This window comes from Gorilla gorilla, chromosome 11 (assembly GCF_029281585.2).
Source record: "Gorilla gorilla gorilla isolate KB3781 chromosome 11, NHGRI_mGorGor1-v2.1_pri, whole genome shotgun sequence".
Taxonomy (NCBI): domain Eukaryota; kingdom Metazoa; phylum Chordata; class Mammalia; order Primates; family Hominidae; genus Gorilla; species Gorilla gorilla.
The window spans coordinates 148,131,732-148,420,089 of NC_073235.2; positions in this window are offsets into that span (position 1 = coordinate 148,131,732).

Here is a 288,358-nt window from a genome sequence, read left to right on the forward strand (position 1 = left end):
ATGTTTATACAGATAGTGGTGTAGATATTCCCATGTTTATAGAGATAGCGGTGTAGTTATTTCCATGTGTAAAGAGATAGCTTTGTAGATATTTCCATGTATATGCAGATAGCTGTGTAGATATTTCCATTTTCATGCAGATAGCGGTGTAGATATTTCCATGTTCATACAGATAGTGGTGTAGATATTTCCATGTTCATACAGATAGCGGTGCTGATATTTCCATGTTTATACAGGTAGCGGTGTAGATATTTCCATGTTTATACAGATAGCGGTGTAGATATTTCCATGTTTATACAGATAGCGGTGAAGATGTATGCATGTTTGCACAGATAGCGGTGTAGATATTTCCATGTTCATACAGATAGCGGTGTAGATATTTCCATGTTCATACAGATAGCGGTGTAGATATTTCCATGTTCATCCAGAAGGCTGTGTAGATATTTCCATGTTCATACAGATAGCGGTGCTGATAGTTCCATATTTATACAGGTAGCCGTGTAGATATTTCCATGTTTATACAGATAGCGGTGTAGATATTTCCATGTTTATACAGATAGCGGTGTAGATATTTCCATGTTTATACAGATAGCAGTGTAGATATCTCCATCTTAATACAGATGGCGGTGTAGATATTTATATGTTCATACAGATGGCGGTGCAGATATTTCCATGTTCATACAGATGGCGGTGTAGATATTTCCATGTATATAGAGATAGCGGTGTAGTTATTTCCATGTGTAAAGAAATAGCTTTGTAGATATTTCCGTGTATATGCTGATAGCTGTGTAGATATTTCCATTTTCATGCAGATAGCGGTGTAGATATTTCCATGTTCAAACAGATAGCGGTGTAGATATTTCCATGTTCATACAGATAGCGGTGTAGATATTTGCATGTTTATACAGATAGCGGTGAAGATGTATGCATGTTTGCACAGATAGAGGTGTAGATATTTCCATGTTCATACAGATAGCGGTGTAGATATTTCCATGTTCATACAGATAGCGGTGTAGATATTTCCATGTTCATCCAGAAGGCTGTGTAGATATTTCCATGTTCATACAGATAGCGGTGCTGATATTTCCATGTTTATATAGGTAGCGCTGTAGATATTTCCATGTTCATACAGATAGCGGTGTAGATATTTCCATGTTTATACAGATAGCGGTGTAGATATTTCCATGTTTATACAGATAGCGGTGTGGATATCTCCATCTTAATACAGATGGTGGTGTAGATATTTATATGTTCATGCAGATGGCGGTGCAGATATTTCCATGTTCATTCAGATGGCGGTGTAGATATTTCTATGTTTATAGAGATAGCGGTGTAGTTATTTCCATGTGTAAAGAAATAGCTTTGTAGATATTTCCATGTATGTGCAGATAGCTCTGTAGATATTTCCATTTTCATGCAGATAGCGGTGTAGATATTTCCATGTTCATACAGATAGCGGTGTAGATATTTCCATGTTCATTCAGGTAGCGGTGTAGATATTTCCATGTTCATCCAGATGGCTGTGTAGATATATCCATGTTCATACAGATGGCGGTGAAGGTATTTCCATGTTCATACAGATAGCGGTGTAGATATTTCCATGTTCATACAGATAGTGGTGTAGATATGTCCATGTTCATACAGATAGCGGTGTATCTATTTCCATGTTCATACAGATAGCGGTGTAGATATTTCCATATTCATCCAGATGGCTGTGTAGATATTTCCATGTTTATACAGATAGCGGTGTAGGTATCTCCATCTTAATACAGATGGCGTTGTAGAGATTTATATGTTCATACAGATGGCGGTGCAGATATTTCCATGTTCATACAGATGGCGGTGAAGATATTTCCATGTTCATACAGATGGCGGTGTAGATACTTCCATGTTCATACTGATAGCGGTGCTGATATTTCCATGTTTATACAGGTAGCAGTGTAGATATTTCCATGTTTATACAGATAGCGGTGTAGATATTTCCATGATTATACATATAGCGGTGTAGATATTTCCATGTTTATACACATAGCAGTGTAGATATCTCCATCTTAATACAGATGGCGGTGTAGATATTTATATGTTCATTCAGATGGCGGTGCAGATATTTCCATGTTCATACAGATGGCGGTGTAGATATTTCCATGTTCATACAGATAGCGGTGTAGTTATTTCCATGTGTAAAGAGATAGCTGTGTAGATATTTCCATTTATATGCAGATTGCTGTGTAGACATTTCCATTTTCATGCAGATAGCGGTGTATATATTTCCCTGTTCAAACAGTTAGCGGTGTAGATATTGCCATTTTCATAAAGATAGCAGTGTAGATATTTCCTTGTTTATACAGACAGCGGTGAAGATGTATGCATGTTTACACAGATATTGGTGTAGATATTTCCATGTTCATCCAGATGGCTGTGTAGATATATCCATGTTCATACAGATAGCGGTGTAGATATTTCCATGTTCATACAGATAGCGGTGCAGATATTTCCATGTTCATCCAGATGGCTGTGTAGATATATGCATGTTCATACAGATGGCGGTGAAGATATTTCCATGTTCATACAGATAGCGGTGTAGATATTTCCATGTTCATACAGATAGCGGTGTAGGTATTTCCATGTTCATACAGATAGCGGTGTATGTATTTCCATGTTCATACAGATAGCGGTGTAGATATTTCCATGTTCATCCAGATGGCTGTGTAGATATATTCATGTTCATACAGATAGCGCTGAAGATATTTCCATGTTCATCCAGAAGGCTGTGTAGCTATTTCCATGTTCATACAGATAGTGGTGTAGATATTTCCATGTTTATACAGATAGCGGTGTAGATATTTCCATGTTCATACAGATAGCAGTGTAGATATTGCCATGTTCATACCGATAGCGGTGCTGATACTTCCATGTTTAAACAGGTAGCGGTGTACATATTTCCGTGTTTATACAGGTAGAGGTGTAGATATTTCCATGTTCATACAGATAGCGGTGTAGCTATTTCCATGTTTATACAGATAGCGGTGTACATATCTCCTTCTTAATACAGATGGCGGTGTAGATATTTATATGTTCATACAGATGGCGGTGCAGATATTTCCATGTTCATACAGATGGCGGTGTAGATATTTCCACGTTTATAGAGATAGCGCTGTAGTTATTTCCATGTGCAAAGAGATAGCTTTGTAGATATTTCCATGTATATGCAGATAGCTGTGTAGATATTTCCGTTTTCATGCAGATAGCGGTGTAGATATTTCCATGTTCAAACAGATAGCGGTGTAGATATTTCCATGTTCATACAGATAGCGGTGTGGATATTTCCATGCTTATACAGATAGCGGTGAAGACGTATGCATGTTTACACAGATAGCGGTGTAGATATTTCCATGTTCATACAGATAGCGGTGTAGATATTTCCATGTTCATCCAGACGGCTGTGTAGACATATCCATGTTCATACAGATGGCGGTGAAGATATTTCCATGTTCATCCAGATGGCTGTGTAGATATATCCAGGTTCATAGAGATGGCTGTGAAGATTTTTCCATGTTCATACAGAAGCGGTGTAGATATTTCCATGTTCATACAGATAGCGGTGCTGATATTTCCATGTTTATACAGGTAGTAGTGTAGATATTTCCATGTTTATACAGATAGCGGTGTAGATATTTCCATGTTTATACACATAGCGGTGTAGATATTTCCATGTTTATACAGATAGCGTGTAGATATCTCCATCTTAATACAGATGGCGGTGTAGATATTTATATGTTCATACAGATGGCGGTGCAGATATTTCCATGTTCATACAGATGGCGGTGAAGATATTTCCATGTTCATACAGATGGCGGTGTAGATACTTCCATGTTCATACTGATAGCGGTGCTGATATTTCCATGTTTATACAGGTAGCGGTGTAGATATTTCCATGTTTATACATATAGCGGTGTAGATATTTCCATGTTTATACACATAGCGTTGTAGATATTTCCATGTTTATACAGATAGCGGTGTAGATATTTCCATCTTAATACAGATGGCGGTGTAGATATTTATATGTTCATTCAGATGGCGGTGGAGATATTTCCATGTTCATACAGATGGCGGTGTACATATTTCCATGTTCATACAGATAGCGGTGTAGTTATATTCCATGTGTAAAGAGATAGCTGTGTAGATATTTCCATGTATATGCAGACAGCTGTGTAGACATTTCCATTTTCATGCAGATAGCGGTGTATATATTTCCCTGTTCAAACAGTTAGCGGTGTAGATATTTCCATGTTCATAAAGATAGCAGTGCAGATATTTCCATGTTCATCCAGATGGCTGTGTAGATATATCCATGTTCATACAGATGGCGGTGAAGATATATCCATGTTCATACAGATAGCGGTGTAGATATTTCCACGTTCATACAGATAGCGGTGTAGTTATTTCCAAGTTCATACAAATAGCTTTGTATGTATTTCCATGTTCATACAGATAGCGGTGTAAATATTTCCATGTTCATACAGATGGCGGTGTAGTTTTTCCATGTTCATAGGGATGGCGGTGTAGATATTTCCACATTTATACAGATGGCGGTGTAGTTATTTCCATGTTCCTGGAGATAGCGGTGTAGATATTTCCATGTATATACAGATAGCTTTGTACATATTTCCATGTTCAGACAGATAGCGGTGTCGATATTTCCAAGTTCATACGGATGGCGGTGTAGATATTTCCTTGTTCGTACAGATGGCGTTGTAGATATTTCCATGTTTATAGAGATAGCGTTGTAGATATTTCCATGTTTATACTGACAGCGGTATAGCTATTTCCATGTTTCTACAGATGGTTGTGTAGATATTTCCAAGTTTATAGACATAGCACTATAGACATTTCCATGTTTACCCAGATAGCGTTGTAAATATTTACATGTTTATAGAGATTGCGGTGTAGTTATTTCCATGTTCATACAGATAGCCGTGTAGATATTGCCATGTTCATACCGATAACGGTGCTGATACTTCCATGTTTATACAGGTAGCGGTGTACATATTTCCATGTTTATACAGGTAGCGGTGTAGATATTTCCATGTTCATACAGATTGCGGTGTAGATATTTCCATGTTTATACAGATAGCGGTGTAGATATCTCCTTCTTAATACAGATGGCGGTGTAGATATTTATATGTTCATACAGATGGCGGTGCAGATATTTCCATGTTCATACAGATGGTGGTGTAGATATTTCCATGTTCATACAGATAGCGGTGTGGATATTTCCATGTTTATACAGATAGCGATGAAGATGTATGCATGTTTACACCGATAGCGGTGTAGATATTTCCATGTTCATACAGATAGCGGTGTAGATATTTCCATGTTCATCCAGACGGCTGTGTAGACATATCCATGTTCATACAGATGGCTGTGGAGATATTTCCATTTTCATACAGATGGCTGTGTAGATATATCCATGTTCATACAGATGGCGGTGAAGATTTTTCCATGTTCATACAGATGGCGGTGTAGCTATTTCCATGTTCATACAGATAGCGGTGCTGATATTTCCATGTTTATACAGGTAGCAGTGTAGATATTTCCATGTTTATACAGATAGCGGTGTAGATATTTCCATGTTTATACACATAGCGGTGTAGATATTTCCATGTTTATACTGATAGCGGTGTAGATATCTCCATCTTAATACAGATGGCGGTGTAGATATTTATATGTTCATACAGATGGCGGTGCAGATATTTCCATGTTCATACAGATGGCGGTGAAGATATTTCCATGTTCATACAGATGGCGGTGTAGATATTACCATGTTTATAGAGATAGCGCTGTAGTTATTTCCATGTGTAAAGAGATAGCTGTGTAGATATTTCCATGTATATGCAGATAGCTTTGTAGATATTTCCATTCTCATGCAGATAGCGGTGTAGATATTTCCATGTTCAAACAGATAGCACTGTAGATATTTCCATGTTTATAAAGATAGCGGTGAAGATGTATGCATGTTTACACAGATAGCGGTGTAGATATTTCCATGTTCATACAGATAGCGGTGTAGATATTTCCATGTTCATCCAGATGGCTGTGTAGATATATCCATGTTCATCCAGATGGCTGTGTAGATATATCCATGTTCATACAGATGGCAGTGAAGATATTTCCATGTTCATACAGATATCGGTGTAGATATTTCCATGTTCATACAGATAGCAGTGTAGATATTTCCATGTCTATACAGGTAGCGGTGTAGGTATTTCCATGTGTAAAGAGATAGCTGTGTAGATATTTCCATGTATGTGCAGATAGCTGTGTAGATATTTCCATTTTCATGCAGATAGCGGTGTAGATATTTCCATTTTCAAACAGATAGTGGTGTAGATATTTCCATATTCATACAGATAGCGGTGCAGATATTTCCATGTTTATACAGATAGCGGTGAAGATGTATGCATGTTTACACAGATAGCGGTGTAGATATTTCCATGTTCATACAGAAAAAGGTGTAGATATTTCCATGTTTATACAGATAGCGGTGAAGATGTATGCATGTTTACACAGATAGCGGTGTAGATAATTCCATGTTCATCCACATGGCTGTGTAGATATATCCATGTTCATACAGATAGTGGTGTAGATATTTCCATGTTCATACAGATAGCGGTGCGGATATTTCCTTGTTCATCCAGATGGCTGTGTAGATATATCCTTGTTCATACAGATGGCGGTGAGGGAATGTCCATGTTCATACAGATAGCGGTGTATGTATTTCCATGTTCATACAGATAGTGGTGTAGACATTTTCATGTTCATCCAGATGGCTGTGTAGATACTTCCAAGTTCATACAGATAGCGGTGTAGATATTTCCATGTTCATACAGATAGCGGTGTAGATATTTCCATGTTCATCCAGATGGCTGTGTAGGTATATCGATGTTCATACAGATGGCGGTGAAGATATTTCCATGTTTATACAGATAGCGGTGTAGATATTTCCATGTTCATACAGATAAATGTGTGGATATTGCCATGTTCATACCGATAGCGGTGCTGATACTTCCATGTTTATACTGGTAGCTGTGTACTTATTTCCGTGTTTATACAGATAGCGGTGTAGATATTTCCATGTATATACAGATAGCGGTGTAGATATTTCCATGTTTATACAGATAGCGGTGTAGATATCTCCTTCTTCATACAGATGGCGGTGTAGATATTTATATGTTCATACAGATGGCGGTGTAGATATTTCCATGTTTATAGAGATAGCGGGGTAGTTATTTCCATGTGTAAAGAGATAGGTGTGTAGATATTTCCATGTATATGCAGATAGCTGTGTAGATATTTCCATTTTCATGCAGATAGCGGTGTAGATATTTCCATGTTCAAACAGATAGCGGTGTAGATATTTCCATGTTCATCCAGATGGCTGTGTAGATATATCCATGTTCATACAGATGGCAGTGAAGATATTTCCATGTTCATACAGATAGCGGTGTAGATATTTCCATGTTCATACAGATAGCAGTGCTGATATTTCCTTGTTCATCCAGATGGCTGTGTAGATATTTCCATGTTCATAGAGATGGCGGTGAAGATATTTCCATGTTCATACAGATATCGGTGTAGATATTTCCATGTTCATAAAGATAGCGGTGTAGATATTTCCATGTTCATACAGATAGCGGTGCTGATATTTCCATGTTTATACAGGTAGCGGTGTAGGTATTTCCATGTTTATACAGATAGCGGTGTAGATATTTCCATGTTTATACAGGTAGCGGTGTAGATATTTCCATGTTTATACAAATAGCGGTGTAGATATCTTCATCTTAATACAGATGGCGGTGTAGATATTTATATGTTCATACAGATGTCGGTGCAGATATTTCCATGTTCATACTGATGGCGGTGTAGATATTTCCATGTTTATAGAGATAGCGGTGTACTTATTTGCATGTGTAAAGAGATAGCTTTGTAGATATTTCCGTGTATGTGCAGACAGCTGTGTAGATATTTCCATTTTCATGCAGATAGCGGTGTAGATATTTCCATTTTCAAACAGATAGCGGTGTAGATATTTCCATGTTCATACAGATAGCGGTGTAGATATTTCCATGTTTATACAGATAGCGGTGAAGATGTATGCATGTTTACACAGATAGCGGTGTAGAGATTTCCATGTTCATACAGAAAACGGCGTAGATATTTCCATGTTTATACAGATAGCGGTGAAGATGTATGCATGTTTACACAGATAGCGGTGTAGATAATTCCATGTTCATCCACATGGCTGTGTAGATATATCCATGTTCATACAGATAGTGGTGTAGATATTTCCATGTTCATACAGATAGCGGTGCGGATATTTCCTTGTTCATCCAGATGGCTGTGTAGATATATCCTTGTTCATACAGATGGCGGTGAGGGTATTTCCATGTTCATACAGATAGCGGTGTATGTATTTCCATGTTCATACAGACAGCGGTGTAGACATTTTCATGTTCATCCAGATGGCTGTGTAGATACTTCCATGTTCATACAGATAGCGGTGTAGATATTTCCATGTTCATACAGATAGCGGTGTAGATATTTCCATGTTCATCCAGATGGCTGTGTAGGTATATCGATGTTCATACAGATGGCGGTGAAGATATTTCCATGTTTATACAGATAGCGGTGTAGATATTTCCATGTTCATACAGATAACCGTGTAGATATTGCCATGTTCATACCGATAGCGGTGCTGATACTTCCATGTTTATACTGGTAGCTGTGTACTTATTTCCGTGTTTATACAGATAGCGGTGTAGATATTTCCATGTATATACAGATAGCGGTGTAGATATTTCCATGTTTATACAGATAGCGGTGTAGATGTCTCCTCCTTCATACAGATGGCGGTGTAGATATTTATATGTTCATACAGATGGCGGTGTAGATATTTCCATGTTTATAGAGATAGCGGGGTAGTTATTTCCATGTGTAAAGAGATAGGTGTGTAGATATTTCCATGTATATGCAGATAGCTGTGTAGATATTTCCATTTTCATGCAGATAGCGGTGTAGATATTTCCATGTTCAAACAGATAGCGGTGTAGATATTTCCATGTTCATCCAGATGGCTGTGTAGATATATCCATGTTCATACAGGTGGCAGTGAAGATATTTCCATGTTCATAGAGATAGCGGTGTAGATATTTCCATGTTCATACAGATAGCGGTGCTGATATTTCCTTGTTCATCCAGATGGCTGTGTAGATATTTCCATGTTCATAGAGATGGCGGTGAAGATATTTCCATGTTCATACAGATATCGGTGTAGATATTTCCATGTTCATAAAGATAGCGGTGTAGATATTTCCATGTTCATACAGATAGCGGTGCTGATATTTCCATGTTTATACAGGTAGCGGTGTAGGTATTTCCATGTTTATACAGATAGCGGTGTAGATATTTCCATGTTTATACAGGTAGCGGTGTAGATATTTCCATGTTTATACAAATAGCGGTGTAGATATCTTCATCTTAATACAGATGGCGGTGTAGATATTTATATGTTCATACAGATGTCGGTGCAGATATTTCCATGTTCATACTGATGGCGGTGTAGATATTTCCATGTTTATAGAGATAGCGGTGTACTTATTTCCATGTGTAAAGAGATAGCTTTGTAGATATTTCCGTGTATGTGCAGACAGCTGTGTAGATATTTCCATTTTCATGCAGATAGCGGTGTAGATATTTCCATTTTCAAACAGATAGCGGTGTAGATATTTCCATGTTCATACAGATAGCGGTGTAGATATTTCCATGTTTATACAGATAGCGGTGAAGATGTATGCATGTTTACACAGATAGCGGTGTAGAGATTTCCATGTTCATACAGAAAACGGCGTAGATATTTCCATGTTTATACAGATAGCAGTGAAGATGTATGCATGTTTACACAGATAGCGGTGTAGATAATTCCATGTTCATCCAGATGGCTCTGTAGATATATCCATGTTCATACAGATAGCGGTGTAGATATTTCCATGTTCATACAGATAGCGGTGCAGATATTTCCATGTTCATCCAGATGGCTGTGTAGATATATCCATGTTCATACAGATGGCGGTGAAGATATTTCCATGTTCATACAGATAGCGGTGTAGATATTTCCATGTTCATACAGATAACGGTGTAGATATTTCCACGTTCATACAGATAGCGGATTAGATATTTCCATGTTCATCCAGATGGCTGTGTAGCTATTTCCATGTTCATACAGATAGCCGTGTAGATATTGCCATGTTCATACCGATAACGGTGCTGATACTTCCATGTTTATACAGGTAGCGGAGTACATATTTCCATGTTTATACAGGTAGCGGTGTAGATATTTCCATGTTCATACAGATTGCGGTGTAGATATTTCCATGTTTATACAGATTGCGGTGTAGTTATCTCCTTCTTAATACAGATGGCGGTGTAGATATTTATATGTTCATACAGATGGCGGTGCAGATATTTCCATGTTCATACAGATGGTGGTGTAGATATTTCCATGTTCATACAGATAGCGGTGTGGATATTTCCATGTTTATACAGATAGCAATGAAGATGTATGCATGTTTACACAGATAGCGGTGTAGATATTTCCATGTTCATACAGATAGCGGTGTAGATATTTCCATGTTCATCCAGACGGCTGTGTAGACATATCCATGTTCATACAGATGGCTGTGAAGATATTTCCATTTTCATACAGATGGCTGTGTAGATATATCCATGTTCATACAGATGGCGGTGAAGATTTTTCCATGTTCATACAGATGGCGGTGTAGCTATTTCCATGTTCATACAGATAGCGGTGCTGATATTTCCATGTTTATACAGGTAGCAGTGTAGATATTTCCATGTTTATACAGATAGCGGTGTAGATATTTCCATGTTTATACACATAGCGGTGTAGATATTTCCATGTTTATACTGATAGCGGTGTAGATATCTCCATCTTAATACAGATGGCGGTGTAGATATTTATATGTTCATACAGATTTCGGTGCAGATATTTCCATGTTCATACAGATGGCGGTGAAGATATTTCCATGTTCATACAGATGGCGGTGTAGATATTACCATGTTTATAGAGATAGCGCTGTAGTTATTTCCATGTGTAAAGAGATAGCTGTGTAGATATTTCCATGTATATGCAGATAGCTGTGTAGATATTTCCATTCTCATGCAGATAGCGGTGTAGATATTTCCATGTTCAAACAGATAGCACTGTAGATATTTCCATGTTTATAAAGATAGCGGTGAAGATGTATGCATGTTTACACAGATAGCGGTGTAGATATTTCCATGTTCGTACAGATAGCGGTGTAGATATTCCCATGTTTATACAGATAGCGGTGAAGATGTATGCATGTTGACACAGATAGCGGTGTAGATATTTCCATGTTCATCCAGATGGCTGTGTAGATATATCCATGTTCATACAGATGGCGGTGAAGATATTTCCATGTTCATACAGATAGCGGTGTAGATATTTCCATGTTCATACAGATAGCGGTGTAGATATTTCCATGTTCATACAGACAGCGGTGTATGTATCTCCATGTTCATACAGATAGCGGTGTAGATATTTCCATGTTCATCCAGATGGCTGTGTAGATATATCCATGTTCATACAGATAGCGGTGTAGATATTTCCATGTTCATAAAGATAGCGGTGTAGATATTTCCATGTTCATCCAGATAGCGGTGCAGATATTTCCATGTTCATCCAGATGGCTGTGTAGATATATCCATGTTCATACAGATGGCGGTGAAGATATTTCCATGTTCATACAGATAGCGGTGTAGATATTTCCATGTTCATACAGATAGCGGTGTAGATATTTCCATGTTCATAGAGATAACGGTGTATGTATTTCCATGTTCATACAGATAGAGGTGTAGACATTTCCATATTCATCCAGATGGCTGTGTAGATATTTCCATGTTCATACAGATAGCGGTGTAGATATTTCCATGTTCATACAGATAGCCGTGTTGATATTGCCATGTTCATACCGATAGCGGTGCTGATACTTCCATGTTTATACACGTAGCGGTGTACATATTTCCGTGTTTATACAGATACCGGTGTAGATATTCCCATGTTCATACAGATGACGGTGTAGATATTTCCATGTTTATAGAGATGGCGGTGTAGTTATTTCCATGTGTAAAGAGATAGCTGTGTAGGTATTTCCATGTATATGCAGATAGCTGTGTAGATATTTCCATTTTCATGCAGATAGCGGTGTAGATATTTCCATGTTCAAACAGTTAGCGGTGTAGATATTTCCATGTTCATAAAGATAGCGGTGTAGATATTTCCATGTTTATACAGATAGCGGTGAAGATGTATGCAAGTTTACACAGATAGCGGTGTAGATATTTCCATGTTCATCCAGATGGCTGTGTAGATATATCCATGTTCATACAGATGGCGGTGAAGATATTTCCATGTTCATACACATAGCGGTGTAGATATTTCCATGTTCATACAGATAGCGGTGTAGATATTTCCATGTTCATACAGACAGCGGTGTATGTATCTCCATGTTCATACAGATAGCGGTGTAGATATTTCCATGTTCATACAGGTAGCGGTGTAGGTATTTCCATGTTCATACAGATAGCGGTGTAGATATTTCCATGTTCATACAGATAGTGGTGCAGATATTTCCATGTTCATCCAGATAGCGGTGCAGATATTTCCATGTTCATCCAGATGGCTGTGTAGATATATCCATGTTCTTACAGATGGCAGTGAAGATATTTCCATGTTCATACAGATAGCAGTGTAGATATTTCCATGTTCATACAGATAGCGGTGTAGATATTTCCATGTTCATACAGATAGCGGTGTATGTATTTCCATGTTCATCCAGATGGCTGTGTAGATATTTCCATGTTCATACAGATAGCGGTGTAGATATTTCGATGTTCACCTTATGGCTGTGTAGATATACCCATGTTCATACAGATGGCGGTGAAGATATTTCCATGTTCATACAGATAGCGGTGTAGATATTTCCATGTTCATACAGATAGCCGTGTTGATATTGCCAAGTTCATACCGATAGCGGTGCTGATACTTCCATGTTTATACAGGTAGCGGTGTACATATTTCCGTCTTTATACAGATAGCGGTGTAGATATTTCCACGTTCATACAGATGGCGGTGTAGATATTTCCATGTTTATAGAGATACCGGTGTAGTTATTTCCATTTGTAAAGAGATAGCTGTGTAGATATTTCCATGTTTATACAGGTAGCCGTGTAGATAATTCCATGTTCATACAGATAGCGGTGTAGATATTTCCATGTTCATACAGATGGCTGTGAATATATTTCCATGTTCAGACAGATAGCGGTGTACATATTTCCTTGTTCATACAGATAGTGGTGTAGATATTTCCATGTTCATACAGATAGAGGGGCTGATATTTCCATGTTCATACACATAGCGGTGCTGATATTTCCATGTTTATACAGGTAGCGGTGTAGATATTTCCATGTTTATACAGATAGCGGTGTACATATTTCTATGATTATACAGATAGCGGTGTAGATATCTCCATCTTAATACAGATGGCGGTGTAGATATTTATATGTTCATGCAGATGGCGGTGCAGATATTTCCATGTTCATACAGATGGCGGTGTAGATATTACCATGTTTATAGAGATAGCGGTGTAGTTATTTCCAAGTGTAAAGAGATAGCTGTATAGATGTTTCCATGTATATGCAGATAGCAGTGTAGATATTTCCATTTTCATGCAGATAGCGGTGTAGATATTTCCATATTCAAACAGATAGCAGTGTAGATATTTCCATGTTCATACAGATAGCGGTGTAGATATTTCCATGTTCATCCAGATGGCTGTGTAGCTATTTCCATGTTCATACAGATAGTGGTGTAGATATTTCCATATGCATACCGATAGCGGTGTAGATATTTCCATGTTCATACAGATTGCGGTGCTGATATTTCCATGTTTATACAGGTAGCAGTGTAGATATTACCATGTTTATACAGATAGCGGTGTAGATATTTCCATGTTCATACAGATAGCGGTGTAGATATTTCCATGTTTATACAGATAGCGGTGTAGATATCTCCATCTTAATACAGATGGCGGAGTAGATATTTATGTGTTCATACAGATGGCGGTGCAGGTATTTCCATGTTCATACAGACGGCGGTGTAGATATTTCCATGTTTATAGAGATAGCGGTGTACTTATTTCCATGTGTAAAGACATAGCTGTATAGATATTTCCATTTATATGCAGATAGCTGTGTAGATATTTCCATTTTCATGCAGATAGCGGTGTAGATATTTCCATGTTCAAACAGATAGCGGTGTAGATATTTCCATGTTCATACAGATAGCAGTGTAGATATTTCCATGTTTATAAAGATAGCGGTGAAGATGTATGCATGTTTACACAGATAGCGGTGTAGATATTTCCATGTTCATACAGATAGCGGTGTAGGTATTTCCATGTTCATACAGATGGCTTTGTAGACATATCCATGTTCATACAGATGGCGGTGAAGATATTTCCACGTTCATACAGAAAACGGTGTAGATATTTCCATGTTCATACAGATGGCTGTGTAGCTATTTCCATGTTCATGCAGATAGTGATGTAGATATTTCCATGTTCATACAGATAGCGGTGTAGATATTTCCATGTTCATACAGATTGCGGTGCTGATGTTTCCATGTTTATACTGGTAGCGGTGTAGATATTTCCATGATTATACAGATAGCAGTGTAGATATTTCGGTGTTTATACAGATAGCGGTGTAGATATTTCCATGTTTATACAGATAGCGGTGTAGATATCTCCATCTTAATGCAGATGGTGGTGTAGATATATATATGTTCATACAGATGGCGGTGCAGATATTTCCATGTTCATACAGATTGCGGTGTAGATATTACCATGTTTATAGAGATAGCGGTGTAGTTATTTCCTTGTGTAAAGAGATAGCTTTATAGATATTTCCCTGTATATGCAGATAGCTGTGTAGATATTTCCATTTTCATGCAGATAGCGGTGTAGTTATTTCCATGTTCATCCATATAGCGGTGTAGATATTTCCATGTTCATACAGATAGTGGTGAACATGTATGCATGTTTACACTGATAGCGGTGTAGGTATTTCCATGTTCATGCAGATAGCGGTGTAGATATTTCCATGTTAATCCAGATGGCTTTGTAGACATATCCATGTTCATGCAGATGGCGGTGAAGATATTTCCATGTTCATACAGATAGCGGTGTAGATATTTCCATGTTCATACAGATAGCGGTGTAGATATTTCCATGTTCATACAGATAGCGGTGTATGTATTTCCATGTTCATACAGATAGCGGTGTAGACGTTTCCATGTTCATCCAGATGGCTGTGTAGATATTTCCATGTTCAAACAGATAGCGGTGTAGATATTTCCATGTTCATACAGATAGCAGTGTAGATATTTCCATGTTTATAAAGATAGCGGTGAAGATGTATGCATGTTTACACAGATAGCGGTGTAGATATTTCCATGTTCATACAGATAGCGGTGTAGGTATTTCCATGTTCATACAGATGGCTTTGTAGACATATCCATGTTCATACAGATGGCGGTGAAGATATTTCCACGTTCATACAGATAGCGGTGTAGATATTTCCATGTTCATACAGATGGCTGTGTAGCTATTTCCATGTTCATACAGATAGTGATGTAGATATTTCCATGTTCATCCAGATAGCGGTGTAGATATTTCCATGTTCATACAGATTGCGGTGCTGATATTTCCATGTTTATACAGGTAGCGGTGTAGATATTTCCATGATTATACAGATAGCAGTGTAGATATTTCGGTGTTTATACAGATAGCGGTGTAGATATTTCCATGTTTATACAGATAGCGGTGTAGATATCTCCATCTTAATACAGATGGCGGTGTATATATTTATATGTTCATACAGATAGCAGTGCTGATATTTCCATGTTTATACAGGTAGCCGTGTAGATAATTCCATGTTCATACAGATAGCGGTGTAGATATTTCCATGTTCATACAGATGGCGGTGAATATATTTCCATGTTCATACAGATAGCGGTGTACATATTTCCTTGTTCATACAGATAGTGGTGTAGATATTTCCATGTTCATACAGATAGCAGTGTAGATATTTCCATGTTCATACAGATGGCTTTGTAGACATATCCATGTTCATACAGATGGCGGTGAAGATATTTCCATGTTCATACAGATAGCGGTGTAGATATTTCCATGTTCATACAGATGGCTGTGTAGCTATTTCCATGTTCATACAGATAGTGATGTAGATATTTCCATGTTCTTACAGATAGTGGTGTAGATGTTTCCATATTCATACAGATAGCCGTGTAGATATTTCCATGTTCAAACAGATAGCGGTGTAGATATTTCCATGTTCATCCATATAGCGGTGTAGATATTTCCATGTTCATCCAGATGGCTGTGTAGCTATTTCCATGTTCATACAGATAGTGGTGTAGATGTTTCCATATTCATACAGATAGCGGTGTAGATATTTCCATTTTCATACAGATTGCGGTGCTGATATTTCCATATTTATACAGGTAGCAGTGTAGGTATTTCCATGTTTATACAGATAGCGGTGTAGGTATTTCCATGTTCATAGAGATAGCGGTGTAGATATTTCCATGTTTATACAGATAGCGGTGTAGATATCTCCATCTTAATACAGATGGCGGTGTAGTTATTTATATGTTCATACAGATGGCGGTGCAGATATTTCCATGTTCATACAGATGGCGGTGTAGATATTTCCATTTTTATAGAGATAGCGGTGTACTTATTTCCATGTGTAAAGGGATAGCTGTATAGATATTTCCATGTATATGCAGATAGCTGTGTAGATATTTCCATTTTCATGCAGATAGCGTTGTAGATATTTCCATGTTCAAACAGATAGCGGTGTAGGTATTTCCATGTTCATACAGATGGCAGTGTAGATATTTCCATGTTTATAAAGATAGCGGTGAAGATGTATGCATGTTTACACTGATAGCGGTGTAGATATTTCCATGTTCATGCAGATAGCGGTGTAGATATTTCCATGTTCATCCAGATGGCTTTGTAGACATACCATGTTCATGCAGATGGCGGTGAAGATATTTCCATGTTCATACAGATAGCGGTGTAGATATTTCCATGTTCATACAGATAGCGGTGTAGACATTTCCATGTTCATACAGATGGCTGTGTAGATATATCCATGCTCATACAGATGGCGGTGAAGATATTTCCATGTTCATACAGATGGCGGTGTAGATATTTCCATGTTCATACCGTTAGCGGTGCTGATATTTCCATGTTCATACAGGTAGCTGTGTAGATATTTCCATGTTTACACAGATAGCAGTGTAGATATTTCTATGTGTATACACATAGCGGTGTAGATATTTCCATGTTTATACAGATAGCGGTGCTATTTCCATGTTTATGCAGATAGCGGTGTAGATATCTCCATCTTAATACAGATGGCGGTGTAGATATTTATATGTTCATACAGATGGCGGTGCAGATATTTCCATGTTCATACAGATGACGGTGTAGATATATCCATGTTCATACAGATAGCGGTGTAGTTATTTCCATTTGTAAAGAGATAGCCGTTTAGATATTTCCATGTATATGCAGATAGCTGTGTAGATATTTCCATTTTCATGCAGATAGTGGTGTACATATTTCCCTGTTCAAACAGTTAGCGGTGTAGATATTTCCATGTTCATAGAGATAGCGGTGTAGATATTTCCATGTTTTTACAGATAGCGGTGAAGATGTATGCATGTTTACACAGATAGCGGTGTAGATATTTCCATGTTCATCCAGATGGCTGTGTAGATATATCCATGGTCATACAGATAGCGGTGTAGATATTTCCATGTTCATACAGATAGCGGTGCAGATATTTCCATGTTCATCCAGATGGCTGTGTAGATATATCCATGTTCATACAGATGGCGGTGAAGATATTTCCATGTTCATACAGATAGCGGTGTAGATATTTCCATGCTCATACAAATAGCGGTGTAGATATTTCCATGTTCATACAGATAGCAGTGTATGTGTTTCCATGTTCATACAGATAGCGGTGTAGATATTTCCATTTTCATGCAGATAGCGGTGTACATATTTCCCTGTTCAAACAGTTAGCGGTGTAGATATTTCCATGTTCATAAAGATAGCGGTGTATATATTTCCATGTTTATACAGATAGCGGTGAAGATGTATGCATGTTTACACAGATAGCAGTGTAGATATTTCCATGTATATACAGATAGCGGTGTAGATATTTCCATGTTTATACAGATAGCGGTGTAGATATCTCCTTCTTCATACAGATGGCGGTGTAGATATTTATATGTTCATACAGATAGCGGTGCAGATATGTCCATGTTCATACAGATGGCGGTGTAGATATTTCCATGTTTATAGAGATAGTGGTGTAGTTATTTCCATGTGTAAAGAGATAGCTGTGTAGATATTTCCATGTATATGCAGATAGCTGTGTAGATATTTCCATTTTCATGCAGATAGCGGTGTAGATATTTCCATGTTCAAACAGATAGCGGTGTAGATATTTCCATGTTCATCCAGATGGCTGTGTAGATATATCCATGGTCATACAGATTGCGGTGAAGATATTTCCATGTTCATACAGATAGCGGTGTAGATATTTCCATGTTCATACAGATAGCGGTGCTGATATTTCCTTGTTCATCCAGATGGCTGTGTAGATATTTCCATGTTCATAGAGATGGCGGTGAAGATATTTCCATGTTCGTAGAGATATCGGTGTAGATATTTCCATGTTCATACAGATAGCGGTGTAGATATTTCCATGTTCATACAGATAGCGGTGTAGATATTTCCATGTTTATACAGGTAGCGGTGTAGGTATTTCCATGTTTATACAGATAGCGGTGTAGATATTTCCATGTTTATACAGGTAGCGGTGTAGATATTTCCATGTTTATACAGATAGCGGTGTAGATATCTTCATCTTAATTCAGATGGCGGTGTAGATATTTATATGTTCATACAGATGACGTTGCAGATATTTCCATGTTCATACTGATGGCGGTGTAGATATTTCCATGTTTATAGAGATAGCGGTGTACTTATTTCCATGTGTAAAGAGATAGCTTTGTAGATATTTCCATGTATGTGCAGATAGCTGTGTAGATATTTCCATTTTCATGCAGATAGCTGTGTAGATATTTCCATTTTCAAACAGATAGCGGTGTAGATATTTCCATGTTCATACAGATAGCGGTGTAGATATTTCCATGTTTATACAGATAGCGGTGAAGGTATATGCATGTTTACACAGATAGCGGTGTAGATATTTCCATGTTCATACAGAAAACGGTGTAGATATTTCCATGTTTATACAGATAGCGGTGAAGATGTATGCATGTTTACACAGATAGCGGTGTAGATAATTCCATGTTCATCCAGATGGCTGTGTAGATATTTCCACGTTCATCCAGATGGCTGTGTAGATATATCCATGTTCATACAGATGGCGGTGAAGATATTTCCATGTTCATACAGATAGCGGTGTAGATATTTCCATGTTTATACAGATAGCGGTGAAGATATTTCCATATTTATACAGATAGCGGTGTAGATATTTCCATGTTTATACAGATAGCGGTGTAGATATTTCCATGTTTATACAGATAGTGGTGTAGATATTTCCATGTTTATACAGATAGCAGTGCAGATATTTCTGTGTTTATACAGATAGCCGTGTAGATATTTCCATCATCATTCAGCTGGCGGTGTAGATATTTGCAAGCTGATACAGATGGCGGTGTAGATATTTCCAAGTTTATAGAGATGGCGTACAGATATTTCCATGTTCTCACCGACGGCGGTGTAAATATTTCCATGTTTATAGAGATGGCGGTGTAGATATTTCCATGTTTATACTCTTATCGCTGTAGATATTTCCATGTTTATTCAGATAGCAGTGTTGATATTTCCATGTTTATACAAATAGCGGTGTAGATATTTCCATGTTTATAGAGATAGTGGTGTAGATATTTCCATGTTTATAGAGATAGTGGTGTAGATATTTCCATGATTATAGAGATTGTGGTGTAGTTATTTCCATGTTTATAGAGATAGCAGTGTAGAAATTTCCCTGTTTCACAGAAAGCTGTGTAGATATTTCCATGTTTATACAGATTGCGGTGTAGATATTACCATGTTTATACAGATGGCAGTGTAGATATTTCCATGTTTATAGAGATGGCGGTGTAGATATTTCCTTGTTTATACAGATAGCAGTGTAAATATTTCGATGTTTATAGAGATAGGTTTGTAGGTATTTCCATGTTCATACAGATAGCGGTGTAGATATTTCCATGTTCATACAGAAGGCGGTGTAGATATTTCCATCTTCATACAGATGGCGGTGAAGATATTTGCATGTTCATACAGATGGCAGTGTAGATATTTCCATGTTCATACAGATGTCGGTGTAGATATTTCCATGTTCACACAGATGTCTGTGTAGTTATTTCCATGTTGATACAGATGACGTTGTTGATATTTCCATGTTCATACCGAGGGCGGTGTAGATATTTCCATGTTTATAGAGATGGCGGTGTAGATATTTCCAAGTTTATATAGATGGCAGTGTAGATATTTCCATGTTCATACAGATAGCATTGTAGATATTTCCATGTTTATGGAGATATCGGTGTAGATATTTGCATGTTTATACAGATAGCGGTGTAGATATTTCCATGATTACACAGATAGCGGTGTAGATATTTCCATGTTTATATAGATAGCGGTGTAGATATTTACATGTTTATACAGATAGCTGTGAAGATATTTCCATGTTTATACAGACAGCGGTGTAGATATTTCCATGTTTATACAGAGAGCATTGTAGATATTTCCATGTTTATAGAGTTAGCGGTGTAGATATTTCCCTGTTTTACAGATAGCAGAGTAGATATTTCCATGTTTATACAGATAGCAGTGTAGACATTTCCATGTTTATACCGATAACGGTGTAGATATTTCTGTGTTTATACATATAACGGTGTAGATATTTCCATGATCATACAGATGGCGGTGTGGATATTTCCATTTTGATACAGACTGGGTGTAGATATTTTCATGTTTATACAGATGAGGGTGTAGATATTTACATGTTTATAGACATGGCGGTGTAGATATTTCCATGTTTTTACACATAGCAGTGGCGATATTTCCATGTTTATGGAGATATCGGTGTAGGTATTTCCATGTTTATAGAGAGAGCGTTGTAGATATTTCCATGTTTATACAGATAGCGGTGTAGATATTTCCCTGTTTTACAGATAGCAGTTTAGATATTTCCATGTTTATACAGATAGCGGTGTAGATATTTCCATGTACATACAGATAGCGGTGTAGATATTCCCATGTTTATTCAGATGGCAATGTAGATATTTACATGTTTATAGGGATGGAGGTGTAGATATTTCCTTGTATTGACAGATAGCTGTGTAGATATTTCCATTTTTATACAGATAGCGCTGAAGATATTTCCATGATTATACAGATAGTGGTGTAGATATTTCCATGTTTATAGAGATAGCGGTGTAGATATTTCCATGTTTATACAGATAGCGGTGTAGATATTTCCATGTTTATGGAGATGGCATTATAGTTATTTACTTGTTTATACAGATGGTGGTGTCGATATTTCCATGTTCATACAGATAGCGGTGTAGATATTTCCATATTTATACACATGGCGGTGTAGATATTTCCATGTGCATACAGATGCCGGTTTAGATATTTCAATGTTTATAGAGATGACGGTGTAGATATTTCCATGTTTATACAGATGGCGGTGTATATATTTCCATGTTTATACCCATAGCGGTGTAGATATTTCCATGTTTATACACATAGCGGTATAGATATTTCTATGTTTACAGAGATATTGGTGTAGATATTTCCATGTTTATAGAGATAGTCGTGTAGATATTTCCATGTTTATAGAGATAGCGGTGTCGATAATTCCCTGTTTCACAGACAGCAGTGTAGATATTGCCATGTTTATTCAGATAGCGGTGTAGATATATCCATGTTTATAGAGATAGCGGTGTAATTATTTCCATGTTTATAGAGATGGCGGTGGAGATATTTCCATGTTTATAGAGATGGCGGTGTAGATATTTCCATGTTCATACAGATAGCGTTGTAAATATTTCCATGTTTATACAGATATCGGTGTAGATATTTCCATGTTTATAGAGATAGCGTTTTAGATATTTCCATGTTTATACATATAGCGGTATAGGTATTTCCATGTTTAAACAGATGGCGGTGTAGATATTTCCATGTTTATACAGGTGGCGGTGTAGTTATTTCCATATTCATACAGATGGCGTTGTAGATATTTCCATGTTTATAGAGATGGCGGTGTAGATATTTCCATGTTTATACAGATGGCGGTGTAGTTATTTCCATGTTTATACAGATAGCGGTGTAGGTATTTCCATGCTTATTCAGATAGCGGTGTAGATATTTCCATGTTCATACAGATAGCGTTGTAAATATTTCCATGTTTATACAGATAGCGGTGTAGATATTTCCTTGTTTATAAAGATAGCGGTATAGATATTTCCATGTTGATACACATAGCGGTGTAGATATTTCCATGTTTATAGAGATAGCGGTGTACATATTTCCAAGTTTATAGAGATGGCGGCTTGGATATTTCCATGTTTATATATGTGGCGGTGTATATATTTCCATGTTTATGCAGATGGCGGTGTAGATATTTCCATGTTTATGCAGATGGCGGTGTAGATATTTCCATGTTTATACAGATGGCGGTGTAGATATTTCCATGTTTATACAGATGGCGGTGTAGATACTTCCATATTTATACAGATGGCGCTGTAGATATTTTCATGTTCATACAGATAGCGGTGTAGATATTTCCATGTTTATAGAGATGGCGCTGTAGATATTTCCTTGTTTATACACATAGCAGTGTAGATATTTCCATGTTTAAAGAGATGGCGGTGTAGATTTTTCCATGTTTGTACAGGTAGCGGTGAAGATATTTCCATATTTATACAGGTAGCGGTACAGATATGTGAATTCATTAAACCTCTTTTTCTTTATAAATTACCCAGTCTTGGGTATGTCTTTATCAGCAGCATGAAAATTGACTAATACACTCACTGTCCATGTATGATACTCTGTTAGCCCATTTGCATTGTTATAAAGAAATACCTGAGGCTGGGTTATTTATAAAGAAATGCGGTTTATTTGGCTCCTTGTTGTGAAGGCTGTACATGAAGCATAGTACTGGCACCTGCTTCCAGGGAGGGCATCAGGAACCTTCCAATCATGGTGGAAGGTGAAGGGAAACCAGCATATCACATGGTGAGAGCGGAAGCAAGAGAGACAGGGAGGAGGTGTCAGTCTCTTTTAAACAACCAGATATCGCATGAACTCACAGGGTAAGAACTCATTCATTACCAAGAGGACAGCACCAAGCCATTCAGGAGGCATCTATCTCCAACATTGGGGATCACATTTTAACGTGAGATTTGAAGGGGACAAACATCCAAACTATGTCAGATACCAAAGCTGACAATGCTTATTATCTTTAGCTGTTCCAGGTTCTGGGAAAAGGGAGAGAGTTAGCTTCCCTCGTCTATGCTGTGCTACTCCATATTATATTAGTAATTATTGTTCTCTAAAGGTTTTTGAAAGCAAATAAACAAATGCAAGGCCAAATATACGAAATGCAAGGCAAAACATACGAAATGCAAGGCAAATGCATTAAAAACTTTTGAGTGTTAATATATAGATTTTATTTTATCTTTTTAATTTCTTTTGCTTAACCAAATAGATTATGTAGTTTTGATTAACTGGCCATGAAATAGCTCTGCCTACATAGAATTTCCCATGAATAATTGGTTGTGGAGACTTTTATGTGTAACCCAAATCCTCCCTCAAAACTGAAGTTTGCCCAGCTATTGGGAGTGTTGGCAAATCATGCCTCTCAGCTGATTCTCTCTAGAATTTATTCTCAGGAGATCTAATTAATAACTTGTCAAGCTGATGTCCATCCTTGGGGACAACTCGTATCTGAAGAATGGCCAGTGAAAGGTATTAAAACTCCATACTCCTGCCTCAATTTAGGGCAACTCTGAAGGGTCACCCCAGCTTCTCAGCTCCCCCTTGAGATTAGCTGAGGTATTTGTTGTGACTGCCTCACATCTCAACTCCCTTTGTCCAATTCAGCTTTTTAGCCACAGTTGTTGGCTCCTAGGATTTTACCCAGTTAAATGTTCTCTACACAAATCTCTATCTCAAATCTGCTTTACAGGGAATGTGGCCTCAGACAGGTTTTCATTAGGTTCTGGACGTAACTCTCATTAGTCATTGATATGATTCGGCTGTGTCTCCATCCGAATCTCACCTTGATTGTAATTATCCCCGCATGTCAAGGATGGAGTCAGGTGGAGATCATTGAATCATAGGGGCGGGTTCCCCCTACTGTTCTCCTGGTAGCGAATAAGTCTCACGAGATCTGATGCTTTTAAAATGGGAGCTTCCCTACACAAGCTTTCTTCTCTGCTACCATTTAAGATGTGCCTTTGCTTCTTTTTTGCCTTCTGCCGTGACTGTGAGGCCTCCCCAGCCATGTGGAATTGTGAGTTCCTTAAACCTCTTTCCTTTCTAAATTACCCGGTCTTGGGTATGACTTTATTAGCAGCATGAGAACAAACTAGTGCAGTCTGTTCTATAAGCCCAAGTCGGATCACAGAGTCCCGCTTTCTGTTTTTTTTTCTAGCCCATATTTCTACTAAAACTTGACTCATATAGACTTAAAACAAAATAATTAAGCATGGCTAGTAATTATTTAATATTTTATACGTGTCAGGTACTGTATTTTGTAACTTATCTTTTAATAATCTTTCCAAATCTCTAAAAGGAGAATTCTGCTCTTTTATAGAGAAAACAAGGATGGCTCAATCTTTTGATTTTTATTACAAGCTTTATTTTGTATAACATATAATAAACTAAAAATATTGAAAGTTTAGAAACCATCAGCACACAATCGAGGTGATGGAAATATACTTCACCTCCAGTTTCCTGATGCCTCTTTATAATACATTTCTCTGGCCCCTCATTCCTGGCCCTTAAAAACCACCAAACTGCTTTCTGTCACTGGACAGTAATTTATACAGTCAAAAAATGTATATAAATAAAATTTTACACTATGCACTTTTTTGTCTGACATTTTATGTTTTTTTCTCTGCATGTTTTACCTCTAGAGTCTGCCTTGTTTCACTTAGTATAGTTATTTTGAGATTCATTCATGTTATAGTATGTATCCATAATTAATTCGGATAAAGCAAGTTAATTCATTAATGTATTGATTGATATTTAGACTGTTTCTAGTTTGGGCTATTATGAATACATGTGCTATGAACATTTGTGTTGATATCATTATATGAACACCTACTTTTATCTCTCTTGGGTAAATACCCAGGAGTGCAATGGCTGAGTCTTACGGCAGAAGTATGTTTAACTTTTTAAGGGACTCTTAAACTGTTTTTCAAAGGTTACACTTTTTTGTATTCCCATCAGCAGTGTATGAGAGTTTCAGCTTCTCCACATCCAAGCCAGTGCTTGGCTATTATCAGTCATGCTAATCTTAGCTATTTAAAAATAGATAGTGGCGTCTCATTTTGGTTTTAATTTGCATTGCCCTAAGCATTAATTATGTTGAGCATATGTGCTTATTTACCAAACAAATGTCTACTTTGAAATGTCTGTTCCAGTCTTTCACCCAAGTTTTAAATGGGGTTGTTTGTTTTTCATTATTAAATTTTGAGCTTTTAAAATATATTTTTGATGCAAGCCTTTCATCAGATATATGAATTGCAAATATTTTCTCCCAGCCTGCAGCTTGTCTTTTCAGTCTCTTAATAGATTCTTTTGAAGAGCAGATTCTTTTTTTTAAATTTGATGAGTTCTTCTTATCAATATATTATTATATAAATCATGCTGTGGGGTCATATCAAAGAAAGCTTTGCCTGACTCAAAGTCCCAAATGTTTTCACATCTTCCCTCTCCTCTCCTTTGGGAACTGAGATTACACGTAAATTCAGTTACTTGAAATTTACTGTCTACTATTGCTCTGTTCATGTTTTTTAAAAGTTTATTTTCTCTCTATATTTTATTTTGAGAGGTGTCTATCTTTTCTTCTTTAATGACTAACGTGCTATCAGCCTACCATGTAGCTGGGACTACAGCCGCATGCTACTATGCCCCGCTAATTTTTGTATTTTTAGTAGAGATGGGATTTCACCATATTGGTCAGGCTGGTCCTGAACTCCTGACTTCGTGATCCACCTGCCTCGGCCTCACAAAATGCTGAGATTACAGGCGTGAGCCACTGCGCCCAGCCTCCTTTAGTGTATCTTGCATGTCTCTATTTTAGAACATATAGAATACTGTTTCAATAAGCATTTGAATGTTCTTAACTGATAACTCTGGCACCTTGATTTACTCTGGATCAGTTCTGACTCAGTGATTTTTCTCCTTATTATGAGCCACGTTCTTCTGTCTTTTGTTGTTACTGTTGTGTCTCTGCTAAACTGTGTCTGGATGTCAGATATGGTGACTTTTATCTTATTGAGTGCTGGAAGTATATATAAATATTCTTGATCTTTGTATTGGTATGTATTTAAGTTTAGTTGGAAAGAGTTTGACTCTTTTTGGTCTTGCTTTAAAAATTCATTAGGTGGGATCAGACCAGTTCTCATTTTAGAGCTAATCACTCCCAACTAGTGAGGCAAGATCCTTCTGGGTATCCCTGGGAATCTTGAGGTGTTCCTGGTTTGGCTGATAAAATAAGCACTATTACTGGACCTTGGTGAGCATGTGTACTGTTACTTTTCATCTTATCTGGGTGTTGTTTCCCCAACCGTAGGTACTTTTCTCTAGGCCTGTCCTAACAATTACTTAGCTATGTACTTTAGGGGGACCCTTTGCAGAGCTCTGGAGTTCTCTTTCTGTGCAGCCCCTTCTTCTCGGAAACCTTGTCCTGAGAGCTCATGTCAACATGGTTTCTGTGGACTCTCAGCTCTGTCCCCTCAGCTCAGGGAGAACGATGGGCTCCTCTTGGGCTTTTCTCCTGGAGTAGTGGGCTGGAAAACTTTCTCCAGGCATAAATTAGGGCAGTTGATAGGCTCACCTTGTTTGAGACTGACTTTACAGGGTCTTGCAAACTTTTGTGGCATACATTTTGGCCATTTTTTTGGTTGTTTCAGGAGGGAGAGAAAGTCTAGTTCTTGTTACTCCATCATGGTCATTGCAGAAGTCAACCTAACTGATATTTATCAATACAGTCTGTTGCTACACATTGAACTTGCTTAAGATAATTTTTAGATGGCACAGAACTTTCTGTCCATTGAATGAGACTCTCTGCTTATTTTGCAAGTGCTCATTTGTATGGAGACATTTGTATGGAGAAACTTCAAAAAGTTTGTGGAAAAATGAAGTTAAAAGATAAACATTGAAAATGTGATCTTCGGTTTTCATCCCTAAAGAACTGATGGTCCTGGGAACTTAACAATGTCAATGCAGTCTCTTATACATTATTAACTTAAGAAAAATGGGTGCCCTTTCCACATTTGTTGAGATTGGGAAACAAAAAGAAGTCAGAAGGAGCCAAATCAGAGCTGTAAGGTGGATGCCTGACAATTTCCCATTGAGACTCTCACAAAATTGCCTTTGCTTGATGACAGGAATGAGCAGAAACATTGTGGTGTTAGAGGACTGTCTGCTAAAGCTTTCCCAGGTATTTTGCCCTAAAACTTTGGCTAACTTATTCAAAACACTCTCATGATATGCAGATATTATTGTTCTTTGACCTTCCACAAAGTCAACAAGCAAAATGCCTGGAATGTCCCCAAAAAACTGTTGCCGTGACCTTTGCTCTTGAGTGATCCCCTTTAGCTTTGACTGGACCACTTCCACCTTTGGTAGCCATTGCTTTGATTGTGTTTTGCCCTCAGGATCATACTGGGAAAGCCATGTTTTATCTTCTGTTACAATTCTTCAAAGAAATCCTTCAGGATCTTGACCCTAGTTCTTTAAAATTTCCATTGAGAGCTCTCCTCTTGTCTGCAGCTGATCTGAGCACAACACTTTTGGCACCCATGCAGTGGAAAGTTGGTTCAACTTTAATTTTTTAGTCAGAACTGTGTAAGCTGAACCAATTAAGATGTCTACGATGTTGGCTATTGTTTGTGCTGTTGATTATCAGTCCTCTTCAATTAGGGCACAAACAAGATTAATTTTTTTCCTTGCAAATTGATATGGATGATCTGTCCCTGTGGACTTCATCTTCCACATCATCTCGTTTCTTCTTTAAAAAAGCTGTCCGCTTGTGAACTACTGATTTCTTTGGTGCATTGTCCCCTCAAGCTTCTTGTAAAGCATCAGTGATTTCACCATTCTTTCACTCAAGCTTCATCATAATCTAATGTTTGTTCTTGCTTCAATTTTAGCAGAATTTACATTGCTCTGCTAGGGGCTCTTTTCAAACTAATGTCTACTCCTTCTTACTGTCTCAAACTAGATCCTGTTCAAACATGCTATAATAAATTAGTATGAGTTTATTTTGCTGCCAAAATTGAAACCTTTGCATAGTTTTTTTCATAATATACATTTTCCATGAACTTTTTAAGGCCTCTCATGTATCCACAGGTAGAGTGCCTTACCTATTCTGACTTCAGTCAATTATTCAAGACCTTTCCTTGTCAGTGATACATTAGAAAGGTAGAGTATTGAAAAATAAGAGTAGCTTCTGCTGATTAAGAAATACTATATCTTTTTCTACTTCTTTCTTTTTTTTTTTTTTTCTTTTTTTTTTTTTTTTTGAGACAGCATCTTTCTCTGTCACCCAGGCTGGAGTGCAGTGGTGTGATCTCAGCTCACTGCAACCTCTGCCTCCCAGGGTCAAGTGATTCTCCTGCCTCAGCCTCCCGAGTAGCTGGGACTATAGGTGCCTGCCACCACACCCAGCTAATTTTTGTATTTTTAGTGGAGACAAGGTTTTACCATATTGGCCAGGCTGGTCTTGAACTCCTGACCTTGTGATCTGCCTGATTCGGCCTCCCAAAGCGCTGGGATTACAGTCATGAGCCACCGTACCTAGCTTTCTACTTCTTTCTTATTATTTTCCTCCTCTCTCATTCCTATATTCTCTCCTTTCTCCTACTTTCCTCCCCACTCCCTGTTTCCTTCCTTTCATCTTTCCTATTTTCAAGACTTAATATTTCTTGAACCTCCGATGTTATCATAGTATGTTATTTGTTTAATTTTCACATAACAATAATAGTTTAAATACAAATAATATTTATTTTCATCCCCATGTTATCAGTATAACAGTAAAGATGTGGAGAGGCCAGCTGGGCATGGTGGCTCAAGCCTGTAATCCCAGCACATTGGGAGGCCGAGGTGGGTGGATCACGAGGTCAGGAGATCGAGACCATCCTGGCTAACATGGTGAAACCCCATCTCTACTAAAAAATAGAAAAAATTAGCTGGGCGTGGTGGCACGTGCCTGTAGTCCCAGCTACTCGGGAGGCTGAGGCAGGAGAATAGTGTGAACCCGGGAGGCAGAACTTGCAGTGAGCCAAGATCACGCCACTGCACTCCAGCCTTGGTGACAGAGCGAGACTCTGTCTCAAAAAATAAATAAATAAATAAATGAAAATAAAATTTAAAAAATGATGTGGAGAGGCCAAACCAATGGCTCTTATATCCACGTTCTTTCTTCTAAATGATTTCACCTTAGTTTTGGTCTGCATCTCTAACCATAGCTAGTTGCAGCAGGACTTCTATCTGGCCTTGCTGCTCTCATTTTTGGACCTCCTCACTGAAATCAAATTGATCTTTCTAAAATGCAAACCTGGTCTTAGTATTTTATTACTTAAAACCCATTGGTGGCTTTCCATGATTTATGGAATAAAGTCAAAATTCCTGTTTTTGCCCATGTTTCTGTGTGCCTCTCATCCCTACATTTACTGATTCCTGTGTGCCATAAATTGCCAGTTGTCCAGAGTTCATTCTCTTTTTGTACTTGGGAGGACTTCTGCATCCTGCAACTTTTCCCCTGAAACGTGCTTGGAAAATACCTACTCATTTTTTTCAGATTCAGGTTAGCTTTTTACTTCAGTTTCTTTTCCTGAAGCTTATACTGACTGCTCCATATGGCTTTGGGGATTAGCTACTCATTCCTTTGTGCCCTTTGTAGATACACATTTATCATGGAGTCTTTTTTTTTTTTTTTTTTTTGAGACAGAGTCTCACTCTGTCACCAGGCTGGAGTGCAGTGGTGTGATCTCAGCTCACTGCAACCTTTACCTTCCAGGTTCAACTGATTCTCTTGCCTCAGCCTCCCAAGTAACTACAGGCGTGCACCACCGTGCCCAGCTAATTTTTGTATTTTTAGTAGAGACGGGGTTTCACTATGTTGGCCAGGATGGTCTCGATCTCTTGACCTCGTGATCTGCCCACGTTGGCCTCCCAAAGTGCTGGGATTACAGGCATGAACCACCGCTCCCAATCAGTCATGCAGTCTTTATACTTACTTGTTTACTTGCCTGTGAGCTCACTGAATGCAGGGACTATTTCCTTGTTGCTCTAGCACCTACACCAGTACCTGGTATCCAGAAGCTGTATGCTAAATGTTTGTTGAGTGGCTGTTTGACTGAATGATTGTACTCCTAATTAGTAGATAGAAAGCCATGAACTTCCCAGTTCATCATTCTTTGTGCTCAATTCTGGTTTCTTTATTGTGTTCAAAAGAGTTCCTTAGTGACATAAAACTATGGAGCTAGTATGTCAGCTCATTTAAGCAATGATTGGTTTATGTATATAAGAGACTTCAATAATTATATATTTTTATTTCAGTTTCAATAAATGATCAATTGATTAATTTTCTCTGTTTTGGCTTATTGTTCACATTTAATATCAAATAAAAGTGTTTTACTTAAAATTATTCATGCCAATTATGACAGTTAGGTGAATATTACTTTGATTTACATTCCAGTAGTAGTTTTGGTTGAACCCTGAATATGCTAAGACGTCCCTTTTCTTTTTTCTTATGAACAGGCTACTGTGTTTACATATATTATTAAAATCTTCTTTGAAAATACGAAGAATGTTACATTTCTTATATTTAGTTCTCTGTGCTTCAGAATTCCTGTGATACTTGCACTTAAGTCCTTCTGAGCAGTTGATGTTGATATTTATGTGGTTAATTTCATGAAACGTGGTGGTTTTCATTTCTATCATTAATTTATACAGGAGATAGACTGTTTTCTAGGTGTAAGCTCAGTCATATAATTAGAAAATTTATAAGCAGAAAGGAGTTATTTGGTCTAACCCATTTATTCTACAGATAGAGAAATTAGAGTCCAGAAACTCTGTCTTCTTTAAAGTCTTACAGGTATTTAAGAAAAAAGAATAGACTTGAGGTTTCTGTGCTCTGAACCCAGTGATCTTGACACTGTAACGATCTTCATCCATATTATTCACAGAAGTAAATATAATCACATATTAAATAAGAAACAAAAATACTAAGGAGATATTATACTGAAAAATGAAATAATATTATCTTAATTATTTTGATCAGATTCAATCTATAGCAGCTTGAAGGCTAATAATTCCAATGATTCTCTGAATAAACCATTTTTCTAATAAGATTACAGGTTTTAGTAATCTAATTATTTTGACTGATGCAAATGTTACCCCGCCAGTCTGAAAAATGTGTTTATTTATATGTCATAAAGAATAATTTATTCCAAAAAGGCTAATTTTCAAAATATATGTATCTTCTGAAACTGTATCTATTTTTTCCCCACGTTTTCTAAATATATTTTAGAGGGCATTTGTAGATTTTCATGGTGCTGAAAAATTAAGGTATAATGGTCTCATGAAGGAGAATAATGTCATTTAGACATTGTAATTTTGGAGGATCACAATACTTTTTGGAATGTGGTTGTTGCAGCACTGGTCACTTATACTAATTATATAATAACATACTATACTAATGCAATAATATACCATATGAAATTATTCAGTGGTAAATTTGTCTTAAATCCTCTAGAATACTGCAAAGAAATAGTTTATATAAGAAAGAGTACCATAGCAGATGTGAACACAATATTTCCTATTTTTTTCTTCTTTTTTATTTTTTTGAAGACAAGTTCTCACTCTGTTGCCCAGACTGGAGTTCAGTGCCATGTTCATAGTTCACTGCAATCTCAAACTCCCAAGCTCAAGTGATCCTCTTGATTCAGCCTCTGAAGTAGCTGTGCCTATAGGTGTGCACCACCACACCGGCTAAGTTTTAAAATTTTTTATAGATATGTTGCCCAAGCTGGTCTCAAATTCTTGAGCTCAAGAGATCTTCTCACCTTGGCCTCCCAGAGTGTTGGGATTACAGGCATGAGCCACCATACTCAGCCAATATTTCTTTTGTAAAAGACATTTTCTAACATACTTCTCATTTTAACTAACATAATATTCAAAGTGTAGATCTGAGAAAGAGATAGTGCCTGCAGATCTGGGATCCTACATGCTAATATTATGGGATGCATTCAGATTTGATCAGCAGATATTCCATTTATTCTAGAACACCACCAGCAGAAGAATGTAATTACGTCTATCACTAAAACTTTGTGTCAATACAGACTACTGTATTTGTTATCATAGATGGTCCTTGGATGGCAGCCTTCAGCAATTTTAAACCTAGACAGGTGATGTACTTTTTCTTCTTGGATAATTTTCATGGTTTTATCTAATTTGGTTGTAACTAATGTGTTTAATATGGCTTGCTTGTTTTTTAAAAAGTTGTTCAGTATCCTTAGAACTCAGTGCTGATTTCTTTTTCTAGCAGGCCTTTTATATAGGACATCTCACTTTCTCCTGGCTCTCTACTACTAGCATGAGGTCTCTGAAAAATCAAGACAGCAAAATAATTTGTTATAGAACAGCCTATGTAGAGGGACAGGGGAGGAGTCATATTCCAAGAGGGAAAGACCTTTGAGCCAGGCTCAATTTGTAGAGGCTGTTGAATGAAAATGAGAGAGAGAGAATGCACACTTTATTGCACTATTAAAGCAAAATTCTGACAATAACTTCTAAAAATGATTCAACTCTTATACACTGAGAATATGACAGACCTTCCAAAAGTATAATTTCTTATATGAACGTCCAGGTATATAAGGAAAAATAACTATTTCATACCAATATCTCCAGCCGCCTTTATTGTTGGTTCACCACATAGGTTTTTATCAGAATCGCAGAACATTAATTTTTTAAAGTAGCTACCATTACAACTAGCTTGAGAAGAACTTTCTTTTTAATAATTCGACCCAGATGCATTCTAGATACTCCAGTGTTACGAATCGATGGCTTCATGAGGAGCCGCTGTTGACTCATGCTATCTCTGGACACACTGACAGGAAACGTTTTCTTACACCTGTTTTCCTCCTGCTTTTCCTTGGTAGGACTTAGTGCCTTGGCATAGTTCAGTATCAATGGCAGTCATAGAGAAGTGTTACAGAAACCCAGCTTATTCCAACTTGTGAATTATTTGGCACCCAGGAACCAGGTCTTACAATCTTCAACCCACTTTTTCCTAACATGGCCCCTTTTCTGAAATGTTTATTTATATATGATGTAGGCCTGGGGAAAGGACATGGACTTTCAAAGAAAATATTCTCCAATAGATCTCTCAACTCCAGAGAACCTTCTGACTAAATCTGAAAGAATTCCACTGTGCTCTGATAACATCCTTTAATAATGAAGGAAAAGATATTTTTCCCCCAGGAGGATTTTGTAGTGAAAGAGATGGCATAATTTTCTTAAAAAATGTTGTTTATAATCTCATTTGTTTTTTCATTTGTGGGGTGTGTCTTAAATCCTAAATGGTACATCCTTTTTAAAATACTTCTAGTAATAAAATGTTTCTGAAGTTATGTTGTAAGTATCATTGGACTATGTTTAATAATGTTAAGTTGATCCCACTTCCCCTGAAATTATATACATAAATGCTGAAAGTATAAATTTACATATACAACTTCATGGAACATTTTTCTTCCAAGTGTGCATTTGCTAGAATTTGCATTGAAAGGTTTTGGAAGGAGCCTGTTGGTATGAATCCTGTGTGAGCAACACTCAGATTTGTTGCATACTGAACAGCATGCTAAATCTCACTTCACAATCTTAGATTTCTCATCTACCATCTTGAGCTGAATTTAAAATGTAACTGCAGTTTATTATGTCACCTGTTCGTCAAACACTGATGCAAAGCTTAGTTTTCAGTGTGAAGAACCCATGACTAGAGAAGGGAAGAAGAAAGGGTCAAGCAGACCTCATTAAAGAGTGTATGGGCAAGAAAACACATCAGATGTCTTGATAGGTTTTTTAAAGTCCTGTTAGACTTGTCATGATTTCCAAAACACTAAATGCCATCTAGTATTTTGGACCCTCCAAAATTACAGTAGAATATTATTATGGGTCATCTTAACTGGAAATATACAGGGAAATCCTGATGATTAATGTAGACTAGTGATAGCTCTCACACATTTATATAACCTATGTTGAAAAGAAAGAAGAAAGTCAGGAAGGAAAGAAGGAAAAAGAGCGGAGAGAGAGGAACAAGAAAACACGTGGATTTGTGGAAATGAAAATTTTTAAATTACTAATTTGCAAGAATGGGTAAGAAAAATACCGAGTATGAACATAAATGCTTTCAATTCCGTTTGTCTCTTAATCCTTCTCAGTCCGTGGCCAGTTTTGAAACTTGGTGTAACTTCCTTCCTTTATTCCTCCCTCCCTTGCTCCCTCCATCCCTTCTTGCCAGCCTCCTTCCCTTCCTCTCTCCTTGAGTTTCCTTCTTCTTTCTTGTTCCCTCCCTCCCTCCCTCTCTCTTTTTTCCCCTTAGTTTCCCCAGAAGCACACATACCAGCCATTTGAATGCTTTCTGCTCATAGATACTGCCAAGCCCCCTCACCCAGACTGCTGACTAGATTTGGTAGAATGGAGTGAGAAACATAGACTTTGTGTCTGTGGCGGCCACCTCTGATGTTGCAGACTTTTGCCGTGATTATGCACTCCAGCCGAGGGACGCTAGAGAGGTTGAAATTTCAACTGTGGGATTTGCCATTTTGGAATTTGCAGAAATGTACTGGATATGCTAACAGCAGCCTGGCTAGCCTCCACTTCACAAGGAAGTATTTAAATATACACGTGTAATATGAAGAAAATTGCATTAGATCATAAGGGATGAATTATTTTGTAAATGACTATACCATCAAATACCATACCTGATATCAATCATCTTCATCAGACAGTATCTGTGTATGTAAGTAGATAAACAAAAAAGCAGGAGTTTATTTCTCTCTAATGTATCCTCGACTCTCTAGCAGTGACCTCTGAAATGTCTCTTCTGATCCAGACTTGTTTGAATCATGTGCAACATTTTAGATTTGTCTTTTCTCTGCAAGTTTTTTTTCATTAAGTACCATAACATATTGAACCAAATAGTTTTGCTTGCTTTCTATTGATGACACATGATTTTGGCTTTTATCTTCAGTGGAAAATCAATGTGTCACACGGAGTTCACTAAGAAAAAGGTATGGGGCCTCTTTGTAATTCTTTGTCAGATGATTGCTTTATCTTGATTTATGCCTTCAAACTTTTTCCCATTCAGCAGAAAATATTGTGTCGCTATCTGTGAGAGCAAAGCGATCTATACCAATTTATGCTCTAAGTGTAGCCTCCTTCCAGAACTGCTTATGGAACATATCAACTCACTATAGATTAGGGACATAATGGATTCTTCTTTCTTAAAAGTGGCAGATTGACAATTTTAGTTCATATACAAGCTTTTATATTAACATTAAAACAATATTTCTATGTAAAGTAAAATATTGTAGTTGATTATTATTTGAGGGCCTCCCAGAATTTCAAGGTCTGAAAATAAATTCAGTGTTCCTGGTGGTAACAAAATTGCCCCTACTTCCTTGTATCAGGACTGCCATTTGGAACTGCTGGGGAAGCTCTTTTCAGAAATTATTTTCAAAACAGCATTGTTGCCTTTTGCCAAACTGAAATCTGGTTGTAAACTTTTGAAAACTAGTTCCTTGGAATGGAATTCAAGTTGTCTTCTAAGCAATTTTTTTTAACTCAAACATACATTCTATCTTGCTTTATTATGTCGCTATTTGTGTAGGAAACATATTTCTATTTTTACCATTTTCAATTTATTTACATTTACATTTACATTTGTGTGTATATATATATACACACATACATACACTTTAAGTTCTGGGATACATTTGCAGAACTTGCAGTTTTGTGAAATAGGTATACATGTGCTGTCGTGGTTTGCTGCACCCATCAACTCGTCATCTACATTAAGTATTTCTCCTAATGCTATCCCTCCTCTTTCCTTCCTACCCACTGACAGGCCCCAGTGTGTGATGTTCCCCTCCCTGTGTCTATGTGTTCTCATTGTTCAACTCCCACTTATGAGTGAGAACATGTGGTGTTTGGTTTTCTGTTCTTGTGATAGTTTGCTGAGAATGATGGTTTCCAGCTTCATCCATGTCCCTGCAAAAGACATTAATCCATCCTTTTTTATAGCTGCATGGTATTCCATGGTGTATATGTGCCACATATTCTTTATCCAGTCTATCATTGATGGGCATTTGGGTTGGTTCCTAGTCTTTGCTCTTGTGAATAGTGCTGCAATAAACATATGTGTGAATGTGTCTTTATAGTAGAATGATTTATAATCCTTTGGATGTGTACCTAGTAATGAGACTGTTAGGTCAAATGATATTTCTAGTTCTGGATCCTTGAGGAATTGCTACACTGTCTTCCACAATGGTTGAACTAATTTACACTCCCACCAACAGTGTAAAAGCATTCCTATTTCTCCACATCCTCTCTAGCACCTGTTGTTTCCTGACTTTTTAATGATTGCCATTCTAACTGGCGCGAGATGGTATCTCATTGGACCAGGGGTGATGAGCTTTTTTTTTTTTCTTCGAGACAGCCTCACTCTGTCACCCAGGGTGGAGTGCAGTGGCACAATTTCGGCTCACTGCAACCTCCACCTAATGGGTTCAAGCAATTCTCCTGTCTTAGCCTCTTGAGTAGCTGGGATTACAGATATATACCACCACGCCTGGCTAAAGTTTTTTTGTGTGTTTTTGGTAGAGACAGAGTTTCACCATAGTGGCCAGGCAAGTCTCAAACTCCTGACCTTGTGATCCACTCGCCTTGGCCTCCCAAAGTGATGGGATTACAGGCGTGAGCCACCACGCCCAGCCTATGATGAGCTTTTTCTCATGTGTTTATTGGCCGCATAAATGTCTTCTTTTGAGAAGTGTCTGTTCATATCCTTTTCCCACTTTTTGATGGGGTTGTTTTTTTCTTGTAAATTTGTTTAAGTTCCTTGTAGATTCTGGATATTAGCCCTTTGTTAGATGGATAGATTGCAAAAATTTTCTCCCACTCTGTAGGTTGTGTGTTCACTCCGATGATAGTGTCTTTTGCTGTGCAGAAGCTATCTTTAGTTTAATTAGATCCCATTTCTCAATTTTGGCTTTTGTTGCCACTGCTTTTGGTGTTTTGGTCGTGAAGTCTTTGCCTATGCCTATGTTCTGAATGGTATTGGCTAGGTTGTCTTCTAGAGTTTTTATGGTTTTAGATCTTATGTTTAAGTCTTTAATCCATCTTGAGTTAATTATTTTATAAGGTGTAAGGAAGGGGTCCACTTTCAGCTTTCTTCATTTGGCTAGCCAGTTTTCCCATCACCATTTATTAAATAGTCAATCTTTCCCCATTGTTTGTTTTCGTCAGGTGTGTCAGAGATATGTTGTATATTTCATGGTACAATGCCTTCTGTCAATGGGGAAAAATAACAAGCATATATGGGATGAATGAAGTCTGCTATGGTTAAGGTTGAGAATATTTACTGATCCTTGAGTTCAGTCTCCAGGAATGTTGGAAATAGAGAATGGAGATAATGGAGATAAAGAAAAGTTCTGAAAATGACACTTCCCATAGTGTCAAAATTGTGATCTATTGCAGAATTCTGTGATACATCAAAATCTCTGTTTGTACTGAGGTTTGTTATTGTGTATGAGCATATCTTTATCAGGTGTAGGCTATTTCTATACTTTCATGTCTTTAAATCAATGTTTCTATTCACATATGTATATGTGCAAATAGAAGCATGTTAATATTATATATATATTTTCTGTCATTACCATGATTGCTATGATTATCATTAGCATGTATTATTAGTGTGACCGAAGTATCATCAGTATCAGTTTCTTTCTCACTGCAGTGCTCCTGTAATGCTTCATTTCTACAGAGCCAACCTACACCCACCGTTTCCCTGACTATAACTTTACCTAAAGTATAAGCCCTTATAAAGCCATGAAAGCCTACCAAGAATTGTCAAAGAAGCTAGGCAGCAGCCAGGCTCTGCCTTAGGAAAAGATTTTACTTTTTATTATCATGTGCAGTACTTAACTACTTGTTTTGACCTCTAAGATTTTGCTCTCCTATATTTCTATCCCCTGGCTTTCTGATATTTCATGTGATTATATTTGAAATTTTAACCTTGCTTTTCTTTTTGGAATCTCTGATATCTCTGCTGCCACAGGTAATGACAGGTTCCTCTCTAACTGTTGGTGTTATCCCTGGTCAGATTATTACTGATGACAGAAGTAGATGTTTTACGTGGATTCTCTCGATATCAGAAACAAATACAGATATCACAACTCAAAAATGACAGACTGATAACCATTATGAACTTAGATGCAACATTCTTAATACAATATTAGCAAATTGAGTCTAGGAATATTTAAAAATGATAATGTGTTTTAACCAAGTGGGGTTTATCTCAAGTTGGTTTCAACAACTGAAAATCTACCATGCTGACAGAAAAAAGAAAAATCACGTGACACTCTCAATAGATGCAAAAAAGGAATTTACAAAATGTAACACATTTTTTAAATTAAAAACTCCCAGCAAACTGAGGATAGAAAAGTACATTTTCAAACTGATTATGTGTTTACAAAAAATCTATAGCAAACATCTTACTTAAAATGGTGAAAGCCTTAATACTTTCTACATAAGATTATGAAAAATGCAATGATGTCCTCTCTCCCTAGTTCTTTAAAGTATTGCATTCAATATTAAATAAGTGGAAATATATACCAAGTTCATTGATAAATATTTAATACTTATGAGATGATAATTCTCCTGAAATTGATCTCTAGATTCAGTGGAATTCCCATGAAACCTTATAGGTCCTTTTGGATAAGTTACAAAACTGATTCTAAAACAGGGAGAAAGAAAGAAGGGAAGGAAGGAGGAATGGACAGAAAGAAGAAAGAAATAAAGAGAAAAGAAAAGAAAATAAGAAATAAGTGACACCCAAGTTGGGAAGAAAGAAAAATACTATTCTCACGTGATGTAAACATATACATAGAAAATCCTTAGGCATCTGCAGAAGTGTGCTAGAGGTATGAAGTGAATTTAACAAAGTTGTAGGATGAAAGATCAATAAATAAAATCAATTGTGTTTCTATACACAATCAACACCAATTAGAAAATAAAATTATGTAAGCAATTTAACTTATAATAGCCTCAAAAATAATAAAATAATTCAGAATAAATTTCATAAAAGGTATGCTGATCCAAAATTTCTAAATCACTAATACGAGAGATTGAATAGGTAGAAATATGTATCAAGTTCATTGGTAAATATACATGTCATACTTATTAGATGATAATTCTTCTGAAACTGATCTCCAGATTTGGCACAATCCCAGTCAAACCTATAGGCCTTTTTGGAGAAATTACAAAGCTGATTCTAATTTTTTTTTTAAATGCAGAAGTCCTAGAATAGCCAGAGCATGTTTTAGAAAGAAGAATAAAGTTGGAAAACTTTCCAAATTTCAAGACATATTGTAAAGCTACACTAAACAGTACAGTAAACTTACTGGCATGAAGAAGACATATATATCAGTGAAACAGAATAAATAATTTAGAAATATATCCTGCCTTACATGGCCAAAGTTGCCAAAATATTTCCATAAGGAAATCAATGTCTTTATAAAGATGGTACTATTAAAATTGGATATTAAATGGAGAATATGAACTTCAGAATTACCTCACACCATATCCTCAAATTAACTCAACATGTATTTTATACATAATGTAAATATAAAATGTATAAAGCTTACTGAATAGGAAAAATTTTTAATAATCTTACTATAGCTAAAAATTTTTTAGATAAGAAAAGGATGGATGAAAATGGAAAAAAATAGTAAGTTGGACTTCATGAAATTAAGACTTTTGCAACTTAAAACATAGCATCAAAAAATGAAAAGGCAAACCACAGATTGGGACAGAATAATTTTAAATATGTCTGATAAAGAACTTTCATCTAGAATGTACACATAACCTAAAAAACTAAATAACAAAACACAAATAACTCATTAGGTCATTAATATTTTGACCTAAATGGGCCAAATATTTGTACAGATATTTTAATTTAAAAAGAGATGGTGTCCAATACACAAATGAAAAGATACTTAACATTACCCGTCATCAGGGAAATTCAAGTTAAAACCACATTGAGGTACCACTGTACACCCACTGGAGTGGCTGACACGAGCAGAACTGACCATACCACATGATGTGAAGAATTGCTATTCACACCTGGCTAGTGGGACTTCAAAATGGTACAGACATTTTGGAAAGCAGTTTGGCAGTTTCTTTTAATGTTAAACTTAGTACTGATCATATAGCCAAATAATTCCACTGCGACTCAAAATAAATAAAAACATATCCGTACCAAGCCTCATCCTTGAAGTTCATAGCAGATGTGTCCATCAACTTGTAAATGGATAAACCAGTTGTAGATGGAGTACCACTCAACAATAAAAAGGAGCAAACTGATACAACAGCAATATAAATGAATATCAAAAGCATTATGCTCAGTGAAAGAAGCTAGACATGAAAGACACCAATGTATCATTCCACTAATAGGATACTCTAGAAAATGCAAACTGTAGAAACAGAAGCAGATTAGTGGTTGCCTGTGTTCAGGAATGGAGAAAAGATCAAATGCAAAACAGCAAAAGAAAACGTTTTGTGATGATGCAGATTTTCTGTATCTTGATCATGATTGTGGTCAAATGATGATATTCATCTGCCATAACCCATTAAATTGCACATTGAAAAGGGTGAATTTTACTGTGTGTACATTATACTTAAATGGAGCTGTAAATATGTTTGGAGCTTATCTGTGAACATTAGTTGCAGAGCAGGAGTTACTTTTATAGAGTGGAAATCTGCTGAGTGCCAACTTGAGAAGGGTTGAAAAAAATTAGAACCTTCTTCCAACACATTTCAGTTAGAACACTCTTAGGATGTCGTTACAGCTGCGCTCTATATTGGTGTCTCTGATGAAATCACATGTCTGACGATCTCAGCATGCCTTTAATCAACAGAATATACACGTGTTTTCTTTTATTACTATAAAGGATATACCAAACAACTTTTTCAAGACTTTACTTCAAAAAGGCACGTAGTTTTGCAACATTTTTGGTAAGTCTTTAATTATTTCAAAATGAAAAATTGAAAATAAAATGCAATTATTTACTCAGGCCCCCCAAAAAAAGGTCTGTACGGGGAATGCATGTGGTGTGTGTGTGTGTGTGTGTGTGTAAGTGTGTGATTTGAAGAATTGAAAAAATTTTAGTGGGGTTTTGTAGCATCACTTTGATAGCATCCTGTAATTTTGTATTGTGTTTGAAATAAAAATAAAGTGAATACACTGATAAAAGAATTTGAAAAGAATTTGCATTATTGCCTAAATTATGTGTGGTTTCCACAGTGGCATGAATCGAGCATCTTTAACCTACATAACAATATATCAGAAGTATTAGGTAAAAAATAAGTAAACTAGTATAACAAAGTTAAATATTTCTAAAGTAAAATTATAGCTTTATTTTTTTTCCTGAAATGTTTTGAGGAGATATTTACACCAAAAGATATTATCACTGATCAATGAAACTTTTTAAGAATTTGCTTGTGTCCCACCAATATTTGATTACATAGTGCTTCTGTGAGTTCCATTTCATTAATTTAGCTTTGACAGGAGAGAAGGCAATGGCTCTGCAGCCTCTCTCGGTGTGGCATGATCCTGGTTCCGCTGGCTGATCTCTATTAGAACCATGGCCTTAATCATGCCTTTCATGCTTCTAACTTGATTTGCATTTGTTGTGTGATCCAAATTTATTCTCTCGTTTAGTCGCTTCCACCCATAGAAAAGCAGGCCTTTTTCATTTCTCCTTCACCATTGCCCCCATTTTTTCTTTTTGTCCTCCCATGATGAAAAACAAGACAGAAAACAAACTATAACAACAACAGACACCTTTTGTCTGTGGTCACCAATGCGTTGTAGCACTAAACTTTGTTAAAAATCTCTAGATCTGACCTCTATATCTGCTGTTCCCAGAGTTTTTCAATGTGTTCTCTAGACTGCTGTGACCCACTGACAGAAAGTCTAGCTATATTTAATTGAAAGTTATTACTGTCTGATATGGTTTGGCTGTGTCCCCACTGAAATCTCATCTTGCACTGTAGCTCCCATAATTCACATGTTGTGGGAGGGACCCAGTGAGAGGTAAGTGGATCATGGGGGCAGTTTTCCCCACACTGTTCTAGTGGTAGTGAATAAGTCTCATGAGATCTGATGGTTTTATAAGGGGAAACCCCTTTCGCCTTTCACTTGGTTCTCATTTGCTGTTTGCCTGCTGCCATGTAAGATGCGCCTTTCGCCTTCTGCCATAACTGTGAGGCCTCCTCAGCCATGTGGAACTGTGAATTCATTAAACCTCTTTTTCTTTATAAATGACCCAGTCTTGGGTATGTCTTTATCAGCAGCATGAAAATTGACTAATACACTCACTGTCCATGAATGATACTCTGTTAGCCCATTTGCATTGTTATAAAGAAATACCTGAGGCTGGGTTATTTATAAAGAAATGCGGTTTATTTGGCTCCTTGTTGTGAAGGCTGTACATGAAGCATAGTACTGGCACCTGCTTCCAGGGAGGGCCTCAGGAACCTTCCAATCATGGTGGAAGGTGAAGGGAAACCAGCATATCACATGGTGAGAGCGGAAGCAAGAGAGACAGGGAGGAGGTGTCAGTCTCTTTTAAACAACCAGATATCGCATGAACTCACAGGGTAAGAACTCATTCATTACCAAGAGGACAGCACCAAGCCATTCAGGAGGCATCTATCTCCAACATTGGGGATCACATTTTAACGTGAGATTTGAAGGGGACAAACATCCAAACTATGTCAGATACCAAAGCTGACAATGCTTAGGATCTTTAGCTGTTCCAGGTTCTGGGAAAAGGGAGAGAGTTAGCTTCCCTCGTCTATGCTGTGCTACTCCATATTATATTAGTAATTATTGTTCTCTAAAGGTTCTTAAAAGCAAATAAACAAATGCAAGGCAAAACATATAAAAGGCAAGGCAAAACATACGAAATGCAAGGCAAATGCATTAAAAAACTTTTGAGTGTTAATACATAGATTTTATTTTATCTTTTTAATTTCTTTTGCTTAACCAAATAGATTATGTAGTTTTGATTAACTGGCCATGAAATAGCTCTGCCTACATAGAATTTCCCATGAATAATTGGTTGTGGAGACATTTGTGTGTGACCCAAATCCTCCCTCAAAACTGAAGTTTGCCCAGCTATTGGGAGTGTTGGCAAATCATGCCTCTCAGCTGATTCTCTCTAGAATTTATTCTCAGGAGATCTAATTAATAACTTGTCAAGCTGATGTCCATCCTTGGGGACAACTCGTATCTGAAGAATGGCCAGTGAAAGGTATTAAAACTCCATACTCCTGCCTCAATTTAGGGCAACTCTGAAGGGTCGCCCCAGCTTCTCAGCTCCCCCTTGAGATTAGCTGAGGTATTTGTTGTGACTGCCTCACATCTCAACTCCCTTTATCCAATTCAGCTTTTTCGCCACAGTTGTTGGTTCCTAGGATTTTACCCAGTTAAATGTTCTCTACACAAATCTCTATCTCAAATCTGCTTTACAGGGAATGTGGCCTCAGACAGGTTTTCATTAGGTTCTGGACGTAACTCTCATTAGTCATTGATATGATTCGGCTGTGTCTCCATCCGAATCTCACCTTGATTGTAATTATCCCCGCATGTCAAGGATGGAGTCAGGTGGAGATCATTGAATCATAGGGGCGGGTTCCCCCTACTGTTCTCCTGGTAGCGAATAAGTCTCACGAGATCTGATGCTTTTAAAATGGGAGCTTCCCTACACAAGCTTTCTTCTCTGCTACCATTTAAGATGTGCCTTTGCTTCTTTTTTGCCTTCTGCCGTGACTGTGAGGCCTCCCCAGCCATGTGGAATTGTGAGTTCCTTAAACCTCTTTCCTTTCTAAATTACCCGGTCTTGGGTATGACTTTATTAGCAGCATGACAACAAACTAGTGCAGTCTGTTCTATAAGCCCAAGTCGGATCACAGAGTCCCGCTTTCTGTTTTTTTTTTCTAGCCCATATTTCTACTAAAACTTGACTCATATAGACTTAAAACAAAATAATTAAGCATGGCTAGTATTTATTTATTATTTTATACGTGTCAGGTACTGTATTTTGTAACTTATCTTTTAATAATCTTTCCAAATCTCTAAAAGGAGAACTCTGCTCTTTTATAGAGAAAATAAGGATGGCTCTGAAAATGTTAGCATTAGGGGAAGTAGGGTGAGGGACATAGGGGGCACTTTGTGTTATTTGTGCATTTTGCTATCAATCTAAAATCAGGTCAAAATAAAAATTAAAAAAATGGGTAGTAGAAGCAGGTTGTTAAGATTTTCAGTGTGACTCTAGAATTTTTTTGTTTGTTGTTTGTTTTGGAGTGTAGTGGTAAGATCTCTGCTCACTGCAACCTCCACTTCCCAGGCTCAAGCAATTCTCCTGCCTCAGTCTCCCAAGTAGCTGGGATTATAGGTGCCCGCCACCACACCCAGCTAAGTTTTCTATTTTTTTTTTTTAGTAGAGATGGGGTTTCAGCATGTTGGCCAGTCCAGTCTCCTACTCCTGACTTCAAGTCATCCGCCCGCCTCAGCCTCCCGAAGTGCTGGGATTATAGGCATGAGCTCCCACTCCTGGCCCAAAGTTCATATTTTAACTACTAACCTAAATTATTTTAAAAACAAAAGCCTCCTTGGACTCAAACCAGGTCAGAGTGACATGATCATGTGCCTGTTTTGTGCAGGGTGAAGTGAGATTATTATCTAGGAAATAGCTGAAATGTCTTGTTGTGGGCATACATATTTCATATAAATTCTAAGCTTCATATTAGCACTTAGATTATAATTATCTAAAGAATAGAGAACAATTTCATATAATTTTCAGTGTATCAGGCGAATCAAAAGTGTACATACAAGCATGCAGATGAATTTCAGTGAATATAGTGGTGACAATGCTCAACAGAATATATGTCCCCCACCCAACCCTGCTTCTTGCTCTTTCACTGTCCTAAAGATAGAACAAAATGGTTCAGGCATCCAGCTTGTCCCCTCCACACTTCACACTTTTACTTAATAGCAGCTTATCTTTAACACTTTGTCATCTTTAAGATGTTGCTAATTCTTTCTGGTAGATCCCAGGACTGAGGATGAGGAAGAATGATTTTATTTAAATAAAGTTGCTTAATAAAAAACAATTTTTTTAGTTTTAAAATATTTTCATTATTTTATAAAATTTTTGTGGGTACATAGGAGGTTTATATATTTGTGGGGTACATGAGATGTTTTGATACAGGCATGCAGTGTGAAATAATCACGTCATGAGGAATGGGCTTTCCATCCCCTCAAGCATTTATCCTCTGAGTTAAAAACTATTCAATTGGCTGGGCACGGTGGCTCACGCCTGTAGTCCCAGCTCTTTGGGAGGCCGAGGTTGGCGGATCGCCTGAGGTCAGGAGTTTGAGACCAGCCTGGCCAACATGATGAAACCCCATCTCTACTAAAAATACAAAAATTAGCCGGGTGTGGTGGCGAGTGCCTGTCATCCCAGCTACTCGGGAGGCTGAGACAGGAGAATCATTTGAACCTGGGAGGTGGAGGTTACAGTGAGCCGAGATCATGCCATTGTACTCCAGCCTGAGTGACAAGAGTGAAACTCCATGTCAAAAACAAACAAAAATCAATTACATTCTTTAAGTTATTAAAATTAAACATTGTAAATGATTTTTTTTCCCAAAGCTTTTTCAAAGAAAAAAAAGTAGAAACAAAGACACTTTCTACTGATTTCCAATATGGTGACTCTGTATTTCTAGCATGTGTTAAGGTGAAAAATTGATTTTATGTTTAATACAAAACATAGCATAATGTAATGAAAAGCAAGATTGTAATGATAAAGGAAAATAACACTAGTGCTAATTTTTTTCAATTTGAAGCATTGGATTAAAATGAATTAGGTTATATTCCAACATGTTTATATTGAATTTCTTTTTTCTCCAATTGGTTTCTTTTTATTAATGGGTGAGTGTTGCATTTGTATAAGGTTTCCCTATTATATTCAATTGTTTTGAGATGCTTTTAATTTGAAGTTTTTATGTTTTCTTTTTGATGTATACATGTTATGCTTTTATGCTGAATTTGATAATTGGTGCTGTATATGCAAAGCAAATGTAATTTCCCAGCTTTTATTTTTTAAAGCCCTGGGAAGCAACATAATAAAGTAGAAATAGTATCAAGACAGGAGTTAGAATACCTGGATTCTAAAATTTAAATTAAATTAGGATCTAGTGACATTATAGGTGTTCCTTGATCTTCTGATGACCTGATTCCTCAAAAGAAAAATAAAATAATCTATAAATTGTTTCTAATTCTAAAACTCTATAAATCCTATTTTTAAAATTATAATTAGTTGAACTCTATAAGGTCACAAAAATCCCTATTAAGAAACTAAAATAAAATTTTATCATATCTTAAAAATACTCTGATCTTTTTTTATATGCTGACATGAATTCTAATTATTTTTGAGCCCCTAAAAAACATTTAAGATCACAGTTTATGTTTTGTTATTGACTTTCAGATAATTAACATTTTACTGATAGATATGAACAAATCTACTCTAACAGAGATAGTCATTAGTTTATTTCTCTCTTTTCAGTATCAATAAAAAGTATCGATTTACCAATAACAATGAATTAATTGCCTGAAATAAATGAAACGTAAGCAGCAAAAGTGAACTTTTTAGTATAACTCTTCTTGTAAACATTGACTTAGTTCAAAGGGAGCTTATCTTTAAAAAAAAAAGCGCTAATTCATGTCTATTGGTATAGATATAATCTTTTTTTCCTTGAAAATAGATCCTACTATACTCCAGACACTATGCCACTAGGTGCAGATATTAACACAAATAGCAGGTGATCATTGTCCTCATGGAGTTTATTTTAAAGAGAACAAAGTGAGACAAAGGCACACAAGCAAAGAACTACAATACAAAGGGGATGGCATCTGACTCAGCATGGAGGTGTCACGGAAGGTGTTGTTTTGCTTAGGTTTTGAAGTGTGGGTAGGAGATGGCCCATGTTGAGAGTGGGAACTGGGAATTAAAAAGATGAGGAGGTCTCTGCAAATCTACATGGATGGGAAGTAGCATGCTGATGTGGGAAACAACTAAAACGTTCCAGAATGCATGGTTTATAAAGCGTGAGTCAGAGAGGGCTAGACCAGTAGCCAGATCAAGGATATCTCAGATGTTATAGTCATGAATTAGTGCATTGACCTGCAGGCCATGGGAGTCACTGAAGGTTTCAGTCAGGTAAGTGAGCTGATCAGAACAGTCCTTTAGATAGGCCGCTCTTTTGGCTGTAATGGGGACACGTTTGAAGTAGGGCTATAGCTAAAAATATACAGACACTTCCTCTTGTCTACAGCCCTGCTGGCATCTGTTGTATTTTGACTTTTTAATAATAGCCATTCCAACCGGTATGAAATGGTATCTCATTGTGTTTTGATTTGCATTTTTCTGATGATTAGTGATTCTAAGCATTTTTTTTTTCGTGTATTTGTTGGCCATTTGTATGTGTTCTTTTGAGAAGTGTTTGTTCATGTCCTTTGCCCATTTTTTAATTGGGTTATTTTTTTTTCTAATTGATTTAAGTTCCCTGTAGATTCTGGATACTAAAAAACAAACAAAAACCAGAAGTAAATAAATTCTCAGGACACACACACCCACACCCACACCCACAGAGAGAGAGAGAGAGAGAGAGAGCGCGCGCGCCTAGGTAAGAGGCCACCAACCACCAGGGTCTAAACTGGGAACACTTTCTAGTACAGAATGAATGGAAAGGATTCATGAAATATCTAGAAAGTAACGTTAATGAGATTTACATGTATGGAGTGAATGAGGAGAAACAGGGATCATTCAGGATTCTGGTGGGAATAACAGGGGGAGCCATTAGTTGAAATTTTGAAGTGGGAGAAGGAGAGGGAGTTTTAGGGAGAAAGATGAGTTGTTTTTTTAGGTATTTCAAACCCTTGAAGCTTCTATGGGACATCGAAGTGGAAATAACAGTCTGTGGGTTGGGACAATAAAGAAAGAAATTGGTTGAAGACTAGGGGAAGAGTATAGAGCAAAGAAATATTTAAGATAATAAACATATAGAGATAGCTGAAAATGTGGGACTGGATTACAAAGGAAGAATGATTTAGTTATGAAGCCCAAGGGCTGACAGGAATGGGTGACTAGTCGAGGAGTTCATATGCATCTGTTATTGTATGAATAAAAAAAATTATCTGTTCCTTCCTAAAGATATCTTCAACCTGTTTTTGGATACATATGGGCACTGCTTTTCACTCTCTTAGCCCCATTTCTTATTTTAGCCTCTGCTGTAGCGATCAGTTCTGCACAGGCTTTGACCCAGGCTTTGACTAGTTGGTGCAGGTGTGATATGACACTTACCTGGAATGGCCCACAGTTTGTGGCTGCTCTTACTTAAGCAGGTGGGATGCTCATGTAGGTGTAACCTAGCAGCTTGGTAGAGTTTATGCCCATGGGGCAACCTGTGACCACTCAAAAATAAAGCCCTTTCCTCCTCCCAGATTGAGGAGTCTTGCATTATGTAATAAAACTCCTTAGAAGGCCTATTAGGTTCCAATACAGCATTAGGCAACTTGATAAGGTATCCCATCATCAGCCTTCCTTTCTTCCCTCATTCCTCTGCCTCTCACTCTTTCTTCCTAAGTTAACTTCTTAGATAAAATGCCAACTTTCTATATTTTGTCTCACATCAGGGAAAATAATTGTATACCCCATTTCAAAAGCACATAAAAAGGTTACTGTATAGAAAATTTGTCTTTAAGAGATTAAGCTGTAATTTTCCAAATACTTTAAAATTTTATTTCAGATACGTTTTTCATTTTTATAAGCTTCATCTAAAAGCAGAGTTCACCTAAGAATATACCTAAGAGCATATTACATAGAATATATTTTATATTTCAGTAGTTTAGCTAGGATTCTTTCAAAATTGAGAGGATCTACAAATATTTCTAACACATTAGTTTTCAGTCTTAAGGCTGAGTCAAGAACAAAGCTCCTAAACTTTGCATTGGTGATTGAGAACATTTTAAAATTGTTATTTAATTCATTAATTTATTTTTAAAAAAATTTCACGTTGTAATTATATAGATTTATAGGATACAATTTGATGTTTCAATGAATATGTATGTTGTCTAATGATCCAATAAGGATAGTTAGTGTATTAATTACCTCATGCATTCATCATTTCTTTTTAATAAGAAATTTCAAAATCCTTTCTTCTAGATACTTTGTAATATACAATACTTTACTTTTAACTGTAGTCACCCTGCTTTGCAAAGAACACTACAACTTATTCTTCCTATATAATTGTGATTTCATAACTGTTAACCAATCTATCTCCATTTTGCCCTCCCCACTTCTTCCTCACTGTTTGGTAACCACTATTCTACTCTACTTCTCTATTAACATTTTTTTTTTAAGATTCCACATATGAGCGAGATCATGCGGTATTTGCTTTCTGTGTCTGGCTTATTTCACTTAACATTGTATCCTACAGGGTCATCCATGTTGTTGCAACTGGCAGAATTTCATTCTTTTTTTATGGCTGAATAGTATTTCATTGTGTGTGTGTCCATATATATATATATATATATATATATAATTTTACGTATAATTATAATTACACATAAAATTATATATAATTATAATTAATTTTATACATAATTATAATTACACATAAAATTATATATAATTATAATTATAATTATATATAATTATATATTATAATAATATATATTATATGTAATATATAATATACATAACATACATAATGTATATTATATATAATATACATAACGTATATTATATACATTATACATTATATATATTATAATATACATAATATATATTATGTATATAATATACATAATATGTATTATATATAAAATATACATAATATATAATGTATATTATACATATAATATATATTATATATTAATAATATATTAATATCAATATTAATTATTATTAATTATTATTAATTATTAATTAATAATTATTATTTATTATTAATATTATTAATATTAATATATAATATATTAATATTAATAATATATTATACATAATATATTATATATAATATACATAATATGTATTATATATAATATACATAATATATATTATATATATATAATTCACTTGTTTGTTTTTATACACATAGGTTGATTCCATATCTGATTATTAGAAATAGTGCTACAGTAAACATAAGAGTGCAGATATTTTTCAAACACAATGATTTCATTTCCTATGGATATATACCCAGTAGTGGGATTGCTGGGTTATGTGATCGAATGATTGTTTTTTTTTTTATTTTTTATTTTTTAGCGAACTTCCATAAAGTTTTGCTTAATGGTTGTACTAGTTTACAACCCCATCAACAGTGCGTAAGTGTTCCGTTTTCTCCACTTCCTTGCCAACTCTTGTTATCTTTTACCTTTTTGCTAATAGCCATTCTAATGGGTGAACTGGTATCTCATTGCGGTTTTGATTTGCATTTCCCTGATGGTTAGTGATGTTGAACATGATTTTATTATATATTCGTCTTGACCCTTTCTATATTTTCTCTTGTGGCATTTCTTTTAGTTTATTTTGTCCTTTTTTTTTTTTTTTTTTGCGAAGGAGTCTTGCTCTGTTGCCCAAGCTGGAGTGCAGTGGTGCAATCGGGGCTCACGGCAACCTCCATCTCCCTGGTTCAAGCAATTCCCCTGCCTCAGCCTGCTGAGTAGCTGGGGTTACAGGCACACGCCATCATGTTTGGCTAAATTTTTGTATTTTTAGTAGAGAAATGATTTCACCATATTGGTCAGGCTGGTCTCAAACTCCTGACCTCAGGCAATCCGCCTGCCTCAGCCTCCCAGTTTTGCCCATTTCTAAATAAGTTATTTATGTTTTTGCTGTTGAGTTGTTTAAGTTTGTTATATAATCTGGGCATTAACTCCTTAGCAGATGTATAGTTTGCAAATATTGTATCCCATTCTGTAAGTTGTTTTTTCACTCTGTTAAGTTTCCTTTGCTGTGCAAAAGCATTTTAGTTTGATGAAACCCCATTTATCTCTTTTTGCTTTTGTTGCCTGTGCTTTTGACGTCTCATTTAAAAAATCCTTGTAGAACCCAAAGTTATAGAGAATTTCCCACATGTTATCTTCTAGTAGTTTTTCATAGTTTTCAATCTTACCTTTAGGTCTTTAATCGCATTTGAGTTGATTTTTGTATAAGGTAAAAGATAGGGGTCTAATTTCATTATCCCACATGTAGATATCCAATCTTCTCAGTACCATTTAATGAAGAGACTGTCTTTACCCCTGTGTGTGCTCTTGACTCCTTTTTTGAAAATCAGTTGACTTTAGGTATGAGAATTTATTTCTGAGCTGTATATTCTCTTCCATTGGTCTATGTGTTTGCTTTATGGCAGTGCCATGCTGTTTTGCTTACTATGGCTTTGTAGTATATTTTGAAGTCAGGTAGTGTGGTGCCTCCAGCTTTGTTATTTTTGCACAGGATTGCTTTGGTTATTTGGGGTCTTTTCTGGTTTCATACAAATTTTAGGGTATTTTTTTCTATTTCTGTGAAGAATTTCATTGGTATTTTGATAGGGATTGCATTGAATCTGTAGGACATTTTGTTAGTATGGTCATTTCAATAGTATCAGTTCTTCCATTCCATGAGTATATAGTGTCCATTTTTTGTGGATCGTAAATTTTTCCATCAGTGTGTTATAGTTTTCATTGTAGAGATCTTTCACGACCTTGATTAAATTTATCTGCAGATTTCTTGGTAGCTATTGTAAATGGAATTCCTTTCTTGATGACTTTTTCAGATAGTTCACTATTAGTGTATAGAAACACCACTGAATTTTCTGTGTTGATTTTGTATACTACAACTTTACTGAATTTATTTATGATTTCTAGTAGTTTTTGGTCAAGTCTTTAGGGTTCTCACTCTATATAAGTATATATAGAAAGAACCCTAAAGAGAGAGAGATCATATATATCTATATGATCATATATATAGATGTATACATATGTATGTGAGATCACATTTTCTACAAACAGAAACAATCTGACTTCCTTCTTTCCAGTTTGGATCCCTCTTATTTATTTCTTTTGTCTAATTGCTCTGGCTCTGACCTCCAGTACTATGCTAAATAGAAGTGGTAGAAGTTGACATCCTTGTCTTCCTCCATATCATAGAGGAAAAGCATTTAACTATTCACCATAAATAAGATGTTAGCTGTGGGTTTGTCACCTATGGCCTTTACTGCGTTGAGGTACACTCCTATACCTACTTTCTTGACAGTTTTTATCATAAAGGAAAGTTGACTTTTGTCAAGTGTTCTTTTTGCAACTGTTGAAATGATCACATGGTTTTTGTTCTTCTTTCTATTGTGGTGGTGTATCATATTTACTGATTTGTGCATGTTAAGCCATCCTTTCATCCCTGGGATGAACCCCACTTGATTATAGTGAATACTCTTTTTAGTGTGCTGTCGAAGTCAGTTCACTTGTATCTTGTTGAGAATTTTTGTATCTATGTTCTTCAGGAATATTGGCCTGTTATTTTCATTTTGTGCGTGTCTTTGTCTGGTTTTAGAATCAGGATGTTGCGAGCCTCATAAGATGAGTATGGAAGTATTCCTTCCTCATTACTTTTGTGGAAAAGTTTGTGGAGAATTGGTAGTTATTCTTTAACTGTTTGGTAGAATTCAGCAGTGAAGACATCAGGTCCTGGGTGTTGGTTGTTGTTGTTGTTGTTTTGATGGAAGATGTTTTATTATTGATTCAATTTCCAAACTCATTATTGATGTGTTCAGATGTTATATTTCCTCACAATTTAATCTGGGTAGTTGTATGTGTGCAGAAATTTATTCATTTTATTCTACATTATCAAATTTGTTGGCATATAGTTATGAGTAATGTCTTACAATCCCTTCTATTTCTGTGGTGTATCAGTTGTAATGTCTCCTTTTTCATCTTTTATTTATTTGAATTTTCTCTCCTTTTGTCTTAGTTTAGCTAAAGGTTTGTCAGTTTTACCTTTACACTTTGTCTTATTTATCTTTTGAAATATTTTTTAGTGTCTGTTTCATTTATATCTGCTGTGAGCTTTATTATTTCCTTCCTTCTACCAATTTTGGGTTTAGTTTGTTTTTGATGTTCTAGTTACTTGAAGTGTATAATTTTGCTTTGTGATTTGAAAATCTTTCTTCTTTTTTGGTGTAGGCTTTTATTGCTATAAATTTCCCTCTTAGAACTGCTTTTGCTACGTTCCATAGGTTTGGGTATGTTGGATTTTCATTCTTACTTGTCTCAGTGACTTTTGAAATTTTCCTATTAATGTCTTAATGAGACCTCTTGATTTCTTGGGTGCGTGCTATTTAATTTCCATGTTTTTATAAAATTTCCAAGGGCTTTCCTGTTGTTGATTTCTGACTTTATATCCCTGTAATCAGAAAAGATACTTCATATGATATCTGTCTTCTTAAGTTTGTTAAGACTTATTATGTGTCATAATGTATGATTGGTCCTAGAGAATGTTTGGTGTACAGTTGAGAATAATTTGTATTCTGCAGCTGTTGGATGATGTATTAGTCTGTTTTCATACTGCTGATAAAGACATACCCGAGACTGGGTAATTTACAGAGAAAAAGAGGTTTAGTGGACTCATAGTTCCACGTGGCTGGGGAGGTCTCCCAATCATGATGGAAGGCGAAAGACACATCTTACATGGTAGCAAACAAAATAGAATTGAGAACCAAGTGAAAGGGTTCCCCCTTATAAAACCATCAGATCTTGTTAGACGTATTCACTACCACAAGAACAGTATGGGGGAACCGCCCCCATGATTCAATTATCTCCCACTGGTTCCCTCCCACAACATGTATGAATTATGGGAGCTATAATCAAGATGAGATTTGGGTGGGGATATACAGCCAAACCATATCAGGTGAGATCTTCTTTACCTGCTAGGTCCATTTGGTCTATGGTATAGTTTGAGTCTGTCATTTTTTGGTTGATTTTCTCTTCATAGAATCTGTCCATTTTTAAAGTGGAGTGTTGAAATTTCCTACTAATATTGTATTGCAGTCTATCTCTACCTTTAAATCTAATATTTGCTTTATATATCTGGTTGTTCTGGTGTTGGGTACATATATAGTTACACCTAAGTAATATATATGTTATGTCCTCGTATTGAATTGGGCCTTTTATCATTTCATTATACAGTGACATTCTTTTTTTATATAGTTTTTTTATTTAAAGCCTTTTAAAATATGACATGACTGTGGCTACTCCTGCTTGCTTTTCATTTGTTTGCATAAAATATATTTTTCCATCTCTTCACTTTCAGTCTATTTGTCTTTAATAGTGAGGTAAGTATCATGTAGGCAGCATATAGGTGGGTTTTGCTATCTGAATCCATTCATCCACTTTATATCTTTTAAGTAGAGTTTAATCCACTTCTATTCAAGTTTATTATTGATAAATTAGGACTTCCTTCTACCATTTCATTAGTTGTTTTTTAGATTACTTGTTCACTTCTTCCTTTCTTATTGTTTATCCCTCTAGTTTGGTGGTTTTCTGTGGTGCTAAGCTTTGTTTCTTTTCCCTTTTTTGGTGTGTGTGTGTGTATCTGCTGTAATTTCTTTCTTTCTGGTTAGTGAAACTAACATACAGAGTCCTGTATTTGTAACAGACTATTTTACACTGATAACAACTTAACTTCTGTCACATAAAAATACTCTTGACTTCTCCCCCACACACACATAATTTATATTTTTGTTACCTTACATTGCATCTTTATGAATGGTAGACTCCATGGAACATAGGATCTATGTCACAACTAAATCAATTATTTAATGGCAGCATTAAAGCAGCCCAAAGAATGTGAAAAACTGGTGTGGGTGTATTTAACTTTTTAAAAACTATGTTTCATAATGTTTTCATTAAAAAGTCTTTATCAGTTTGCTAATGCCTAATTTTTACAACCAGCCACCATAGATTTTACAGGATAAATATATTATTTCAGTGGTAATTGAAGCAGAATTTTTGTTGCTCTTCTTACCCTTAGAGATTGTGTATTATCCTCAGACGTAATTCTTTGATTTTTTTTTCTTTTCATGTTGTTACACATAGTTACCAACAATCAACGTGAGAATAACCTTTGAATATTTTCAAGCATTAAGATTTGTTTATACAGCTGCACAATTAGACAACCAACACTCTTGGGTCTTTACCTCTCAGCATACACCTGATTATTAACTTAAAGGTATGATGGGAAAAGTATCAATTTTTGTTGGTCACCTAGATTTGGAAATATGTAATAACTATAAGCTTGGGTCTGCTTCTTCAGAAGCCTAGGAATTGGAGTGATGGTTCTCTGAAGAGGCTGGAAACAAAGTATGTGTTTCCAGAAGGCTTAATAGAATATGTTGAGACATAGACCATTAACACAAAAGTGAAAGAAATGCAAAAAATGTATGAAAGTAAGGATTTGAGAAGGGAAATTTTATTTTTAAGTCTAAGATTCCTATGAATTATATGAAAATAAATGTCCTATCCTTAAAATTAGCCAAAGGAAGCACTTTACTTATCAATATGATATGACTTTTCATACTCTTATCTAAAGATATCCTAAACTAAGATCCAGTTTTCTAAGTAAAGACCTTATACTCATGCTTTAAAGCATGTTAGATGATTCCTACCACATCACATCATGTTGTTTACATGTATGATTTGAACTGCATTTATTCTTCAACTCACTGGTTCCTTAGGCTTCTTATCTTTCCTTGCACGCTTAGATAATTTTATGTTAAATTGATTTTTAGAAGTTTAGTTGCTGGGCGTAGTGGCTGTCGCCTGTAAACCCAGTACTTTGGGAATTCAAGGCAGGTGGATTGCTTGAGTCTTGGAGTTTGAGGCCTGCCTGGGAAAGATGACAAACCCCAATGGTACAAAAATAAAAATATTAGCTGGATATGGTGGCACATGCCTGTGGTCCCAGCTACTCCAAGGCTGAGGTGGGAGGATGGCTTGAGTCCGAGAGGCAGAGGTGTGAGCCAAGATCATGCCCTGCTCTTCAGCCTGGGCAACCAAGCCAGACCCTGTTTCAAAAAAAAAAAAATCTAGTGAGATTTGATTTCTATTTCTATGTGATTCAAAACTAGGAGAGCTTCAAGGCTAATGACTCTTAAAAAATGGCCATTGCTACTTGCATTTTCTATGAAGCCAGCATACACAGCAACGTGCAACCTAAAAACCAAGCTATTTAATAAGTAGCTTAGATTTCAGGTTTGATTGTCTTTGAGGTTTGATTATTGCAGAGATCAATTGCCAGAAAAAATATAGACTAATTCTGTATTTGGTCTTTTTATCATATGAAACATCCCATCGTTGGGTATAAATTAAGAGCAAATACGGATGTTTATACCGATAGCGGTGCAGATATTTCCATGTTTATACAGATAGCGGTGTAGATATTTCCATGTTCATACAGATAGCGGTGCAGCTATTTCCATGTTCATAGAGATAGCGGTGTAGATATTTCCATGTTCATCCAGATGGCTGTGTAGATATATCCATGTTCATACAGATGGCGGTGAAGATATTTCCATGCTCATACAGATAGCGGTGTAGATATTTCCATGTTCATACAGATAGTGGTGTAGATATTTCCATGTTCATACAGATAGAGGGGCTGATATTTCCATGTTCATACAGATAGCGGTGCTGATATTTCCATGTTTATACAGGTAGCGGTGTAGATATTTCCATGTTTATACACATAGCGGTGTAGATATTTCCATGTTTATACAGATAGTGGTGTAGATATTTCCATGTTTATACAGATAGCGGTGTAGATTTCTCCATCTTAATACAGATGGCGGTGTAGATATTTATATGTTCATACAGATGGCCGTGCAGATATTTCCATGTTCATACAGACGGCGGTGTAGATATTTCCATGTTCATACAGATAGCGGTGTAGTTATTTCCATGTGTAAAGAGATAGCTGTGTAGATATTTCCATGTATATGCAGATAGCTGTGAAGATATTTCCATTTTCATGAAGATTGTGGTTAAGATATTTCCATGTTCAAACAGATAGCGGTGTAGATATTTCCATGTTCATACAGATAGCGATGTAGATATTTCCATGTTTATACAGATAGCGGTGAAGATGTATGCATGTTTACACAGATAGCGGTGTAGATATTTCCATGTTCATACACATGGCGGTGTAGATATTTCCATGTTCATCCAGATGGCTGTGTAGATATATCCATGTTCATACAGATAGCGGTGTAGATATTTCCACGTTCATACAGATAGCGGTGTAGATATTTCCATGTTCATCCAGATGGCTGTGTAGATATATCCATGTTCATACAAATAGTGGTGAAGATATTTCCATGTTCATACAGATAGCGCTGTAGATATTTCCATGTTCATACAGATAGCGGTGTAGCTATTTCCATGTTCATACAGATAGCGGTGTAGATATTTCCATGTTCAAACAGATAGCGATGTAGATATTTCCATGTTCATACAGATAGCGGTGCTTATATTTCCATGTTTATACAGGTAGCGGTGTAGATATTTCCATGTTTATACAGATAGCGGTGTAGATATTTCCATGTTTATACAGATAGCGGTGTAGATATTTCCATGTTCATACAGATGGCTGTGTAGATGTATCCATGTTCATACAGATGGCGGTGAAGATATTTCCATGTTCATACAGATGGCGGTGTAGATATTTCCATGTTCATACAGATAGTGATGTAGATATTTCCATGTTCATACAGATAGCGGTGTAGCTATTTCCATGTTCATACAGATAGCGGTGTAGATATTTCCATGTTCATCCACATCGCTGTGTAGACATATCCATGTTCATACAGATGGCGGTGAAGATAATTCCATGTTCATTCAGATAGCGGTGTAGATATTTCCATGTTCATACAGATAGTGGTGTAGATATTTCCATGTTCATACAGATAGAGGGGCTGATATTTCCATGTTCATACAGATAGCGGTGCTGATATTTCCATGTTTATACAGGTAGCGGTGTAGATATTTCCATGTTTATACAGATAGCGGTGTAGATATTTCCATGTTTATACAGATAGCGGTGTAGATATCTCCATCTTAATACAGATGGCAGTGTAGATATTTATATGTTCATACAGATGGCCGTGCAGATATTTCTATGTTCATACAGATGGCGGTGTAGATATTTCCATGTTCATAAAGATAGCGGTGTAGTTATTTCCGTGTGCAAAGAGATAGCTGTGTAGATATTTCCATGTATATGCAGATAGCTGTGTAGATATTTCCATTTTCATGCAGATAGCGGTTTAGATATTTCCATGTTCAAACAGATAGCGGTGTAGATATTTCCATGTTCATACAGATAGCGGTGTGGATATTTCCATGTTTATACAGATAGCTGTGAAGATGTATGCATGTTTTCACAGATAGCGGTGTAGATATTTCCATGTTCATACAGATAGCGGTGTAGATATTTCCATGTTTATCCAGATTGCTGTGTAGATATATCCATGTTCATACAGATAGCAGTGTAGATACTTCCATTTTCATACAGATAGTGGTGTAGATATTTCCATGTTCATACAGATAGCGGTGTATCTATTTCCATGTTCATATAGATAGCGGTGTAGGTATTTCCATGTTCGTACAGATAGCGGTGTAGATATTTCCATGTTCATACTGATAGCGGTGTGGATATTTCCATGTTTATACAGATAGCGGTGTAGATATTTCCAGGTTTATACAGATAGCGGTGTAGATATCTCCATCTTAATAAGGATGGCGGTGTAGATATTTATATGTTCATACAGATGGCGGTGCAGATATTTCCATGTTCATACAGATGGCATTGTAGCTATTTCCATGTTCATACAGATAGCGGTGTAGCTATATCCATGTTCATGCAGATAGCGGTGTAGATATTTCCATGTTCATCCGTATGGCTGTGTAGATATATCCATGTTCATACAGATGGCGGTGAAGATATTTCCATGTTCATACAGATAGCGGTGTAGATATTTCCATGTACATACAGATAGTGGTGTAGATATTTCCATGTTCATACAGATAGCGGTGTAGCTATTTCCATGTTCATACAGATGGCGGTGAACATATTTCCATGTTCATCCATATGGCTGTGTAGATATATCCATGTTCATACAGATGGCGGTGAAGTTATTTCCATGTTCATACAGATAGCAGTGTAGATATTTCCATGTTCATACAGATAGCGGTGTAGATATTTCCATGCTCAGATAGTGGTGTAGATATTTCCAAGTTCATACAGATGGCGGTGTAGATATTTCCATGTTCATACAGATAGCGGTGTAGTTATTTCCATGTGTAAACAGATAGCTGTGTGGATATTTCCATGTATATGCAGGTAGCTGTGAAGATATTTCCATTTTCATGCAGATTGCGGTTTAGATATTTCCATGTTCAAACAGATAGCGGTGAAGATGTATGCATGTTTACACAGATAGCGGTGAAGATATTTCCATGTTCATACAGATAGTGGTGTAGATATTTCCATGTTAATACAGATAGTGCTGTAGATATTTCCATGTTCATACAGATAGCGGTGTAGCTATTTCCATGTTCATACAGATAGCGGTGCAGATATTTCCAACTTCAAACATATAGCGGTGTAGATATTTCCATGTTCATACAGATAGCGGTGCTTATATTTCCATGTTTATACAGGTATTGGTGTAGATATTTCCATGTTTATACAGATAGCGGTGAAGATGTATGCATGTTTACACAGATAGCGGTGTAGATATTTCCATGTTCATACAGATAGCGGTGTAGATATTTCCATGTTCATCCAGATGGCTGTGTAGATATATCCATGTTCATACAGATAGCGGTGTAGATATTTCCATGTTCATACTGAGAGTGCTGTTGATATTTCCATGTTCATACAGATAGCGGTGTAGCTATTTCCATGTTCATACAGATAGCGGTGTAGTTATTTCCGTGTTCAAACAGATAGCGGTGTAGATATTTCCATGTTTATACAGATAGCAGTGCTTATATTTCCATGTTTATACAGATAGCGGTGTAGATATTTCCATGTTTATACAGATAGCGGTGTAGATATTTCCATGTTTATACAGATAGCGGTGTAGATATTTCCATGTTAATCCAGATGGCTGTGTAGATATATCCATGTTCATACAGATGGCGGTGAAGATATTTCCATGTTCATACAGATTGTGGTGTAGATATTTCCATGTTCATACAGATAGAGGGGCTGATATTTCCATGTTCATACAGATAGCGGTGCTGATATTTCCATGTTTATACAGGTAGTGGTGTAGACATTTCCATGTTTATACAGATAGCGGTGTAGATATTTCCATGTTTATACAGATAGCGGTGTAGATATCTCCATCTTAATACAGATGGCGGTTTAGATATTTATATGTTCATACAGATGGCCGTGCAGATATTTCCATGTTCATACAGATGGCGGTGTAGATATTTCCATGTTCATCCATATGGATGTGTAGATATATCCATGTTCATACAGATGGCGGTGAAGATATTTCCATGTTCATACAGATAGCGGTGTAGATATTTCCATGTTCATACAGATAGCGGTGTAGATATTTCCATGTTCATACAGATAGTGGTGTAGATATTTCCATGTTCATACAGATGGTGGTGTAGATATTTCCATGTTCATACAGATAGCGGTGTAGTTATTTCCATATGTGAAGAGATAGCTGTGTAGATATTTCCATGTATATGCAGATAGCCCTGAAGATATTTCCATTTTCATGCAGATTGCGGTTTAGATATTTCCATGTTCAAACAGATAGCGGTGTAGATATTTCCATGTTCATACAGATAGCGGTGTAGATATTTCCATGTTTATACAGATAGCGGTGAAGATGTATGCATGTTTACACAGATAGCGGTGTAGATATTTCCATGTTCATACAGATAGCGGTGTAGATATTTCCATGTTCATCCAGATGGCTGTGTAGATATATCCATGTTCATACAGATAGCGGTGTAGATATTTCCATATTCATACAGTGAGTGCTGTAGATATTTCCATGTTCATACAGATAGCGGTGTATTTATTTCCATGTTCAAACAGATAGCTGTGTAGATATTTCCATGTTTATACAGATAGCGGTGCTTATATTTCCATGTTTATACAGGTAGCGGTGTAGATATTTCCATGTTTATACAGATAGCGGTGTAGATATTTCCATGTTTATACAGATAGCGGTGTAGATATTTCCATGTTCATCCAGATGGCTGTGTAGATATATCCATGTTCATACAGATGGCGGTGAAGATAATTCCATGTTCATACAGATAGCGGTGTAGATATTTCCATGTTCATACAGATAGTCGTGTAGAAATTTCCATGTTCATACACATAGAGGGGCTGATATTTCCATGTTCATACAGATAGCGGTGCTGATATTTCCATGTTTATACAGGTAGCGGTGTAGATATTTCCATGTTTATACAGATAGCGGTGTAGATATTTCCATGTTTATACGGATAGCGGTGTAGATATCTCCATCTTAATACAGATGGCAGTGTAGATATTTATATGTTCATACAGATGGCCGTGCAGATATTTCCATGTTTATACAGATGGCGGTGTAGATATTTCCATGTTCATACAGATAGCGGTGTAGTTATTTCCATGTGCAAAGATATAGCTATGTAGATATTTCCTTGTGTATGGAGATAGCTGTGTAGATATTTCCATTTTCATGCAGATAGCGGTTTAGATATTTCCATGTTCAAACAGATAGCGGTGTAGATATTTCCATGTTCATACAGATAGCGATGTAGATATTTCCATGTTTATACAGATAGGGGTGAAGATATATGCATGTTTACACAGATAGCGGTGTAGATATTTCCATGTTCATCCAGATGGCTGTGTAGATATATCCATGTTCATTCAGATAGCGGTGTAGATATTTCCATGTTCATACAGATAGTGGTGTAGATATTTCCATGTTCATACAGATAGCGGTGTATCTATTTCCATGTTCATACAGATAGCGGTGTAGTTATTTCCATGTTCGTACAGATAGCGGTGTAGATATTTCCATGTTCATACAGATAGCGGTGCTGATATTTCCATGTTTATACAGTCAGGGGTGTGGATATTTCCATGTTTATACAGATAGCGGTGTGGATATTTCCATGTTTATGCAGATAGCGGTGTAGATATTTCCAAGTTTATACAGATAGCGGTGTAGATATCTCCATCTTAATACGGATGGCGGTGTAGATATTTATATGTTCATACAGATGGTGGTGCAGATATTTGCATGTTCATACAGATGGCTGTGTAGCTATATCCATGTTCATCCAGATAGCGGTGTAGATATTTCCATGTTCATCCATATGGCTGTGTAGATATTTCCATGTTCATACAGATAGCGGTGCAGCTATTTCCATGTTCATACAGATAGCGGTGTAGATATTTCCATGTTCGTACAGATAGCGGTGTACATATTTCCATGTTCATACAGATAGCGGTGCTGATATTTCCAGGTTTATACAGATAGTGGTGTAGAGATTTCCATGTTTATACAGATAGCGGTGCAGATATTTCCATGTTTATAGAGATAGCGGTGTAGATATTTCCAAGTTTATACAGATAGCCGTGTACATATCTCCATCTTAATACAGATGGCGGTGTAGATATTTATATGTTCATACAGATGGAGGTGCAGATATTTCCATGTTCATACAGATGGCGGTGTTGATATTTCCATGTTTATAGAGATAGTGGTGTAGTTATTTCCATGTGTAAAGAGATAGCTTTGTAGATATTTCCATGTATATGCAGATAGCTGTGTAGATATTTCCATTTTCATGCAGATAGCGGTGTAGATATTTCCATGTTCAAACAGATAGCGGTGTAGATATTTCCATGTTCATACAGATAGCGGTGTAGATATTTCCATGTTCATACAGATAGTGGTGTAGATATTTCCATGTTCATACAGATAGAGGGGCTAATATTTCCATGTTCATACAGATAGCGGTGGTGATATTTCCATGTTTATACAGGTAGCGGTGTAGATATTTCCAAGTTTATACAGATAGCGGTGTAGACATTTCCATGTTTATACAGATAGCGGTGTAGATATTTTCATGTTTATACAGATAGCGGTGTAGATATCTCATTCTTAATATAGATGGCGGTTTAGATATATATATGTTCATACCTATGGCCGTGCAGATATTTCCATGTTCATACAGATGGCGGTGTAGATATTTCCATGTTCATCCATATGGCTGTGTAGATATATCCATGTTCATACAGATGGCGGTGAAGATATTTCCATGTTCATACAGATAGCGGTGTAGATATTTCCATGTTCATACAGATGGTGGTGTAGATATTTCCATGTTCATACAGATGGCGGTGTAGATATTTCCATGTTCATACAGATAGCCGTGTAGATATTTCCATATGTGAAGAGATAGATGTGTAGATATTTCCATGTATATGCAGATAGCTCTGAAGACATTTCCATTTTCATGCAGATTGCGGTTTAGATATTTCCATGTTCAAACAGATAGCGGTGTAGATATTTCCATGTTCATACAGATAGCGGTGTAGATATTTCCATGTTTATACAGATAGCGGTGAAGATGTATGCATGTTTACACAGATAGCGGTGTAGATATTTCCATGTTCATACAGATAGCGGTGTAGATATTTCCATGTTCATCCCGATGGCTGTGTAGATATATCCATGTTCATACAGATAGCGGTGTAGATATTTCCATGTTCATACTGAGAGTGCTGTAGATATTTCCAAGTTCATACAGATAGCGGTGTAGCTATTTCCATGTTCATACAGATAGCGGTGTAGTTATTTCCGTGTTCAAACAGATAGCGGTGTAGATATTTCCATGTTTATACAGATAGCGTTGCTTATATTTCCATGTTTATACAGGTAGCGGTGTAGATATCTCCATGTTTATACAGATAGCGGTGTAGATATTTCCATGTTTATACAGATAGCGGTGTAGATATCTCCATGTCCATACAGATAGTGGTGTAGATATTTCCATGTTCATACAGATAGAGGGGCTGATATTTCCATGTTCATACAGATAGCGGTGCTGATATTTCCATGTTTATACAGGTAGCGGTGTAGATATTTCCATGTTTATACAGATAGCGGTGTAGATATTTCCATCTTTATACAGATAGCGGTGTAGATATCTCCATCTTAATACAGATGGCAGTGTAGATATTTATATGTTCATACAGATGGCCGTGCAGATATTTCCATGTTCATACAGATGGCGGTGTAGATATTTCCATGTTCATACAGATAGCGGTGTAGTTATTTCCATTTGCAAAGAGATAGCTATGTAGATATTTCCTTGTGTATGGAGATAGCTGTGTAGATATTTCCATTTTCATGCAGATAGCGGTTTAGATATTTCCATGTTCAAACAGATAGCGGTGTAGATATTTCCATGTTCATACAGATAGCGGTGTAGATATTTCCATGTTTATACAGATAGCGGTGAAGATGTATGCATGTTTACACAGATAGCGGTGTAGATATTTCCATGTTCATCCAGATGGCTGTGTAGATATATCCATGTTCATTCAGATAGCGGTGTAGATATTTCCATGTTCATACAGATAGTGGTGTAGATATTTCCATGTTCATACAGATAGCGGTGTATCTATTTCCATGTTCATACAGATAGCGGTGTATATATTTCCATGTTCATACAGATAGCGGTGTAGATATTTCCATGTTCATACAGATAGTGGTGTAGATATTTCCATGTTCATACAGATGGCGGTGTAGATATTTCCATGTTCATACAGATAGCGGTGTGGTTATTTCCATGTGTGAAGAGATAGCTGTGTAGATATTTCCATGTATATGCAGATAGCTCTGAAGACATTTCCATTTTCATGCAGATTGAGGTTTAGATATTTCCATGTTCAAGCAGATAGCGGTGTAGACATTTCCATGTTCATACAGATAGCGGTGTAGATATTTCCATGTTTATACAGATAGCGGTGAAGATGTATGCATGTTTACAAAGATAGCGGTGTAGATATTTCCATGTTCATACAGATAGCGGTGTAGATATTTCCATGTTCATCCAGATGGCTGTGTAGATATATCCATGTTCATACAGATAGCGGTGTAGATATTTCCATGTTCATACTGAGAGTGCTGTAGATATTTCCATGTTCATACAGATAGAGGTGTAGCTATTTCCATGTTCATACAGATAGCGGTGTAGTTATTTCCGTGTTCAAACAGATAGCGGTGTAGATATTTCCATGTTTATACAGATAGCGGTGCTTATATTTCCATGTTTATACAGATAGCGGTGTAGATATTTCCATGTTTATACAGATAGCGGTGTAGATATTTCCATGTTTATACAGATAGCGGTGTAGATATTTCCATGTTAATCCAGATGGCTGTGTAGATATATCCATGTTCATACAGATGGCGGTGAAGATATTTCCATGTTCATACAGATTGTGGTGTAGATATTTCCATGTTCATACAGATAGAGGGGCTGATATTTCCATGTTCATACAGATAGCGGTGCTGATATTTCCATGTTTATACAGGTAGTGGTGTAGACATTTCCATGTTTATACAGATAGCGGTGTAGATATTTCCATGTTTATACAGATAGCGGTGTAGATATCTCCATCTTAATACAGATGGCGGTTTAGATATTTATATGTTCATACAGATGGCCGTGCAGATATTTCCATGTTCATACAGATGGCGGTGTAGATATTTCCATGTTCATCCATATGGATGTGTAGATATATCCATGTTCATACAGATGGCGGTGAAGATATTTCCATGTTAATACAGATAGCGGTGTAGATATTTCCATGTTCATACAGATAGCGGTGTAGATATTTCCATGTTCATACAGATAGTGGTGTAGATATTTCCATTTTCATACAGATGGTGGTGTAGATATTTCCATGTTCATACAGATAGCGGTGTAGTTATTTCCATATGTGAAGAGATAGCTGTGTAGATATTTCCATGTATATGCAGATAGCTCTGAAGATATTTCCATTTTCATGCAGATTGCGGTTTAGATATTTCCATGTTCAAACAGATAGCGGTGTAGATATTTCCATGTTCATACAGATAGCGGTGTAGATATTTCCATGTTTATACAGATAGCGGTGAAGATGTATGCATGTTTACACAGATAGCGGTGTAGATATTTCCATGTTCATACAGATAGCGGTGTAGATATTTCCATGTTCATCCAGATGGCTGTGTAGATATATCTATGTTCATACAGATAGCGGTGTAGATATTTCCATATTCATACAGTGAGTGCTGTAGATATTTAAATGTTCATACAGATAGCGGTGTATTTATTTCCGTGTTCAAACAGATAGCGGTGTAGATATTTCCATGTTTATACAGATAGCGGTGCTTATATTTCCATGTTTATACAGGTAGCGGTGTAGATATTTCCATGTTTATACACATAGCGGTGTAGATATTTCCATGTTTATACAGATAGCGGTGTAGATATTTCCATGTTCATCCACATGGCTGTGTAGATATATCCATGTTCATACAGATGGCGGTGAAGATAATTCCATGTTCATACAGATAGCGGTGTAGATATTTCCATGTTCATACAGATAGTCGTGTAGAAATTTCCATGTTCATACAGATAGAGGGGCTGATATTTCCATGTTCATACAGATAGCGGTGCTGATATTTCCATGTTTATACAGGTAGCGGTGTAGATATTTCCATGTTTATACAGATAGCGGTGTAGATATTTCCATGTTTATACGGATAGCGGTGTAGATATCTCCATCTTAATACAGATGGCAGTGTAGATATTTATATGTTCATACAGATGGCCGTGCAGATATTTCCATGTTCATACAGATGGCGGTGTAGATATTTCCATGTTCATACAGATAGCGGTGTAGTTATTTCCATGTGCAAAGATATAGCTATGTAGATATTTCCTTGTGTATGGAGATAGCTGTGTAGATATTTCCATTTTCATGCAGATAGCGGTTTAGATATTTCCATGTTCAAACAGATAGCGGTGTAGATATTTCCATGTTCATACAGATAGCGGTGTAGATATTTCCATGTTTATACAGATAGGGGTGAAGATGTATGCATGTTTACACAGATAGCGGTGTAGATATTTCCATGTTCATCCAGATTTCTGTGTAGATATATCCATGTTCATTCAGATAGCGGCGTAGATATTTCCATGTTCATACAGATAGTGGTGTAGATATTTCCATGTTCATACAGATAGCGGTGTATCTATTTCCATGTTCATACAGATAGCGGTGTAGTTATTTCCATGTTCGTACAGATAGCGGTGTAGATATTTCCATGTTCATACAGATAGCGGTGCTGATATTTCCATGTTTATACAGTCAGGGGTGTGGATATTTCCATGTTTATACAGATAGCGGTGTGGATATTTCCATGTTTATGCAGATAGCGGTGTAGATATTTCCAAGTTTATACAGATAGCGGTGTAGATATCTCCATCTTAATACGGATGGCGGTGTAGATATTTATATGTTCATACAGATGGTGGTGCAGATATTTGCATGTTCATACAGATGGCTGTGTAGCTATATCCATGTTCATCCAGATAGCGGTGTAGATATTTCCATGTTCATCCATATGGCTGTGTAGATATATCCATGTTCATACAGATAGCGGTGTAGATATTTCCAAGTTCATACAGATAGCGGTGTAGATATTTCCATGTTCATACAGATAGCTTTGTAGATATATCCATGTTTATAAAGATAGCGGTGAAGTTGTATGCATTTTTACACAGATAGCGGTGTAGTTATTTCCATGTTTATACAGATAGCGGTGTAGATATTTCCATGTTCATACGAATAGTGCTGTAGATATTTCCATGTTCATACAGATAGCGGTGCAGCTATTTCCATGTTCATACAGATAGCGGTGTAGATATTTCCCTGTTCGTACAGATAGCGGTGTACATATTTCCATGTTCATACAGATAGCGGTGCTGATATTTCCATGTTTATACAGATAGCGGTGTAGATATTTCCATGTTTATACAGATAGCGGTGCAGATATTTCCATGTTTATAGAGATAGCGGTGTAGATATTTCCAAGTTTATACAGATAGCCGTGTAGATATCTCCATCTTAATACAGATGGCAGTGTAGATATTTATATGTTCATACAGATGGCGGTGCAGATATTTCCATGTTCATACAGATGGCGGTGTTGATATTTCCATGTTTATAGAGATAGTGGTGTAGTTATTTCCATGTGTAAAGAGATAGCTTTGTAGATATTTCCATGTATATGCAGATAGCTGTGTAGATATTTCCATTTTCATGCAGATAGCGGTGTAGATATTTCCATGTTCAAACAGATAGCGGTGTAGATATTTCCATGTTCTTACAGATAGTGGTGTAGATATTTCCATGTTCATACAGATAGTGGTGTAGATATTTCCATGTTCATACAGATAGAGGGGCTAATATTTCCATGTTCATACAGATAGCGGTGGTGATATTTCCATGTTTATACAGGTAGCGGTGTAGATATTTCCAAGTTTATACAGATAGCGGTGTAGACATTTCCATGTTTATACAGATAGCGGTGTAGATATTTTCATGTTTATACAGATAGCGGTGTAGATATCTCATTCTTAATATAGATGGCGGTTTAGATATATATATGTTCATACCGATGGCCGTGCAGATATTTCCATGTTCATACAGATGGCGGTGTAGATATTTCCATGTTCATCCATATGGCTGTGTAGATATATCCATGTTCATACAGATGGCGGTGAAGATATTTCCATGTTCATACAGATAGCGGTTTAGATATTTCCATGTTCATACAGATAGCGGTGTAGATATTTCCATGTTCATACAGATGGTGCTGTAGATATTTCCATGTTCATACAGATGGCGGTGTAGATATTTCCATGTTCATACAGATAGCCGTGTAGTTATTTCTATATGTGAAGAGATAGCTGTGTAGATATTTCCATGTATATGCAGATAGCTCTGAAGACATTTCCATTTTCATGCAGATTGCGGTTTAGATATTTCCATGTTCAAACAGATAGCGGTGTAGATATTTCCATGTTCATACAGATAGCGGTGTAGATATTTCCATGTTTATACAGATAGCGGTGAAGATGTATGCATGTTTACACAGATAGCGGTGTAGATATTTCCATGTTCATACAGATAGCGGTGTAGATATTTCCATGTTCATCCCGATGGCTGTGTAGATATATCCATATTCATACAGATAGCGGTGTAGATATTTCCATGTTCATACTGAGAGTGCTGTAGATATTTCCATGTTCATACTGATAGCGGTGTAGCTATTTCCATGTTCATACAGATAGCGGTGTAGTTATTTCCGTGTTCAAACAGATAGCGGTGTAGATATTTCCATGTTTATACAGATAGCGGTGCTTATATTTCCTTGTTTATACAGGTAGCGGTGTAGATATCTCCATGTTTATACAGATAGCGGTGTAGATATTTCCATGTTTATACAGATAGCGGTGTAGATATTTCCATGTTTATACAGATAGCGGTGTAGATATCTCCATCTTAATACAGATGGCAGTGTAGATATTTATATGTTCATACAGATGGCCGTGCAGATATTTCCATGTTCATACAGATGGCAGTGTAGATATTTCCATGTTCATACAGATAGCGGTGTAGTTATTTCCATGTGCAAAGATTTAGCTATGTAGATATTTCCTTGTGTATGGAGATAGCTGTGTAGATATTTCCATTTTCATGCAGATAGCGGTTTAGATATTTCCATGTTCAAACAGATAGCGGTGTAGATATTTCCATGTTCATACAGATAGCGGTGTAGATATTTCCATGTTTATACAGATAGCGGTGAAGATGTATGCATGTTTACACAGATAGCGGTGTAGATATTTCCATGTTCATCCAGATGGCTGTGTAGATATATCCATGTTCATTCAGATAGCGGTGTAGATATTTCCACGTTCATACAGATAGTGGTGTAGATATTTCCATGTTCATACAGATAGCGGTGTATCTATTTCCATGTTGATACAGATAGCGGTGTAGATATTTCCATGTTCGTACAGATAGCGGTGTAGATATTTCCATGTTCATACAGATAGCGGTGCTGATATTTCCATGTTTATACAGTCAGGGGTGTGGATATTTCCATGTTTATACAGATAGCGGTGTAGATATTTCCATGTTTATGCAGATAGCGGTGTAGATATTTCCAGGTTTATACAGATAGCGGTGTAGATATCTCCATCTTAATATGGATGGCGGTGTAGATATTTATATGTTCATACAGATGGTGGTGCAGATATTTCCATGTTCATACAGATGGCGGTGTTGATATTTCCATGTTTATAGAGATAGTGGTGTAGTTATTTCCATGTGTAAAGAGATAGCTTTGTAGATATTTCCATGTATATGCAGATAGCTGTGTAGATATTTCCATTTTCATGCAGATAGCGGTGTAGATATTTCCATGTTCAAACAGATAGCGGTGTAGATATTTCCATGTTCTTACAGATAGTGGTGTAGATATTTCCATGTTCATACAGATAGTGGTGTAGATATTTCCATGTTCATACAGATAGAGGGGCTAATATTTCCATGTTCATACAGATAGCGGTGGTGATATTTCCATGTTTATACAGGTAGCGGTGTAGATATTTCCAAGTTTATACAGATAGCGGTGTAGACATTTCCATGTTTATACAGATAGCGGTGTAGATATTTTCATGTTTATACAGATAGCGGTGTAGATATCTCATTCTTAATATAGATGGCGGTTTAGATATATATATGTTCATACCGATGGCCGTGCAGATATTTCCATGTTCATACAGATGGCGGTGTAGATATTTCCATGTTCATCCATATGGCTGTGTAGATATATCCATGTTCATACAGATGGCGGTGAAGATATTTCCATGTTCATACAGATAGCGGTTTAGATATTTCCATGTTCATACAGATAGCGGTGTAGATATTTCCATGTTCATACAGATGGTGCTGTAGATATTTCCATGTTCATACAGATGGCGGTGTAGATATTTCCATGTTCATACAGATAGCCGTGTAGTTATTTCTATATGTGAAGAGATAGCTGTGTAGATATTTCCATGTATATGCAGATAGCTCTGAAGACATTTCCATTTTCATGCAGATTGCGGTTTAGATATTTCCATGTTCAAACAGATAGCGGTGTAGATATTTCCATGTTCATACAGATAGCGGTGTAGATATTTCCATGTTTATACAGATAGCGGTGAAGATGTATGCATGTTTACACAGATAGCGGTGTAGATATTTCCATGTTCATACAGATAGCGGTGTAGATATTTCCATGTTCATCCCGATGGCTGTGTAGATATATCCATATTCATACAGATAGCGGTGTAGATATTTCCATGTTCATACTGAGAGTGCTGTAGATATTTCCATGTTCATACTGATAGCGGTGTAGCTATTTCCATGTTCATACAGATAGCGGTGTAGTTATTTCCGTGTTCAAACAGATAGCGGTGTAGATATTTCCATGTTTATACAGATAGCGGTGCTTATATTTCCTTGTTTATACAGGTAGCGGTGTAGATATCTCCATGTTTATACAGATAGCGGTGTAGATATTTCCATGTTTATACAGATAGCGGTGTAGATATTTCCATGTTTATACAGATAGCGGTGTAGATATCTCCATCTTAATACAGATGGCAGTGTAGATATTTATATGTTCATACAGATGGCCGTGCAGATATTTCCATGTTCATACAGATGGCGGTGTAGATATTTCCATGTTCATACAGATAGCGGTGTAGTTATTTCCATGTGCAAAGATTTAGCTATGTAGATATTTCCTTGTGTATGGAGATAGCTGTGTAGATATTTCCATTTTCATGCAGATAGCGGTTTAGATATTTCCATGTTCAAACAGATAGCGGTGTAGATATTTCCATGTTCATACAGATAGCGGTGTAGATATTTCCATGTTTATACAGATAGCGGTGAAGATGTATGCATGTTTACACAGATAGCGGTGTAGATATTTCCTTGTTCATCCAGATGGCTGTGTAGATATATCCATGTTCATTCAGATAGCGGTGTAGATATTTCCATGTTCATACAGATAGTGGTGTAGATATTTCCATGTTCATACAGATAGCGGTGTATCTATTTCCATGTTGATACAGATAGCGGTGTAGATATTTCCATGTTCGTACAGATAGCGGTGTAGATATTTCCATGTTCATACAGATAGCGGTGCTGATATTTCCATGTTTATACAGTCAGGGGTGTGGATATTTCCATGTTTATACAGATAGCGGTGTAGATATTTCCATGTTTATGCAGATAGCGGTGTAGATATTTCCAGGTTTATACAGATAGCGGTGTAGATATCTCCATCTTAATATGGATGGCGGTGTAGATATTTATATGTTCATACAGATGGTGGTGCAGATATTTCCATGTTCATACAGATGGCGGTGTAGCTATATCCATGTTCATGCAGATAGCGCTGTAGATATTTCCATGTTCATCCATATGGCTGTGTAGATATATCCATGTTCATACAGATAGCGGTGTAGATATTTCCATGTTCATACAGATAGCGGTGTAGATATTTCCATGTTCATACAGATAGCTTTGTAGATATATCCATGTTTATACAGATAGCGGTGAAGATGTATGCATGTTTACACAGATAGCGGTGTAGATATTTCCATGTTTATACAGATAGCGGTGTAGATATTTCCATGTTCATACAAATAGTGCTGTAGATATTTCCATGTTCATACAGATAGCGGTGCAGCTATTTCCATGTTCATACAGATAGCGGTGTAGATATTTCCATTTTCGTACAGATAGCGGTGTACATATTTCCATGTTCATACAGATAGCGGTGCTGATATTTCCATGTTTATACAGATAGCGGTGTAGATATTTCCATGTTTATACAGATAGCGGTGCAGATATTTCCATGTTTATAGAGAAAGCGGTGTAGATATTTCCAAGTTTATACAGATAGCGGTGTAGATATCTCCATCTTAATACAGATGGCGGTGTAGATATTTATATGTTCATACAGATGGCGGTGCAGATATTTCCATGTTCATACAGATGGCGGTGTAGATATTTCCATGTTCATACAGATAGCGGTGCTGATATTTCCATGTTTATACAGGTAGCGGTGTAGATATTTCCAATTTTATACAGATAGCGGTGTAGACATTTCCATGTTTATACAGATAGCGGTGTAGATATTTTCATGTTTATACAGATAGCGGTGTAGATATTTCCATCTTAATACAGATGGCGGTTTAGATATATATATATGTTCATACAGATGGCCGGGCAGATATTTCCATGTTCATACAGATGGCGGTGTAGATATTTCCATGTTCATCCATATGGCTGTGTAGATATATCCATGTTCATACAGATGGCGGTGAAGATATTTCCATGTTCATACAGATAGCGGTGTAGTTATTTCCATATGTGAAGAGATAGCTGTGTAGATATTTCCATGTATATGCAGATAGCTCTGAAGACATTTCCATTTTCCTGCAGATTGCGGTTTAGATATTTCCATGTTGAAACAGATAGCGGTGTAGATATTTCCATGTTCATACAGATAGCGGTGTAGCTATTTCCATGTTTATACAGATAGCGGTGAAGATGTATGCATGTTTACACACATAGCGGTGTAGATATTTCCATGTTCATACAGATAGCGGTGTAGATATTTCCATGTTCATCCCGATGGCTGTGTAGATATATCCATGTTCATACAGATAGCGGTGTAGATATTTCCATGTTCATACTGAGAGTGCTGTAGATATTTCCATGTTCATACAGATAGCGGTGTAGCTATTTCCATGTTCATACAGATAGCGGTGTAGTTATTTCCGTGTTCAAACAGATAGCGGTGTAGATATTTCCATGTTTATACAGATAGCGGTGCTTATATTTCCATGTTTATACAGGTAGCGGTGTAGATATCTCCATGTTTATACAGATAGCGGTGTAGATATTTCCATGTTTATACAGATAGCGGTGTAGATATCTCCATGTTCATACAGATAGTGGTGTAGATATTTCCATGTTCATACAGATAGAGGGGCTGATATTTCCATGTTCATACAGATAGCGGTGCTGATATTTCCATGTTTATACAGGTAGCGGTGTAGATATTTCCATGTTTATACAGATAGCGGTGTAGATATTTCCATGTTTATACAGATAGCGGTGTAGATATCTCCATGTTAATACAGATGGCAGTGTAGATATTTATATGTTCATAGAGATAGCCGTGCAGATATTTCCATGTTCTTACAGATGGCGGTGTAGATATTTCCATGTTCATACAGATAGCGGTGTAGTTATTTCCATGTGCAAAGAGATAGCTATGTAGATATTTCCTTGTGTATGGAGATAGCTGTGTAGATATTTCCATTTTCATGCAGATAGCGGTTTAGATATTTCCATGTTCAAACAGATAGCGGTGTAGATATTTCCATGTTCATACAGATAGCGGTGTAGATATTTCCATGTTTATACAGATAGCGGTGAAGATGTATGCATGTTTACACAGATAGCGGTGTAGATATTTCCATGTTCATACAGATCGCAGTGTAGGTATTTCCATGTTCATACAGATAGCGGTGTAGATATTTCCATGTTCATACAGATGGCGGTGAAGATATTTCCATGTTCATGCAGATAGCGGTGTAGATATTTCCATGTTCATCCATATGGCTGAGTAGATATATCCATGTTCATGCAGATAGCGGTGTAGATATTTCCATGTTCATACAGATAGCGGTGTAGATATTTCCATGTTCATACAGATAGCTTTGTAGATATATCCATGTTTATACAGATAGCGGTGAAGATGTATGCATGTTTACACAGATAGCGGTGTAGATATTTCCATGTTTATACAGATAGCGGTGTAGATATTTCCATGTTCATACAAATAGTGCTGTAGATATTTCCATGTTCATACAGATAGCGGTGCAGCTATTTCCATGTTCATACAGATAGCGGTGTAGATATTTCCATGTTCGTACAGATAGCGGTGTACATATTTCCATGTTCATACAGATAGCGGTGCTGACATTTCCATGTTTATACAGATAGCGGTGTAGATATTTCCATGTTTATACAGATAGCGGTGCAGATATTTCCATGTTTATAGAGATAGCGGTGTAGATATTTCCAAGTTTATACAGATAGCGGTGTAGATATCTCCATCTTAATACAGATGGCGGTGTAGATATTTATATGTTCATACAGATGGCGGTGCAGATATTTCCATGTTCATACAGATGGCGGTGTTGATATTTCCATGTTTATAGAGATAGTGGTGTAGTTATTTCCATGTGTAAAGAGATAGCTTTGTAGATATTTCCATGTATATGCAGATAGCTGTGTAGATATTTCCATTTTCATGCAGATAGCGGTGTAGATATTTCCATGTTCAAACAGATAGCGGTGTAGATATTTCCATGTTCATACAGATAGTGGTGTAGATATTTCCATGTTCATACCGATAGCGGTGTAGCTATTTCCATGTTCATACAGATAGCGGTGTAGATATTTCCATGTTCATCCAGAAGGCTGTGTAGATATATCCATGTTCATACAGATGGCGGTGAAGATATTTCCATGTTCATACAGATAGCGGTGTAGATATTTCCATGTTCATACAGATAGTGGTGTAGATATTTCCATGTTCATACAGATAGAGGGGCTGATATTTCCATGTTCATACAGATAGCGGTGCTGATATTTCCATGTTTATACAGGTAGCGGTGTAGATATTTCCAAGTTTATACAGATAGCGGTGTAGACATTTCCATGTTTATACAGATAGCGGTGTAGATATTTTCATGTTTATACAGATAGCGGTGTAGATATCTCCATCTTAATACAGATGGCGGTTTAGATATATATATGTTCATACAGATGGCCGGGCAGATATTTCCATGTTCATACAGATGGCGGTGTAGATATTTCCATGTTCATCCATATGGCTGTGTAGATATATCCATGTTCATACAGATGGCGGTGAAGATATTTCCATGTTCATACAGATAGCGGTGTAGATATTTCCATGTTCATACAGATAGCGGTGTAGATATTTCCATGTTCATACAGACGGTGGTGTAGATATTTCCATGTTCATACAGATGGCGGTGTAGATATTTCCATGTTCATACAGATAGCGGTGTAGTTATTTCCATATGTGAAGAGATAGCTGTGTAGATATTTCCATGTATATGCAGATAGCTCTGAAGACATTTCCATTTTCATGCAGATTGCTGTTTAGATATTTCCATGTTCAAACAGATAGCGGTGTAGATATTTCCATGTTCATACAGATAGCGGTGTAGATATTTCCATGTTTATACAGATAGCGGTGAAGATGTATGCATGTTTACACAGATAGCGGTGTAGATATTTCCATGTTCATACAGATAGCGGTGTAGATATTTCCATGTTCATCCCGATGGCTGTGTAGATATATCCATGTTCATACAGATAGCGGTGTAGATATTTCCATGTTCATACTGAGAGTGCTGTAGATATTTCCATGTTCATACAGATAGCGGTGTAGCTATTTCCATGTTCATACAGATAGCGGTGTAGTTATTTCCGTGTTCAAACAGATAGCGGTGTAGATATTTCCATGTTTATACAGATAGCGGTGCTTATATTTCCATGTTTATACAGGTAGCGGTGTAGATATCTCCATGTTTATACAGATAGCGGTGTAGATATTTCCATGTTTATACAGATAGCGGTGTAGATATCTCCATGTTCATACAGATAGTGGTGTAGATATTTCCATGTTCATACAGATAGAGGGGCTGATATTTCCATGTTCATACAGATAGCGGTGCTTATATTTCCATGTTTATACAGGTAGCGGTGTAGATATTTCCATGTTTATACAGATAGCGGTATAGTTATTTCCATGTTTATACAGATAGCGGTGTAGTTATCTCCATCTTAATACAGATGGCAGTGTAGATATTTATATGTTCATACAGATGGCCGTGCAGATATTTCCGTGTTCATACAGATGGCGGTGTAGATATTTCCATGTTCATACAGATAGCGGTGTAGTTATTTCCATGTGCAAAGAGATAGCTATGTAGATATTTCCTTGTGTATGGAGATAGCTGTGTAGATATTTCCATTTTCATGCAGATAGCGGTTTAGATATTTCCATGTTCAAACAGATAGCGGTGTAGATATTTCCATGTTCATACAGATAGCGGTGTAGATATTTCCATGTTTATACAGATAGCGGTGTAGATGTATGCATGTTTACACAGATAGCGGTGTAGATATTTCCATGTTCATCCAGATGGCTGTGTAGATATATCCATGTTCATTCAGATAGCGGTGTAGATATTTTCATGTTCATACAGATAGTGGTGTAGATATTTCCATGTTCATACAGATAGCGGTGTATCTATTTCCATGTTCATACAGATAGCGGTGTAGATATTTCCATGTTCGTACAGATAGCGGTGTAGATATTTCCATGTTCATACAGATAGCGGTGCTGATATTTCCATGTTTATACAGTCAGGGGTGTGGATATTTCCATGTTTATACAGATAGCGGTGTGGATATTTCCATGTTTATGCAGATAGCGGTGTAGATATTTCCAGGATTATACAGATAGCGGTGTAGATATCTCCATCTTAATACGGATGGCGGTGTAGATATTTATATGTTCATACAGATGGTAGTGCAGATATTTCCATGTTCATACAGATGGCGGTGTAGCTATATCCATGTTCATGCAGATAGCGGTGTAGATATTTCCATGTTCATCCATATGGCTGTGTAGATATATCCATGTTCATACAGATAGCGGTGTAGATATTTCCATGTTCATACAGATAGCGGTGTAGATATTTCCATGTTCATACAGATAGCTTTGTAGATATATCCATGTTTATACAGATAGCGGTGAAGATGTATGCATGTTTACACAGATAGCGGTGTAGATATTTCCATGTTTATACAGATAGCGGTGTAGATATTTCCATGTTCATACAAATAGTGCTGTAGATATTTCCATGTTCATACAGATAGCGGTGCAGCTATTTCCATGTTCATACAGATAGCGGTGTAGATATTTCCATGTTCGTACAGATAGCGGTGTACATATTTCCATGTTCATACAGATAGCGGTGCTAATATTTCCATGTTTATACAGATAGCGGTGTAGATATTTCCATGTTTATACAGATAGCGGTGCAGATATTTCCATGTTTATAGAGATAGCGGTGTAGATATTTCCAAGTTTATACAGATAGCGGTGTAGATATCTCCATCTTAATACAGATGGCGGTGTAGAGATTTATATGTTCATACAGATGGCGGTGCAGATATTTCCATGTTCATATAGATGGCGGTGTTGATATTTCCATGTTTATAGAGATAGTGGTGTAGTTATTTCCATGTGTAAAGAGATAGCTTTGTAGATATTTCCATGTATATGCAGATAGCTGTGTAGATATTTCCATTTTCATGCAGATAGCGGTGTAGATATTTCCATGTTCAAACAGATAGCGGTGTAGATATTTCCATGTTCATACAGATAATGGTGTAGATATTTCCATGTTCATACCGATAGCGGTGTAGCTATTTCCATGTTCATACAGATAGCGGTGTAGATATTTCCATGTTCATCCAGAAGGCTGTGTAGATATATCCATGTTCATACAGATGGCGGTGAAGATATTTCCATGTTCATACAGATAGCGGTGTAGATATTTCCATGTTCATACAGATAGTGGTGTAGATATTTCCATGTTCATACAGATAGAGGGGCTGATATTTCCATGTTCATACAGATAGCGGTGCTGATATTTCCATGTTTATACACATAGCGGTGTAGATATTTTCATGTTTATACAGATAGCGGTGTAGATATCTCCATCTTAATACAGATGGCGGTTTAGATATATATATGTTCATACAGATGGCCGGGCAGATATTTCCATGTTCATACAGATGGCTGTGTAGATATTTCCAAGTTCATCCATATGGCTGTGTAGATATATCCATGTTCATACAGATGGCGGTGAAGATATTTCCATGTTCATACAGATAGTGGTGTAGATATTTCCATGTTCATACAGATAGCGGTGTAGATATTTCCATGTTCATACAGATGGTGGTGTAGATATTTCCATGTTCACACAGATGGCGGTGTAGATATTTCCATGTTCATACAGATAGCGGTGTAGATATTTCCATGTTTATACAGATAGCGGTGAAGGTGTATGCATGTTTACACAGATAGCGGTGTAGATATTTCCATGTTCATACAGATAGCGGTGTAGATATTTCCATGTTCATCCCGATGGCTGTGTAGATATATCCATGTTCATACAGATAGCGGTGTAGATATTTCCATGTTCATACTGAGAGTGCTGTAGATATTTCCATGTTCATACAGATAGCGGTGTAGCTATTTCCATGTTCATACAGATAGCGGTGTAGTTATTTCCGTGTTCAAACAGATAGCGGTGTAGATATTTCCATGTTTATACAGATAGCGGTGCTTATATTTCCATGTTTATACAGGTAGCGGTGTAGATATCTCCATGTTTATACAGATAGCGGTGTAGATATTTCCATGTTCATACAGATAGCGGTGTAGATATCCCCATGTTTATACAGATAGTGGTGTAGATATTTCCATGTTCATACAGATAGAGGGGCTAATATTTCCATGTTCATACAGATAGCGGTGCTGATATTTCCATGTTTATACAGGTAGTGGTGTAGATATTTCCATGTTTATACAGATAGCGGTGTAGACATTTAAATGTTTATACAGATAGCGGTGTAGATATTTTCATGTTTATACAGATAGCGGTGTAGATATCTCCATCTTAATACAGATGGCGGTTTAGATATATATATGTACATACAGATGGCCGGGCAGATATTTCCATGTTCATACAGATGGCGGTGTAGATATTTCCAAGTTCATCCATATGGCTGTGTAGATATATCCATGTTCATACAGATGGCGGTGAAGATATTTCCATGTTCATACAGATAGCGGTGTAGATATTTCCATGTTCATACAGATAGCGGTGTAGATATTTCCATGTTCATACAGATGGTGGTGTAGATATTTCCATGTTCATACAGATGGCGGTGTAGATATTTCCACGTTCACACAGATAGCGGTGTAGATATTTCCATGTTTATACAGATAGCGGTGAAGATGTATGCATGTTTACACAGATAGCGGTGTAGATATTTCCATGTTCATACAGATAGCGGTGTAGATATTTCCATGTTCATCCCGATGGCTGTGTAGATATCTCCATGTTCATACAGATAGTGGTGTAGATATTTCCATGTTCATACAGATAGAGGGGCTGATATTTCCATGTTCATACAGATAGCGGTGCTGATATTTCCATGTTCAAACAGATAGCGGTGTAGATATTTCCATGTTCATTACGATGGCTGTGTAGATATATCCATGTTCATACAGATAGCGGTGTAGATATTTCCATGTTCATACTGAGATTGCTGTAGATATTTCCATGTTCATACAGATAGCGGTGTAGCTATTTCCATGTTCATACAGATAGCGGTGTAGTAATTTCCGTGTTCATACAGATGGCGGTGAAGATATTTCCATGTTCATACAGATAGCGGTGTAGATATTTCCATGTTCGTACAGATAGCGGTGTAGATATTTCCATGTTCATACAGATAGCGGTGCTGATATTTCCATGTTTATACAGTCAGCGTTGTGGATATTTCCATGTTTATACAGATAGCGGTGTGGATATTTCCATTTTTAGGCAGATAGCGTTGTAGATATTTCCAGGTTTATACAGATAGCGGTGTAGATATCTCCATCTTAATACAGATTGCGGTGTAGATATTTATATGTTCATACAGATGGTGGTGCAGATATTTCCATGATCATACAGATGGCGGTGTTGATATTTCCATGTTTATAGAGATAGTGGTGTAGTTATTTCCATGTGTAAAGAGATAGCTTTGTAGATATTTCCATGTATATGCAGATAGCTGTGTAGATATTTCCATTTTCATGCAGATAGCGGTGTAGATATTTCCATGTTCAAACAGATAGCGGTGTAGCTATTTCCATGTTCATACAGATAGCGGTGTAGATATTTCCATGTTCATCCAGATGGCTGTGTAGATATATCCATGTTCATACAGATGGCGGTGAAGATATTTCCATTTTCATAAAGGTAGCGGTGTAGATATTTCCATGTTCATACAGATAGTGGTGTAGATATTTCCATGTTCATATAGATAGAGGGGCTGATATTTCCATGTTCATACAGATAGCGGTGCTGATATTTCCATGTTTATACAGGTAGCGGTGTAGATATTTCCAAGTTTATACAGATAGCGGTGTAGACATTTCCATGTTTATACAGATAGCGTTGTAGATATTTTCTTGTTTATACAGATAGCGGTGTAGATATCTCCATCTTAATACAGATGGCGGTTTAGATATTTATATGTTGATACAGATGGCCGTGCTGATATTTCCATGTTCATACAGATGGCGGTGTAGATATTTCCATGTTCATCCATATGGCAGTGTAGATATATCCATGTTCATACAGATGGCGGTGAAGATATTTCCATGTTCATACAGATAGCGGTGTAGATATTTCCATGTTCATACGGATAGCGGTGTAGATATTTCCATGTTCATACAGATAGTGGTGTAGATATTTCCATGTTCATACAGATGGCGGTGTAGACATTTCCATGTTCATACAGATAGCGGTGTAGTTATTTCCATGTGTGAAGGGATAGCTGTGTAGATATTTCCATGTATATGCAGATAGCTGTGAAGATATTTCCATGTTCATGCAGACAGCGGTGTAGCTATTTCCATCTTCATACAGATAGCGGTGTAGATATTTCCATGTTCAAACAGATAGCGGTGTAGATATTTCCATGTTCATACAGATAGCGGTGCTTATATTTCCATGTTTATACAGGTAGCAGTGTAGATATTTCCATGTTTATACAGATAGCGGTGTAGATATTTCCATGTTTATACAGATAGCGGTGTAGATATTTCCATGTTCATCCAGATGGCTGTGTAGATATATCCATGTTCATACAGATGGCGGTTAAGATAATTCCATGTTCATACAGATAGCGGTGTAGATATTTCCATGTTCATACAGATAGTGGTGTAGATATTTCCATGTTCATACAGATAGAGGGGCTGATATTTCCATGTTCATACAGTTAGCGGTGCTGATATTTCCATGTTTATACAGGTAGCAGTGTAGACATTTCCATGTTTATACAGATAGCGGTGTAGATATTTCCATGTTTATACATATAGCGGTGTAGATATCTCCATCTTAATACAGATGGCAGTGTAGATATTTATATGTTCATACAGATGGCCGTGCAGATATTTCCATGTTCATACAGATGGCGGTGTAGATATTTCCATGTTCATGCGGATAGCGGTGTAGTTATTTCCATGTGCAAAGAGATAGCTATGTAGATATTTCCATGTGTATGCAGATAGCTGTGTAGATATTTGCATTTTCATGCAGATAGTGGTTTAGATATTTCCATGTTCAAACAGATAGCGGTGTAGATATTTCCATGTTCATACAGATAGCGGTGTAGATATATCCATGTTTATACAGATTGCGGTGAAGATGTATGCATGTTTACACAGATAGCGGTGTAGATATTTCCATGTTCATACAGATAGCGGTGTAGATATTTCCATGTTGATCCAGATGTCTGTGTAGATATATCCATGTTCATACAGATAGGGGTGTAGATATTTCCATGTTCATACAGATAGTGCTGTAGATATTTCCATGTTCATACAGATAGCGGTGCAGCTATTTCCATGTTCATACAGATAGCGGTGTAGATATTTCCATGTTCCTACAGATAGCGGTGTAGATATTTCCATGTTCATACAGATAGCGGTGCTGATATTTCCATGTTTATACAGGTAGCGGTGCAGATATTTCCATGTTTATACAGATATCGGTGTAGATATTTCCATGTTTCTACAGATAGCGGTGTAGATATTTCCAGGTTTATACAGATAGCGGTGTAAACATCTCCATCTTAATACAGATGGCGGTGTAATTATTTATATGTTCATACAGATTGCGGTGCAGATATTTCCATGTTCATACACATGGCGGTGTAGATATTTGCATGTTCATACAGATGGCGGTATAGCTATTTCCATGTTCATGGAGATAGCGTTGTAGATATTTCCATGTTAATCCAGATGGCTGTGTAGAGATATCCATGTTCATACAGATGGCGGTGAAGATATTTCCATGTTCAGATAGCGGTGTAGATATTTCCATGTTCATACAGATAGTGGTATAGATATTTCCATGTTCATACAGATAGGGGGGCTGATATTTCCATGTTCATACCGATAGCGGTGCTGATATTTCCAAGTTTATACAGGTAGCGGTGTAGATATTTCCAGGTTTATACAGATAGCGGTGTAGACATTTCCCTGTTTATACAGATAGCGGTGTAGATATTTCCAGGTTTATACAGATAGCGGTATAGATATCTCTATCTTAATACAGATGGCAGTGTAGATATTTATATGTTCATACAGATGGCCATGCAGATATTTCCATGTTCATACAGATGGCGGTGTAGATATATCCATGTTCATACAGATAGCGGCGTAGTTATTTCCATGTGTAAAGAGATAGCTGTGTAGATATTTCCATGTATATGCAGATAGCTGTGTAGATATTTCCATTTTCATGCAGATAGCGTTTTAGATATTTCCATGTTTAAACAGATAGCGGTGTAGATATCTCCATCTTAATACAGATGGCGGTGTAGATATTTATATGTTCATACTGATGGCGGTGTGGATATTTCCATGTTCATTCAGATAGCGGTGAAGTTATTTCCATGTGTAAAGAGATACCTGTGTAGACATTTCCATGTATATGCAGATAGCTGTGTAGCAATTTCCATTTTCATGCAGACAGTGGTGTATATATTTCCCTGTTCAAACAGATAGCGGTGTAGATATTTCCAAGTTCATACAGATAGCGGTGTAGATATTTCCATGTTCATACAGATAGTGGTGTAGATATTTCCATGTTCATACAGATGGCGGTGTAGTTATTTCCATGTTCATCCAGATGGCTGTGTAGATATATCCATGTTCATACAGATAGCGGTGTAGATATTTCCATGTTCATACAGATAGGGGTGTAGATATTTCCATGTTCATACAGATAGCGGTGTATCTATTTCCATGTTCATACAGATAGCAGTGTAGATATTTCCATGTTCGTACAGATAGCGGTGTAGATATTTCCATGTTCATACAGATAGCGGTGCTGATATTTCCATGTTTATACAGTCAGCGTTGTGGATATTTCCATGTTTATACAGATAGCGGTGTGGATATTTCCATGTTTATGCAGATAGCGGTGTAGATATTTCCAGGTTTATACAGATAGCTGTGTAGATATCTCCATCTTAATACGGATGGCGGTGTAGATATTTATATGTTCATACAGATGGTGGTGCAGATATTTCCATGTTCATACAGATGGCGGTGTAGCTATTTCCATGTTCATACAGATAGCGGTGTAGCTATATCCATGTTCATGCAGATAGCGGTGTAGATATTTCCATGTTCATCCATATGGCTGTGTAGATATATCCATGTTCATACAGATAGCGGTGTAGATATTTCCATGTTCATACAGATAGTGCTGTAGCTATTTCCATGTTCATACAGATAGCGGTGTAGATATGTTCATGTTCAAACAGATAGCGGTGTAGATATTTCCATGTTCATACAGATAGCGGTGCTTATATTTCCATGTTTATACAGGTAGCGGTGTAGATATTTCCATGTTCATACAGATAGCGGTGTAGATATTTCCAGTTTTATATAGATAGCGGTGTAGATATTTCCATGTTCATCCAGATGGCTGTGTAGATATATCCATGTTCATACAGATGGCGGTGAAGATATTTCCATGTTAAAACAGATAGCGGTGTAGATATTTCCATGTTCATACAGATAGTGGTGTAGATATTTCCATGTCCATACAGATAGCGGTGTAGCTATTTCCATGTTCATACAGATAGCGGTGTAGATATTTCCATGTTCATCCAGATGGCTGTGTAGATATCTCCATCTTAATACAGATGGCGGTGAAGGTATTTCCATGTTCATACAGATAGCGGTGTAGATATTTCCATGTTCAAACAGATAGTTTTGTAGATATTTCCATGTTCATACAGATAGAGGGGGTGATATTTCCATGTTCATACAGATAGCGGTGTAGATATTTCCATGTTCATCCAGATGGCTGTGTAGATATTTCCATGTTCATACAGATAGGGGTGTAGATATTTCCATGTTCATACAGATAGTGCTGTAGATATTTCCATGTTCATACAGATAGCGGTGCAGCTATTTCCATGTTCATACAGATAGCGGTGTGGATATTTCCATGTTCGTACAGATAGCGGTGTAGATATTTCCATGTTCATACAGATAGCGGTGCTTATATTTCCATGTTTATAAAGGTAGCGGTGTAGATATTTCCATGTTTATACAGATAGCGGTGTAGATAGTTCCATGTTTATACAGATAGCGGTGTAGATATTTCCAAGTTTATACAGATAGCGGTGTAGATATCTCCATCTTAATACTGATGGCGGTGTAGATATTTATATGTTCATACAGATAGCGGTGCAGATATTTCCATGTTCATACAGATGGCCGTGTAGATATTTCCATGTTTATAGAGATAGTGGTGTAGTTATTTCCATGTGTAAAGAGATAGCTTTGTAGATATTTCCATGTATATGCCGATAGCTGTGTAGATATTTCCATTTTCATGCAGATAGTGGTGTAGATATTTCCATGTTCAAACAGATAGCGGTGTAGATATTTCCATGTTCATACAGATAGCGGTGTAGATATTTCCATGTTTATACAGATAGCGGTGAAGATGTTTGCATGTTTACGCAGATAGCGGTGTAGATATTTCCATGTTCATACAGATAGCGGTATAGATATTTCCATGTTCATTCAGATGGCTGTGTAGATATATCCATGTTCATACAGATGGCGGTGAAGATATTTCCATGTTCGTTCAGATAGCGGTGTAGATATTTCCATGTTTATACAGATATTGGTGTAGATATTTCCATCTTCTAACAGATAGCGGTGTAGCTATTTCCATGTTCATGCAGATAGCGGTGTAGATATTTCCATGTTCATACAGATGGCTGTGTAGATATACCCATGTTCATACAGATGGCGGTGAAGTTACTTCCATGTTCATACAGATAGCGGTGTAGATATTTCCATGTTTATACAGATAGTGGTGTAGATATTTCCATGTTCATACAGATAGCAGTGTAGCTACTACCATGTTCATACAGATAGCGGTGTAGATATTTCCATGTTCATCCAGATGGCTGTGTAGACATATCCATGTTCATACAGACTGCGGTGAAGATAATTCCATGTTCATACACATAGCGGGGTAGATATTTCCATGTTCATACAGATAGTGGTGTAGATATTTCCATGTTCATACAGATAGCGGTGTAGATATTTCCATGTTTATACAGATAGCGGTTTAGATATATCCTTCTTAATACAGATGGCGGTGTAGATATTTATATGTTCATACAGATGGCCGTGCAGATATTTCCATGTTCATACAGATGGCGGTGTAGATATTTCCATGTTCATACAGATAGCGGTGTAGATATTTCCATGTGTAAAGAGAGCGGTGTAGATATTTCCATGTATATGCAGATAGCTGTGTAGATATTTCCATTTTCATGCAGAGAGCGGTTTAGATATTTCCATGTTCAAACAGATAGCGGTGTAGATATTTCCATGTTCATACAGATAGCGGTGTAGATATTTCCATGTTTATACAGAAAGCGGTGAAGATGTATGGATGTTTACACAGATAGCGGTTTAGATATTTCCATGTTCAAACAGATAGCGGTGTAGATATTTCCATGTTCATACTGATAGCGGTGCTGAGATTTCCATGTTTATACAGGTAGCGGTGTGGATATTTCCATGTTTATACAGATAGCGGTGTAGATATTTCCATTTTTATACAGATAGCGGTGTAGATATTTCCATGTTTATACAGATAGCGGTGTAGATAACTCCATCTTAATACAGATGGCAGTGTAGATATTTATATGTTCATACAGATGGCGGTGCAGATATTTCCATGTTCATACAGATGGCGGTGTAGCTATTTCCATGTTCATACAGATAGCGGTGTAGCTATTTCCATGTTCATACAGATAGCGGTGTAGATATTTCCATGTTCATCCATATGGCTGTGTATATATATCCATGTTCATACAGATGGCGGTGATGATATTTCCATGTTCATACAGATAGCGGTGTAGATATTTCCATGTTCACACAGATAGCCGTGTAGATATTGTCATGTTCATACCGATAGCGGTGCTGATACTTCCATGTTTATACAGGTAGCGGTGTACATGTTTCCGTGTCTATACAGATAGCGGTGTAGATATTTCCATGTTCATAAAGATAGCGGTGTAGATTTTTCCATGTTTATAAAGATAGCGGTGTAGATATCTCCTTCTTAATACAGATGGCGGTGTAGATATTTATATGTTCATACAGTTGGCGGTGCAGATATTTCCATGTTCATACAGATAGCGGTGTAGATATTTCCATATTTATGCAGATGGTGGTGTAGACATTTCCATGTTTATAGAGATGGCATTGTAGATATTTCCTTGTTTATACAGAGAGCTGTTTAGATATTTCCAAGTCATAGAGGTAGCGTTTTAGATATTTCCATGTTTATACAGATAGCGGTGTAGATGTTTCCAAGTTTATACAGATAGCGGTGAAGATTTTTCCCTGTTTATTGAGATAGCGGTGTAGATATTTCCAAGTTTATACAGATAGCGGTGTAGCTATTTCCATGTTTGTACAGATAGCACTGTAGATATTTCCATGTTTATTCAGATAGCGGAGTAGATATTTCCTTGTTTATACAGATAGTGGGGTAGATATTTCCATGTCCATACAGATAGCCGTGTAGATAATTCCATCTTTATACAGATGGCTGTGTAGATATTTCCATGTTCATACAGATAGCGGTGTAGATATTTCCATCTTTATACACATGGCGGTGTAGATATTTCCAAGTTCATAAGATGGCAGTCTATGTATTTCAATCTTTATAGAGATGGCAGTGTAGATATTTCCATGATTATAGAGATAGTGGTGTAGATATTTCCATCTTTTTAGAGATAGCGTTGTAGATATTTCCCTGTTTCACAGGTAAGTGTAGATATTTCCATGTTTATACAGAGAGTGGTGTAGATATTTCCGTGTTCATACAGATAGCGGTGTAGATATTTCATGTTCATACAGATAGCGGTGTAGATATTTCCATGTTCATACAGATGTCGGTGTAGATATTTCCATGTTCATACAGATGGCGGTGTAGATATTTCCATGTTCATACAGATGGCGTGAAGATATTTCAGTGTTCATACAGATGGCTGTGTAGATATTTCCATGTTCATACCGATGGTGGTGTAGATATTTCCATGTTCATACTGATGCCGCTGTAGCTATTTCAATGTTTATACAGATGGCTGTGTAGGTATTTCCATGTTTATAGATTTAGTGGTGTAGATATTTCCATGTTTATAGAGTTAGTGGTGTAGGTATTTGCATGTTTATACAGATAGCGGTGAAGATATTTCCGTGTTCATACAGATGGCGGTGTAGATATTTCCATGTTTGTAGAGATAGTGGTGTAGGTATTTCCACATTTATACCGATTGCGGTGTAGATATTTCCATGTTTAAAGAGATGGTGGTGTAGATATTTCCGTGTTTATACAGATACCGGTGAAGGAATTTCCATGTTTATACAGATAGCAGTGTAGATATTTCCATGTTTATACAGATAGCGGTGTTGATATTTCCATGTTTATACAGATGGCAGTGTAGATAACTCCATGTTTATAGATATAGCGGTGTACATATTTCCATGTTTATAGAGATAGCGGCGTAGATATTTCCATGTTTTTGCAGATAGTGGTGTATATATTTCCATGTTTATACAGAGAGCACTGTAGATATTTAGATGTTTATAGAGATAGCGTTGTAGATATTTCCCTGTTTTACAGATAGCAATGTAGATATTTCCATGTTTATACAGATAGCGGTGCAGATATTTCCATTTTTATAGAGATAGCAGTGTAGTTATTTCCAAGTTTATACAGATAACGGTGTAGATATTTCCATGTTTATACAGATAGCGGTGTAGATATTTCTCTGTTTATACAGATATCGGAGTAGGTATTTCCATGTTTACCCAGATAGCGGCGTAGACATTTCCATGTTTACACAGATACAATTGTAGATATATCCATGTTTATAGAGATGGCCGTGTAGACATTTCCATGTTTATACAGATAGTGGTGAAGATTTTTCCATGTTTATAGAGATAGCGGTGTAGATATATCCATCTTTATATGGTTGGCGGTGTAGATATTTCCATGTTTATACAGATGGCGTTGTAGATATTTCCATGTTTATAGAGATGGCAATCTAGATATTTCCATGTTTACAGAGATAGCAGTGTACTTATTTACATGTTTATAGAGATAGCGGTGTGGATACTTCCATGTTTATACAGATAATGGTGTAGATACTTCCATGTTTATACAGATCGTGGTGTAGATATTTCCATGTTTATGCAGATAGCGGTGTTAATATTTTCATGTTTATACAGATAGCGGTGTAGATATTTCCATGTTTATACAGATAGTGCTGTAGATATTTCCATTTTTATACAGATGGCGGTGTAGATATTTCCATGTTTGTACAGAAGGCCGTGTAGATATTTCCATGCTTATACAGATGGCAGTGTAGATATTTCCATGTTTTTAGAGATGAAGGTCTAGATATTTCCATGTTTAGACAGATAGCGGTGTATTTATTTCCATGTTTATTGAGATAACATTGTAGATATTTCCATGTTTATTCAGATAGCGGGGTAGATATTTCCATGCTCAAATGGAAAGCGGTGTAGATATTTCCATGATCATACAGATAGCAGTGTAGATATTTCCATGTTCATACAGATAGCGGTGTAGATTTTTCCATTTTCATACAGATGGCAGTACAGGTATTTCCAGGTTCATACAGATGGCGGTGAAGATATTTCCATGTTGATACAGAAGGCGGTGTATATATTTCCATGTTGATAAAGATGGCGGTGTAGATAATTCCATGTTCTTACAGATGGCGGTGTAGATATTTACATGTTTATACAGAGAGCAGTGTAGTCATTTCCAAGTTTTTACCGATGGCGGTGTAGATATTTCCATGTTTATAGAGATAGCAGTCTAGTTATTTCCATGTTTAAACAGATAACAGTGTAGATATTTCCATATTTATGCAGATAGAGGTGTAGATACTTCTGTGTTCATACAGATAACATTGTAGATATTTCCATTATCATAAAGATGGCGGTGTAGATAATTCCATTTTGATACAGATGGCGGTGTAGATATTTCTATGTTTATACAGATGACGGTGTAGATATTTCCATGTTTATACAGATGGCGGTGTAGTTATTTCCATGTTTTAGAGATAGCGGTGTAGATATTTCCATGTTTACACAGATAGCGGTGCAGATATTTCCATGTTTATACAGATAGCGGTGTAGATATTTCCATGTTTATATAGATAGCGGTGAAGATATTTCCCTGTTTTACAGATAGCAGTGTAGATATTTCCGTGTTCATACAGATAGAGGTGTAGATTTTTCCATGCTCCTACAGATGTCGGTGAAGATATTTCCATGTTCATCCAAATGGCTGTGTAGATATATCCATGTTCATACAGATGGCGGTTAAGATATTTCCATGTTCATACAGATAGCGGTGTAGATATTTCCATGTTCATACAGATAGCGTTGCTGATATTTCCATGTTTATACAGGTAGCGGTGTAGATATTTCCATGTTTATGCAGATAGCGGAGTAGATATTGCCATGCTTGTACAGATAGCGGTGTAGATAGTTCCATGTTTATACAGATGGCAGTGTGGATATTTCCATGTTTATAGATATAGCGGGGTAGATATTTCAGTGTTTATAGAGATAGCGGTGTAGATATTTCCATGTTTTTACAGATAGCGGTGCAGATATTTCCATGTTTATACAGAGAGCAATGTAGATATTTCCATGTTTATAGAGACAGCGATGTCAATATTTCCATGTTTACACAGATAGCAGTGAAGATATTTACAAGTTTATACAGATAGCGGTGTAGATATTTCCATGTTCATACAGATAGCGGTGTAGATATTTCCATGTTTATACAGATAGCGTTATAGATATTTCCATGTTTGTAGAGATAGCAGGATATTTATTTCCATGTTTATACAGATATCGGTGTAGATATTTCCATGTTTATACAGATAGCAGTGCAGATATTTCTGTGTTTATACAGATAGCCGTGTAGATATTTCCATCATCATTCAGCTGGCGGCGTAGATATTTGCAAGCTGATACAGATGGCGGTGTAGATATTTCCAAGTTTATAGAGATGGCGTACAGATATTTCCATGTTCTCACCGACGGCGGTGTAGATATTTCCATGTTTATAGAGATGGCGGTGTAGATATTTCCATGTTTATACAAATAGCGGTGTAGATATTTCCATGTTTACAGAGATAGTGGTGTAGATATTTCCATGTTTATAGAGATAGTGGTGTAGATATTTCCATGATTATAGAGATTGTGGTGTAGTTATTTCCATGTTTATAGAGATAGCAGTATAAAAATTTCCCTGTTTCACAGAAAGCAGTGTAGATATTTCCATGTTTATACAGATAGCGGTGTAGATATTTCCATGTTTATACAGATGGCAGTGTAGATATTTCCATGTTTATAGAGATGGCGGTGTAGATATTTCCTTGTTTATACAGATAGCGGTGTAAATATTTCGATGTTTATAGAGATAGGTTTGTAGGTATTTCCATGTTCACAGATAGCGGTGTAGATATTTCCATGTTCATACAAAAGGCGGTGTAGATATTTCCATCTTCATACAGATGGCGGTGAAGATATTTGCATGTTCATACAGATGGCGGTGTAGATATTTCCATGTTCATACAGATGTCGGTGTAGATATTTCCATGTTCACACAGATGTCTGTGTAGTTATTTCCATGTTCATACAGATGACGTTGTTGATATTTCCATGTTCATACCGAGGGCGGTGTAGATATTTCCATGTTTATAGAGATGGCGGTGTAGATATTTCCAAGTTTATACAGATGGCAGTGTAGATATTTCCATGTTCATACAGATAGCGGTGTAGATATTTCCATGTTTATGGAGATATCGGTGTAGATATTTCCATGTTTATACAGATAGCGGTGTAGATATTTCCATGATTACACAGATAGCGGTGTAGATATTTCCATGTTTATATAGATAGCGGTGTAGATATTTACATGTTTATACAAATAGCGGTGAAGATATTTCCATGTTTATACAGACAGCGGTGTAGATATTTCCATGTTTATACAGAGAGCATTGTAGATATTTCCATGTTTATAGAGTTAGCGGTGCAGATATTTCCCTGTTTTACAGATAGCAGAGTAGATATTTCCATGTTTATACAGATAGCAGTGTAGACATTTCCATGTTTATACCGATAGCGGTGTAGATATTTCTGTGTTTATACATATAACGGTGTAGATATTTCCATGATCATACAGATGGCGGTGTGGATATTTCCATTTTGATACAGACTGGGTGTAGATATTTTCATGTTTATACAGATGACGGTGTAGATATTTACATGTTTATAGACATGGCGGTGTAGATATTTCCATGTTTTTACACATAGCAGTGTCGATATTTCCATGTTTATGGAGATATCGGTGTTGGTATTTCCATGTTTATAGAGAGAGCGTTGTAGATATTTCCATGTTTATACAGATAGCGGTGTAGATATTTCCATGTACATACAGATAGCGGTGTAGATATTCCCATGTTTATTCAGATGGCAATGTAGATATTTACATTTTTATAGGGATGGCGGTGTAGATATTTCCTTGTATTGACAGATATCTGTGTAGATATTTCCATTTTTATACAGATAGCGCTGAAGATATTTCCATGATTATACAGATAGTGGTGTAGATATTTCCATGTTTATACAGATAGCGGAGTAGATATTTCCATGTTTATACAGATAGCGGTGTAGATATTTCCATGTTTATGGAGATGGCATTATAGTTATTTACTTGTTTATACAGATGGTGGTGTCGATATTTCCATGTTCATACAGATAGCGGTGTAGATATTTCCATATTTATACACATGGCGGTGTAGATATTTCCATGTGCATACAGATGCCGGTGTAGATATTTCAATGTTTATAGAGATGACGGTGTAGATATTTCCATGTTTATACAGATGGCGGTGTAGATATTTCCATGTTTATACCCATAGCGGTGTAGATATTTCCATGTTTATACACATAGCGGTATAGATATTTCTATGTTTACAGAGATATTGGTGTAGATATTTCCATGTTTATAGAGATAGTCGTGTAGATATTTCCATGTTTATAGATATAGCGGTGTCGATAATTCCCTGTTTCACAGACAGCAGTGTAGATATTGCCATGTTTATTCACATAGCGGTGTAGATATATCCATGTTTATAGAGATAGCGGTGTAATTATTTCCATGTTTATAGAGATGGAGGTGGAGATATTTCCATGTTTATAGAGATGGCGGTGTAGAAAATTCCATGTTTATACAGATGGCGGTGTAGGTATTTCCATGTTTATACAGATAGCGGTGTAGCTATTTCCATGCTTATACAGATAGCGATGTAGGTATTTCCATGTTCATACAGATAGCGTTGTAAATATATCCACGTTTATACAGATAGCGGTGTAGATATTTCCATGTTTATAGAGATAGCGTATTAGATATTTCCATGTTTATACATATAGCGGTATAGATATTTCCATGTTTAAACAGATGGCGGTGTAGATATTTCCATGTTTATACAGGTGGTGGTGTAGTTATTTCCATATTCATACAGATGGCGTTGTAGATATTTCAATGTTTATAGAGATGGCGGTGTAGATATTTCCATGTTTATACAGATGGCGGTGTAGGTATTTCCATGCTTCTACAGATAGCGGTGTAGATATTTCCATGTTCATACAGATGGCGTTGTAAATATATCCATGTTCATACAGATAGCGGTGTAGTTATTTCCATGTGTAAAGAGATAGCTGTGTAGATATTTCTATGTATATGCAGATAGCTGTGTAGATATTTCCATTTTCATGCAGATAGCGGTTTAGATATTTCCATGTTCAAACAAATAGCGGTGTAGATATTTCCATGTTCATACAGATAGCTTTGTAGATATATCTATGTTTATACAGATAGCGATGAAGATGTATGTATGTTTACACAGATAGCGGTGTAGATATTTCCATGTTTATACAGATAGCGGTGTAGATATTTCCAGGTTCATCCAGATGGCTGTGTAGATATATCCATGTTCATACAGATAGCGGTGTAGATATTTCCATGTTCATACAAATAGTGCTGTAGATATTTCCATGTTCATACAGATAGCGGTGCAGCTATTTCCATGTTCATACAGATAGCGGTGTAGATATTTCCATGTTCGTACAGATAGCGGTGTAGATATTTCCATGTTCATACAGATAGAGGTGCTTATATTTCCATGTTTATACAGATTGCGGTGTAGATATTTCCATGTTTATACAGATAGCGGTGTAGATATTTCCATGTTTATAGAGATAGCGGTGCAGATATTTCCATGTTCATACAGATGGCGGTGTTGATATTTCCATGTTTATAGAGATAGTGGTGTTGTTATTTCCATGTGTAAAGAGATAGCATTGTAGATATTTCCATGTGTATGCAGATAGCTGTGTAGATATTTCCATTTTCATGCAGATAGCGGTGTAGATATTTCCATGTTCAAACAGACAGCGGTGCAGATATTTCCATGTTCATACAGATAGTGGTGTAGATATTTCCATGTTCATACAGATAGCGGTGTAGCTATTTCCATGTTCATCCAGATGGCTGTGTAGATATATCCATGTTCATACAGATGGCGGTGAAGATATTTCCATGTTCATACAGATAGCGGTGTAGATATTTCCATGTTCATACAGATAGTGGTGTAGCTATTTCCATGTTCATACAGATAGAGGGGCTGATATTTCCATGTTCATACAGATAGCGGTGCTGCTATTTCCATGTTTATACAGGTAGCGGTGTAGATATTTCCAAGTTTATACAGATAGCGGTGTAGACATTTCCATGTTTATACAGATAGCGGTGTAGATATTTTCATGTTTATACAGATAGCGGTGTAGATATCTCCATCTTAATATAGATGGCGGTTTAGATATTTATATGTTCATACAGATGGCTGTGCAGATATTTCCATGTTCATACAGATGGCGGTGTAGATATTTCCATGTTCATCCATATGGCTGTGTAGATATATCCATGTTCATACAGATGGCGGTGAAGATATTTCCATGTTCATACAGATAGCGGTGTGGATATTTCCATGTTCATACAGATAGCGGTGTAGATATTTCCATGTTCATACAGATAGCGGTGTAGGTATTTTCATGTTCATACAGATAGTGGTGTAGATATTTCCATGTTCATACAGATGGCGGTGTAGATATTTCCATGTTCATACAGATAGCGGTGTAGTTATTTCCATGTGTGAAGAGATAGCTGTGTAGATATTTCCATGTATATGCAGATAGCTCTGAAGATATTTCCATCTTCATGCAGATTGCGGTTTAGATATTTCCATGTTCAAACAGATAGCGGTGTAGATATTTCCATGTTCATACAGATAGCGGTGTAGATATTTCCATGTTTATACAGATAGCTTTATAGATATTTCCATGTTTGTAGAGATAGCACGATATTTATTTCCATGTTTATACAGATATCGGTGTAGATATTTCCATGTTTATACAGATAGCAGTGCAGATATTTCTGTGTTTATACAGATAGCCGTGTAGATATTTCCATCATCATTCAGCTGGCGGCGTAGATATTTGCAAGCTGATACAGATGGCGGTGTAGATATTTCCACGTTTATAGAGATGGCGTACAGATATTTCCATGTTCTCACCGACGGCGGTGTAGATATTTCCATGGTTATAGAGATGGCGGTGTAGATATTTCCATGTTTATATACTTATCGCTGTAGATATTTCCATGTTTATTCAGATAGCAGTGTTGATATTTCCATGTTTATACAAATAGCGGTGTAGATATTTCCATGTTTATAGAGATAGTGGTGTAGATATTTCCATGTTTATAGAGATAGTGGTGTAGATATTTCCATGATTATAGAGATTGTGGTGTAGTTATTTCCATGTTTATAGAGATAGCAGTGTAAAAATTTCCCTGTTTCACAGAAAGCAGTGTAGATATTTCCATGTTTATACAGATAGCGGTGTAGATATTTCCATGTTTATACAGATGGCAGTGTAGATATTTCCATGTTTATGGAGATGGCGGTGTAGATATTTCCTTGTTTATACAGATAGCGGTGTAAATATTTCGATGTTTATAGAGATAGGTTTGTAGGTATTTCCATGTTCATACAGATAGCGGTGTAGATATTTCCATGTTCATAGAGAAGGTGGTGTAGATATTTCCATCTTCATACAGATGGCGGTGAAGATATTTGCATGTTCATACAGATGGCGGTGTAGATATTTCCATGTTCATACAGATGTCGGTGTAGATATTTCCATGTTCACACAGATGTCTGTGTAGTTATTTCCATGTTCATACAGATGACGTTGTTGATATTTCCGTGTTCATACCGAGGGCGGTGTAGATATTTCCATGTTTATAGAGATGGCGGTGTAGATATTTCCAAGTTTATACAGATGGCAGTGTAGATATTTCCATGTTCATACAGATAGCGGTGTAGATATTTCCATGTTTATGGAGATATCGGTGTAGATATTTCCATGTTTATACAGATAGCGGTGTAGATATTTCCATGATTACACAGATAGCGGTGTAGATATTTCCTTGTTTATACAGATAGCGGTGTAAATATTTCGATGTTTATAGAGATTGGTTTGTAGGTATTTCCATGTTCATACAGATAGCGGTGTAGATATTTCCATGTTCATACAGAAGGTGGTGTAGATATTTCCATCTTCATACAGATGGCGGTGAAGATATTTGCATGTTCATACAGATGGCGGTGTAGATATTTCCATGTTCATACAGATGTCGGTGTAGATATTTCCATGTTCACACAGATGTCTGTGTAGTTATTTCCATGTTCATACAGATGACGTTGTTGATATTTCCATGTTCATACCGAGGGCGGTGTAGATATTTCCTTGTTTATAGAGATGGCGGTGTAGATATTTCCATGTTCATACAGATAGCGGTGTAGATATTTCCATGTTCATCCAGATGGCTGTGTAGATATATCCATGTTCATACAGATAGGGGTGTAGATATTTCCATTTTCATGCAGATAGTGCTGTAGATATTTCCATGTTCATACAGATAGCGGTGCAGCTATTTCCGTGTTCATACAGATAGCGATGTAGATATTTCCATGTTCGTACAGATAGCGGTGTAGATATTTCCATGTTCATTCAGATAGTGGTGCTGATATTTCCATGTTTATACAGGTAGCGGTGCGGATATTTCCATGTTTATACAGATAGCGGTGTAGATATTTCCATGCTTATAAAGATAGCGGTGTAGATATTTCCAGGTTTATACAGATAGCGGTGTAGATATCTCCATCTTAATACAGATGGCGGTGTAGTTATTTATATGTTCATACAGATGGCGGTGTAGATATTTGCATGTTCATACAGATGGCGGTATAGCTATTTCCATGTTCATGGAGATAGCGTTGCAGATATTTCCATGTTAATCCAGATGGCTGTGTAGAGATATCCATGTTCATACAGATGGAGGTGAAGATATTTCCATGTTCATACAGATAGCGGTGTAGATATTTCCATGTTCATACAGATAGTGGTGTAGATATTTCCATGTTCATACAGATAGGGGGGCTGATATTTCCATGTTCATACAGATAGCGGTGCTGATATTTCCATGTTTATACAGGTATCGGTGTAGATATTTCGAGGTTTATACAGATAGCGGTGTAGACATTTCCATGTTTATACAGATAGCGGTGTAGATATTTCCATGTTTATACAGATAGCGGTGTAGATATCTCTATCTTAATACAGATGGCGGTGTAGATATTTATATGTTCATACAGACGGCCATGCAGATATTTCCATGTTCATACAGATGGCGGTGTAGATATATCCATGTTCATACAGATAGCGGTGTAGTTATTTCCATGTGTAAAGAGATAGCTGTGTAGATATTTCCATGTATATGCAGTTAGCTGTGTAGATATTTCCATTTTCATGCAGATAGCGGTTTAGATATTTCCATCTTCAAACAGATAGCGGTGTAGATATTTCCATGTTCATACAGAAAGCTTTGTAGATATATCCATGTTTATACAGATAGCGGCAAAGATGTATGCATGTTTACACAGATAGCGGTGTAGATATTTCCATGTTTATTCAGATAGCGGTGTAGATATTTCCATGTTTATAAAGTCAGCGGTGTGGATATTTCCATGTTTATACAGATAGCGGTGTGGATATTTCCATGTTTATGCAGATAGCGGTGTAGATATTTCCAGGTTTATACAGATAGCGGTGTAGATATCTCCATCTTAATACGGATGGCGCTGTAGATATTTATATGTTCATACCGATGGCGGTGCAGATATTTCCATGTTCATACAGATGGCGGTGTAGCTATTTCCATGTTCATACAGATAGCGGTGTAGCTATATCCATGTTCATGAAGATAGCGGTGTAGATATTTCCATATTCATCCATATGGCTGTGTAGATATATCCATGTTCATACAGATGGCGGTGAAGATATTTCCATGTTCATACAGATAGCGGTGTAGATATTTCCATGTTCATACAGATAGCGGTGTAGATATTTCCATGTTCATCCAGATGGCTGTGTAGATATATCCATGTTCATACAGATGGCGATGAAGATATTTCCATGTACATACAGATAGCGGTGTAGATATTTCCATGTTCATACATATAGCGGTGTAGATATTTCCATGTTCATACAGATAGTGGTGTAGATATTTCCATGTTCATACAGATGGCGGTGTAGATATTTATATGTTCATACAGACGGCGGTGCAGATATTTCCATGTTCATACAGATGTCAGTGTAGATATTTCCATGTTTTTAGAGATAGTGGTGTAGTTATTTCCATGTGTAAAGAGATAGCTTTGTAGATATTTCCATGTATATGCAGATAGCTGTGTAGATATTTCCATTTTGATGCAGATAGCGGTGTAGATATTTCCATTTTCAAACAGATTGCGGTGTAGATATTTCCATGTTCATACAGATATTGGTGTAGATATTTCCATGTTCATACAGATAGCGGTGTAGCTATTTCCATGTTCATACAGATAGCGGTGTAGATATTTCCATGTTCATCCAGATGGCTGTGTAGATATATCCATGTTCATACAGATAGCGGTGTAGATATTTCCATCTTCATTCAGATAGCGGTGTAGTTACTTCCATGTGTAAAGAGATATCTGTGTAGATATTTCCATGTATATTCAGATAGCTGTGTAGATATTTCCATTTTCAGGCAGATAGCGATTTAGATATTTCCATGTTCAAACAGATAGCGGTGTAGATATTTCCATGTTCATACAGATAGCGGTGTAGATATTTCCATGTTCATACAGATAGTGGTGTAGATATTTCCATGTTCATACAGATGGCGGTGTAGATATTTCCATGTTCATACAGAGAGCGATGTAGTTATTTCCATGTGCAAAGAGATAGCTGTGTAGATATTTCCATTTTCATGCAGATAGCGGTTTAGATAATTCCATGTTTATACAGATAGCAGTGAACATGTATGCATGTTTACACAGATAGCGATGTAGATATTTCCATGTTCATACAGATAGCGGTGTAGCTATTTCCATGTTCATACAGATAGCGGTGTAGATATTTCCATGTTCGTACAGATAGCGGTGTAGATATTTCCATGTTCATACAGATAGCGGTGCTGATATTTCCATGTTTATACAGGTAGCGGTGCAGATATTTCCATGTTTATACAGATAGCGGTGTAGATATTTCCATGTTTATACAGATAGCGGTGTAGATGTTTCCAGGTTTATACAGATAGCGGTGTAGATATCTCCATCTTAATACAGATGGCGGTGTAGTTATTTATATGTTCATACAGATGGCGGTGCAGATATTTCCATGTTCATACAGATGGCGGTGTGGATATTTGCATGTTCATACAGATGGCGGTGTAGCTGTTTCCATGTTCATGGAGATAGCGGTGTAGATATTTCCATGTTCATCCAGATGGCTGTGTGGAGATATCCATGTTCATACAGATGGCGGTGAAGATATTTCCATGTTCATACAGATAGCGGTGTAGATACTTCCATGTTCATACAGATAGTGGTGTAGATATTTCCATGTTCATACAGATAGGGGGGCTGATATTTCCATCTTCATACAGATAGCGGTGCTGATATTTCCATGTTTATACAGGTAGCGGTGTAGCTATTTCCAGGTTTATACAGATAGCGGTGTAGACATTTCCATGTTTATACAGATAGCGGTGTAGATATTTCCATGTTTATACAGATAGCGGTTTAGATATCTCTATCTTAATACAGATGGTGGTGTAGATATTTATATGTTCATACAGACGGCCATGCAGATATTTCCATGTTCATACAGATGGCGGTGTAGATATTTCTATGTGTAAAGAGATAGCTGTGTAGATATTTCCATGTATATGCAGATAGCTGTGTAGATATTTCCATTTTCATGCAGATAGCGGTTTAGATATTTCCATGTTCAAACAGATAGCGGTGTAGATATTTCCATGTTCATACAGATAGCTTTGTAGATATATCCATGTTTATACAGATAGCGGCGAAGATGTATGCATGTTTACACAGATACCGGTGTAGATATTTCCTTGTTTATACAGATAGCGGTGTAGATATTTCCATGTTCATCCAGATGGCTGTGTAGAGATATCCATTTTCATACAGATGGCGGTGAAGATATTTCCATGTTCATACAGATAGCGGTGTAGATATTTCCATGTTCATACAGATAGTGGTGTAGATATTTCCATGTTCATACAGATAGGGGGCTGATATTTCCATGTTCATACAGATAGCGGTGCTGATATTTCCATGTTTATGCAGGTAGTGGTGTAGATATTTCCAAGTTTATACAGATAGCGGTGTTGACATTTCCATGTTTATACAGATACCGGTGTAGATATTTTTATGTTTATACAGATAGCGGTGTAGATATCTCCATCTTAATACAGATGGCGGTTTAGATATTTATATGTTCATACAGATGGCCATGCAGGTATTTCCATGTTCATACAGATGGCTGTATAGATATTTCCACGTTCATCCATATGGCTGTGTAGATATATCCATGTTCATACAGATGGCGGTGAAGATATTTCCATGTTTATACAGATAGCGGTGTAGATATTTCCATGTTCATACAGATAGCGGTGTAGATATTTCCATGTTCATACAGATAGTGGTGTAGATATTTCCATGTTTATACAGATGGCGGTGTAGATATTTCCATGTTCATACAGATAGCGGTGTAGTTATTTCCATGTGTGAAGAGATAGCTGTGTAGATATTTCCATGTATATGCAGATAGCTGTGAAGATATTTCCATTTTCATGCAGATTGCGGTTTAGATATTTCCATGTTCAAACAGATAGCGGTGTAGATATTTCCATGTTCATACAGATAGCGGTGTAGATATTTCCATGTTTATACAGATAGCTGTGAAGATGTATGCATGTTTACACAGATAGTGGTGTAGATATTTCCATGTTCATACAGATAGCGGTGTAGATATTTCCATGTTCATCCAGATGGCTGTGTAGATATATCCATGTTCATACAGACAGCGGTGTAGATATTTCCATCTTCATTCAGATAGCGGTGTAGTTATTTCCATGTGTAAAGAGATATCTGTGTAGATATTTCCATGTTTTTAGAGATAGTGGTGTAGTTATTTCCATGTGTAAAGAGATAGCTTTGTAGATATTTCCATGTATATGCAGATAGCTGTGTAGATATTTCCATTTTGATGCAGATAGCGGTGTAGATATTTCCATGTTCAAACAGATTGCGGTGTAGATATTTCCATGTTCATACAGATATTGGTGTAGATATTTCCATGTTCATACAGATAGCGGTGTAGCTATTTCCATGTTCATACAGATAGCGGTGTAGATATTTCCATGTTCATCCAGATGGCTGTGTAGATATATCCATGTTCATACAGATAGCGGTGTAGATATTTCCATCTTCATTCAGATAGCGGTGTAGTTACTTCCATGTGTAAAGAGATATCTGTGTAGATATTTCCATGTATATTCAGATAGCTGTGTAGATATTTCCATTTTCAGGCAGATAGCGATTTAGATATTTCCATGTTCAAACAGATAGCGGTGTAGATATTTCCATGTTCATACAGATAGTGGTGTAGATATTTCCATGTTCATACAGATAGTGGTGTAGATATTTCCATGTTCATACAGATGGCGGTGTAGATATTTCCATGTTCATACAGAGAGCGATGTAGTTATTTCCATGTGCAAAGAGATAGCTGTGTAGATATTTCCATTTTCATGCAGATAGCGGTTTAGATAATTCCATGTTTATACAGATAGCAGTGAACATGTATGCATGTTTACACAGATAGCGATGTAGATATTTCCATGTTCATACAGATAGCGGTGTAGCTATTTCCATGTTCATACAGATAGCGGTGTAGATATTTCCATGTTCGTACAGATAGCGGTGTAGATATTTCCATGTTCATACAGATAGCGGTGCTGATATTTCCATGTTTATACAGGTAGCGGTGCAGATATTTCCATGTTTATACAGATAGCGGTGTAGATATTTCCATGTTTATACAGATAGCGGTGTAGATGTTTCCAGGTTTATACAGATAGCGGTGTAGATATCTCCATCTTAATACAGATGGCGGTGTAGTTATTTATATGTTCATACAGATGGCGGTGCAGATATTTCCATGTTCATACAGATGGCGGTGTGGATATTTGCATGTTCATACAGATGGCGGTGTAGCTGTTTCCATGTTCATGGAGATAGCGGTGTAGATATTTCCATGTTCATCCAGATGGCTGTGTGGAGATATCCATGTTCATACAGATGGCGGTGAAGATATTTCCATGTTCATACAGATAGCGGTGTAGATACTTCCATGTTCATACAGATAGTGGTGTAGATATTTCCATGTTCATACAGATAGGGGGGCTGATATTTCCATCTTCATACAGATAGCGGTGCTGATATTTCCAGGTTTATACAGGTAGCGGTGTAGCTATTTCCAGGTTTATACAGATAGCGGTGTAGACATTTCCATGTTTATACAGATAGCGGTGTAGATATTTCCATGTTTATACAGATAGCGGTTTAGATATCTCTATCTTAATACAGATGGTGGTGTAGATATTTATATGTTCATACAGACGGCCATGCAGATATTTCCATGTTCATACAGATGGCGGTGTAGATATTTCTATGTGTAAAGAGATAGCTGTGTAGATATTTCCATGTATATGCAGATAGCTGTGTAGATATTTCCATTTTCATGCAGATAGCGGTTTAGATATTTCCATGTTCAAACAGATAGCGGTGTAGATATTTCCATGTTCATACAGATAGCTTTGTAGATATATCCATGTTTATACAGATAGCGGCGAAGATGTATGCATGTTTACACAGATACCGGTGTAGATATTTCCTTGTTTATACAGATAGCGGTGTAGATATTTCCATGTTCATCCAGATGGCTGTGTAGAGATATCCATTTTCATACAGATGGCGGTGAAGATATTTCCATGTTCATACAGATAGCGGTGTAGATATTTCCATGTTCATACAGATAGTGGTGTAGATATTTCCATGTTCATACAGATAGGGGGCTGATATTTCCATGTTCATACAGATAGCGGTGCTGATATTTCCATGTTTATGCAGGTAGTGGTGTAGATATTTCCAAGTTTATACAGATAGCGGTGTTGACATTTCCATGTTTATACAGATACCGGTGTAGATATTTTAATGTTTATACAGATAGCGGTGTAGATATCTCCATCTTAATACAGATGGCGGTTTAGATATTTATATGTTCATACAGATGGCCATGCAGGTATTTCCATGTTCATACAGATGGCTGTGTAGATATTTCCATGTTCATCCATATGGCTGTGTAGATATATCCATGTTCATACAGATGGCGGTGAAGATATTTCCATGTTTATACAGATAGCGGTGTAGATATTTGCATGTTCATACAGATAGCGGTGTAGATATTTCCATGTTCATACAGATAGTGGTGTAGATATTTCCATGTTTATACAGATGGCGGTGTAGATATTTCCATGTTCATACAGATAGCGGTGTAGTTATTTCCATGTGTGAAGAGATAGCTGTGTAGATATTTCCATGTATATGCAGATAGCTGTGAAGATATTTCCATTTTCATGCAGATTGCGGTTTAGATATTTCCATGTTCAAACAGATAGCGGTGTAGATATTTCCATGTTCATACAGATAGCGGTGTAGATATTTCCATGTTTATACAGATAGCTGTGAAGATGTATGCATGTTTACACAGATAGTGGTGTAGATATTTCCATGTTCATACAGATAGCGGTGTAGATATTTCCATGTTCATCCAGATGGCTGTGTAGATATATCCATGTTCATACAGATAGCGGTGTAGATATTTCCATCTTCATTCAGATAGCGGTGTAGTTATTTCCATGTGTAAAGAGATATCTGTGTAGATATTTCCATGTATATTCAGATAGCTGTGTAGATATTTCCATTTTCAGGCAGATAGCGATTTAGATATTTCCATGTTCAAACAGATAGCGGTGTAGATATTTCCATGTTCATACAGATAGTGGTGTAGATATTTCCATGTTCATACAGATATTGGTGTAGATATTTCCATGTTCATACAGATGGCGGTGTAGATATTTCCATGTTCATACAGAGAGCGATGTAGTTATTTCCATGTGCAAAGAGATAGCTGTGTAGATATTTCCATTTTCATGCAGATAGCGGTTTAGATAATTCCATGTTTATACAGATAGCAGTGAACATGTATGCATGTTTACACAGATAGCGGTGTAGATATTTCCATGTTCATACAGATAGCGGTGTAGCTATTTCCATGTTCATACAGATAGCGGTGTAGATATTTCCATGTTCGTACAGATAGCGGTGTAGATATTTCCATGTTCATACAGATAGCGGTGCTGATATTTCCATGTTTATACAGGTAGCGTTGCAGATATTTCCATGTTTATACAGATAGCGGTGTAGATATTTCCATGTTTATACAGATAGCGGTGTAGATGTTTCCAGGTTTATACAGATAGCGGTGTAGATATCTCCATCTTAATACAGATGGCGGTGTAGTTATTTATATGTTCATACAGATGGCGGTGCAGATATTTCCATGTTCATACAGATGGCGGTGTGGATATTTGCATGTTCATACAGATGGCGGTGTAGCTGTTTCCATGTTCATGGAGATAGCGGTGTAGATATTTCCATGTTCATCCAGATGGCTGTGTGGAGATATCCATGTTCATACAGATGGCGGTGAAGATATTTCCATGTTCATACAGATAGCGGTGTAGATACTTCCATGTTCATACAGATAGTGGTGTAGATATTTCCATGTTCATACAGATAGGGGGGCTGATATTTCCATCTTCATACAGATAGCGGTGCTGATATTTCCATGTTTATACAGGTAGCGGTGTAGCTATTTCCAGGTTTATACAGATAGCGGTGTAGACATTTCCATGTTTATACAGATAGCGGTGTAGATATTTCCATGTTTATACAGATAGCGGTTTAGATATCTCTATCTTAATACAGATGGTGGTGTAGATATTTATATGTTCATACAGACGGCCATGCAGATATTTCCATGTTCATACAGATGGCGGTGTAGATATTTCTATGTGTAAAGAGATAGCTGTGTAGATATTTCCATGTATATGCAGATAGCTGTGTAGATATTTCCATTTTCATGCAGATAGCGGTTTAGATATTTCCATGTTCAAACAGATAGCGGTGTAGATATTTCCATGTTCATACAGATAGCTTTGTAGATATATCCATGTTTATACAGATAGCGGCGAAGATGTATGCATGTTTACACAGATACCGGTGTAGATATTTCCTTGTTTATACAGATAGCGGTGTAGATATTTCCATGTTCATCCAGATGGCTGTGTAGAGATATCCATTTTCATACAGATGGCGGTGAAGATATTTCCATGTTCATACAGATAGCGGTGTAGATATTTCCATGTTCATACAGATAGTGGTGTAGATATTTCCATGTTCATACAGATAGGGGGCTGATATTTCCATCTTCATACAGATAGCGGTGCTGATATTTCCATGTTTATGCAGGTAGTGGTGTAGATATTTCCAAGTTTATACAGATAGCGGTGTTGACATTTCCATGTTTATACAGATACCGGTGTAGATATTTTAATGTTTATACAGATAGCGGTGTAGATATCTCCATCTTAATACAGATGGCGGTTTAGATATTTATATGTTCATACAGATGGCCATGCAGGTATTTCCAAGTTCATACAGATGGCTGTGTAGATATTTCCATGTTCATCCATATGGCTGTGTAGATATATCCATGTTCATACAGATGGCGGTGAAGATATTTCCATGTTTATACAGATAGCGGTGTAGATATTTCCATGTTCATACAGATAGCGGTGTAGATATTTCCATGTTCATACAGATAGTGGTGTAGATATTTCCATGTTTATACAGATGGCGGTGTAGATATTTCCATGTTCATACAGATAGCGGTGTAGTTATTTCCATGTGTGAAGAGATAGCTGTGTAGATATTTCCATGTATATGCAGATAGCTGTGAAGATATTTCCATTTTCATGCAGATTGCGGTTTAGATATTTCCATGTTCAAACAGATAGCGGTGTAGATATTTCCATGTTCATACAGATAGCGGTGTAGATATTTCCATGTTTATACAGATAGCTGTGAAGATGTATGCATGTTTACACAGATAGTGGTGTAGATATTTCCATGTTCATACAGATAGCGGTGTAGATATTTCCATGTTCATCCAGATGGCTGTGTAGATATATCCATGTTCATACAGATAGCGGTGTAGATATTTCCATCTTCATTCAGATAGCGGTGTAGTTATTTCCATGTGTAAAGAGATATCTGTGTAGATATTTCCATGTATATTCAGATAGCTGTGTAGATATTTCCATTTTCAGGCAGATAGCGATTTAGATATTTCCATGTTCAAACAGATAGCGGTGAAGATATTTCCATGTTCATACAGATAGCGGTGTAGATATTTCCATGTTCATACAGATATTGGTGTAGATATTTCCATGTTCATACAGATGGCGGTGTAGATATTTCCATGTTCATACAGAGAGCGATGTAGTTATTTCCATGTGCAAAGAGATAGCTGTGTAGATATTTCCATTTTCATGCAGATAGCGGTTTAGATAATTCCATGTTTATACAGATAGCAGTGAACATGTATGCATGTTTACACAGATAGCGGTGTAGATATTTCCATGTTCATACAGATAGCGGTGTAGCTATTTCCATGTTCATACAGATAGCGGTGTAGATATTTCCATGTTCGTACAGATAGCGGTGTAGATATTTCGATGTTCATACAGATAGCGGTGCTGATATTTCCATGTTTATACAGGTAGCGGTGCAGATATTTCCATGTTTATACAGATAGCGGTGTAGATATTTCCATGTTTATACAGATAGCGGTGTAGATGTTTCCAGGTTTATACAGATAGCGGTGTAGATATCTCCATCTTAATACAGATGGCGGTGTAGTTATTTATATGTTCATACAGATGGCGGTGCAGATATTTCCATGTTCATACAGATGGCGGTGTGGATATTTGCATGTTCATACAGATGGCGGTGTAGCTGTTTCCATGTTCATGGAGATAGCGGTGTAGATATTTCCATGTTCATCCAGATGGCTGTGTGGAGATATCCATGTTCATACAGATGGCGGTGAAGATATTTCCACGTTCATACAGATAGCGGTGTAGATACTTCCATGTTCATACAGATAGTGGTGTAGATATTTCCATGTTCATACAGATAGGGGGGCTGATATTTCCATCTTCATACAGATAGCGGTGCTGATATTTCCATGTTTATACAGGTAGCGGTGTAGCTATTTCCAAGTTTATACAGATAGCGGTGTAGATATCTCCATCTTAATACAGATGGCGGTGTAGATATTTATATGTTCATACAGATGGCGGTGCAGACATTTCCATGTTCATACAGATGGCGGTGTAGATATTTCCATGTTTATAGAGATAGTGGTTTAGTTATTTCCATGTGTAAAGAGATAGCTTTGTAGATATTTCCATGTATATGTAGATAGCTGTGTAGATATTTCCATTTCCATGCAGATAGCGCTGTAGATATTTCCATGTTCAAACAGATAGCGGTGTAGGTATTTCCATGTTCATACAGATAGTGGTGTAGATATTTCCATGTTCATACAGATAGCGGTGTAGCTATATCCATGTTCATACAGATAGCGGGGTAGATATTTCCATGTTCATCCAGATGGCTGTGTAGATATCTCCATCTTAATACAGATGGCGGTGAAGATATATCCATGTTCATACAGATAGCAGTGTAGATATTTACATGTTCATACAGATAGTGGTGTAGATATTTCCATGTTCATACAGATAGAGGGGGTGATATTTCCATGTTCATACAGATAGCGGTGCTGATATTTTCATGTCTATACAGGTAGCGGTGTAGATATTTCCAAATTTATACAGGTAGCGGTGTAGACATTTCCATGTTTATACAGATAGCGGTGTAGATATTTCTATGTTTATACAGATAGCGGTGTAGATATCTCCATCTTTATACAGATGGCGGTGTAGATATTTATATGTTCATACAGAAGGCCGTGCAGATATTTCCATGTTCATACAGATGGCGGTGTAGATATTTCCATGTTCATACCGATAGCGGTGCAGTTATTTCCATGTGTAAAGAGATAGCTGTGTAGATATTTCCATGTATATGCAGATAGCTGTTTAGATATTTCCATTTTCATGCAGATAGCGGTTTAGATATTTCCATGTTCAAACAGATAGTGGTGTAGACATATCGATGTTTATACAGATAGCGGTGAACATGTATGCATGTTTACACAGATAGCGGTGTAGATATTTCCATGTTCATACAGATAGCGGTGTAGATATTTCCATGTTCATACAGATGGCTGTGTAGATATATCCATGTTCATACAGATAGGGGTGTAGATATTTCCATGTTCATACAGATAGTGCTGTAGATATTTCCATGTTCATACAGATAGCGGTGCAGCTATTTCCATGTTCATACAGATAGCGGTGTAGATATTTCCATGTTCGTACAGATAGCGGTGTTGATATTTCCATGTTCATACAGATAGCGGTGCTGATATTTCCATGTTTATAAAGATAGCGGTGTAGATATTTCCATCTTTATACAGATAGCGGTGTATATATCTCCATCTTAATACAGATGGAGGTGTAGTTATTTATATGTTCATACAGATGGCTGTGCAGATATTTCCATGTTCATCCAGATGGCTGTGTGGAGATATCCATGTTCATACAGATGGCGGTGAAGATATTTCCATGTTCATACAGATAGCGGTGTAGATACTTCCATGTTCATACAGATAGTGGTGTAGATATTTCCATGTTCATACAGATAGGGGGGCTGATATTTCCATCTTCATACAGATAGCGGTGCTGATATTTCCATGTTTATACAGGTAGCGGTGTAGCTATTTCCAAGTTTATACAGATAGCGGTGTAGATATCCCCATCTTAATACAGATGGCGGTGTAGATATTTATATGTTCATACAGATGGCGGTGCAGACATTTCCATGTTCATACAGATGGCGGTGTAGATATTTCCATGTTTATAGAGATAGTGGTTTAGTTATTTCCATGTGTAAAGAGATAGCTTTGTAGATATTTCCATGTATATGTAGATAGCTGTGTAGATATTTCCATTTCCATGCAGATAGCGGTGTAGATATTTCCATGTTCAAACAGATAGCGGTGTAGGTATTTCCATGTTCATACAGATAGTGGTGTAGATATTTCCATGTTCATACAGATAGCGGTGTAGCTATATCCATGTTCATACAGATAGCGGGGTAGATATATCCATGTTCATCCAGATGGCTGTGTAGATATCTCCATCTTAATACAGATGGCGGTGAAGATATATCCATGTTCATACAGATAGCAGTGTAGATATTTACATGTTCATACAGATAGTGGTGTAGATATTTCCATGTTCATACAGATAGAGGGGTTGATATTTCCATGTTCATACAGATAGCGGTGCTGATATTTTCATGTCTATACAGGTAGCGGTGTAGATATTTCCAAATTTATACAGGTAGCGGTGTAGACATTTCCATGTTTATACAGATAGCGGTGTAGATATTTCTATGTTTATACAGATAGCGGTGTAGATATCTCCATCTTTATACAGATGGCGGTGTAGATATTTATATGTTCATACAGAAGGCCGTGCAGATATTTCCATGTTCATACAGATGGCGGTGTAGATATTTCCATGTTCATACCGATAGCGGTGCAGTTATTTCCATGTGTAAAGAGATAGCTGTGTAGATATTTCCATGTATATGCAGATAGCTGTTTAGATATTTCCATTTTCATGCAGATAGCGGTTTAGATATTTCCATGTTCAAACAGATAGTGGTGTAGACATATCCATGTTTATACAGATAGCGGTGAACATGTATGCATGTTTACACAGATAGCGGTGTAGATATTTCCATGTTCATACAGATAGCGGTGTAGATATTTCCATGTTCATACAGATGGCTGTGTAGATATATCCATGTTCATACAGATAGGGGTGTAGATATTTCCATGTTCATACAGATAGTGCTGTAGATATTTCCATGTTCATACAGATAGCGGTGCAGCTATTTCCATGTTCATACAGATAGCGGTGTAGATATTTCCATGTTCGTACAGATAGCGGTGTTGATATTTCCATGTTCATACAGATAGCGGTGCTGATATTTCCATGTTTATAAAGATAGCGGTGTAGATATTTCCAGCTTTATACAGATAGCGGTGTATATATCTCCATCTTAATACAGATGGAGGTGTAGTTATTTATAAGTTCATACAGATGGCGGTGCAGATATTTCCATGTTCATCCAGATGGCTGTGTGGAGATATCCATGTTCATACAGATGGCGGTGAAGATATTTCCATGTTCATACAGATAGCGGTGTAGATTCTTCCATGTTCATACAGATAGTGGTGTAGATATTTCCATGTTCATACAGATAGGGGGGCTGATATTTCCATCTTCATACAGATAGCGGTGCTGATATTTCCATGTTTATACAGGTAGCGGTGTAGCTATTTCCAAGTTTATACAGATAGCGGTGTAGATATCTCCATCTTAATACAGATGGCGGTGTAGATATTTATATGTTCATACAGATGGCGGCGCAGACATTTCCATGTTCATACAGATGGCGGTGTAGATATTTCCATGTTTATAGAGATAGTGGTTTAGTTATTTCCATGTGTAAAGAGATAGCTTTGTAGATATTTCCATGTATATGTAGATAGCTGTGTAGATATTTCCATTTCCATGCAGATAGCGGTGTAGATATTTCCATGTTCAAACAGATAGCGGTGTAGGTATTTCCATGTTCATACAGATAGTGGTGTAGATATTTCCATGTTCATACAGATAGCGGTGTAGCTATATCCATGTTCATACAGATAGCGGGGTAGATATTTCCATGTTCATCCAGATGGCTGTGTAGATATCTCCATCTTAATACAGATGGCGGTGAAGATATATCCATGTTCATACAGATAGCAGTGTAGATATTTACATGTTCATACAGATAGTGGTGTAGATATTTCCATGTTCATACAGATAGCGATGTAGATATTTCCATGTTCGTACAGATAGCGGTGTAGATATTTCCATGTTCATACAGATAGCGGTGCTGATATTTCCATGTTTATACAGGTAGCGGTGCAGATATTTCCATGTTTATACAGATAGCGGTGTAGATATTTCCATGTTTATAAAGATAGCGGTGTAGATAATTCCAGGTTTATACAGATAGCGGTGTAGATATCTCCATCTTAATACAGATGGCGGTGTAGTTATTTATATGTTCTTACAGATGGCGGTGCAGATATTTCCATGTTCATACAGATGGCCGTGTAGATATTGGCATGTTCATACAGATGGCGGTATAGCTATTTCCAATTTCATGGAGATAGCGTTGTAGATATTTCCATGTTAATCCAGATGGCTGTGTAGAGATATCCATGTTTATACAGATGGCGGTGAAGATATTTCCATGTTCATACAGATAACGGTATAGATATTTCCATGTTCATACAGATTGTGGTGTAGATATTTCCATGTTCATACAGATAGGGGGGCTGATATTTCCATGTTCATACAGATAGCGGTGCTGATATTTCCATGCTTATACAGGTAGCGGTTTAGATATTTCCAGGTTTATACAGATAGCCGTGTAGACATTTCCATGTTTATATAGATAGCGGTGTAGATATTTCCATGTTTATACAGATAGCGGTGTAGATATCTCTATCTTAATACAGATGGCGGTGTAGATATTTATATGTTCATACAGACGGCCATGCAGATATTTCCAGGTTCATACAGATGGCGGTGTACATATATCCATGTTCATAAAGATAGCGGTGTAGTTATTTCCATGTGTAAAGAGATAGCTGTGTAGATATTTCCATGTATATGCAGATAGCTGTGTAGATATTTACATTTTCATGCAGATAGCGGTTTATATATTTCCATGTTCAAACAGATAGCGGTATAGATATTTCCATGTTCATACAGATAGCTTTGTAGATATATCCATGTTTATACAGATAGCGGCGAAGATGTATGCATGTTTACACAGATAGCGGTGTAGATATTTCCATGTTCATACAGATAGCGGTGTAGATATTTGCATGTTCATACAGATGGCGGTATAGCTATTTCCATGTTCATGGAGATAGCGTTGTAGATATTTCCATGTTAATCCAGATGGATGTGTAGAGATATCCATGTTCATACAGATAGCGGTGTAGATATTTCCAAGTTTATACAGATAGCGGTGTAGATATCTCCATCTTAATACAGATTGCGGCGTAGATATTTATATGTTCATACAGATGGCGGTGCAGATATTTCCATGTTCATACAGATGGCGGTGTTGATATTTCCATGTTTATAGAGATAGTGGTGTAGTTATTTCCATGGGTAAACAGATAGCTTTGTAGATATTACCATGTATATGCAGATAGCTGTGTAGATATTTCCATTTTCATGCAGATAGCGGTGTAGATATTTCCATGTTCAAACAGATAGCGGTGTACATATTTCCATGTTCATACAGATAGTGATGTAGATATTTCCATGTTCATACAGATGGCGGTGTAGATATTTGCATGTTCATACAGATGGCGGTATAGCTATTTCCATGTTCATGGAGATAGCGTTGTAGATATTTCCATGTTAATCCAGATGGCTGTGTAGAGATATCCATGTTCATACAGATGACGGTGAAGATATTTCCATGTTCATACAGATAGCGGTGTAGATATTTCCATGTTCATACAGATAGCGGTGTAGTTATTTCCATGTGTAAAGAGATAGCTGTGTAGATATTCCCATGTATATGCAGATAGCTGTGTAGATATTTCCATTTTCATGCCGATAGCGGTTTAGATATTTCCATGTTCAAACAGATAGCGGTGTAGATATTTCCATGTTCATACAGATAGCTTTGTAGATATATCCATGTTTAAACAGATAGCGGCGAAGATGTATGCGTGTTTACACAGATAGCGGTGTAGATATTTCCATGTTTATACAGATAGCGTTGTAGATATTTCCATGTTCATCCAGATGGCTGTGTAGATATATCCATGTTCATACAGATAGCGGTGTAGATATTTCCATGTTCATACAGATAGTGCTGTAGATATTTCCATGTTCATACAGATAGCGGTGCAGCTATTTCCATGTTCATACAGATAGCGGTGTACATATTTCCATGTTCGTACAGATAGCGGTGTAGCTATTTCCATGTTCGTACAGATAGCGGTGCTTATATTTCCATGTTTATACAGATAGCGGTGTAGATATTTCCATGTTTATACAGATAGCGGTGTAGATATTTCCATGTTTATAGAGATAGCGGTGTAGATATTTCCAAGTTTATACAGATAGCGGTGTAGATATCACCATCTTAATACAGATTGCGGTGTAGATATTTATATGTTCATACAGATGGCGGTGCAGATATTTCCAGGTTCATGCAGGTGGCGGTGTTGATATTTCCATGTTTATAGAGATAGTGGTGTAGTTAATTCCATGTGTAAAGAGATAGCTTTGTAGATATTTCCATGTATATGCAGATAGCGGTGTAGATATTTCCATGTTCATACAGATAGTGGTGTAGATATTTCCATCTTTATCCAGATGGCTGTGTAGATATATCCATGTTCATACAGATAGGGGTGTAGATATTTCCATTTTCATGCAGATAGTGCTGTAGATATTTCCATGTTCATACAGATAGCGGTGCAGCTATTTCCGTGTTCATACAGATGGCGGTGCAGATATTTCCATGTTCATACAGATGGCGGTGTTGATATTTCCATGTTTATAGAGATAGTGGTGTAGTTATTTCCATGTGTAAAGAGATAGCTGTGTAGATATTTCCATGTATATGCAGATAGCTGTGTAGATATTTCCGTTTTCATGCAGATAGCGGTTTAGATATTTCCATGTTCAAACAGATAGCGGTATAGATATTTCCATGTTCATACAGACAGCATTGTAGATATATCCATGTTTATACAGATAGCGGCGAAGATGTATGCATGTTAACACAGATAGCGGTGTACATATTTCCATGTTCATACAGATAGCGGTGTAGATATTTCCATGTTCATCCAGATGGCTGTGTAGATATATCCATGTTCATACAGATAGGGGTGTAGATATTTCCATTTTCCTGCAGATAGTGCTGTAGATATTTCCATGTTCATACAGATAGCGGTGCAGCTATTTCCATGTTCATACAGATAGCGATGTAGATATTTCCATGTTCGTACAGATAGCGGTGTAGATAGTTCCATGTTCATACAGATAGCGGTGCTGATATTTCCATGTTTATACAGGTAGCGGTGCAGATATTTCCATGTTTATACATATAGCGGTGTAAATATTTCCATGTTTATAAAGATAGCGGTGTAGATATTTCCAGGTTTATACAGATAGCGGTGTAGATATCTCCATTTTAATACTGATGGCGGTGTAGTTATTTATATGTTCATACAGATGGCGGTGCAGATATTTCCATGTTCATACAGATGGCGGTGTAGATATTTGCATGTTCATACAGATGGCGGTATAGCTATTTCCATGTTCATGGAGATAGCGTTGTAGATATTTCCATGTTAATCCAGATGGATGTGTAGAGATATCCATGTTCATACAGATGGCGGTGAAGATATTTCCATGTTCATACAGATAGCGGTGTAGATATTTCCATGTTCATACAGATAGCAGTGTAGATATTTCCATGTTCATACAGATAGGGGGGCTGATATTTCCATGTTCATACAGATAGCGGTGCTGCTATTTCCATGTTTATACAGGTAGCGGTGTAGATATTTCCAGGTTTATACAGATAGCGGTGTAGACATTTCCATGTTTAAACAGATAGCGGTGTAGATATTTCCATGTTTATACAGATAGCGGTTTAGATATCCCTATCTTAATACAGATGGCGGTGTAGATATTTATATGTTCATACAGACGGCCATGCAGATATTTCCATGTTCATACAGATGGCGGTGTAGATATTTCCATGTGTAAAGAGATAGCTGTGTAGATATTTCCATGTATATGCAGATAGCTGTGTAGATATTTCCATTTTCATGCAGATAGCGGTTTAGATATTTCCATGTTCAAACAGATAGCGGTGCAGGTATTTCCATGTTCATACAGATAGCGGTGTAGATATTTCCATGTTTATACAGATAGCGGTGAAGATGTATGCATGTTTACACAGATAGCGGTGTAGATATTTCCATGTTCCTACAGATAGCGGTGTAGATATTTCCATATTCATCCAGATGGCTGTGTAGATATATCCATGTTCATACTGATAGCGGTGTAGATATTTCCATGTTCATACAGATAGTGGTGTAGATATTTCCATGTTCATACAGATAGCGGTGTATCTATTTCCATGTTCATACAGATAGCGGTGTAGTTATTTCCATGTTCGTACAGATAGCGGTGTAGATATTTCCATGTTCATACAGATAGCGGTGCTGATATTTCCATGTTTATACAGTCAGCGGTGTGGATATTTCAATGTTTATACAGATAGCGGTGTGGATATTTCCATGCTCATGCAGATAGCGGTGTAGATATTTCCAGGTTTATACAGATAGCGGTGTAGATATCTCCATCTTAATACGGATGGCGGTGTAGATATTTATATGTTCATACCGATGGCGGTGCAGATATTTCCATGTTCATACAGATGGCGGTGTAGCTATTACCATGTTCATACAGATAGCGGTGTAGCTATATCCATGTTCATGAAGATAGCGGTGTAGATATTTCCATGTTCATCCATATGGCTGTGTAGATATATCCATGTTCATACAGATGGCGGTGAAGATATTTCCATGTTCATACAGATAGCGGTGTAGATATTTCCATGTTCATACAGATAGCGGTGTGGATATTTCCATGTTCATCCAGATGGCTGTGTAGATATATCCATGTTCATACAGATGGCGATGAAGATATTTCCATGTACATACAGATAGCGGTGTAGATATTTCCATGTTCATACAGATAGCGGTGTAGATATTTCCATGTTCATACCGATAGTGGTGTAGATATTTCCATGTTCATACAGATGGCCGTGTAGATATTTATATGTTCATACAGACGGCGGTGTAGATATTTCAATGTTCATACAGATGTCAATGTAGATATTTCCATGTTTTTAGAGATAGTGGTGTAGTTATTTCCATGTGTAAAGAGATAGCTTTGTAGATATTTCCATGTATATGTAGATAGCTGTGTAGATATTTCCATTTTCATGCAGATAGCAGTGTAGATATTTCCATGTTCAAACAGATAGCTGTGTAGATATTTCCATGTTCATACAGATATTGGTGTAGATATTTCCATGTTCATACAGATAGCGGTGTAGCTATTTCCATGTTCATACAGATAGCGGTGTAGATATTTCCATGTTCATCCAGATGGCTGGGTAGATATCTCCATCTTAATACAGATGGCGGTGAAAGTATTTCCATGTTCATACAGATAGCGGTGTATATATTTCCATGTTCATACAGATAGTGGTGTAGATATTTCCATGTTCATACAGATAGAGGGGGTGATATTTCCATGTTCATACAGATAGCGGTGCTGATATTTCCATGTTTATACAGGTAGCGGTGTAGATATTTTCAAGTTTATACAGATAGCGGTGTAGACATTTCCATGTTTATACAGATAGCGGTGTAGATATTTCCATGTTTATACAGATAGCGGTGTAGATATCTCCATCTTAATACAGATGGCGGTGTAGATATTTATATGTTCATACAGAAGGCCGTGCAGATATTTCCATGTTCATACAGATGGCGGTGTAGATATTTCCATGTTCATACCGATAGCGGTGTAGTTATTTCCATGAGTAAAGAGATAGCTGTGTAGATATTTCCATGTATATGCAGATCGCTGTGTAGATATTTCCATTTTCATGCAGATAGCGGTTTAGATATTTCCATGTTCAAACAGATAGCGGTGTAGATATATCCATGTTTATACAGATAGCGGTGAAGATGTATGCATGTTTACACAGATAGCGGTGTAGATATTTCCATGTTCATACAGATAGCGGTGTAGATATTTCCATGTTCATCCAGATGGCTGTGTAGATATATCCATCTTCATACAGATAGGGGTGTAGATATTTCCATGTTCATACAGATAGGGCGGCTGATATTTCCATGTTCATACAGATAGCGGTGCTGATATTTCCATGTTTATACAGGTAGCGGTGTAGATATTTCCAGGTTTATACAGATAGCGGTGTAGACATTTCCATGTTTATACAGATAGCGGTGTAGATATTTCCATGTTCATACAGATAGCGGTGCTGAGATTTCCATGTTTATACAGGTAGCGGTGCAGATATTTATAAGTTCATACAGATGGCCATGCAGATATTTCCATGTTCATACAGATGGCGGTGTAGATATATCCATGTTCATACAGGTAGCAGTGTAGTTATTTCCATGTGTAAAGAGATACCTGTGTAGATATTTCCAAGTATATGCAGATAGCTGTGTAGATATTTCCATTTTTAAGCAGATAGCGTTGTAGATATTTCCATGTTCGAACAGATAGCGGTGTAGATATTTCCATGTTCATACAGATATTGGTGTAGATATTTCCATGTTCATACAGATAGCGGTGTAGCTATTTCCATGTTCATGCAGATAGCGGTGTAGATATTTCCATGTTCATCCAGATGGCTGTGTAGATATACCCATGTTCATACAGATGGCGGTGAAGATATTTCCATGTTCAAACAGATAGCGGTGTAGATATTTCCATGTTTATACAGATAGCGGTGTAGATATTTCCATGTTCATACAGATAGCGGTGTAGCTATTTCCATGTTCATACAGATAGCGGTGTAGATATTTCCATGTTCATCCAGATGGCTGTGTAGACATATCCATGTTCATACAGATTTCGGTGAAGATAATTCCATGTTCATACAGATAGCGGGGTAGATATTTCCATGTTCATACAGATAGTGGTGTAGATATTCCCATGTTCATACCGATAGAGGGGCTGGTATTTCCATGTTCATACAGATAGCGGTGCTGATATTTCCATCTTTATAAAGGTAGCGGTGTAGATATTTCCATGTTCATACAGATAGCGGTGTAGATATTTCCATGTTTATACAGATAGCGGTGTAGATATCTCCATGTTCATACAGATAGCGGTGCTGATATTTCCATGTTTTTACAGGTTGCGGTGCTGATATTTCCATGTTTTTACAGGTTGCGGTGTAGATATTTCCATGTTTATACAGATAGCAGTGTAGACATTTCCATGTTTATACCGATAGCGGTGTAGATATTTCTGTGTTTATACATATAACGGTGTAGATATTTCAATGATCATACAGATGGCGGTGTGGATATTTCCATTTTGATACAGACTGGGTGTAGATAGTTTCATGTTTATACAGATGACGGTGTAGATATTTACATGTTTATAGACATGGCGGTGTAGATATTTCCATGTTTTTACACATAGCAGTGTCGATATTTCCATGTTTATGGAGATATCGGTGTAGGTATTTCCATGTTTATAGAGAGAGCGATGTAGATATTTCCATGTTTATACAGATAGCGGTGTAGATATTTCCCTGTTTTACAGATAGCAGTGTAGATATTTCCATGTTTATACAAATAGCGGTGTGGATATTTCCATGTACATACAGATAGCGGTGTAGATATTCCCATGTTTATTCAGATGGCAATGTAGATATTTACATGTTTATAGGGATGGCGGTGTAGATATTTCCTTGTATTGACAGATAGCTGTCTAGATATTTCCATTTTTATACAGATAGCGCTATAGATATTTCCATGATTATACAGATAGCGGTGTAGACATTTCCATGTTTATACAGATAGCGGTGTAGATATTTCCATGTTTATACAGATAGCGGTGTAGATATTTCCATGTTTATACAGATAGCGGTGTAGATATTTCCATGTTTATGGAGATGGCATTATAGTTATTTACTTGTTTATACAGATGGTGGTGTCGATATTTCCATGTTCATACAGATAGCGGTGTAGACATTTCCATATTTATACACATGGCGGTGTAGTTATTTCCATGTGCATACAGATGCCGGTGTAGATATTTCCATGTTTATACCCATAGCGGTGTAGATATTTCCATGTTTATACAGATGGCGGTGTAGATATTTCCATGTTTATACCCATAGCGGTGTAGATATTTCCATGTTTATACACATAGCGGTATAGATATTTCTATGTTTACAGAGATATTGGTGTAGATATTTCCATGTTTATAGAGATAGTCGTGTAGATATTTCCATGTTTATAGATATAGCGGTGTCTATAATTCCCTGTTTCACAGACAGCAGTGTAGATATTGCCATGTTTATTCAGATAGTGGTGTAGATATATCCATGTTTATAGAGATAGCGGTGTAGATATTTCCATGTTCATACAGATAGCGGTGTAGCTATTTCCATGTTCATACAGATAGCGGTGTAGATATTTCCATGTTCAAACAGATAGCGGTGTAGTTATTTCCATGTTCATACAGATAGCGGTGCTTATATTTCCATGTTTATACAGGTAGCGGTGTAGATATTTCCATGTTTATACAGATAGCGGTGTAGATATTTCCATGTTTATACAGATAGCGGTGTAGATATTTCCATGTCCATCCAGATGGATGTGTAGATATATCCATGTTCATACAGATGGCGGTGAATATAATTCCATGTTCATACAGATAGCGGTGTAGATATTTCCATGTTCATACAGATGGCGGTGTAGATATTTCCATGTTCATTCCGATAGCGGTGTAGTTATTTCCATCTGTAAAGAGATAGCTGTGTAGATATTTCCATGTATATGCAGATAGCTGTGTAGATATTTCCATTTTCAGGCAGATAGCGGTTTAGATATTTCCATGTTCAAACAGATAGCGGTGTAGGTATTTCCATGTTCATACAGATAGCGGTGTAGATATTTCCATGTTCATACAGATAGTGGTGTAGCTATTTCCATGTTCATGCAGATAGCGGTGTAGATATTTCCATGTTCATCCATATGGCTGTGTAGATATATCCATGTTCATACAGATGGCGGTGAAGATATTTCCATGTTCATACAGATAGCGGTGTAGATATTTCCATGTTTATACAGATAGCGGTGAAGATGTATGCATGTTTACACAGATAGCAGTGTAGATATTTCCATGTTTATACAGATAGCGGTGTAGATATTTCCATGTTTATCCAGATGGCTGTGTAGATATATCCATGTTCATAGAGATAGCGGTGTAGATATTTCCATGTTCATACAGATAGCGGTGTAGATATTTCCATGTTCATACAGATACCGGTGTAGCTATTTCCATGTTCATACAGATAGCGGTGTAGATATTTCCATGTTCGTACAGATAGCGGTGTACATATTTCCATGTTTATACAGGTGGCGGTGTAGTTATTTCCATATTCTTACAGATGGCGTTGTAGATATTTCAATGTTTATAGAGATGGCGGTGTAGATATTTCCATGTTTATACAGATGGCGGTGTAGGTATTTCCACGTTTATACAGATGGCTGTGTAGGTATTTCCACGTTTATACAGATAGCGGTGTAGGTATTTCCATGCTTCTACAGATAGCGGTGTAGATATTTCCACGTTCATACAGATAGCGTTGTAAATATTTCCATGTTTATACAGATAGCGGTGTAGATATTTCCATGTTTATAGAGATAGCGGTATAGATATTTCCTTGTTGATACACATAGCGGTGTAGATATTTCCATGTTTATAGAGATAGCGGTGTAGATATTTCCATGTTTATAGAGATAGTGGTGTAGGTATTTCCATGTTTATAGAGATAGTGGTGTAGATATTTCCATGATTATAGAGATTGTGGTGTAGTTATTTCCATGTTTATAGAGATAGCAGTGTAGAAATTTCCCTGTTTCACAGAAAGCAGTGCAGATATTTCCATGTTTATACAGATAGCGGTGTAGATATTTCCATGTTTATACAGATGGCAGTGTAGATATTTCCATGTTTATAGAGATGGCGGTGTAGATATTTCCTTGTTTATTCACATAGCGGTTTAAATATTTCGATGTTTATAGAGATAGGTTTGTAGGTATTTCCATGTTCATACTGATAGCGGTGTAGATATTTCCATGTTCATACAGAAGGCGGTGTAGATATTTCCATCTTCATACAGATGGCGGTGAAGATATTTGCATGTTCATACAGATGGCGGTGTAGATATTTCCATGTTCATACAGATGTCGGTGTAGATATTTCCATGTTCACACAGATGTCTGTGTAGTTATTTCCATGTTCATACAGATGACGTTGTTGATATTTCCATGTTCATACCGAGGGCGGTGTAGATATTTCCATGTTTATAGAGATGGCGGTGTAGATATTTCCAAGTTTATACAGATGGCAGTGTAGATATTTCCATGTTCATACAGATAGCGGTGTAGATATTTCCATGTTTATGGAGATATCGGTGTAGATATTTCCATGTTTATACAGATAGCGGTGTAGATATTTCCATGATTACACAGATAGCGGTGAAGATATTTCCATGTTTATACAGACAGCGGTGTAGATATTTCCATGTTTATACAGAGAGCATTGTAGATATTTCCATGTTTATAGAGTTAGCGGTGTAGATATTTCCCTGTTTTACAGATAGAAGAGTAGATATTTCCATGTTTATACAGATAGCAGTGCAGACATTTCCATGTTTATACCGATAGCGGTGTAGATATATCTGTGTTTACACATTTAACGGTGTAGATATTTCCATGATCATACAGATGGCGGTGTGGATATTTCCATTTTGATACAGTCTGGGTGTAGATATTTTCATGTTTATACAGGTGACGGTGTAGATATTTACATGTTTATAGACATGGCGGTGTAGATATTTCCATGTTTTTACACATAGCAGTGTCGATATTTCCATGTTTATGGAGATATCGGTGTAGGTATTTCCATGTTTATAGAGAGAGCGTTGTAGATATTTCCATGTTTATACAGATAGCAGTGTAGATATTTCCCTGTTTTACAGATTGCAGTGTAGATATTTCCATGTTTATACAGATAGCGGTGTAGATATTTCCATGTACATACAGATAGCGGTGTAGATATTCCCATGTTTATTCAGATGGCAATGTAGATATTTACATGTTTATAGGGATGGCGGTGTAGATATTTCCTTGTATTGACAGATAGCTGTGTAGATATTTCCATTTTATACAGATAGCGCTGAAGATATTTCCATGATTATACAGATAGTGGTGTAGATATTTCCATGTTTATACAGATAGCGGTGTAGATATTTCCATGTTTATACAGATAGCCCTGTAGATATTTCCATGTTTATGGAGATGGCATTATAGTTATTTACTTGTTTATACAGATGGTGGTGTCGATATTTCCATGTTCATACAGATAGCGGTGTAGATATTTCCATATTTATACACATGGCGGTGTAGATATTTCCATGTGCATACAGATGCCGGTGTAGATATTTCAATGTTTATAGAGATGACGGTGTAGATATTTCCATGTTTATACAGATGGCGGTGTAGATATTTCCATGTTTATACCCATAGCGGTGAAGATATTTCCATGTTTATACTCATAGCGGTATAGATATTTCTATGTTTACAGAGATATTGGTGTAGATATTTCCATGTTTATAGAGATAGTCGTGTAGATATTTCCATGTTTATAGATACAGCGGTGTCGATAATTCCCTGTTTCACAGACAGCATTATAGATATTGCCATGTTTATTCAGATAGCGGTGTAGATATATCCATGTTTATAGAGATAGCGGTGTAATTATTTCCATGTTTATAGAGATGGAGGTGGAGATATTTCCATGTTTATAGAGATGGCGGTGTAGATATTTCCATGTTTATACAGATGGCGGTGTAGATATTTCCATGTTCATACAGATAGCGTTGTAAATATTTCCATGTTTATACAGATAGCGGTGTAGATATTTCCATGTTTATAGAGATAGCGTTTTAGATATTTCCATGTTTATACATATAGCGGTATAGATATTTCCATGTTTAAACAGATGGCGGTGTAGATATTTCCATGTTTATACAGGTGGCGGTGTAGTTATTTCCATATTCATACAGATGGCGTTGTAGATATTTCAATGTTTATAGAGATGGCGGTGTAGATATTTCCATGTTTATACAGATGGCGGTGTAGGTATTTCCACGTTTATACAGATAGCGGTGTAGGTATTTCCATGCTTCTACAGATAGCGGTGTAGATATTTCCACTTTCATACAGATAGCTTTGTAAATATTTCCATGTTTATACAGATAGCGGTTTAGATATTTCCATGTTTATAGAGATAGCGGTATAGATATTTCCATGTTGATACACATAGCGGTGTAGATATTTCCATGTTTATAGAGATAGCGGTGTAGATATTTCCATGTTTATAGAGATAGTGGTGTAGATATTTCCATGTTTATAGAGATAGTGGTGTAGATATTTCCATGATTATAGAGATTGTGGTGTAGTTATTTCCATGTTTATAGAGATAGCAGTGTAGAAATTTCCCTGTTTCACAGAAAGCAGTGCAGATATTTCCATGTTTATACAGATAGCGGTGTAGATATTTCCATGTTTATACAGATGGCAGTGTAGATATTTCCATGTTTATAGAGATGTCGGTGTAGATATTTCCTTGTTTATTCACATAGCGGTTTAAATTTTTCGATGTTTATAGAGATAGGTTTGTAGGTATTTCCATGTTCATACTGATAGCGGTGTAGATATTTCCATGTTCATACAGAAGGCGGTGTTGATATTTCCATCTTCATACAGATGGCGGTGAAGATATTTGCATGTTCATACAGATGGCGGTGTATATATTTCCAAGTTTATACAGATGGCAGTGTAGATATTTCCATGTTCATACAGATAGCGGTGTAGATATTTCCATGTTTATGGAGATGTCGGTGTAGATATTTCCATGTTTATACAGATAGCGGTGTAGATATTTCCATGATTACACAGATAGCGGTGAAGATATTTCCATGTTTATACAGACAGCGGTGTAGATATTTCCATGTTTATACAGAGAGCATTGTAGATATTTCCATGTTTATAGAGTTAGCGGTGTAGGTATTTCCCTGTTTTACAGATAGCAGAGTAGATATTTCCATGTTTATACAGATAGCAGTGCAGACATTTCCATGTTTATACCGATAGTGGTGTAGATATTTCTGTGTTTATACATATAACGGTGTAGATATTTCCATGATCATACAGATGGCGGTGTGAATATTTCGATTTTGATACAGACTGGGTGTAGATATTTTCATGTTTATACAGATGACGGTGTAGATATTTACATGTTTATAGACATGGCGGTGTAGATATTTCCATGTTTTTACACATAGCAGTGTCGATATTTCCATGTTTATGGAGATATCGGTGTAGGTATTTCCATGTTTATAGAGAGAGCGTTGTAGATATTTCCATGTTTATACAGATAGCGGTGTAGATATTTCCCTGTTTTACAGATAGCGGTGTAGATATATCCAAGTTTATACAGATAGCGGTGTAGATATCACCATCTTAATACAGATTGCGGTGTAGATATTTATATGTTCATACAGATGGCGGTGCAGATATTTCCATGTTCATACAGATAGCGGTGTAGATATTTCCATGTTCATACAGATAGTGCTGTAGATATTTCCATGTTCATACAGATAGCGGTGCAGCTATTTCCATGTTCATACAGATAGCGGTGTAGATATTTCCATGTTCATACAGATAGTGCTGTAGATATTTCCATGTTCATACAGATAGCGGTGCAGCTATTTCCATGTTCATACAGATAGCGGTGTAGATATTTCCATGTTCGTACAGATAGTGGTGTAGATATTTCCATGTTCATACAGATAGCGGTGCTTATATTTCCATGTTTATACAGATAGCGGTGTAGATATTTCCATGTTTATACAGATAGTGGTGTATATATTTCCATGTTTATAGAGATAGCGGTGTAGATATTTCCAAGTTTATACAGATAGCGGTGTAGATATCTCCATCTTAATACATATTGCGGTGAAGATATTTATATGTTCATACAGATAGCGGTGCAGATATTTCCATGTTCTTACAGATGGCAGTGTTGATATTTCCATGTTTATAGAGATAGTGGTGTAGTTATTTCCATGTGTAAAGAGATAGCTTTGTAGATATTTCCATGTATATGCAGATAGCTGTGTAGATATTTCCATTTTCATGCAGATAGCGGTGTAGATATTTCCATGTTCATACAGATAGAGGGGTTAATATTTCCATGTTCGTACAGATAGCGGTGCTGTTATTTCCATCTTTACACAGGTAGCGGTGTAGATATTTCCAAGTTTATACAGATAGCGGTGTAGACATTTCCATGTTTATACAGATAGCGGTGTAGATATTTTCATGTTTATACAGATAGCGGTGTAGATATCTCCATCTTAATACAGATGGCGGTTTAGATATATATATGTTCATACAGATGGCCTTGCAGATATTTCCATGTTCATACAGATGGCGGTGTAGATATTTCCGTGTTCATCCATATGGCTTTGTAGATATATCCATGTTCATACAGATGGCGGTGAAGATATTTCCATGTTCATACAGATAGCGGTGTAGATATTTCCAAGTTCTTACGGATACCGGTGTAGATATTTCCATTTTCATAGAGATAGTAGTGTAGTTATTTCCATGTTCATACAGATGGCGGTGTAGATATTTCCATGTTCATACAGATAGCCGTGTAGTTATTTCCATGTGTGAAGAGATAGCTGTGTAGATATTTCCATGTATATGCAGATAGCTGTGAAGATATTTCCATTTTCATGCAGACAGCGGTGTAGCTATTTCCATGTTCATACAGATAGCTGTGTAGATATTTCCATGTTCAAACAGATAGCGGTGTAGATATTTCCATGTTCATATAGATAAAGGGGCTGATATTTCCATGTTCATACTGATAGCGGTGCTGATATTTCCATGTTTATACAGGTAGCGGTGTAGATATTTCCATGTTTATACAGATAGCGGTGTATATATTTCCATGTTTATACAGATAGCGCTGTAGATATCTCCATCTTAATACAGATGGTCGTGTAGATATTTATATGTTCATACAGAACGCCGTGCAGATATTTCCATGTTCATACAGATAGCGGTGTAGATATTTCCATGTTCATACAGATAGTGGTGTAGATATTTCCATGTTTATACAGATGGCGGTGGAGATATTTCCATGTTCATACAGATAGCGGTGTAGTTATTTCCATGTGTGAAGAGATAGCTGTGTAGATATTTCCATGTATATGCAGATAGCTGTGAAGATATTTCCATTTTCATGCAGATTGCGGTTTAGATATTTCCATGTTCAAACAGATAGCGGTGTAGATATTTCCATGTTCATACAGATAGCGGTGTAGATATTTCCATGTTCATCCAGATGGCTGTGTAGATATATCCATGTTCATACACATAGTGGTGTAGATATTTCCATGTTCATACAGATAGTGCTGTAGATATTTCCATGTTTATACAGATAGCGGTGTAGCTATTTCCATGTTCATACAGATAGCGGTGTAGATATTTCCATGTTCAAACAGATAGCGGTGTAGTTATTTCCATGTTCATACAGATAGCGGTGCTTATATTTCCATGTTTATACAGGTAGCGGTGTAGATATTTCCATGTTTATACAGATAGCGGTGTAGATATTTCCATGTTTATACAGATAGCGGTGTAAATATTTCCATGTCCATCCACATGGATGTGTAGATATATCCATGTTCATACAGATGGCGGTGAAGATAATTCCATGTTCATTCAGATAGCGGTGTAGATATTTCCATGTTCATACAGATGGCGGTGTAGATATTTCCATGTTCATACCGATAGCGGTGTAGTTATTTCCATGTGTAAAGAGATAGCTGTGTAGATATTTCCATGTATATGCAGATAGCTGTGTAGATATTTCCATTTTCAGGCAGACAGCGGTTTAGATATATCCATGTTCAAACAGATAGCGGTGTAGGTATTTCCATGTTCATACAGATAGCGGTGTAGATATTTCCATGTTCATACAGATAGTGGTGTAGCTATTTCCATGTTCATGCAGATAGCGGTGTAGATATTTCCATGTTCATCCATATGGCTGTGTAGATATATCCATGTTCATACAGATGGCGTTGAAGATATTTCCATGTTCATACAGATAGCGGTGTAGATATTTCCATGTTCATACAGATAGCGGTATAGATATTTCCATGTTCATACAGATAGTGGTGTAGATATTTCCATGTTCATACAGATGGCGGTGTAGATATTTCCATGTTCATACAGAGAGCGGTGTAGATATTCCCATGTTCATCCAGATGGCTGTGTAGATATATCCATGTTCATAGAGATAGCGGTGTAGATATTTCCATGTTCATACAGATAGCAGTGTAGATATTTCCATGTTCATACAGATAGCGGTGTAGCTATTTCCATGTTCATACAGATAGCGGTGTAGATATTTCCATATTCGTACAGATAGCGGTGTAGATATTTCCATGTTTATACAGGTGGCGGTGTAGTTATTTCCATATTCATACAGATGGCGTTGTAGATATTTCAATGTTTATAGAGATGGCGGTGTAGATATTTCCATGTTTATACAGATGGCGGTGTAGGTATTTCCACGTTTATACAGATAGCGGTGTAGGTATTTCCATGCTTCTACAGATAGCGGTGTAGATATTTCCACGTTCATACAGATAGCGTTGTAAATATTTCCATGTTTATACAGATAGCGGTGTAGATATTTCCATGTTTATAGAGATAGCGGTATAGATATTTCCATGTTGATACACATAGCGGTGTAGATATTTCCATGTTTATAGAGATAGTGGTGTAGATATTTCCATGTTTATAGAGATAGTGGTGTAGATATTTCCATGATTATAGAGATTGTGGTGTAGTTATTTCCATGTTTATAGAGATAGCAGTGTAGAAATTTCCCTGTTTCACAGAAAGCAGTGCAGATATTTCCATGTTTATACAGATAGCGGTGTAGATATTTCCATGTTTATACAGATGGCAGTGTAGATATTTCCATGTTTATAGAGATGTCGGTGTAGATATTTCCTTGTTTATTCACATAGCGGTTTAAATTTTTCGATGTTTATAGAGATAGGTTTGTAGGTATTTCCATGTTCATACTGATAGCGGTGTAGATATTTCCATGTTCATACAGAAGGCGGTGTAGATATTTCCATCTTCATACAGATGGCGGTGAAGATATTTGCATGTTCATACAGATGGCGGTGTATATATTTCCAAGTTTATACAGATGGCAGTGTAGATATTTCCATGTTCATACAGATAGCGGTGTAGATATTTCCATGTTTATGGAGATGTCGGTGTAGATATTTCCATGTTTATACAGATAGCGGTGTAGATATTTCCATGATTACACAGATAGCGGTGAAGATATTTCCATGTTTATACAGACAGCGGTGTAGATATTTCCATGTTTATACAGAGAGCATTGTAGATATTTCCATGTTTATAGAGTTAGCGGTGTAGGTATTTCCCTGTTTTACAGATAGCAGAGTAGATATTTCCATGTTTATACAGATAGCAGTGCAGACATTTCCATGTTTATACCGATAGTGGTGTAGATATTTCTGTGTTTATACATATAACGGTGTAGATATTTCCATGATCATACAGATGGCGGTGTGAATATTTCGATTTTGATACAGACTGGGTGTAGATATTTTCATGTTTATACAGATGACGGTGTAGATATTTACATGTTTATAGACATGGCGGTGTAGATATTTCCATGTTTTTACACATAGCAGTGTCGATATTTCCATGTTTATGGAGATATCGGTGTAGGTATTTCCATGTTTATAGAGAGAGCGTTGTAGATATTTCCATGTTTATACAGATAGCGGTGTAGATATTTCCCTGTTTTACAGATAGCGGTGTAGATATATCCAAGTTTATACAGATAGCGGTGTAGATATCACCATCTTAATACAGATTGCGGTGTAGATATTTATATGTTCATACAGATGGCGGTGCAGATATTTCCATGTTCATACAGATAGCGGTGTAGATATTTCCATGTTCATACAGATAGTGCTGTAGATATTCCCATGTTCATACAGATAGCGGTGCAGCTATTTCCATGTTCATACAGATAGCGGTGTAGATATTTCCATGTTCATTCAGATAGTGCTGTAGATATTTCCATGTTCATACAGATAGCGGTGCAGCTATTTCCATGTTCATACAGATAGCGGTGTAGATATTTCCATGTTCGTACAGATAGTGGTGTAGATATTTCCATGTTCATACAGATAGCGGTGCTTATATTTCCATGTTTATACAGATAGCGGTGTAGATATTTCCATGTTTATACAGATAGTGGTGTATATATTTCCATGTTTATAGAGATAGCGGTGTAGATATTTCCAAGTTTATACAGATAGCGGTGTAGATATCTCCATCTTAATACATATTGCGGTGAAGATATTTATATGTTCATACAGATAGCGGTGCAGATATTTCCATGTTCATACAGATGGCAGTGTTGATATTTCCATGTTTATAGAGATAGTGGTGTAGTTATTTCCATGTGTAAAGAGATAGCTTTGTAGATATTTCCATGTATATGCAGATAGCTGTGTAGATATTTCCATTTTCATGCAGATAGCGGTGTAGATATTTCCATGTTCATACAGATAGAGGGGTTAATATTTCCATGTTCATACAGATAGCGGTGCTGTTATTTCCATCTTTACACAGGTAGCGGTGTAGATATTTCCAAGTTTATACAGATAGCGGTGTAGACATTTCCATGTTTATACAGATAGCGGTGTAGATATTTTCATGTTTATACAGATAGCGGTGTAGATATCTCCATCTTAATACAGATGGCGGTTTAGATATATATATGTTCATACAGATGGCCTTGCAGATATTTCCATGTTCATACAGATGGCGGTGTAGATATTTCCGTGTTCATCCATATGGCTTTGTAGATATATCCATGTTCATACAGATGGCGGTGAAGATATTTCCATGTTCATACAGATAGCGGTGTAGATATTTCCAAGTTCTTACGGATACCGGTGTAGATATTTCCATTTTCATAGAGATAGTAGTGTAGTTATTTCCATGTTCATACAGATGGCGGTGTAGATATTTCCATGTTCATACAGATAGCCGTGTAGTTATTTCCATGTGTGAAGAGATAGCTGTGTAGATATTTCCATGTATATGCAGATAGCTGTGAAGATATTTCCATTTTCATGCAGACAGCGGTGTAGCTATTTCCATGTTCATACAGATAGCTGTGTAGATATTTCCATGTTCAAACAGATAGCGGTGTAGATATTTCCATGTTCATATAGATAAAGGGGCTGATATTTCCATGTTCATACTGATAGCGGTGCTGATATTTCCATGTTTATACAGGTAGCGGTGTAGATATTTCCATGTTTATACAGATAGCGGTGTATATATTTCCATGTTTATACAGATAGCGCTGTAGATATCTCCATCTTAATACAGATGGTCGTGTAGATATTTATATGTTCATACAGAACGCCGTGCAGATATTTCCATGTTCATACAGATAGCGGTGTAGATATTTCCATGTTCATACAGATAGTGGTGTAGATATTTCCATGTTTATACAGATGGCGGTGGAGATATTTCCATGTTCATACAGATAGCGGTGTAGTTATTTCCATGTGTGAAGAGATAGCTGTGTAGATATTTCCATGTATATGCAGATAGCTGTGAAGATATTTCCATTTTCATGCAGATTGCGGTTTAGATATTTCCATGTTCAAACAGATAGCGGTGTAGATATTTCCATGTTCATACAGATAGCGGTGTAGATATTTCCATGTTCATCCAGATGGCTGTGTAGATATATCCATGTTCATACACATAGTGGTGTAGATATTTCCATGTTCATACAGATAGTGCTGTAGATATTTCCATGTTTATACAGATAGCGGTGTAGCTATTTCCATGTTCATACAGATAGCGGTGTAGATATTTCCATGTTCAAACAGATAGCGGTGTAGTTATTTCCATGTTAATACAGATAGCGGTGCTTATATTTCCATCTTTATACAGGTAGCGGTATAGATATTTCCATGTTTATACAGATAGCGGTGTAGATATTTCCATGTTTATACAGATAGCGGTGTAAATATTTCCATGTCCATCCACATGGATGTGTAGATATATCCATGTTCATACAGATGGCGGTGAAGATAATTCCATGTTCATTCAGATAGCGGTGTAGATATTTCCATGTTCATACAGATGGCGGTGTAGATATTTCCATGTTCATACCGATAGCGGTGTAGTTATTTCCATGTGTAAAGAGATAGCTGTGTAGATATTTCCATGTATATGCAGATAGCTGTGTAGATATTTCCATTTTCAGGCAGACAGCGGTTTAGATATTTCCATGTTCAAACAGATAGCGGTGTAGGTATTTCCATGTTCATACAGATAGCGGTGTAGATATTTCCATGTTCATACAGATAGTGGTGTAGCTATTTCCATGTTCATGCAGATAGCGGTGTAGATATTTCCATGTTCATCCATATGGCTGTGTAGATATATCCATGTTCATACAGATGGCGGTGAAGATATTTCCATGTTCATACAGATAGCGGTGTAGATATTTCCATGTTCATACAGATAGCGGTATAGATATTTCCATGTTCATACAGATAGTGGTGTAGATATTTCCATGTTCATACAGATGGCGGTGTAGATATTTCCATGTTCATACAGAGAGCGATGTAGTTATTTCCATGTGCAAAGAGATAGCTGTGTAGATATTTCCATGTATATGCAGATAGCTGTGTAGATATTTCCATTTTCATGCAGATAGCGGTTTAGATATTTCCATGTTCAAACAGATAGCGGTGTAGATATTTCCATGTTCATACAGATAGCGGTGTAGATATTTCCATGTTTATACAGATAGCGGTGAAGATGTATGCATGTTTACACAGATAGCAGTGTAGATATTTCCATGTTCATACAGATAGCGGTGTAGATATTCCCATGTTCATCCAGATGGCTGTGTAGATATATCCATGTTCATAGAGATAGCGGTGTAGATATTTCCATGTTCATATAGATAGCAGTGTAGATATTTCCATGTTCATACAGATAGCGGTGTAGCTATTTCCATGTTCATACAGATAGCGGTGTAGATATTTCCATATTCGTACAGATAGCGGTGTAGATATTTCCATGTTTATACAGGTGGCGGTGTAGTTATTTCCATATTCATACAGATGGCGTTGTAGATATTTCAATGTTTATAGAGATGGCGGTGTAGATATTTCCATGTTTATACAGATGGCGGTGTAGGTATTTCCACGTTTATACAGATAGCGGTGTAGGTATTTCCATGCTTCTACAGATAGCGGTGTAGATATTTCCACGTTCATACAGATAGCGTTGTAAATATTTCCATGTTTATACAGATAGCGGTGTAGATATTTCCATGTTTATAGAGATAGCGGTATAGATATTTCCATGTTGATACACATAGCGGTGTAGATATTTCCATGTTTATAGAGATAGCGGTGTAGATATTTCCATGTTTATAGAGATAGTGGTGTAGATATTTCCATGTTTATAGAGATAGTGGTGTAGATATTTCCATGATTATAGAGATTGTGGTGTAGTTATTTCCATGTTTATAGAGATAGCAGTGTAGAAATTTCCCTGTTTCACAGAAAGCAGTGCAGATATTTCCATGTTTATACAGATAGCGGTGTAGATATTTCCATGTTTATACAGATGGCAGTGTAGATATTTCCATGTTTATAGAGATGGCGGTGTAGATATTTCCTTGTTTATTCACATAGCGGTTTAAATATTTCGATGTTTATAGAGATAGGTTTGTAGGTATTTCCATGTTCATACTGATAGCGGTGTAGATATTTCCATGTTCATACAGAAGGCGGTGTAGATATTTCCATCTTCATACAGATGGCGGTGAAGATATTTGAATGTTCATACAGATGGCGGTGTAGATATTTCCATGTTCATACAGATGTCGGTGTAGATATTTCCATGTTCACACAGATGTCTGTGTAGTTATTTCCATGTTCATACAGATGACGTTGTTGATATTTCCATGTTCATACCGAGGGCGGTTTAGATATTTCCATGTTTATAGAGATGGCGGTGTAGATATTTCCAAGTTTATACAGATGGCAGTGTAGATATTTCCATATTCATACAGATAGCGGTGTAGATATTTCCATGTTTATGGAGATATCGGTGTAGATATTTCCATGTTTATACAGATAGCGGTGTAGATATTTCCATGATTACACAGATAGCGGTGAAGATATTTCCATCTTCATACAGATAGCGGTGTAGATATTTCCATGTTCATACAGATAGTGGTGTAGATATTTCCATGTTTATACAGATGGCGGTGGAGATATTTCCATGTTCATACAGATAGCGGTGTAGTTATTTCCATGTGTGAAGAGATAGCTGTGTAGATATTTCCATGTATATGCAGATAGCTGTGAAGATGTTTCCATTTTCATGCAGATTGCGGTTTAGATATTTCCATGTTCAAACAGATAGCGGTGTAGATATTTCCATGTTCATACAGATAGCGGTGTAGATATTTCCATGTTTATACAGATAGCGGTGAAGATGTATGCATGTTTACACAGATAGCGGTGTAGATATTTCCATGTTCATACAGATATCGGTGTAGATATTTTCATGTTCATCCAGATGGCTGTGTAGATATATCCATGTTCATACACATAGCGGTGTAGATATTTCCATGTTCATACAGATAGTGCTGTAGATATTTCCATGTTCATACAGATAGCGGTGTAGCTATTTCCATGTTCATACAGATAGCGGTGTAGATATTTCCATGTTCAAACTGATAGCGGTGTAGTTATTTCCATGTTCATACAGATAGCGGTGCTTATATTTCCATGTTTATGCAGGTAGCGGTGTAGATATTTCCATGTTTATACAGATAGCGGTGTAGATATTTCCATGTTTATACAGATAGCGGTGTAGATATTTCCATGTCCATCCACATGGATGTGTAGATATATCCATGTTCATACAGATGGCGGTGAAGATAATTCCATGTTCATACAGATAGCGGTGTAGATATTTCCATGTTCATACAGATGGCGGTGTAGATATTTCCATGTTCATACCGATAGCGTTGTAGTTATTTCCATGTGTAAAGAGATAGCTGTGTAGATATTTCCATGTATATGCAGATAGCTGTGTAGATATTTCCATTTTCAGGCAGATAGCGGTTTAGGTATTTCCATGTTCAAACAGATAGCGGTGTAGGTATTTCCATGTTCATACACATAGCGGTGTAGATATTTCCATGTTCATACAGATAGTGGTGTAGCTATTTCCATGTTCATGCAGATAGCGGTGTAGATATTTCCATGTTCATCCATATGGCTGTGTAGATATATGCATGTTCATACAGATGGCGGTGAAGATATTTCCATGTTCATACAGATAGCGGTGTAGATATTTCCATGTTCATACAGATAGCGGTGTAGATATTTCCATGTTCATACAGATAGTGGTGTAGATATTTCCATGTTCATACAGATGGCGGTGTAGATATTTCCATGTTCATACAGAGAGCGATGTAGTTATTTCCATGTGCAAAAAGATAGCTGTGTAGATATTTCCATGTATATGCAGATAGCTGTGTAGATATTTCGATTTTCATGCAGATAGCGGTTTACATATTTCCATGTTCAAACAGATAGCGGTGTAGATATTTCCATGTTCATACAGATAGCGGTGTAGATATTTCCATGTTTATACAGATAGCGGTGAAGATGTATGCATGTTTACACAGATAGCAGTGTAGATATTCCCATGTTCATACAGATAGCGGTGTAGGTATTTCCATGTTCATCCAGATGGCTGTGTAGATATATCCATGTTCATAGAGATAGCGGTGTAGATATTTCCATGTTCATACAGATAGCGGTGTAGATATTTCCATGTTCATACAGATAGCGGTGTAGCTATTTCCATGTTCATACAGATAGCGGTGTAGATATTTCCATGTTCGTACAGATAGCGGTGTAGATATTTCCATGTTTATACAGGTGGCGGTGTAGTTATTTCCATATTCATACAGATGGCGTTGTAGATATTTCAATGTTTATAGAGATGGCGGTGTAGATATTTCCATGTTTATACAGATGGCGGTGTAGGTATTTCCACGTTTATACAGATAGCGGTGTAGGTATTTCCATGCTTCTACAGATAGCGGTGTAGATATTTCCACGTTCATACAGATAGCGTTGTAAATATTTCCATGTTTATACAGATAGCGGTGTAGATATTTCCATGTTTATAGAGATAGCGGTATAGATATTTCCATGTTGATACACATAGCGGTGTAGATATTTCCATGTTTATAGAGATAGCGGTGTAGATATTTCCATGTTTATAGAGATAGTGGTGTAGATATTTCCATGTTTATAGAGATAGTGGTGTAGATATTTCCATGATTATAGAGATTGTGGTGTAGTTATTTCCATGTTTATAGAGATAGCAGTGTAGAAATTTCCCTGTTTCACAGAAAGCAGTGCAGATATTTCCATGTTTATACAGATAGCGGTGTAGATATTTCCATGTTTATACAGATGGCAGTGTAGATATTTCCATGTTTATAGAGATGGCAGTGTAGATATTTCCTTGTTTATTCACATAGCGGTTTAAATATTTCGATGTTTATAGAGATAGGTTTGTAGGTATTTCCATGTTCATACTGATAGCGGTGTAGATATTTCCATGTTCATACAGAAGGCGGTGTAGATATTTCCATCTTCATACAGATGGCGGTGAAGATATTTGCATGTTCATACAGATGGCGGTGTAGATATTTCCATGTTCATACAGATGTCGGTGTAGATATTTCCATGTTCACACAGATGTCTGTGTAGTTATTTCCATGTTCATACAGATGACGTTGTTGATATTTCCATGTTCATACCGAGGGCGGTGTAGATATTTCCATGTTTATAGAGATGGCGGTGTAGATATTTCCAAGTTTATACAGATGGCAGTGTAGATATTTCCATATTCATACAGATAGCGGTGTAGATATTTCCATGTTTATGGAGATATCGGTGTAGATATTTCCATGTTTATACAGATAGCGGTGTAGATATTTCCATGATTACACAGATAGCGGTGAAGATATTTCCATCTTCATACAGATAGCGGTGTAGATATTTCCATGTTCATACAGATAGTGGTGTAGATATTTCCATGTTTATACAGATGGCGGTGGAGATATTTCCATGTTCATACAGATAGCGGTGTAGTTATTTCCATGTGTGAAGAGATAGCTGTGTAGTTATTTCCATGTATATGCAGATAGCTGTGAAGATGTTTCCATTTTCATGCAGATTGCGGTTTAGATATTTCCATGTTCAAACAGATAGCGGTGTAGATATTTCCATGTTCATACAGATAGCGGTGTAGATATTTCCATGTTTATACAGATAGCGGTGAAGATGTATGCATGTTTACACAGATAGCGGTGTAGATATTTCCATGTTCATACAGATATCGGTGTAGATATTTTCATGTTCATCCAGATGGCTGTGTAGATATATCCATGTTCATACACATAGCGGTGTAGATATTTCCATGTTCATACAGATAGTGCTGTAGATATTTCCATGTTCATACAGATAGCGGTGTAGCTATTTCCATGTTCATACAGATAGCGGTGTAGATATTTCCATGTTCAAACTGATAGCGGTGTAGTTATTTCCATGTTCATACAGATAGCGGTGCTTATATTTCCATGTTTATGCAGGTAGCGGTGTAGATATTTCCATGTTTATACAGATAGCGGTGTAGATATTTCCATGTTTATACAGATAGCGGTGTAGATATTTCCATGTCCATCCACATGGATGTGTAGATATATCCATGTTCATACAGATGGCGGTGAAGATAATTCCATGTTCATACAGATAGCGGTGTAGATATTTCCATGTTCATACAGATGGCGGTGTAGATATTTCCATGTTCATACCGATAGCGTTGTAGTTATTTCCATGTGTAAAGAGATAGCTGTGTAGATATTTCCATGTATATGCAGATAGCTGTGTAGATATTTCCATTTTCAGGCAGATAGCGGTTTAGGTATTTCCATGTTCAAACAGATAGCGGTGTAGGTATTTCCATGTTCATACACATAGCGGTGTAGATATTTCCATGTTCATACAGATAGTGGTGTAGCTATTTCCATGTTCATGCAGATAGCGGTGTAGATATTTCCATGTTCATCCATATGGCTGTGTAGATATATGCATGTTCATACAGATGGCGGTGAAGATATTTCCATGTTCATACAGATAGCGGTGTAGATATTTCCATGTTCATACAGATAGCGGTGTAGATATTTCCATGTTCATACAGATAGTGGTGTAGATATTTCCATGTTCATACAGATGGCGGTGTAGATATTTCCATGTTCATACAGAGAGCGATGTAGTTATTTCCATGTGCAAAAAGATAGCTGTGTAGATATTTCCATGTATATGCAGATAGCTGTGTAGATATTTCGATTTTCATGCAGAGAGCGGTTTACATATTTCCATGTTCAAACAGATAGCGGTGTAGATATTTCCATGTTCATACAGATAGCGGTGTAGATATTTCCATGTTTATACAGATAGCGGTGAAGATGTATGCATGTTTACACAGATAGCAGTGTAGATATTTCCATGTTCATACAGATAGCGGTGTAGGTATTTCCATGTTCATCCAGATGGCTGTGTAGATATATCCATGTTCATAGAGATAGCGGTGTAGATATTTCCATGTTCATACAGATAGCGGTGTAGATATTTCCATGTTCATACAGATAGCGGTGTAGCTATTTCCATGTTCATACAGATAGCGGTGTAGATATTTCCATGTTCGTACAGATAGCGGTGTAGATATTTCCATGTTTATACAGGTGGCGGTGTAGTTATTTCCATATTCATACAGATGGCGTTGTAGATATTTCAATGTTTATTGAGATGGCGGTGTAGATATTTCCATGTTTATACAGATGGCGGTGTAGGTATTTCCACGTTTATACAGATAGCGGTGTAGGTATTTCCATGCTTCTACAGATAGCGGTGTAGATATTTCCACGTTCATACAGATAGCGTTGTAAATATTTCCATGTTTATACAGATAGCGGTGTAGATATTTCCATGTTTATAGAGATAGCGGTATAGATATTTCCATGTTGATACACATAGCGGTGTAGATATTTCCATGTTTATAGAGATAGCGGTGTAGATATTTCCATGTTTATAGAGATAGTGGTGTAGATATTTCCATGTTTATAGAGATAGTGGTGTAGATATTTCCATGATTATAGAGATTGTGGTGTAGTTATTTCCATGTTTATAGAGATAGCAGTGTAGAAATTTCCCTGTTTCACAGAAAGCAGTGCAGATATTTCCATGTTTATACAGATAGCGGTGTAGATATTTCCATGTTTATACAGATGGCAGTGTAGATATTTCCATGTTTATAGAGATGGCGGTGTAGATATTTCCTTGTTTATTCACATAGCGGTTTAAATATTTCGATGTTTATAGAGATAGGTTTGTAGGTATTTCCATGTTCATACTGATAGCGGTGTAGATATTTCCATGTTCATACAGAAGGCGGTGTAGATATTTCCATCTTCATACAGATGGCGGTGAAGATATTTGCATGTTCATACAGATGGCGGTGTAGATATTTCCATGTTCATACAGATGTCGGTGTAGATATTTCCATGTTCACACAGATGTCTGTGTAGTTATTTCCATGTTCATACAGATGACGTTGTTGATATTTCCATGTTCATACCGAGGGCGGTGTAGATATTTCCATGTTTATAGAGATGGCGGTGTAGATATTTCCAAGTTTATACAGATGGCAGTGTAGATATTTCCATGTTCATACAGATAGCGGTGTAGATATTTCCATGTTTATGGAGATATCGGTGTAGATATTTCCATGTTTATACAGATAGCGGTGTAGATATTTCCATGATTACACAGATAGCGGTGAAGATATTTCCATGTTTATACAGACAGCGGTGTAGATATTTCCATGTTTATACAGAGAGCATTGTAGATATTTCCATGTTTATAGAGTTAGCGGTGTAGATATTTCCCTGTTTTACAGATAGCAGAGTAGATATTTCCATGTTTATACAGATAGCAGTGCAGACATTTCCATGTTTATACCGATAGCGGTGTAGATATTTCTGTGTTTATACATATAACGGTGTAGATATTTCCATGATCATACAGATGGCGGTGTGAATATTTCCATTTTGATACAGACTGGGTGTAGATATTTTCATGTTTATACAGATGACGGTGTAGATATTTACATGTTTATAGACATGGCGGTGTAGATATTTCCATGTTTTTACACATAGCAGTGTCGATATTTCCATGTTTATGGAGATATCGGTGTAGGTATTTCCATGTTTATAGAGAGAGCGTTGTAGATATTTCCATGTTTATACAGATAGCGGTGTAGATATTTCCCTGTTTTACAGATAGCAGTGTAGATATTTCCATGTTTATACAGATAGCGGTTTAGATATTTCCATGTTCATCCATATGGCTGTGTAGATACATCCATGTTCATACAGATGGCGGTGAAGATATTTCCATGTTCATACAGATAGCGGTGTAGATATTTCCATGTTCATACAGATAGCGGTGTAGATATTTCCATGTTCATACAGATAGTGGTGTAGATATTTCCATGTTCATACAGATGGCGGTGTAGATATTTCCATGTTCATACAGAGAGCGATGTAGTTATTTCCATGTGCAAAAAGATAGCTGTGTAGATATTTCCATGTATATGCAGATAGCTGTGTAGATATTTCCATTTTCATGCAGATAGCGGTTTACATATTTCCATGTTCAAACAGATAGCGGTGTAGATATTTCCATGTTCATACAGATAGCGGTGTAGATATTTCCATGTTTATACAGATAGCGGTGAAGATGTATGCATGTTTACACAGATAGCAGTGTAGATATTTCCATGTTCATACAGATAGCGGTGTAGATATTTCCATGTTCATCCAGATGGCTGTGTAGATATATCCATGTTCATAGAGATAGCGGTGTAGATATTTCCATGTTCATACAGATAGCGGTGTAGATATTTCCATGTTCATACAGATAGCGGTGTAGCTATTTCCATGTTCATACAGATAGCGGTGTAGATATTTCCATGTTCGTACAGATAGCGGTGTAGATATTTCCATGTTCGTACAGATAGCGGTGTAGATATTTCCATGTTTATACAGGTGGCGGTGTAGTTATTTCCATATTCATACAGATTTCATTGTAGATATTTCAATGTTTATAGAGATGGCGGTGTAGATATTTCCATGTTTATACAGATGGCGGTGTAGGTATTTCCACGTTTATACAGATAGCGGTGTAGGTATTTCCATGCTTCTACAGATAGCGGTGTAGATATTTCCACGTTCATACAGATAGCGTTGTAAATATTTCCATGTTTATACAGATAGCGGTGTAGATATTTCCATGTTTATAGAGATAGCGGTATAGATATTTCCATGTTGATACACATAGCGGTGTAGATATTTCCATGTTTATAGAGATAGCGGTGTAGATATTTCCATGTTTATAGAGATAGTGGTGTAGATATTTCCATGTTTATAGAGATAGTGGTGTAGATATTTCCATGATTATAGAGATTGTGGTGTAGTTATTTCCATGTTTATAGAGATAGCAGTGTAGAAATTTCCCTGTTTCACAGAAAGCAGTGCAGATATTTCCATGTTTATACAGATAGCGGTGTAGATATTTCCATGTTTATACAGATGGCAGTGTAGATATTTCCATGTTTATAGAGATGGCGGTGTAGATATTTCCTTGTTTATTCACATAGCGGTTTAAATATTTCGATGTTTATAGAGATAGGTTTGTAGGTATTTCCATGTTCATACTGATAGCGGTGTAGATATTTCCATGTTCATACAGAAGGCGGTGTAGATATTTCCATCTTCATACAGATGGCGGTGAAGATATTTGCATGTTCATACAGATGGCGGTGTAGATATTTCCATGTTCATACAGATGTCGGTGTAGATATTTCCATGTTCACACAGATGTCTGTGTAGTTATTTCCATGTTCATACAGATGACGTTGTTGATATTTCCATGTTCATACCGAGGGCGGTGTAGATATTTCCATGTTTATAGAGATGGCGGTGTAGATATTTCCAAGTTTATACAGATGGCAGTGTAGATATTTCCATGTTCATACAGATAGCGGTGTAGATATTTCCATGTTTATGGAGATATCGGTGTAGATATTTCCATGTTTATACAGATAGCGGTGTAGATATTTCCATGATTACACAGATAGCGGTGAAGATATTTCCATGTTTATACAGACAGCGGTGTAGATATTTCCATGTTTATACAGAGAGCATTGTAGATATTTCCATGTTTATAGAGTTAGCGGTGTAGATATTTCCCTGTTTTACAGATAGCAGAGTAGATATTTCCATGTTTATACAGATAGCAGTGCAGACATTTCCATGTTTATACCGATAGCGGTGTAGATATTTCTGTGTTTATACATATAACGGTGTAGATATTTCCATGATCATACAGATGGCGGTGTGGATATTTCCATTTTGATACAGACTGGGTGTAGATATTTTCATGTTTATACAGATGACGGTGTAGATATTTACATGTTTATAGATATGGCGGTGTAGATATTTCCATGTTTTTACACATAGCAGTGTCGATATTTCCATGTTAATGGAGATATCGGTGTAGGTATTTCCATGTTTATAGAGAGAGCGTTGTAGATATTTCCATGTTTATACAGACAGCGGTGTAGATATTTCCCTGTTTTACAGATAGCAGTGTAGATATTTCCATGTTTATACAGATAGCGGTTTAGATATTTCCATGTACATACAGATAGCGGTGTAGATATTCCCATGTTTATTCAGATGGCAATGTAGATATTTACATGTTTATAGGGATGGCGGTGTAGATATTTCCTTGTATTGACAGATAGCTGTGTGGATATTTCCATTTTATACAGATAGCGCTGAAGATATTTCCATGATTATACAGATAGTGGTGTAGATATTTCCATGTTTATACAGACAGCGGTGTAGATATTTCCATGTTTATACAGATAGCGCTGTAGATATTTCCATGTTTATGGAGATGGCATTATAGTTATTTACTTGTTTATACAGATGGTGGTGTCGATATTTCCATGTTCATACAGATAGCGGTGTAGATATTTCCATATTTATACACATGGCGGTGTAGATATTTCCATGTGCATACAGATGCCGGTGTAGATATTTCAATGTTTATAGAGATGACGGTGTAGATATTTCCATGTTTATACAGATGGCGGTGTAGATATTTCCATGTTTATACCCATAGCGGTGTAGATATTTCCATGTTTATACTCATAGCGGTATAGATATTTCTATGTTTACAGAGATATTGGTGTAGATATTTCCATGTTTATAGAGATAGTCGTGTTGATATTTCCATGTTTATAGATACAGCGGTGTCGATAATTCCCTGTTTCACAGACAGCATTATAGATATTGCCATGTTTATTCAGATAGCGGTGTAGATATATCCATGTTTATAGAGATAGCGGTGTAATTATTTCCATGTTTAGAGAGATGGAGGTGGAGATATTTCCATGTTTATAGAGATGGCGGTGTAGATATTTCCATGTTTATACAGATGGCGGTGTAGGTATTTCCATGTTTATACAGATAGCGGTGTAGGTATTTCCATGCTTATACAGATAGCGGTGTAGATATTTCCATGTTCATACAGATAGCGTTGTAAATATTTCCATGTTTATACAGATAGCGGTGTAGATATTTCCATGTTTATAGAGATAGCGTTTTAGATATTTCCATGTTTATACATATAGCGGTATAGATATTTCCATGTTTAAACAGATGGCGGTGTAGATATTTCCATGTTTATACAGGTGGCGGTGTAGTTATTTCCATATTCATACAGATGGCGTTGTAGATATTTCAATGTTTATAGAGATGGCGGTGTAGGTATTTCCATGCTTCTACAGATAGCGGTGTAGATATTTCCACGTTCATACAGATAGCGTTGTAAATATTTCCATGTTTATACAGATAGCGGTGTAGATATTTCCAGGGTTATAGAGATAGCGGTATAGATATTTCCATGTTGATACACATAGCGGTGTAGATATTTCCATGTTTATAGAGATAGCGGTGTAGATATTTCCATGTTTATAGAGATAGTGGTGTAGATATTTCCATGTTTATAGAGATAGTGGTGTAGATATTTCCATGATTATAGAGATTGTGGTGTAGTTATTTCCATGTTTATAGAGATAGCAGTGTAGAAATTTCCCTGTTTCACAGAAAGCAGTGCAGATATTTCCATGTTTATACAGATAGCGGTGTAGATATTTCCATGTTTATACAGATGGCAGTGTAGATATTTCCATGTTTATAGAGATGGCGGTGTAGATATTTCCTTGTTTATTCACATAGCGGTTTAAATATTTCGATGTTTATAGAGATAGGTTTGTAGGTATTTCCATGTTCATACTGATAGCGGTGTAGATATTTCCATGTTCATACAGAAGGCGGTGTAGATATTTCCATCTTCATACAGATGGCGGTGAAGATATTTGCATGTTCATACAGATGGCGGTGTAGATATTTCCATGTTCATACAGATGTCGGTGTAGATATTTCCATGTTCACACAGATGTCTGTGTAGTTATTTCCATGTTCATACAGATGACGTTGTTGATATTTCCATGTTCATACCGAGGGCGGTGTAGATATTTCCATGTTTATAGAGATGGCGGTGTAGATATTTCCAAGTTTATACAGATGGCAGTGTAGATATTTCCATGTTCATACAGATAGCGGTGTAGATATTTCCATGTTTATGGAGATATCGGTGTAGATATTTCCATGTTTATACAGATAGCGTTGTAGATATTTCCATGATTACACAGATAGCGGTGAAGATATTTCCATGTTTATACAGACAGCGGTGTAGATATTTCCATGTTTATACAGAGAGCATTGTAGATATTTCCATGTTTATAGAGTTAGCGGTGTAGATATTTCCCTGTTTTACAGATAGCAGAGTAGATATTTCCATGTTTATACAGATAGCAGTGCAGACATTTCCATGTTTATACCGATAGCGGTGTAGATATTTCTGTGTTTATACATATAACGGTGTAGATATTTCCATGATCATACAGATGGCGGTGTGAATATTTCCATTTTGATACAGACTGGGTGTAGATATTTTCATGTTTATACAGATGACGGTGTAGATATTTACATGTTTATAGACATGGCGGTGTAGATATTTCCATGTTTTTACACATAGCAGTGTCGATATTTCCATGTTTATGGAGATATCGGTGTAGGTATTTCCATGTTTATAGAGAGAGCGTTGTAGATATTTCCATGTTTATACAGACAGCGGTGTAGATATTTCCCTGTTTTACAGATAGCAGTGTAGATATTTCCATGTTTATACAGATAGCGGTTTAGTTATTTCCATGTACATACAGATAGCGGTGTAGATATTCCCATGTTTATTCAGATGGCAATGTAGATATTTACATGTTTATAGGGATGGCGGTGTAGATATTTCCTTGTATTGACAGATAGCTGTGTAGATATTTCCATTTTATACAGATAGCGCTGAAGATATTTCCATGATTATACAGATAGTGGTGTAGATATTTCCATGTTTATACAGACAGCGGTGTAGATATTTCCATGTTTATACAGATAGCGCTGTAGATATTTCCATGTTTATGGAGATGGCATTATAGTTATTTACTTGTTTATACAGATGGTGGTGTCGATATTTCCATTTTCATACAGATAGCGGTGTAGATATTTCCATATTTATACACATGGCGGTGTAGATATTTCCATGTGCATACAGATGCCGGTGTAGATATTTCAATGTTTATAGAGATGACGGTGTAGATATTTCCATGTTCATACAGATGGCGGTGTAGATATTTCCATGTTTATACCCATAGCGGTGTAGATATTTCCATGTTTATACTCATAGCGGTATAGATATTTCTATGTTTACAGAGATATTGGTGTAGATATTTCCATGTTTATAGAGATAGTCGTGTAGATATTTCCATGTTTATAGATACAGCGGTGTCGATAATTCCCTGTTTCACAGACAGCATTATAGATATTGCCATGTTTATTCAGATAGCGGTGTAGATATATCCATGTTTATAGAGATAGCGGTGTAATTATTTCCATGTTTATAGAGATGGAGGTGGAGATATTTCCATGTTTATAGAGATGGCGGTGTAGATATTTCCATGTTTATACAGATGGCGGTGTAGGTATTTCCATGTTTATACAGATAGCGGTGTAGGTATTTCCATGCTTATACAGATAGCGGTGTAGATATTTCCATGTTCATACAGATAGCGTTGTAAGTATTTCCATGTTTATACAGATAGCGGTGTAGATATTTCCATGTTTATAGAGATTGCGTTTTAGATATTTCTATGTTTATACATATAGCGGTATAGATATTTCCATGTTTAAACAGATGGCGGTGTAGATATTTCCATGTTTATACAGGTGGCGGTGTAGTTATTTCCATATTCATACAGATGGCGTTGTAGATATTTCAATGTTTATAGAGATGGCGGTGTAGATATTTCCATGTTTATACAGATGGCGGTGTAGGTATTTCCACGTTTATACAGATAGCGGTGTAGGTATTTCCATGCTTCTACAGATAGCGGTGTAGATATTTCCACGTTCATACAGATAGCGTTGTAAATATTTCCATGTTTATACAGATAGCGGTGTAGATATTTCCATGTTTATAGAGATAGCGGTATAGATATTTCCATGTTTATACAGGTAGCGGTGTAGATATTTCCATGTTTGTAGAGATAGCGGTGTAGATATTTCCATGTTTATAGAGATAGTGGTGTAGATATTTCCATGTTTATAGAGATAGTGGTGTAGATATTTCCATGATTATAGAGATTGTGGTGTAGTTATTTCCATGTTTATAGAGATAGCAGTGTAGAAATTTCCCTGTTTCACAGAAAGCATTGCAGATATTTCCATGTTTATACAGATAGCGGTGTAGATATTTCCATGTTTATACAGATGGCAGTGTAGATATTTCCATGTTTATAGAGATGGCGGTGTAGATATTTCCTTGTTTATTCACATAGCGGTTTAAATATTTCGATGTTTATAGAGACAGGTTTGTAGGTATTTCCATGTTCATACTGATAGCGGTGTAGATATTTCCATGTTCATACAGAAGGCGGTGTAGATATTTCCATCTTCATACAGATGGCGGTGAAGATATTTGCATGTTCATACAGATGGCGGTGTAGATATTTCCATGTTCATACAGATGTCGGTGTAGATATTTCCATGTTCACACAGATGTCTGTGTAGTTATTTCCATGTTCATACAGATGACGTTGTTGATATTTCCATGTTCATACCGAGGGCGGTGTAGATATTTCCATGTTTATAGAGATGGCGGTGTAGATATTTCCAAGTTTATACAGATGGCAGTGTAGATATTTCCATGTTCATACAGATAGCGGTGTAGATATTTCCATGTTTATGGAGATATCGGTGTAGATATTTCCATGTTTATACAGATAGCGGTGTAGATATTTCCATGATTACACAGATAGCGGTGAAGATATTTCCATGTTTATACAGACAGCGGTGTAGATATTTCCATGTTTATACAGAGAGCATTGTAGATATTTCCATGTTTATAGAGTTAGCGGTGTAGATATTTCCCTGTTTTACAGATAGCAGAGTAGATATTTCCATGTTTATACAGATAGCAGTGCAGACATTTCCATGTTTATACCGATAGCGGTGTAGATATTTCTGTGTTTATACATATAACGGTGTAGATATTTCCATGATCATACAGATGGCGGTGTGAATATTTCCATTTTGATACAGACTGGGTGTAGATATTTTCATGTTTATACAGATGACGGTGTAGATATTTACATGTTTATAGACATGGCGGTGTAGATATTTCCATGTTTTTACACATAGCAGTGTCGATATTTCCATGTTTATGGAGATATCGGTGTAGGTATTTCCATGTTTATAGAGAGAGCGTTGTAGATATTTCCATGTTTATACAGATAGCGGTGTAGATATTTCCCAGTTTTACAGATAGCAGTGTAGATATTTCCATGTTTATACAGATAGCGGTTTAGATATTTCCATGATCATACAGATGGCGGTGTAGATATTTCCATGTTCATCCATATGGCTGTGTAGATATATCCATGTTCATACAGATGGCGGTGAAGATATTTCCATGTTCATACAGATAGCGGTGTAGATATTTCCATGTTCATACAGATAGCGGTGTAGATATTTCCATGTTCATACAGATAGTGGTGTAGATATTTCCATGTTTATACAGATGGCGGTGGAGATATTTCCATGTTCATACAGATAGCGGTGTAGTTATTTCCATGTGTGAAGAGATAGCTGTGTAGATATTTCCATGTATATGCAGATAGCTGTGAAGATATTTCCATTTTCATGCAGATTGCGGTTTAGATATTTCCATGTTCAAACAGATAGCGGTGTAGATATTTCCATGTTTTTACAGATAGCGGTGAAGATGTATGCATGTTTACACAGATAGCGGTGTAGATATTTCCATGTTCATACAGATAGCGGTGTAGATATTTCCATGTTCATCCAGATGGCTGTGTAGATATATCCATGTTCATACACATAGCGGTGTAGATATTTCCATGTTCATACAGATAGTGCTGTAGATATTTCCATGTTCATACAGATAGCGGTGTAGCTATTTCCATGTTCATACAGATAGCGGTGTAGATATTTCCATGTTCAAACAGATAGCGGTGTAGTTATTTCCATGTTCATACAGATAGCGGTGCTTATATTTCCATGTTTATACAGGTAGCGGTGTAGATATTTCCATGTTTATACAGATAGCGGTGTAGATATTTCCATGTTTATACAGATAGCGGTGTAGATATTTCCATGTCCATCCAGATGGATGTGTAGGTATATCCATATTCATACAGATGGCGGTGAAGATAATTCCATGTCCATACAGATAGCGGTGTAGATATTTCCATGTTCATACAGATGGCGGTGTAGATATTTCCATGTTCATACCGATAGCGGTGTAGTTATTTCCATGTGTAAAGAGATAGCTGTGTAGATATTTCCATGTATATGCAGATAGCTGTGTAGATATTTCCATTTTCAGGCAGATAGCGGTTTAGATATTTCCATGTTCAAACAGATAGCAGTGTAGGTATTTCCATGTTCATACAGATAGCGGTGTAGATATTTCAATGTTCATACAGATAGTGGTGTAGCTATTTCCATGTTCATGCAGATAACGGTGTAGATATTTCCATGTTCATCCATATGGCTGTGTAGATACATCCATGTTCATACAGATGGCGTTGAAGATATTTCCATGTCCATACAGATAGCGGTGTAGATATTTCCATGTTCATACAGATAGCGGTGTAGATATTTCCATGTTCATACAGATAGTGGTGTAGATATTTCCATGTTCATACAGATGGCGGTGTAGATATTTCCATGTTCATACAGAGAGCGATGTAGTTATTTCCATGTGCAAAAAGATAGCTGTGTAGATATTTCCATGTATATGCAGATAGCTGTGTAGATATTTCCATTTTCATGCAGATAGCAGTTTACATATTTCCATGTTCAAACAGATAGCGGTGTAGATATTTCCATGTTCATACAGATAGCGGTGTAGATATTTCCATGTTTATACAGATAGCGGTGAAGATGTATGCATGTTTACACATATAGCAGTGTAGATATTTCCATGTTCATACAGATAGTGGTGTAGATATTTCCATGTTCATCCAGATGGCTGTGTAGATATATCTATGTTAATAGAGATAGCGGTGTAGATATTTCCATGTTCATACAGATAGCGGTGTAGATATTTCCATGTTCATACAGATAGCGGTGTAGCTATTTCCATGTTCATACAGATAGCGGTGTAGATATTTCCATGTTCGTACAGATAGCGGTGTAGATATTTCCATGTTTATACAGGTGGCGGTGTAGTTATTTCCATATTCATACATATGGTGTTGTAGATATTTCAATGTTTATAGAGATGGCGGTGTAGATATTTCCATGCTTATACAGATGGCGGTGTAGGTATTTCCACGTTTATACAGATAGCGGTGTAGGTATTTCCATGCTTCTACAGATAGCGGTGTAGATATTTCCACGTTCATACAGATAGCGTTGTAAATATTTCCATGTTTATACAGATAGCGGTGTAGATATTTCCATGTTTATAGAGATAGCGGTGTAGATATTTCCATGTTTATAGAGATAGTGGTGTAGATATTTCCATGTTTATAGAGATAGTGGTGTAGATATTTCCATGATTATAGAGATTGTGGTGTAGTTATTTCCATGTTTATAGAGATAGCAGTGTAGAAATTTCCCTGTTTCACAGAAAGCAGTGCAGATATTTCCATGTTTATACAGATAGCGGTGTAGATATTTCCATGTTTATACAGATGGCAGTGTAGATATTTCCATGTTTATAGAGATGGCGGTGTAGATATTTCCTTGTTTATTCACATAGCGGTTTAAATATTTCGATGTTTATAGAGATAGGTTTGTAGGTATTTCCATGTTCATACTGATAGCGGTGTAGATATTTCCATGTTCATACAGAAGGCGGTGTAGATATTTCCATCTTCATACAGATGGCGGTGAAGATATTTGCATGTTCATACAGATGGCGGTGTAGATATTTCCATGTTCATACAGATGTCGGTGTAGATATTTCCATGTTCACACAGATGTCTGTGTAGTTATTTCCATGTTCATACAGATGACGTTGTTGATATTTCCATGTTCATACCGAGGGCGGTGTAGATATTTCCATGTTTATAGAGATGGCGGTGTAGATATTTCCAAGTTTATACAGATGGCAGTGTAGATATTTCCATGTTCATACAGATAGCGGTGTAGATATTTCCATGTTTATGGAGATATCGGTGTAGATATTTCCATGTTTATACAGATAGCGGTGTAGATATTTCCATGATTACACAGATAGCGGTGAAGATATTTCCATGTTTATACAGACAGCGGTGTAGATATTTCCATGTTTATGCAGAGAGCATTGTAGATATTTCCATGTTTATAGAGTTAGCGGTGTAGATATTTCCCTGTTTTACAGATAGCAGAGTAGATATTTCCATGTTTATACAGATAGCAGTGCAGACATTTCCATGTTTATACCGATAGCGGTGTAGATATTTCTGTGTTTATACATATAACGGTGTAGATATTTCCATGATCATACAGATGGCGGTGTGGATATTTCCATTTTGATACAGACTGGGTGTAGATATTTTCATGTTTATACAGATGACGGTGTAGATATTTACATGTTTATAGACATGGCGGTGTAGATATTTCCATGTTTTTACACATAGCAGTGTCGATATTTCCATGTTTATGGAGATATCGGTGTAGGTATTTCCATGTTTATAGAGAGAGCGTTGTAGATATTTCCATGTTTATACAGACAGCGGTGTAGATATTTCCCTGTTTTACAGATAGCAGTGTAGATATTTCCATGATTATACAGATAGCGGTGTAGATATTTCCATGTACATACAAATAGCGGTGTAGATATTCCCATGTTTATTCAGATGGCAATGTAGATATTTACATGTTTATAGGGATGGCGGTGTAGATATTTCCTTGTATTGACAGATAGCTGTGTAGATATTTCCATTTTATACAGATAGCGCTGAAGATATTTCCATGATTATACAGATAGTGGTGTAGATATTTCCATGTTTATACAGATAGCGGTGTAGATATTTCCATGTTTATACAGATAGCGCTGTAGATATTTCCATGTTTATGGAGATGGCATTATAGTTATTTACTTGTTTATACAGATGGTGGTGTCGATATTTCCATGTTCATACAGATAGCGGTGTAGATATTTCCATATTTATACACATGGCGGTGTAGATATTTCCATGTGCATACAGATGCCGGTGTAGATATTTCAATGTTTATAGAGATGACGGTGTAGATATTTCCATGTTTATACAGATGGCGGTGTAGATATTTCCATGTTTATACCCATAGCGGTGTAGATATTTGCATGTTTATACTCATAGCGGTATAGATATTTCTATGTTTACAGAGATATTGGTGTAGATATTTCCATGTTTATAGAGATAGTCGTGTAGATATTTCCATGTTTATAGATACAGCGGTGTCGATAATTCCCTGTTTCACAGACAGCATTATAGATATTGCCATGTTTATTCAGATAGCGGTGTAGATATATCCATGTTTATAGAGATAGCGGTGTAATTATTTCCATGTTTATAGAGATGGAGGTGGAGATATTTCCATGTTTATAGAGATGGCGGTGTAGATATTTCCATGTTTATACAGATGGCGGTGTAGGTATTTCCATGTTTATACAGATAGCGGTGTAGGTATTTCCATGCTTATACAGATAGCGGTGTAGATATTTCCATGTTCATACAGATAGCGTTGTAAATATTTCCATGTTTATACAGATAGCGGTGTAGATATTTCCATGTTTATAGAGATAGCGTTTTAGATATTTCCATGTTTATACATATAGCGGTATAGATATTTCCATGTTTAAACAGATGGCGGTGTAGATATTTCCACGTTTATACAGGTGGCGGTGTAGTTAAATCCATATTCATACAGATGGCGTTGTAGATATTTCAATGTTTATAGAGATGGCGGTGTAGATATTTCCATGTTTATACAGATGGCGGTGTAGGTATTTCCACGTTTATACAGATAGCGGTTTAGGTATATCCATGCTTCTACAGATAGCGGTGTAGATATTTCCACGTTCATACAGATAGCGTTGTAAATATTTCCATGTTTATACAGATAGCGGTGTAGATATTTCCATGTTTATAGAGATAGCGGTATAGATATTTCCATGTTGATACACATAGCGGTGTAGATATTTCCATGTTTATAGAGATAGCGGTGTAGATATTTCCATGTTTATAGAGATAGTGGTGTAGATATTTCCATGTTTATAGAGATAGTGGTGTAGATATTTCCATGATTATAGAGATTGTGGTGTAGTTATTTCCATGTTTATAGAGATAGCAGTGTAGAAATTTCCCTGTTTCACAGAAAGCAGTGCAGATATTTCCATGTTTATACAGATAGCGGTGTAGATATTTCCATGTTTATACAGATGGCAGTGTAGATATTTCCATGTTTATAGAGATGGCGGTGTAGATATTTCCTTGTTTATTCACATAGCGGTTTAAATATTTCGATGTTTATAGAGATAGGTTTGTAGGTATTTCCATGTTCATACTGATAGCGGTGTAGATATTTCCATGTTCATACAGAAGGCGGTGTAGATATTTCCATCTTCATACAGATGGCGGTGAAGATATTTGCATGTTCATACAGATGGCGGTGTAGATATTTCCATGTTCATACAGATGTCGGTGTAGATATTTCCATGTTCACACAGATGTCTGTGTAGTTATTTCCATGTTCATACAGATGACGTTGTTGATATTTCCATGTTCATACCGAGGGCGGTGTAGATATTTCCATGTTTATAGAGATGGCGGTGTAGATATTTCCAAGTTTATACAGATGGCAGTGTAGATATTTCCATGTTCATACAGATAGCAGTGTAGATATTTCCATGTTTATGGAGATATCGGTGTAGATATTTCCATGTTTATACAGATAGCGGTGTAGATATTTCCATGATTACACAGATAGCGGTGAAGATATTTCCATGTTTATACAGACAGCGGTGTAGATATTTCCATGTTGATACAGAGAGCATTGTAGATATTTCCATGTTTATAGAGTTAGCGGTGTAGATATTTCCCTGTTTTACAGATAGCAGAGTAGATATTTCCATGTTTATACAGATAGCAGTGCAGACATTTCCATGTTTATACCGATAGCGGTGTAGATATTTCTGTGTTTATACATATAACGGTGTAGATATTTCCATGATCATACAGATGGCGGTGTGAATATTTCCATTTTGATACAGACTGGGTGTAGATATTTTCATGTTTATACAGATGACGGTGTAGATATTTACATGTTTATAGACATGGCGGTGTAGATATTTCCATGTTTTTACACATAGCAGTGTCGATATTTCCATGTTTATGGAGATATCGGTGTAGGTATTTCCATGTTTATAGAGAGAGCGTTGTAGATATTTCCATGTTTATACAGATAGCGGTGTAGATATTTCCCTGTTTTACAGATAGCAGTGTAGATATTTCCATGTTTATACAGATAGCGGTTTAGATATTTCCATGTACATACAGATAGCGGTGTAGATATTCCCATGTTTATTCAGATGGCAATGTAGATATTTACATGTTTATAGGGATGGCGGTGTAGATATTTCCTTGTATTGACAGATAGCTGTGTAGATATTTCCATTTTTATACAGATAGTGCTGAAGATATTTCCATGATTATACAGATAGTGGTGTAGATATTTCCATGTTCATACAGATGGCGATGTAGATATTTCCATGTTCATTCATATGGCTGTGTAGATATATCCATGTTCATACAGATGGCGGTGAAGATATTTCCATGTTCATACAGATAGCGGTGTAGATATTTCCATGTTCATACAGATAGCGGTGTAGATATTTCCATGTTCATACAGATAGTGGTGTAGATATTTCCATGTTTATACAGATGGCGGTGGAGATATTTCCATGTTCATACAGATAGCGGTGTATTTATTTCCATGTGTGAAGAGATAGCTGTGTAGATATTTCCATGTATATGCAGATAGCTGTGAAGATATTTCAATTTTCATGCAGATTGCGGTTTAGATATTTCCATATTCAAACAGATAGCGGTGTAGATATTTCCATGTTCATACAGATAGCGGTGTAGATATTTCCATGTTTATACAGATAGCGGTGAAGATGTATGCATGTTTACACAGATAGCGGTGTAGATATTTCCATGTTCATACAGATAGCGGTGTAGATATTTCCATGTTCATCCAGATGGCTGTGTAGATATATCCATGTTCATACACATAGCGGTGTAGATATTTCCATGTTCATACAGATAGTGCTGTAGATATTTCCATGTTCATACAGATAGTGGTGTAGCTATTTCCATGTTCAAACAGATAGCGGTGTAGTTATTTCCATGTTCATACAGATAGCGGTGCTTATATTTCCATGTTTATACAGGTAGAGGTGTAGATATTTCCATGTTTATACAGATAGCGGTGTAGATATTTCCATGTTTATACAGATAGCGGTATAGATATTTCCATGTCCATCCAGATGGATGTGTAGATATATCCATGTACATACAGATGGCGGTGAAGATAATTCCATGTTCATACAGATAGCGGTGTAGATATTTCCATGTTCATACAGATGGCGGTGTAGATATTTCCATGTTCATACCAATAGCGGTGTAGTTATTTCCATGTGTAAAGAGATAGCTGTGTAGATATTTCCATGTATATGCAGATAGCTGTGTAGATATTTCCATTTTCAGGCAGATAGCGGTTTAGATATTTCCATGTTCAAACAGATAGCGGTGTAGGTATTTCCATGTTCATAGAGATAGCGGTGTAGATATTTCCATGTTCATACAGATAGTGGTGTAGCTATTTCCATGTTCATGCAGATAGCGGTGTAGATATTTCCATGTTCATCCATATGGCTGTGTAGATATATCCATGTTCATACAGATGGCGGTGAAGATATTTCCATGTTCATACAGATAGCGGTGTAGATATTTCCATGTTCATACAGATGGCGGTGTAGATATTTCCATGTTCATACAGAGAGCGATGTAGTTATTTCCATGTGCAAAGAGATAGCTCTGTAGATATTTCCATGTATATGCAGATAGCTGTGTAGATATTTCCATTTTCATGCAGATAGCGGTTTAGATATTTCCATGTTCAAACAGATAGCGGTGTAGATATTTCCATGTTCATACAGATAGCGGTGTAGATATTTCCATGTTTATACAGATAGCGGTCAAGATGTATGCATGTTTACACAGATAGCAGTGTAGATATTTCCATGTTCATACAGATAGCGGTGTAGATATTTCCATGTTCATCCAGATGGCTGTGTAGATATATCCATGTTCATAGAGATAGCGGTGTAGATATTTCCATGTTCATACAGATAGCGGTGTAGATATTTCCATGTTCATACAGATAGCGGTGTAGCTATTTCCATGTTCATACAGATAGCGGTGTAGATATTTCCATGTTCGTACAGATAGCGGTGTAGATATTTCCATGTTTATACAGGTGGCGGTGTAGTTATTTCCATATTCATACAGATGGGGTTGTAGATATTTCAATGTTTATAGAGATGGCGGTGTAGATATTTCCATGTTTATACAGATGGCGGTGTAGGTATTTCCACGTTTATACAGATAGCGGTGTAGGTATTTCCATGCTTCTACAGATAGCGGTGTAGATATTTCCACGTTCATACAGATAGCGTTGTAAATATTTCCATGTTTATACAGATAGCGGTGTAGATATTTCCATGTTTATAGAGATAGCGGTATAGATATTTCCATGTTGATACACATAGCGGTGTAGATATTTCCATGTTTATAGAGATAGCGGTGTAGATATTTCCATGTTTATAGAGATAGTGGTGTAGATATTTCCATGTTTATAGAGATAGTGGTGTAGATATTTCCATGATTATAGAGATTGTGGTGTAGTTATTTGCATGTTTATAGAGATAGCAGTGTAGAAATTTCCCTGTTTCACAGAAAGCAGTGCAGATATTTCCATGTTTATACAGATAGCGGTGTAGATATTTCCATGTTTATACAGACGGCAGTGTAGATATTTCCATGTTTATAGAGATGGCGGTGTAGATATTTCCTTGTTTATTCACATAGCGGTTTAAATATTTCGATGTTTATAGAGATAGGTTTGTAGGTATTTCCATGTTCATACTGATAGCGGTGTAGATATTTCCATGTTCTTACAGAAGGCGGTGTAGATATTTCCATCTTCATACAGATGGCGGTGAAGATATTTGCATGTTCATACAGATGGCGGTGTAGATATTTCCATGTTCATACAGATGTCGGTGTAGATATTTCCATGTTCACACAGATGTCTGTGTAGTTATTTCCATGTTCATACAGATGACGTTGTTGATATTTCCATGTTCATACCGAGGGCGGTGTAGATATTTCCATGTTTATAGAGATGGCGGTGTAGATATTTCCAAGTTTATACAGATGGCAGTGTAGACATTTCCATGTTCATACAGATAGCGGTGTAGATATTTCCATGTTTATGGAGATATCGGTGTAGATATTTCCATGTTTATACAGATAGCGGTGTAGATATTTCCATGATTACACAGATAGCGGTGAAGATATTTCCATGTTTATACAGACAGCGGTGTAGATATTTCCATGTTGATACAGAGAGCATTGTAGATATTTCCATGTTTATAGAGTTAGCGGTGTAGATATTTCCCTGTTTTACAGATAGCAGAGTAGATATTTCCATGTTTATACAGATAGCAGTGCAGACATTTCCATGTTTATACCGATAGCGGTGTAGATATTTCTGTGTTTATACATATAACGGTGTAGATATTTCCATGATCATACAGATGGCGGTGTGAATATTTCCATTTTGATACAGACTGGGTGTAGATATTTTCATGTTTATACAGATGACGGTGTAGATATTTACATGTTTATAGACATGGCGGTGTAGATATTTCCATGTTTTTACACATAGCAGTGTCGATATTTCCATGTTTATGGAGATATCGGTGTAGGTATTTCCATGTTTATAGAGAGAGCGTTGTAGATATTTCCATGTTTATACAGATAGCGGTGTAGATATTTCCCTGTTTTACAGATAGCAGTGTAGATATTTCCATGTTTATACAGATAGCGGTTTAGATATTTCCATGTACATACAGATAGCGGTGTAGATATTCCCATGTTTATTCAGATGGCAATGTAGATATTTACATGTTTATAGGGATGGCGGTGTAGATATTTCCTTGTATTGACAGATAGCTGTGTAGATATTTCCATTTTTATACAGATAGTGCTGAAGATATTTCCATGATTATACAGATAGTGGTGTAGATATTTCCATGTTCATACAGATGGCGATGTAGATATTTCCATGTTCATTCATATGGCTGTGTAGATATATCCATGTTCATACAGATGGCGGTGAAGATATTTCCATGTTCATACAGATAGCGGTGTAGATATTTCCATGTTCATACAGATAGCGGTGTAGATATTTCCATGTTCATACAGATAGTGGTGTAGATATTTCCATGTTTATACAGATGGCGGTGGAGATATTTCCATGTTCATACAGATAGCGGTGTAGTTATTTCCATGTGTGAAGAGATAGCTGTGTAGATATTTCCATGTATATGCAGATAGCTGTGAAGATATTTCAATTTTCATGCAGATTGCGGTTTAGATATTTCCATATTCAAACAGATAGCGGTGTAGATATTTCCATGTTCATACAGATAGCGGTGTAGATATTTCCATGTTTATACAGATAGCGGTGAAGATGTATGCATGTTTACACAGATAGCGGTGTAGATATTTCCATGTTCATACAGATAGCGGTGTAGATATTTCCATGTTCATCCAGATGGCTGTGTAGATATATCCATGTTCATACACATAGCGGTGTAGATATTTCCATGTTCATACAGATAGTGCTGTAGATATTTCCATGTTCATACAGATAGCGGTGTAGCTATTTCCATGTTCATACAGACAGCGGTGTACATATTTCCATGTTCAAACAGATAGCGGTGTAGTTATTTCCATGTTCATACAGATAGCGGTGCTTATATTTCCATGTTTATACAGGTAGAGGTGTAGATATTTCCATGTTTATACAGATAGCGGTGTAGATATTTCCATGTTTATACAGATAGCGGTATAGATATTTCCATGTCCATCCAGATGGATGTGTAGATATATCCATGTACATACAGATGGCGGTGAAGATAATTCCATGTTCATACAGATAGCGGTGTAGATATTTCCATGTTCATACAGATGGCGGTGTAGATATTTCCATGTTCATACCAATAGCGGTGTAGTTATTTCCATGTGTAAAGAGATAGCTTTGTAGATATTTCCATGTATATGCAGATAGCTGTGTAGATATTTCCATTTTCAGGCAGATAGCGGTTTAGATATTTCCATGTTCAAACAGATAGCGGTGTAGGTATTTCCATGTTCATACAGATAGCGGTGTAGATATTTCCATGTTCATACAGATAGTGGTGTAGCTATTTCCATGTTCATGCAGATAGCGGTGTAGATATTTCCATGTTCATCCATATGGCTGTGTAGATATATCCATGTTCATACAGATAGCGGCGTAGTTATTTCCATGTGTAAAGAGAGAGCTGTGTAGATATTTCCATGTATATGCAGATAGCTGTGAAGATATTTCAATTTTCATGCAGATTGCGGTTTAGATATTTCCATATTCTAACAGATAGCGGTGTAGATATTTCCATGTTCATACAGATAGCGGTGTAGATATTTCCATGTTTATACAGATAGCGGTGAAGATGTATGCATGTTTACACAGATAGCGGTGTAGATATTTCCATGTTCATACAGATAGCGGTGTAGATATTTCCATGTTCATCCAGATGGCTGTGTAGATATTTCCATGTTCATACACATAGCGGTGTAGATATTTCCATGTTCATACAGATAGTGCTGTAGATATTTCCATGTTCATACAGATAGCGGTGTAGCTATTTCCATGTTCATACAGATAGCGGTGTAGATATTTCCATGTTCAAACAGATAGCGGTGTAGTTATTTCCATGTTCATACAGATAGCGGTGCTTATATTTCCATGTTTATACAGGTAGAGGTGTAGATATTTCCATGTTTATACAGATAGCGGTGTAGATATTTCCATGTTTATACAGATAGCGGTATAGATATTTCCATGTCCATCCAGATGGATGTGTAGATATATCCATGTTCATACAGATGGCGGTGAAGATAATTCCATGTTCATACAGATAGCGGTGTAGATATATCCATGTTCAAACAGATAGCGGTGTAGGTATTTCCATGTTCATACAGATAGCGGTGTAGATATTTCCATGTTCATACAGATAGTGGTGTAGCTATTTCCATGTTCATGCAGATAGCGGTGTAGATATTTCCATGTTCATCCATATGGCTGTGTAGATATATCCATGTTCATACAGATGGCGGTGAAGATATTTCCATGTTCATACAGATAGCAGTGTAGATATTTCCATGTTCATACAGATAGCGGTGTAGATATTACCATGTTCATACAGATAGTGGTGTAGATATTTCCATGTTCATACAGATGGCGGTGTAGATATTTCCATGTTCATACAGAGAGCGATGTAGTTATTTCCATGTGCAAAGAGATAGCTGTGTAGATATTTCCATGTATATGCAGATAGCTGTGTAGATATTTCCATTTTCATGCAGATAGCGGTTTAGATATTTCCATGTTCAAACAGATAGCGGTGTAGATATTTCCATGTTCATACAGATAGCGGTGTAGATATTTCCATGTTTATACATATAGCGGTGAAGATGTATGCATGTTTACACAGATAGCAGTGTAGATACTTCCATGTTCATACAGATAGCGGTGTAGATATTTCCATGTTCATCCAGATGGCTGTGTAGATATATCCATGTTCATAGAGATAGCGGTGTAGATATTTCCATGTTCATACAGATAGCGGTGTAGATATTTCCATGTTCATACAGATAGCGATGTAGCTATTTCCATGTTCATACAGATAGCGGTGTAGATATTTCCATGTTCGTACAGATAGCGGTGTAGATATTTCCATGTTTATACAGGTGGCGGTGTAGTTATTTCCATATTCATACAGATGGCGTTGTAGATATTTCAATGTTTATAGAGATGGCGGTGTAGATATTTCCATGTTTATACAGATGGCGGTGTAGGTATTTCCACGTTTATACAGATAGCGGTGTAGGTATTTCCATGCTTCTACAGATAGCGGTGTAGATATTTCCACGTTCATACAGATAGCGTTGTAAATATTTCCATGTTTATACAGATAGCGGTGTAGATATTTCCATGTTTATAGAGATAGCGGTATAGATATTTCCATGTTGATACACATAGCAGTGTAGATATTTCCATGTTTATAGAGATAGCGGTGTAGATATTTCCATGTTTATAGAGATAGTGGTGTAGATATTTCCATGTTTATAGAGATAGTGGTGTAGATATTTCCATGATTATAGAGATTGTGGTGTAGTTATTTCCATGTTTATAGAGATAGCAGTGTAGAAATTTCCCTGTTTCACAGAAAGCAGTGCAGATATTTCCATGTTTATACAGATAGCGGTGTAGATATTTCCATGTTTATACAGATGGCAGTGTAGATATTTCCATGTTTATAGAGATGGCGGTGTAGATATTTCCTTGTTTATTCACATAGCGGTTTAAATATTTCGATGTTTATAGAGATAGGTTTGTAGGTATTTCCATGTTCATACTGATAGCGGTGTAGATATTTCCATGTTCATACAGAAGGCGGTGTAGATATTTCAATCTTCATACAGATGGCGGTGAAGATATTTGCATGTTCATACAGATGGCGGTGTAGATATTTCCATGTTCATACAGATGTCGGTGTAGATATTTCCATGTTCACACAGATGTCTGTGTAGTTATTTCCATGTTCATACAGATGACGTTGTTGATATTTCCATGTTCATACCGAGGGCGGTGTAGATATTTCCATGTTTATAGAGATGGCGGTGTAGATATTTCCAAGTTTATACAGATGGCAGTGTAGACATTTCCATGTTCATACAGATAGCGGTGTAGATATTTCCATGTTTATGGAGATATCGGTGTAGATATTTCCATGTTTATACAGATAGCGGTGTAGATATTTCCATGATTACACAGATAGCGGTGAAGATATTTCCATGTTTATACAGACAGCGGTGTAGATATTTCCATGTTGATACAGAGAGCATTGTAGATATTTCCATGTTTATAGAGTTAGCGGTGTAGATATTTCCCTGTTTTACAGATAGCAGAGTAGATATTTCCATGTTTATACAGATAGCAGTGCAGACATTTCCATGTTTATACCGATAGCGGTGTAGATATTTCTGTGTTTATACATATAACGGTGTAGATATTTCCATGATCATACAGATGGCGGTGTGAATATTTCCATTTTGATACAGACTGGGTGTAGATATTTTCATGTTTATACAGATGACGGTGTAGATATTTACATGTTTATAGACATGGCGGTGTAGATATTTCCATGTTTTTACACATAGCAGTGTCGATATTTCCATGTTTATGGAGATATCGGTGTAGGTATTTCCATGTTTATAGAGAGAGCGTTGTAGATATTTCCATGTTTATACAGATAGCGGTGTAGATATTTCCCTGTTTTACAGATAGCAGTGTAGATATTTCCATGTTTATACAGATAGCGGTTTAGATATTTCCATGTACATACAGATAGCGGTGTAGATATTCCCATGTTTATTCAGATGGCAATGTAGATATTTACATGTTTATAGGGATGGCGGTGTAGATATTTCCTTGTATTGACAGATAGCTGTGTAGATATTTCCATTTTTATACAGATAGTGCTGAAGATATTTCCATGATTATACAGATAGTGGTGTAGATATTTCCATGTTCATACAGATGGCGATGTAGATATTTCCATGTTCATTCATATGGCTGTGTAGATATATCCATGTTCATACAGATGGCGGTGAAGATATTTCCATGTTCATACAGATAGCGGTGTAGATATTTCCATGTTCATACAGATAGCGGTGTAGATATTTCCATGTTCATACAGATAGTGGTGTAGATATTTCCATGTTTATACAGATGGCGGTGGAGATATTTCCATGTTCATACAGATAGCGGTGTAGTTATTTCCATGTGTGAAGAGATAGCTGTGTAGATATTTCCATGTATATGCAGATAGCTGTGAAGATATTTCAATTTTCATGCAGATTGCGGTTTAGATATTTCCATATTCAAACAGATAGCGGTGTAGATATTTCCATGTTCATACAGATAGCGGTGTAGATATTTCCATGTTTATACAGATAGCGGTGAAGATGTATGCATGTTTACACAGATAGCGGTGTAGATATTTCCATGTTCATACAGATAGCGGTGTAGATATTTCCATGTTCATCCAGATGGCTGTGTAGATATATCCATGTTCATACACATAGCGGTGTAGATATTTCCATGTTCATACAGATAGTGCTGTAGATATTTCCATGTTCATACAGATAGCGGTGTAGCTATTTCCATGTTCATACAGATAGCGGTGTACATATTTCCATGTTCAAACAGATAGCGGTGTAGTTATTTCCATGTTCATACAGATAGCGGTGCTTATATTTCCATGTTTATACAGGTAGAGGTGTAGATATTTCCATGTTTATACAGATAGCGGTGTAGATATTTCCATGTTTATACAGATAGCGGTATAGATATTTCCATGTCCATCCAGATGGATGTGTAGATATATCCATGTACATACAGATGGCGGTGAAGATAATTCCATGTTCATACAGATAGCGGTGTAGATATTTCCATGTTCATACAGATGGCGGTGTAGATATTTCCATGTTCATACCAATAGCGGTGTAGTTATTTCCATGTGTAAAGAGATAGCTGTGTAGATATTTCCATGTATATGCAGATAGCTGTGTAGATATTTCCATTTTCAGGCAGATAGCGGTTTAGATATTTCCATGTTCAAACAGATAGCGGTGTAGGTATTTCCATGTTCATAGAGATAGCGGTGTAGATATTTCCATGTTCATACAAATAGTGGTGTAGCTATTTCCATGTTCATGCAGATAGCGGTGTAGATATTTCCATGTTCATCCATATGGCTGTGTAGATATATCCATGTTCATACAGATGGCGGTGAAGATATTTCCATGTTCATACAGATAGCGGTGTAGATATTTCCATGTTCATACAGATGGCGGTGTAGATATTTCCATGTTCATACAGAGAGCGATGTAGTTATTTCCATGTGCAAAGAGATAGCTCTGTAGATATTTCCATGTATATGCAGATAGCTGTGTAGATATTTCCATTTTCATGCAGATAGCGGTTTAGATATTTCCATGTTCAAACAGATAGCGGTGTAGATATTTCCATGTTCATACAGATAGCGGTGTAGATATTTCCATGTTTATACAGATAGCGGTGAAGATGTATGCATGTTTACACAGATAGCAGTGTAGATATTTCCATGTTCATACAGATAGCGGTGTAGATATTTCCATGTTCATCCAGATGGCTGTGTAGATATATCCATGTTCATAGAGATAGCGGTGTAGATATTTCCATGTTCATATAGATAGCGGTGTAGATATTTCCATGTTCATACAGATAGCGGTGTTGCTATTTCCATGTTCATACAGATAGCGGTGTAGATATTTCCATGTTCGTACAGATAGCGGTGTAGATATTTCCATGTTTATACAGGTGGCGGTGTAGTTATTTCCATATTCATACAGATGGCGTTGTAGATATTTCAATGTTTATAGAGATGGCGGTGTAGATATTTCCATGTTTATACAGATGGCGGTGTAGGTATTTCCACGTTTATACAGATAGCGGTGTAGGTATTTCCATGCTTCTACAGATAGTGGTGTAGATATTTCCACGTTCATACAGATAGCGTTGTAAATATTTCCATGTTTATACAGATAGCGGTGTAGATATTTCCATGTTTATAGAGATAGCGGTATAGATATTTCCATGTTGATACACATAGCGGTGTAGATATTTCCATGTTTATAGAGATAGCGGTGTAGATATTTCCATGTTTATAGAGATAGTGGTGTAGATATTTCCATGTTTATAGAGATAGTGGTGTAGATATTTCCATGATTATAGAGATTGTGGTGTAGTTATTTCCATGTTTATAGAGATAGCAGTGTAGAAATTTCCCTGTTTCACAGAAAGCAGTGCAGATATTTCCATGTTTATACAGATAGCGGTGTAGATATTTCCATGTTTATACAGATGGCAGTGTAGATATTTCCATGTTTATAGAGATGGCGGTGTAGATATTTCCTTGTTTATTCACATAGCGGTTTAAATATTTCGATGTTTATAGAGATAGGTTTGTAGGTATTTCCATGTTCATACTGATAGCGGTGTAGATATTTCCATGTTCTTACAGAAGGCGGTGTAGATATTTCCATCTTCATACAGATGGCGGTGAAGATATTTGCATGTTCATACAGATGGCGGTGTAGATATTTCCATGTTCATACAGATGTCGGTGTAGATATTTCCATGTTCACACAGATGTCTGTGTAGTTATTTCCATGTTCATACAGATGACGTTGTTGATATTTCCATGTTCATACCGAGGGCGGTGTAGATATTTCCATGTTTATAGAGATGGCGGTGTAGATATTTCCAAGTTTATACAGATGGCAGTGTAGACATTTCCATGTTCATACAGATAGCGGTGTAGATATTTCCATGTTTATGGAGATATCGATGTAGATATTTCCATGTTTATACAGATAGCGGTGTAGATATTTCCATGATTACACAGATAGCGGTGAAGATATTTCCATGTTTATACAGACAGCGTTGTAGATATTTCCATGTTGATACAGAGAGCATTGTAGATATTTCCATGTTTATAGAGTTAGCGGTGTAGATATTTCCCTGTTTTACAGATTGCAGAGTAGATATTTCCATGTTTATACAGATAGCAGTGCAGACATTTCCATGTTTATACCGATAGCGGTGTAGATATTTCTGTGTTTATACATATAACGGTGTAGATATTTCCATGATCATACAGATGGCGGTGTGAATATTTCCATTTTGATACAGACTGGGTGTAGATATTTTCATGTTTATACAGATGACGGTGTAGATATTTACATGTTTATAGACATGGCGGTGTAGATATTTCCATGTTTTTACACATAGCAGTGTCGATATTTCCATGTTTATGGAGATATCGGTGTAGGTATTTCCATGTTTATAGAGAGAGCGTTGTAGATATTTCCATGTTTATACAGATAGCGGTGTAGATATTTCCCTGTTTTACAGATAGCAGTGTAGATATTTCCATGTTTATACAGATAGCGGTTTAGATATTTCCATGTACATACAGATAGCGGTGTAGATATTCCCATGTTTATTCAGATGGCAATGTAGATATTTACATGTTTATAGGGATGGCGGTGTAGATATTTCCTTGTATTGACAGATAGCTGTGTAGATATTTCCATTTTTATACAGATAGTGCTGAAGATATTTCCATGATTATACAGATAGTGGTGTAGATATTTCCATGTTCATACAGATGGCGATGTAGATATTTCCATGTTCATTCATATGGCTGTGTAGATATATCCATGTTCATACAGATGGCGGTGAAGATATTTCCATGTTCATACAGATAGCGGTGTAGATATTTCCATGTTCATACAGATAGCGGTGTAGATATTTCCATGTTCATACAGATAGTGGTGTAGATATTTCCATGTTTATACAGATGGCGGTGGAGATATTTCCATGTTCATACAGATAGCGGTGTATTTATTTCCATGTGTGAAGAGATAGCTGTGTAGATATTTCCATGTATATGCAGATAGCTGTGAAGATATTTCAATTTTCATGCAGATTGCGGTTTAGATATTTCCATATTCAAACAGATAGCGGTGTAGATATTTCCATGTTCATACAGATAGCGGTGTAGATATTTCCATGTTTATACAGATAGCGGTGAAGATGTATGCATGTTTACACAGATAGCGGTGTAGATATTTCCATGTTCATACAGATAGCGGTGTAGATATTTCCATGTTCATCCAGATGGCTGTGTAGATATATCCATGTTCATACACATAGCGGTGTAGATATTTCCATGTTCATACAGATAGTGCTGTAGATATTTCCATGTTCATACAGATAGCGGTGTAGCTATTTCCATGTTCATACAGATAGCGGTGTACATATTTCCATGTTCAAACAGATAGCGGTGTAGTTATTTCCATGTTCATACAGATAGCGGTGCTTATATTTCCATGTTTATACAGGTAGAGGTGTAGATATTTCCATGTTTATACAGATAGCGGTGTAGATATTTCCATGTTTATACAGATAGCGGTATAGATAGTTCCATGTCCATCCAGATGGATGTGTAGATATATCCATGTACATACAGATGGCGGTGAAGATAATTCCATGTTCATACAGATAGCGGTGTAGATATTTCCATGTTCATACAGATGGCGGTGTAGATATTTCCATGTTCATACCAATAGCGGTGTAGTTATTTCCATGTGTAAAGAGATAGCTGTGTAGATATTTCCATGTATATGCAGATAGCTGTGTAGATATTTCCATTTTCAGGCAGATAGCGGTTTAGATATTTCCATATTCAAACAGATAGCGATGTAGGTATTTCCATGTTCATAGAGATAGCGGTGTAGATATTTCCATGTTCATACAGATAGTGGTGTAGCTATTTCCATGTTCATGCAGATAGCGGTGTAGATATTTCCATGTTCATCCATATGGCTGTGTAGATATATCCATGTTCATACAGATAGCGGCGTAGTTATTTCCATGTGTAAAGAGAGAGCTGTGTAGATATTTCCATGTATATGCAGATAGCTGTGAAGATATTTCAATTTTCATGCAGATTGCGGTTTAGATATTTCCATATTCAAACAGATAGCGGTGTAGATATTTCCATGTTCATACAGATAGCGGTGTAGATATTTCCATGTTTATACAGATAGCGGTGAAGATGTATGCATGTTTACACAGATAGCGGTGTAGATATTTCCATGTTCATACAGATAGCGGTGTAGATATTTCCATGTTCATCCAGATGGCTGTGTAGATATTTCCATGTTCATACACATAGCGGTGTAGATATTTCCATGTTCATACAGATAGTGCTGTAGATATTTCCATGTTCATACAGATAGCGGTGTAGCTATTTCCATGTTCATACAGATAGCGGTGTAGATATTTCCATGTTCAAACAGATAGCGGTGTAGTTATTTCCATGTTCATACAGATAGCGGTGCTTATATTTCCATGTTTATACAGGTAGAGGTGTAGATATTTCCATGTTTATACAGATAGCGGTGTAGATATTTCCATGTTTATACAGATAGCGGTATAGATATTTCCATGTCCATCCAGATGGATGTGTAGATATATCCATGTTCATACAGATGGCGGTGAAGATAATTCCATGTTCATACAGATAGCGGTGTAGATATTTCCATGTTCATACAGATGGCGGTGTAGATATTTCCATGTTCATACCAATAGCGGTGTAGTTATTTCCATGTGTAAAGAGATAGCTGTGTAGATATTTCCATGTATATGCAGATAGCTGTGTAGATATTTCCATTTTCAGGCAGATAGCGGTTTAGATATTTCCATGTTCAAACAGATAGCGGTGTAGGTATTTCCATGTTCATACAGATAGCGGTGTAGATATTTCCATGTTCATACAGATAGTGGTGTAGCTATTTCCATGTTCATGCAGATAGCGGTGTAGATATTTCCATGTTCATCCATATGGCTGTGTAGATATATCCATGTTCATACAGATGGCGGTGAAGATATTTCCCTGTTCATACAGATAGCGGTGTAGATATTTCCATGTTCATACAGATAGCGGTGTAGATATTACCATGTTCATACAGATAGTGGTGTAGATATTTCCATGTTCATACAGATGGCGGTGTAGATATTTCCATGTTCATACAGAGAGCGATGTATTTATTTCCATGTGCAAAGAGATAGCTGTGTAGATATTTCCATGTATATGCAGATAGCTGTGTAGATATTTCCATTTTCATGCAGATAGCGGTTTAGATATTTCCATGTTCAAACAGATAGCGGTGTAGATATTTCCATGTTCATACAGATAGCGGTGTAGATATTTCCATGTTTATACATATAGCGGTGAAGATGTATGCATGTTTACACAGATAGCAGTGTAGATATTTCCATGTTCATACAGATAGCGGTGTAGATATTTCCATGTTCATCCAGATGGCTGTGTAGATATATCCATGTTCATAGAGATAGCGGTGTAGATATTTCCATGTTCATACAGATAGCGGTGTAGATATTTCCATGTTCATACAGATAGCGGTGTAGCTATTTCCATGTTCATACAGATAGCGGTGTAGATATTTCCATGTTCGTACAGATAGCGGTGTAGATATTTCCATGTTTATACAGGTGGCGGTGTAGTTATTTCCATATTCATACAGATGGCGTTGTAGATATTTCAATGTTTATAGAGATGGCGGTGTAGATATTTCCATGTTTATACAGATGGCGGTGTAGGTATTTCCACGTTTATACAGATAGCGGTGTAGGTATTTCCATGCTTCTACAGATAGCGGTGTAGATATTTCCACGTTCATACAGATAGCGTTGTAAATATTTCCATGTTTATACAGATAGCGGTGTAGATATTTCCATGTTTATAGAGATAGCGGTATAGATATTTCCATGTTGATACACATAGCAGTGTAGATATTTCCATGTTTATAGAGATAGCGGTGTAGATATTTCCATGTTTATAGAGATAGTGGTGTAGATATTTCCATGTTTATAGAGATAGTGGTGTAGATATTTCCATGATTATAGAGATTGTGGTGTAGTTATTTCCATGTTTATAGAGATAGCAGTGTAGAAATTTCCCTGTTTCACAGAAAGCAGTGCAGATATTTCCATGTTTATACAGATAGCGGTGTAGATATTTCCATGTTTATACAGATGGCAGTGTAGATATTTCCATGTTTATAGAGATGGCGGTGTAGATATTTCCTTGTTTATTCACATAGCGGTTTAAATATTTCGATGTTTATAGAGATAGGTTTGTAGGTATTTCCATGTTCATACTGATAGCGGTGTAGATATTTCCATGTTCATACAGAAGGCGGTGTAGATATTTCCATCTTCATACAGATGGCGGTGAAGATATTTGCATGTTCATACAGATGGCGGTGTAGATATTTCCATGTTCATACAGATGTCGGTGTAGATATTTCCATGTTCACACAGATGTCTGTGTAGTTATTTCCATGTTCATACAGATGACGTTGTTGATATTTCCATGTTCATACCGAGGGCGGTGTAGATATTTCCATGTTTATAGAGATGGCGGTGTAGATATTTCCAAGTTTATACAGATGGCAGTGTAGACATTTCCATGTTCATACAGATAGCGGTGTAGATATTTCCATGTTTATGGAGATATCGGTGTAGATATTTCCATGTTTATACAGATAGCGGTGTAGATATTTCCATGATTACACAGATAGCGGTGAAGATATTTCCATGTTTATACAGACAGCGGTGTAGATATTTCCATGTTGATACAGAGAGCATTGTAGATATTTCCATGTTTATAGAGTTAGCGGTGTAGATATTTCCCTGTTTTACAGATAGCAGAGTAGATATTTCCATGTTTATACAGATAGCAGTGCAGACATTTCCATGTTTATACCGATAGCGGTGTAGATATTTCTGTGTTTATACATATAACGGTGTAGATATTTCCATGATCATACAGATGGCGGTGTGAATATTTCCATTTTGATACAGACTGGGTGTAGATATTTTCATGTTTATACAGATGACGGTGTAGATATTTACATGTTTATAGACATGGCGGTGTAGATATTTCCATGTTTTTACACATAGCAGTGTCGATATTTCCATGTTTATGGAGATATCGGTGTAGGTATTTCCATGTTTATAGAGAGAGCGTTGTAGATATTTCCATGTTTATACAGACAGCGGTGTAGATATTTCCCTGTTTTACAGATAGCAGTGTAGATATTTCCATGTTTATACAGATAGCGGTTTAGATATTTCCATGTACATACAGATAGCGGTGTAGATATTCCCATGTTTATTCAGATGGCAATGTAGATATTTACATGTTTATAGGGATGGCGGTGTAGATATTTCCTTGTATTGACAGATAGCTCTGTAGATATTTCCATTTTTATACAGATAGTGCTGAAGATATTTCCATGATTATACAGATAGTGGTGTAGATATTTCCATGTTCATACAGATGGCGATGTAGATATTTCCATGTTCATTCATATGGCTGTGTAGATATATCCATGTTCATACAGATGGCGGTGAAGATATTTCCATGTTCATACAGATAGCGGTGTAGATATTTCCATGTTCATACAGATAGCGGTGTAGATATTTCCATGTTCATACAGATAGTGGTGTAGATATTTCCATGTTTATACAGATGGCGGTGGAGATATTTCCATGTTCATACAGATAGCGGTGTAGTTATTTCCATGTGTGAAGAGATAGCTGTGTAGATATTTCCATGTATATGCAGATAGCTGTGAAGATATTTCAATTTTCATGCAGATTGCGGTTTAGATATTTCCATATTCAAACAGATAGCGGTGTAGATATTTCCATGTTCATACAGATAGCGGTGTAGCTATTTCCATGTTCATACAGATAGCGGTGTAGATATATCCATGTTCATAGAGATAGCGGTGTAGATATTTCCATGTTCATACAGATAGCGGTGTAGATATTTCCATGTTCATACAGATAGCGGTGTAGCTATTTCGATGTTCATACAGATAGCGGTGTAGATATTTCCATGTTCAAACAGATAGCGGTGTAGTTATTTCCATGTTCATACAGTTAGCGGTGCTTATATTTCCATGTATATACAGGTAGAGGTGTAGATATTTCCATGTTTATACAGATAGCGGTGTAGATATTTCCATGTTTATACAGATAGCGGTATAGATTTTTCCATGTCCATCCAGATGGATGTGTAGATATATCCATGTTCATAGAGATGGCGGTGAAGATAATTCCATGTTCATACAGATAGCGGTGTAGATATTTCCATGTTCATACAGATGGCGGTGTAGATATTTCCATGTTCATACCAATAGCGGTGTAGTTATTTCCATGTGTAAAGAGATAGCTGTGTAGATATTTCCATGTATATGCAGATAGCTGTGTAGATATTTCCATTTTCAGGCAGATAGCGGTTTAGATATTTCCATGTTCAAACAGATAGCGGTGTAGGTATTTCCATGTTCATACAGATAGTGGTGTAGATATTTCCATGTTCATACAGATAGTGGTGTAGCTATTTCCATGTTCATGCAGATAGCGGTGTAGATATTTCCATGTTCATCCATATGGCTGTGTAGATATATCCATGTTCATACAGATGGCGGTGAAGATATTTCCATGTTCATACAGATAGCGGTGTAGATATTTCCATGTTCATACAGATAGCGGTGTAGATATTACCATGTTCATACAGATAGTGGTGTAGATATTTCCATGTTCATACAGATGGCGGTGTAGATATTTCCATGTTCATACAGAGAGCGATGTAGTTATTTCCATGTGCAAAGAGATATCTGTGTAGATATTTCCATGTATATGCAGATAGCTGTGTAGATATTTCCATTTTCATGCAGAGAGCGGTTTAGATATTTCCATGTTCAAACAGATAGCGGTGTAGATATTTCCATGTTCATACAGATAGCGGTGTAGATATTTCCATGTTTATACAGATAGCGGTGAAGATGTATGCATGTTTACACAGATAGCAGTGTAGATATTTCCATGTTCATACAGATAGCGGTGTAGATATTTCCAGGTTTATACAGATAGCGGTGTAGATATCTCCATCTTAATACAGATGGCGGTGTAGTTATTTATATGTTCATACAGATGGCGGTGCACATATTTCCATGTTCATACAGATGGCGGTGTAGATATTTGCATGTTCATGCAGATGGCTGTGTAGAGATATCCATGTTCATACAGATGGCGGTGAAATATTTCCATGTTCATACAGATAGCGGTGTAGATATTTCCTTGTTCATACAGATAGTGGTGTAAATATTTCCATGTTCATACAGATAGCGGTGTAGCTATTTCCATGTTCATACAGATAGCGATGTAGATATTTCCATGTTCATCCAGATGGCTGTGTAGCTATTTCCATGTTCATACAGATAGCGGTGCTGATATTTCCATGTTTATACTGGTAGTGGTGTAGATATTTCCATGTTTATACAGAAACCGGTGTAGATATTTCCATGTTTATACAGATAGCTGTGTAGATATTTCCATGTTTATACAGAAACCGGTGTAGATATCTCCATCTTAATACAGATGGCGGTGTAGATATTTATATGTTCATACAGATGGCGGTGCAGATATTTCCATGTTCATACAGATGGCGGTGTAGATATTTCCATGATTATAGATATAGCAGTGTAGTTATTTCCATGTGTAAAGAGATAGCTTTGTAGATATTTCCATGTATATGCAGATAGCTGTGTAGATATTTCCATTTTCATGCAGATAGCGGTGAAGATGTATGCATGTTTACACAGACAGCGGTGTAGATATTTCCATGTTCATACAGATAGCAGTGTAGATATTTCCATGTTTACAGAGATAGCGGTGTAGATATTTCGATGTTGATAGAGATAGCGATGAAGTAATTTCCATGTTTATACGGATAGCGGTGTAGATATTTCCTTGTATATAAAGATAGCGGTATAGATATTTCCATGTTTATGCAGATGGCAGTGTAGAAATTTCCATCTTTATACAGATAGAGGTGAAGGTATTTCCATGTTCATACAGAAAGCAGTGTAGATATTTCCACGTTTTTACAGATAGCGGTGTAGGTATTCCCATGTTTATACAGACGGCGGTGTAGATATTTGCATCTTTAGAGAGATCGTGGTGTAGATATTTCCATGCTCATACGGATGATGGTTTAGATATTTCCCTGTTTATAGAGGTGGCAGTGTAGATATTTCCATATTTATAGACATGGCGTTGTAGATATTTCCTTGTTTAAACAGATAGCAGTGTAGATATTTCCATGTTTATAGAGATAGTGGTGTAGATATTTCCATGTTCATACAGATGGCGGTGTACATATTTCCATGTTCATACAGATGGCAGTGTAGATATTTCCATCTTTATAGAGATAGCGGTTTAGATACTTGCAATTTTATACCGATGGCGCTGTAGATATTTTCATATTCATACACATAGCGGTGTAGATATTTCCATGTTTATACAGATGGCAGTGTAGACATTTCCTTCTTTATACAGATAGCGGTGTAGACATTTCCATGTTATAGAGATAGTGATGTAGATATTTCCATGTTTATACAGATAGGGATGTACATATTACCATGTTCTTACAGATAGCGGTGTAGATATTTCCATATTTATGCAGATGGCGGTGTAGACATTTCCATGTTTATAGAGATGGCGTTGTAGATATTTCCTTGTTTATACAGAGAGCTGTTTAGATATTTCCAAGTCATAGAGGTAGCGTTTTAGATATTTCCATGTTTATACAGATAGCGGTGTAGATATTTCCAAGTTTATACAGATAGCGGTGAAGATTTTTCCATGTTTATTGAGATAGCGGTGTAGATATTTCCAAGTTTATACAGATAGCGGTGTAGCTATTTCCATGTTTGTACAGATAGCACTGTAGATATTTCCATGTTTATTCAGATAGCGGTGTAGATATTTCCATGTTTATACAGATAGCGGTGTAGCTATTTCCATGTTTGTACAGATAGCACTGCAGATATTTCCATGTTTATTCAGATAGCGGTGTTGATATTTCCATGTTTATTCAGATAGCGGAGTAGATATTTCCTTGTTTATACAGATAGTGGGGTAGATATTTCCATGTCCATACAGATAGCGGTGTAGATAATTCCATCTTTATACAGATGGCTGTGTAGATATTTCCATGTTCATACAGATAGCGGTGTAGATATTTCCATCTTTATACACATGGCGGTGTAGATATTTCCAAGTTCATAAGATGGCAGTCTATGTATTTCAATCTTTATAGAGATGGCAGTGTAGATATTTCCATGATTATAGAGATAGTGGTGTAGATATTTCCATCTTTTTATAGATAGCGTTGTAGAAATTTCCCTGTTTCACAGATAAGTGTAGATATTTCCATGTTTATACAGAGAGTGGTGTAGATATTTCCGTGTTCATACAGATAGCGGTGTAGATATTTCATGTTCATACAGATAGCGGTGTAGATATTTCCATGTTCATACAGATGTCGGTGTAGATATTTCCATGTTCATACAGATGGCGGTGTAGATATTTCCATGTTCATACAGATGGCGTGAAGATATTTCAGTGTTCATACAGATGGCTGTGTAGATATTTCCATGTTCATACCGATGGTGGTGTAGATATTTCCATGTTCATACTGATGGCGCTGTAGCTATTTCCATGTTTATACAGATGGCAGTGTAGGTATTTCCATGTTTATAGATTTAGTGGTGTAGATATTTCCATGTTTATAGAGTTAGTGGTGTAGATATTTGCATGTTTATACAGATAGCGGTGAAGATATTTCCGTGTTCATACAGATGGCGGTGTAGATATTTCCATGTTTATAGAGATAGTGGTGTAGATATTTCCACATTTATACCGATTGCGGTGTAGATATTTCCATGTTTAAAGAGATGGCGGTGTAGATATTTCCGTGTTTATACAGATAGCGGTGAAGGAATTTCCATGTTTATACAGATAGCAGTGTAGATATTTCCATGTTTATACAGATAGCGGTGTTGATATTTCCATGTTTATACAGATGGCAGTGTAGATAATTCCATGTTTATAGATATAGCGGTGTACATATTTCCATGTTTATAGAGATAGAGGCATAGATATTTCCATGTTTTTGCAGATAGCGGTGTAGATATTTCCATGTTTATACAGAGAGCACTGTAGATATTTAGATGTTTATAGAGATAGCGGTGTAGATATTTCCCTGTTTTACAGATAGCAATGTAGATATTTCCATGTTTATACAGATAGCGGTGCAGATATTTCCATGTTTATAGAGATAGCTGTGTAGTTATTTCCAAGTTTATACATATAACGGTGTAGATATTTCCATGTTTATACAGATAGCAGTGTAGATATTTCTGTGTTTATACAGATAGCGGTGTAGGTATTTCCATGTTTACCCAGATAGCGGTGTAGACATTTCCATGTTTACACAGATAGAATTGTAGATATATTTATGTTTATAGAGATGGCCGTGTAGACATTTCCATGTTTATACAGATAGTGGTGAAGATTTTTCCATGTTTATACAGATAGCGGTGTAGATATATCCATCTTTATATGGTTGGCGGTGTAGATATTTCCATGTTTATACAGATGGCGTTGTAGATATTTCCATGTTTATAGAGATGGCGATCTAGATATTTCCATGTTTACAGAGATAGCAGTGTACTTATTTACATGTTTATAGAGATAGCGGTGTGGATACTTCCATGTTTATACAGATAATGGTGTAGAGATTTCCATGTTTATACAGATCGCGGTGTAGATATTTCCATGTTTATGCAGATAGCGGTATAAATATTTTCATGTTTATACAGATAGCGGTGTAGATATTTCCATGTTTATACAGATAGCGCTGTAGACATTTCCATCTTTATGCAGATGGCGGTGTAGATATTTCCATGTTTGTACAGATGGCCGTGTAGATATTTCCATGCTTATACAGATGGCAGTGTAGATATTTCCATGTTTTTAGAGATGAAGGTCTAGATATTTCCATGTTTATACAGATAGCGGTGTAGTTATTTCCATGTTTATTGAGATAAGATTGTAGATATTTCCATGTTTATACAGATAGCGGTGTAGATATTTCCATGTTCAAATGGAAAGCGGTGTAGATATTTCCATGATCATACAGATAGCAGTGTAGATATTTCCATGTTCATACAGATAGCGGTGTAGATTTTTCCATTTTCATACAGATGGCAGTACAGATATTTCCAGGTTCATACAGATGGCGGTGAAGATATTTCCATGTTGATACAGAAGGCGGTGCATATATTTCCATGTTGATACAGATGGCGGTGTAGATAATTCCATGTTCTTACAGATGGCGGTGTAGATATTTACATGTTTATACAGAGAGCAGTGTAGTCATTTCCAAGTTTTTACCGATGGCGGTGTATATATTTCCATGTTTATAGAGATAGCAGTCTAGTTATTTCCATCTGTAAACAGATAACAGTGTAGATATTTCCATATTTATGCAGATAGAGGTGTAGATACTTCTGTGTTCATACAGATAACATTGTAGATATTTCCATGATCATAAAGATGGCGGTGTAGATAATTCCATTTTGATACAGATGGCGGTGTAGATATTTCTATGTTTATACAGATGACGGTGTAGATATTTCCATGTTTATACAGATGGCGGTGTAGTTATTTCCATGTTTATAGAGGTAGCGGTGTAGATATTTCCATGTTTACACAGATAGCGGTGTAGATATTTCCATGTTTATACAGATAGCGGTGTAGATATTTCCATGTTTATTCAGATAGCGGTGTAGATATTTCCATGTTTATATAGATAGCGGTGAAGATATTTCCCTGTTTTACAGATAGCAGTGTAGATATTTCCATGTTCATACAGATAGAGGTGTAGATTTTTCCATGCTCCTACAGATGTCGGTGAAGATATTTCCATGTTGATTCAGATGGCGGTGTATATATTTCCATGTTGATACAGATGGCGGTGTAGATAATTCCATCTTCTTACAGATGTCTGAGTAGTTATTTCCATGTTCATGCAGATGGCGGTGTAGATATTTCCATGTTTATACAGATAGCGGTGTATATATTTAAATGTTCAAACAGATAGCTGTGCAGATATTTCCATGTTTACGGAGATGGCGGTGTAGATATTTCCTTCTTTATAGAGATAGTGTTGTAGATATTTACATGTTTATACAGATAGCGGAGTAGATATTGCCATGCTTGTTCAGATAGCGGTGTAGATAGTTCCATGTTTATACAGATGGCAGTGTGGATATTTCCATGTTTATAGATATAGCGGGGTAGATATTTCAGTGTTTATAGAGATAGCGGTGTAGATATTTCCATGTTTTTACAGATAGCGGTGCAGATATTTCCATGTTTATACAGAGAGCAATGTAGATATTTCCATGTTTATAGAGATAGCGGTGTCAATATTTCCATGTTTACACAGATAGCAGTGAAGATATTTACAAGTTTATACAGATAGCGGTGAAGATATTTCCATGTTTATACAGATAGCGCTATAGATATTTCCATGTTTGTAGAGATAGCAGGGTATTTATTTCCATGTTTATACAGATATCGGTGTAGATATTTCCATGTTTATACAGATAGCAGTGCAGATATTTCTGTGTTTATACAGATAGCCGTGTAGATATTTCCATCATCATTCAGCTGGCGGTCTAGATATTTGCAAGCTGATACAGATGTCGGTGTAGATATTTCCAAGTTTATAGAGATGGCGTACAGATATTTCCATGTTCTCACCGACGGCGGTGTAGATATTTCCATGTTTATAGAGATGGCGGTGTAGATATTTCCATGTTTATACACTTATCGCTGTAGATATTTCCATGTTTATTCAGATAGCAGTGTTGATATTTCCATGTTTATACAAATAGCGGTGTAGATATTTCCATGTTTATAGAGATAGTGGTGTAGATATTTCCATGTTTATAGAGATAGTGGTGTAGATATTTCCATGATTATAGAGATTGTGGTGTAGTTATTTCCATGTTTATAGAGATAGCAGTGTAGAAATTTCCCTGTTTCACAGAAAGCAGTGTAGATATTTCCATGTTTATACAGATAGCGGTGTAGATATTTCCATGTTTATACAGATGGCAGTGTAGATATTTCCATGTTTATAGAGATGGCGGTGTAGATATTTCCTTGTTTATACAGATAGCGGTTTAAATATTTCGATGTTTATAGAGATAGGTTTGTAGGTATTTCCATGTTCATACAGATAGCGGTGTAGATGTTTCCATGTTCATACAGAAGGCGGTGTAGATATTTCCATCTTCATACAGATGGCGGTGAAGATATTTGCATGTTCATACAGATGGCGGTGTAGATATTTCCATGTTCATACAGATGTCGGTGTAGATATTTCCATGTTCACACAGATGTCTGTGTAGTTATTTCCATGTTCATACAGATGACGTTGTTGATATTTCCATGTTCATACCGAGGGCGGTGTAGATATTTCCATGTTTATAGAGATGGCGGTGTAGATATTTCCAAGTTTATACAGATGACAGTGAAGATATTTCCATGTTCATACAGATAGCGGTGTAGATATTTCCATGTTTATGGAGATATAGGCGTAGATATTTCCATGTTTATACAGATAGCGGTGTAGATATTTCCATGATTACACAGATAGCGGTGTAGATATTTCCATGTTTATATAGATAGCGGTGTATATATTTACATGTTTATACAGATATCGGTGAAGATATTTCCATGTTTATACAGACAGCGGTGTAGATATTTCCATGCTTATACAGAGAGCATTGTAGATATTTCCATGTTTATAGAGTTAGCAGTGTAGATATTTCCCTGTTTTACAGATAGCAGAGTAGATATTTCCATGTTTATACAGATAGCAGTGTAGACATTTCCATGTTTATACCGATAGCGGTGTAGATATTTCTGTGTTTATACATATAACGGTGTAGATATTTCCATGATCATACAGATGGCGGTGTGGATATTTCCATTTTGATACAGACTGGGTGTAGATATTTTCATGTTTATACAGATGACGGTGTAGATATTTACATGTTTATAGACGTGGCGGTGTAGATATTTCCATGTTTTTACACATAGCAGTGTCGATATTTCCATGTTTATGGAGATATCGGTGTAGGTATTTCCATGTTTATAGAGAGAGCGTTGTAGATATTTCCATGTTTATACAGATAGCGGTGTAGATATTTCCCTGTTTTACAGATAGCAGTGTAGATATTTCCATGTTTATACAGATAGCGGTGTAGATATTTCCATGTACATACAGATAGCGGTGTAGATATTCCCATGTTTATTCAGATGGCAATGTAGATATTTACATGTTTATAGGGATGGCGGTGTAGATATTTCCTTGTATTGACAAATAGCTGTGTAGATATTTCCATTTTTATACAGATAGCGCTGAAGATATTTCCATGATTATACAGATAGTGGTGTAGGTATTTCCATGTTTATACAGATAGTGGTGTAGATATTTCCATGTTTATACAGATAGCGGTGTAGATATTTCCATGTTTATGGAGATGGCATTATAGTTATTTACTTGTTTATACAGATGGTGGTGACGATATTTCCATGTTCATACAGATAGCGGTGTAGATATTTCCATATTTATACACATGGCGGTGTAGATATTTCCATGTTCATACAGATAGTGGTGTAGATATTTCAATGTTTATAGAGATGACGGTGTAGATATTTCCATGTTTATACAGATGGCGGTGTAGATATTTCCATGTTTATACCCATAGCGGTGTAGATATTTCCATGTTTATACACATAGCGGTATAGATATTTCTATGTTTACAGAGATATTGGTGTAGATATTTCCATGTTTATAGAGATAGTCGTGTAGATATTTCCATGTTTATAGATATAGCGGTGTCGATAATTCCCTGTTTCACAGACAGCAGTGTAGATATTGCCATGTTTATTCAGATAGCGGTGTAGATATATCCATGTTTATAGAGATAGCGGTGTAATTATTTCCATCTTTATAGAGATGGCGGTGTAGATATTTCCATGTTTATACAGATGGCGGTGTAGGTATTTCCATGTTTATACAGATAGCGGTGTAGGTATTTCCATGCTTATACAGATAGCGGTGTAGATATTCTCATGTTTATTCAGGTAGCGGTGTAGATATATCCATGTTTATAGAGATAGCGGTGTAATTATTTCCATGTTCATACAGATAGCGGTGTAGATATTTCCATGTTCATACTGATAGCGGTGTAGATATTTCCATGTTCATACAGATAGCGGTGAAGATATTTCCATGTTCATACAGATAGCGGTGTATGTATTTCCATGTTCATACAGATTGCGGTGTAGATTTTTCCATTTTCATACAGATGGCAGTACAGATATTTCCAGGTTCATACAGATGGCGGTGAAGATATTTCCATGTTGATACAGAAGGCGGTGTATATATTTCCATGTTGATACAGATGGCGGTGTAGATAATTCCATGTTCTTACAGATGGCGGTGTAGATATTTACATGTTTATATAGAGAGCAGTGTAGTCATTTCCAAGATTTTGCCGATGGCGGTGTAGATATTTCCATGTTTATAGAGATAGCAGTCTAGTTATTTCCATCTGTAAACAGATAACAGTGTAGATATTTCCATATTTATGCAGATAGCGATGTAGATATTTCCATGTTTGTACAGATAGCGGTGTAGATATTTCCATGTTTATACAGATAGCAGTGTAGATATTTCCATGTTTATACAGATATCGGTGTAGATATCTCCTTCTTAATGCAGATGGCGGTGTAGATATTTATATGTTCATACAGATGGCGGTGCAGATATTTCCATGTTCATACAGATGGCGGTGTAGATATTTCCATGTTCATACAGATAGCAGTGTAGTTATTTCCATGTGTAAAGAGATAGCTGTGTAGATATTCCCATGTATATTCAGATAGCTGTGTAGATATTTCCATTTTCATGCAGATAGCGGTGTATATATTTCCCTGTTCAAACAGATAGCGGTGTAGATATTTCCATGTTCATACAGATGGCTGTGTAGATATTTCCATGTTCATACAGAGGGCAGTGAAGATATTTAAATGTTCATACAGATAGCGGTGTAGATATTTCCATATTCATACAGATAGCGGTGTAGATATTTCCGTGTTCATACCGATAGCGGTGCTGATATTTCCATGTTTATACAGGAAGCGGTGTAGATATTTCCATGTTTATACAGATAGCGGTGTAGATATTTCCATGTTTATACAGATAGCAGTGTAGATATTTACATGTTTATACAGATAGCGGTGTATATATCTCCTTCTTAATACAGATGGCAGTGTAGATATATATATGTTCAAAGAGATGGCGGTGCAGATATTTCCATGTTCATACAGATGGCGGTGTAGATATTTCCATGTTCATACAGATAGCGGTGTAGTTATTTCCATGTGTAAAGAGATAGCTGTATAGATATTTCCATGTATATGCAGATAGCTGTGTAGATATTTCCATTTTCATGCAGATAGTGGTGTATATATTTCATTGTTCAAACAGATAGCGGTGTAGATATTTCCATGTTCATACTGATAGTGGTGTAGATATTTCCATGTTCATACAGATAGCGGTGAAGATATTTCCATGTTCATCCAGATGGCTGTGTAGATATATCCATGTTCATACTGATAGTGGTGTAGATATTTCCATGTTCATACAGATAGTGGTGTAGATATTTCCATGTTCATACAGATAGCGGTGTAGCTATTTCCATGTTCATACAGATAGCGGTGTAGATATTTCCATGTTCATAGAGATAGCGGTGTAGATAATTACATGTTCATACAGATAGCGGTGCTTATATTTCCATGTTTATACAGGTAGCGGTGTACATATTTCCATGTTTATACAGATAGTGGTGTAGATATTTCCATGTTTATACAGATTGCGGTGTAGATATTTCCATGTTTATACAGATAGCGGTGTAGATATCTCCATCTTAATACAGATGGCGGTGTAGATATTTATATGTTCATACAGATGGCGGTGCAGATATTTACATGTTCATACAGATGGCGGTGTAGATATTTCCATGTTCATACAGATAGCGGTGTAGTTATTTCCATGTGTGAGGAGATGGCTGTGTAGATATTCCCATGTATATGCAGATAGCTGTGTAGATATTTCCATTTTCAAGCAGATAGCGGTGTATATACTTCCCTGTTCAAACAGATAGCGGTGTAGATATTTCCATGTTCATACAGATAGTGGTGTAGATATTTCCATGTTCATACAGATAGCGGTTTACCTATTTCCATGTTCATACAGATAGCGTTGTGGATATTTCCATGTTCATAGAGATAGCGGTGTAGATATTTCCATGTTCATACAGATAGCGGTGTATTTTTTTCCATGTGTAAAGAGATAGCTGTGTAGATATTTCCAGGTATAAGCAGATAGCAGTGTAGATATTTCCATTTTCATACAGATAGCGGTGTATATATTTTCCTGTTCAAACAGTTAGCGGTGTAGATATTTCTATGTTCATAAAGATAGCGTTGTAGATATTTCCATGTTTATACAGATAGCGGTGAAGATGTATGCATGTTTACACAGATAGCGGTGTAGATATTTCCATGTTCATCCAGATGGCTGTGTAGATATATCCATGTTCATGCAGATAGCGGTGTAGATATTTCCATGTTCATACAGATAGCAGTGCAGATATTTCCATGTTCATCCAGATGGCTGTGTAGATATATCCATGTTCATACAGATGGCGGTGAAGGTATTTCCATGTTCATACAGATAGCGGTGTAGATATTTCCATGTTCATACAGATAGCGGTGTAAGTATTTCCATGTTCATACAGATAGCGGTGTAGATATTTCCATTTTTAAGCAGATAGCGGTGTATATATTTCCCTGTTCAGTTAGCGGTGTAGATATTTCCATGTTCATAAAGATAGCGGTGTAGATATTTCCGTGTTTATACAGATAGCGGTGAAGTTGTATGCATGTTTACACAGATAGCGGTGTAGGTATTTCCACGTTCATCCAGATGGCTGTGTAGATATATGCATGTTCATACAGATGGCGGTGAAGTTATTTCCATGTTCATACAGATAGCGGTGTGGATATTTCCATGTTCATAGAGATAGCGGTGTAGATATTTCCATGTTTATACAGGTAGCGGTGTAGATATTTCCATGTTTATACAGATAGAGGTGAAGATGTATGCATGTTTACACAGATAGCGGTGTAGATATTTTCATGTTCATCCAGATGGCTGTGTAGATATTTCCATGTTCATACAGATAGCGGTGTAGATATTTCCATGTTCATCCAGATGGCTGTGTAGATATATCCATGTTCATACAGATGGCGGTGAAGATATTTCCATGTTCATACAGATAGCGGTGTAGATATTTCCATGTTTATACAGATAGCGGTGTAGGTATTTCCATGTTGACACATATAGCAGTGTAGCTATTTAAATGTTCATACAGATAGCGGTGTAGATATTTCCATGTTCATACAGGTAGCTGTATAGATATTTGCATGTTTATATAGATAGCGGTGTAGATATATCCTTCTTCATACAGTTGGCGGTGTAGATATTTATATGTTCATTCAGATGGTGGTGCGGATATTTCCATGTTCATACAGATGGCGGTGTAGATATTTCCATGTTCATAGAGATACCGGTGTAGTTATTTCCATGTGTAAAGAGATAGCTGTGTAGATATTTCCATGTATATGCAGATAGCTGTGTAGATATTTCCATTTTCATGCAGATAGCGGTGTAGATATTTCCATGTTCAAACAGATAGCGGTGTAGATATTTCCATGTTTATACACATAGCGGTGTAGATATTTCCAAGTTTATACACATAGCGGTGTAGATATTTCCGTGTTTATACAGATAGCGGTGTAGATATTTCCATGTTCATACAGATAGCGGTGTATGTATTTCCATGTTCATACAGATAGCAGTTTAGATATTTCCATTTTCATGCAGGTAGCGGTGTATATATTTCCCTGTTCAAACAGTTAGCGGTTTAGATATTTCCATGTTCATACAGATGGCGGTGTAGATATTTCCATGTTCATACCGATAGCGGTGCTGATATTTCCATGTTTATACAGGTAGCTTTGTAGATATTTCCATGTTTATACAGATAGCGGTGTGGACATTTCCATGTTTATACACATAGTGGTGTAGATATTTCCATGTTTATACAGATAGCGGTGTAGATATTTCCGTGTTTATACAGATAGCGGTGTAGATATTTCCATGTTCATACAGATAGCGGTGTATGTATTTCCATGTTCATACAGATAGCGGTGTAGATATTTCTATTTTCATGCAGATAGCGGTGTATATATTTCCGTGTTCAAACAGTTAGCGGTTTAGATATTTCCATGTTCATAAAGATAGCGGTGTAGATATTTCCATGTTTATACAGATAGCGGTGAAGATGTATGCATGTTTACACAGATAGCGGTGTAGATATTTCCATGTTCATACAGATGGCTGTGTAGATATATCCATGTTCATACAGATGGCGGTGAAGGTATTTCCATGTTCATACAGATAGCGGTGTAGATATTTCCATGTTCATACAGATAGCGGTGTAGATATTTCCATGTTCATACAGATAGCGGTGTATGTATTTCCATGTTCATACATATAGCGGTGTAGATATTTCCATGTTAATCCAGATGGCTGTGTAGATATTTCCATGTTCATGCAGATAGTGGTGTAGATATTTCCATGTTCATACAGATAGCGGTATAGATATTTCCATGTTCATCCAGATGGCTGTGTAGATATATCCATGTTCATACAGATGGCGGTGAAGATATTTCCATGTTCATACAGATAGCGGTGTAGATATTTCCATGTTCATACAGGTAGCTTTGTAGATATTTCCATGTTTATACAGATAGCGGTGTGGACATTTCCATGTTTATACACATAGTGGTGTAGATATTTCCATGTTTATACAGATAGCGGTGTAGATATTTCCGTGTTTATACAGATAGCGGTGTAGATATTTCCATGTTCATACAGATAGCGGTGTATGTATTTCCATGTTCATACAGATAGCGGTGTAGATATTTCTATTTTCATGCAGATAGCGGTGTATATATTTCCGTGTTCAAACAGTTAGCGGTTTAGATATTTCCATGTTCATAAAGATAGCGGTGTAGATATTTCCATGTTTATACAGATAGCGGTGAAGATGTATGCATGTTTACACAGATAGCGGTGTAGATATTTCCATGTTCATACAGATGGCTGTGTAGATATATCCATGTTCATACAGATGGCGGTGAAGGTATTTCCATGTTCATACAGATAGCGGTGTAGATATTTCCATGTTCATACAGATAGCGGTGTAGATATTTCCATGTTAATACAGATAGCGGTGTATGTATTTCCATGTTCATACATATAGCGGTGTAGATATTTCCATGTTAATCCAGATGGCTGTGTAGATATTTCCATGTTCATGCAGATAGTGGTGTAGATATTTCCATGTTCATACAGATAGCGGTATAGATATTTCCATGTTCATCCAGATGGCTGTGTAGATATATCCATGTTCATACAGATGGCGGTGAAGATATTTCCATGTTCATACAGATAGCGGTGTAGATATTTCCATGTTCATACAGATAGCCGTGTAGATATTGCCATGTTCATACCGATAGCGGTGTACATATTTCCGTGTTTATACGGATAGCGGTGTAGATATTTCCATGTTGATACAGATAGCGGTGTAGATATTTCCATGTTTATACAGATAGCGGTGTAGATATTTCCATGTTTATACAGATAGCGGTGTAGATATCTCCTTCTTCATACAGATGGCGGTGTAGATATTTATATGTTCATACAGATGGCGGTGCAGATATTTCCATGTTCATACAGATGGTGGTGTAGATATTTCCATGTTTATAGAGATAGCGGTGTAGTTATTTCCATTTGTGAAGAGATAGCTGTGTAGATATTTCCATGTATATGCAGATAGCTTTGTGGATATTTCCATTTTCATGCAGATAGCGGTGTAGATACTTCCATGTTCAAACAGGTAGCGGTGTAGATATTTCCATGTTCGTACAGATAGCGGTGTAGATATTTCCATGTTTATACAGATAGCGGTGTAGATATTTCCATGTTCATACAGATAGCGGTCTAGATATTTCCATGTTTATCCAGATGGCTGTGTAGATATATCCATGTTCCTACAGATGGCGGTGAAGATATTTCCATGTTCATACAGATAGCGGTGAAGATATTTCCATGTTCATACAGATAGCGGTGTAGATATTTCCATGTTCATACAGATGGCTGTGTAGATATATCCATGTTCCTACAGATGGCGGTGAAGATATTTCCATGTTCATACAGATGGCGGTGTAGATATTTCCATGTTCATACAGATAGCGGTGCTGACATTTCCATGTTTATACATGTAGCGGTGTAGATATTTCCATGTTTTTACAGATAGCGGTGTAGATATTTCCATGTTCATACAGAGAGCGATGTAGTTATTTCCATGTGCAAAGAGATAGCTGTGTAGATATTTCCATGTATATGCAGATAGCTGTGTAGATATTTCCATTTTCATGCAGATAGCGGTTTAGATATTTCCATGTTCAAACAGATAGCGGTGTAGATATTTCCATGTTCATACAGATAGCGGTGTAGATATTTCCATGTTTATACATATAGCGGTGAAGATGTATGCATGTTTACACAGATAGCAGTGTAGATATTTCCATGTTCATACAGATAGCGGTGTAGATATTTCCATGTTCATCCAGATGGCTGTGTAGATATATCCATGTTCATAGAGATAGCGGTGTAGATATTTCCATGTTCATACAGATAGCGGTGTAGATATTTCCATGTTCATACAGATAGCGGTGTAGCTATTTCCATGTTCATACAGATAGCGGTGTAGATATTTCCATGTTCGTACAGATAGCGGTGTAGATATTTCCATGTTTATACAGGTGGCGGTGTAGTTATTTCCATATTCATACAGATGGCGTTGTAGATATTTCAATGTTTATAGAGATGGCGGTGTAGATATTTCCATGTTTATACAGATGGCGGTGTAGGTATTTCCACGTTTATACAGATAGCGGTGTAGGTATTTCCATGCTTCTACAGATAGCGGTGTAGATATTTCCACGTTCATACAGATAGCGTTGTAAATATTTCCATGTTTATACAGATAGCGGTGTAGATATTTCCATGTTTATAGAGATAGCGGTATAGATATTTCCATGTTGATACACATAGCAGTGTAGATATTTCCATGTTTATAGAGATAGCGGTGTAGATATTTCCATGTTTATAGAGATAGTGGTGTAGATATTTCCATGTTTATAGAGATAGTGGTGTAGATATTTCCATGATTATAGAGATTGTGGTGTAGTTATTTCCATGTTTATAGAGATAGCAGTGTAGAAATTTCCCTGTTTCACAGAAAGCAGTGCAGATATTTCCATGTTTATACAGATAGCGGTGTAGATATTTCCATGTTTATACAGATGGCAGTGTAGATATTTCCATGTTTATAGAGATGGCGGTGTAGATATTTCCTTGTTTATTCACATAGCGGTTTAAATATTTCGATGTTTATAGAGATAGGTTTGTAGGTATTTCCATGTTCATACTGATAGCGGTGTAGATATTTCCATGTTCATACAGAAGGCGGTGTAGATATTTCCATCTTCATACAGATGGCGGTGAAGATATTTGCATGTTCATACAGATGGCGGTGTAGATATTTCCATGTTCATACAGATGTCGGTGTAGATATTTCCATGTTCACACAGATGTCTGTGTAGTTATTTCCATGTTCATACAGATGACGTTGTTGATATTTCCATGTTCATACCGAGGGCGGTGTAGATATTTCCATGTTTATAGAGATGGCGGTGTAGATATTTCCAAGTTTATACAGATGGCAGTGTAGACATTTCCATGTTCATACAGATAGCGGTGTAGATATTTCCATGTTTATGGAGATATCGGTGTAGATATTTCCATGTTTATACAGATAGCGGTGTAGATATTTCCATGATTACACAGATAGTGGTGAAGATATTTCCATGTTTATACAGACAGCGGTGTAGATATTTCCATGTTGATACAGAGAGCATTGTAGATATTTCCATGTTTATAGAGTTAGCGGTGTAGATATTTCCCTGTTTTACAGATAGCAGAGTAGATATTTCCATGTTTATACAGATAGCAGTGCAGACATTTCCATGTTTATACCGATAGCAGTGTAGATATTTCTGTGTTTATACATATAACGGTGTAGATATTTCCATGATCATACAGATGGCGGTGTGAATATTTCCATTTTGATACAGACTGGGTGTAGATATTTTCATGTTTATACAGATGACGGTGTAGATATTTACATGTTTATAGACATGGCGGTGTAGATATTTCCATGTTTTTACACATAGCAGTGTCGATATTTCCATGTTTATGGAGATATCGGTGTAGGTATTTCCATGTTTATAGAGAGAGCGTTGTAGATATTTCCATGTTTATACAGACAGCGGTGTAGATATTTCCCTGTTTTACAGATAGCAGTGTAGATATTTCCATGTTTATACAGATAGCGGTTTAGATATTTCCATGTACATACAGATAGCGGTGTAGATATTCCCATGTTTATTCAGATGGCAATGTAGATATTTACATGTTTATAGGGATGGCGGTGTAGATATTTCCTTGTATTGACAGATAGCTCTGTAGATATTTCCAATTTTATACAGATAGTGCTGAAGGTATTTCCATGATTATACAGATAGTGGTGTAGATATTTCCATGTTCATACAGATGGCGATGTAGATATTTCCATGTTCATTCATATGGCTGTGTAGATATATCCATGTTCATACAGATGGCGGTGAAGATATTTCCATGTTCATACAGATAGCGGTGTAGATATTTCCATGTTCATACAGATAGCGGTGTAGATATTTCCATGTTCATACAGATAGTGGTGTAGATATTTCCATGTTTATACAGATGGCGGTGGAGATATTTCCATGTTCATACAGATAGCGGTGTAGTTATTTCCATGTGTGAAGAGATAGCTGTGTAGATATTTCCATGTATATGCAGATAGCTGTGAAGATATTTCAATTTTCATGCAGATTGCGGTTTAGATATTTCCATATTCAAACAGATAGCGGTGTAGATATTTCCATGTTCATACAGATAGCGGTGTAGCTATTTCCATGTTCATACAGATAGCGGTGTAGATATATCCATGTTCATAGAGATAGCGGTGTAGATATTTCCATGTTCATACAGATAGCGGTGTAGATATTTCCATGTTCATACAGATAGCGGTGTAGCTATTTCGATGTTCATACAGATAGCGGTGTAGATATTTCCATGTTCAAACAGATAGCGGTGTAGTTATTTCCATGTTCATACAGTTAGCGGTGCTTATATTTCCATGTATATACAGGTAGAGGTGTAGATATTTCCATGTTTATACAGATAGCGGTGTAGATATTTCCATGTTTATACAGATAGCGGTATAGATTTTTCCATGTCCATCCAGATGGATGTGTAGATATATCCATGTTCATAGAGATGGCGGTGAAGATAATTCCATGTTCATACAGATAGCGGTGTAGATATTTCCATGTTCATACAGATGGCGGTGTAGATATTTCCATGTTCATACCAATAGCGGTGTAGTTATTTCCATGTGTAAAGAGATAGCTGTGTAGATATTTCCATGTATATGCAGATAGCTGTGTAGATATTTCCATTTTCAGGCAGATAGCGGTTTAGATATTTCCATGTTCAAACAGATAGCGGTGTAGGTATTTCCATGTTCATACAGATAGTGGTGTAGATATTTCCATGTTCATACAGATAGTGGTGTAGCTATTTCCATGTTCATGCAGATAGCGGTGTAGATATTTCCATGTTCATCCATATGGCTGTGTAGATATATCCATGTTCATACAGATGGCGGTGAAGATATTTCCATGTTCATACAGATAGCGGTGTAGATATTTCCATGTTCATACAGATAGCGGTGTAGATATTACCATGTTCATACAGATAGTGGTGTAGATATTTCCATGTTCATACAGATGGCGGTGTAGATATTTCCATGTTCATACAGAGAGCGATGTAGTTATTTCCATGTGCAAAGAGATATCTGTGTAGATATTTCCATGTATATGCAGATAGCTGTGTAGATATTTCCATTTTCATGCAGATAGCGGTTTAGATATTTCCATGTTCAAACAGATAGCGGTGTAGATATTTCCATGTTCATACAGATAGCGGTGTAGATATTTCCATGTTTATACAGATAGCGGTGAAGATGTATGCATGTTTACACAGATAGCAGTGTAGATATTTCCATGTTCATACAGATAGCGGTGTAGATATTTCCAGGTTTATACAGATAGCGGTGTAGATATCTCCATCTTAATACAGATGGCGGTGTAGTTATTTATATGTTCATACAGATGGCGGTGCACATATTTCCATGTTCATACAGATGGCGGTGTAGATATTTGCATGTTCATGCAGATGGCTGTGTAGAGATATCCATGTTCATACAGATGGCGGTGAAATATTTCCATGTTCATACAGATAGCGGTGTAGATATTTCCTTGTTCATACAGATAGTGGTGTAAATATTTCCATGTTCATACAGATAGCGGTGTAGCTATTTCCATGTTCATACTGATAGCGATGTAGATATTTCCATGTTCATCCAGATGGCTGTGTAGCTATTTCCATGTTCATACAGATAGCGGTGCTGATATTTCCCTGTTTATACTGGTAGTGGTGTAGATATTTCCATGTTTATACAGAAACCGGTGTAGATATTTCCATGTTTATACAGATAGCTGTGTAGATATTTCCATGTTTATACAGAAACCGGTGTAGATATCTCCATCTTAATACAGATGGCGGTGTAGATATTTATATGTTCATACAGATGGCGGTGCAGATATTTCCATGTTCATACAGATGGCGGTGTAGATATTTCCATGATTATAGATATAGCAGTGTAGTTATTTCCATGTGTAAAGAGATAGCTTTGTAGATATTTCCATGTATATGCAGATAGCTGTGTAGATATTTCCATTTTCATGCAGATAGCGGTGAAGATGTATGCATGTTTACACAGACAGCGGTGTAGATATTTCCATGTTCATACAGATAGCAGTGTAGATATTTCCATGTTTACAGAGATAGCGGTGTAGATATTTCGATGTTGATAGAGATAGCGATGAAGTAATTTCCATGTTTATACGGATAGCGGTGTAGATATTTCCTTGTATATAAAGATAGCGGTATAGATATTTCCATGTTTATGCAGATGGCAGTGTAGAAATTTCCATCTTTATACAGATAGAGGTGAAGGTATTTCCATGTTCATACAGAAAGCAGTGTAGATATTTCCACGTTTTTACAGATAGCGGTGTAGGTATTCCCATGTTTATACAGACGGCGGTGTAGATATTTGCATCTTTAGAGAGATCGTGGTGTAGATATTTCCATGCTCATACGGATGATGGTTTAGATATTTCCCTGTTTATAGAGGTGGCAGTGTAGATATTTCCATATTTATAGACATGGCGTTGTAGATATTTCCTTGTTTAAACAGATAGCAGTGTAGATATTTCCATGTTTATAGAGATAGTGGTGTAGATATTTCCATGTTCATACAGATGGCGGTGTACATATTTCCATGTTCATACAGATGGCAGTGTAGATATTTCCATCTTTATAGAGATAGCGGTTTAGATACTTGCAATTTTATACCGATGGCGCTGTAGATATTTTCATATTCATACACATAGCGGTGTAGATATTTCCATGTTTATACAGATGGCAGTGTAGACATTTCCTTCTTTATACAGATAGCGGTGTAGACATTTCCATGTTATAGAGATAGCGATGTAGATATTTCCATGTTTATACAGATAGGGATGTACATATTACCATGTTCTTACAGATAGCGGTGTAGATATTTCCATATTTATGCAGATGGCGGTGTAGACATTTCCATGTTTATAGAGATGGCGTTGTAGATATTTCCTTGTTTATACAGAGAGCTGTTTAGATATTTCCAAGTCATAGAGGTAGCGTTTTAGATATTTCCATGTTTATACAGATAGCGGTGTAGATATTTCCAAGTTTATACAGATAGCGGTGAAGATTTTTCCATGTTTATTGAGATAGCGGTGTAGATATTTCCAAGTTTATACAGATAGCGGTGTAGCTATTTCCATGTTTGTACAGATAGCACTGTAGATATTTCCATGTTTATTCAGATAGCGGTGTAGATATTTCCATGTTTATACAGATAGCGGTGTAGCTATTTCCATGTTTGTACAGATAGCACTGCAGATATTTCCATGTTTATTCAGATAGCGGTGTTGATATTTCCATGTTTATTCAGATAGCGGAGTAGATATTTCCTTGTTTATACAGATAGTGGGGTAGATATTTCCATGTCCATACAGATAGCGGTGTAGATAATTCCATCTTTATACAGATGGCTGTGTAGATATTTCCATGTTCATACAGATAGCGGTGTAGATATTTCCATCTTTATACACATGGCGGTGTAGATATTTCCAAGTTCATAAGATGGCAGTCTATGTATTTCAATCTTTATAGAGATGGCAGTGTAGATATTTCCATGATTATAGAGATAGTGGTGTAGATATTTCCATCTTTTTATAGATAGCGTTGTAGAAATTTCCCTGTTTCACAGATAAGTGTAGATATTTCCATGTTTATACAGAGAGTGGTGTAGATATTTCCGTGTTCATACAGATAGCGGTGTAGATATTTCATGTTCATACAGATAGCGGTGTAGATATTTCCATGTTCATACAGATGTCGGTGTAGATATTTCCATGTTCATACAGATGGCGGTGTAGATATTTCCATGTTCATACAGATGGCGTGAAGATATTTCAGTGTTCATACAGATGGCTGTGTAGATATTTCCATGTTCATACCGATGGTGGTGTAGATATTTCCATGTTCATACTGATGGCGCTGTAGCTATTTCCATGTTTATACAGATGGCAGTGTAGGTATTTCCATGTTTATAGATTTAGTGGTGTAGATATTTCCATGTTTATAGAGTTAGTGGTGTAGATATTTGCATGTTTATACAGATAGCGGTGAAGATATTTCCGTGTTCATACAGATGGCGGTGTAGATATTTCCATGTTTATAGAGATAGTGGTGTAGATATTTCCACATTTATACCGATTGCGGTGTAGATATTTCCATGTTTAAAGAGATGGCGGTGTAGATATTTCCGTGTTTATACAGATAGCGGTGAAGGAATTTCCATGTTTATACAGATAGCAGTGTAGATATTTCCATGTTTATACAGATAGCGGTGTTGATATTTCCATGTTTATACAGATGGCAGTGTAGATAATTCCATGTTTATAGATATAGCGGTGTACATATTTCCATGTTTATAGAGATAGAGGCATAGATATTTCCATGTTTTTGCAGATAGCGGTGTAGATATTTCCATGTTTATACAGAGAGCACTGTAGATATTTAGATGTTTATAGAGATAGCGGTGTAGATATTTCCCTGTTTTACAGATAGCAATGTAGATATTTCCATGTTTATACAGATAGCGGTGCAGATATTTCCATGTTTATAGAGATAGCTGTGTAGTTATTTCCAAGTTTATACATATAACGGTGTAGATATTTCCATGTTTATACAGATAGCAGTGTAGATATTTCTGTGTTTATACAGATAGCGGTGTAGGTATTTCCATGTTTACCCAGATAGCGGTGTAGACATTTCCATGTTTACACAGATAGAATTGTAGATATATTTATGTTTATAGAGATGGCCGTGTAGACATTTCCATGTTTATACAGATAGTGGTGAAGATTTTTCCATGTTTATACAGATAGCGGTGTAGATATATCCATCTTTATATGGTTGGCGGTGTAGATATTTCCATGTTTATACAGATGGCGTTGTAGATATTTCCATGTTTATAGAGATGGCGATCTAGATATTTCCATGTTTACAGAGATAGCAGTGTACTTATTTACATGTTTATAGAGATAGCGGTGTGGATACTTCCATGTTTATACAGATAATGGTGTAGAGATTTCCATGTTTATACAGATCGCGGTGTAGATATTTCCATGTTTATGCAGATAGCGGTATAAATATTTTCATGTTTATACAGATAGCGGTGTAGATATTTCCATGTTTATACAGATAGCGCTGTAGACATTTCCATCTTTATGCAGATGGCGGTGTAGATATTTCCATGTTTGTACAGATGGCCGTGTAGATATTTCCATGCTTATACAGATGGCAGTGTAGATATTTCCATGTTTTTAGAGATGAAGGTCTAGATATTTCCATGTTTATACAGATAGCGGTGTAGTTATTTCCATGTTTATTGAGATAAGATTGTAGATATTTCCATGTTTATACAGATAGCGGTGTAGATATTTCCATGTTCAAATGGAAAGCGGTGTAGATATTTCCATGATCATACAGATAGCAGTGTAGATATTTCCATGTTCATACAGATAGCGGTGTAGATTTTTCCATTTTCATACAGATGGCAGTACAGATATTTCCAGGTTCATACAGATGGCGGTGAAGATATTTCCATGTTGATACAGAAGGCGGTGCATATATTTCCATGTTGATACAGATGGCGGTGTAGATAATTCCATGTTCTTACAGATGGCGGTGTAGATATTTACATGTTTATACAGAGAGCAGTGTAGTCATTTCCAAGTTTTTACCGATGGCGGTGTATATATTTCCATGTTTATAGAGATAGCAGTCTAGTTATTTCCATCTGTAAACAGATAACAGTGTAGATATTTCCATATTTATGCAGATAGAGGTGTAGATACTTCTGTGTTCATACAGATAACATTGTAGATATTTCCATGATCATAAAGATGGCGGTGTAGATAATTCCATTTTGATACAGATGGCGGTGTAGATATTTCTATGTTTATACAGATGACGGTGTAGATATTTCCATGTTTATACAGATGGCGGTGTAGTTATTTCCATGTTTATAGAGGTAGCGGTGTAGATATTTCCATGTTTACACAGATAGCGGTGTAGATATTTCCATGTTTATACAGATAGCGGTGTAGATATTTCCATGTTTATTCAGATAGCGGTGTAGATATTTCCATGTTTATATAGATAGCGGTGAAGATATTTCCCTGTTTTACAGATAGCAGTGTAGATATTTCCATGTTCATACAGATAGAGGTGTAGATTTTTCCATGCTCCTACAGATGTCGGTGAAGATATTTCCATGTTGATTCAGATGGCGGTGTATATATTTCCATGTTGATACAGATGGCGGTGTAGATAATTCCATCTTCTTACAGATGTCTGAGTAGTTATTTCCATGTTCATGCAGATGGCGGTGTAGATATTTCCATGTTTATACAGATAGCGGTGTATATATTTAAATGTTCAAACAGATAGCTGTGCAGATATTTCCATGTTTACGGAGATGGCGGTGTAGATATTTCCTTCTTTATAGAGATAGTGTTGTAGATATTTACATGTTTATACAGATAGCGGAGTAGATATTGCCATGCTTGTTCAGATAGCGGTGTAGATAGTTCCATGTTTATACAGATGGCAGTGTGGATATTTCCATGTTTATAGATATAGCGGGGTAGATATTTCAGTGTTTATAGAGATAGCGGTGTAGATATTTCCATGTTTTTACAGATAGCGGTGCAGATATTTCCATGTTTATACAGAGAGCAATGTAGATATTTCCATGTTTATAGAGATAGCGGTGTCAATATTTCCATGTTTACACAGATAGCAGTGAAGATATTTACAAGTTTATACAGATAGCGGTGAAGATATTTCCATGTTTATACAGATAGCGCTATAGATATTTCCATGTTTGTAGAGATAGCAGGGTATTTATTTCCATGTTTATACAGATATCGGTGTAGATATTTCCATGTTTATACAGATAGCAGTGCAGATATTTCTGTGTTTATACAGATAGCCGTGTAGATATTTCCATCATCATTCAGCTGGCGGTCTAGATATTTGCAAGCTGATACAGATGTCGGTGTAGATATTTCCAAGTTTATAGAGATGGCGTACAGATATTTCCATGTTCTCACCGACGGCGGTGTAGATATTTCCATGTTTATAGAGATGGCGGTGTAGATATTTCCATGTTTATACACTTATCGCTGTAGATATTTCCATGTTTATTCAGATAGCAGTGTTGATATTTCCATGTTTATACAAATAGCGGTGTAGATATTTCCATGTTTATAGAGATAGTGGTGTAGATATTTCCATGTTTATAGAGATAGTGGTGTAGATATTTCCATGATTATAGAGATTGTGGTGTAGTTATTTCCATGTTTATAGAGATAGCAGTGTAGAAATTTCCCTGTTTCACAGAAAGCAGTGTAGATATTTCCATGTTTATACAGATAGCGGTGTAGATATTTCCATGTTTATACAGATGGCAGTGTAGATATTTCCATGTTTATAGAGATGGCGGTGTAGATATTTCCTTGTTTATACAGATAGCGGTTTAAATATTTCGATGTTTATAGAGATAGGTTTGTAGGTATTTCCATGTTCATACAGATAGCGGTGTAGATGTTTCCATGTTCATACAGAAGACGGTGTAGATATTTCCATCTTCATACAGATGGCGGTGAAGATATTTGCATGTTCATACAGATGGCGGTGTAGATATTTCCATGTTCATACAGATAGCGGTGTAGATATTTCCATGTTCATACAGATAGCGGTGTAGCTATTTCGATGTTCATACAGATAGCGGTGTAGATATTTCCATGTTCAAACAGATAGCGGTGTAGTTATTTCCATGTTCATACAGTTAGCGGTGCTTATATTTCCATGTATATACAGGTAGAGGTGTAGATATTTCCATGTTTATACAGATAGCGGTGTAGATATTTCCATGTTTATACAGATAGCGGTATAGATTTTTCCATGTCCATCCAGATGGATGTGTAGATATATCCATGTTCATAGAGATGGCGGTGAAGATAATTCCATGTTCATACAGATAGCGGTGTAGATATTTCCATGTTCATACAGATGGCGGTGTAGATATTTCCATGTTCATACCAATAGCGGTGTAGTTATTTCCATGTGTAAAGAGATAGCTGTGTAGATATTTCCATGTATATGCAGATAGCTGTGTAGATATTTCCATTTTCAGGCAGATAGCGGTTTAGATATTTCCATGTTCAAACAGATAGCGGTGTAGGTATTTCCATGTTCATACAGATAGTGGTGTAGATATTTCCATGTTCATACAGATAGTGGTGTAGCTATTTCCATGTTCATGCAGATAGCGGTGTAGATATTTCCATGTTCATCCATATGGCTGTGTAGATATATCCATGTTCATACAGATGGCGGTGAAGATATTTCCATGTTCATACAGATAGCGGTGTAGATATTTCCATGTTCATACAGATAGCGGTGTAGATATTACCATGTTCATACAGATAGTGGTGTAGATATTTCCATGTTCATACAGATGGCGGTGTAGATATTTCCATGTTCATACAGAGAGCGATGTAGTTATTTCCATGTGCAAAGAGATATCTGTGTAGATATTTCCATGTATATGCAGATAGCTGTGTAGATATTTCCATTTTCATGCAGAGAGCGGTTTAGATATTTCCATGTTCAAACAGATAGCGGTGTAGATATTTCCATGTTCATACAGATAGCGGTGTAGATATTTCCATGTTTATACAGATAGCGGTGAAGATGTATGCATGTTTACACAGATAGCAGTGTAGATATTTCCATGTTCATACAGATAGCGGTGTAGATATTTCCAGGTTTATACAGATAGCGGTGTAGATATCTCCATCTTAATACAGATGGCGGTGTAGTTATTTATATGTTCATACAGATGGCGGTGCACATATTTCCATTTTCATACAGATGGCGGTGTAGATATTTGCATGTTCATGCAGATGGCTGTGTAGAGATATCCATGTTCATACAGATGGCGGTGAAATATTTCCATGTTCATACAGATAGCGGTGTAGGTATTTCCTTGTTCATACAGATAGTGGTGTAAATATTTCCATGTTCATACAGATAGCGGTGTAGCTATTTCCATGTTCATACAGATAGCGATGTAGATATTTCCATGTTCATCCAGATGGCTGTGTAGCTATTTCCATGTTCATACAGATAGCGGTGCTGATATTTCCATGTTTATACTGGTAGTGGTGTAGATATTTCCATGTTTATACAGAAACCGGTGTAGATATTTCCATGTTTATACAGATAGCTGTGTAGATATTTCCATGTTTATACAGAAACCGGTGTAGATATCTCCATCTTAATACAGTTGGCGGTGTAGATATTTATATGTTCATACAGATGGCGGTGCAGATATTTCCATGTTCATACAGATGGCGGTGTAGATATTTCCATGATTATAGATATAGCAGTGTAGTTATTTCCATGTGTAAAGAGATAGCTTTGTAGATATTTCCATGTATATGCAGATAGCTGTGTAGATATTTCCATTTTCATGCAGATAGCGGTGAAGATGTATGCATGTTTACACAGACAGCGGTGTAGATATTTCCATGTTCATACAGATAGCAGTGTAGATATTTCCATGTTTACAGAGATAGCGGTGTAGATATTTCGATGTTGATAGAGATAGCGATGAAGTAATTTCCATGTTTATACGGATAGCGGTGTAGATATTTCCTTGTATATAAAGATAGCGGTATAGATATTTCCATGTTTATGCAGATGGCAGTGTAGAAATTTCCATCTTTATACAGATAGAGGTGAAGGTATTTCCATGTTCATACAGAAAGCAGTGTAGATATTTCCACGTTTTTACAGATAGCGGTGTAGGTATTCCCATGTTTATACAGACGGCGGTGTAGATATTTGCATCTTTAGAGAGATCGTGGTGTAGATATTTCCATGCTCATACGGATGATGGTTTAGATATTTCCCTGTTTATAGAGGTGGCAGTGTAGATATTTCCATATTTATAGACATGGCGTTGTAGATATTTCCTTGTTTAAACAGATAGCAGTGTAGATATTTCCATGTTTATAGAGATAGTGGTGTAGATATTTCCATGTTCATACAGATGGCGGTGTACATATTTCCATGTTCATACAGATGGCAGTGTAGATATTTCCATCTTTATAGAGATAGCGGTTTAGATACTTGCAATTTTATACCGATGGCGCTGTAGATATTTTCATGTTCATACACATAGCGGTGTAGATATTTCCATGTTTATACAGATGGCAGTGTAGACATTTCCTTCTTTATACAGATAGCGGTGTAGACATTTCCATGTTATAGAGATAGCGATGTAGATATTTCCATGTTTATACAGATAGGGATGTACATATTACCATGTTCTTACAGATAGCGGTGTAGATATTTCCATATTTATGCAGATGGCGGTGTAGACATTTCCATGTTTATAGAGATGGCGTTGTAGATATTTCCTTGTTTATACAGAGAGCTGTTTAGATATTTCCAAGTCATAGAGGTAGCGTTTTAGATATTTCCATGTTTATACAGATAGCGGTGTAGATATTTCCAAGTTTATACAGATAGCGGTGAAGATTTTTCCATGTTTATTGAGATAGCGGTGTAGATATTTCCAAGTTTATACAGATAGCGGTGTAGCTATTTCCATGTTTGTACAGATAGCACTGTAGATATTTCCATGTTTATTCAGATAGCGGTGTAGATATTTCCATGTTTATACAGATAGCGGTGTAGCTATTTCCATGTTTGTACAGATAGCACTGCAGATATTTCCATGTTTATTCAGATAGCGGTGTTGATATTTCCATGTTTATTCAGATAGCGGAGTAGATATTTCCTTGTTTATACAGATAGTGGGGTAGATATTTCCATGTCCATACAGATAGCGGTGTAGATAATTCCATCTTTATACAGATGGCTGTGTAGATATTTCCATGTTCATACAGATAGCGGTGTAGATATTTCCATCTTTATACACATGGCGGTGTAGATATTTCCAAGTTCATAAGATGGCAGTCTATGTATTTCAATCTTTATAGAGATGGCAGTGTAGATATTTCCATGATTATAGAGATAGTGGTGTAGATATTTCCATCTTTTTATAGATAGCGTTGTAGAAATTTCCCTGTTTCACAGATAAGTGTAGATATTTCCATGTTTATACAGAGAGTGGTGTAGATATTTCCGTGTTCATACAGATAGCGGTGTAGATATTTCATGTTCATACAGATAGCGGTGTAGATATTTCCATGTTCATACAGATGTCGGTGTAGATATTTCCATGTTCATACAGATGGCGGTGTAGATATTTCCATGTTCATACAGATGGCGTGAAGATATTTCAGTGTTCATACAGATGGCTGTGTAGATATTTCCATGTTCATACCGATGGTGGTGTAGATATTTCCATGTTCATACTGATGGCGCTGTAGCTATTTCCATGTTTATACAGATGGCAGTGTAGGTATTTCCATGTTTATAGATTTAGTGGTGTAGATATTTCCATGTTTATAGAGTTAGTGGTGTAGATATTTGCATGTTTATACAGATAGCGGTGAAGATATTTCCGTGTTCATACAGATGGCGGTGTAGATATTTCCATGTTTATAGAGATAGTGGTGTAGATATTTCCACATTTATACCGATTGCGGTGTAGATATTTCCATGTTTAAAGAGATGGCGGTGTAGATATTTCCGTGTTTATACAGATAGCGGTGAAGGAATTTCCATGTTTATACAGATAGCAGTGTAGATATTTCCATGTTTATACAGATAGCGGTGTTGATATTTCCATGTTTATACAGATGGCAGTGTAGATAATTCCATGTTTATAGATATAGCGGTGTACATATTTCCATGTTTATAGAGATAGAGGCATAGATATTTCCATGTTTTTGCAGATAGCGGTGTAGATATTTCCATGTTTATACAGAGAGCACTGTAGATATTTAGATGTTTATAGAGATAGCGGTGTAGATATTTCCCTGTTTTACAGATAGCAATGTAGATATTTCCATGTTTATACAGATAGCGGTGCAGATATTTCCATGTTTATAGAGATAGCTGTGTAGTTATTTCCAAGTTTATACATATAACGGTGTAGATATTTCCATGTTTATACAGATAGCAGTGTAGATATTTCTGTGTTTATACAGATAGCGGTGTAGGTATTTCCATGTTTACCCAGATAGCGGTGTAGACATTTCCATGTTTACACAGATAGAATTGTAGATATATTTATGTTTATAGAGATGGCCGTGTAGACATTTCCATGTTTATACAGATAGTGGTGAAGATTTTTCCATGTTTATACAGATAGCGGTGTAGATATATCCATCTTTATATGGTTGGCGGTGTAGATATTTCCATGTTTATACAGATGGCGTTGTAGATATTTCCATGTTTATAGAGATGGCGATCTAGATATTTCCATGTTTACAGAGATAGCAGTGTACTTATTTACATGTTTATAGAGATAGCGGTGTGGATACTTCCATGTTTATACAGATAATGGTGTAGAGATTTCCATGTTTATACAGATCGCGGTGTAGATATTTCCATGTTTATGCAGATAGCGGTATAAATATTTTCATGTTTATACAGATAGCGGTGTAGATATTTCCATGTTTATACAGATAGCGCTGTAGACATTTCCATCTTTATGCAGATGGCGGTGTAGATATTTCCATGTTTGTACAGATGGCCGTGTAGATATTTCCATGCTTATACAGATGGCAGTGTAGATATTTCCATGTTTTTAGAGATGAAGGTCTAGATATTTCCATGTTTATACAGATAGCGGTGTAGTTATTTCCATGTTTATTGAGATAAGATTGTAGATATTTCCATGTTTATACAGATAGCGGTGTAGATATTTCCATGTTCAAATGGAAAGCGGTGTAGATATTTCCATGATCATACAGATAGCAGTGTAGATATTTCCATGTTCATACAGATAGCGGTGTAGATTTTTCCATTTTCATACAGATGGCAGTACAGATATTTCCAGGTTCATACAGATGGCGGTGAAGATATTTCCATGTTGATACAGAAGGCGGTGCATATATTTCCATGTTGATACAGATGGCGGTGTAGATAATTCCATGTTCTTACAGATGGCGGTGTAGATATTTACATGTTTATACAGAGAGCAGTGTAGTCATTTCCAAGTTTTTACCGATGGCGGTGTATATATTTCCATGTTTATAGAGATAGCAGTCTAGTTATTTCCATCTGTAAACAGATAACAGTGTAGATATTTCCATATTTATGCAGATAGAGGTGTAGATACTTCTGTGTTCATACAGATAACATTGTAGATATTTCCATGATCATAAAGATGGCGGTGTAGATAATTCCATTTTGATACAGATGGCGGTGTAGATATTTCTATGTTTATACAGATGACGGTGTAGATATTTCCATGTTTATACAGATGGCGGTGTAGTTATTTCCATGTTTATAGAGGTAGCGGTGTAGATATTTCCATGTTTACACAGATAGCGGTGTAGATATTTCCATGTTTATACAGATAGCGGTGTAGATATTTCCATGTTTATTCAGATAGCGGTGTAGATATTTCCATGTTTATATAGATAGCGGTGAAGATATTTCCCTGTTTTACAGATAGCAGTGTAGATATTTCCATGTTCATACAGATAGAGGTGTAGATTTTTCCATGCTCCTACAGATGTCGGTGAAGATATTTCCATGTTGATTCAGATGGCGGTGTATATATTTCCATGTTGATACAGATGGCGGTGTAGATAATTCCATCTTCTTACAGATGTCTGAGTAGTTATTTCCATGTTCATGCAGATGGCGGTGTAGATATTTCCATGTTTATACAGATAGCGGTGTATATATTTAAATGTTCAAACAGATAGCTGTGCAGATATTTCCATGTTTACGGAGATGGCGGTGTAGATATTTCCTTCTTTATAGAGATAGTGTTGTAGATATTTACATGTTTATACAGATAGCGGAGTAGATATTGCCATGCTTGTTCAGATAGCGGTGTAGATAGTTCCATGTTTATACAGATGGCAGTGTGGATATTTCCATGTTTATAGATATAGCGGGGTAGATATTTCAGTGTTTATAGAGATAGCGGTGTAGATATTTCCATGTTTTTACAGATAGCGGTGCAGATATTTCCATGTTTATACAGAGAGCAATGTAGATATTTCCATGTTTATAGAGATAGCGGTGTCAATATTTCCATGTTTACACAGATAGCAGTGAAGATATTTACAAGTTTATACAGATAGCGGTGAAGATATTTCCATGTTTATACAGATAGCGCTATAGATATTTCCATGTTTGTAGAGATAGCAGGGTATTTATTTCCATGTTTATACAGATATCGGTGTAGATATTTCCATGTTTATACAGATAGCAGTGCAGATATTTCTGTGTTTATACAGATAGCCGTGTAGATATTTCCATCATCATTCAGCTGGCGGTCTAGATATTTGCAAGCTGATACAGATGTCGGTGTAGATATTTCCAAGTTTATAGAGATGGCGTACAGATATTTCCATGTTCTCACCGACGGCGGTGTAGATATTTCCATGTTTATAGAGATGGCGGTGTAGATATTTCCATGTTTATACACTTATCGCTGTAGATATTTCCATGTTTATTCAGATAGCAGTGTTGATATTTCCATGTTTATACAAATAGCGGTGTAGATATTTCCATGTTTATAGAGATAGTGGTGTAGATATTTCCATGTTTATAGAGATAGTGGTGTAGATATTTCCATGATTATAGAGATTGTGGTGTAGTTATTTCCATGTTTATAGAGATAGCAGTGTAGAAATTTCCCTGTTTCACAGAAAGCAGTGTAGATATTTCCATGTTTATACAGATAGCGGTGTAGATATTTCCATGTTTATACAGATGGCAGTGTAGATATTTCCATGTTTATAGAGATGGCGGTGTAGATATTTCCTTGTTTATACAGATAGCGGTTTAAATATTTCGATGTTTATAGAGATAGGTTTGTAGGTATTTCCATGTTCATACAGATAGCGGTGTAGATATTTCCATGTTCATACAGAAGGCGGTGTAGATATTTCCATCTTCATACAGATGGCGGTGAAGATATTTGCATGTTCATACAGATGGCGGTGTAGATATTTCCATGTTCATACAGATGTCGGTGTAGATATTTCCATGTTCACACAGATGTCTGTGTAGTTATTTCCATGTTCATACAGATGACGTTGTTGATATTTCCATGTTCATACCGAGGGCGGTGTAGATATTTCCATGTTTATAGAGATGGCGGTGTAGATATTTCCAAGTTTATACAGATGACAGTGAAGATATTTCCATGTTCATACAGATAGCGGTGTAGATATTTCCATGTTTATGGAGATATAGGCGTAGATATTTCCATGTTTATACAGATAGCGGTGTAGATATTTCCATGATTACACAGATAGCGGTGTAGATATTTCCATGTTTATATAGATAGCGGTGTATATATTTACATGTTTATACAGATATCGGTGAAGATATTTCCATGTTTATACAGACAGCGGTGTAGATATTTCCATGCTTATACAGAGAGCATTGTAGATATTTCCATGTTTATAGAGTTAGCAGTGTAGATATTTCCCTGTTTTACAGATAGCAGAGTAGATATTTCCATGTTTATACAGATAGCAGTGTAGACATTTCCATGTTTATACCGATAGCGGTGTAGATATTTCTGTGTTTATACATATAACGGTGTAGATATTTCCATGATCATACAGATGGCGGTGTGGATATTTCCATTTTGATACAGACTGGGTGTAGATATTTTCATGTTTATACAGATGACGGTGTAGATATTTACATGTTTATAGACGTGGCGGTGTAGATATTTCCATGTTTTTACACATAGCAGTGTCGATATTTCCATGTTTATGGAGATATCGGTGTAGGTATTTCCATGTTTATAGAGAGAGCGTTGTAGATATTTCCATGTTTATACAGATAGCGGTGTAGATATTTCCCTGTTTTACAGATAGCAGTGTAGATATTTCCATGTTTATACAGATAGCGGTGTAGATATTTCCATGTACATACAGATAGCGGTGTAGATATTCCCATGTTTATTCAGATGGCAATGTAGATATTTACATGTTTATAGGGATGGCGGTGTAGATATTTCCTTGTATTGACAAATAGCTGTGTAGATATTTCCATTTTTATACAGATAGCGCTGAAGATATTTCCATGATTATACAGATAGTGGTGTAGGTATTTCCATGTTTATACAGATAGTGGTGTAGATATTTCCATGTTTATACAGATAGCGGTGTAGATATTTCCATGTTTATGGAGATGGCATTATAGTTATTTACTTGTTTATACAGATGGTGGTGACGATATTTCCATGTTCATACAGATAGCGGTGTAGATATTTCCATATTTATACACATGGCGGTGTAGATATTTCCATGTTCATACAGATAGTGGTGTAGATATTTCAATGTTTATAGAGATGACGGTGTAGATATTTCCATGTTTATACAGATGGCGGTGTAGATATTTCCATGTTTATACCCATAGCGGTGTAGATATTTCCATGTTTATACACATAGCGGTATAGATATTTCTATGTTTACAGAGATATTGGTGTAGATATTTCCATGTTTATAGAGATAGTCGTGTAGATATTTCCATGTTTATAGATATAGCGGTGTCGATAATTCCCTGTTTCACAGACAGCAGTGTAGATATTGCCATGTTTATTCAGATAGCGGTGTAGATATATCCATGTTTATAGAGATAGCGGTGTAATTATTTCCATCTTTATAGAGATGGCGGTGTAGATATTTCCATGTTTATACAGATGGCGGTGTAGGTATTTCCATGTTTATACAGATAGCGGTGTAGGTATTTCCATGCTTATACAGATAGCGGTGTAGATATTCTCATGTTTATTCAGGTAGCGGTGTAGATATATCCATGTTTATAGAGATAGCGGTGTAATTATTTCCATGTTCATACAGATAGCGGTGTAGATATTTCCATGTTCATACTGATAGCGGTGTAGATATTTCCATGTTCATACAGATAGCGGTGAAGATATTTCCATGTTCATACAGATAGCGGTGTATGTATTTCCATGTTCATACAGATTGCGGTGTAGATTTTTCCATTTTCATACAGATGGCAGTACAGATATTTCCAGGTTCATACAGATGGCGGTGAAGATATTTCCATGTTGATACAGAAGGCGGTGTATATATTTCCATGTTGATACAGATGGCGGTGTAGATAATTCCATGTTCTTACAGATGGCGGTGTAGATATTTACATGTTTATACAGAGAGCAGTGTAGTCATTTCCAAGATTTTGCCGATGGCGGTGTAGATATTTCCATGTTTATAGAGATAGCAGTCTAGTTATTTCCATCTGTAAACAGATAACAGTGTAGATATTTCCATATTTATGCAGATAGCGATGTAGATATTTCCATGTTTGTACAGATAGCGGTGTAGATATTTCCATGTTTATACAGATAGCAGTGTAGATATTTCCATGTTTATACAGATATCGGTGTAGATATCTCCTTCTTAATGCAGATGGCGGTGTAGATATTTATATGTTCATACAGATGGCGGTGCAGATATTTCCATGTTCATACAGATGGCGGTGTAGATATTTCCATGTTCATACAGATAGCAGTGTAGTTATTTCCATGTGTAAAGAGATAGCTGTGTAGATATTCCCATGTATATTCAGATAGCTGTGTAGATATTTCCATTTTCATGCAGATAGCGGTGTATATATTTCCCTGTTCAAACAGATAGCGGTGTAGATATTTCCATGTTCATACAGATGGCTGTGTAGATATTTCCATGTTCATACAGAGGGCAGTGAAGATATTTAAATGTTCATACAGATAGCGGTGTAGATATTTCCATATTCATACAGATAGCGGTGTAGATATTTCCGTGTTCATACCGATAGCGGTGCTGATATTTCCATGTTTATACAGGAAGCGGTGTAGATATTTCCATGTTTATACAGATAGCGGTGTAGATATTTCCATGTTTATACAGATAGCAGTGTAGATATTTACATGTTTATACAGATAGCGGTGTATATATCTCCTTCTTAATACAGATGGCAGTGTAGATATATATATGTTCAAAGAGATGGCGGTGCAGATATTTCCATGTTCATACAGATGGCGGTGTAGATATTTCCATGTTCATACAGATAGCGGTGTAGTTATTTCCATGTGTAAAGAGATAGCTGTATAGATATTTCCATGTATATGCAGATAGCTGTGTAGATATTTCCATTTTCATGCAGATAGTGGTGTATATATTTCATTGTTCAAACAGATAGCGGTGTAGATATTTCCATGTTCATACTGATAGTGGTGTAGATATTTCCATGTTCATACAGATAGCGGTGAAGATATTTCCATGTTCATCCAGATGGCTGTGTAGATATATCCATGTTCATACTGATAGCGGTGTAGATATTTCCATGTTCATACAGATAGTGGTGTAGATATTTCCATGTTCATACAGATAGCGGTGTAGCTATTTCCATGTTCATACAGATAGCGGTGTAGATATTTCCATGTTCATAGAGATAGCGGTGTAGATATTTACATGTTCATACAGATAGCGGTGCTTATATTTCCATGTTTATACAGGTAGCGGTGTACATATTTCCATGTTTATACAGATAGTGGTGTAGATATTTCCATGTTTATACAGATTGCGGTGTAGATATTTCCATGTTTATACAGATAGCGGTGTAGATATCTCCATCTTAATACAGATGGCGGTGTAGATATTTATATGTTCATACAGATGGCGGTGCAGATATTTACATGTTCATACAGATGGCGGTGCAGATATTTCCATGTTCATACAGATGGCGGTGTAGATATTTCCATGTTCATACAGATAGCGGTGTAGTTATTTCCATGTGTGAGGAGATGGCTGTGTAGATATTCCCATGTATATGCAGATAGCTGTGTAGATATTTCCATTTTCAAGCAGATAGCGGTGTATATACTTCCCTGTTCAAACAGATAGCGGTGTAGATATTTCCATGTTCATACAGATAGTGGTGTAGATATTTCCATGTTCATACAGATAGCGGTTTACCTATTTCCATGTTCATACAGATAGCGTTGTGGATATTTCCATGTTCATAGAGATAGCGGTGTAGATATTTCCATGTTCATACAGATAGCGGTGTATTTTTTTCCATGTGTAAAGAGATAGCTGTGTAGATATTTCCAGGTATAAGCAGATAGCTGTGTAGATATTTCCATTTTCATACAGATAGCGGTGTATATATTTTCCTGTTCAAACAGTTAGCGGTGTAGATATTTCTATGTTCATAAAGATAGCGTTGTAGATATTTCCATGTTTATACAGATAGCGGTGAAGATGTATGCATGTTTACACAGATAGCGGTGTAGATATTTCCATGTTCATCCAGATGGCTGTGTAGATATATCCATGTTCATGCAGATAGCGGTGTAGATATTTCCATGTTCATACAGATAGCAGTGCAGATATTTCCATGTTCATCCAGATGGCTGTGTAGATATATCCATGTTCATACAGATGGCGGTGAAGGTATTTCCATGTTCATACAGATAGCGGTGTAGATATTTCCATGTTCATACAGATAGCGGTGTAAGTATTTCCATGTTCATACAGATAGCGGTGTAGATATTTCCATTTTTAAGCAGATAGCGGTGTATATATTTCCCTGTTCAGTTAGCGGTGTAGATATTTCCATGTTCATAAAGATAGCGGTGTAGATATTTCCGTGTTTATACAGATAGCGGTGAAGTTGTATGCATGTTTACACAGATAGCGGTGTAGGTATTTCCACGTTCATCCAGATGGCTGTGTAGATATATGCATGTTCATACAGATGGCGGTGAAGTTATTTCCATGTTCATACAGATAGCGGTGTGGATATTTCCATGTTCATAGAGATAGCGGTGTAGATATTTCCATGTTTATACAGGTAGCGGTGTAGATATTTCCATGTTTATACAGATAGAGGTGAAGATGTATGCATGTTTACACAGATAGCGGTGTAGATATTTTCATGTTCATCCAGATGGCTGTGTAGATATTTCCATGTTCATACAGATAGCGGTGTAGATATTTCCATGTTCATCCAGATGGCTGTGTAGATATATCCATGTTCATACAGATGGCGGTGAAGATATTTCCATGCTCATACAGATAGCGGTGTAGATATTTCCATGTTTATACAGATAGCGGTGTAGGTATTTCCATGTTGACACATATAGCAGTGTAGCTATTTAAATGTTCATACAGATAGCGGTGTAGATATTTCCATGTTCATACAGGTAGCTGTATAGATATTTGCATGTTTATATAGATAGCGGTGTAGATATATCCTTCTTCATACAGTTGGCGGTGTAGATATTTATATGTTCATTCAGATGGTGGTGCGGATATTTCCATGTTCATACAGATGGCGGTGTAGATATTTCCATGTTCATAGAGATACCGGTGTAGTTATTTCCATGTGTAAAGAGATAGCTGTGTAGATATTTCCATGTATATGCAGATAGCTGTGTAGATATTTCCATTTTCATGCAGATAGCGGTGTAGATATTTCCATGTTCAAACAGATAGCGGTGTAGATATTTCCATGTTTATACACATAGCGGTGTAGATATTTCCGTGTTTATACAGATAGCGGTGTAGATATTTCCATGTTCATACAGATAGCGGTGTATGTATTTCCATGTTCATACAGATAGCGGTTTAGATATTTCCATTTTCATGCAGGTAGCGGTGTATATATTTCCGTGTTCAAACAGTTAGCGGTTTAGATATTTCCATGTTCATAAAGATAGCGGTGTAGATATTTCCATGTTTATACAGATAGCGGTGAAGATGTATGCATGTTTACACAGATAGCGGTGTAGATATTTCCATGTTCATACAGATGGCTGTGTAGATATATCCATGTTCATACAGATGGCGGTGAAGGTATTTCCATGTTCATACAGATAGCGGTGTAGATATTTCCATGTTCATACAGATAGCGGTGTAGATATTTCCATGTTCATACAGATAGCGGTGTATGTATTTCCATGTTCATACATATAGCGGTGTAGATATTTCCATGTTAATCCAGATGGCTGTGTAGATATTTCCATGTTCATGCAGATAGTGGTGTAGATATTTCCACGTTCATACAGATAGCGGTATAGATATTTCCATGTTCATCCAGATGGCTGTGTAGATATATCCATGTTCATACAGATGGCGGTGAAGATATTTCCATGTTCATACAGATAGCGGTGTAGATATTTCCATGTTCATACAGGTAGCTTTGTAGATATTTCCATGTTTATACAGATAGCGGTGTGGACATTTCCATGTTTATACACATAGTGGTGTAGATATTTCCATGTTTATACAGATAGCGGTGTAGATATTTCCGTGTTTATACAGATAGCGGTGTAGATATTTCCATGTTCATACAGATAGCGGTGTATGTATTTCCATGTTCATACAGATAGCGGTGTAGATATTTCTATTTTCATGCAGATAGCGGTGTATATATTTCCGTGTTCAAACAGTTAGCGGTTTAGATATTTCCATGTTCATAAAGATAGCGGTGTAGATATTTCCATGTTTATACAGATAGCGGTGAAGATGTATGCATGTTTACACAGATAGCGGTGTAGATATTTCCATGTTCATACAGATGGCTGTGTAGATATATCCATGTTCATACAGATGGCGGTGAAGGTATTTCCATGTTCATACAGATAGCGGTGTAGATATTTCCATGTTCATACAGATAGCGGTGTAGATATTTCCATGTTCATACAGATAGCGGTGTATGTATTTCCATGTTCATACATATAGCGGTGTAGATATTTCCATGTTAATCCAGATGGCTGTGTAGATATTTCCATGTTCATGCAGATAGTGGTGTAGATATTTCCATGTTCATACAGATAGCGGTATAGATATTTCCATGTTCATCCAGATGGCTGTGTAGATATATCCATGTTCATACAGATGGCGGTGAAGATATTTCCATGTTCATACAGATAGCGGTGTAGATATTTCCATGTTCATACAGATAGCCGTGTAGATATTGCCATGTTCATACCGATAGCGGTGTACATATTTCCGTGTTTATACAGATAGCGGTGTAGATATTTCCATGTTGATACAGATAGCGGTGTAGATATTTCCATGTTTATACAGATAGCGGTGTAGATATTTCCATGTTTATACAGATAGCGGTGTAGATATCTCCTTCTTCATACAGATGGCGGTGTAGATATTTATATGTTCATACAGATGGCGGTGCAGATATTTCCATGTTCATACAGATGGTGGTGTAGATATTTCCATGTTTATAGAGATAGCGGTGTAGTTATTTCCATTTGTGAAGAGATAGCTGTGTAGATATTTCCATGTATATGCAGATAGCTTTGTGGATATTTCCATTTTCATGCAGATAGCGGTGTAGATACTTCCATGTTCAAACAGGTAGCGGTGTAGATATTTCCATGTTCGTACAGATAGCGGTGTAGATATTTCCATGTTTATACAGATAGCGGTGTAGATATTTCCATGTTCATACAGATAGCGGTCTAGATATTTCCATGTTTATCCAGATGGCTGTGTAGATATATCCATGTTCCTACAGATGGCGGTGAAGATATTTCCATGTTCATACAGATAGCGGTGAAGATATTTCCATGTTCATACAGATAGCGGTGTAGATATTTCCATGTTCATACAGATGGCTGTGTAGATATATCCATGTTCCTACAGATGGCGGTGAAGATATTTCCATGTTCATACAGATGGCGGTGTAGATATTTCCATGTTCATACAGATAGCGGTGCTGACATTTCCATGTTTATACATGTAGCGGTGTAGATATTTCCATGTTTTTACAGATAGCGGTGTAGATATTTCCATGTTTATACACATAGCGGTGTAGATATTTCCATGTTTATACAGATAGCGGTGTAGATATTTCCCTGTTTATGCAGATAGTGGTGTAGATATCTCCAACTTAATACAGATGGCGGTGTAGATATTTATATGTTCATACAGATGGCGGTGCAGGTATTTCCATGTTCATACAGATGGCGGTGTAGATATTTCCATGTTCATACAGATAGCGGTGTATTTTTTTCCATGTGTAAAGAGATAGCTGTGTAGATATTTCTATGTATAAGCAGATAGCTGTGTAGATATTTGCATTTTCATGCAGATAGCGGTGTATATATTTCCCTGTTCAAACAGTTAGCCGTGTAGATATTTCTATGTTCATAAAGATAGCGGTGTAGATATTTCCATGTTTATACAGATAGCGGTGAAGATGTATGCATGTTTACACAGATAGCGGTGTAGATATTTCCATGTTCATCCAGATGGCTGTGTAGATATATCCATGTTCATGCAGATAGCGGTGTAGATATTTCCATGTTCATACAGATAGCGGTGCAGATATTTCCATGTTCATCCAGATGGCTGTGTAGATATATCCATGTTCATACAGATGGCGGTGAAAGTATTTCCATGTACATACAGATAGCGGTGTAGATATTTCCATGTTCATACAGATAGCGGTGTAGATATTTCCATGTTCATACAGATAGCGGCGTAAGTATTTCCATGTTCATACAGATAGCGGTGTAGATATTTCCATTTTTAAGCAGATAGCGGTGTATATATTTCCCTGTTCAAACAGTTAGCGGTGCAGATATTTCCATGCTCATAAAGATAGCGGTGTAGATATTTCCATGTTTATACAGATAGCGCTGAAGTTGTATGCATGTTTACACAGATAGCGGTGTAGGTATTTCCACGTTCATCCAGATGGCTGTGTAGATATATCCATGTTCATACAGATGGCGGTGAAGTTATTTCCATGTTCATACAGATAGCGGTGTAGATATATCCATGTTCATACAGATAGTAGTGTAGATATTTCCATGTTCATACAGATAGCGGTGTAGATATTTCCATGTTCATACAGATAGCGGTGTAGATATTTCCATATTCATCCAGATGGCTGTGTAGATATATCCATGTTCATACAGATGGCAGTGAAGACATTTCCATGTTCATACAGATAGCGGTGTAGATATTTCCATGTTCATACAGATAGCCGTGTAGATATTGCCATGTTCATACCGATAGCGGTGCTGATACTTCCATGTTTATACAGGTAGCGGTGAACATATTTCCGTGTTTATACAGATAGCGGTGTAGATATTTCCATGTTAATACAGATAGCGGTGTAGATATTACCATGTTTATACAGATAGCGGTGTAGATATCTCCTTCTTAATACAGATGGCGGTGTAGATATTTCCGTGTTCATACAGATGGCGGTGTAGATATTTCCATGTTTATAGAGATAGCGGTGTAGTTATTTCCGTGTGCAAAGAGATAGCTGTGTAGATATTTCCATTTATATGCAGATAGTTGTGTAGATATTTCCGTTTTCATGCAGATAGCGGTGTAGATATTTCCATGTTCAAACAGATAGCGGTGTAGATATTTCCATGTTCATACAGATAGCGGTGTAGATATTTCCATGTTTATACTGATAGCGGTGAAGATGTATGCATGTTTACACAGATAGCGGTGTAGATATTTCCATGTTCATACAGATAGCGGTGTAGATATCTCCTTCTTAATACAGATGGCGGTGTAGATATTTCCATGTTCATACAGATGGCGGTGAAGATATTTCCATGTTCATACAGATGGCTGTGTAGATATATCCATGTTCATACAGATGGCGGTGACGATATTTCCATGTTCATACAGATGGCGGTGTAGATATTTCCATGTTCATACAGATAGCGGTGCTGATATTTCCATGTTTATACAGGTAGCGGTGAACATATTTCCCTGTTTATACAGAGAGCGGTGTAGATATTTCCATGTTCATACAGATAGCGGTGTAGATATTTCCATGTTTATACACGTAGCTGTGTAGATATCTCCTTCTTTATTCCTATGGCGGTGTAGATATTTCCATGTTCATACAGATGGCGGTGTAGATATTTCCATTTTCATGCAGATAGCGGTGTAGATATTTCCATGTTCAAACAGATAGCGGTGTAGATATTTCCATGTTCATACAGATAGCGGTGTGGATATTTCCATGTTTATACAGATAGCGGTGAAGATGCATGCATGTTTACACAGATAGCGGTGTATATATTTCCATGTTCATACAGATAGCTGTGTAGATATTTCCATGTTCATCCAGACGGCTGTGTAGACATATCCATGTTCATACAGATGGCGGTGAAGATATTTCCATGTTCATACAGATGGCTGTGTAGATATATCCATGTTCATACAGATGACGGTGAAGATTTTTCCAAGTTCATACAGATGGCGGTGTAGATATTTCCATGTTCATACAGATAGCGGTCCTGATATTTCCATGTTTATACAGGTAGCAGTGTAGATATTTCCATGTTTATACACATAGCGGTGTAGATATTTCCATGTTCATACAGATAGCGGTTTAGATATCTCCATCTTAATACAGATGGCTGTGTAGATATTTATATGTTCATACAGATGGCGGTGCAGATATTTCCATGTTCATACAGATGGCGGTAAAGATATTTCCATGTTCATACAGATGGCGGTGCAGATATTTCCATGTTCATACACACGGCGGTGTAGATATTTCCATGTTCATACAGATAGTGGTGCAGTTATTTCCATGTTTAAAGAGATAGCTGTGTAGATATTTCCATGTATATGCAGATAGCTGTGTAGATATTTCCATTTTCATGGAGATATCGGTGTATATATTGCCCTGTTCAAACAGTTAGCGGTGTAGATATTTCCATGTTCAGAAAGATAGCGGTGTAGATATTTCCATGTTTATACAGATAGCGGTGAAGATGTATGCATGTTTACACAGATAGCGGTGTAGATATTTCCATGTTCATCCAGATGGCTGTGTAGATATATCCATGTTCATACAGATAGCGGTGTAGATATTTCCATCTTCATACAGATAGCGGTGCAGATATTTCCATGTTCATCCAGATGGCTGTGTAGATATAACCATGTTCATACAGATGGTGGTGAAGATATTTCCATGTTAATACAGATAGCGGTGTAGATATTTCCATGTTCATACAGAAAGCGGTGTATATATTTCCTTGTTCATACAGATAGCGGTGTATGTATTTCCATGTTCATACTGATAGCAGTGTAGATAATTCCATTTTCAAGCAGATAGCGGGGCTGATATTTCCATGTTCATCCAGATGGCTGTGTAGATATATCCATGTTCATACAGATGGTGGTGAAGACATTTCCATGTTCATACAGATAGCGGTGTAGATATTTCCATGTTCATAGAGATAGCCGTGTAGATATTGCCAAGTTCATACCGATAGCGGTGCTGATACTTCCATGTTGATACACGTAGCGGTGTAGATATTTCCATGTTTATACACATAGCGGTGCTGATATTTCCATGTTTATAAAGGTAGCAGTGTAGATATTTCCATGTTTATACAGATAGCGGTGTAGAAATTTCCATGTTTATACAGATAGCGGTGTAGATATTTCCATGTTTATACAGATAGCGGTGTAGATATCTCCATCTTAATACAGATGGCGGTGTAGATATTTATATGTTCATACAGATGGCGGTGCAGATATTTCCATGTTCATACAGATAGCGGTGTAGATATTTCCATGTTCATACAGATAGCGGTGTAGATATTTCCATGTTCATACAGATAGCGGTGTAGATATTTCCATGTTCATACAGATATCGGTGTATGTATTTCCATGTTCATACAGATAGCGGTGTAGATATTTCCATGTTCATCCAGATGGCTGTGTAGATATTTCCATGTTCATACAGATAGCGGTGTAGATATTTCCATATTCATACAGATAGCGGTGTAGATATTTCCATGTTCATCCAGATGGCTGTGTAGATATATCCATGTTCATACAGATGGCGGTGAAGACATTTCCATGTTCATACAGATAGCGGTGTAGATATTTCCATGTTCATAGAGATAGCCGTGTAGATATTGCCATGTTCATACCGATAGCGGTGCTGATACTTCCATGTTGATACAGGTAGCGGTGTAGATATTTCCATGTTTATACACATAGCGGTGTAGATATTTCCATGTTTATACAGGTAGCGGTGTAGATATCTCCATCTTAATACAGATGGCGGTGTAGATATTTATATGTTCATACAGATGGCGATGCAGATATTTCCATGTTCATACGGATGGCGGTGAAGATATTTCCATGTTCATACAGATGGCGGTGTAGATACTTCCATGTTCATACTGATAGCGGTGCTGATATTTCCATGTTTATACAGGTAGCGGTGTAGATATTTCCATGTTTATACAGATAGCGGTGTAGATATTTCCATGTTTATACACATAGCGGTGTAGATATTTCCATGTTTATACACATAGCGGTGTAGATATCTCCATCTTAATACAGATGGCGGTGTAGATATTTAGATGTTCATTCAGATGGCGGTGCAGATATTTCCATGTTCATACAGATGGCGGTGTAGATATTTCCATGTTCATACAGATAGCGTTGTAGTTATTTCCATGTGTAAAGAGATAGCTGTGTAGATATTTCCATGTATATGCAGATAGCTGTGTAGACATTTCCATTTTCATGCAGATAGCGGTGTATATATTTCCCTGTTCAAACAGTTAGCGGTGTAGATATTTCCATGTTCATCCAGATGGCTGGGTAGATAGATCCATGTTCATACAGATAGCGGTGTAGATATTTCGATGTTCATACAGATAGCGGTGCAGATATTTCCATGTTCATCCAGATGGCTGTGTAGATATATCCATGTTCATACAGATGGCGGTGAAGATATTTCCATGTTCATACAGATAGCGGTGTAGATATTTCCATGTTCATACAGATAGCGGTGTAGATATTTCCATGTTCATACAGATAGCGGTGTATGTATTTCCATGTTCATACAGATAGCGGTGTTGATATTTCCATGTTCATCCAGATATCTGTGTAGATATATCCATGTTCATACAGATAGCGGTGTAGATATTTCCATGTTCATCCAGATGGTTGTGTAGCTATTTCCATGTTCTTGCAGATAGTGGTGTAGATATTTCCATGTTCATACAGATAGCGGTGTAGATTTTTCCATGTTCATACAGATAGCCGTGTAGATATTGCCATGTTCATACCGATAGCGGTGCTGATACTTCCATGTTTATACAGGTTGCGGTGTACATATTTCCGTGTTTATACAGGTAGCGGTGTAGATATTTCCATGTTCATACAGATAGCGGTGTAGATATTTCCATGTTTATAGAGATAGCGGTGTAGATATCTCCTTCTTAATACAGATGGCGGTGTAGATATTTATATGTTCATACAGATCTCGGTGCTGATATTTCCATGTTCATACAGATGGTGGTGTAGATATTTCCATGTTTATAGAGATAGCGGTGTAGTTATTTCCATGTGCAAAGAGATAGCTGTGTAGATATTTCCATGTATATGCAGATAGCTGTGTAGATATTTCCATTTTCATGCAGATAGCGGTGTAGATATTTCCATGTTCAAACAGATAGCAGTGTAGATATTTCCAAGTTCATACAGATGGCGGTGAAGATATTTCCATGTTCATACAGATAGCGGTGTAGATATTTCCATGTTCATACAGAAAGCGGTGTATATATTTCCTTGTTCATACAGATAGCGGTGTATGTATTTCCATGTTCATACTGATAGCAGTGTAGATAATTCCATTTTCAAGCAGATAGCGGGGCTGATATTTCCATGTTCATCCAGATGGCTGTGTAGATATATCCATGTTCATACAGATGGTGGTGAAGACATTTCCATGTTCATACAGATAGCGGTGTAGATATTTCCATGTTCATAGAGATAGCCGTGTAGATATTGCCAAGTTCATACCGATAGCGGTGCTGATACTTCCATGTTGATACACGTAGCGGTGTAGATATTTCCATGTTTATACACATAGCGGTGCTGATATTTCCATGTTTATAAAGGTAGCAGTGTAGATATTTCCATGTTTATACAGATAGCTGTGTAGAAATTTCCATATTTATACAGATAGCGGTGTAGATATTTCCATGTTTATACAGATAGCGGTGTAGATATCTCCATCTTAATACAGATGGCGGTGTAGATATTTATATGTTCATACAGATGGCGGTGCAGATATTTCCATGTTCATACAGATAGCGGTGTAGATATTTCCATGTTCATACAGATAGCGGTGTAGATATTTCCATGTTCATACAGATAGCGGTGCTGATATTTCCATGTTCATACAGATATCGGTGTATGTATTTCCATGTTCATACAGATAGCGGTGTAGATATTTCCATGTTCATCCAGATGGCTGTGTAGATATTTCCATGTTCATACAGATAGCGGTGTAGATATTTCCATATTCATACAGATAGCGGTGTAGATATTTCCATGTTCATCCAGATGGCTGTGTAGATATATCCATGTTCATTCAGATGGCGGTGAAGACATTTCCATGTTCATACAGATAGCGGTGTAGATATTTCCATGTTCATAGAGATAGCCGTGTAGATATTGCCATGTTCATACCGATAGCGGTGCTGATACTTCCATGTTGATACAGGTAGCGGTGTAGATATTTCCATGTTTATACACATAGCGGTGTAGATATTTCCATGTTTATACAGGTAGCGGTGTAGATATCTCCATCTTAATACAGATGGCGGTGTAGATATTTATATGTTCATACAGATGGCGATGCAGATATTTCCATGTTCATACGGATGGCGGTGAAGATATTTCCATGTTCATACAGATGGCGGTGTAGATACTTCCATGTTAATACTGATAGCGGTGCTGATATTTCCATGTTTATACAGGTAGCGGTGTACATATTTCCATGTTTATACAGATAGCGGTGTAGATATTTCCATGTTTATACACATAGCGGTGTAGATATTTCCATGTTTATACACATAGCGGTGTAGATATCTCCATCTTAATACAGATGGCGGTGTAGATATTTATATGTTCATTCAGATGGCGGTGCAGATATTTCCATGTTCATACAGATGGCGGTGTAGATATTTCCATGTTCATACAGATAGCGGTGTAGTTATTTCCATGTGTAAAGAGATAGCTGTGTAGATATTTCCATGTATATGCAGATAGCTGTGTAGACATTTCCATTTTCATGCAGATAGCGGTGTATATATTTCCCTGTTCAAACAGTTAGCGGTGTAGATATTTCCATGTTCATAAAGATAGCAGTGTAGATATTTCCATGTTTATACAGATAGCAGTGAAGATGTATGCATGTTTACACAGATAGCGGTGTAGATATTTCCATGTTCATCCAGATGGCTGTGTAGATAGATCCATGTTCATACAGATAGCGGTGTAGATATTTCCATGTTCATACAGATAGCGGTGCAGATATTTCCATGTTCATCCAGATGGCTGTGTAGATATATCCATGTTCATACAGATGGCGGTGAAGATATTTCCATGTTCATACAGATAGCGGTGTAGATATTTCCATGTTCATACAGATAGCGGTGTTGATATTTCCATGTTCATCCAGATATCTGTGTAGATATATCCATGTTCATACAGATAGCGGTGTAGATATTTCCATGTTCATCCAGATGGTTGTGTAGCTATTTCCATGTTCTTACAGATAGTGGTGTAGATATTTCCATGTTCATACAGATAGCGGTGTAGATTTTTCCATGTTCATACAGATAGCCGTGTAGATATTGCCATGTTCATACCGATAGCGGTGCTGATACTTCCATGTTTATACAGGTTGCGGTGTACATATTTCCGTGTTTATACAGGTAGCGGTGTAGATATTTCCATGTTCATACAGATAGCGGTGTAGATATTTCCATGTTTATAGAGATAGCGGTGTAGATATCTCCTTCTTAATACAGATGGCGGTGTAGATATTTATATGTTCATACAGATCTCGGTGCTGATATTTCCATGTTCATACAGATGGTGGTGTAGATATTTCCATGTTTATAGAGATAGCGGTGTAGTTATTTCCATGTGCAAAGAGATAGCTGTGTAGATATTTCCATGTATATGCAGATAGCTGTGTAGATATTTCCATTTTCATGCAGATAGCGGTGTAGATATTTCCATGTTCAAACAGATAGCAGTGTAGATATTTCCAAGTTCCTACAGATAGCGGTGTGGATATTTCCATGTTTACACAGATAGCGGTGAAGATGTATGCATGTTTACACAGATAGCGGTGTAGATATTTCCATGTTCATACAGATAGCGGTGTAGATATTTCCATGTTCATACAGATAGCGGTGTATATATTTCCATGTTTATGCAGATAGCGGTGAAGGTGTATGCATGTTTACACAGATAGCGGTGTAGATATTTCCATGTTCATCCAGACGGCAGTGTAGACATATCCATGTTCATACAGATGGCGGTTAAGATATTTCCATGCTTATGCAGAAGCTGTGTAGATATATCCATGTTGATACAGATGGCGGTGAATATTTTTCCATGTTCATACAGATGGCGGTGTAGATATTTCCATGTTCATACAGATAGCGGTGCTGATATTTCCATGTTTATACAGGTAGCAGTGTCGATATTTCCATGTTTATACAGATAGTGGTGTAGATATTTCCATGTTTATACACATAGCGGTGTAGATATTTCCATGTTTATACAGATAGCGGTGTAGATATCTCCATCTTAATACAGATGGTGGTGTAGATATTTATATGTTCATACAGATGGCGATGCAGATATTTCCATGTTCATACAGATGGCGGTGAAGATATTTCCATGTTCATACAGATGGCGGTGTAGATACTTCCATGTTCATACTGATAGCGGTGCTGATATTTCCATGTTTATACAGGTAGCGGTGTAGATATTTCCATGTTTATACAGATAGCGGTGTAGATATTTCCATGTTTATACACATAGTGGTGTAGATATTTCCATGTTTATACACATAGCGGTGTAGATATCTCCATCTTAATACAGATGGCGGTGTAGATATTTATATGTTCATTCAGATGGCGGTGCAGATATTTCCATGTTCATACAGATGGCGGTGTAGATATTTCCATGTTCATACAGATAGCGGTGTAGTTATTTCCATGTGTAAAGAGATAGCTGTGTAGATATTTCCATGTATATGCAGATAGCTGTGTAGACATTTCCATTTTCATGCAGATAGCGGTGTATATGTTTCCCTGTTCAAACAGTTAGCGGTATAGATATTTCCACGTTCATAAAGATAGCAGTGTAGATATTTCCATGTTCATACAGATAGCAGTGAAGATGTATGCATGTTTACACAGATAGCGGTGTAGATATTTCCATGTTCATCCAGATGGCTGTGTAGATAGATCCATGTTCATACAGATAGCGGTGTAGATATTTCCATGTTCATACAGATAGCGGTGCAGATATTTCCATGTTCATCCAGATGGCTGTGTAGATATATCTATGTTCATACAGATGGCGGTGAAGATATTTCCATGTTCATACAGATAGCGGTGTAGATATTTCCATGTTCATACAGATAGCGGTGTAGATATTTCCATGTTCATCCAGATGGATGTGTAGATATATCCATGTTCATACAGATAGCGGTGTAGATATTTCCATGTTCATCCAGATGGCTGTGTAGCTATTTCCATGTTCATACAGATAGTGGTGTAGATATTTCCATGTTCATACAGATAGCGGTGTAGATATTTCCATGTTCATACAGATAGCCGTGTAGATATTGCCATGTTCATACCGATAGCGGTGCTGATACTTCCATGTTTATACAGGTTGCGGTGTACATATTTCCGTGTTTATACAGGTAGCGGTGTAGATATTTCCATGTTCATACAGATAGCGGTATAGATATTTCCATGTTTATAGAGATAGCGGTGTAGATATCTCCTTCTTAATACAGATGGCGGTGTAGATATTTATATGTTCATACAGATCTCGGTGCTGATATTTCCATGTTCATACAGATGGTGGTGTAGATATTTCCATGTTTATAGAGATAGCGGTGTAGTTACTTCCATGTGCAAAGAGATAGCTGTGTAGATATTTCCATGTATATGCAGATAGCTGTGTAGATATTTCCATTTTCATGCAGATAGCGGTGTAGATATTTCCATGTTCAAACAGATAGCGGTGTAGATATTTCCAAGTTCATACAGATAGCGGTGTGGATATTTCCATGTTTACACAGATAGCGGTGAAGATGTATGCATGTTTACACAGATAGCGGTGTAGATATTTCCATGTTCATACAGATAGCGTTGTAGATATTTCCATGTTCATCCAGACGGCTGTGTAGACATATCCATGTTCATACAGATGGCGGTGAAGATATTTCCTTGTTCATACAGATGGCTGTGTAGATATATCCAGGTTCATAGAGATGGCGGTGAAGATTTTTCCATGTTCATACAGAAGCGGTGTAGATATTTCCATGTTCATACAGATAGCGGTGCTGATATATCCATGGTTATACAGGTAGCAGTGTAGATATTTCCATGTTTATACAGATAGCGGTGTAGATATTTCCATGTTTATACACATAGCGGTGTAGGTATTTCCATGTTCATACAGATAGCGGTGCTGATATTTCCACGTTTATACAGGTAGCAGTGTAGATATTTCCATGTTTATACAGATAGCAGTGTAGATATTTCCATGTTTATACTGACAGCGGTATAGCTATTTCCATGTTTCTACAGATGGTGGTGTAGATATTTCCAAGTTTATAGAGATAGCACTATAGACATTTCCATGTTTACACAGATAGCGTTGTAAATATTTACATGTTTATAGAGATTGCGGTGTAGTTATTTCCATGTTTATACAGATAGCGGTGTAGATATCTCCATCTTAATACGGATGGCGGTGTAGATATTTATATGTTCATACAGATGGCGGTGCAGATATTTCCATGTTCATACAGATGGCGGTGTAGATATTTCCATGCTCATACAGATAGCGGTGTAGATATTTCCATGTTCATACAGATAGCGGTGTAGATATTGCCATGCTTATACAGATTGCGGTGAATATGTATGCATGTTTACATAGATAGCGGTGGAGATATTTCCATGTTCATAGAGATACCTGTAAAGATATTTCCATGTTCATCCAGATGGCTGTGTAGATATATCCATGTTCATACAGATAGCGGTGTAGATATTTCCATGTTCATCCAGATGGCTGTGTAGATATATCCATGTTCATACAGATGGCGGTGAAGATATTTCCATGTTCATACAGATAGCGGTGTAGATATTTCCACGTTCATACAGATAGCGGTGTAGTTATTTCCATGTTCATACAGATAGCGGTGTATGTATTTCCATGTTCATACAGATAGCGGTGTAGATATTTCCATGTTCATCCAGATGGATGTGTAGATATATCCATGTTCATACAGATAGCGGTGTAGATATTTCCATGTTCATACAGATGGCTGTGTAGATATATCCATGTTCATACAGATAGCGGTGTAGATATTTCCATGTTCATCCAGATGGCTGTGTAGCTATTTCCATGTTCATACAGATAGTGGTGTAGATATTTCCATGTTCATACAGATAGCGGTGTAGATATTTCCATGTTCATAAAGATAGCCGTGTAGATATTGCCATCTTCATACCGATAGCGGTGCTGATACTTCCATGTTTATACAGGTAGCGGTGTACATATTTCCGTGTTTATACAGGTAGCGGTGTAGATATTTCCACGTTAATACAGATAGCGGTGTAGATATTTCCATGTTTATACAGATAGCGGTGTAGATATCTCATTCTTAATACAGACGGCGGTGTAGATATTTATATGTTCATACAGATGGCGGTGCAGATATTTCCATGTTCATACAGATAGCGGTGTGGATATTTCCATGTTTATACAGATAGCGGTGTAGATATCTCATTCTTAATACAAATGGCGGTGTAGATATTTATATGTTCATCCAGATGGCTGTGTAGACATATCCATGTTCATACAGATGGCGGTGAAGATATTTCCATGTTCATACAGATGGCTGTGTAGATATATCCATGTTCATACAGATGGCGGTGAAGATTTTTCCATGTTCATACAGATGGCGCTGTAGATATTTCCATGTTCATACAGATAGCGGTGCTGATATTTCCATGTTTATACAGGTAGCAGTGTAGATATTTCCATGTTTATACAGATAGCGGTGTAGATATTTCCATGTTTATACACATAGCGGTGTAGATATTTCCATGTTTATACAGATAGCGGTGTAGATATCTCTTTCTTAATACAGATGGCGGTGTAGATATTTATATGTTCATACAGATGGCGGTTCAGATATTTCCATGTTCATACAGATGGCGGTGTAGATATTTCCATGTTTATAGAGATAGCGGTGTAGTTATTTCCATGTGTAAAGAGATAGCTGTGTAGATATTTCCAAGTAAATGCAGATAGCTGTGTAGACATTTCCATTTTCATGCAGATATCGGTGTATATATTTCCCTGTTCAAACAGTTAGCGGTGTAGATATTTCCATGTTCATAAAGATAGCAGTGTAGATATTTCTATGTTTATACAGATAGCGGTGAAGATGTATGCATGTTTACACAGATAGCGGTGTAGATATTTCCATGTTCATCCAGATGGCTGTGTAGATATATCCATGTTCATACAGATAGCGGTGTAGATATTTCCATGTTCATACAGATAGCGGTGCAGATATTTCCATGTTCATCCAGATGGCTGTATAGATATATCCATGTTCATACAGATGGCGGTGAAGATATTTCCATGTTCATACAGATAGCGGTGTAGATATTTCCATGTTCATACAGATAGCGGTGTAGATATTTCCATGTTCATACAGATAGCGGTGTATGTATTTCCATGTTCATACAGATAGCGGTGTAGATATTTCCATGTTCATACAGATGGCTGTGTAGATATATCCATGTTCATACAGATAGCGGTGTAGATATTTCCATGTTCATCCAGATGGCTGTGTAGCTATTTCCATGTTCATACAGATAGTGGTGTAGATATTTCCATGTTCATACAGATAGCGGTGTAGATATTTCCATGTTCATACAGATAGCCGTGTAGATATTGCCATGTTCATACCGACAGCGGTGCTGATACTTTCGTGTTTATACAGGTAGCGGTGTACTTATTTCCGTGTTTATACAGGTAGCGGTGTAGATATTTCCATGTTCATACAGATAGCGGTGTAGATACTTCCATGTTTATACAGATAGCGGTGTAGATATCTCCTTCTTAATACAGATGGCGGTTTAGATATTTATATGTTCAAACAGATGGCGGTGCAGATATTTCCATGTTCATACAGATGGTGGAGTACATATTACCATGTTTATAGAGATAGCGGTGTAGTTATTTCCATGTGCAAAGAGATAGCTGTGTAGATATTTCCATGTAGATGCAGATAGCTGTGTAGACATTTCCAATTTCATGCAGATAGCGGTGTATATATTTCCCTGTTCAAACAGTTAGCGGTGTAGATATTTCTATGTTCATAAAGATAGCAGTTTAGATATTTCCATGTTTATACAGAAAGCGGTGAAGATGTATGCATGTTTACACAGATAGCGGTGTAGATATTTCCATGTTCATCCAGATGGCTCTGTAGATATATCCATGTTCATAGAGATAGCGGTGTAGATATTTCCATGTTCATACAGATAGCGGTGCAGATATTTCCATGTTCATCCAGATGGCTGTGTAGATATATCCATGTTCATACAGATGGCGGTGAAGGTATTTCCATCTTCATACAGATAGCGGTGTAGATATTTCCATGTTCATACAGATAGCGGTGTAGTTATTTCCATGTTCATACAGATAGCGCTGTATGTATTTCCATGTTCATACAAATAGCGGTGTAGATATTTCCATGTTCATCGAGATGGCTGTGTAGATATATCCATGTTCATACAGATGTCGGTGTAGATATTTCCATGTTCATCCAGATGGCTGTGTTGCTATTTCCATGTTCATCCAGATAGTGGTGTAGATATTTCCATGTTCATACAGATAGCCGTGTAGATATTGCCGTGTTCATACCGATAGCGGTGCTGATACTCCCATGTTTATACAGGTAGCGGTGTACATATTTCCGTGTTTATACAGGTAGCGGTGTAGATATTTCCATGTTCATACAGATAGCTGTGTAGATATCTCCATGTTTATACAGATAGCGGTGTACATATCTCATTCTTAATACAGTTGGCGGTGTAGATATTTATATGTTCATACAGATGGCGGTGCAGATATTTCCATGTTCATACAGATAGCGGTGTAGATATTTCCATGTTGATACAGATAGCGGTGTAGATATCTCATTCTTAATACAGATGGCGGTGTAGATATTTATATGTTCATCCAGAAGCCTGTGTAGACATATCCAAGTTCATAGAGATGGCGGTGAAGATATTTCCATGTTCATACAGATGGCTGTCTAGATATATCCATGTTCATACAGATGGAGGTGAAGGTTTTTCCATGTTCATACAGATGGCGGTGTAGATATTTCCAGGTACATACAGATAGCGGTGCTGATATTTCCATGTTTATACAGGTAGCAGTGTAGATATTTCCATGTTTATACAGATAGCGGTGTAGATATTTCCATGTTTATACACATAGCGGTGTAGATATTTCCATGTTTATACAGATAGCGGTGTAGATATCTCCATCTTAATACAGATGGCGATGTAGATATTTATATCTTCATACAGATGGCGGTGCAGATATTTCCATGTTCATACAGATGGCGGTGAAGATATTTCCATGTTCATACAGATTGCGGTGTAGATACTTCCATGTTCATACTGATAGCGGTGCTCATATTTCCATGTTTATACAGGTAGTGGTGTAGATATTTCCATGTTTATACAGATGGCGTTGTACATATTTCCATGTTCATACAGATAGCGGTGTAGTTATTTCCATGTGTAAAGAGATAGCTGTGTAGATATTTCCATGTATATGCAGATAGCTGTGTAGACATTTCCATTTTCATGCAGATAGCGGTGTATATATTTCCCTGTTCAAACAGTTAGCGGTGTAGATATTTCCATGTTCATAAAGATAGCAGTGTAGATATTTCCATGTTTATACAGATAGCGGTGATGATGTATACATGTTTACACAGATAGCGGTGTAGATATTTCCATGTTCCTCCAATTGGCTGTGTAGATATATCCATGTTCATACAGATAGCGGTGTAGATATTTCCATGTTCATACAGATAGCGGTGCAGATATTTCCATGTTCATCCAGATGGCTGTGTAAATATATCCATGTTCATACAGATGGCGGTGAAGATATTTCCATGTTCGTACAGATAGCGGTGTAGATATTTCCATGTTCATACAGATAGCGGTGTAGATATTTCCATGTTCATACAGATAGCGTTGTATGTATTTCCATGTTCATACAGATAGCGGTGTAGATATTTCCATGTTCATCCAGATGGCTGTGTAGCTATTTCCATGTTCATACAGATAGTGGTGTAGATATTTCCACGTTCATACAGATAGTGGTGTAGATATTTCCATGTTCATACAGATAGCCGTGTAGATATTGCCATGTTCATACCGATAGCGGTGCTGATACTTCCATGTTTATACAGGTAGCGGTGTACATTTTTCCGTGTTTATACAGGTAGCGGTGTAGATATTTCCATGTTCATACAGATAGCGGTGTAGATATTTCCATGTTTATACAGATAGCGGTGTAGATACGTCCTTCTTAATACAGATGGCGGTGTAGATATTTATATGTTCATACAGATGGCGGTGCAGATATTTACATGTTCATACAGATGGTGGAGTAGATATTACCATGTTTATAGAGATAGCGGTGTAGTTATTTCCATGTGCAAAGAGATAGCTGTGTAGATATTTCCATGTATATGCAGATAGCTGTGTAGATATTTCCATGTTCATACAGATAGCGGTGTGGATATTTCCATGTTTATACAGATAGCGGTGAAGATGTATGCATGTTTACACAGATAGCGGTGTAGATATTTCCATGTTCATACAGATAGCGGTGTAGATATTTCCATGTTCATCCAGACGGCTGTGTAGACATATCCATGTTCATACAGATGGTGTTGAAGATATTGCCATGTTCATACAGATGGCTGTGTACAGATATCCATGTTCATACAGATGGCGGTGAAGATTTTTCCATGTTCATACAGATGGCGGTCTAGATATTTCCATGTTCATACAGATAGCGGTGCTGATATTTCCATGTTTATACAGGTAGCAGTGTAGATATTTCCATGTTTATACAGATAGCGGTGTAGATATTTCCATGTTTATACCCATAGCGGTGTAGATATTTCCATGTTTATACAGATAGCGGTGTAGATATCTCCATCTTAATACAGATGGCGGTGTAGATATTTATATGTTCATACAGATGGCGGTGCAGATATTTCCATGTTCATACAGATGGCGGTGAAGATATTTCCATGTTCATACAGATGGCGGTGTAGATACTTCCATGTTCATTCTGATAGCGGTGCTGATATTTCCATGTTTATACAGGTAGCGGTGTAGATATTTCCATGTTTATACATATAGCGGTGTAGATATTTCCATGTTTATACACATACCGGTGTAGATATTTCCATCTTTGTACAGATAGCGGTGTAGATATCTCCATCTTAATACAGATGGCGGTGTAGATAATTATATGTTCATTCAGATGGCGGTGCAGATATTTCCATGTTCATACAGATGGCGGTGTAGATATTTCCATGTTCATACAGATAGCGGTGTAGTTATTTCCATGTGTAAAGAGATAGCTGTGTAGATATTTCCATGTATATGCAGATAGCTGTGTTGACATTTCCATTTTCATGCAGATATCGGTGTATATATTTCCCTGTTCAAACAGTTAGCGGTGTAGATATTTCCATGTTCATAAAGATAGCAGTGTAGATATTTCCATGTTTATACAGATAGCGGTGAAGATGTATGCATGTTTACACAGATAGCGGTGTAGATATTTCCATGTTCATCCAGATGGCTGTGTAGATATATCCATGTTCATACAGATGGCGGTGACGATATTTCCATGTTCATACAGATAGCGGTGTATATTTTTCCATGTTCATACAGATAGCGGTGTAGATATTTCCATGTTCATACAGATAGCGGTGCAGATATTTCCATGTTCTTCCAGATGACTGTGTAGATATATCCATGTTCATACAGATGGCGGTGAAGATATTTCCATGTTCATACAGATAGCGGTGTTGATATTTCCATGTTCATACAGATAGCGGTGTAGATATTTCCATGTTCATACAGATAGCGTTGTATGTATTTCCATGTTCATACAGATAGCGGTGTAGATATTTCCATGTTCATCCAGATGGCTGTGTAGCTATTTCCATGTTCATACAGATAGTGGTGTAGATATTTCCACGTTCATACAGATAGTGGTGTAGATATTTCCATGTTCATACAGATAGCCGTGTAGATATTGCCATGTTCATACCGATAGCGGTGCTGATACTTCCATGTTTATACAGGTAGCGGTGTACATATTTCCGTGTTTATACAGGTAGCGGTGTAGATATTTCCATGTTCATACAGATAGCGGTGTAGATATTTCCATGTTTATACAGATAGCGGTGTAGATACGTCCTTCTTAATACAGATGACGGTGTAGATATTTATATGTTCATACAGATGGCGGTGCAGATATTTACATGTTCATACAGATGGTGGAGTAGATATTACCATGTTTATAGAGATAGCGGTGTAGTTATTTCCATGTGCAAAGAGATAGCTGTGTAGGTATTTCCATGTATATGCAGATAGCTGTGTAGATATTTCCATGTTCATACAGATAGCGGTGTGGATATTTCCATGTTTATACAGATAGCGGTGAAGATGTATGCATGTTTACACAGATAGCGGTGTAGATATTTCCATGTTCATACAGATAGCGGTGTAGATATTTCCATGTTCATCCAGACGGCTGTGTAGACATATCCATGTTCATACAGATGGTGGTGAAGATATTGCCATGTTCATACAGATGGCTGTGTACAGATATCCATGTTCATACAGATGGCGGTGAAGATTTTTCCATGTTCATACAGATGGCGGTGTAGATATTTCCATGTTCATACAGATAGCGGTGCTGATATTTCCATGTTTATACAGGTAGCAGTGTAGATATTTCCATGTTTATACAGATAGCGGTGTAGATATTTCCATGTTTATACCCATAGCGGTGTAGATATTTCCATGTTTATACAGATAGCGGTGTAGATATCTCCATCTTAATACAGATGGCGGTGTAGATATTTATATGTTCATACAGATGGCGGTGCAGATATTTCCATGTTCATACAGATGGCTGTGTAGATATATCCATGTTCATACAGATGGCGGTGACGATATTTCCATGTTCATACAGATAGCGGTGTAGATTTTTCCATGTTCATACAGATAGCGGTGTAGATATTTCCATGTTCATACAGATAGCGGTGCAGATATTTCCATGTTCTTCCAGATGGCTGTGTAGATATATCCATGTTCATACAGATGGCGGTGAAGATATTTCCATGTTCATACAGATAGCGGTGTTGATATTTCCATGTTCATACAGATAGCGGTGTAGATATTTCCATGTTCATACAGATAGCGGTGTATGTATTTCCATGTTCATACAGATAGCGGTGTAGATATTTCCATGTTCATCCAGATGGCTGTGTAGATATATCCATGTTCATACAGTTAGCGGTGTAGATATTTCCATGTTCATCCAGATGGCTGTGTAGCTATTTCCATGTTCATACAGATAGTGGTGTAGATATTTCCATGTTCATACAGATAGCCGTGTAGATATTTCCATGTTCATACCGATAGCGGTGCTGATACTTCCATGTTTATACAGGTAGCGGTGTACATATTTCCGTGTTTATACAGGTAGCGGTGTAGATATTTCCATGTTCATACAGATAGCAGTGTAGATATTTCCATGTTTATACAGATAGCGGTGTAGATATCTCCTTCTTAATGCAGATGGCGGTGTAGATATTTATATGTTCATACAGATGGCGGTGCAGATATTTCCATGTTCATACAGATGGCGGTGTAGATATTTCCATGTTTATAGAGATAGCGGTGTAGTTATTTCCATGTGCAAAGAGATAGCTGTGTAGATATTTCCATGTATATGCAGATAGCTGTGTAGATATTTCCATTTTCATGCAGATAGCGGTGTAGATATTTCCATGTTCAAACAGATAGCGGTGTAGATATTTCCATGTTCATACAGATAGCGGTGTGGATATTTCCATGTTTATACAGATAGCAGTGAACATGTATGCATGTTTACACAGATAGCAGTGTAGATATTTCCATGTTCATACAGATAGCGGTGTAGATATTTCCATGTTCATCCAGACGGCTGTGTAGACATATCCATGTTCATACAGATGGCGGTGAAGATATTTTCATGTTCATACAGATGGCTGTGTAGATATATCCATGTTCATACAGATGGCGGTGAAGATATTTCCATGTTCATGCAGATGGCGGTGTAGATATTTCCATGTTCATACCGATAGCGGTGCTGATATTTCCATGTTCATACAGGTAACTGTGTAGATATTTCCATGTTTATACAGATAGTGTTGGAGATATTTCCATGTTTATACACATAGCGGTGTAGATATTTCCAAGTTTATACTGATAGTGGTGTAGATATCTCCATCTTAATACAGGTGGCGGTGTAGATATTTATATGTTCATACAGATGGCGGTGCAGATATTTCCATGTTCATACAGATGGCGGTGTAGATATTACCATGTTTATAGAGATAGCGGTGTAGTTATTTCCATGTATAAAGAGATAGCTGTATAGATATTTCCATGTATATGCAGATAGCTGTGTAGATATTTGCATTTTCATGCAGATAGTGGTGTAGATATTTCCATGTTCATCCAGATAGCGGTGCAGATATTTCCATGTTCATCCAGATGGCTGTGTAGATATATCCATGTTGATACAGATGGCGGTGAAGATATTTCCATGTTCATACAGATGGCGGTGTAGATATTTCCATGTTCATACAGATAGCGGTGCTGAAATTTCCGTGTTTATACAGGTAGCGGTATAGATATTTCCATGTTTATACAGATAGCGGTGTAGATATTTCCATGTTTACACACATAGCGGTGTAGATATTTCCATGTTTATACAGATAGCGGTGTAAATATCTCGTCTTAATACAGATGGTGGTTTAGATATTTATATGTTCATACAGAGGGCGGTGCAGATATTTCCATGTTCATACAGATGGCGGTGAAGATATTTCCATGTTCACACAGGTGGCGGTGTAGATACTTCCATGTTCATACTGATAGCGGTGCTGATATTTCCATGTTTGTACAGGTAGCGGTGTAGATATTTCCATGTTTATACAGATAGCGGTGTAGATATTTCCATGTTTATACACATAGCGGTGTAGATATTTCCATGTTTATACAGATAGCGGTGTAGATATCTCCATCTTAATACAGATGGCGGTGCAGATATTTATATGTTCATTCAGATGGCGGTGCAGATATTTCCATGTTCATACAGATAATGGTGTAGATATTTCCATGTTCATACAGATAGCGGTGTAGTTATTTACATGTGTAAAGAGATAGCTGTGTAGATATTTCCATGTATATGCAGTTAGCTGTGTAGACATTTCCATTTTCAAGCAGATAGCGGTGTATATATTTCCCTGTTCAATCAGTTAGCGGTGTAGCTATTTCCATGTTCATAAAGATAGCAGTGTAGATATTTCCATGTTTATACAGATAGCGGTGAAGATGTATGCATGTTTACACAGATAGCGGTGTAGATATTTCAATGTTCATCCAGATGGCTGTGTAGATATATCCATGTTCATACAGATAGCGGTGTAGATATTTCCATCTTCATACAGATAGCGGTGCAGTTATTTCCATGTTCATCCAGATGGCTGTGTAGATATATCCATGTTCATACAGATGGCGGTGAAGATATTTCCATGTTCATACAGATAGCGGTGTAGATATTTCCATGTTCATACAGATAGCGGTGTAGATATTTCCATGTTCATACAGATAGCGGTGTATGTATTTCCATGTTCATACAGATAGCGGTGTAGATATTTCCATGTTCCTACAGAGGGCGGTGCTGATATCTCCATGTTTATACAGGTAGCGGTGTAGATATTTCCATGTTTATACAGATAGCGGTGTAGATATTTCCATGTTCATACAGATAGCGGTGTAGATATCTCCATCTTAATACAGATGTCGGTGTAGATATTTATATGTTCATACAGATGGCGGTGCAAATATTTCCATGTTCATACAGATGGCGGTGTAGATATTACCATGTTTATAGACACAGCGGTGTAGTTATTTCCATGTGTAAAGAGATAGCTGTGTAGATATTTCCATGTATATGCAGATAGCTGTGTAGATATTTCCATTTTCATGCAGATAGCGGTGTAGATATTTCCATGTTCAAACAGATAGCGGTGTAGATATTTCCATGTTCATACAGATAGCGGTGCTGAAATTTCCGTGTTTATACAGGTAGCGGTATAGATATTTCCATGTTTATACAGATAGCGGTGTAGATATTTCCATGTTTACACACATAGCGGTGTAGATATTTCCATGTTTATACAGATAGCGGTGTAAATATCTCGTCTTAATACAGATGGTGGTTTAGATATTTATATGTTCATACAGAGGGCGGTGCAGATATTTCCATGTTCATACAGATGGCGGTGAAGATATTTCCATGTTCACACAGGTGGCGGTGTAGATACTTCCATGTTCATACTGATAGCGGTGCTGATATTTCCATGTTTATACAGGTAGCGGTGTAGATATTTCCATGTTTATACAGATAGCGGTGTAGATATTTCCATGTTTATACACATAGCGGTGTAGATATTTCCATGTTTATACAGATAGCGGTGTAGATATCTCCATCTTAATACAGATGGCGGTGCAGATATTTATATGTTCATTCAGATGGCGGTGCAGATATTTCCATGTTCATACAGATAATGGTGTAGATATTTCCATGTTCATACAGATAGCGGTGTAGTTATTTACATGTGTAAAGAGATAGCTGTGTAGATATTTCCATGTATATGCAGTTAGCTGTGTAGACATTTCCATTTTCAAGCAGATAGCGGTGTATATATTTCCCTGTTCAGTCAGTTAGCCGTGTAGATATTTCCATGTTCATAAAGATAGCAGTGTAGATATTTCCATGTTTATACAGATAGCGGTGAAGATGTATGCATGTTTACACAGATAGCGGTGTAGATATTTCAATGTTCATCCAGATGGCTGTGTAGATATATCCATGTTCATACAGATAGCGGTGTAGATATTTCCATGTTCATACAGATAGCGGTGCAGTTATTTCCATGTTCATCCAGATGGCTGTGTAGATATATCCATGTTCATACAGATGGCGGTGAAGATATTTCCATGTTCATACAGATAGCGGTGTAGATATTTCCATGTTCATACAGATAGCGGTGTAGATATTTCCATGTTCATACAGATAGCGGTGTATGTATTTCCATGTTCATACAGATAGCGGTGTAGATATTTCCATGTTCCTACAGAGGGCGGTGCTGATATCTCCATGTTTATACAGGTAGCGGTGTAGATATTTCCATGTTTATACAGATAGCGGTGTAGATATTTCCATGTTCATACAGATGGCGGTGTAGATATTTCTATGTTTATAGAGATGGCAGTGTAGATATTTTCATGTTTACACAGATGGCGGTGTAGATATTTCCATGTTTACACAGATAGCGGTGAAGTCATTTCCATGTTTACACAGATAGCGGTGTGGATATTTCCATTTTTATCCAGATACCGGTGTAGATATTTCCATGTTTATTCAGAAAGCAGTGCGGATATTTCCATGTTAATACAGATAGTGGTGCAGATATTTCCATGTTTATACACATAGCGTTGTAGATATTTCCATCTTAATACAGATGGCGGTGTAGATATTTCCATGTTTATGCAGATAGCGGTATAGATATTTCCATTTTTATACAGATGGTGGTGTAGATATTTCCATGTTTATGCAGATGGCGGTATAGATATTTCCATGTTTATACAGATGGTGGTGTAGATTTTTCCATGTTCATAGAGATGGCGGTGTTGATATTTCTAAGTTTATAGAGATAGCGCTGTAGTTATTTCTATAATTAAATAGAAATCTGTGTAGATATTTCCATGTATATTCAGATAGCTGTTTAGATATTTCCATGTTCATGCAGATAGCGGTGTAGTTATTTCCATGTTCATCCAGATTCCGGTGTAGATACATCCATGTTCATACAGATGGCGGTGAAGATATTTCCATGTTCATACAGATGGCTGTGTAGATATTTCCATGTTCATAGAGATGGCGGTGTAGATATTTCCATGTTGATACAGATAGTTGGGCAGATATTTCCATGTTTATGCAGATAGCGGTGTAGATATTTCCATCTTAATATAGATTGCGGTGTAGATACGTCCATGATCGTACAGATGGCGGTGTAGATATTTCCATGTTCATACAGATGGCGGTGTAGATATTTCGAAGTTTATAGAGATAGTGATGTAGTTATTTCCATATTTATAGAGAAATCTGTGTAGATATTTCCATGTATATTCAGATAGCTGTGTAGATATTTCCATGTTCATCCAGATGCCTGTGTACATATATCCATGTTCATACAAATGGCGGTGAAGATATTTCCATGTTCATACAGATGGCGGTGTAGGTATTTCCATGTTCATACAAATGGCGGTTTAGATATTTCCATGTTCATAGAGATGGCGGTGTAGATATTTCCAGGTTCATACAAATGGCGGTGTAGATATTTCCATGTTCATAGAGATGGCTGTGTAGATATTTCCATGTTTATACAGATAGCAGTGTAGTTATTTCCATGTTTATAGAGATACCAGTCTGGATATTTCCATTGATATACAGATAGCTGTGTAGATATTTGCATGTTCATACTGATAGCGGTGTAGATATTTCCATGTTCATACAGATAGCGGTGTAGATATTTCCATGTTCATACAGATAGCGGTGTAGATATTTAAATGTTCATACAGTTAGCAGTGTAGATATTTGTATGTTCATACAGATGGCGTTGTACATATTTACATGTTGATACAGATGGCGGTGTAGATATTTCCATGTTCATACAGATAGCGGTGTAGATATTTCCATGTTCATACAGATAGCGGTGTAGATATTTCCATGTTCATACAGATGGCGGTGTAGGTATTTCCATGTTCATACAGTTAGCGGTTTAGATATTTCCATGTTCATACAGATGGCGGTGTAGATATTTACATGTTCATACAGATGGCGGTGTAGTTATTTCCATGTTCATACAGATAGCGGTGTAGATATTTCCATGTTCATACAGATAACGGTGTAGATATTTCCATGTTCATACAGATAGCGGTGTAGATATTTCCATGTTCATACCAATATCGGTGTAGACATCTCCATGTTCATATATTTAGCGGTGTAGATATTTCCATGTTCATACAGATGGCGAAGATATTTCCATGTTCATACAGATAGCGGTGTAGATATTTCCATGTTCATACAGGTAGCGGTGTACATATTTCCATGTTCATACAGATGGAAGTGTAGATATTTCCATGTTCATAGAGATGGCGGTGTAGATATCTCCATATTTATACAGATACCAGTGTAGTTATTTCCATGTTTATAGAGATAGCAGTGTAGATATTTCCATTGATATACAGACAGCTGTGTAGATATTTGCATGGTCATACAGATAGCGGTGTAGATATTACCATGTTCGTAAAGATAGCGGTGCAGATATTTCCATGTTCATACAGATAGCGGTGTAGATATTTCCATGTTCATATAGATAGCGGTATAGATATTTAAATGTTCATACAGTTAGCGGTGTAGATATTTGCATGTTCATACAGATGGCGGAGTAGATATTTTCTTGTTGATACAGATGGCGGTGTAGGTATTTCCATGTTCATACAGATAGTGGTGTAGATATTTCCATGTTCATACAGATAGCGGTGTACATATTTCCATGTTCATACCAATAGCGGTGTAGACATTTCCATGTTCATACATTTAGCGGTGTAGATATTTCCATGTTCATACAGATGGCGGTGAAGATATTTACATGTTCATACAGATGGCGGTGTAGATATTTCCATGTTTGTACGGAGGGCAGTGTAGATATTTCCATGTTCATACAGTTGGCGGTGTAGATATTTCCATGTTTATACAGATAGCAGTGTAGTTATTTCCATGTTAATAGAGATAGCGGTGTAGATATTTCCATTGATATACAGATAAAGGTGTAGATGTTTGCATGTTCATACAGATAGCGGTGTAGATATTTCCATGTTCATACAGTTAGCGGTTTAGATATTTCCATGTTCATACAGATGGCGGTGTAGATATTTACATGTTCATACAGATGGCGGTGTAGTTATTTCCATGTTCATACAGATAGCGGTGTAGATATTTCCATGTTCATACAGATAGCGGTGTAGATATTTCCATGTTCATACAGATAGCGGTGTAGATATTTCCATGTTCATACCAATAGCGGTGTAGACATTTCCATGTTCATATATTTAGCGGTGTAGATATTTCCATGTTCATACAGATGGCGAAGATATTTCAATGTTCATAAAGATAGCGGTGTTGATATCTCCATGTTCATACAGTTAGCGGTGTAGATATTTCCATGTTCATACAGATGGAAGTGTAGATATTTCCATGTTCATAGAGATGGCGGTATAGATATCTCCATATTTATACAGATAGCAGTGTAGTTATTTCCATGTTTATAGAGATAGCAGTGTAGATATTTATATTGATATACAGACAGCTGTGTAGATATTTGCATGGTCATACAGATAGCGGTATAGATATTACCATGTTCATAAAGATAGCGGTGCAGATATTTCCATGTTCATACAGATAGCGGTGTAGATATTTCCATGTTCATATAGATAGCGGTATAGATATTTAAATGTTCATACAGTTAGCGGTGTAGATATTTGCATGTTCATACAGATGGCGGAGTAGATATTTTCTTGTTGATACAGATGGCGGTGTAGGTATTTCCATGTTCATACAGATAGTGGTGTAGATATTTCCATGTTCATGCAGATAGCGGTGTAGATATTTCCATGTTCATACAGATAGCGGTGTAGATATTTCCATGTTCATACCAATAGCGGTGTAGACATTTCCATGTTCATACATTTAGCGGTGTAGATATTTCCATGTTCATACAGATGGCGGTGAAGATATTTACATGTTCATACAGATGGCGGTGTAGATATTTCCATGTTTGTACGGAGGGCAGTGTAGATATTTCCATGTTCATACAGTTGGCGGTGTAGATATTTCCATGTTTATACAGATAGCAGTGTAGTTATTTCCATGTTAATAGAGATAGCGGTGTAGATATTTCCATTGATATACAGATAAAGGTGTAGATGTTTGCATGTTCATACAGATAGCGGTGTAGATATTTCCATGTTCATACAGTTAGAGGTTTAGATATTTCCATGTTCATACAGATGGCGGTGTAGATATTTACATGTTCATAAAGATGGCGGTGTAGTTATTTCCATGTTCATACAGATAGCGGTGTAGATATTTCCATGTTCATACAGATAGCGGTGTAGATATTTCCATGTTCATACAGATAGCGGTGTAGATATTTCCATGTTCATACCAATAGCGGTGTAGACATTTCCATGTTCATATATTTAGCGGTGTAGATATTTCCATGTTCATACAGATGGCGAAGATATTTCCATGTTCATACAGATAGCGGTGTTGATATCTCCATGTTCATACAGATAGCGGTGTAGATATTTCCATGTTCATACAGATGGAAGTGTAGATATTTCCATGTTCATAGAGATGGCGGTATAGATATCTCCATATTTATACAGATAGCAGTGTAGTTATTTCCATGTTAATAGAGATAGCAGTGTAGATATTTATATTGATATACAGACAGCTGTGTAGATATTTGCATGGTCATACAGATAGCGGTATAGATATTACCATGTTCATAAAGATAGCGGTGCAGATATTTCCATGTTCATACAGATAGCGGTGTAGATATTTCCATGTTCATACAGAAAGCGGTATAGATATTTAAATGTTCATACAGTTAGCGGTGTAGATATTTGCATGTTCATACAGATGGCGGACTAGATATTTTCTTGTTGATACAGATGGCGGTGTAGATATTTCCATGTTCATACAGATAGTGGGGTAGATATTTCCATGTTCATACAGATAGCGGTGTAGATATTTCCATGTTCATACAGATAGCAGTGTAGATATTTCCATGTTCATACAGATAGCAGTGTAGATATTTCCATGTTCATACCAATAGCGGTGTAGACATTTCCATGTTCATACATTTAGCGGTGTAGATATTTCCATGTTCATACAGATGGCGGTTAAGATATTTACATGTTCATACAGATGGCGGTGTAGATATTTCCATGTTTGTACGGATGGCAGTGTAGATATTTCCATGTTCATACAGTTGGCTGTGTAGATATTTCCATGTTTATACGGATAGCAGTGTAGTTATTTCCATGTTAATAGAGATAGCGGTGTAGATATTTCCTTTGATATACAGATAACTGTGTAGATGTTTGCATGTTCATACAGATAGCGGTGTAGATATTTCCATGTTCGTACAGATAGCGGTGTAGCTATTTCCATGTTCATACAGATAGCGGTGTAGATATTTCTATGTTCATACAGATAACGGTGTAGATATTTCAATGTTCATACAGACAGCGGTGTAGATATTTCCATGTTCATACAGATAGCGGTGTAGATATTTCCATGTTCATACAGATAGCGGTGTAGATATTTCCATGTTCTTACAGATAACGGTGTAAATATTTCCATGTTCATACTGATAGCGGTGTAGATATTTCCATGTTCATACAGTTAGCGGTGTAGACATTTCCATGTTCATACAGATGGCGGTGTAGATATTTACATGTTCATACAGATGGCGGTATAGATATTTCCATGTTCGTACAGATGGCGTTGTAGATATTTCCATGTTTATAGACATGGCGGTGTAGATATTTCCATGTTCGTACAGATGGCGGTGTAGATATTTCCATGTTTATATGGATGGCGGTGTAGATATTTTCATGTTTACACAGATGGCGGTGTAGATATTTCCATGTTTACACAGATAGCGGTGTAGACATTTCCATGTTTACACAGAGAGCAGTGTGGATATTTCCATGTTTATGCAGATAGCAGTGTAGATATATCCATGTTTATACAGATAGCGGTGCGAATATTTCCATGTTTATACAGATAGTTGGGCTGATATTTCCATGTTTATACAGATAGCGGTGTTGATATGTCCATCTTAATACAGATGGCGGTGTAGATATGTCCATGTTTGTACAGATGGCGGTGTAGATATTTCCATGTTCATACAGATAGCGGTGTAGATATTTCCATGTTCATACCAATAGCGGTGTAGGCATTTCCATGTTCATACATTTAGCGGTGTAGATATTTCCATGTTCACACAGATGGCGGTGAAGATATTTACATGTTCATACAGATAGCGGTGTAGATATTTCCATGTTTGTACGGATGGCAGTGTAGATATTTCCATGTTCACACAGGTGGCGGTGTAGATATTTCCATGTTTATACAGATAGCAGTGTAGTTATTTCCATGTTAATAGAGATAGCGGTTTAGATATTTCCATTGATATACAGATAGCTGTGTGGATATTTGCATGTTCATACAGATAGCGGTGTAGATATTTCCATGTTCATACAGATAGCGGTGTAGCTATTTCCATGTTCATACAGATAGCGGTGTAGGAATTTCTATGTTCATACAGATAACGGTGTAGATATTTCCATGTTCATACAGTTAGCGGTGTAGGTATTTCCATGTTCATACAGATGGCGGAGTAGATATTTACATGTTCATACAGATGGCGGTATAGATATTTCCATGTTCGTACAGATGGCGGTGTAGATAATTCCATGTTCATAGAGATGGCGGTGTAGATATTTCCATGTTTATGCAGATATCGGTATAGATATTTCCATGTTTATATAGAAGGTGGTGTAGATATTTCCATGTTTATAGAGATGGCGGTCTAGATATTTCCATGTTTACAGAGATAGTGGTTTAGTTATTTCCAAGTTTATAGAGACAGCGTTGTAGATATTTCCATGTTTATACAGATAGCGGTGAAGATATTTCCATGTTTATACAGATAGCGGTGTAGATATTTCCATGTTAAAACAGATAGCAGTGTAGATATTTCCATGTTTATAGAGATAGTGGTGTAGATAATTTCAATTTTATACAGAGAGCAGTGTAGATATTTCCAAGTTCACACAGATAGCGGTGTAGATATTTCCACGTTTATAGAGATGGCGGTGTAGATATTTCCATGTTCATACACATGGCGGTGTAGATATTTCCATGTTTATATGGATGGCGGTGTAGATATTTTCGTGTTTACACAGATGGCGGTGTAGATGTTTCCATGTTTATACAGATAGCTGTGCGGATATTTCCATGTTTATTCAGATAGCGGTGCGGTATTTCCATGTTTATACAGATAGTTGGGCAGATATTTCCATGTTTATACAGATAGCGGTGTAGATATTTCATCTTAATACAGATTGCTGTGTAGATCCGTCCATGATCGTACAGATGGCAGTATAGATATTTCCATGTTCATACAGATGGCGGTGTAGATATTTCGAAGTTTATAGAGATAGCGATGAAGTTATTTCCATATTTATAGAGAAATCTGTGTAGATATTTCCATGTATATTCAGATAGCTGTGTAGATGTTTCCACGTTCATGCAGATTACGCTGTAGATATTTCCATTTTCATCCAGATGCCGGTGTACATATATCCATGTTCATACAAATGGCGGTGAAGATATTTCCATGTTCATAGAGATGGCGGTGTAGGTATTTCCATGTTCATACAAATGGCGGTTTAGATATTTCCATGTTCATAGAGATGGCGGTGTAGATATTTCCAGGTTCATACAAATGGCGGTGTAGATATTTCCAAGTTCATAGAGATGGCGGTGTAGATATTTCCATTTTTATGCAGATAGCAGTGTAGTTATTTCCATGTTTATAGAGATACCAGTCTGGATATTTCCATTGATATACAGATAGCTGTGTAGATATTTGCATGTTCATACAGATAGCGGTGTAGGTATTTCCATGTTCATACAGATAGCGGTGTAGATATTTCCATGTTCATACAGATAGCTGTGTAGATATTTCCATGTTAATACAGATAGCGGTGTAGATATTTCCATGTTCATACAGATAGCGGTGTAGATATTTAAATGTTCATACAGTTAGCAGTGTAGATATTTGTATGTTCATACAGATGGCGGTGTAGATATTTACATGTTGGTAAAGATGGCGGTGTAGATATTTCCATGTTCATACAGATAGCGGTGCAGATATTTCCATGTTCATACAGATAGCGGTGTAGATATTTCCATGTTCATACAGATAGCGGTGTAGATATTTCCATGTTCATACATTTAGCGGTTTAGATATTTCCATGTTCATACAGATGGCGGTGTAGATATTTACATGTTCATACAGATGGCGGTGTAGTTATTTCCATGTTCATACAGATAGTGGTGTAGATATTTCCATGTTCATACAGATATCGGTGTAGGTATTTCCACGTTCATACAGATAGCAGTGTAGATATTTCCATGTTCATACCAATAGCGGTGTAGACATTTCCATGTTCATATATTTAGCGGTGTAGATATTTCTATGTTCATACAGATGGCGAAGATATTTCCATGTTCATACAGATACCGGTGTAGATATTTCCATGTTCATACAGTTAGCGGTGTAGATATTTCCATGTTCATACAGATGGCAGTGTAGATATTTCCATGTTCATAGAGATTGCCATGTAGATATCTCCATATTTATACAGATAGCAGTGTAGTTATTTCCATGTTTATAGAGATAGCAGTGTAGATATTTCCATTGATATACAGACAGCTGTGTAGATATTTGCATGGTCATACAGATAGCGGTGTAGATATTACCATGTTCGTAAAGATAGCGGTGCAGATATTTCCATGTTCATACAGATAGCGGTGTAGATATTTCCATGTTCATACAGATAGCGGTGTAGATATTTAAATGTTCATACAGTTAGCGGTGTAGATATTTGCATGTTCATACAGCTGGCGGTTTAGATATTTTCTTGTTGATACAGATGGCGGTGTAGATATTTCCATGTTCATACAGATAGTGGTGTAGATATTTCCATGTTCATACAGTAAGCAGTGTAGATATTTCCATGTTAATACCAATAGCGGTGTAGACATTTCCATGTTCATACATTTAGCGGTGTAGGTATTTCCATGTTCATACAGATGGCGGTGAAGATATTTACATGTTCATACAGATGGCGGTGTAGATATTTCCATGTTTGTACGGATGGCAGTGTAGATATTTCCATGTTCATACAGGTGGCGGTGTAGATATTTCCATGTTTATACAGATAGCAGTGTAGTTATTTCCATGTTAATAGAGATAGTGGTGTAGATATTTCCATTGATATACAGATAACTGTGTAGATGTTTGCATTTTCATACAGATAGCGGTGTAGATATTTCCATGTTCGTACAGATAGCGGTGTAGCTATTTCCATGTTCATACAGATAGCGGTGTAGATATTTCTATGTTCATACAGATAACGGTGTAGATATTTCCATGTTCATACAGACAGCGGTGTAGATATTTCCATGTTCATACAGTTAGCGGTGTAGATATTTCAATGTTCGTACAGATGGCGGTGTAGATATTTACATGTTCATACAGATGGCGGTATAGATATTTCCATGTTCTTACAGATGGCGGTGTAGATATTTCCATGTTCATAGAGATGGCGGTGTAGATATTTCCATGTTTATGCAGATAGCGGTATAGATATTTCCATGTTTATACAGATGGTGGTGTAGATATTTCCATGTTTATAGAGATGGCGGTCTAGATATTTCCATGTTTACAGAGATAGTGGTGTAGTTATTTCCAAGTTTATAGAGACAGCGTTGTATATATTTCCATGTTTATACAGATAGCGGTGAAGATATTTCCATGTTTATACAGATAGCGGTGTAGATATTTCCATGTTTATACAGATAGCAGTGTAGATATTTCCATGTTTATAGAGATAATGGTGTAGATAATTTCAATTTCATACAGAGAGCAGTGTAGATATTTCCAAGTTCATACAGATAGCGGTGTAGATATTTCCACGTTTATAGAGATGGCGGTGTAGATATTTCCATGTTCATACAGATGGCCGTGCAGATATTTCCATGTTTATAGGGATGGCGGTGTAGATATTTTCAGGTTTAAACAGATGGCAGTGTAGATATTTCCATGTTTACACAGATAGCGGTGAAGATATTTCCCTGTTTACACAGATAGCGGTGTAGACATTTCCATGATTACACAGATAGCGGTGTGGATATTTCCATGTTTATGCAGATAGCAGTGTAGATATTTCCATGTTTATACAGATAGCGGTGCGGTTATTTCCATGTTTATACAGATAGTTGGGCCGATATTTCCATGTTTATACAGATAGCGGTGTAGATATTTCCATCTTAATACAGATGGCGGTGTAGATATGTCCATGTTTGTACAGATGGCAGTGTAGATATTTCCATGTTCATACAGATGGCGGTGTAGATATTTCAAAGTTTATAGAGATAGCGCTGTAGTTATTTCCATATTTATAGAGAAATCTGTGTAGATATTTCCATGTTTATACAGATAGCAGTGTAGTTATTTCCATGTTAATAGAGATAGCGGTGTAGATATTTCCTTTGATATACAGATAACTGTGTAGATGTTTGCATGTTCATACAGATAGCGGTGTAGATATTTCCATGTTCATACAGTTAGCGGTTTAGATATTTCCATGTTCATACAGATGGCGGTGTAGATATTTACACGTTCATACAGATGGCGGTGTAGTTATTTCCATGTTCATACAGATAGCGGTGTAGATATTTCCATGTTCATACAGATAGCGGTGTAGATATTTCCATGTTCATACAGATAGCGGTGTAGATATTTCCATGTTCATACCAATAGCGGTGTAGACATTTCCATGTTCATATATTTAGCGGTGTAGATATTTCCATGTTCATACAGATGGCGAAGATATTTCCATGTTCATACAGATAGCGGTGTAGATATTTCCATGTTCATACAGTTAGCGGTGTAGATATTTCCATGTTCATACAGATGGAAGTGCAGATATTTCCATGTTCATAGAGATGGCGGTGTAGATATCTCCATATTTATACAGATATCAGTGTAGTTATTTCCATGTTTATAGAGATAGCAGTGTAGATATTTCCATTGATATACAGACAGCTGTGTAGATATTTGCATGGTCATACAGATAGCGGTGTAGATATTTCCATGTTCGTAAAGATAGCGGTGCAGATATTTCCATATTCATACAGATAGTGTTGTAGATATTTCCATGTTCATACAGATAGAGGTATAGATATTTAAATGTTCATACAGTTAGCGGTGTAGATATTTGCATGTTCATACAGATGGGGGAGTAGATATTTTCTTGTTGATACAGATGGCGGTGTAGATATTTCCATGTTCATACAGATAGTTGTGTAGATATTTCCATGTTCATACAGATAGCGGTGTAGATATTTCCATGTTCATACAGATAGCGGTGTAGATATTTCCATGTTCATACCAATAGCGGTGTAGACATTTACATGTTCATACATTTAGCGGTGTAGATATTTCCATGTTCATACGGATGGCGGTGAAGATATTTACATGCTCATACAGATGGCGGTGTAGATATTTCCATGTTTGTACGGATGGCACTGTAGATATTTCCATGTTCATACAGTTGGCGGTGTAGATATTTCCATGTTTATACAGATAGCAGTGTAGTTATTTCCATGTTAATAGAGATAGCGGTGTAGATATTTCCATTGATATACAGATAAATGTGTAGATGTTTGCATCTTCATACAGATAGCGGTGTAGATATTTCCATGTTCATACAGATAGCGGTGTAGCTATTTCCATGTTTATACAGATAGCGGTGTAGATATTTCTTTGTTCATACAGATAACGGTGTAGATATTTCCATGTTCATACAGACAGCGGTGTAGATATTTCCATGTTCATACAGATAGCGGTGTACGTATTTCCATGTTCATACAGATGGCGGTGAAGATATTTACATGTTCATACAGATGGCGGTGTAGATATTTCCATGTTTGTACGGATGGCAGTGTAGATATTTCCATGTTCATATAGGTGGCGGTGTAGATATTTCCATGTTTATAGAGATAGCAGTGTAGTTATTTCCATGTTAATAGAGATAGCGGTGTAGATATTTCCATTGATATACAGATAACTGTGTAGATGTTTGCATGTTCATACAGATAGCGGTGTAGCTATTTCCATGTTCATACAGATAGCGGTGTAGATATTTCTATGTTCATACAGATAATGGTGTAGATATTTCCATGTTCATACAGACAGCGGTGTAGATATTTCCATGTTCATACAGTTAGCGGTGAAGATATTTCCATGTTCATCCATATGCCGGTGTAGATATTTCCATGTTCATAGAGATGGCGGTGTAGATATTTCCATGTTTATGCAGATAGCGGTATAGATATTTCCATGTTTATACAGATGGTGGTGTAGATATTTCCATGTTTATAGAGATGGCGGTCTAGATATTTCCATGTTTACAGAGATAGTCGTGTAGTTATTTCCAAGTTTATAGAGACAGCGTTGTAGATATTTCCACGTTTATACAGATAGCGGTGAAGATATTTCCATGTTTATACAGATAGCGGTGTAGATATTTCCATGTTTATACAGATAGCAGTGTAGATATTTCCATGTTTATAGAGATAATGGTGTAGATAATTTCAATTTTATACAGAGAGCAGTGTAGATATTTCCAAGTTCATACAGATAGCGGTGTAGATATTTCCACGTTTATAGAGATGGCGGTGTAGATATTTCCATGTTCATATAGATGGCGGTGCAGATATTTCCATGTTTATAGAGATAGCAGTGTAGGTATTTCCATGTTAATAGAGATAGCGGTGTAGATATTTCCATTGATATACAGATAACTGTGTAGATGTTTGCATGTTCATACAGATAGCGTTGTAGATATTTCCATGTTCATACAGATACCTGTGTAGATATTTCCATGTTAATACAGATAGCGGTGTAGATATTTCCATGTTCATACAGATAGCGGTGTAGTTATTTAAATGTTCATACAGTTAGCAGTGTAGATATTTGTATGTTCATAAAGATGGTGGTGTAGATATTTACATGTTGATACAGATGGCAGTGTAGATATTTCCATGTTCATACAGATAGCGGTGTAGATATTTCCATGTTCATACAGATAGCGGTGTAGATATTTCCATGTTCATACAGATACCGGTGTAGGTATTTCCACGTTCATACAGATAGCGGTGTAGATATTTCCATGTTCATACCAATAGCGGTGTAGACATTTCCATGTTCATATATTTAGCGGTGTAGATATTTCCATGTTCATACAGATGGCGAAGATATTTCCATGTTCATACAGATACCGGTGTAGATATTTCCATGTTCATACAGTTAGCGGTGTAGATATTTCCATGTTCATACAGATGGCAGTGTAGATATTTCCATGTTCATAGAGATTGCGGTGTAGATATCTCCATATTTATACAGATAGCAGTGTAGTTATTTCCATGTTTATAGAGATAGCAGTGTAGATATTTCCATTGATATACAGACAGCTGTGTAGATATTTGCATGGTCATACAGATAGCGATGTAGATATTACCATGTTCGTAAAGATAGCGGTGCAGATATTTCCATGTTCATACAGATAGCGGTGTAGATATTTCCATGTTCATACAGATAGCGGTGTAGATATTTAAATGTTCATACAGTTAGCGGTGTAGATATTTGCATGTTCATACAGATGGCGGTTTAGATATTTTCTTGTTGATACAGATGGCGGTGAAGATATTTCCATGTTCATACAGATAGTGGTGTAGATATTTCCATGTTCATACAGATAGCGGTGTAGATATTTCCATGTTCATACAGATAGCGGTGTAGATATTTCCATGTTCATACCAATAGCGGTGTAGACATTTCCATGTTCATACATTTACCGGTGTACGTATTTCCATGTTCATACAGATGGCGGTGAAGATATTTACATGTTCATACAGATGGCGGTGTAGATATTTCCATGTTTGTATGGATGGCAGTGTAGATATTTCCATGTTCATATAGGTGGCGGTGTAGATATTTCCATGTTTATAGAGATAGCAGTGTAGTTATTTCCATGTTAATAGAGATAGCGGTGTAGATATTTCCATTGATATACAGATAACTGTGTAGATGTTTGCATGTTCATACAGATAGCGGTGTAGATATTTCCATGTTCGTACAGATAGCGGTGTAGCTATTTCCATGTTCATACAGATAGCGGTGTAGATATTTCTATGTTCATACAGATAACGGTGTAGATATTTCCATGTTCATACAGACAGCGGTGTAGATATTTCCATGTTCATACAGTTAGCGGTGTAGATATTTCCATGTTCATAGAGATGGCGGTGTAGTTATTTACATGTTCATACAGATGGCGGTATAGATATTTCCATGTTCTTACAGATGGCGGTGTAGATATTTCCATGTTCATAGAGATGGCGGTGTAGATATTTCCATGTTTATGCAGATAGCGGTATAGATATTTCCATGTTTATACAGATGGTGGTGTAGATATTTCCATGTTTATAGAGATGGCGGTCTAGATATTTCCATGTTTACAGAGATAGTGGTGTAGGTATTTCCAAGTTTATAGAGACAGCTTTGTAGATATTTCCATGTTTATACAGATAGCGGTGAAGATATTTCCATGTTTATACAGATAGCGGTGTAGATATTTCCATGTTTATACAGATAGCAGTGTAGATATTTCCATGTTTATAGAGATAATGGTGTAGATAATTTCAATTTTATACAGAGAGCAGTGTAGATATTTCCAAATTCATACAGATAGCGGTGTAGATATTTCCACGTTTATACAGATGGCGGTGTAGATATTTCCATGTTCATATAGATTGCGGTGCAGATATTTCCATGTTTATAGGGATGGCGGTGTAGATATTTTCAGGTTTAAACAGATGGCAGTGTAGATATTTCCATGTTTACACAGATAGCGGTGTAGATATTTCCCTGTTTACACAGATAGCGGTGTAGACATTTCCATGTTTACACAGATAGCGGTGTGGATATTTCCATGTTTATGCAGATAGCAGTGTAGATATTTCCATGTTTATACAGATAGCGGTGCGGTTATTTCCATGTTTATACAGATAGTTGGGCAGATATTTCCATGTTTATACAGATAGCGGTGTAGATATTTCCATCTTAATACAGATGGCGGTGTAGATATGTCCATGTTTGTACAGATGGCAGTGTAGATATTTCCATGTTCATACAGATGGCGGTGTAGATATTTCAAAGTTTATAGAGATAGCGCTGCAGTTATTTCCATATTTATAGAGAAATCTGTGTAGATATTTCCATGTATATTCAGATAGCTGTGTAGATATTTCCATGTTCATGCAGATAGCGGTGTAGATATTTCCATGTTCATCCATATGCCGGTGTACATATATGCATGTTCATACAGATGGCGGTGAAGATATTTCCATGTTCATACAGATGGTGGTGTAGGTATTTCCATGTTCATAGAGATGGCGGTGTAGATATTTCCAGGTTCATACAAATGGAGGTGTAGATATTTCCATGTTCATAGAGATGGCGGAGTTGATATTTCCATATTTGTAGAGATAGCAGTGTAGTTATTTCCATGTTTATAGAGATAGTAGTGTAGATATTTCCATTGATATACAGATAGCTCTGTAGATATTTGCATGTTCATAGAGATAGCGGTGTAGAAATTTCCATGTTCATACAGATAGTGGTGTCGATATTTCCATGTTCATTCAGATAGCGGTGTAGATATTTCCATGTTCATACAGATAGCGGTGTAGATATTTCCATGTTCATACAGATAGCGGTGTAGATATTTCCATGTTCATACAGTTAGCGGCTTAGATATTTCCATGTTCATACAGATGGCGGTGTAGATATTTCCATGTTCATACAGATGGTGGTGTAGTTATTTCCAGGTTCATACAGTTAGCGGTGTAGATATTTCCATGTTCATACATATAGCGGTGTAGATATTTCCATGTTCATACAGATAGCGGTGTAGATATTTCCATGTTCATACCAATAGCGGTGTAGACATTTCCATGTTCATATATTTAGCGGTGTAGATATTTCCATGTTCATACTGATGGCGAAGATATTTCCATGTTCATACAGATAGCGGTGTAGATATTTCCATGTTCATTCAGTTAGCGGTGTAGATATTTCCATGTTCATACAGATGGCGGTGTAGATATTTCCATGTTCATAGAGATGGCGGTGTAGATATTTCCATGTTTATGCAGATAGCGGTATAGATATTTCCATGTTTATACAGATGGTGGTGTAGATATTTCCATGTTTATAGAGATGGCGGTCTAGATATTTCCATGTTTACAGAGATAGTCGTGTAGTTATTTCCAAGTTTATAGAGACAGCGTTGTAGATATTTCCATGTTTATACAGATAGCGGTGAAGATATTTCCATGTTTATACAGATAGCGGTGTAGATATTTCCATGTTTATACAGATAGCAGTGTAGATATTTCCATGTTTATAGAGATAATGGTGTAGATAATTTCAATTTTATACAGAGAGCAGTGTAGATATTTCCAAGTTCATACAGATAGCGGTGTAGATATTTCCACGTTTATAGAGATGGCGGTGTAGATATTTCCATGTTCATATAGATGGCGGTGCAGATATTTCCATGTTTATAGGGATGGCGGTGTAGATATTTTCAGATTTAAACAGATGGCAGTGTAGATATTTCCATGTTTACACAGATAGCGGTGTAGATATTTCCCTGTTTACACAGATAGCGGTGTAGACATTTCCATGTTTACACAGATAGCGGTGTGGATATTTCCATGTTTATGCAGATAGCAGTGTAGATATTTCCATGTTTATACAGATAGCGGTGCGGTTATTTCCATGTTTATACACATAGTTGGGCAGATATTTCCATGTTTATACAGATAGCGGTGTAGATATTTCCATCTTAATACAGATGGCGGTGTAGATATGTCCATGTTTGTACAGATGGCAGTGTAGATATTTCCATGTTCATACAGATGGCGGTGTAGATATTTCAAAGTTTATAGAGATAGCGCTGTAGTTATTTCCATATTTATAGAGAAATCCGTGTAGATATTTCCATGTATATTCAGATAGCTGTGTAGATATTTCCATGTTCATGCAGATAGCGGTGTAGATATTTCCATGTTCATCCATATGCCGGTGTACATATATGCATGTTCATACAGATGGCGGTGAAGATATTTCCATGTTCATACAGATGGTGGTGTAGGTATTTCCATGTTCATAGAGATGGCGGTGTAGATATTTCCAGGTTCATACAAATGGCGGTGTAGATATTTCCATGTTCATAGAGATGGCGGTGTTGATATTTCCATATTTGAAGAGATAGCAGTGTAGTTATTTCCATGTTTATAGAGATAGTAGTGTGGATATTTCCATTGATATACAGATAGCTCTGTAGATATTTGCATGTTCATTGAGATAGCGGTGTAGATATTTCCATGTTCATACAGATAGTGGTATAGATATTTCCATGTTCATTCAGATAGCGGTGTAGATATTTCCAAGTTCATACAGATAGCGGTGTAGATATTTCCATGTTCATACAGATAGCGGTGTAGATATTTCCATGTTCATACAGTTAGCGGCTTAGATATTTCCATGTTCATACAGATGGCGGTGTAGATATTTCCATGTTCATACAGATGGTGGTGTAGTTATTTCCAGGTTCATACAGTTAGCGGTGTAGATATTTCCATGTTATATATATAGCGGTGTAGATATTTCCATGTTCATACAGATAGCGGTGTAGATATTTCCATGTTCATACCAATAGCGGTGTAGACATTTCCATGTTCATATATTTAGCGGTGTAGATATTTCCATGTTCATACAGATGGCGAAGATATTTCCATGTTCATACAGATAGCGGTGTAGATATTTCCATGTTCATACAGTTAGCGGTGTAGATATTTCCATGTTCATACAGATGGCGGTGTAGATATTTCCATGTTCATAGAGATGGCGGTGTAGATATCTCCATATTTATACAGATAGCATTGTATTTATTTCCATGTTTATAGAGATAGCAGTGTAGATATTTCCATTGATATACAGACAGCTGTGTAGATATTTGCATGGTCATACAGATAGCGGTGTAGATATTTCCATGTTCGTACAGATAACGGTGTAGATATTTCCATGTTCATACAGATAGCGGTGTAGATATTTCCATGTTCATACAATGAGCGGTGTAGATATTTCCATGTTCATACAGATGGCGGTGTAGATATTTACATGTTCATACAGATGGCGGTATAGGTATTTCCATGTTCGTACAGATGGCGTTGTAGATATTTCCATGTTCTTAGAGATGGCGGTGTAGATATCTCCATGTTTATGCAGATAGCGGTATAGATATTTCCATGTTTATACAGATGGTGGTGTAGATATTTCCATGTTCATACAAATGGCGGTGTAGATATTTCCATGTTCATTGAGATGGCGGTGTAGATATTTCCATGTTCATACAATTGGCGGTGTAGATATTTCCATGTTCATAGAGATGGCAGTGTAGATATTTCCATATTTATACAGATAGCAGTGTAGTTATTTCCATGTTTATAGGGATAGCAGTGTAGATATTTTCATTGATATACAGATAGCTGTGTAGATATTTGCTTGTTCATACAGATAGCGGTCTAGATATTTCCATGTTCATACAGATAGCGGTGTAGATATTTCCATGTTCATACAGATAGCGGTGTAGATATTTCCATGTTCATACTGATAGCGGTGTAGATATTTCCATGTTCATACAGATAGCAGTGTAGATATTTCCATTTCCCTACAGATAGCGGTGTAGATATTTCCATGTTCACACAGATGGCGGTGTAGATATTTACCTGTTCATAGAGATGGCGGTGTAGATATTTCCATGTTCATACAGATGGCGGTGTAGGTATTTCCATGTTCGTACGGATGGCAGTGTAGATATTTCCATGTTCATACAGGTGGCGGTGTAGATATTTCCATGTTTACAGAGATAGCAGTGTAGTTATTTCGATGTTTATAGAGACAGCTGTGTAGATATTTCCATTGATATACAGATAGCTGTGTAGATATTTGCATGTTCATACAGATAGTGGTGTAGATATTTTCCATGTTCGTACACATAGCGGTGTAGATATTTCCATGTTCATACAGATAGCGGTGTAGATATTTCCATGTTCATACAGATAACGGTGTAGATATTTCCATGTTCATACAGATAACGGTGTAGATATTTCCATGTTCATACAGATAGCAGTGTAGATATTTCCATGTTCATACAGTTAGCGGTGTAGATATTTCCATGTTCATGCAGATGGCGGTGTAGATATTTAAATGTTCATACAGATGGCGGTATAGATACTTCCATGTTCGTACAGATGGCGTTGTAGATATTTCCATGTTCATAGAGATGGCGGTGTAGTTATTTCCATGTGTTTGCAGTTAGCGGTATAGATATTTCCATGTTTATACAGATGGTGGTGTAGATATTTCCATGTTTATAGAGATGGCGGTCTCGATATTTCCATGTTTACAGAGATAGTTTTGTTGTTATTTCCAAGTATATAGAGACAGCGTTGTAGATATTTCCATGTTTATACAGATAGCGGTGAAGATATTTCCATGTTTATACAGATAGAGGTGTAGATATTTCCATGTTCATACAGATAGCAGTGTAGATATTTCCATGTTTATAGAGATAGTGTTGTAGATAATTTCAATTTCATACAGAGAGCAGTGTAGGTATTTCCAAGTTCATACAGATAGCAGTGTAGATATTTCCACGTTTACAGAGATGGCGGTGTAGATATTTCCATGTTCATACAGAGGACGGTGTAGATATTTCCATGTTTATAGGGATGGCGGTGTAGATATTTTCATGTTTACACAGATGGCGGTGTAGATATTTCCATGTTTACACAGATAGCGGTGTAGACATTTCCATGTTTACACAGATAGCAGTGTGGATATTTCCATGTTTATGCAGATAGCAGTGTAGATATTTCCATGTTTATACAGATAGCGGTGCGGATATTTCAATGTTTATTCAGATAGCGGTGCGGATATTTCCATGTTTATACAGATAGTTGGGCAGATATTTCAATGTTTATACAGATAGCAGTGTAGATATTTCCATCTAATTCAAATGGCGGTGTAGATATGTCCATGATCGTACAGATGGCGATGTAGATATTTCCATGTTCATACAGATGGCGGTGTAGATATTTCGAAGTTTATAGAGATAGCGATGTAGTTATTTCCATATTTATAGAGAAATCTCTGTAGATATTTCCATGTATATTCAGATAGCTGTGTAGATATTTCCATGTTCATGCAGATTACGGTGTAGATATTTCCATGTTCATCCAGATGCTGGTGTACATATATCCATGTTCATACAAATGGCGGTGAAGATATTTCCATGTTCATACAGATGGCGGTGTAGGCATATCCATGTTCATACAAATGGCGGTGTAGATATTTCCATGTTCATAGAGATGGCGGTGTAGATATTTCCAGGTTCATACAAATGGCGGTGTAGATATTTCCATGTTCATAGATATGGCGGTGTAGATATTTCCATGTTTATACAGATAGCAGTGTAGTTATTTCCATGTTTATAGGGATACCATTCTGGATATTTCCATTGATATACAGATAGCTGTGTAGATATTTGCATGTTCATACAGATAGCGGTGTAGATATTTCCATGTTCATACAGATAGCGGTGTAGATATTTCCATGTTCATACAGATAGCGGTGTAGATATTTCCATGTTCATACAGATAGCGGTGTAGATATTTCCATGTTCCTACAGATAGCGGTGTAGATATTTAAATGTTCATACAGTTAGCGGTGTAGATATTTGCATGTTCATACAGATGGCGGTGTAGATATTTACATGTTGATACAGATGGCGGTGTAGATATTTCCATGTTCATACAGATAGCGGTGTAGATATTTCCATGTTCATACAGATAGCGGTGTAGATATTTCCATGTTCATACAGATACCGGTGTAGATATTTCCATGTTCATACCAATAGCGGTGTAGACATTTCCATGTTCATACATTTAGCGGTGTAGATATTTCCATGTTCATACAGATGGCGGTGAAGATATTTACATGTTCATACAGATGGCGGTGTAGATATTTCTATGTTTGTACGGATGGCAGTGTAGATATTTCCATGTTCATACAGGTGGCGGTGTAGATATTTCCATGTTTATACAGATAGCAGTGTAGTTATTACCATGCTAATAGAGATAGCGGTGTAGATATTTCCACTGATATACAGATAGCTGTGTAGATATTTGCATGTTCATACAGATAGTGGTTTAGATATTTCCATGTTCGTACAGATAGCGGTGTAGCTATTTCCATGTTCATACAGATAGCGGTGTAGATATTTCTATGTTCATACAGATAACGGTGTAGATATTTCCATGTTCATACAGACAGCGGTGTAGATATTTCCATGTTCATACAGTTAGCGGTGTAGATATTTCCATGTTCATACAGATGGCGGTGTAGATATTTCCATGTTCATACAGTTAGCGGTGTAGATATTTCCATGTTCATACAGATGGCGGTGTAGATATTTAAATGTTCTTACAGATGGCGGTATAGATATTTCCATGTTCTTACAGATGGCGGTGTAGATAATTACATGTTCATAGAGATGGTGGTGTAGATATTTCCATGTGTATGCAGATAGCGGTATAGATATTTCCATGTTTATACAGATGGTGGTGTAGATATTTCCATGTTCATAGAGATGGCCGTGTAGATATTTCCATGTTTATACAGATAGCAGTGTAGTTATTTCCATGTTTATAGAGATACCAGTGTGGATATTTCCATTGATATACAGATAGCTCTGTAGATATTTACATGTTCATACAGATAGCGGTGTAGATATTTCCATGTTCATAGAGATAGCGGTGTAGATATTTGCATGTTCATATAGATAGCGGTGTAGATATTTCCATGTTCATACAGATAGCGGTGTAGATATTTCCATGTTCATACAGATAGCGGTGTAGATAATGCCATGTTCATACAGTTAGCGGTGTAGATATTTCCATGTTCATACAGATGGCGGTGTAGATATTTCCATGTTCATACAGATAGCGGTGTAGAGATTTCCATGTTCATACTGATAGCGGTGTAGAGATTTCCATGTTCATACAGATAGCGGTCTAGATATTTCCAGGTTCATACCAATAGCGGTGTAGACATTTGCATGTTCATACAGTTAGCGGTGTAGATATTTCCATGTTCATACAGATGGCGGTGTAGATATTTACATGTTCATACAGATGGCGGTGTAGATATTTCCATGTTTGTACGGATGGCATTGTAGATATTTCCATGTTCATACAGGTGGCGGTGTAGATATTTCCATGTTTATACAGATAGCAGTGTAGTTATTTCAATGTTAATAGGGATTGCAGTGTAGATATTTTCATTGATATACAGATAGCTGTGTAGATATTTGAATGTTCATACAGATAGCGGTGTAGATATTTCCATGTACATACAGATAGCGGTGTAGATATTTCCATGTTCATACAGTTAGCGGTGTAGATATTTCCATGTTCATACAGATGGCGGTGTAGATATTTACATGTTCATACAGATGGCGGTGTAGGTATTTCCATGTTCATACAGATAGCGTTGTAGATATTTCCATGTTCATACAGATAGCGGTGTAGATATTTCCATGTTCATACCAACAGCGTTGTAGATATTTCCATGTTCATACAGTTAGCGGGGTAGATATTTCCATGTTCATACAGATGGCTGTGTGGATATTTACATGTTCATACAGATGGCGGTGTAGATATTTCCATGTTTATAGGGATGGCGGTGTAGATATTTTCATGTTTACACAGATGGCGGTGTAGATATTTCCATGTTTACACAGATAGCGGTGTAGACATTTCCATGTTTACACAGATAGCGGTGTGGATATTTCCATGTTTATGCAGATAGCCGTGTAGATATTTCCATGTTTATACAGATAGCGGTGCGGATATTTCCATGTTTATTCAGATAGCGGTGCGGATATTTCCATGTTTATACAGATAGTTGGGCAGATATTTCCATGTTTATACAGATAGCGGTGTAGATATTTCCATCTTAATTCAGATGGCGGTGTAGATATGTCCATGATCGTACAGATGGCGGTGTAGATATTTCCATGTTCATAGAGATGGCGGTGTAGATATTTCGAAGTTTATAGAGATAGCGCTGTAGTTATTTCCATATTTATAGAGAAATCTGTGTAGATATTTCCATGTATATTCAGATAGCTGTGTAGATATTTCCGTGTTCATGCAGATTACGGTGTAGATATTTCCATGTTCATCCAGATGGCGTTGTACATATATCCATGTTCATACAAATGGCGGTGAAAATACTTCCATGCTCATACAGATGGCGGTGTAGGTATTTCCATGTTCATACAAATGGCGGTGTAGATATTTCCATGTTCATAGAGACGGTGGTGTAGATATTTCCAGGTTCATACAAATGGCGGTGTAGATATTTCCATGTTCATAGAGATGGCGGTGTAGATATTTCCATGTTTATACAGATAGCAGTGTAGTTATTTCCATGTTTATAGAGATACCATTCTGGATATTTCCATTGATATACAGATAGCTGTGTAGATATTTGCATGTTCATACAGATAACGGTGTAGATATTCCCATGTTCATACAGATAGCGGAGTAGATTTTTCCATGTTCATACAGATAGTGGTGTAGATATTTCCATGTTAATACAGATAGCGGTGTAGATAATTCCATGTTCATACAGATAGCGGTGTAGGTATTTAAATGTTCACACAGTTAGCATTGTAGAGATTTCCATGTTCATACAGATGGCGGTGTAGATATTTCTATGTTCATACAGGTGGCGGTGTAGATATTTCCATGTTTATACAGATAGCAGTGTATTTATTTCCATGTTAATAGAGATATCGGTGTAGATATTTACATTGATATACAGATAGCTGTGTAGATATTTGCATGTTCATACAGATAGCGGTGTAGATATTTACATGTTCGTACAGATAGCGGTGTAGCTATTTCCATGTTCATACAGACAGCGGTGTAGATATTTTCATGTTCATACAGTTAGCAGTATAGGTATTTCCATGTTCATACAGATGGCGGTGAAGATATTTACATGTTCATGCAGGTGGCAGTATAGATATTTCCATGTTCTTACAGATGGCGGTGTAGATATTTCCATGTTCATAGAGATGGCGTTGTAGATATTTCCATGTTTATGCAGATAGCGGTATAGATATTTCCATGTTTATACAGATGGTGGTGTAGATATTTCCATGTATATAGAGATGGCGGTCTAGATATTGCCATGTTTATAGAGATAGTGGTGTAGTTATTTCCAAGTTTATAGAGACAGCGTTGTAGATATTTCCATGTTTATACAGATAGCGGTGAAGATATTTCCATGTTTATATAGATAGCGGTGTAGATATTTACATGTTCATACAGATGGCGGTTTAGTTATTTCCATGTTCATAGAGATCGCGGTGTAGATATTTCCATGTTCATACAGATAGCGGTGTAGATATTTCCATGTTCATACAGATAGCGGTGTAGATATTTCCATGTTCATACCAATAGCGTTGCAGACATTTCCATGTTCATATATTTAGCGGTGTAGATATTTCCATATTCATACAGATGGCGAGGATATTTCCATGTTCATGCAGATAGCGGTGTAGATATTTCCATGTTCATACAGTTAGCAGTGTAGATATTTTCATGTTCATACAGTTAGCGGTGTAGATATCTCCATGTTCATACAAATGGCGGTGTAGATATGTCCATGTTTGTACAAATGGCGGTGTAGATATTTCCATGTTCATACAGATGGCGGTGTAGATATTTCGAAGTTTATAGAGATAGCGCTGTAGTTATTTCCATATTTATAGAGAAATCTGTGTAGATATTTCCATGTATATTCAGATAGCTGTGTAGATATTTCCATGTTCATGCAGTTAGCGGTGTAGATATTTCCATGTTCATCCAGATGCCGGTGTACATATATCCATGTTCATACAGATGGCGGTGAAGATATTTCCATGTTCATACAGATGGCGGTGTAGATATTTCCATGTTCATACAAATGGCAGTGTAGATATTTCCATGTTCATAGAGATGGCGGTGTAGATATTTCCATGTTCATACAAATGGCGGTGTAGATATTTCCATGTTCATAGAGATGGCGGTGTAGATATTTCCATATTTATACAGATAGCAGTGTAGTTATTTCCATGTTTATAGGCATAGCAGTGTAAATATTTTCATTGATATACAGATAGATGTGTTGATATTTGAATGTTCATACAGATAGCAGTGTAGATATTTCCATGTTCATACAGATAGCGGTGTAGATATTTCCATGTTCATACAGATAGCGGTGTAGATATTTCCATGTTCATACAGATAGCGGTGTAGATATTTCCATTTCCATACTGATAGCGGTGTAGATATTTCCATGTTCATACAGTTTGCGGTGTAGATATTTCCATGTTCATACAGATGGCGGTGTAGATATTTCCATGTTCATACAGATAACGGTGTAGATATTTCCATGTTCATACAGATAGCAGTGTAGATATTTCCATCTTCATACAGTTAGCGGTGTAGATATTTCCATGTTCATGCAGATGGCGGTGTAGATATTTAAATGTTCATACAGATGGCGGTATAGATACTTCCATGTTCGTACAGATGGCGTTGTAGATATTTCCATGTTCATGGAGATGGCGGTGTAGTTATTTCCATGTGTTTGCAGTTAGCGGTATAGATATTTCCATGTTTATACAGATGGTGGTGTAGATATTTCCATGTTTATAGAGATGGCGGTCTAGATATTTCCATGTTTACAGAGATAGTTGTGTAGTTATTTCCAAGTATATAGAGACAGCGTTGTAGATATTTCCATGTTTATACAGATAGCGGTGAAGATATTTCCATGTTTGTACAGATAGAGGTGTAGATATTTCCATGTTCATACAGATAGCCGTGTAGATATTTCCAAGTTTATAGAGATAGTGTTGTAGATAATTTCAATTTCATACAGAGAGCAGTGTAGGTATTTCCAAGTTCATACAGATAGCAGTGTAGATATTTCCACGTTTACAGAGATGGCGGTGTAGATATTTCCATGTTCATACAGAGGACGGTGTAGATATTTCCATGTTTATAGGGATGGCGGTGTAGATATTTTCATGTTTACACGGATGGCGGTGTAGATATTTCCATGTTTACACAGATAGCGGTGTAGACATTTCCATGTTTACACAGATAGCAGTGTGGATATTTCCATGTTTATGCAGATAGCAGTGTAGATATTTCCATGTTTATACAGATAGCGGTGCGGATATTTCAATGTTTATTCAGATAGCGGTGCGGATATTTCCATGTTTATACAGATAGTTGGGTAGATATTTCAATGTTTATACAGATAGCGGTGAAGATATTTCCATCTAATACAAATGGCGGTGTAGATATGTCCATGATCGTACAGATGGCGATGTAGATATTTCCATGTTCATACAGATGGCGGTGTAGATATTTCGAAGTTTATAGAGATAGCGATTTAGTTATTTCCATATTTATAGAGAAATCTGTGTAGATAATTCCATGTATATTCAGATAGCTGTGTAGATGTTTCCATGTTCATGCAGATTACGGTGTAGATATTTCCATGTTCATCCAGATGCCGGTGTACATATATCCATGTTCATACAAATGGCGGTGAAGATATTTCCATGTTCATACAGATGGCGGTGTAGGCATATCCATGTTCATACAAATGGCGGTGTAGATATTTCCATGTTCATAGAGATGGCGGTGTAGATATTTCCAGGTTCATACAATTGGCGGTGTAGAAATTTCCATGTTCATAGAGATGGCGGTGTAGATATTTCCATGTTTATACAGATAGCAGTGTAGTTATTTCCATGTTTATAGGGATACCAGTCTGGATATTTCCATAGATATACAGATAGCTGTGTAGATATTTGCATGTTCATACAGATAGCGGTGTAGATATTTCCATGTTCATACAGATAGCAGTGTAGATATTTAAATGTTCATACAGTTAGCGGTGTAGATTTTTCCATGTTCATACAGGTGGCGGTGTAGATATTTCCATGTTTATACAGATAGCAGTGTATTTATTTCCATGTTAATAGAGATAGCGGTGTAGATATTTCCATTCATATACAGATAGCTGTGTAGATATTTGCATGTTCATACAGATAGAGGTGTAGATATTTCCATGTTCGTACAGATAGCGGTGTAGCTATTTCCATGTTCCTACAGATAGCGGTGTACATATTTCTATGTTCATACAGATAACGGTGTAGATATTTCCATGTTCATACAGACAGCGGTGTAGATATATCCATGTTCATACAGTTAGCGGTGTAGGTATTTCCATGTTCATACAGATGGCGGTGTAGATATTTACATGTTCATACAGATGGCAGTATAGATATTTCCATGTTCTTACAGATGGCCGTGTAGATATTTCCATGTTCATAGAGATGGTGTTGTAGATATTTCCATGTTTATGCAGATAGCGGTATAGATATTTCCATGTTTATACAGATGGTGGTGTAGATATTTCCATGTTTATAGAGATGGCGGTCTAGATATTTCCATGTTTATAGAGATAGTGGTGTAGTTATTTCCAAGTTTATAGAGACAACGTTGTAGATATTTCCATGTTTATACAGATAGCGGTGAAGATATTTCCATGTTTATATAGATAGCGGTGTAGATATTTACATGTTCATACAGATGGCAGTTTAGTTATTTCCATGTTCATAGAGATCGCGGTGTAGATATTTCCATGTTCATACAGATAGCAGTGTAGATATTTCCATGTTCATACAGATAGCGGTGTAGATATTTCCATGTTCATACCAATAGCGGTGTAGACATTTCCATGTTCATATATTTAGCGGTGTAGATATTTCCATGTTCATACAGATGGCGAGGATATTCCCATGTTCATGCAGATAGCAGTGTAGATATTTCCATGTTCATACAGTTAGCGGTGTAGATATTTCCATGTTCATACAGTTAGCGGTGTAGATATCTCCATGTTCATACAAATGGCGGTGTAGATATGTCCATGTTTGTACAAATGGCGGTGTAGATATTTCCATGTTCATACAGATGGCGGTGTAGATATTTCGAAGTTTATAGAGATAGCGCTGTAGTTATTTCCATATTTATAGAAAAATCTGTGTAGATATTTCCATGTATATTCAGATAGCTGTGTAGATATTTCCATGTTCATGCAGTTAGCGGTGTAGATATTTCCATGTTCATCCAGATGCCGGTGTACATATATCCATGTTCATACAGATGGCGGTGAAGATATTTCCATGTTCATACAGATGGCGGTGTAGATATTTCCATGTTCATTCAAATGGCAGTGTAGATATTTCCATGTTCATAGAGATGGCGGTGTAGATATTTCCATGTTCATACAAATGGCGGTGTAGATATTTCCATGTTCATAGAGATGGCGGTGTAGATATTTCCATATTTATACAGATAGCAGTGTAGTTATTTCCATGTTTATAGGGATAGCAGTGTAGATATTTTCATTGATATACAGATAGATATGTTGATATTTGAATGTTCATACAGATAGCGGTGTAGATATTTCCATGTTCATACAGATAGCGGTGTAGATATTTCCATGTTCATACAGATAGCGGTGTAGATATTTCCATTTCCATACAGATATCGGTGTAGATATTTCCATGTTCATACAGTTTTCGGTGTAGATATTTCCATGTTCATACAGATGGCGGTGTAGATATTTACATGTTCATACAGATAGCGGTGTAGATATTTCCACGTTTACAGAGATGGCGGTGTAGATATTTCCATGTTCATACAGAGGACGGTGTAGATATTTCCATGTTTATAGGGATGGCGGTGTAGATATTTTCATGTTTACACAGATGGCAGTGTAGATATTTCCATGTTTACACAGATGGCGGTGTAGACATTTCCATGTTTACACAGATAGCGGTGTGGATAATTCCATGTTTATGCAGATAGCAGTGTAGATATTTCCATGTTTATACAGATAGCGGTGCGGATATTTCCATGTTTATTCAGATAGCGGTGCGGATATTTCCATGTTTATACAGATAGTTGGGCAGATATTTCCATGTTTATACAGATAGCGGTGTTGATATTTCCATCTTAATACAGATGGCTGTGTAGATATGTCCATGATCGTACAGATGGCGATGTAGATATTTCCCTGTTCATACAGATGGCGGTGTAGATATTTCGAAGTTTATAGAGATAGCGATGTAGTTATTTCCATATTTATAGAGAAATCTATGTAGATATTTCCATGTATATTCAGATAGCTGTGTAGATGTTTCCATGTTCATGCAGATTACGGTGTAGATATTTCCATGTTCATGCAGATGCCGGTGTACGTATATCCATGTTCATACAAATGGCGGTGAAGATATTTCCATGTTCATACAGATGGCGGTGTAGGTATTTCCATGTTCATACAAATGGCGGTGTAGATATGTTCATGTTCATAGAGATGGCGGTGTAGATATATCCATGTTCATACAAATGGCGGTGTAGATATTTCCATGTTCATAGACATGGCGGTGTAGATATTTCCATGTTTATACAGATAGCAGTGTAGTTATTTCCATGTTTATAGAGATACCAGTCTGGATATTTCCATTGATATACAGAGAGCGGTGTAGATATTTCCATGTTCATACAGATAGCGGTGTAGATATTTCCATGTTCATACCAATAGCGGTGTAGACATTTCCATGTTCATACATTTAGCGGTGTAGATATTTCCATGTTCATACAGATGGCGGTGAAGATATTTACATGTTCATACAGATGGCGGTGTAGATATTTCCATGTTTGTACCGATGGCAGTGTAGATATTTCCATGTTCATACAGGTGGCGGTGTAGATATTTCCATGTTTATAAAGATAGCAGTGTAGTTTTTTCCATGTTAATAGAGATAGTGGTGTAGATATTTCCATTGATATACAGATAGCTATGTAGATATTTGCATGTTCATACAGATAGCGGTGTAGATATTTCCATGTTCATACAGATAGTGGTGTAGCTATTTCCATGTTCATACTGATAGCGGTGTAGATATTTCTATGTTCATACAGAAAACGGTGTAGATATTTCCATGTTCGTACAGACAGCAGTGTAGATATTTCCATGTTCATACAGTTAGCGGTGTAGATATTTCCATGTTCATACAGATGGCGGTGTAGATATTTACATGTTCATACAGATGGCGGTACAGATATTTCCATGTTCTTAGAGATGGCGGTGAACATATTTCCATGTTCATAGAGATGGCGGTGTAGATATTTCCATGTTTATGCAGATAGCGGTATTGATATTTCCATGTTTATACAGATGGCGGTGTAGATATTTCCATGTTTATAGAGATAGTGGTGTAGTTATTTCCAAGTTTATAGAGACAGCGATGTAGACATTTCCATGTTTATACAGATAGCGGTGTAGATATTTCCATGTTCATACAGATAGCAGTGTAGATATTACCATGTTTCTAGAGATAGTGTTGTAGATAATTTCAATTTCATACAGAGAGCAGTGTAGATATTTACAAGTTCATACAGATAGCGGTGTAGATATTTCCACGTTTACAGAGATGGCGGTGTAGATATTTCCATGTTCATACAGAGGACGGTGTAGATATTTCCATGTTTATAGGGATGGCGGTGTAGATATTTTCATGTTTACACAGATGGCGGTGTAGATATTTCCATGTTTACACAGATAGCGGTGTAGACATTTCCATGTTTACACAGATAGCGTTGTGGATATTTCCATGTTTATGCAGATAGCAGTGTAGATATTTCCGTGTTTATACAGATAGCGGTGCGGATATTTCCATGTTTATTCAGATAGCGGTGCGGTTATTTCCATGTTTATACAGATAGTTAGGCAGATATTTCCATGTTTATACAGATAGCGGTGTAGATATTTCCATCTTAATACAGATGGCGGTGTAGATATGTCCATGTTTGTACAGATGGCGGTGTAGATATTTCCATGTTCATACAGATGGCGGAGTAGATATTTCAAAGTTTATAGAGATAGCGCTGTAGTTATTTCCATATTCCTAGAGAAATCTGTGTAGATATTTCCATGTATATTCAGATAGCTGTGTAGATATTTGCATGTTCTTGCAGATAGCGGTGTAGATATTTCCATGTTCATCCAGATGCCGGTGTACATATATCCATGTTTAGAGAGATATATCCATGTTTAGAGAGATAACGGTGTAGATAATTTCAATTTTATACAGAGAGCAGTGTAGATATTTCCAAGTTCATACAGATAGCGGTGTAGATATTTCCACGTTTACAGAGATGGCGGTGTAGATATTTCCATGTTCATCCAAATGGCGGTGTAGATATTTCCATGTTCATAGAGATGGCGGTGTAGATATTTCCATGTTCATACAAATGGCATTGTAGATATTTCCATGTTCATAGAGATGGCGGTGTTGATATTTCCATATTTATAGAGACAGCTGTGTAGTTATTTCCATGTTTATAGAGATAGTAGTGTAGATATTTCCATTGATATACAGATAGCTCTGTAGATATTTTCATGTTCATAGAGATAGCGGTGTAGATATTTCCATGTTCATACAGATAGCGGTGTAGATATTTCCATGTTCATACAGATAGCGGTGTAGATATTTCCATGTTCATACAGATAGCGGTGTAGATATTTCCATGTTCATACAGATAGCGGTGTAGATATTTCCATGTTCATAAAGTTAGCGGTTTAGATATTTCCATGTTCATACAGATGGCGGTGTAGATATTTACATGTTCATACAGATGGCGGTGTAGTTATTTCCATGTTCATACAGATAGCGGTGTAGATATTTCCATGTTCATACAGATAGCGGTGTAGATATTTCCAGGTTCATACCAATAGCGGTGTAGACATTTCCATGTTCATATATTTAGCGGTGTAGATATTTCCATGTTCATATAGATGGCGAAGATATTTCCATGTTCATGCAGATAGCGGTGTAGATATTTCCAAGTTCATACAGATAGCGGTGTAGATATTTCCATGTTCATACAGATCGCGGTGTAGATATTTCCATGTTCATAGAGATGGCGGTGTAGATATTCCCATATTTGTACAGATAGCAGTTTAGTTATTTCCATGTTTATAGAGATAGCAGTGTAGATATTTCCATTGATATACAGATAGCTGTGTAGATATTTGCATGGTCATACAGATAGCGGTGTAGATATTTCCATGTTCGTACAGATAGTGGTGTAGATATTTCCATGTTCATACAGATAGCGGTGTAGATATTTCCATGCTCATACAGATAACGGTGTAGATATTTCCATGTTCATACAGATAGCGGTGTAGATATTTCCATGTTCATACAGTTAGCGGTGTAGATAATTCCATGTTCATACAGATGGCGGTGTAGATATTTACATGCTCATACAGATGGCGGTATAGATATTTCCATGTTCGCACAGATGGCGTTGTAGATATTTCCATGTTTATAGACATGGCGGTGTATATATTTCCATGTTCATACAGATGGCGGTGTAAATATTTCCATGTTTATAGGGATGGTGGTGTAGAGATTTTCATGTTTACACGGATGGCAGTGTAGATATTTCCATGTTTACACAGATAGCGGTGTAGACATTTCCATGTTTACACAGATAGCGGTGTGGATATTTCCATGTTTATGCACATAGCAGAGTACATATTTCCATGTTTATACAGATAGTTGGGCAGATATTTCCATGTTTATACAGATAGCAGTGTAGATATGTACATCTTTATACAGATGGCGGTGTAGATATGTCCATGTTTGTACAGATGGCGGTGTAGATATTTCCATGTTCATACCAATAGCGGTGTAGACATTTTCATGTTCATACATTTAGCGGTGTAGATATTTCCATGTTCACACAGATGGCGGTGAAGATATTTACATGTTCATACAGATGGCGGTGTAGATATTTCCATGTTTGTACGGATGGCAGTGTAGATATTTCCATGTTCATACAGGTGGCGGTGTAGATATTTCCATGTTTATACAGATAGCAGTGTAGTTATTTCCATGTTAATAGAGATAGCGGTGTAGATATTTCTATTTATATACAGATAGCTGTGTGGATATTTGCATGTTCATACAGATAGCGGTGTAGATATTTCCATGTTCGTAGAGATAGCGGTGTAGCTATTTCCATGTTCATTCAGATAGCGGTGTAGAAATTTCTATGTTCATACAGATAACGGTGTAGATATTTCCATGTTCATACGGACAGCGGTGTAGATATTTACATGTTCATACAGTTAGCGGTGTAGATATTTCCATGTTCATAGAGATGGCGGTGTAGATATTTACATGTTCATACAGATGGCGTTGTAGATATTTCCATGTTCGTACAGATGGCGGTGTAGATATTTCCATGTTCATAGAGATGGCTGTGTAGATATTTCCATGTTTATGCAGATAGCGGTATAGATATTTCCATGTTTATACAGACGGTGGTGTAGATATTTCCATGTTTATAAAGATGGCGGTCTAGATATTTCCATGTTTACAGAGATAGTGGTGTAGTTATTTCCAAGTTTACAGAGACAGCGTTGTAGATATTTCCATGTTTATACACATAGCGGTGAATATATTTCCATGTTCATACAGATAGCAGTGTAGATATTTCCATGTTCATACAGATAGCGGTGTAGATATTTCCATGTTCATACAGATAGCGGTGTAGATGTTTCCATGTTCTTACAGATAGCGGTGTAGGTATTTCCATGTTCATACATTTAGCGGTTTAGATATTTCCATGTTCATACAGATGGCGGTGTAGATATTTAAATGTTCATACAGATGGCGGTGTAGTTATTTCCATGTTCATACAGTTAGCGGTGTAGATATTTCCATGTTCATACAGATAGCGGTGTAGATATTTCCATGTTCATACAGATAGCGGTGTAGATATTTCCATGTTCATACCAATAGCGGTGTAGGCATTTCCATGTTCATATATTTAGCGGTGTAGATATTTCCATGTTCTTACAGATGGCGAAGATATTTCCATGTTCATACAGATAGCGGTGTAGATATTTCAATGTTCATACAGTTAGCTGTGTAGATATTTCCATGTTCATACAGATGGAAGTGTAGATATTTCCATGTTCATAGAGATGGCGGTGTAGATATTTCCATGTTTATACAGATAGCAGTGTAGTTATTTCCATGTTTATAGAGATACCATTCTGGATATTTCCATTGATATACAGATAGCTGTGTAGATATTTGCATGTTCATACAGATAGCGGTGTAGATATTTCCATGTTCATACAGATAGCGGAGTAGATATTTCCATGTTCATACAGACAGCGGTGTAGATATTTCCATGTTAATACAGATAGCAGTGTAGATAATTCCATGTTCATACAGATAGCGGTGTAGGTATTTAAATGTTCACACAGTTAGCGGTGTAGAGATTTCCATGTTCATACAGATGGCGGTGTAGATATTTACATGTTCATACAGATGGCGGTGTAGATATTTCCATGTTTGTACGGATGGCAGTGTAGATATTTCCATGTTCATACAGGTGGCGGTGTAGATATTTCCATGTTTATACAGATAGCAGTGTAGTTATTTCCATGTTAATAGAGATAGCGGTGTAGATATTTCCATTGATATACAGATAGCTGTGTAGATATTTGCATGTTCGTACAGATAGCGGTGTAGATATTTCCATGTTCGTACAGATAGCGGTGTAGCTATTTCCATGTTCATACAGATAGCGGTGTAGATATTTCTATGTTCATACAGATAACGGTGTATATATTTCCATGTTCATACAGACAGCGGTGTAGATATTTCCATGTTCATACAGTTAGGGGTGTAGATATTTCCATGTTCATACAGATGGCGGTGTAGATATTTCCATGTTTATACAGATAGCAGTGTAGTTATTTCAATGTTAATAGGGATAGCAGTGTACATATTTTCATTGATATACAGATAGCTGTGTAGATATTTGAATGTTCATACAGATAGCGGTGTAGATATTTCCATGTTCATACAGACAGCGGTGTAGATATTTCCATGTTCTTACAGTTAGCGGTGTAGATATTTCCATGTTCATACAGATGGCGGTGTAGATATTTCCATGTTCATACAGTTAGCGGTGTAAATATTTCCATGTTCATACAGATGGCGGTGTAGATATTTACATGTTCTTACAGATGGCGGTATAGATATTTCCATGTTCTTACAGATGGCGGTGTAGATAATTCCATGTTCATAGAGATGGTGGTGTAGATATTTCCATGTTTATGCAGATAGCGGTATAGATATTTCCATGTTTATACAGATGGTGGTGTAGATATTTCCATGTTTATAGATATGGCGGTCTAGATATTTCCATATTTACAGAGATAGTGGTGTAGTTATTTCCAAGTTTACAGAGACAGCGTTGTAGATATTTCCATGTTTATGCAGATAGCGGTATAGATATTTCCATGTTTATACAGATGGTGGTGTAGGTATTTCCATGTTTATAGATATGGCGGTCTAGGTATTTCCAAGTTTACAGAGATAGTGGTGTAGTTATTTCCAAGTTTACAGAGACAGCGTTGTAGATATTTCCATGTTTATACAGATAGCGGTGAAGATATTTCCAGGTTTATACAGATAGCGGTGTAGATACTTCCATGTTTATACAGATTGCAGTGTAGATATTTCCATGTTTATAGAGATAATGTTGTAGATAATTTCAATTTTATACAGAGAGCAGTGTAGAAATTTCCAGGTTCATACAGATAGCGGTGTAGATATATCCACGTTTATAGAGATGGCGGTGTAGATATTTCCATGTTCATACAGATGGCGATGTAGATATTTCCATGTTTATAGAATGGCGGTGTAGATATTTCCATGTTCTTATAGATAGCGGTGTAGATATTTCCATCTTAATACAGCTGGTGGTGTAGATATGTCCATGTTTGTACAGATGGCGGTGTAGATATTTCCATGTTCATACAGATGGCGGTGTAGATATTTCAAAGTTTATAGAGATAGCGCTGTAGTTATTTCCATATTTATAGAGAAATCTGTGTAGTTATTTCCGTGTATATGCAGATAGCTGTGTAGATATTTCCATGTTCATGCAGATAGCGGTGCAGATATTTCCATGTTCACCCAGATGCCAGTGTACATTTATCCATGTTCATACAGATGGCGGTGAAGATACTTCCGTGTTCATACAGATGGTGGTGTAGGTATTTCCATGTTCATACAAATGGCGGTGTAGATATTTCCATGTTCATAGATATGGCGGGGTAGATATTTCCAGGTTCATACAGATGTCTTTGTAGATATTTCCATGTTCATAGAGATGGCCGTGTAGATATTTCCACGTTTATACAGATAGCAGTGTAGTTATTTCCATGTTTATAGAGATACCAGTGTGGATATTTCCATTGATATACAGATAGCTCTGTAGGTATTTACATGTTCATACAGATAGCGGTGTAGATATTTCCATGTTCATAGAGATAGCGGTGTAGATATTTGCATGTTCATATAGATGGCGGTGTAGATATTTCCATGTTCATAAAGATAGCGGTGTAGATATTTCCATGTTCATACAGAGAGCGGTGTAGGTAATGCCATGTTCATACAGTTAGCGGTGTAGATATTTCCATGTTCATACAGATGGCGGTGTAGATATTTCCATGTTCATACAGATAGCGGTGTAGAAATTTCCATGTTCATACAGATAGCGGTGTAGATATTTCCATGTTCATACAGATAGCGGTCTAGATATTTCCAGGTTCATACCAATAGCGGTGTAGACATTTGCATGTTCATACAGTTAGCGGTGTAGATATTTCCATGTTCATACAGATGGCGGTGTAGATATTTACATGTTCATACAGATGGCGGTGTAGATATTTCCATGTTTGTACCGATGGCATTGTAGATATTTCCATGTTCATACAGGTGGCGGTGTAGATATTTCCATGTTTATACCGATAGCAGTGTAGTTATTTCAATGTTAATAGGGATAGCAGTGTAGATATTTTCATTGATATACAGATAGCTGTGTAGATATTTGAATGTTCATACAGATAGCGGTGTAGATACTTCCATGTTTATACAGATTGCATTGTAGATATTTCCATGTTTATAGAGATAATGTTGTAGATAATTTCAGTTTTATACAGAGAGCATTGTAGAAATTTCCAGCTTCATACAGATAGCGGTGTACATATTTCCACGTTTGTAGAGATGGCGGTGTAGATATTTCCATGTTCATACAGATGGCGATGTAGATATTTCCATGTTTATAGGGATGGCGGTGTAGATATTTCCATATTCTTATAGATTGCGGTGTAGATATTTCCATCTTAATACAGCTGGCGGTGTAGATATGTCCATGTTTGTACAGATGGCGGTGTAGATATTTCCATGTTCATACAGATGGCGGTGTAGATATTTCAAAGTTTATAGAGATAGCGCTGTAGTTATTTCCATATTTATAGAGAAATCTGTGTAGTTATTTCCGTGTATATGCAGATAGCTGTGTAGATATTTCCATGTTCATGCAGATAGCGGTGTAGATATTTCCATGTTCATCCAGATGCCAGTGTACATTTATCCATGTTCATACAGATGGCGGTGAAGATACTTCCATGTTCATACAGATGGTGGTGTAGGTATTTCCATGTTCATACATATAGCGGTGTAGATATTTCCATGTTCATAGATATGGCGGGGTAGATATTTCCAGGTTCATACAGATGGCGGTGTAGATATTTCCATGTTCATAGAGATGGCCGTGTAGATATTTCCATGTTTATACAGATAGCAGTGTAGTTATTTCCATGTTTATAGAGATACCAGTGTGGATATTTCCATTGATATACAGATAGCTCTGTAGGTATTTACATGTTCATACAGATAGCGGTGTAGATATTTCCATGTTCATAGAGATAGCGGTGTAGATATTTCCATGTTCATACCAATAGCGGTGTAGATATTTCCATGTTCATACAGTTAGTGGGGTAGATATTTCCATGTTCATACAGATGGCGGTGTAGATATTTACATTGTCATACAGATGGCGGTGAAGATATTTCCATGTTTATAGGGATGGCTGTGTAGATATTTTCATATTTACACAGATGGCGGTGTAGATATTTCCATGTTTACACAGATAGCGGTGTAGACATTTCCATGTTTACACAGATAGCGGTGTGGATATTTCCAAGTTTATGCAGATAGCAGTGTAGATATTTCCATGTTTATACAGATAGCGGTGCGGATATTTCCATGTTTATTCAGATAGCGGTGCGGATATTTCCATGTTTATACAGATAGTTGGGCAGATATTTCCATGTTTATACAGATAGCGGTGTAGATATTTCCATGTTAATTCAGATGGCGGTGTAGATATGTCCATGATCGTACAGATGGCGGTGTAGATATTTCCATGTTCACAGAGATGGCGGTGTAGATATTTCGAAGTTTATAGAGATAGCGATGTTGTTATTTCCATATTTATAGAGAAATCTGTGTAGATATTTCCATGTATATTCAGATAGCTGTGTAGATATTTCCATGTTCATGCAGATTACGGTGTAGATATTTCCATGTTCATCCAGATGGCGGTGTACATATATCCATGTTCATACAAATGGCGGTGAAGATATTTCCATGCTCATACAGATGGCGGTGTAGGTATTTCCATGTTCATACAAACGGCGGTGTAGATATTTCCATTTTCATAGAGATGGTGGTGTAGATATTTCCAGGTACATAAAAATGGCGGTGTAGATATTTCCATGCTCATAGAGATGGCGGTGTAGATATTTCCATGTTTATACAGATAGCAGTGTAGTTATTTCCATGTTTATAGAGATACCATTCTGGATATTTTCATTGATATACAGATAGCTGTGTAGATATTTGCATGTTCATACAGATAGCGGTGTAGATATTTCCATGTTCATACAGATAGCGGTGTAGATATTTCCATGTTCATACAGATAGCGGTGTAGATATTTCCATGTTAATACAGATAGCGGTGTAGATATTTCCATGTTCATACAGATAGCGGTGTAGGTATTTAAATGTTCACACAGTTAGCGGTGTAGAGATTTCCATGTTCATACAGATGGCGGTGTAGATATTTACATGTTCATACAGATGGCGGTGTAGATATTTCCATGTTTGTACGGATGGCAGTGTAGATATTTCCATGTTCATACAGGTGGCGGTGTAGATATTTCCATGTTTATACAGATAGCAGTGTAGTTATTTCCATGTTAATTGAGATAGCGGTGTAGATATTTCCATTGATATACAGATAGCTGTGTAGATATTTGCATGTTCGTACAGATAGCGGTGTAGATATTTCCATGTTCGTACAGATAGCGGTGTAGCTATTTCCATGTTCATACAGATAGCGGTGTACATATTTCTATGTTCATACAGATAACGGTGTAGATATTTCCATGTTCATACAGACAGCGGTGTAGATATTTCCATGTTCATACAGTTAGCGGTGTAGGTATTTCCATGTTCATACAGATGGCGGTGTAGATATTTACATGTTCATACAGATGGCAGTATAGATATTTCCATGTTCTTACAGATGGCGGTGTAGATATTTCCATGTTCATAGAGATGGCGTTGTAGATATTTCCATGTTTATGCAGATAGCGGTATAGATATTTCCATGTTTATACAGATGGTGGTGTAGATATTTCCATGTTTATAGAGATGGCGGTCTAGATATTTCCATGTTTATAGAGATAGTGGTGTAGTTATTTCCAAGTTTATAGAGACAGCGTTGTAGATATTTCCATGTTTATACAGATAGCGGTGAAGATATTTCCATGTTTATATAGATAGCGGTGTAGATATTTACATGTTCATACAGATGGCGGTTTAGTTATTTCCATGTTCATAGAGATCGCGGTGTTGATATTTCCATGTTCATACAGACAGCGGTGTGGATATTTCCAAGTTCATACAGATAGCGGTGTAGATATTTCCATGTTCATACCAATAGCGGTGTAGACATTTCCATGTTCATATATTTAGCGGTGTAGATATTTCCATGTTCATACAGATGGCGAGGATATTTCCATGTTCATAGAGATGGCGGTGTAGATATTTCCATATTTATACAGATAGCAGTGTAGTTATTTCCATGTTTATAGACATAGCAGTGTAGATATTTCCAATGATATACAGATAGCTGTGTATTTATTTCCATGTTCATACAGATAGCGGTGTAGATATTTCCATGTTCATACAGTTAGCGGTGTAGATATCTCCATGTTCATACAAATGGCGGTGTAGATATGTCCATGTTTGTACAGATGGCTTTGTAGATATTTCCATGTTCATTGAGATAGCGGTGTAGTTATTTCCATGTTTATACAGATAGCAGTGTAGTTATTTCCATGTTTATAAAGATACCATTCTGGATATTTCCATTGATATACAGATAGCTGTGTAGTTATTTGCATGTTCATACAGATAGCGGTGTAGATATTTCCATGTTCATACAGATAGCGGTGTAGATATTTCCATGTTCATACAGATAGCGGTGTAGATATTTCCATGTTAATACAGATAGCAGTGTAGATATTTCCATGTTCATACAGATAGCGGTGTAGGTATTTAAATGTTCACACAGTAAGCGGTGTAGAGATTTCCATGTTCATACAGATGGCGGTGTAGATATTTACATGTTGAAACAGATGGCGGTGTAGATATTTCCATGTTAATACAGATAGCGGTGTAGATATTTCCATGTTCATACAGATAGCGGTGTAGATATTTCCATGTTCATACAGATAGCGGTGTAGATATTTCCATGTTCATACATTTAGCGGTGTAGATATTTCCATGTTCATACAGATGGCGGTGAAGATATTTACATGTTCATACAGATGGCGGTGTAGATATCTCCATGTTTGTATGGATGGCAGTGTAGATATTTCCATGTTCATACAGGTGTCGGTGTAGGTATTTCCATGTTTATACAGATAGCAGTGTAGTTATTTCCATGTTAATAGAGATAGCGGAGTAGATATTTCCATTGATATACAGATAGCTGTGTAGATATTTGCATGTTCATACAGAGGACGGTGTAGATATTTCCATGTTTATTAGGATGGCGGTGTAGATATTTTCATGTTTACACAGATGGCGGTGTAGATATTTCCATGTTTACACAGATAGCGGTGTAGACATTTCCATGTTTACACAGATAGCGGAGTGGATATTTCCATGTTTAATCAGATAGCAGTGCGGATATTTCCATGTTTATACAGATAGTTGGGCAGATATTTCCATGTTTATACAGATAGCGGTGTAGATATTTCCATCTTAATGCAGATGGCGGTGAAGATATGTCCATGTTTGTACAGATGGCGGTGTAGATATTTCCATGTTCATACAGATGGCGGTGTAGATATTTCGAAGTTTATAGAGATAGCGCTGTAGTTATTTCCATATTTATAGAGAAATCTGTGTAGATATTTCCATGTATATTCAGATAGCTGTGTAGATAGATCCATGTTCATGCACATAGCGGTGTAGATATTTCCATGTTCATACAGATAGCGGTGTAGATATTTCCATTTTCATACCAATAGCAGTGTAGACATTTCCATGTTCATATATTTAGCGGTGTAGATATTTCCATGTTCATACAGATGGCGGTGTAGAAATTTCCATGTTCATAGAGATGGCGGTGTAGATATTTCCATATTTATACAGATAGCAGTGTAGTTATTTCCATGTTTATAGAGATAGCAGTGTAGATATTGCCATTGATATACAGATAGATGTGTAGATATTTGCATGGTCATACAGATAGCGGTGTAGATATTTCCATGTTCGTACAGATAGCGATGTAGATATTTCCATGTTGATACAGATAGCGGTGTAGATATTTCCATGTTCCTACAGATAACGGTGTAGATATTTCCATGTTCATACAGATAGCGGTGTAGATATTTCCATGTTCATACAGTTAGCGGTGTAGGTATTTCCATGTTCATACAGATGGCGGTGTAGATATTTACATGTTCATACAGATGGCAGTATAGATATTTCCATGTTCTTACAGATGGCGGTGTAGATATTTCCATGTTCATAGAGATGGCGTTGTAGATATTTCCATGTTTATGCAGATAGCGGTATAGATATTTCCATGTTTATACAGATGGTGGTGTAGATATTTCCATGTTTATAGAGATGGCGGTCTAGATATTTCCATGTTTATAGAGATAGTGGTGTAGTTATTTCCAAGTTTATAGAGACAGCGTTGTAGATATTTCCATGTTTATACAGATAGCGGTGAAGATATTTCCATGTTTATATAGATAGCGGTGTAGATATTTACATGTTCATACAGATGGCGGTTTAGTTATTTCCATGTTCATAGAGATCGCGGTGTTGATATTTCCATGTTCATACAGACAGCGGTGTGGATATTTCCTTGTTCATACAGATAGCGGTGTAGATATTTCCATGTTCATACCAATAGCGGTGTAGACATTTCCATGTTCATATATTTAGCGGTGTAGATATTTCCATGTTCATACAGATGGCGAGGATATTTCCATGTTCATAGAGATGGCGGTGTAGATATTTCCATATTTATACAGATAGCAGTGTAGTTATTTCCATGTTTATAGACATAGCAGTGTAGATATTTCCAATGATATACAGATAGCTGTGTATTTATTTCCATGTTCATACAGATAGCGGTGTAGATATTTCCATGTTCATACAGTTAGCGGTGTAGATATCTCCATGTTCATACAAATGGCGGTGTAGATATGTCCATGTTTGTACAGATGGCTTTGTAGATATTTCCATGTTCATTGAGATAGCGGTGTAGTTATTTCCATGTTTATACAGATAGCAGTGTAGTTATTTCCATGTTTATAAAGATACCATTCTGGATATTTCCATTGATATACAGATAGCTGTGTAGTTATTTGCATGTTCATACAGATAGCGGTGTAGATATTTCCATGTTCATACAGATAGCGGTGTAGATATTTCCATGTTCATACAGATAGCGGTGTAGATATTTCCATGTTAATACAGATAGCAGTGTAGATATTTCCATGTTCATACAGATAGCGGTGTAGGTATTTAAATGTTCACACAGTAAGCGGTGTAGAGATTTCCATGTTCATACAGATGGCGGTGTAGATATTTACATGTTGAAACAGATGGCGGTGTAGATATTTCCATGTTAATACAGATAGCGGTGTAGATATTTCCATGTTCATACAGATAGCGGTGTAGATATTTCCATGTTCATACAGATAGCGGTGTAGATATTTCCATGTTCATACATTTAGCGGTGTAGATATTTCCATGTTCATACAGATGGCGGTGAAGATATTTACATGTTCATACAGATGGCGGTGTAGATATCTCCATGTTTGTATGGATGGCAGTGTAGATATTTCCATGTTCATACAGGTGTCGGTGTAGGTATTTCCATGTTTATACAGATAGCAGTGTAGTTATTTCCATGTTAATAGAGATAGCGGAGTAGATATTTCCATTGATATACAGATAGCTGTGTAGATATTTGCATGTTCATACAGAGGACGGTGTAGATATTTCCATGTTTATTAGGATGGCGGTGTAGATATTTTCATGTTTACACAGATGGCGGTGTAGATATTTCCATGTTTACACAGATAGCGGTGTAGACATTTCCATGTTTACACAGATAGCGGAGTGGATATTTCCATGTTTAATCAGATAGCAGTGCGGATATTTCCATGTTTATACAGATAGTTGGGCAGATATTTCCATGTTTATACAGATAGCGGTGTAGATATTTCCATCTTAATGCAGATGGCGGTGAAGATATGTCCATGTTTGTACAGATGGCGGTGTAGATATTTCCATGTTCATACAGATGGCGGTGTAGATATTTCGAAGTTTATAGAGATAGCGCTGTAGTTATTTCCATATTTATAGAGAAATCTGTGTAGATATTTCCATGTATATTCAGATAGCTGTGTAGATAGATCCATGTTCATGCACATAGCGGTGTAGATATTTCCATGTTCATACAGATAGCGGTGTAGATATTTCCATTTTCATACCAATAGCAGTGTAGACATTTCCATGTTCATATATTTAGCGGTGTAGATATTTCCATGTTCATACAGATGGCGGTGTAGAAATTTCCATGTTCATAGAGATGGCGGTGTAGATATTTCCATATTTATACAGATAGCAGTGTAGTTATTTCCATGTTTATAGAGATAGCAGTGTAGATATTGCCATTGATATACAGATAGATGTGTAGATATTTGCATGGTCATACAGATAGCGGTGTAGATATTTCCATGTTCGTACAGATAGCGATGTAGATATTTCCATGTTGATACAGATAGCGGTGTAGATATTTCCATGTTCCTACAGATAACGGTGTAGATATTTCCATGTTCATACAGATAGCGGTGTAGATATTTCCATGTTCATACAGTTAGCGGTGTAGATATTTCCATGTTCATACAGATGGCGGTGTAGATATTTACTTGATCATACAGATGCGGGAAAGATATTTCCATGTTCGTACAGACGGCGGTGTAGATATTTCCATGTTCATAGTGATGGCGGTGTAGATATTTCCATGTTTATGCAGATAGCGGTATAGATATTTCCATGTTTATACAGATGGCGGTGTAGATATTTCCATGTTTATAGAGATGACGGTCTAGATATTTCCAAGTTTACAGAGATAGTGGCGTAGTTATTTCCAAGTTTATAGAGACAGCGGTGTAGATATTTCCATGTTCATACAGATAACGGTGTAGATATTTCCATGTTCATACAGATAGCGGTGTAGATATTTCCATGTTCATACAGTTAGGGGTGTAGATATTTCCATGTTAATACAAATGGCGGTGTAGATATTTCCATGTTTATACAGATAGCAGTGAAGATATCTCCATGTTTATAGAGATAGCAGTGTAGATATTTCCATTGATATACAGATAGCTGTGTAGATATTTGCATGTTCATTCACATAGCGGTGTAGATATTTCCATGTTCATACAGATAGTGGTGTAGATATTTCCATGTTCGTACAGATGGCAGTGTAGATATTTTCATGTTTATAGAGATGGCGGTGTAGATATTTTCATGTTTACACAGATGGCGGTGTAGATATTTCCATGTTTACACAGATAGTGGTGTAGACATTTCCATGTTTACACAGATAGCGGTGTGGATATTTCCAGGTTTATGCAGATAGCGGTGTAGATACTTCCATGTTTATACAGATAGCGGTGCGGTTATTTCCATTTTTATACAGATAGTGGTGGAGATATTTCCATGTTTATACAGATAACGGTGTAGATATTTCCATCTTATTACAGATGGCGGTGTAGATATGTCCATGTTCGTACAGATGGCGGTGTAGATATTTCCATGTTCATACAGAGGGCGGTGTAGATATTTCAAAGTTTATAGAGATAGCGCTGTAGTTATTTCCATATTTACAGAGAAATCTGTGTAGATATTTCCATGTATATGCAGATAGCTGTGTAGATATTTCCATGTTCATACAGATAGCCGTGTAGATATTTCCATGTTCATAGAGATAACGGTGTTGATATTTACATCTTCATACAGATAGCGGTACAGATATTTCCATGTTCATACAGTAAGCGGTGTAGATATTTCCATGTTCATACAGATGGCAGTGTAGATATTTACATGTTCATTCAGATGTCGGTGTAGATATTTCCATGTTCGTACAGATGGCCTTGTAGATATTTCCATGTTCATAGAGATGGCGGCGTAGATATTTCCATGTTTATGCAGATAGCGGTATAGATATTTCCATGTTTATACAGATGGTGGTGTAGATATTTCCATGTTTATACAGATGGCGGTCTGGATATCTCCATGTTTATAGAGATAGTGGTGTAGTTATTTCAAAGCTTATAGAGACAGCATTGTAGGTATTTCCATGTTTACACAGATAGCGGTGAAGTTATTTCCATGTTTATACAGATAGCGGTGTAGATATTTCCATGTTTATACAGATAGCGGGGTAGATATTTCCATGTTTATAGACATACTGGGGTAGATAATTCCAATTTTATACAGAAAGCAGTGTAGATATTTCCAAGTTCATACAGATAGCAGTGTAGATATTTCCACGTTTATAGAGATGGCGGTGTAGATATTTCCATGTTCATACAGACGGCGGTGTAGATATTTCCATGTTTATATAGATGGCGGTGTAGATATTTTCACGGTTACACAGATGGCATTGTAGATATTTCCATGTTTACACAGATAGCGGTGTAGGCATTTCTATGTTTACACAGATAGCGGTGTGGATATTTCCATGTTTATGCAGATAGCGGTGTAGATATTTCCATGTTTATACAGATAGCGGTGCGGTTATTTCCATGTTTATCCAGATAGTAGTGCAGATATTTCCATGTTTATACACATATCGGTGTAGATATTTCCTTCTTAAAACAGATGGAGGTGTAGATATGTCCATGTTCGTACAGATGGCGGTGTAGATATTTCCATGTTCATACAGATGGCAGTGGAGATATTTCGAAGTTTATAGAGATAGCGCTGTAGTTATTTCCATATTTATAGAGAAATCTGTGTAGATATTTCCATGTATATGCAGATAGCTGTGTAGATATTTCCATGTTCATGCAGATAGCGGTGTAGATATTTCGATGTTCATCGAGATGCCGGTGTACATATATCCATGTTCATACAGATAGCGGTGTAGCTATTTCCATGTTCATGCAGATAGCGGTGTAGATATTTCCATGTTCATTCAGATAGCGGTGTAGGTATTTCCTTGTTCATACAGATAGCGGTGTAGATATTTCCATGTTCATTCAGTTAGCGGTGTAGATATTTCCATGTTCATACAGAGGGCGGTGTAGATATTTACATGTTCATACAGATGGCGGTGTAGATATTTCCATGTTCATACAGATAGCGGTGTAGATATTTCCATGTTCGTACGGATGGCAGTGTAGATATTTCCATGTTCATAGAGATGGCGGTGTAGATATTTCCATGTTAATACAGATAGCAGTGTAGTTATTTCCATGTTTATAGAGATATAGTGTAGATATTTCCATTGATATACAGATAGCTGTGTAGATATTTGCATGGTCATACAGATAGCGGTGTAGATATTTCCATGTTCGTACAGATAGCGGTGTAGATATTTCCACGTTGATACAGATAGCGGTGTAGATATTTCCATGTTCCTACAGATAACGGTGTAGATATTTCCATGTGCATACAGATAGCAGTGTAGATATTTCCATGTTCATACAGTTAGCGGTGTAGATATTTCCATGTTCATACAGATGGCGGTGTAGATATTTACATGTTCATACAGATGGCGGTGTAGATATTTCCATGTTCATACAGATGGCGGTGTAGATATTTACATGTTCATAGAGATGGCGGTGTAGATATTTCCATGTTTATGCAGATAGCGGTATAGATATTTCCATGTTTATACAGATGGTGGTGTAGATATTTCCATGTTTATTGAGATGACGGTCTACATATTTCCAAGTTTACAGAGATAGTGGCGTAGTTATTTCCAAGTTTATAGAGACAGCGTTGTAGATATTTCCATGTTTATACAGATAGTGGTGAAGATATATCCATGTTTATACAGATAGCGGTGTAGATATTTCCATGTTTATACAGATAGCAGTGTAGATATTTCCATGTTTATAGAGATAGCGGTTTAGATAATTTCAATTTTATACAGAGAGCAGTGTAGATATTTCCAAGTTCATACAGATAGCGGTGTAGATATTTCCACGTTTATAGAGATGGCGGTGCAGATATGTCCATGTTCATACAGAGGACGGTGTAGATATTTCCATGTTTATTGGGATGGCGGTGTAGACATTCCCATGTTTACACAGATAGCGGTGTGGATATTTCCATGTTTATGCAGATAGCGGTGTAGTTATTTCCTTGTTTATACAGAAAGCGGTGCGGATATTTCCATGTTAATACAGATAGTGGTGCAGATATTTCCATGTTTATAGAGATAGCGGTGTAGATATTTCCATCTTAATACAGATGGCGGTGTAGATTCATCCAAGTTCATACAGATAGCGTTGTAGATATTTCCATGTTCGTACCGATAGCGGTGTAGATATTTCCATGTTGATACAGATAGCGGTGTAGAAATTTCCATGTTCCTTCAGATAGCGGTGTAGATATTTCCATGTTCATGCAGATGACGGTGAAGATATTTCCATGTTCATACAGATGGCTGTGTAGATATTTCCATGTTCATAGGGATGGCGGTGTAAATATTTCCAAGTTCTTACAGATGGCGGTGTAGATATTTCCATGTTCATGGAGATGGCGTTGTAGATATTTCTATGATAATGCAGATAGCGGTATTGATATTTCCATGTTTATACAGATGGTGGTGTAGATATTTCCATGTTTATAGAGATGGCGGTCTAGATATTTCCATGTTTATAGAGATAGTGGTGTAGTTATTTCCAAGTTTATAGAGACAGCATTGTAGATATTTCCATGTTTATACAGATAGCGGTGAAGTTATTTCCATGTTTATACAGATAGCGGTGTAGACATTTCCATGTTCATACAGTTAGCGGTGTAGATATTTCCATGTTCATACAGATGGCGGTGTAGATATTTACATGTTCATACAGATGGCGGTATAGATATTTCCATGTTCGTGCAGATGGCGGTGTAGATATTTCCATGTTTATACAGATAGCAGTGTAGTTATTTCCATGTTTATAGAGATAGCAGTGTAGATATTTCCATTGATATACAGATAGCTGTGTAGATATTTGCATGTTCATACAGAGAGCGCAGTAGATATTTCCATGTTTGTACAGATAGCGGTGTAGATATTTCCATGTTCATATAGATAGCGGTGTAGTTATTTCCATGTTCATACAGTTAGCAGTGTAGATATTTCCATGTTCTTACAGATGGCGGTGAATATATGTCCATGTTTGTACAGATGGCGGTGTAGATATTTCCATGTTCATACAGATGGCTGTGTAGATATTTCGAAGTTTATAGAGATAGCGCTGTAGTTATTTCCATATTTATAGAGAAATCTGTGTAGATATTTCCATGTATATTCAGATAGCTGTGTAGATAGATCCATGTTCATGCAGATAGCGGTGTAGATATTTCCATGTTCATCCAGATGCCGGTGTACATATATCCATGTTCATATAGATGGCGGTGAAGATATTTCCATGTTCATACAGATGGTGGTGTAGATATTTCCATGTTCATACTAATGGCGGTGTAGATATTTCCATGTTCATAGAGATGGCGCTGTATATATTACCATGTTGATACAAATGGCGGTGTAGATATTTCCAAGTTCATAGAGATGGCGGTGTTGATATTTCCATATTTATAGAGATAGCAGTGTAGTTATTTCCATGTTTATAGAGATAGTAGTGTAGATATTTACAGATAGCTGTGTAGATATTTGCATGTTCATAGAGATACCGGTGTAGATATTTCCATGTTCATACAGATAGCGGTGCAGATATTTCCATGTTCATACAGATAGCGGTGTAGGTATTTCCATGTTCATACAGATAGTGGTGTAGATATTTCCATGTTCATACAGATAGCGGTGTACATATTTCCATGTTCATACAGTTAGCGGTTTAGATATTTCCATGTTCATAAAGATGGCGGTGTAGATATTTACATGTTCATACAGATGGCGGTGTAGGTATTTCCATGTTCATACAGATAGCGGCGTAGATATTTCCATGTTCATACAGATGGCGGTGTAGATATTTCCATGTTCATAGAGATGGCGGTGTAGATATTTCCATGTTTATGCAGATAGCGGTATGGATATTTCCATGTTTATACAGACGGTTGTGTAGATATTTCCATGTTTATAGAGATGGCGGCATAGATATTTCCATGTTCATAAAGATGGCGGTGTAAATATTTCCATGTTCGTACGGATGGCAGTGTAGATATTTCCATGTTCATACAGGTGGCGGTGTATATATTTCCATGTTTATACAGATAGCTGTGTAGATATTTCCATGTTCATACAGATAGCGGTGTAGATATTTCCATGTTCATACAGATAACGGTGCAGATATTTCCATGTTCATACAGATAGCGGTGTAGATATTTCCATGTTCATACAGTTAGGGGTGTAGATATTTCCATGTTCATACAAATGGCGGTGTAGATATTTCCATGTTTATACAGATAGCAGTGTAGGTATTTCAATGTTTATAGAGATAGCAGTGTATATATTTCCATTGATATACAGATAGCTGTGTAGATATTTGCATGGTCATACAGATAGCGGTGTAGATATTTCCATGTTCGTACAGATAGCGGTGTAGATATTTCCACGTTGATACAGATAGCGGTGTAGATATTTCCATGTTCCTACAGATAACGGTGTAGATATTTCCATGTTCATACAGATAGCGGTGTAGATATTTCCATGTTCATACAGTTAGCGGTGTAGATATTTCCATGTTCATACAGATGGCGGTGTAGATATTTACATGTTCATACAGATGGCGGTGTAGATATTTCCATGTTCATACAGATAGCGGTGTAGATATTTCCATGTTCGTACGGATGGCAGTGTAGATATTTCCATGTTCATAGAGATGGCGGTGTAGATATTTCCATGTTAATACAGATAGCAGTGTAGTTATTTCCATGTTTATAGAGATAGTAGT